Genomic DNA, 253,792 nt, shown 5'->3' with positions numbered 1-253,792 from the left:
TAGCTATAATTGAGCAAAAGGGTTCAAAGAAGAGCCTCTAGCTCTTGAGGGCCCCCTAGCTCCACCTCTCCCTATTTTCTTCATTATCTTCCTCACTCTGAGGGGCTGCCAGAGAGAGGAGTGAACACGGCCCCCTCTCCCTTAGCTACGCCCTTGATATGCAGAATAGCATGTTTAACATCTCATCTAGTTTGATCCTGAAACTGATTGTCTAGATCCATTTCAGTGTGGCCTCAGTTGTGGTTTTGGCAGTGAAACTGCCTTGGTTGCCCTGATGGATTATCTACACTGAGAGAAGAATTGGGAGCCCTGTTAATTATCCTGGATCTCCCATCAGCTTTCAGTTCCATCAGCAATAATATCCTTCTGAATAGGCTGTCTGGGTTGGGATTCAGAAGCACTGTGATTCAGGGATTCCATTTGTACCCAGAGAACCAACTCCAGAAGATGGTGCTGAGACTACTGCTTGGCTCAGTTACAGCAAATGCTGTGGAATCCCACATGTGGTCTTCCATTCTCTTTAACATCTACATTAAACTGCTGAGTGAAATCATCTAGGAATTTGGAGTGAGGTTTCAGTAGTATGCCGTTATAGACTTGTGAAGATACAAAAGAGGATACTGCAGGGTATAATGCAGATATAATTTCACAAAAATGTTAAGTAGATAATCAACATATCTGAGGCAGGCCTCTGGCCCAGGTCTATATCACATCATCAGCTCCATGTGTAGCACCAGACTGGGCACAGCCTAGTGCCTCCTAACCTCCTCCTAGCACTGTAAACTGTATCAACTAACTTAGCAGGCATAGGCCTTGTCTTAAAGCAATTTTAAAATACACAACACGTTTCATCATTATGGTGTGGACACTCAGCTCGTCTTCTCCTTTTCAGGTTACACTGTGCTGACTCAGTGTCTCGGATCAAGTAATGAACTGGATGAGAGCCAATAAACTGAAACTCAGTCCAATAAAACCAAGGGCTCTTTCAGAAGGCAATAAGCAGCACTTTGAAAAAGAGCAAAAATAAGTTGAAGGCGAGCGCCTAATCACACTCCTGCAGATTTCCATTAGCTTTTCCAGCAGTATTGCAGGTGCAGATAACATGGCCAGCAGGGACCTTGCACAATTTCACCACCAATACTACTTTTCTAACAAACAGGGGAAAGTATGGGTTAATCACCAAAAGCAAGAGCTGGCCAGCAGGTGGTGATGTGGAAATTGCTCAGTCAGGGCCCCTGCTAGCCATGTGACCCCGCTTCCGGAAAAGATGATGGAAGTCAGAGTGTGTCGGTGCGAAGTAAGGTCTTACCTTCGGCTTGCTCACAAGCATTTCTCAAAGCTCTGTGTATTACCATCTGGAAGAGTCCTGAGATACTGCTGGAGGCAGTCTGTCTGGGGAAGTAGTATTTTACCTATAATGGGCAGGGTTGCACTCCTAAATAAGATTTGCAATCTGAGGGTGTTGATAGATCATTAGAGGCCAATGTCTCCTGGGCAGAGGTGGTATGGCCACGGTTATGCATGCACTGGTAACTAGTATCCCCTACTAACTGAGCAAAGAGGCACCTTTTAAAAGTAGTGATTCTCTTTATTTAGCAGAGGGAGAGCAACTGGCCCTATCCATCCCCAGCACAGCATCCCTCCAGTGGCTGTTGCTAGTGTCTATCTTATATTTCTGTTTTAGATTGTGAGCCCTTTGGGGACAGGGAACCATTTTTTACATGTATCTATATCTATGTAAACCACTTTGGAAAATTGTGTTGAAAAGCAGTATATAAATATTTGTCGTATTTGTATTCCAAATTTGAGGATGGCAGTGGGTTGTACATGGGGCTACCTTTGAAGATTATTCAGTTACTTCCAAATACAGCTGCTAGGCTGCTAACTGCAATGAGATGATGGAAGCATATCTCACCAGTTTCGATGGTTGCCTATCTGTTTCCAGGCACAATTCACAATGTTCATGCTTAGTTTTAAAGCCCTATAAGACTTGGAACCCAGATATCTGAAAGAGTACCTTTTCCCATCCAAAACTGTCCATATAATAAGATCATCTTGTGCCTCTATTCAGCCAGGTACTGCAGCCATCAAAGGTTAAGTGGGTGGCAACCATAGAGAGGCCATTCTGAGTTGTGGCACCCCACCTTTGTCATGGTGTCCCCAAGGAAACTCTCCTTGTGCTAACTCTTAACTAATTTTTGGCACCAGCAAATACCTGTTTATTTTCCCACCTCCACCCCTTTTAACTATGATTGATCTCCTAGGTTTTATTCTGCTGCTGTGGTGTTATGCTTTTCTCAGCCTTACTGTGTGTGTGTTTTACATTACTCAGTTTTAATGGTGTCTTTTATTGTTTTGTTGTTTAAATGGTTTTACCAACAGTGGGAGTAATATTACTGAAGAGCAACACATTTATCTAATACACCCAATACAATAAATAAATCTGTGTTGTTTATTTGACATTTCACTTCATCCCAGTAAATAATATATCCTTGAAAATAATAACATAACTCAAGTTTGTATTCCTAATAAGAATCAATGTCTAAAAGAGCTGAAGTTGCTAATTCTGGCTGTTCACTTTTTTGCTTCATTGCCTTCAGAAACTTTGAAGATTTGCGTAAATCTAAACAAGCTCTTTTCACATTTGTTTTTTTCTTTGAGTGTGTGTGCGTGTGCATGCATTTTCAAATATGCATCAACTTTTTTCCCTTGATGCAGAAGATGGGGAAGATTGAGATATTGAGTCAGAGTTGTATAAAAGCCTTGGCATCATGCTGCAGAAACATTATGCTTGGCATATTTCCAGGTTGCATTCTTGGATCAACTGCCTGAAGATGTTCTGTATTCTGTAGTGTTCGACATATGAAAGTACTTTTCCAGCATGAAGTCCTATGAGTGTTGCTTGTTTGATAATCCAGTCAAATGCAGTAGCAGAATTTTCATCAGCAATATTATCACTTTTAAATCAAATAACTGTACAATAGCATGAATGAGCCAACAATATTACTTTAAAACAATGCTTTAAAGAGCATTTCACTCATTCTGAAAGGGAAAATATTTCATAAGAGCCCTCATCCTTCACAATGATCCTAACATTTCCATTTTTCCCCATTGGTGAAAAAATCCATTTCAAATTATTATTTTTCTCCTAGGCCTTAACATCTATAGTGTGAACTTGGCTTCTCAAAGGAGAATGGGATGGGAGAAATCAAGGTTGCCTGTATTGCATCCCAATAACTTTGATCCTTTCTTTGCTCTCAAGTACAACTCGCTAGAGATTTAGCCATTTCCAGGGAGCAATAAACTGTGCGATGGGAAGATTGCATGCAAGTTCTAAGCAAGAACTGGCTCACCCTCCACACATTCCTGCAGGCTTCCACCCTCTTCCCCAGCAGGATCTCACACTGTGTTCAAATACTGAGCAAGAACCTTGCATGATTTCCACAGTGCCACTTGCTGGCCAGCTCGTGCTTTCCAAGAATAATCCGACCCTTTTCATTACTACTTTTGGAATGAATGGGGGGAAACGGGAGTTATTCTTAGAAAGCATAAGCTGGCTGACAGGTGGCATTATGAAAATCATGCAAGTTCCCTGCTCAGCATCTGAACACAGTGTGAGATCCTGCTGGGAAAGGAGACAGAATCTTGTAGGAATGTCAAAGTACCAGGCTTACATGGAGAAGTCTACAGTGAGGCTTACGGCATATCTGTGCTACAATGTAAGCAAACTTATAGCAATTGCTAATAATAGAGCAACTGGGACAGCAGCTGCTGTTGCTGCTTCCCAGAGGGTCAAGCCCTTCTTTGTAAATAAGTAAGCTGAAATTTAAAGGTGTGTGGTGGGCTTTGGGTTGCTGACTCCCCCCACCCCACCACAGAGCTCTTGTGCCTTTAATAAATGCATGGCAGGCAGAAATTCAGTGAATGAAGTGTCACTCAGCAGCACAGGGAGCCAGTGAAAGGAAAATATGCATTTACTAAGTGTTTACGTGTCAACCAACTGTTAAAGTCACAGGAATTTGACCAGAAAAGAAAACAATGACAAGAAAGCAGAGTTGGAGACAGGGCGGAGAAGCAAACAGTGAATGCTTGCAGAAACGTAATCTAATCTGCATCAAAAGTAACAGAGAGCCAGGCAGCAGCATTTTTGTGAAGAATAGCTGCCGGGGCCCAACCACAGACCAGAGAAAGAGCAGCTGCAGTGAGCTTGCATTCCACTCCCCACCCTCTGGTCCAAGAACTCTGCTCCAACTGCCAATTGTCCTGTGTCTGCAGAGGCAATGGGAAGGAAACGCTGGCCTCTGCAACTGGCCAGAGGTATCAGTGTGCATGGACCATCTGGCACAGTTCAGTCCAAATCTGGTTAAAATTTGGACCAAACAGTGCCAAGGCGAACCAGTTTGGTTGAACCGATCGGCTGGGCTGGTTGGTTCAATGAACCAGCTCTAACCAGTTCGAAGGAGTTCACAATTGCTCGAACTGCTCGAACCAGCTCAGTTTGCAGCAGTCTGGTTCGCAAGCAAACCGGTTCTGCATATCCCTAGCCAGAGGATCAAGGGCCTCTGGGTTGCTGAAGCATCTCTATCACACTGAAAACATCAGCAAGGGAATATCAGCCTGACCCAGAATGGATAGAACACGCCTGTTCACAATTCACTCTTTTCTCTGGCACTGTTAAATTGATCTCCCTCCTCTACCCATTTCCATCCACACTTTTTAATAAAGAACAGTGGGAGATGCTAGGGATGTGCACGGAACCGCTTCTGTGCACTCTCGGGAGGGTAGCAGGGTCACTTTAAGGGGCAGGGAAGGTGCTGCCTACCTGCCAGCCCCTGTCCTGCTGCTCTTCCCCTGCAGCCACTCTTCCAAAAAGTGCACGCACACGTGCATCTGACATTTGCATGGCGATGCTGAAACCGGCTGCAAGGAGGCATGCTGCAGCCCCACGCACCCATTTTTTGGAAGATCGCCAGCGGGGGAAGAGCAATGGGGCAGGGGCTGGCAGGTAGGCAGCGCCTTCCCTGCCCCTTAAAGCGACCCCCACCCCCTCCAAACTGGTTCAAGTGCCGGTTGCCGGAACCGGTTCAGCACTCTTAGAATTTGTTTTTTTGTTTGTATTTTCCCCCTAAAATTGAAAAAAAGAGAAAAAGAAACCACACTGGATTATGAAATATTTTTGTTTGGAATTTTGAATAAAATATTTAAGAGAAGGTGTTCAGATATATTAATATAAGGAAAGGTGCTCTAGCCTTAACTCTCCCAAGCTTCTTACATACTTCAGATTCCTCCATCTTCTACAGCATATGAAAAAAAAAATTGTCTATGTTTGGAAATAAACCTGATCAAGGAATAAAGGAATATGTGAAAAGGTAGAGCAGCTTATCTCAATACAGGCAATTTAGTTTCATAAGTCATTAAAATGATTACAATGAAGGATCAGAAGAAGCAGAAACTGCTGATAGTAATACAGTGCTTCTAAATGTAATATACCAAACATGATAAATGTAATGAGCAAAATAGGTTATACATAATAAATGCTACTAAAAACAGCAAAAACAATGTGACTTGGTGCTAGGAAAAAAAGTATTGCATAAACTTAAATTTCCCCCCAAATGTTCCCAAATGGTCTTTCCCCACCTCTCTCTCTCAAAAAAGGGGGTTGGTGGGAAACAGGTTTTTTTAATGACTTCAAAATTCCCATAATGTTTATATCTCTAATGTGCACATGTGCGTGCATGTAGATGCATACATATGAATGCTCAGGGCTTTGTTTGGATGGGTGATTTCAGAAGCTAGCTCTTCGAATCCTCTGCTCTACCCTAGATGTCTTTGGAGTTATATAACATGGTGTGTGGATTGCCATTTTTAATGGATTGATACCTGACTTCATCCAAAAGTGAAAACCGCTAGAAACTTGAGTCATTGTGTATATGTGTTCACACTCACACTCACAAATGCTTGACTAACAAGTAGAAGCTTGCCGATTCGAATCCCCGCTGGTATGTTTCCCAGACTGGAAACACCTATGTTGGGCAGCAGCAATATAGAAAGATGCTGAAAGGCATCATCTCATACTGCATGGGAGGAGGCAATGGTAAACCCCTCCTGTATTCTACCAAAGAAAACCACAGGGCTCTGTGGGTGCCAAGAGTTGCAATTGACTTGATGGCACACTTAACCTTATCCCCAGGACACAGCAAAATAGGTGTGTGTGTTTATGCACGCATTCACATGCATAATATTTTAGATCATATTCATACTATAAATATAAAGAAAGAGAATATGCTAGAACTACACAACAAACTTCTTGTATTTTTCAAACTGTATTGTCTAACTACTGCAATGTCTAAGTAAAATTCAAAATGTTCTTTCTTGTGCTCAGGCACAGAGATCTAAAAATAGAACCCCTCCACAGAGCTTCTACTACTCTGTTGCTTCGGTCACATTTATACACTCCTGACAGGAGTTAACCTGATGGAATCTACCTACCTACCTACCTACCTACATTGTTCTAACATTGTTCTAACAATACCTACATTGTTCTAACATGCCAGAGGCTGTTCATCTTGGAGACCTGCTGCGGATATGGGTACGGTACGGTGTGAGATTTACACCCTCTCCCCCGGATTTTCAAGGGCCAGTGAGAGCTCACCGGACGACGCCGGAACCGCAAAGCTTTCCAAGGCTCGGGACCCTCTCTTGGGGCGAACCCATTCCAGGGCGCCCTGCCCTTCACAAAGAAAAGAGAACTCTCCCTGGGGCTCCCGAGAGGAGAGCTGGTCTTGTGGTAGCAAGCATGACTTGCCCCTTAGCTAAGCAGGGTCTGCCCTGGTTGCATATGAATGGGAGACTTGATGTGTGAGCACTGAAAGATGTTCCCCTCAGGGGATGGAGCCGCTCTGGGAAGAGCAGAAGGTTTCAAGTTCCCTCCCTGGCTTCTCCAAGATAGGACAAGATTTTTTGGAGAGGAAAGCTGGTCTTGTGGTAGCAAGCATGACTTGTCCCCATAGCTAAGCAGGGTCTGCCCTGGTTGCATATGAATGGGAGACTTGATGTGTGAGCACTGCAAGATCTTCCCCTCAGGGGATGAAGCCGCTCTGGGAAGAGCAGAAGGTTTCAAGTTCCCTCCCTGGCTTCTCCAAGATAGGGCTGAGAGAGATTCCTGCCTGCAACCTTGGAGAAGCCACTGTCAGTCTGTGAAGACAATACTGAGCTAGATAGACCAGTGGTCTGACTCAGTATATGGCAGTTTCCTATGTTCCTATGAATACCATAGTGTTACAATAACTGTCAGAAAAAAAGTATGTCTTGGTGATGTGAACAGGTTCTGCTGTTCCCTTCTACAATTAGAATATAACTTCTCTCCGGAACACCTACAATCTTATGCACACAACTTGGTAATAAGTGAACACAGTAGCTGACATCCTGAGTACTGCTGAGTGGATGTTTCTAATAACAGTGCACATGTTGCTCTGTAGAGGAGAGCATCCTCTGTAGGATGGATGTTCTGTAGAAGAGAAGTGTTAAGCTGGGAACTCCATCTTTTCCCACTCACTGCTTTTCCAGTGCAGCTCTCTCCCAGTTGCTTTCCCCTCAGCTAGAGTTTCAGATACCTGTTTGCTCTGTCAGTTGAGAAAAGCAGTGAGTGGGAGGTGCAGCCACAAAACAATCCCTGCGCAAAAGAGGAAAAACTGAGCTATGAGGATGTTCAATGGCCAATAGCCATGCTTCTCTCCTTTAGAATCTCAGCTTCCTCTGCCATTTTGCAGCAAAGAAGCATAGCAAATGTTTCCACACACAGATGTTATAAAGATAAATACTTTAAGGCCTAAATTACTCCAGATACTGTATTCAGGGTCATGCATACAAAGCAGATAGAATTGTCTTCTTAGGCTCCAGAATTACTGTATTGCATCTCTCCTCCCATGTTAAAATGAACAGAGCACTTGGAGAGACATGGATCCAGGCTGTCTGCAGACTAAGGCAAGCAGCACTGCATCTGTTTGCATATACCCTGTTTCCCCGAAAGTAAGACCTACCCCGAAAGTAAGACCTAGCAGTAATTTCTGATGTACCGCTAATTGCCCTAGTGCATTTTTTTGGGCTAAAATTAATATAAGACACTGTCTTATTTTTGGGGAAACATGGGTAGTTCACATTTGGAATGTTATCTTTTCAAATCAAAGCAACCAAAGACTCCAGTATACACGAGAGATGGCATTTTGGAGCATGTGGAAAAATTCTAGCTGCAACTAAGAATCACACTACATGCCAAACAGAGTCACCCTCTGATCTATTAGCTAATTTACAAACCTATCCAACAGTTTTTGCGAGGCAAAAAGTAGGTAGGAATATTGTACCAAGGCAGAAAATCAACGCAGTAGCATATCAGCTCACGATACTATGGCCTGCACAAATCAGTTATGGACAGAGATGGGTTTGATGGAGGAATGACAAGACAGAATAAAATCCTATCCACATTAGACAAGTAAAAAAAACCAAAAAACCATAAAACCCCAAACCCCCACCTTGCAACAATGCAATGATTCACTAGTGCCACCACAGAATGTGAAGCTCTTGTGTTTCATTGTGCAAACCTTTTCATGTCCACATATGACTTTCTTTTGTTTTTCTTCTTCTTTAATTGCTTGTAGTTATATCTAGAAGGCTATTCTCATGAGCAGACTATCAGAGGCTAGGGAAGCCCAGCCTGGTTAGGCTGTTCGTGTACAGCACTGGGATCAGGGCCACACACAGACCCATAATTTTTGGGTTAAAGGGCGTGAGTGTACGATACGATAAGTCTTTATTGTTATTGTCCCATACAGAACAACGAGATTGAAAGAATCTACAACAACCTCTACAGGACCTAACAAGAAATAACTAAAATATATCCCAATATACGCCCCCCCCCCCCATATACCCATTGCTCTAACTCTAAAAAACTGAAAACAAAAACCCCATCAGAAACTGTATTTTGCTGCATTCAGAGCTAACACCGCTTTTGGATAGAAGCTATTTCTCAAGCAGCTGGTCCTGGAGTGTGCCCTTTTACCCAGTTCCCTGGTTGTATGAATGCTCAGGCTCATACATAGAGCTGTGTGTCTAGAGGCCCAGCTTGAGAGAAGATTCTTCAATGCACCACACTCATCGCACAGTGCATGGTGGGATATCTGGAGGCTGGAACACATTTTCCCAGCCTCCAGAATGCTGTATGGCTCATGGCAGTGCTCGTTGTGTAGGCGTGTGATCTGTGTGGCTACGAACGTCCATGTATCATCTGGGGGGAAATTAGATGCTCTCCTGCCTTCCCCCCACCATCCCTCCCTGGCCTAGCGGAAGGTCATGTGAATGACCTTACTGTCTTGTGTTTGCTTAATACACTTTTGAATTATTACATATCACATAATTCTCAGTGCATTTTGTCACTCTTCTTTTATTTTTCGACTTGTAAGTCGTGCCTTCCCCTTACAGTTGGAATTCTCTAATTTCTCACCTACAATTTGATAAATTTCTCAAAACATTCCTCCTTTCTTTGATCTACTCCTAACAGCAATCTTTCAACCTAACAATTGACAAAAGTTTCCATTTGCTGTTGTGGCACTTCTAATGCTTATTTTAATCAGTTTTCCCCTTTTCACTCTTCACCCCTTTGATATATGGTTGTATTTGATTGTAAGCCATTGACAGGAATGTGTTTTTAAATTACGACCTACCACAATATTAGGCATTTTTATAAATAAATAATCATCTGAAAACTGTCTTCTTAAGTATAATTATTCTAAATGTCTTTCTTTTTACAATATATTACATCTTTTTCATCACTGTTCTAATAGTAATCCTAGCTCATTTGTTATAGCATGTCTTGTCTTCATTTTACCGTTCCTATTTTTTAAAATCTGAAATGCCTTCTCTTCCTACCTGTATTAATTTTGATTGTTCCATGTTGTCACACTGATCATTGAGCCATCCTTCTTTAATTCCCCCCCTTTCATAAGAAGATTATTTGGTTGTTCATATATTTACTGCTCTCTCTCATCCCATGAATTTTAAAAACTTATTTCTAAAGAAGATTAATTATTTCCTCTGTTGTCCCTGCCATTTAGCAGAGGAGAAACGGGCATTTTTGCAAAAGCCGAAATGCCAAAGTCCAAACCCAGTCACAACAAAGGATGCCAGCAAGGAAGATGGCAAAAGAGGCCTGAGTAATTTGATCAGTGTACCACTGTGGGTTCAGCTGCAACCCTCTACAAATGCCCATGGGATCGGGCTGTGCGTGAGATAAATTCAGTAGTAGCTATACCAGAAGCTCATGCTCAGTCTTTCTGGGAATCCACAGTCCTGTTTTGCCTTTACAGGGATGCTACATCAGAGTTTGTTTCAGAAAGCGTATTGTCTGAACAAATAATGGATTAAGTAAAGATCTTGTGTCTTTAGCTTAAGAGTTCTGATTCCTGACAACTGCTTAGAGTTGCTTTTCCAAAAAATGGCTAATTCCATTTAATCATGCCAGGTCTAGAGAACTGTAGATCATTTCAAGCATTTTGTATCTTCTATAATAAAAGCCTTGGGTGTGCGCCCGTGTCTCTGCGCCCGTGTCTCCCTCGGCCGTTCTGGGCATGTGCGGAGCGCATGCCCAGAACGTCCGAGGGAGATATGGCCGCAGGCACCAGGTGGCCATGTTGGCTCCCGTCCGGGTGGAGGAGAAGCGGGGACCGGGGAGGGCAGAGGCGGCAGCAGCGGGTCCAGCCCGGCCGCAGGGATAGGAGAGGCGGCGGCGGCGAGGGACAGCAGCGGTGCCGCCATTTTCTTCTTGCCGCCGCCAGCCCGGCTGGGTGGCCCGCCCGGCCCAGCTCTACCCTGGGTTGAAGCGGAGCGAGCAGGAGGAGCCGTGCCTCTCGGCTTCCATCGCGGAAAAGGAGTGGGGATCCGAAAGCGGAGGCTCGCAGCACCATGGGAAATGGAGTCTGTGCCGGCAGCAGGAGCCCCGGAATGATGGGTGGGTGATGCACGGCCACTTCTGGTAGAAACGGCTAGCGGCTGGGCTGGGTGAATCTATGGACATGGGGAGGGATGGCGTCGCTCGGCCCCTCTATGGTGAGACTCCCCTTTTCATTTGCATTGGGAGTTAAAGGGGGGAAACGCTTCCGCTATGAGACTGGAAGTGTTGCTCTAGACTTTTTTTTTACTCTATGGGGGGGGGAAACTGATGTCATTCCCTCAGGATGATGAGTCTGGACATCTCCCCCTAGATCCCGATAGATCCTGGGAGATCTATCCCTCCCGATAGATCCTGGGATATGGAGGCGAAAAGGGAGGCTGTTAGCGGGATGCCCATAGAGAAAAAGTCGAGAGTCTCTTTCACTCACCATTGGATCCTTATTAGCATTTCTAAACTGTTTCCCGCCCTAATTCCCAATGTAAAACATAGAGGAGTTTCACCATAGAGAGCGTCACTAACTCTTTAAAACTCTGGGACTAGAGCAACACAGCCTGATTCGGCAACAATTGAAAGCTGACCCAGGCCATGTTTTTTTATGGTCACTGTGTGGGGTTATTGGTATGTCTATATGGTAAAACTATACTTTTGCGCTGATTGAATAGAAAACTAGCAACCCCCCCCCCACTAGAGCCCGTTATTTAAACGGGCTTAAAAATACTAGTTGGAAATAATATCACAGAATGATATTTTATAGACCAGCATACTAAGTGCTGACACATATAAATACATCCTGAGATTTTCATAGCAACAAAATTGAGGTCATCACAAATCACACAAATACACATAAACACACACACACACACACACACACACACACCCCATTGTCTTTATTATTTCCGCAGCCAAGAAAAAACAGGGATGATTCACATTAAGCCATACCTCATTAGGTTAGCATTTGAAGAGCCAGCCCTGTGGAACCCAACACTAGTATAGAGTTTTCTCTTACTGGCTCACGATCATGATTAAGGACTTTCAAACCAGATTAATGGACTACCCTACCACAGTGCAGTGTCAAAACCATGTTGTAATTGTAGAGCTTTCCTGGAATTTTTGCACCATCTGCTTATTTCTACCATTTGCTTATTCATCTATTTATTTGAATGCCATATTCTAAATACATTGAATGCATACGTTCTATCTGTGGCTGACATTCTAATGGTGCACACAAGCTCCCAACAGAAGCATGCATGCAGCGCTAGCCTCTTTACTTCTGAAGTGCAGCTGCTTTTGTGTAAGAGCATAGTGATCTTAACTGTTCTCCCCTTTGGAAGTACTCTTGAAAAAAGATGTTTCTTCAGGGTCATATGTGTCCACTCCCTCTTTTTGTATCTTCGCTATGGATTCACCATGTAAAAATAGCTGTGTGAATCAACCTGCAGTAGAAATGTTTTTGCTTCTTCTTTTATGAGATTGTTCCACTAGAATACACTGGGCATTCCCAATTGATGGAAAATTAATAGTATATCCTTTAATTAACACAGTTCTTAGGTTCGTCAAACAACCCTTCTGTTAAGGACTGTCTCTTCCCCCCTCCAGGTAGAGCATCTCTTCCACATCATCATCATGTCTGCTCCACCCTGTACAGAGCAAAAGCAGATGTCAACGCTGTGTATTGCACCTCACATTTTAAAATCTTGCGTAATCTCCCTGCTTTGCTCACTTGCAGCTGCAATAACTTCACTTTTGAGAGGGCGTGTCAAGAGTAGGCAGCATGGCATAGACAGGAAAGACCAAAAGATCACAAGTAATACTGCATTTTGTAAACAATAACACTATTCGATCATCCTCCTTTAACAAAAATAGGTGCACCTTGTACAAGAAGAGAGCAATCTCAGCATAAAATCAGACTGAATAAGACAGCTTTGCTCAGTGTGAATAGCCATGAGGTCACAAATAATGATCTCTATTTTTAAGCCTATTTAAAGAGTATAAATCCTTCATTTGCAAATTGTTTAGTGCTCTACATAACAAAATTTACATTCTGCTGAGATCATATAATTTATTTGCAAGGATAATTTTCTTTCTTTCCCTTGTACAATTTTTAAAAATACTGAAAAACCATCTGCTGAAAATAATTATCCTTTATGCAGACACTTGATCCATCATTATCTGCAAACACTAGAGAACAGATGTCCCTTATTTGAATTATGTTTTCTTGTTACTCTTTGTTAAGGGTACTTTTGGCAAGGGGTGAAGAATTAATTCTATCCAACTCTACCGTGGGGAACATTGTACCAAGGGTAGCGTATTTAGTTAGATGACACACATTTTAATTTATGGTTGACTCATAAAACAACGAGTATGTCATGTCAGATTAACTATTTCCTTTGTGATGGCAATGACGATATATGGCATGCAGCAAAAGAAGATTACCACCACTCTCACCACACTGAAACAACGAGTATGTCATGTAAAATGAGGAATACGGACATCTGTTTCATTAAAATATATATCTGCTATTGAAACACATGCTATATGAATGTCTCTAAAACTAACTCAAATTTAGCATATTTAAAAGTGGGGGGGGGGATAACAAGTTCAATTTGACTTTTTAATATGGTTAGGAAACTGGCATTTCCCATGAGACTGGCACCATTTCTTCTTAAAAACAAAACCCCAGAATCACAAATTGTTTTCAGGCAAGCTTCCTAATCCCGAACTTCTCATGAATTTTATGAATGATGATAATCAAATCAGAAACTCAGCACCTTTGTTCTGGGCACACATAAAGAAGAGACTCTTGTGCTAGCAACTGCATATTCTGGGCCTAAATCTGGTCCCTGGCTGTATTCCATCTGCCCCTTGCATAGCTCCTGATCTCAAGGCCTGCCCCAACATACACACAAACTAGTATCCATTTCCCCCCAGACTGACACACAGGCAAAAGACTTTTTAACACTGGTCACATTTGCACTTAAAAGCAAACTGTAGGTAGACCAAGGTGAGGTTAATTTCTGTAACCATGAATTGCATCACAGGCTTTCATCCAACTGTAGCCCAGCAACCTCCAGTTTCAGGGCAGGGGAGTCACTCCCTCTTCCTGCTCTGGTGCCAAGGCTGCATCCCAGCAAGCTTCGTAGCACTCATGTCACCATACTGTGGGCAAGACATCAGGACATCAGCAGGGTGGCCGCCACTGGCCACAATCTTCAAGGTGGCATGCCGAGTGCGATCATGCTTTTTTGGAATTGACCACCCGTCAGTTCAGTAGGGAAAGTGCACTTAAATCCCTTTAAATGGCATTTCGAGTCTTCTGACAGCAATTGCACCACCACCTTCTTAAAAGCCCCACAGCAAAACAGTCTAGCACAAGAATAATAACTGGCAACAGGGTGGGGTGGGGTGGGGGGTGGAGAGGGGCACTACTTTTCTGTTACTCCTGGAAAGGATTGTGATGACTTCCTAGGAGGGGATATGTATATGAGGGAGGGCAAAGGATCCTGGGGTCTGGTCCACTGTGACAAAGGATGCTCTTGCAATGGCAGACCCTGGCAAAGCAGTCACCCAAACGCACTCCTGTCTCCGTGTCGGCTTGCTGCCCCAGGATTAGCCTACTCATGAAAGGGCCAATCCACTGGGGAGGACCAGAGTTTCAGTGAGCTTCTGGCCTCCCTTGGACTGTGCTCTCATGAGGTAGGCAATCCAAATCTTGTGTGGGGCCCCCATCCTCTCTGGTAAATAATAGAACTTGTACACTGTGACCCTCTTCGCTCCAGGCAACCCTTGCATACTCCCAAGGAGAAGTGGCTGTTCCATGTGTATGGGCAGTCCCAAGTATGCAGCCTAAGGAAAAACCGGAATCCTTACTCTCATTAAAATTTCCTGGGTTTGGAGTGGGGGAAGTGCTCAATTAGGCAGCCAGAGAGCAGCACAGCAGCCATGGAGTGGGCACATTCCTGAGTGGGTCTTGGATGCCCTCTCTCTATATCAGTTCCAGAAACAACACAAAATCCTGGTTATGGTGGTGTCTGCATTTGCACACAAAAATGCTGCCACCTTCAAACCTCAGGTTGGAGCAGTGAAACACACTATAAACTGAAGGTTCAAACTGGAGTTTGGTGAGGGAAACCACAGGTAGCTTTTACCACGAAACCACTGTTTCACGCATTCAGACATACACAAATTCCAACCTTTGCTGAATTCTACTCTGGTTTGGTGTCATGTGTGAATGCGGCCACTCTTTTGCCCAGTCTGAATAGCAAGAGAGGCCCACCTCATGCATTTTGGCATTTCTATGTGCAAGCCAAGACACAGGAAACTGATAGCACACATCTGAAGTGCATAGAGGAAAGACTCAGTCAAAGGCGCATACTGGCAGAGGTGGGGTCAAAGATTCATTTACATATGGGAGGAACTAGGCACTATCAGCATCAGCATCACTATTACTACTACTAATACTACTAAAACTATTATTATTATTTTATATTATTTATTTATTTCTTGTTTACACAGTCAGACAGGTGTTATTGACTGGTTTGTTTTATCCAGACATCGAGTCCTTCCCAAGGACCTGGGATGGCTGAATTTTATCATCAGTACTGTTGGTTATTATAGATATCGTCGCAAGATATAGGCTGTTCCCAGTAAAGCTGCTTTTTGTAATTGGCTGATGGTGATTTCTGTGGCCCCTATGGTGTTGAGGTGCTCTTCAAGGTCTTTTGGAACTGCACCAATTACCACTGGGATTATTTTGGTCTTTTTCTGCCACAGCCTTTCAATTTCAATTTGTAGATCTTTGTATTTGGTGATTTTTTCTATTTCTTTTTCTTCTATTCTGCTATCCCCTGGTATTGCTATGTTGATTATTTTCACTTGTTTTTCTTTCTTCTTGACTACAGTTATATCTGGTGTATTGTGTGGCAGATGTTTGTCTGTTTGTAGTTGGAAGTCCCATAATATTTTTACATCTTCATTTTCGACCACTTTTTCAATTTGATGGTCCCACCAATTTTTGGCTACAGCTAGCTTGTATTTTTTGCAGATGTTCCAGTGTATCATCCCTGCTACCTTGTCATGCCTTTGTTTGTAGTCAGTCTGTGCGATCTTTTTACAACAGCTGATTAGGTGGTCCATGGTTTCATCTGCTTCTTTACAAAGGCGGTACTTGCTGTTTGTTGTGGATTTTTCAACTTCTGGTCTTATTGCATTTGTTCTTAGTGCCTGTTCTTGCGCAGCCAGTATTAAACCCTCTGTTTCTTTCTTCGAGCAGCCATTCTTAAGCCATTGCCAGGTCTTGGTGATGTCTGATTTTCCACTTATATTGTGCAAATATTGACCATGCATGGGCTTATTTTTCCATTTTTCTGCTCAGTTCTTGACTTGTTCTTTCTTGTAGGCCTGCTTTCTGTCATTGGTGTTGAATAGTTTTGCGTTATTGACCATTTGAAGTGCATCTTCTTCACTGTCCTTGATATATTCTTCAAGGCCTCTTTTCTCCTCCTCTACTGTTTGATGGACTTGCAGCATTCCTCTTCCACCTGAGCTGCGAGGGAGGTATAGCCTATCGACATCACTGCGGGGGTGCAGAGCATGATTGATGGTCATGATTTTCCTGAGACGATCTAGCGTCTCTAGCTCTGCCTGGGTCCAGTCTATTATTCCTGCAGTGTATCTGATAACAGGTATAGCCCAGGTGTTTATGGCTTGTATGGTGTTGGCGCCATTGAGTTGGGACTTGAGGATTATTCTAACTCTCCTGATGTATTCACTTCCAATTTTTCTTTTAACTTCAGTGTGTGCGATGTTATCAGCCTGGAGAATGCCCAAGATTTTGTAATGTTCTTTCTATTCCAGGTTCTTGATGTTGCTTCCACTGGGCAGTTCTGTTCCATCTGTTTTTCTTATTTTTCCGCTGTTCATTATTAATGCAGCATACTTGTCTAGTCCAAACTCCATTGCTATATCGCTACTGAATATAAGGACAATGTTTAGCAGTGATTCGATTTCTGACTGGGACACAACTTCAGATTGTCCATGTACAGCAGGTGGTTGATTTTACTTGATGTTTTAGATGTTTGGTATCCTGTTTTGTTTAGTATTTGTGAAAGTGGGGTCATGGCAATTACAAACAACAGAGGGGATAGTGAGTCCCCTTGGAAAATGCCTCTTCTAATGCTAACCTGTCCAAGTGTCTCACCATTGATTGTTAACTGTGTACTCCACATGCTCATTGCTTTTTTTAAATAAATATCTGAATGTTTTTGCTGACACCAGTTGTTTCTAAACATTTTAGTATCCATGTGTGAGGCAATGAATCAAAGGCTTTCTTGTAGTCAATCCATGCAACACTTAGATTGGTTTTTCTTCTCTTGTAGTTTTCTAAAATCATTTTGTCAATCAGCAGCTGGTCTTTTGTGCCTCTGGTGTTCGGGCAATTTCCTTTCTGTTCAACTAGAAGCTGTTTGTTAGTTAATAAGTGTTGCATCACTTCACCTGCTATTATTCCAGTTAATAATTTGAACATGGTTGACAGGCAGGTGATCGGTCTATAATTACTTGGAACTGCACCTTTTGCTGGGTCTTTCATTATGAGATGAGTTTTCCCAGTTGTTAGCCATTGTTCAACATCACCGCCTTGCAAAATGTGATTGAACTGTTTTGATAGTTGTTTATGAAGGCTTGTTAGGTGTTTAAGCCAAAAGCCATGCAGTTCATCGTCGCCTGGCGCAGTCCAATTTTTAACTTTCTTTGCTCTTTCACTTATTAATTCTGGTGTTATAATTAGATCTTGCATTTGTTGGTTACATTTTTTGACCTCTTTTATCCAGCCTGCTTTTTTATTATAATCTATTGGATTGTCCCATAATTTCCCCCAGAATTGCACTGTTTCTTCTTTATTTGGTGTTTCTAGGTTTCTTGCAGTTTCTCCTTCTATACTTTGGTAGAAACATCTCTGATTCAACTGGAATTGGAGATTCTGCCTGTGTTGTGTAGTTCTGGCTTCATATCTGCTAATCTTCTTTGACACTGCTGTTATTTGCTGCTTTATTATTTCCAGGACTTCTCTAATTCTCCTTGAATCTAGGTGGTATTTTTGGATCAGATACTGTTTGGTGTTTTCATTCGTCAGTTTCTTGTCTTTCATATCTTTCAATTTACTAGCATCTGATCTAAGCCTGGAGATTTTATTTTCTAATCTAATCTTCCATTTAGGTGATGTACTGCTTTCTTTTTTTACAGGTCCACTGATCTTATATCCGAGCTCTTGTGTTGTAATTGTTGCTGCACTGTACATTAGTTGGTTTGTTTCTTGCAAATTATTGGTTGTTATTTCTGCAAGTGCAGCATTGACATCTTGTAATGCCTGAGCAAGTTGTTTTTTGGCAACTGTTTTTAGAGCTGGAAGTCGAACCCTTGTGGTTGTTTGGTTCATGTGCTCAGTTATTTTTTGCTTTAGTTCTTGTTGCTTTTCTGTTAAATGGCATTTGGGTTTTTGAGGTGAAGGCAAAGGGGCGGTTGCCTGGTTTTGATTTTGAAACAGTTCAGCAACAGTGGCATCCTTGATTTCCGACACCTCCTCCACCTGCGCCTGAGCAATATTATTATTATTATTATTATTATTATTATTATTATTATTATTGGTTTTCCACAAAATGTTCACAAAGAATGAGAAAAAGAATGAAAAGATGTTTCTTTGTCCCAAAGGGACCCACAGTGAATTAACACAAAGGAGACACCAACAGCAGTCGCTGGATGGATGATATGCTGGGCTGATAAGGACTGATGCTCTCCCCAACTACTAAATAAAAATGAGCCTCCACTTTAAAAGGTGCTTCATTGCCTAGTTAGCAGGGGCTAGACATGACATACAGTTGTGTGTATATTCTCCCACTAACATTTTTTAAAAACCAAAAATAGCCTCAGGATGGTACAAGTTTAAGCAGATGAATGGTGGGTGGAGGGCAGGGCTGCTTAAGATTTTCTCCTTTGGCTGTTTTTCTAACTCAAAATCACATGCCCCAATTATTTTCTCCCCATGAAGAAAAATATATGGGTGTGTATATATCTATTTCAGATTTAATTATTCACAAACAGTTCAGATTCCTTTGAATGTGGCAGTGGTCCTTTAAGTCAATAATTTCATTTTCTTCCTAGGACAAAATGTCTTTGTCTGTGGGCACTGCACAATTCAAATTCTTGCATAACTAGTAAGGGTTGGGGAAGGGTTGACTTGATGAGAGAGTCAACCCTTCCTGAGCAAAGAGGCACGGTTCTTGGCATATACTAACTTACATGCGGCATGAAACCCAATATCTGTAACTGACATGAGGGACAGACGTCAGGCTCTATGTCACAAGTAGAGTAGGATATGTTGAAATTGGTGAGTATGTACTACGTACATACCAAGTCGGGCTCATGCATGTTTCCAGGACTGCAGCAGCCTGTGGTGACCTCAGGTGCCAAGTTATGTATGAACCGGGCCTCTCTCTCTCAGCAATGATGTATTTTATATGTACATTTCTGTCACAAGTAGCTAGCATTGCTGTTATTAATAAGAGTAAAATAGTGTTAATACTAGAGTATTAACACCCTGCACACCCTGGCTAACTTGACTTGACTTGACTTAACTTGACTTCCTGACCCCTGTAATAGATGGTCTCAAACGTCTTTGACACAGACTGGTTCAGATCCCGTTCTGCAGATGGTGAAGTGTGTGAAGATGTAGATGGTATGTGAAGTACAGATGCTGAAGCGGAGGCTAAGAGATAAGCAGTTTGCTTTCTTGCCTAAAGTCAGCTAATGCGTTTGTGGCTGAGGGTAACATTCACTCACAGCTTTGACATTCTGTGCATATTGAACATTTGTTATGTCATGTCACACAATCATTTCTTCTTATGCCTGTGCGTATAAGGCAGAGAGCTCTGTTCTGCTTTGAAAATATTTCTTTGCTTTCTTCCTTGTTTTTCTGAACACGTTCTGCTTCCCTCACACACAAAGAAATCTTATATAGAATTAACTAAGAGTTTATTCAGAAACAACTCTATTTTCTCCTTCTCCTTTCCCTCCCTTTTTCTTTCTGACTCCACCCCCCACACTCTCTACAGGATCCCCACTGGGACAAACTTCTCAACAACAAAACAGAAAAGAATCTGTATAGAATGCAACAGTTTTGAAGTGGAATTTCCTTACTACTGCCAGGATTTCTTCATCACCATGCTGCACAACTACATTGCCACATTCAACTGCCTCAGTTAACCTAAATAACTCACTAAAGTACAGATGACAACATATCTTCCTGCGATTAAGCTGCTATGTATCTGGAGATAGGATTTTGCCTGGAACCAATGGAAGCTTCCTTCCCAGGGCTTATCCGTGCAAAGGAGGGGATTTCACTTTGGAAAGGGTTTATTTGTTTGTTTTATTGTAAGGTTAAATGTTCCCTTCCTTTGCACTGCAGCCCTAATGCAAATGGCCCTGATACAGGTGCTATTTTACTGCAGACAGTGGCACAGGGAGGACAGAGAGGCCCATGTTTCATAAAGGAGCACAGGCATGCACACACACTCCCACATGCACACCTCTGAACACCCCCTCAGCAGTGCAGGGGCCCCTGCTCGCTCAGTCACCTCCTCCTCCTCCTGCTTACTGTGTGATCCTTCCACTGGCCCGCCTGCTCACTCACCCAGCTTCCAGGCCGGTGGGAAGCAAGAAAGGCCCAAACGGGGCCCTCCCACTTCAGCCCAGGAGCCAGGTGAGTGGGCGGGTGGGCTGGCAAGCACCAGGATGGCATAAGGGAGGGGAGAGGTGAGGGGATGGAGAGCCAGGGGAGTGAGCGAGGGGCCAGCAGGAGGCAAGTGGTGGGATAGCATGGCAAGTGACAGCAGCAGCAGGAGTGGCAGGTGGGCCAGCAGCTGGCTGGGATGGGTGGAGGAGGAGGAGGCAAGCTCGGCAGGTCCTGAACTCTGGATGGCTTGTGTTCTTAGAACACATCCGCCCAATTATAGCTCCGCCCCTGACTGTAAAAGAAAAGGTCATGTGTGTTTTGATTCTGGTGGCGAGTAGTCAATGAATTAACCATGTAAATGAAAATGTTAGAAAGGGCGTAATCTAAGTTAGGGCATATTTTAACTTAGCCAGTAGTGGCCAGTGAGGACAGCACCAGGGTGGTGGGTGGCAGCAAGAGGCACCTTTAAAAATAAATTAACTTTCAGCCCAGAAGGATACTGGCCTGGGTGGGTAGCTGCCGCCCCACATCATTTCCTGGGCGGAGTGCCACTGCTTGAGGCAGCTTGCAGGTGCTTGCAGGTAAGCACCTGTTAATTTATTTTTAATTTTTGTTTTTTAAGGTGCCTCTCACTGTCCGGCGCTGCCCTTACTGGCCGCTACTGAACCTACCCCATCGCCTGTTTGGAGTGTTACCTTAGCTATTGCCTGGGAAGTAGTAATAAATAAAAGAATGGCTTTTCTTCATCACTGCCAAGCATCAGCCAGCCCCTCTAAATTTGGGTGAGGGAGAAGCACTCTGTGCCAGACAGTGAATCTTCCAGGCACTGATACACAGCGCCTCTGGTTTTAAATACCAAGTATTGGTTTTGGTTCACAAAGAAGAGATAAAGGGAGGTATGACAACATGTTCCTAATTATGAAAAACAGGCAATTTGTACACTTCATCTTGGGCAGTGAAATCCTTGTTGTAGTCAGAAGAAGCTATAATCCTCCCTCAAACTGATGTTAGGAGAAAAGAAGATGCTGGAAATCATTTCCACTGCTCATGCAACAACTCTTTCCAGTACAGCAATTGATTCCTTCTGCATTGTAGAAACCTCACACGCTGAATGGATTAGTTTTTATGTTTATTTTTCCAGATCCTTTCATTGCTTGAAACAAAATGGACTCAGGAACTGGGAACCTTTTGCAAAGCTTTTTTGCAACACTTTAATGACTTCCTCACATTTGTTCCCTCCCTTCTTCTTCCATTAACTAGCCACTGCAAGTCTCTATAAATAACTTCAGCCTCTTTACATGCCTCATGCAAAATTTAGGGTCTTCTGATTGGCAATCAGGCTGGTCTGTGATGATGCCAGCAAGAAACCCTGTTGTACAGCAGCATCCTATTAAGCTTCAGGCTTGGAACTGGGACTGTACATGTGCAGGCTGTTTCCAGCGGGTTGCCAGATATTGCGTTCTGAATCTGGCTGATGCAGAATATGGGTGACAGCACTTGTAATAAACTGAGAATCTTGCATTTTAAACACCACCACATTATCTATCCCACACAGTTATGGAAGCATTATGAAAGATATGAAAGCCCTACAGTTAAGATGCCCTGAAGGTGCATAAGTGAAAAGCTAGTTTTTGGAAAATATCCAAATGATCCAATCTATTGGATCATAAAGCAGTCATACAGATGTCAGTAAATCTTCATTACATAGCAGTGGCAGAACCAGCCACATGGCGGCCTGTATCTCAGCCTGCCTGGCGGCCTGCCAGTGACGCCCTGTGTGTGTGACATCATGCACATGTGGGTGTTCCCGGGCTTCAGAAAGCCCCACGAGAAATTTCCTCGTCTCATTTCCAGGCAGTGTTTGCTGCCTGGCTGCATTTATTTCCCTTCCTCTCCCTCACTGGAGGGAACATTGCCTGGAAATGGGATTGGGAGGACTGGGGTGGGCCCTCTGGCAATCGGGCCACACCTCCTTTGTGCATGATGTCAGCAGCCCTTTTCATTGGTGGCCCAGGATCTTTGAACCTGTTTGCTTAATGGTGGCTCCACCCCATTTCATAGTCATCACTACTGAGGAAACTACTTATTTGGAAAGGGTATGTTATAATAGTTTTATATTGTTTTTAAATGTTTTGTAAACTGCCTGAAACTGATTCAGAGAAGATCCAACAGAGATGGAAGGAGTATACTGAAAATCGGTACAGCAGGGATATCAACATCCAAGATACTCTAGAACAGTGTTTCTCAACCACCGGTCCACAGACTAGTGCCAGTTCACAAGGTGTTTGGAACTGGTCTGTGAGGCATCACTAATAAAAATCATCCCGCAAAAAAACAATTTTGGGTCAGTGGGAGCCAGCACGAGCTCTTCAGAGTTCATTTCCAGGCAGCCCTCGCTGCTGGATAACGTTCATTTTGCTTTCTTGAAATGAACATTATCCAACAGTGAGGGCTGCTTGGAAATGAGCTCCGGAGAGCTGCCCAAAATTGTTGGGGGGGGGGTAAACCTAGGGTTGGGGTTGGGGGTGAGGGAAGCAACCCCCTTACTAACTGCTGGTCCAGGAAACTGCACGCGAATAACGTACCGGTCCATGACTCCAAAAATGTTGAGAAACACTGCTCTAGAAGATATTCCTTACTTGCAAGAACCTCTAGTACAGGAAGATGAAGTTAGATCAGCACTCCAGTCCTTATCAAGTCAGAAGGCTACAGGAATTGATGAAATAGCTACAGAAATATGGCAGGCAACAGAAGAAGAATCAGTCAAGGCTCTAACCAAATTATGCCAGCAAATCTGGAGAATGAAACAGTGGCCAACAGATTGGAAGAGGTCAGTCTACATACCCACACCAAAGAAAGGAGACTTAACAGATTGCTCAAACCATCACACAATATCCTTAATTTCACATGCTAGCAAAATAATGCTCAGGATCATCCAATGCAGATTAGAGCCCTATGTGGAAAGGGAAATGCTGGATGTTCAAGCTGGTTTCAGAAAAGGCAGAGGAACAAGAGTCATTATTGCTGATGCACGCTGGATAACTGAGAAAGCCAAAGAATACCAGGAAGAAGTCAATATGTGCTTTATTGACTAAAGAAAAGCCTTCGACTGCATTGACCATATCAAGTTGTGGAATATCCTTAAGAAAATGGGCATCCCAGAACATCTCATTGTTCTCATGAGAAACCTATACACAGGACAGGAAGCCACAGTCCAGACAGAATATGGTTCCAGATTGGCAAAGGAGTAAGACAAGGCTGTATACTTTCTCCTTCTTTATTCAATTTATATGCTGAACATATACTGAGGGAACCTGGACTGGAAGAAGATGAGCATGGTTTTAAAGTTGGAGGAAGAAACATCAATAACCTGCGCTACGCTGATGACACCACTCTCATAGCTGAGAATGCAGATGATCTGCAAGCTCTAGTGAAAGTCAAGGAACACAATGAAAAAATGGGACTACAATTAAATGTAAAGAAGACTCAACTAATGGCAATGGGTACAGCAACCAACCTCAGAATTGACAATGAAGACAATGAAGTGGTGGGTAGCTTCTGCCTTTTCGGATCAACCATCAGCAGTCAAGGATACAGCAGTCAGCAGTAAAGAGATACGCCACAGACTAGCACTTTGTAGGGTTGCAATGAAGGCCTTGAAAAGGATATTTAGATGCCATGACGTGTCTACAGCTACAGTGATTAGAATCATTCAGGTAATGATTTTCCCTGTGACACTCTATGGATGCAAAAGCTGGTCTTTTAAAAAGCAAGATAGAAAAAGCATGGACACTTTTGAACTTTGGTGCTGGAAAAGACTTTTGAGGATACCATGGACAGACAGGAAAACAAACAAATGGATCCTAGAACAAATCAATCCAGAATTTTCACTCGAGGCACAAATGACCAGGCTCCAACTATCATACTTCAGACACATTATGTGAAGATCCCTTGAGAAGTCCATAATGCTGGGGAAAGTTGAAGGAAAAAGAAGAAGAGGACAACCAGCAGCAGGGTGGATGGACTCAATTACGACAGCAATGAATGCACCACTGAGAGACCTTAAAGGTCAAGCTGAAGACAGATCATCCTGGAGAGTATCTATCTATGTGGTCACTAAGAGTCAACACCGACTTGACAGCACTTAATTGATTATTAGCATTGATTAAAAATTATCAATTAATTAATTAAAATTATTCTGTGTTGTTTCCTTTAGTAGGAGGAAGTAGATAATGGATTCCATTTTTTAAAACTAAGCAATAAACTGAATTCATTCAAGAAGGCCATAACAATTATTTCAATTAAAATAATGACAAACACATATGATAGATATAATCCAGAACACATTATATGTCCAAGATGACCTACATCTGTAAATAGTCACCATAACAACTTGTGTATATTTGCTTTTGAAACGTGTTTTACCCTGTAGGTAATCAGTAACAAAACTTTAAACATTACATAACATGATTATATCTTCTTTGGATGGGCATGACATTTTCTCTAGGCTGTTTAGCTGGATATCTAAAATGCCAAAATGCTTTATTCTGTGGTTCAGCATATTTTTCTTTTAGTTATTGTTATGATAGTATTTTTTATTATTTGAAATATGTGTTGTAAGCCACTTCAGATTTTGATACGAAAGGTGGGGATTTTTAAAATCTAAAATTAAAATGTATACAGCAGATAAAGAAGAACCTTGAGTGATCTCTGTTAATTGGAAGACCCATTGGGCACTGATCCCTGGTGTACGAATTCGGGATGATACAAGTACATCATATGTGTGTCTCTATTTTCATTTGTAAAATGCCAGTGACGTTTTGTAGAATCTATGTAATTGTTTTTGTGCACAGCTAAAGCAGAATGCTTGGCAAGAATGTGCAGAGGCATAGTTAATCTGTCCATATATGCTGATGGGAAAGTGTGGAGAAAGAGCACAAGCCCGCAAGTGGCTGAGCTTTGATTGGTTGGTTGTTGCTTTGAATTCCTACCGTTGCGGAAATCTGGATTTAAACAGCAGTGAGCAAGGCTGCTTAAGGTAATATTAAAATATTTTCATCCTCCACTTGTTAACAGAAGAAGCCTGATGGAACTGAAGCCTGTTTGTGTGCACCACTCACACAAATGGCTCATCTGCAAATACTGTACATCTCTTATGAGCAATTAGCACAGACAATAAAACAGATCCCATGACTCACTCTTATTACTTCAGGGAAATATAATTTTGCTGGGAGGAAAGCAGGCCTTGAGTGGAACAGCTGCACAACTCTCCTTTTCACCTTCTTCTTTTGCCATGCAATGAAGTCTCAGCCTCTCTGTGCTTTTGGGAAGAACTCTGTTGCCCTAAGATATGTCTCTATATCTCTCAGAACTGCCTTAATGCAGTGGCAAGGGTTAACCATAGGTTCCTTCTTATCTGGCTCTGTGATTCTATGCATTTGACTCCAAAATAGCTGAATTCCAAGCAATGTATTGATAATAGAGCTGTAAGAGGCAAAGAAAAAAAAGCAGTTACCTTAAGTCCCAAGCATGTCTATAGAATGCAGCCAAGATGCTTTCCACTATTCAGTTAGTCCCCTACAAAGTGAGCAAAGAGGCACCTTTCAAAAGTGGTGATTTACTTTATTTAGCAGGGGGAGAGCAGCTGGCCCTGTTCATCCCCAGTGGCTCCATCCCAATCCTCCAGTGGCTGTTGCTGGTGTCTACCTTATGTTTCTTTTTCAGATTGTGAGCCCTTTGGGAACAGGGAGCTGGTTTATAGCTGCTTCTCTCACAAACACAAAGCAATCTTATACTAGCTGGGCCAGCCACAGAGCATCTGTGCCTCCGGCTGGCCCATCCACAGCTGTTGTCCCGACCCCCCACAACACCAGCATGTCTGCCTTTCTGGCTGGCCAGCCGGCCGACCAGCCACTCCCCTGCCCCGCCTGCCGCTGGCTGCCCGCTTCTCAGCTTTCTAGCGGGCTGGCTGGCCGGTCTGCTTCCCCTCCCCCTATGCTTTCTGGCTTGCAGGTCAGCCAGAAAGCTGGCCCACCACCTCCTCCCACCCCCGCCTCTGGCCAACCAGTGGCCGGACCAGGCTGGCCCACCACTGCCGCCATTGTCTCCCATCCCCGTCTCTATCCCCCAGGCAGCTGCTCTCATGACAGCTTCCACGCATGGGATTAGCGACGGGTACGGTCTAAGAGTTTATTCAGAAACAACTCTATTTTCTCCTTCCCCTCCCTTTTCCTTTTTGACTCCACCCTCCACATTCTCTACAGGATCCTCACTGGGACAAACTTCTAAACAACAAAACATACAAAATATGGGATAGAATACAACAGGAAGAAGTTATTTATTTGTTTGTTTGTTTGTTTGTTTGTTTGTTTATATCTGTGTGAACCGCTTTGGGAACTTTTGTTGAAAAGCAGTATATAAACATTCATTGTATTGATATTGTTATTCATATTCATATTGGTTTTCATATTCGTATTCTTGGAACTCACCCAGCCCAGATCAATAACCATTGTCACCAGAATAAATGTGATAATTTTCTCAGTTCTTTCCTCTATTTATTTTAAGATAAATATTTAACCCTGCCATGAGACAAGCCTATTACATTCCATGATTAACATCAGCATGAAGAGTACTCATGTTCATAGTCACATTTCTCATTTGCGAAAATGAAGAAGACATTACAATTGGACTGATGCCCTAATGCAATTTTGTCTGCAGCAGAAACCCCTGAGTCATTGTGTTCCATTCAAGCTAATGGAAAGATGCAATTTTAAATTCAAACAGGCAAATCTGTACAAACCTTTTAGGTCTCCCACACCCCACACTTTATACTGCATATGGGATCCTTGCAGGCCACCCTTAGGGCTTTTGGCAGCCTAGGCAAAGTATGACTTTGGCACACAAACCCACTTTCAGTTCCAATTATATTTGGTTACGATTATATAGAATATAATTTTAACTGAATGCGGGGGGTGGGGGGGGACCAAAGCCATACTTTGTGGCTGGCACTGGCTGAAAGGGGGGTGCGGGCAGGGATGTAGTTGCAAATTCAGAAGTGCAGGCTCTCTCCATGACATGCCCCCGACCATGCCCACCCTAACAGCCAGAGAAGCCGAGATCCGTCCACTGGAGGGGAGTTTGTGTGTGTAGTGAGGAAGGAAATTATACCTTTTAAAATCTGTTGGACCATCGCTGCCGCCCTGCTGCCCAGCTCCATGTGGAACCTGCACCCATTGCACATCCTGCCCCCGGTACAGCAGCCAGGTGAGTGGTAGGTGCGGACTCCTGCTGGAACTGGGCAACAGCAGCAGCCTTTGGGATTTAAAAAGATATAGAGATTGTGCACAGGACCAAATAAGCCGGAGTGGGGGAGGGCAGGAGGGGGAGGAGTCACTGCTGCTGCTGCCACCACTGTTCTTCCGCTTGTCCCACTCCTCACCTTTTGTAAGGACAGTGGGTGAGGAACAGAGCAGACAAGCAAGATTCAAGAGGTAGAGGAAGGGTGGTGGCAGGGTAGCAAGGGCACAGGCACTGGCACAGGTGGTGGCAAGAAGGGTAGGGATGGCCTGGCAGCCGCTAATGCAGGGGCAGGCAACCCTGGCTCTCTCGCTGTTACTGAACTACAACTCCCAGCATCTCCAGCCAGCTCAGTCAGAGTCAGTTAGACCAAGTTCAGATGACACAGGAAACCTTCACCTCTGGTTCCCGAAGCTGGTCGTCCACATTTGGAAAACCAGAGTTAATGGCAAAAAGGGACCTGCAGTTTCCTTTGTCAAACTCCACTCTGAACCTTTGGTCAGAGAGGAGTTTCGCTGCCCTTAACCCATTCGGTGGTGCCAGCATGACACTGGCATGACACTGGCATCACAGTTGGGGGCCCATGGAGCCAGAGTTGAGGGAGGAAGCTCACTCACTCACTCCAGCCCTATTAGCTGTGCAGGCTGTCCTTCTGCCAGCTCCCCCCACCTCTCTGCAGTCTTGCTGACTGCAGAGAGGCAGCTCTCCCTGTCATCCAAATGCAGACGGGAGAGTCGGTTTCATGCTTCGTCTTATCTGGGCGTTAGAATTGTTCAGTTGTTGAAGGCTAATGCCTATTTGGGTATGTTCTTCTATGTCTCTCTCCATATTTGATGTTTTAATTTCTTAACAAATCTTTATTTATTTATTTTTTTACTCAACCTACTGTCTCCAGATAATCTCTTGGGCTAAACTTATTTTCCACCAGAGCATACTCAGCTGTGTGAGGATTTTAATGTTTCACCTCACACCCCTCAACACAGAGCACCTGAGGGCATGCCCTTCATCCCAGTGCTTTAAGATCTACAGATTAACCCTGCTCCACAGCTCTTTTGTTCAAGAGGTAAACTGTTCCAGCATGGGCACTGGTGGGTTACGCCTTCTCTATTGTAACAGCCATTTTGTAGAACAGCCTTTTCAAAGATGCCCACAAGGCCTAATCATCACTACTTGCCTTATGCTGGATGGTGGCGACTTTTCTATTCAAAAGAAAATTAAAGTGTTTCACTTTGCGGCTAATTCCGTTTCAGCATATTAATTATTTATGCTGCTTCTTAAGCTTTTAAAATGTATTGCTTTTTCTTAATCTTTTGGCCAATTTCTATCTTAAATTGTTAATGTTTTTATGCTTTACATAGCCTTAGGCAGCCTTGGAAAGGTAACTATATTTCTTAAATCAACAGAGATCTTTTGGGAAGGACTTCATTTCTGTATGAGTTTTGTATAACTGTCTATTCTGTGAAGATCTGCCTTCACTAATGATAATGTTCAGTTTTGTTTCTGACATCATTTTCTGATCTTATTTATTTTTATATGTTGCTTATATTTGACACCTGAATTCAGGTGCCAACTAGTAATCCTATGTTCATCTGTGAAATGCTGAAGGGTCTGCAGAAGACTTCAGGATGAAAGGGCTGTGTGAGAAAACTGGAGAAACAGTTTCCATTTCGCAGCAGAAACCTGTGTGAGTCGTTGAGCTTGTATGATCTCTGCAGGGGCCTAGGCCCAGATGAACTAAAAACCAGAGACAGTCCTGAGATAGGTTATGCCCCCCCCCCCCATCCCCATGCATCTAAACTTTATGGACTGGGCTTTTCTAGTGATTTGTAAAAAAACAAATAGTTCTAATAATGCAACTTCTGTATGGTGTGTGCCACTGTTGCTAAATATCTGTCCAGCGGTAGTAGTGTACAAGGTTCGGTTTGGGCACAATTGAAAAGCCCTCCAGACCGGTTCGGCATTCTGGCGGTCCGGAGGTTCGGAAGGGCAGGGGAGTCTCTCTTTAAGGGGGTGGTGGTAGTACTTCCCCCCCCCGCCACTCTTCCCCCTCCGGCGCTGGTGCTTTAAAAAATCTTCTTGGGGCGGCAGAGTTCCTCCCTGCCACCCCTGCCCTGTCATTGTTCCTTAAGCCTGAAACAGAGAAGAGCTAGCGGCGCGCATGCGCCCTTTGAGGCGCACACACTCGTCTCCGCTGTTGGCGCATGCGCGCCGCTATTCTCCGTTTCAGGCTTAAGGAACAATGACGGGGGCAGGGGCGGCAGGGAGGAACTCTGCTGCCCCAAGAAGATTTTTTAAAGCACCAGCACCGGAGGGGAAGAGCGGCGGGGGGGTAAGTACTACCACCCCCCCTTAAAGAGAGACTCCCCCCAGTGCCGGACCACGCTTCTGTGGTTCCGTGCACATCCCTATCCAGCAGGAGTCCCTCCCGGCCTTAAATGCTCCGATGTTCCCGAGGCCAGAGAGGCCCCGGAAGGGGCGGCTGGCTGGGTGGAGCAGCCTGAGGAGCGGCCAGCTGAGACACTGTGGGACCAAGGAACGGGGCTAGAGGGGCCAGGGGAAGGGCGGGGGTGAGGGAGGGAGGAGGCTGCAGCAGACAGAGGCACAGGTGAGAGCAGCCTGATATGGCAGGGTGGAGGTCCAGTTAGCAGTCGTGTGAGATGGATCAGTTGTCAAGAGGGATTTAAGGAAGGCTTCACCAGAGATGAGGGGCAATTGGAGGGCGAGTGGTGGAGGCCTCTTGAGAGGGACTGCCACAGTGACCCCGAGGAGCCTGAAAGAGGAGGACTCGGGTGAACCAAACCCCCTCCCCTCAAAAACTCTGAGGCCCTGCCTGGGGGAGGTGAAAAGGAGAAGTAAACAAGAGAATGGTTGTGGAGAGATCAGTGTTGTGACAATATCCAATGCCAACATCCAAAGCCGTTGTTTAAGAAACAACTATTAAATGGACCTTCAACTATTAAATGGACCTGGTCAAAGAGGTAGTTAATTATTATGTATGTCCAAGAGAAGGAAAGAAAATGCAATTGTGCCATCTAATGGTCATACAAAAAACAAGCAATGCCAACTTATAACCCTCTGCCCTGTGCGGCCGATGGAGGGGGAGAATCTAAGAAAAAGATGCACTTGCAAGATAGATATAGGGAGGGAATTCCTGATGAATAATCAGGAAGATTTATATAGGATATTGTTCTCCTATAGAGGCACAACATCAAAAAAAGCAGAGGACACAGACATGTTAGGAAGCTGGACATCCAGGGAAAAATGGATTTTCCAGAACCTTCATCACTCTATTTATCAGTTGACATAGACAGATCCAGCTGAAGGAGTTGATATTTTTGCTTATAAAATAGTATTTTCATGCAGCAAGAGAAATTGCCCTTTCCCAGCACCACCCTGAAGCATGTACTTCTGTTGATCTGAAAAGCAAGGCCAAGAAGCAGGGGTGTATCAGTAATTGGTGTGCCCCCCCTTCCCTGGGCCCCTGAGAGAGAGGGGGACCAACTGGCTGGGTGACATTCAATCTTCATTCTCCTCTCTCATCTCCCTGATTCATTGGCAAGTTGTTGTCTGCTGATCAGACTACTCATCTCAGTTTCAAATGAGACTTGTCCTCTCCAGGAAAGGAGGTAGAAGAAGCATCAGGCAGTGTCCCTCACTCCCCCTCTCCTCCTGAGTGGCTGGCTAGTGCTCAAATTCAGCCTATCCCTCCCTCAGCCTAAGTGACAGGCTCTACAGCGAGGAAAATGTCACTGAGCATCAGCCAACCAGTCATAAGGAGAGGAGGGGGAAATGCTGCCTGACGCTCCTTCCCCTCTCCTTCCCTGCTGAAGATGAGACAAAGTTGAAAAAACCTTCTTAATTGAAGAAAGGAATGTAAAGGTAAAGTTGTGCTGTCGAGTAGGTGTCCACTCCTGGCGACCACAGAGCCCTGTGGTTTTCTTTATGGGGTTTATCATTGCCATCTCCTGTGCAGTATGAGATGATGCCTTTCAGCATCTTCCTATATTGCTGCTGCCCAATATAGGTGTTTCCCATAGTCTGGGAAACATACCAGCAGGGATTCATACCAGCAACCTCTTGTTCCCTAGGCAAGTTACTTTGCTGCTGCAAATATAGAGATCCCCAAACCCTAATATTCCTTTTCTCTGCCCCTCCCTCCAAAACATTCCTTAGCAACTGGCTTACCAAAATCCCGGAATGAAATCTGGAACTCAGTTTATTTATTTAGCATATTTTTATTTATTTATCCTATGGAAAACTTTGGGGTGTGTGTGTGTGAGTGAGAGAGAGAGAGAGAGCGAGAGAGAGCGCACACACCAGAGAGTGTGTGTGAACAAGCAAATAAGAAAGATAGAAGCATTGTTGATGTTGTATGAATGCTTCTGGTGATAGCTCCTCCTCCTTGCTTTCACCTCTTTCGCTGGCTCTCTGGTTATAGATGAGATGCAGACATTGAACAGGACCCCAGAGACCACCGTCCAGAGTGCCCTGCTTGCTGAGTCTATACATTCAGGGATACTGACACAGCCTGACTGGTCCCAGCTAGCCTCGAGGATGCAGGATTTGGTGCCAGGACTATTGCTACTACAACAAATATTTATCACTATACAACAAAAGTTCCCAAAGCAGTTTAGATAGATAGATAGATAGATAGATAGATAGATAGATAGATAGATAATGGCTTCCTGACCCCAAAGGGCTCACAATCTAAAAAAGAAACTTAAGACAGACACCAGCAACAGCCACTGGAGGGACGCTGTGTTGGGGATGGATAGGGTCAGTTGCCCACCCCCTGCTAAATAAAGTCAATCACCACTTTAAAAAGTTGCTGTTTCAGAAGAGACCCAATGACTAGTCTCACTGGGAAGGGCCAGACTAAGGCTCTAAGACCTATTAGGCTTTTGCAGTGCACTGACTTGCCACAAGGAGCCTTCACCTAGGCAGAACCTGACAAACAGCATGGGGCCTTCTGTCCCTGATTCCTACTTGGAAAGAAGAGGCCGGAACCCACACATGCTCTGTAGAAGCTTGATGACCGTTCAGGAAGGGACAGGGTAGTACCGCTGGCTATATCACTGCTTAGTTGGTGCCCAGCACAACACCTCATGTAGATCAGCAGTTAGTTCCAGGTAACTGCTTCGCTGGACAGCTCTCCTGCCCTTTTGGAACCCTTGCTTCCTGAGCTGCTGGACAGCTCCCTTGCCTCACTGGAAAGGTGGGAAATGGAATCACACCTAACCATGAAGTAGGGAATGGGACTTGGTGCCAGACCAAGAGAGAGATCTTGGGATTGTGGTGAACAGTTCGTTGAAAGTGTAAACTCAGTGCACGGCAGCTGTGAAAAAGGCAAATTCAATGCTAGGGATCTTTAGAAAAGGGATTGAAAATAAAAATGCTAATATAATAATGCCCTTATACAAATTGATGGTGTGGCTACATTCGGAGTACTGCGTGCAGTTCTGGTCATCATATCCTAAGAAGGAAATTGTGGAACTGGAAAAGGTCCAGAAGAGGGCAACCAAGATTATCAGGGGTCTGGAGGAGCACCTTCCTTATGAGGCAAGGCTACAGAATCTGGGGCTTTTTAGTTTGGAAAAGAGGTGACTATGGGGAGACATGATAGAGGTGTATAAAATTATGCATGGAGTAGAGAGAGTGAACAGAGAGAAATTTTTCTCCCTCCCTCACAACACTAGAACCAGAGTCACCCCATGAAACTGAAGGCCCTGAAATTTAGGACTGACAAAAGGAAGTACTTTTTCACACAGCACATAATTAATCTATGAAACTATCTGCCACTGGATATGGGGATGGCTGCTAGCTTGGATGGCTTGAAGAGGGACTTCAATAAAATGCTTGGGTGACAGGTCTATCAATGGCCACTAATTTGGTGGCTATAGGCCACCTCCAACCTCAGAGGCAACGTGCCTCTAAACACCAGTTGCAAACGAGCAAGAGCAAGAGTGAGGGCATGCCCTCACCCCTTGCCTGTGGGCTCCCCAGAGGCATCTGGTGGGTCACTGTGGGAAACAGGATGCTGGACTAGGTAGGCCTTGGGCCTGATCCAGCAGGGCTGTTCTTACATTCTTATGTCTCCTCTCTATTATTCCTGTGATTTGGGAAATGTTAGCAATAAGAAATAAATAATATTCACCAAAATGCTTAATAGTGTTTACTTGATAGCACATTTGACTTCTGTCCCCTTAAGTCCAAGTCCCATGATCTCCCTCAATGAACAACACCACTGACTATGTATGTGAGAGAAGGGAGAGTAGATATTTCCTGAAACAAAAGCCCTTAGGGGAAGTTTAAGTGGAAGCTGATCGATAGGCAAGCTTCCGAGAGCCCTCCAAACACTCCAGATCAGCTATAATGGAGAGATGACCTCATCACTAACAACTCTGAAAGATACCAGACCCAAGGGCACCTACTGGATCAAGCAGGGGAAAGAACATGGGTATCATTTCCATACATCCCTGTTTGTCAGCAACAATGAGGCTCATATCCCTTGGAGACAGACAGTCAAAGCACTGTGCTCAGAGCTCATCTGATACATCTCAAAAGAATGCAAGGACAATGCTCAGAGTCACCTTGTAGCAGCCATTGAGATTGTTGACACCCTAAAGAAGGCATCCCCAAACTGCGGCCCTCCAGATGTTGCTGAACTACTACTTCCAGCATACCCAGCCACAAAAAATTGTGTCTAGGAATGCTGGGAGTTGTAGTTCAGCAACATCTGGAGGGCCGCAGTTTGGGGATGCCTGCCCTAAAGGTTCTGCTTAGTTTAAAAAAACACCATTCCATCTGTGATACCTAAACTGGTATTCAGGAGTGCTAGTTCTTTCCTGCAAATCTTTCCAGAAGAGTAGGCATATTGAATAAAACTCAGTGCAAGAGAAATAATAAACATCTGGGTAGTTCAACTGGGTAGGCAATGAGTCCTACCCAGTTTCAGGAGCTGGACATGCTCCTCTTTTGTGCTTGCGTGCATGTAAAAAGCAAGGTTGGAGGCAGAGAACTTGATCATCTGTCAAGCACCAGCTGGGTAGGATGAGCGTGCCCTACCCAGATTTCATCCCTAGCTTCAGAGTGAGGTAGGCAGAAAAACTGCCCTGCCCAGCTGGCTGGGGCTTGACTGATGATCAAGCATTCTGCTTCTGACCTTGCTTTTTACAAGTATACGAGCAGAAAACGAGAATGTGCCGGGCTCCCAAAACTGGGTAGGACTTATCTCCTTCCCTGTTTATAGTCATGTGAACTACCCTAACACCAGATGAGTATAAATATAATATATTTCCTCTTACTATCCGGGGAGACCCAAGTTCTAATCCCCATTAAGCCATGATACTTGCTGGGCCAGTCACTTCTCTCTCAACCTAACCTACTACACAGGGTTATTGTGAGGAGAAACTGAAGTATGTACACTACTCTGGGCTCCTTGGAGGAAGAGCGGAATATAAATGTAAACAAACAAACAAATCAAATCACATAGACTGTACTCTGATTCATCAGGGAATTATACCTTTTCCTTAAAGTGTCCCATTCATGTCTTATGCCTTTCTACAAGAAGTCTGAATCCCTGGGTGAATTTATTCTGGCACTCGGAACACAGATGATAGGAAAGAAACCCAACTTTTGATTAACTAGATAACTACCTGAATCTCCCAATAAGTTTAGTAGATTGCTACAGACTTATCTGTTAAGCAAGAATACATAAGATATGTCAAGGCCTTTGGCAGAAAATCCAAATTGTGTTGCAAACACACACACACACACACACACACACACACACACACACACACACACATTGGTTTAACCTAGAACACAACCCACTGCTCCTATTCATGTGAGAACTTGGATTTCCTTGAGGATTGTGCCAATGAATCAAAGCTGTCAATCTCCACCAGCTTTACAGGTGCCCATACCTTAGTGCCTGAGGAGGCCACCTCACTTTGTCTCATGGTAGGGCCACACAGAATGTTGTATGTAATTAAAAGTTAATTTTTAAAAAATCTTGCAATGCAAAATGACATTTTAAAAGCCAGACTACTCTGGACTGTAATCAACACTCACAAAACAAAAGCAGTAAATAATGCAACTGTGATTTGGGACATGGATTTGACCTGTGTCAGAACCAAAGATACGACTATGAACAGGTTATGAAATATGTGAGGAGAATTATCTCAAGCAAAAAGATGTTAGTGGGGGTTCTGTGATTAATTACAGAGGCATTCTAAGATGCTGCGCATTCTCTCATCAGGTGGAGGCCACTGCATATGAGTGTTCAGAGATTATGACCAAGGTTATTATGCAATACATGTCATGTATGTACAGGCCTGGAGCAATGCAGGTCTGGGGTCACAGGTGTTCTTCCCAGGGCGGTCCCATCTCCTAAGGGGAATATATTACAGTGCTCACATGTAGTCTCCCATTCAAATTCAACCAGGGTGGGCCCTGCTTAGCAAAAGGGACAATTCATGCTTGCTACCACGAGACCAGTTCTCCTCCCAGTAACTAGGTTGCAGTACAAAGTTGCAATGCTGATTTGAGCACTATCAGCTGACCACTAGTCTGCATGTAATTAGTTGATCCCACAGCTCAACAGAGGCGTAACGGGGGGAAACGGCGCCCAGGGCAAGCTCTCCCCCGCACCCCCACATACCTGCGCCCCCCTGGGCTGGCCGGAGTGAGAGCAGCGGAGGCGGGCGGTGGCAGATCGGGTGGCGGGCGGCGGCGGGAGTGAGCGCGGCGGTGGCGGGCGGCGGTGGATCACCGAGTGCGGCGGTGGCGGGCGGTGGCGGGCGGTGGCAGATCGCTGAGTGCGGTGGCGGATGGCAGCGGATGGCCGAGTCCGGTGGTGGCGGGCGGCGGCGGATCGCCCAGTGCAGCAGAGCGACGCTGTCGCGCTGCTGCACTGGGCGATCCACCGCTGTCCGCCGCCGTCCGCCACCGCCACACTTGGCGATCCGCTGCCGCCCGCCACCGCCGCACTCGGTGATCCGCTACTGCCCGCCACCGACGCGCGATCCGGGGGGGGTCAGGGGGGCATGCCACTTTTTGGCGCCCCCCCACGTGGCCCACCAGAGTGGTGCCCAGGGCACGTGCCCTGCCTGCCCCCCCCCATCGTTACGCCCCTGCAGCTCAATGAAGGTGCATCAGGCTCCATGACAGCCCTTCAGTTTAAGCAACTTCTTGCATTGAGTAGCAACCAGGCCTGATCACCAGCCTGATTTGGACCATGTCTTCTGCCTCTTGCCCTTATCTACTTGATCAGGTAGCTGATCCTGGCTGCAGTGTCAGCACTTGCTCAAGATGTGACACCTGTTCATAGGCCACCAAACATGTGTCAGCATGTTGGACAGGCCGAATATACCCTTTACAAAGATCTCATCCTCACATAAGAGACATCTTCAATTACATAGGGTGTCTTGGCCTAGGATCCTGAAAGATAGAAGAATCAAATGCTCTAATGTTCTGACTATGATCCACTCCTCCCTCATCAGGTACTGAAAGCATGCACACATGAAGCCAGCAATCTGGTTGTTGGCACTGTCCTTGGAATGTAGTCATGTGATCAAAGTTCCACATGACAGTCTGTTTATGTGAAGCAGGTCTGCACTTGTTTTGGATGGGGTTAAGCACTTGACAACAGTGTGGTCAAGATTACATGAAGCACAGGGGCAGCCACTTCACACGAATAGCTGTTTTAATTTAAAAGCAGTCTCCCAGACAGCAGGCTGCATCAGAGGCGCTCTTATCCCTGGACTTTGGGGCTGAAGTCTGTCGTGAGTGGTGTGGTCATGCGGCTGAGCATTATGGTGCTTAATTTGCAGGGGAGGGGGGCCTCGAAAGACCTTTAGGTCCAGGCTCCAAAATTACCTAGGTGCACCTCTGGGCTGCATGTCTTAATCTAGATCAATTTGGATGTATCAGAAACTGATGAAATTCTGGGCTGCAGCAGAGTGAGAGACCCACAGTTGTCCTCACATAAGTGGATTTGTGGGAATGACAACACTCACTTGTAGGCCACATTCGCACGTAACATGAAACAGGAGGTCCCTTCACCTCCAGTTTCGGAAACTGTATATCTGAATGTGGGCAACTGCAGTTTCATTGAGAAATGGACCTGCAGTTTCCCTCCCCAAACTTTGTACCTTAAATTTGTACCTTAATTTGTACCTTAAATTTGAAGTAAGGTGTTGGAAGTAAGGACTTTGTGCTGTCTCATGTCTCAATGACAGAGGGGGGCAGACTAGTGAGTCAGAGGGCTAGAGAGATCAAGACATTGGTCATCCCTTCTCTATTGCTCTGATGCTATCCCTTTGGTATGTAGCTTGCTACTCTTAGGGACTAACTTCCTTCCTTCCTCCTGCCACTTCCTCTTCCTCCTCTCCTTCCCTTTCTTCTCCCTTGCAACATGCAAGCTCCTCTCTCCCCACACCATGTGTTCAGAGATGCCTCCATCTTCATCCAGCTAGCTAGCTAGATTAGAGATCCTATCTCTCCACTTTACTATCTAGAAAAGAGTTCACTAATAAATACTCCTTATATTGATTTGAAACTATGAACTGGCTCCAAGTTATTTTGCTCTCAGCATACACGCATGCCTGGGCAGACTCTGCTGTGTTGTGCCTCTGTGCACTCTGCTATATTAGAAGGGCATCTCTTACCAGAGAGAATTCCCAACATAAGATACAACAACTTCCGCCGCCTGGACCTCCAGTTCTGCAGTGCCAGTGTTATGTTCAAATTCTGGCACTGCAGTTTCCCCCTCCTGAAATTGGAGTCGAGGGAGGAAACTCCTCCCTCGCTCCGGCTGATATTGGCTGCTGGGGCTGTCCTTCAGTAAAGAAGGAAGTCCCGGCAGTCAGTTCCCCCTCCTTTCTGCAGTCAGCTGGATTGGACGGGAGAGTGGGGAGAGGGCTGCAGAACCCATGGCTCTGTGTTTCGTCCGAAGTAGCCATGGCGTCATAGCAAAAGGTTAACCTAGGTCCGGTCATATGGGGTCGTGTGGATGCTACAAGGCACTAAAGAAACAAGCCACTCAATTTTTAAACAACAAAACATGAGAACAAGATTAGGGCTGTAGGAAGTTGGGACAGCCATAATGGATGTTATACCAGCAGCAGCCCACTTATCTATTGATAGGTTCTATAGCAGCAGTTCAGATACCTGTGTAGCTGCTGCTTAATGAATAATGAATGAATGAGAGTACAGCTAGCAGTCAGGCGGGCATTTCACTCCTATCTGGCAGTTTTGCACCAATTCTTTTGATGCTGCCTCATGACAAGGGCTGACAATGTTAGGCTCCTGGGTCAGAGTGCAGAAGTAAATAGATCTTGGGTTCATTTGGGGGAATACTCCATTATGATTGCAGTTGCTTCTGGAGAAGAGCCCTGAACATAATGTCTTTGTGAGCAGAAAACTGAAACTGCTCAGATCCATTTGCAGTGAGTCGAGTCTGATGATGCTTACTTTCTGATGCTGACAGCTTTGCATCCCCTGATCATGGCTGATCTTGTCCTTTGAAAAAGTTCATTGCACTGACATGGAAAATGTGATGAGGGAAATTATGTGTTTGTTGAAGGAAATTAAGGGCATACAATTATGTTGCACTTGCTTTGAATTGTCACTAGGTGCTGCTAACATGCTTCTGTAAGTTCTGCATCGCTCCCGGTGGATCTGGTCATTCTAATTTCCACATATGAATCTTCATGTCAAACAAAAAAACCTCTTTATGGTGTATTTTTAAAAGATGTACAAATTTGGGACTAATGTTCTAAACTAAATATGATGGCAGTTAAAGGAGTAAATATTATCTATCTATCTATCTATCTATCTATCTATCTATCTATCTATCTATCTATCTGATTTCTATACTGCCCTTCCAAAGATGGCTTAGGGCGGTTTACATTAAAACAGAAAAATATAAAAAAAAATTGTTTTTTTTTCCTTTTAAAAATAGAAAAGCTCTGGGAACAAATAGGGATATGAATGTGAACTGCAGAGTAATAAGTGTAAATGAACTTTTCCTCTAGGAGTGGCTGGTGAGGGCAGCCCTGGCCCAGGTCTCTGCGTGTGCATGGAGCCTCCACACCCGAGCAGAGACCAGGGCCACGACATGACCCTGTCAGATGCTGGATGGAGCACAGCTGCTCCATGCAGGATTGCAGGTGGAGCAGTGCAGCTTGCAGGTGCTGCTTACATGATGGAAAGCACCTACTTATTACCTCCTTAAAGTTGCTTCTGCCCACCTCCCCGGTGGTACCCTCATCGGTCGCTCCTGTTTTCCACCAAAGTAAACCTTTGTCTCCATGGTCCAGTTCACACAACGTTGGCCTGTTGATTTGCTAAACTGCATCTTCATTCGTGTGTGTGTATGTATATCTATCTATCTACCTATCTATCTATCTATCTAGAGATTTTATTTATTTATTTATTTATTTTTAAATTTATTTTTAAATTTAAATTTATATATTTCATTAAAACAATCCCAAGGCGGTTTACAGCAAAAATTTAAACACAAGATGGTAAAAAAGACACAATTAAAATATTAAATGAAAAATATTAAACAAATCTGATTAAAAATTTAAAACAAAAGCAGAAAAGCAATACAGAGTATAAAGAGCAGCAGCAGAGAATCAAATAAATGCCTGGGCAAAAAGCCAAGATCTTACACTCTTTCTAAAAGCTGTGATGGAGACCGAGGAGCGAATCGCTACCGGGAGAGCATTCCAGGGGGCAGAAACAGAGGAGATATATATATAAAACATTCAAACAATTTAGAACTAAACTTAAAACAATGTTAAAATCTATGAGTCCAAAATCTTGGGGAAAGAAATGTGTCTTAACTGCCTTTTAAAAAGTTATCAGAGATAAGGAGTAGGGATGTGCACAAAATGGAATTTGTGTTTTGTTTTGAGCTCGAAATGAAATACAAAACAGCTGACACATTTCTGTTTTGACCATAGGGGCTAGGGGAAAAGGTTAAAATTTTGTTTAAAATAACCCGCTTGCCCATTTCTTTTGTGGGTTAGAACATAAGAACATAAGAACAGCCCTGCTGGATCAGGCTCAAGGCCCATCTAGTCCAGCATCCTGTTTCGCACAGTGGCCCACCAGATGCCGCTGGAAGCCACAGGCAGGAGTTGAGGGCGTACCCTCTCTCCTGCCATTGCTCCCCTGCAACTGGTACTCAGAGGCACACCCTTGAGGCTGGAGGTGGCCCACAGCCCTCTGACTAGTAGCCATTGATAGACCTCTCCTCCATGAAGTCATCCAAACCCCTCTTAAAGCCATCCAGGTTGTTGGCCGTCACCACATCCTGTGGCAGAGAGTTCCACAAGTGGATCACGTGTTGTGTGAAAAAGTACTTCCATTTGTTGGTCCTAGACCTCCTGGCAATCCATTTCATGGAGTGACCCCTGGTTCTAGTGTTGTGTGAGAGGGAAAAGAATCTCTCTCTCTCCACTTTCTCCACACCATGCATGATTTTATAGACCTCTATCATGTCTCCCCGCAGTCGTCTTTCTTCTAAACTAAAAAGCCCCAGGTGTTGTAGTCTTGCCTCATAAAAAAGGTGCTGTAGGTCCCTGATCATCTTGGTTGCCCTCTTCTGTACCTTCTCCAGTTCAACAATGTCCTTTTTAAGATGTGGTGACCAGAATTGTACGCAGTACTCCAAGTGTGGTCGCACCATAGTTTTGTATAAGGGCATTATAATGTTAGCCATTTTATTTTCAATCCCCTTCCTAATGATCCCTAGCATGGAATTTGCCTTTTTCACAGCTGCCGCACATTGAATCGACACTTTCAACGAGCTGTCCACCACAACCCCAAGATCCCTTTCCTGGTCCATCACCGACAGCTCAGATCCCATCAGCATATACTTGAAGTTGGGGTTTTTCGTCCCAATGTGCATCACTTTACACTTGCTAACATTGAACCGCATTTGCCATTTTGTTGCCCACTCCCCCAGTTTGGAGAGATCCTTTTGGAGCTGCTCACAATCCATTTTGGATTTCACTACCCGGAAGAGTTTGGTATCATCTGCAAATTTGGCCACCTCACTGCTTACCCCTGCTTCTAGATCATTTATGAATAAATTAAAAAGCACTGGTCCCAGTACAGATCCCTGGGGGACCCCACTTCTTACTTCCCTCCATTGTGAAAACTCTCCATTTATACCTACCCTCTGTTTTCTGTCTTTCAACCAGTTAGCAATCCACACATGTACTTGTCCCTTTATTCCATGACAGCTAAGTTTCCTCAGGAGTCTTTGATGAGGAACTTTGTCAAAAGCTTTTTGGAAGTCCAGGTAGACTATGTCAACTGGATCACCTTTATCCACATACTTGTTGACACTCTCAAAGAAGTCCAAAAGGTTGGTGAGGCAAGATTTACCTTTGCGGAAGCCATGCTGGCTCACTCCCAGCAGGGCCTGTTCTTCTAGGTGCTTTACAATTTTATCCTTGAGGATGCTTTCCATCAATTTACCTTGATCAATTTGCCCTAACCCTAACCGGCCTGTAATTTCCCGGATCGCCCCTGGATCCCTTTTTGAAAATCGGTGTTACATTTGCTACTCTCCAGTCCTCTGGTACAGAGCCCGATTTCAGGGATAAGGGTGGTAGGTAGCACCCATCATGCCCTAGAACACAACCCACTTTGATGTCCCTAGGAGCTACCCATGGGGCACAATGAGGTGTTTCAAGTTCCCCATTGTTCCCTATGGCTAGACCAAGCTGCACTCACAGGGTGTACAGCAAACCCAGGTTTTGCATTGCAAATTGCTTTGTAAATTTTGCAACCCTGCCTTGAAAAACATTGTGGATCACTGGCCCAGGATCCACTGCCAGCCATAGTGCCTGCAGTGCGGCAACATCACTGGCACAAGTTGGTCTCTCACACACAATTGTGACTCCTTACACTCCTAGCATTGCAACAGCTGCCTTTAGGGATGTGCCCAAGCTGTGGTCTGAAGCATGGGAATTTAAGAAAATTGAGAGCAGGTGCTCACCTCCTGCATGGTCAGCATGGTGTTGCTGACCATACACAGGGCACCCATGCATGCACGGACACCACATGCATGCTGATGGCATGTGGGGCTTTTTGGGACACACAGCACCCCAGCAAGAAGCTGGAAGGACCTGTTCTCCATTTTCTTAGTTTCCCATTATACTTCCCCTCAGTGTGCTTGAATCATGCTTCAAACCATGTTTTGGGCACATCCCTAGATGCCATGGCAGCACCCTTAGCAGCAAGCATAACCATAAGCTCATCTAGATCAACTCCAGCCACATTTTGACTGAGTGTTGTACTTTGCAATGCAGATTGCAGAAAAGACCAGAGCACTAAGTGAAGCACACATGTTAGTTTCAAGGCCAGGCATGGAGCTCATCACAGCAATCACCAAGAAATATTACAAAGAGAGACAGCTGCCACTGTCCATTTCTCACCACAGCACAATCTCACAGACAAAACAAACCACAACTCAAGGAAGGCAGGCACCCAAGTTCTGCCTTTGTCAATCTGAGATTCTGCAAAATCAGACAGTTATAGCAGCAATAGCACAGCATATTATACTCAGTGCTGAGAAAAGAAAAGCAAAAAATCAAATGTGACCTTCCTCCTCTCCTGACGTATAAGGCGTAATGGCTCTCTTTGCCTCCCAGTCCCTTTGAATACATATGGAAACTCCCTCCTTTGGTGCTTCCCTCTACCTCCTGCCTCCCCTCAGCCAATGGGGGCACAGTTGCCTATGACAACACTTGATTTGTATGTAAACAAGTCAACTAAGAAGCAGGGAGATTGCAAGCCAATCAGAAGCCAGTGCCAGAAAACCAATCAACAAGGGGGAAAACAGGTCTCCAAAATGGCGCTTGAAATGTCAAAACGTTTCAACCTTTATTTAGAGGGCTTTTTGTTTCAAGCTTGAAATACTCAAAATGGCCCATTTTGAGTCAAAATATTTTGACACTGAAAGGTTGGTTGGTTTTTTGTTTTTGTTTTTTTGTTACATTTATTTCCCACTCTTCTGCTGAGGAGCTCAGAGCAGTATACATGCTTATTTTTAGTTTTGCACATCCATTAATGGGGAGGCATTTGTTTAAACAGGGAGCACATTCCAAAGCCTTAGGGAAACTATGGAAAAGGTCCGCCCCTGAGTAGGATGATGAGCTGATGGCAACTGCAGACAAACCTCTCCAGATAATCTCAATAGGTGGCAGGGCTCATAATGAAGAAGGTATTCCCTTAAATATCCTGGACCTAAGCGCTTAGGGCTTTATAGGTTATAACCAGCACATTGCCCAGAAACATATTGGTAGCCAGTGCAGTTCCTTTAGTATAGGTGTAAAGTGGTCTCTTCAAAATGATCAGCCTGGCTGCTGCATTTTGCACCAACTGCAGTTTCCAGACTACATACAAAGGCAGCCCCACATAGAGTGCATTACAATAATCAAGTCTGGAGATCAGCAGCATATGCACTACTGTTCTGAGGTAGTTTATCTTGTGGATTAGTCAGATGAGCCATTTGTTGTTACAAACAGGAAGCCCTCATGGGGAGAATGAAAGAGGCACCATCACAAACACATTGGTCTTATGAACTGCTCCTCAGACAACTCCTACAACTGAATTAGAAACGTACATTGGTGCTTTGATCATAATTTAGACAATACATCATTTGTATAAGAGATATTCCACTGCTGCCCAAACATTTGGTGCATGGGACACCATGTCCATCCCCAAACCCCGCTGGACTAAAATTGGAAGTACAGTACACTTTCAACTTCCATGAAAGACAATAAAAGAAATTGCAGGAAAATCTCTCTTTCTTAGTTGGCATACAACCTGTATTCGTGCAAGACAGTGATATGTGAGTTAGGAAGGATGAGGGCTCACCGAGTCATATGCGTGTGGTTTGTGTGTATTTTCTTAATGAAGTAATCCTCCAAACTGGAGTGATATGATGAGGTAATGCCAGTCTATTACAGATACTGAGTAATGGATTCCAGTCTGTGCAGATAACTTCTGGTGCCTGGCACAATGTCTCCATTTCAGGCTTCCAGATGTATTGTTCAAGTCATTTTTGTAATGCCTAAAACCTTCTCCTTTTATGTCATATGCTTCTGCTGATGGCTATTGCCTCTTGCTGCTCCTGTTATCAATGTTCTTTGTGACACTTATCTAGTATCCCAAACCTGGAGCAATTTAATGGCACCCACTAAAGACTAAGCTCACTTTTTACATAAGGTGTATCCGTGTGCGTTTGTATAAACATGCCCAGCACATCTCCATCTTCCCTTTATACAGATACTTTCTCCATGCTGGATTAATAAACTTACTGCCTCTCCTGTCCTATCAACAGGCTAATTACTTCATGCATTGGAGATAATGGATCCCACATGCTGTTCTCTCTTCACTCCTTCACAACAACCCTGTGAAGTAGGTTAGGCTAGGAGATAGTGACTGAACCTAGTGAGCTTCATCTTAGCTGACAGGGAATTTCACCCAGGTCTCCCTAGTCCTAGTTTGACACTCTAACCACTACACCACATTGGCTCACAGTGTTATGAGAGGTGACATGTGTCGACACCCCAAGTAAGTTCCATGGAGAAAATAAATTGGAGTTACCAGGAATAGGAGGGAGAGTTCGTCTGAACTTAATGGTGTACCCTGAATATGTGCACAAGTACACATTACTTTCTCACATATAAGTGAGTGGCCACCATTAAGTCATAACAACAATAGTGCGCATGATCTCAATATGCTTTCATGCCAACCAAGACAAACAAATCTCTCTCTGTCCCAAGTGCTCTTTCTGTCAAACATGCTAGACTGTGACCAATGTACTCTTTGATAAAGAGTACATTGGTCACAGTCTAACATGCACAGCTGGCTTTCTAAACCCCTCCCTCGGGTGTCAGCCCTCTTCCTTTCCCTTGCATATGGCTTTTAAATAGGGATGTGGTTGCAAATGGCCATTGCCCATGTGTGGAAGCCATGCATGTGCTGGTGTCACGTGTGAGCAGCTAGGAGATGCCATGACGGTGTGCAAGGACAGCTGGCGGTGGTGGTGGTGGTGCGATTGCGGAAGTGGCAGTCAGTGGAGAAGGAGCAGGTATGGACCTGCTCTCCATGTTAAAGGAGATGTGTAATCCCTTCGTTTTAAAGGGATGTGCTGTGATTTGTTTTCCGAATCGTGTTTCGTGCACACCCCTACTTTTTAAAAGTGGCCTTGTATAGAAGGAGTTTCTGGACTCAGTGCTGAGGATTTCATCTTTATTTATTTATTTATTTATTTATTTTTATTTTAACACTTCTATCCTGCTTTTCCTCTGAGCAGCATGTTTATTTTTATCCTCACAAGAATCCTGTGAGGTAGGTTAGGCTGAGAGATACATGACTGGCCCAGAGTGTTCTTCTTAACCATTTTATTGTGCTGGTTTTGTGTGTAAGATGGCTAAAAGTATGTGTGCTGCCACTTGGAAACATCCAGAAATACTGGACCTTCTGTGGGGTGAACAATGGGGACAAAGCCAATTCAATTAAAAAGCATGGAAATAGGGGCACGTGCTCATAGTTGCTGACCCAGTGTGATCACAGCTGGACAGCTTTACCAAGCCAAGGCCCCCCCCCCAAAGAGATTGCAGATCAGCCGGATGAAAGTTTAGAGCAGATATGAGCATGGCCCTGTGAGAACAATGGAAAAATTGGAAGTGGACCCAGCCATGAAAGATTCATCGGAGTTGTTCATTCTGAGAATATCTGGATGCTGATGATAATTTTCAGTCCTGTTCTGACACTGAGCCTCTGCTAGCCGTAAACCCAATGATGCTTGTGTCAGATACAGAAGAGACGTCGAATTTACTAGGTATGTTGACCATTTTTGTTGCATTAGGAGGAGTCCCATATTAATACTTTTCTCTTTCTATAACTGTCATTTTTTTTTTAATGGGATAGATATTTTCTATACTTAATATTCTTGCTGCATATTTTTAAAAGGCTCGGTGTCTGTCTCCTAATTCCCCACCCCCAAATAATGTATTTACCGGGAGCTTTCAGGAATTGTGTATTACCATGTTTTGTAACATTTGAAGGTGAGCCTCTGATCAGTTTTTTTAAAAATACAGTCAACACAGAGATCATTATGTTTGTTTGCTTGACCTTTCCATCATCACTTTCCAGAACATTATTCCACTTTTAAAACTACTTAGGATGCAGTTAATTTCTCAAAACATAGTTTAACATCAGTTATCAAACAAATAGTGTTTTCCTGGCCAACTTTTTTCCCTTATAGGCAATGGGTAAAGAGTCCCACAAGAGCCATTCATGCACAGCTTTCTGCTGTGGACAACAAATCAAAGGGAAGGAGAAATACTGAGTAAACTGTATGCACACAGCATGGCCAGTTTTTCTCATGGCCAGACTACATTTTAGATTGAGTGTGTCATTAGACTTGAGGTGCTCATTTCCCCCTAAATAGGAACAGTGGCAGTGGTGGGTGGGGCTAACTTGAATCAAGAATGCAGCATGGGAGAAAGAGAGCTTTAACCATTTGCATACCTGCCAACATGTCCCTATTTTACCATTCAGGTGAATGGGAAAATAGAGACATGTTATTATTATTATTTATTTATTATTATTATGTATCAAATTTGTACACCATCCCAAACTTTCATCTCTGAGCAGTTAACAATAGCATAAAACAAGTTAAAAACATATACAAAAACTTAAAACAACTTAACAATTTTAAAATAAACCAAAGATTAAAACGTAAAAAATTTTAAAAGCTGAGAAAGCTTGGGAGAAAAGATGGGTTTTCAGGTGTTTTTTGAAAATTGCCAGAGATGGGGAGGATCATATCTCAGCAGGGAACGCATTCCACAATCTCGGGGCAGCGACCGAGAAGGCCTGTCTCTGTGTAGCCACCAAACAAGTTGGCGGTAACTGGAGACGGACCTCCTCAGATGACCTCAATGGGTGGTGGGGCTCATAGTGAAGAAGACACTCTCTTAATATTTATTTATTTGTTTGTTTCTTTGTTTGTTTATTTAATGGATTTTTATACCGCCTCAAACCAAAGTCTAATACCATCTCTTAAATAGTTAGCAGGTACGCATTTGCTCCTGACACAGCCCCAGTCCAGATAGGATACAGGACTGAGCCCTGGACTGGGCCCTGGATTGAATGGGAGTTTCCTTCCCAGAGCAAAGAGCAGTTGTGGAGGCAGGGAGGGGGATCTGGATGATGGTGGGGCAAACAGCCATGGTGGGGCCCCTAAGCCATGGATCAGTGCCCCTGTGCCTCCTTTTAGGTAGGAAAAACAACATCAGCTGTAATGACCACACTTTATTTTTTATTTTTATTTTTACATTTATATCCCGCTCTTCCTCCAGGGAGCCCAGAGCGGTGTACTACATACTTGAGTTTCTATTTCACAACAACCCTGTGAAGTAGGTTAGGCTGAGAGAGAAGTGACTGGCCCAGAGTCACCCAGCAAGTCTCATGGCTGAATGGGGATTTGAACTCGTGTCTCCCTGGTCCTAGTCCAGCACTCTAACCACTACACCACGCTGGCTCTCACTTAATGTACTCTAGTCCTAATATTTTCCAGTACAAGCATGTGCACCATTTTATATATTATTATGCTAGTAATTAATAGCCATACTGCTGCTAGGTCTGCAGTGCATTATTTAGCACACTACCTCACAGTAGAATCTAAAGCTGAATTATGTTATTTTCTTAAAGAAGAGGATCAAAATCTCATGGACTGGAAATCATCATTTACAATAATAATTTTCATCACAGAAATGGGGGAAAAAATTTCCAGTTGAAAAATGAAAGTTTCATTTTTTAAAAGAGAGATTTTTAATTCAAAGTAAAAATAATGATAATTAAAAAGCCACTCCTGTTATTTAGCAGTTATTTTAGATATGGGTGGTGTACTTGTGGCAGCAATAAGAAGTTGCTTTAGAGAAGATCCCTCAGGAGGTTCTCCTGATATCTAGTTGTTTGGGGCTGAACATCTTCTCACTCAGTCTGTGTAGTCATGCCACAGCAGCAGTCAACACTCTTGACGCTACATCTTGAGATAGTCATTTCTATCTTACCTCTCAGCACAAGTTTCCAAGGCAGCTCTATAGTTTTTAGTGAACACTTGTTTTTGTGGTGAAAAAGAAGAAGAAAGGCACTAAGAGAAAAATCCAGAGTATGTTAATTTCCTGATTGAGAAATCAGTATGGAGAAACTGCAGTTAAATGGGGCAGAGGTTTGAATTTGTGAATGTCTGAATGCATGCAACTGTAGTTTTGCAGCAAAAGAAAAGGTTTAACTGAGGTTTGCCTTGCCAAACTCCAATTTGAACTTTCAGTTTGTAGTGAGTTTCACTGCCACAATCTGAGGCTTTTTGGTAGCAGCATTATGTACAAATGCAGACACCACCAGAACTGTGGTTTCGTGCTGTTTCTGGAACCATAAAAATAGAGAGGGTGGCCCAGACCCACCTGGCATAATGCTCACTCCATGCCTGTGGTACTTCCCAGTGACTGCCTCTCTGAGCCCTTGCCCCACCCCCTATCTCCGATCCAATAAAGCAATTACCCGGCAACAGGGACACGGGCATGTGCCATCCCAAGCTTCAAAGCCTGTCAAATGGGAAAGCCACTTGGGGGCATGCCCTCTTCCCAATTTGTCCCTTGTTCCCTGCTCCTCTCAGTCAGACTAGAAAGGGGATGGGATGGCAAGACAGGCACTATGTGCTTAGCTCTCAGAAAATGAAGCAATCAAGATGTATGTTCCCAAGCACATGTAGTCATGGTGGCAACATAAACAGGGCAACCCCATTAGATCGCTGGGATGGGAACATATGGCAGGGTGATGATACCTGGGGTTGGGTTTAAAGGGCAGCCCCAACCAGGAATTCTTGAATGGCTCTGCTCTATTCTTTGCAGAACAATGTTGGGGAAGGGGGCTCTAGCCACATTTACGCATGAGAATGGCCGGGTGTCAGGATCAGCATTGCCTCCAGTCAAAGAAGAGCTTCCTCATATGTATTAAGGATGGATGCTGCTCCTGAGCAGACCACAGACTCATGAGAGAGTAAGGCCATGAAGATACCCCTCCACAGCTCATTAGAAGACCCATCTGTGGGGACAAGGATGTTGGGCAGAATCACTAATAATGTGTGATGAATGCCCTTCTTCCACGGACTGCTCTCTCATGAGAGTGTAAGGGCATGGAGACACCCATGTGGGCTGGACAGCAGATGCCGCCCAGCCTGGTTGCTCTGTAGAAGCAAACTGCAGGGACGGGTGCCCTCGCAACAGCTCTCCCTGTCTTGGTGACTGCCATGAAGAAGTACTCAAAGCATGCCCTCTGCCAACCTGTCCACCCATTTGAACATGTCCATCTTAATTTTTGCCTAGAACAGTGACCCCACTCTCCTGGAGGCACAACCAACTAGGGCTCCCTTCTCCTGCGATTCCCCACCACAGCAGACCTGCATATGGCGCAATGCCACTCTGAAATGTGAATGACAGTAAAGATCTGTCCCCGGTCTTGGTGTTTCCCAATCTGCCTACCTGGCTATGTCTGGATACACAGAGCATCCAAATCCCCTATGTGTCAAAGGCTTCCCAGGAGAGGAGGGGGTCATTGTGCAAAAGTTGTATCATTAACCAGAGAGAACTGGGGCCCTGTGCAAGTGAGGCCCTCTTGTTTTGGATAGTTCAACTCATGAGCACACAGGCTTACCAGCCTTCAGTCTTCCATTGCACTAAGGTCCTCCCCAGTAGACTGGCCCTCTCATGAGAGGGCTAATCCCCAGGTGGCAAGCTGCCATGGGGGCAGAAGTGTGGTTTGGTCTCCATGCACTGTGTTGCCAGGGTAAGCCATCACAAGAGCATCCTTGGTCATAGCGGTTCAGACCCCAGGATCCTTTGCCCTCCCTCGTATACATAGCCTCTCCTAGGAAGTGATCATGTTCCATTCCCTTTCCTGAGTAATAGAAAAATAGTGCCCCTCAGCATCCTCTCCCCTGCCAGAAATTGTGCTTGTGCAAGACTGTTTTGTTGCGGGGTTCTTACAAGGGTGGTGATACAATCACTGCCAGAAGAAGGGCTTGGATGGCATGGTGTTTAAAGGGATTTAAATGCCCTTTCCCTGCCGAGGGCAGCAGACCATTCCAAAAAGGCATGATTGTGCTTGGCATACCCCCTTGAAGATTATGGCCAATGGCTGCTGCCCTGGATGCATTCTGACACCTTGCCCACAGTCTGGCGATGCGAGCACTACAGAGCTTGCTGGGATGCGGCCTCAGCAGACCAGGAAGAGGGAGGGGCTCCCTTGCCCTGAAGACAGAGGTTGCCACTGGACCATGGTTGGACAAATGTCTGTGATGAGATTCACAGTTAGAAAAATTAACTGTGGGTTTGGCAACCTCCGGTTTCACATTATGTGCAAATGCGGCCATAGAGTGACAAGATAAGCAGTGGGAAATCTCTTCTATCTTTTTGGTTAGACTCCTTCAACAACTCTCTTTAGGGCTTCTAGCGGTATAAGTGCATGGGTGTTTGCAGGGGAAAGCAAGGAAGCAGGAGTTACCCCTTTGGATTCATAGCTGGATTAAGTTTCTATTTACATTATTTTATGTATATATTTGTATGTGTATTTATTTTTCTTCCACCTAGAAACGTTCCTGTGGCCTGGACACCCATGTGATTTGATTTTGGGGGCTGTTTGGGGGCCTTGCCACAAGAAAATGTTTGTTAGAGTTCCTGCATGCATCTCAAGGAAACAAACAGAAACACCTACAGACCAGCATGCTCCAGCTGATTCCAAGAATAAAAACTAGGTTAGCATGGATCTAGCCAAAGGTTTGTTTACCATCCCTAAGGATAGGGTGGTAATGTAATCATACCTCTTGTATGAGGTACTAACTTGAGTAATTTAAAATGAGAACACCCCGGTTTTACTGTCCCTTGGAGGCAGTAAAAATAGGTTTATTGTGCCCCTAGAGGGTTGCCATACATGATTGGTGTGCTACATTCAGTGGGTCACCAAAGGGATGGAACCATAGCATAACACGTACTTTGCCTGAAGGCGATCCCAAGTTCAACCCTGGTGTTTCCTGACAGAGCTGGTAAAGACCCCTGTCGGAAAGCCATCTTCCAGTACTGGGGTCAATGGACCAATGTTCTGCCTTCACGTAAGGCAGCTTCCTTTGTTCACATATTTAGATTTTGAAGGCCTGAGCTATGGAGTGCTGTGCTCCCGAATATGAAACTCTGTGAAGTCTCCTGGAGAGAAGCATTATAAAGGAATCTGGGGTGGCACAATTCAAGCATATGTTAGTTGTTTTAATAATGACATAATTTATCAAGATCAATAATATATTTCGAAGAAAACACCAATAACCTCTGCGATAACTATCTCATTGTACAAGCAAGCCCTGCTCACTGTAGTCAGTGGGGCAAATCTGTATCTATCCATCAAGCTTATTTGCAAAATGTAGACCCTGCAATATAAGTTCTGATTAAGAAGCATGGGTGGCAGAGCTGGAGTGCATGCAATACAAACAGGGGAGATGGATGTGTATGTGCAAGCGAGGCTCCTTCAGCCTCATTTGCATTGGCTGTACAGTTCTGTTTACATGGCACAGACCCACTACACTGATGTCATCGCTCTTTTCTGGAAGGAGGCTGGCAATGACTTCACTGCAGTGAATGCAAGAGCCAAAGCGTTTGCTCCTTATTCAGCCACAAGGCATGGCGGAGCCTATGAAAACAGAGGAGCCTGTCTAGCAGGTCCAGTTGCTTTTGGAAATGCAATAATCATTACAGGCGACAAAACGAAGCAACACAAAAATCACTAGAGCCAGTCCTCCCCCACCCTGTTTATACTTTATAAACGTTGCAGGTTGTATTTATTCATGTATTTATTTCAAAATGCAAGAAATGGCCTTAATCGACTGATAGTTCTGACTTCTGACTGTGGGAACCACATCTGACAGGGATCTAATGTCCAGACCCCATTTATCCACCTGCCTGAGATGTTCTGCCTGGATGCCCATGTGAGCACTACGGGGCTGGTTCTCACAATCCTTATCTGGGAAGGCTGGGAACAGGAGCCCTGCACACTCCTGATTGGCCACTGTGGGAATTCTTCAAGCAAGGTAGGAGGAGGGCAAAAGGGTTTTCTTCGAGCTGGGTATGGAGGTAGGTGGCAGCAGCAAGCTCCGAACTTGTATGAGCTCCAGAGGGAAAGCACTCCTCGCACCTCTCACTAGGACTGCCATATTCAAGGTTCCCAAATCCGGGTGGCCTAAATTATGTGGCAACTAATTTGCATTTTATTCATGTATTTATTTGACAGATTTGTATACTTTCTTCTCCTTCTCTGCCCTCCCATGTGATTGGATCCAGAGTAAAATCCAGGCAATCAGGGCAGCGCATTTGAATTCCGTGTAAATCCAAGTGGAATTTAGCAGCCGGGTGGAGGAGCCAAAATTCAGGGGCTACCCTAAATTCTGGGGGACATGGCAACCCTACCTCTCACCTCTGTACCCAGCTGGCATTCCCCTCCTCCTCCTTTGATTGTAGAATTCTCACAGTTGCAAACCAGGAGAGCTCAGGGCTCCCAAACCCAGCCCGGCTGCTCCTCCTACCCCACAGAGGTCCTAAAGACATATGAAAATGTGGTTCATATGTTAGTGCTTAGATGGACACCAGGACCGTTTTTCTCAATATCAGACCATATTATACTGAAAAGCTATTTGTGGGTGTAATGGCTAAAATAATCTCAAGGCACGCTTTCTGTGATCATTCGGAAAGGCCCTGGATATACTGTACATAGATGATTCAATCTTCCCTCTGCCCTAATGGCAAGACTGAATGTTTATGTGGGTTTCCCCACACAATCAATCAAAGCCTGCTCCAACCACATGTTATCCTTTGCAGAAGGTTTTTATCCTGGCTCAGTAGGGTTGCCAACCCTCCGGGATTAGCCTGGAGCCTCCAGGAGGAATCAGCATCAATCTCCAGGTGACAATCGAAAGCCATCCTGGAGATTTTAATGACTTGATATTATGAAAAATATTCAGAAAAATAGTATCCTGGAAAAGCATCAGTTAGGATTTGCAAGCTTATTGCTCAGAAGTGGACAGGAAGACAGGCTGTGCTGTTCTCTCCAACATCACCCCCATTCCCTGCTAACTGGGCAAAGAGGCACCTTTTACAGTGGTGCTTCTCTTTATTTAGCAGGGGGAGAGTAACTGGCCCTCTCCACCCCAGCACAGTACTTCCAGTGACTGTTGCTGGTGGTGTCTATCTTTTTTGTTTTTTGTTTTTTAGAATGTGAGCCCTTTAGGGACAGGGAGCCATCTTATTTATTTATTTATTATTTTTCTGTGTAAACCACCCTGAGCCATTTTTGGAAGGGCGGTATAGAAATCGAATTAATAATAATAATAATAATAATAATAATAATAATAATAATTCCTTTAAAAAGATGGATAAGTGTGTGCTGGGTGGATGAGATGGGGCGGGGGTGGTGGGAGGGAACTCAACTCAACTACGTAGAATAAAGTAGTAAAAAGTTCCAGTAGGAGCTAAATTGGTCCACATGTGCCCTGCTCAAGATATCAACTGCCAAAATTTATGAGACTCAGGACAGAAGTCCAAATGTTAACTAACTGTGCAGGTGGCAGAGGGGGAAGAGAGAGAGAAAGATTTTTGTGTCAGTTCTGAAAATGGCATGGGTTCCATGTGTATCTGTTGCTCTCCCCCATACCCCAAGCCTTGAATGCCCCACAGTAAGCAAGAGAGGCTGATGTTGAAAGCATCCCACAGGAAAACCATAGCTCCAACCTCTTTTTGCTGATGAGAAGGTCCTCGCGAGACAGCAGTGCTAATGAGAGCCTCCCTCCTGAGGCTAATTGCCATTTTGAGGGAGGACATTTTCATTGAAGGGTGTGATGGTTTTAAGGTTAAATACTCCCTCAATTGCTCCATGGTCTCAATCCTGCTCACCTACACACCCCACAACTGCTATTTTTATTGGGGGGGAAAGAAAGATGACAGCAAAAAGCATCTGATCTTACCCCATTTGAACACACAGAAAGATACCCAGCTAGCTCTAATAGAGCCGCAGATCCTTAAGTATCAGCCATAGATACCCCCCACCCACCCATTTATATAAATTTTCATATGGCTTCAGCAAGAATTGAAGGGAAAAATAGTATTCAGGATGGTTAACCCCTGCTAATTGGGCAAAGAGGTCCCCTTTTAACGTGGTGATTCTCTTGATTTAGTAGGGAGAGAGTAACTGGACCTATCCATCCCCAGCACAGCACCCATCCAGTAACTGTTGCTGGTGTCTATCTTCTGTTTCTTTTTAGATTGTGAGCCCTTTGGGGACAGGGATCTTTCTTTCTTTCTTTCTTTCTTTCTTTCTTTCTTTCTTTCTTTCTTTCTTTCTTTCTTTTCTACGTAAACTGCTTTGGAAACTTTTTTGTTGAAAAGCAGTATCTAAATATTTGTTCTTGTTCTTGGAGTTCATTCCATTCTGGTGTTTGTTGTTGCCAAGTGCCATTGACAGGAGGCGCAGTGCAGCGGCTCTGTAATGCCCTGGGAGTTGGGATGCAGCTCTGATGCCAGAAAGAACAGGCAGACCCACAAGCAGCTCTTCCAAATCCATTCACGTCAATGAAGAAAACAGCAGAAGTACTGCTTCCATGAATGCCCATCCTTAACAGTGCTGGGGCTGCGTCCTGACTCTGCAATAGCCCGAGGGTGCAGTGTTATAGAGCCATAACTGTGCATCATGTGGAGGTAAAATTAAAATGCAAGAAAAAGAAAGGAATACCATGTTTGATTAGAAATGTTGTTTGTGGGTGAGTAAACTTTAATTATATATTTAATTTTCCACGGACCACCTGGGCCAACACCCAGGAGGTCCCTGGATCCCTGGTTAAGAACCCTGTCCTAGCCCATAGCTCCTAGTGGCTGGGCATTCTTACACACAATCAGCCCCACCAAGGACTGGTCAGTCAGTAGCTCTAAGGATAGTGTAAAGAGCCATGGCACTCTCTACATGGTCTGCAGGAACAGAACAGAGCCACTTGAAGGAATGGGAGTTTATTTGCGCAGAAGTGGCTTCCAGAGACTATATTTCCCAACCTGCCATAAAAGGTCCAGGACTGGTCTCACAATGAAGCTCCGCAAGAAGAATGAGTTGTACTTGTCCCATTTGCATACAGGTCTATTTAGCATAAATACAGGTCTATTTAGCATCCAAGCACATTCGGCAATATTGAGTGTGGGTGTTGTGATTTTGTCCCATCATTCTTCATCAGGGTACACTGAAGGTTGATGAGAAGGAGCAAAAGCATTGCACAAGTATGAGAGCTGGAAAAGATGGCACTTCTTGTGTCTCAGATCTGGACTCTCTCCCATATTTGCTGCTGTTTAAGCCTTGGATTGAACAGCTAGCTCACTTAGCAGGAAATGATATGAAAATAAATAAATGAACAGCATGCATCTTGGAAAAGGAGCAGAATGAGAGGCACAGGAGAGGGTGCAGACAGATGAGTAATGGACGCCTTTGAGTAATGGCATGGCCAGCCAGCTCTGAATCACTGAAGAAGCAGAACTATGCTGGAGCCACAACGTGGCTATTCTTATGCACATGTTGTTTCCAGCAGATGCCTCACGGGAAATAAGCAGGTTGAGAGTCCAGAGGTGTGGGAAGCAGGACTCTCACTTTGAAACAGCACCACACTTCCTTTTGTTTTATGGCCTTTCCTGCTTCCCTCCTTTCTTCTACTTTGATCTTCTCGTAGGCTCTCATCTTGCTTGCTTTCCCACTGCTTACTGACACTCTAATTGTCCAGCCTTCTGGAGGATTATTGCTTCCACAGGACTCTTCCTTCAAGAACTGGATGCACTGCCTTTAGTGCATCTAGGCATTGTCCAGATATTCAGGGCCTGGTCACCTGACTTGTGCAAGAGGCTCTCCCTTCAGGTGTGGTGCCGGACAGATTGGAAGCCACAGGGGCTACTGCTTGCGCAAAGCAAAAGGACCCCCTGTTCCTCTCCATCCCAGCCAGGCTCATTACTAGGTCTGGAAAATTTGGTTAAGCAGGGGCATGGCTATAATTGAGCTGATGGGTTCAAAAAACCGAGGCCTGCAAGCTCCAGAGGCCCTCCCCCAGCTCCACCCCTCCCTATTTTCTTCATTATCTGCTTCACTCTGAGGGGCCACCAGGGAGAGGGGTGAACATGGGCCCCCGTTCCCCTAGCTATGCCCCTGCTGTTATGGCTGGCAGTAGGAGCACTGGTGAGGGGGAGAACTGATGGGGGCACAGAAGGGGCAAATTGCATTTTTGGGTGGGTGAGCAGGGTCCCACACATTAGATTTCTGAAACAGAGATGGGGGCAGGTGGGGGGCAAACTATTTGACTAAGTGGGGTCTTTCCCCCCTTGAAACTTCCTTTGCAGTCAAGGCCACCATTTGGTGGGAGCCAAGTCAAAACGACTAGGCTTATATCCAAGCACTTCCAGTTACTGACTTGTGAAACAGAATGAGGATCTTAATGAAGAGATTAGCAGACTGCAGCTATGGCTGAAGTCACAGGAACAGAAGTGAACAGAATGGTGCTCCTCTGTGGGGATGAATCGAAACAGCATGCCTTACTGTACTTCTGTTCAGATGTGTTTTCAGCAAGAACACATAAAGGCTGTTGTCATGAGCAGCCCAATCCAGGCTCGGGCAGCCCCGCCTTGGTTGGGCAGCTGCTCATGTGGAGTGCCAGGATTGAGCCCAGTCTTGACCCTGCCCTTGCAGATAACCCTTGACCTTTTTACTTTTTAAAATGTAAATTCTCCTGAAGACCATCTAGAGACATTCTCAGGATATACAGCAGATAATTAGAAGGCATTGGCATTGATTATGAGAGATTCCAGGATGTGAAGGACAACCTATGTTTGTCCACAAAAAGGGTGGAAGTTTGAAGGACATGTACATACACAGTGACTTACTGAACAGCTCTATCAGAGAAGCCTCATACATAAATGGAAATATACCCAAGAGACAATTTAGATGTGGCCACTGCAATTTGAAGAAGCAAGATAGAAAAAGTATTGACACTTTTGAAGTTTGGTGCTGCAGAAGACTTTTGAGGATACCGTGGACAGCCAGGAAAACAAACAAATGGATCATAGAACAGATCAATCCAGAATTTTCACTGGAGACACAAATGACCAGGCTCAAACTATCATACTTCGGACACATTATGTGAAGACCCTGCTCCATTGAGAAGTCCATAATGCTGGGAAAAGTCGAAGGAAAGAGAAGAAGAGGATGACCAGCAACAAGGTGGATGGACTTGATTACAACAGCAATGACTGCACCACTGAGAGACCTTAAAGGCCAAGTTGAAGACAAATCGTCCTGGAGAGAATCTATCTATGTGGTCGCTAAGAGTCAACACCAACTTGACAGCACTTAATCAATCAATCAGTATAAAGATTGCCACTGAAGAAGACTTAATATAGTCAAAATGTGTCTGGCGACAGCACAAAACTAATCAGATTATGGCAAAATTATTATATGATACTTCATCTTCAAATCTTCGTATGATACTTCATCTTCAAATTAAAACATGATACTAGGAATATTCATCTACACTCCTCTCATTTCATTGGCAATTTTGAATTGAACTAATGGATCTAATCCTTCCAGCTGGACAGAGATGATCTCAATGATAATTTTGTACAGATTTTATTGAGACATACAGATATATTAGTTATTAATTCAGATTTATTATATCTAATGCAGTTGGTCACTTTTTCAACCATACAGATTTATTATTATTTTATTAAAATATTAGTATATAATATTTGGATTCTTTCTTGATGTTTAATGTTTCGGTGTGAAAATGCCCATGTGAACACGCCTGTGTGAACACATACATGCATTTTTCGGTGCAATTTCCTAGACTGTACGAGACCAAAAATTTGTTGTATGCTTCATTTATTTCCCCCCAGCTTCTCTCCACACTCATAAAAACCCAAATCTGTAATGGCAAATGGAAACTCATTACTTAAAAAATACACCCTTGCAATCATTCTAAGAAATCACAAAACTTATGAATTGGCAGCTGTGAGTTGTGTGTAATGTCCAGGCACAGTGGGGTGGTGATGGTGGAGGGAATTCAGTCAGATGTTCTTCCAGAGGACCATGACTTTTGGCATCAAAAATGGAAGAAATCTAATTGTGCAAGTTTTTCTCAAAATGACACCCTAAACATTCTGCGGACACCTCTGAGCGTCAAGTCTGCCTTAAGCTCACATAAGCAGCACGCACTGTAGACATGAAGCTGCTCCATACTGAATTAAACCTTTGGTTCATTGAAGCCCAAATCTTGTCTACTCTTATTGGCAGTCGCTCTCCAGAGTCTTTCTCAGTCCTGTTGCCTGAAATCCTTTTAGCTATCAATGCTGAGGACTAGACCTGGAGTCTTCCAGGTGCAAGGCATGTGTTTGCCTCCTGATCAATGGCCCCTTCTAACCCTGAGGGCCAAACTACATGTGATTGGATCTCCAGATGTCTTTGACTTGTGCTACAACAGCCATGGACAATTTGAAGTGGGCTGTGGTGGTGGTGGTGGTAAGTGTTAGTGGGGTATTGCTTGTGAGAGATGTAGTATGAATGGAGAAATTATTGGAATATAGATGAACAGTGGAACTAGGCTACAGAGTTTTATTGTTCTGTAATACAGTATTACTGTATTTACTGCCAGTGCAGTAAAGAGAGAACAGTCTAACAGAATTTCCCAATTAACTGCACCAGTTCAGTGGGGCTAGCAGCAATTTTTTTATGTCCTACTCTTCCCCAGAAAGCCCTCAGTTCCACCTGAAAATATGCCCCCAAGGGCTGCACAACCCTTGGGGGCATATTTTGGGGCTCTCTTGCTGCACCTGTGCTTCCTTGCTCTGAACATCAGTCACTGTGTTTAGGACAATCACCTGGGATGTGGCCAATTAAGACAGAGAGTTTGCAGATAAACCTGGTTACTGTTACTGCTGCCTATAGGTGCACCATCTTGAATGAAGTTAGAAAAGGTGGAACTTGACTCCTCTGATAATCTAAACCCAAGATGAGTGGTTTGTAATACTTGTTAACCCTCAATGAAATCAGTGTGACTTGCTCCCAAGTAGGTGTGTGTAGGATAGCACTCCAAATGTTACTTCTGTTCTGCTGAATAACCAGTTTTCTTTTGAAAAAGGCTAAATTTTACAAGCAAATGGAGGACATTTGTGTTTAGCATACAGCTGCCACAGATTCAAGATTTGGAAGAAAAACAAGGAGCTCCCTCTTATACATTACATTTCTGCTTTCACAGAATTGAGGAAAAGGTGCAGAACCAAGTATTGCTGGAGCAGCAGAAGCAATAGTGTTTGGGCATGGTAGCCTGCTGTCACATCTCTGCTCAGCATCAAGAAGAAAGACGGGAAGAATGGATGGGAAAGGCCTCGTCCTTGCAGGGCATGAGCAAACAGCCAAGTATCTTTCCACATTGCTGTTTCCTTTGCTCTTGAGGGATGTGCTGGGAACAAAGATAAAGCAGTAGGTGGAATAGGCCCCAGTTAATATACAGGGAGCCAAGATATGATAGCTCTTAACTGAGTTGGGGAAAACTCGATAGCAATTCCTTTTGTCCCATGAAGCTAGCTAAAGGAATGCAGAAAGTCTAGCTCAGTGGTGTAGCTCTGAGGGGTCTGGCAGTCCCTCAGAGTGAAGGAGATAATGAAGAAAATAGGGAGGGGTGGAGCTGGGGGGCCCTCAGGAGCTGGGGGCCCCAGTGTTGTTTGAACCCTTTTGCTCAATTATAGCTACACCCCTGGTTTCGCTAAACATCTGGGTCAGAGGCTCCTTTCTGAGCTGGGCTGCTTGTTACTGGCCTGACAATGGGGAAAGGCCCCATGAAGACCCTACCTGAGAGTGGTTTCTATCCAGGAGCTCAGAAAGGCAAGTTCCTTCCACAGACCTCCTGCTGCAGCCACTCAGCCCACCACCCTTCATGGGTGGTCACAGCATGACTGCGACAGAGCAATGCTAGATTTAATATTGGCAGGCTCTCGCAGAGGCACAAGCTAAATAAGTAGACTGCAGCCTGTTTCAATACCTTCTAAATTTAGCACAAGAACATTTATTTATAGGTTTGGCAGTCGTCATGAGTCAATACAAGCTTGAGTACTGGAAAAAGGATGTTCCAGTCTATCCCATGTAATAGCTGCAGCCGCTTCTACCATTGCTTTCAGAGGGAGTGTTCCCCCATTTATGTATGTGTCTTACTTTGTCCTGTTTGTGCTTCAGGTAGGTTAGCTTTCTATTAAATTGAGAACACTTCTATCTGCCCCAGAGACATTACATAAAAAGAAGCTAATAAAAGTTGTTATTTTTATATTACAACAAGAAAGGCATAATGCTAATTGAGGGTTTCCCTTTCAAGCATCTAGCAGTGTATAAAGCCATAGGCTCCAACTGTCTCTATTTACCAGGGACAACTCCTATTTTCTGCTAAACCATTTTCATTACTGTGCAGTCCCTGGTGAATCACTGTCCCTGTTTTTGCCTTTTGGGGATGCCTTGTACAATTGTGTGTGTGAATTGCTAGAGTTGTCATTCTTCAGGATTTAGCTCCCTCCCCAGAGTCTTCAGAAATTAAATCTCCAAGTGGAGGTGTGGATACATTGTGTCTCTAGCTCACCTGCATTGCCCATTGGGGCACACAACCTTTTGGCACTATGCAGTGCATAGCATATAGTGGGTGGAATACAGCAATGTGTGATAGTTGGTAGGGGACTTGGGTAGTAATCCTTGCTATTTTCATCTTGGAAATGTTGGAGAATATGGTCTTGGCTCATCTGCTTTGGTAATGTGGAATAATGTGCTCTGCTTGCAGTTTATCACCTGCTCTCCATTTGTGGCATGCTTGTAGTCAGAACTGTATACCACACCTCTCAGGTTGCTTGATCATGCCCCCTACACTTTCATAGGCATGTCCCTATTTTCATTGGTGAAATGTTTGGAGGGTGTGTAAAGGTCACATGATTTATATTAGAATTTCAAGAGTAAACATAGTCATTCCTAAGGATGTGCAGAACATTTCTTGCTCGGAATTATCTGACTCGAAATGGGCTGTTGAGTCTTCCGAGCTCAAAACAAAATGCCCTTCACATGAAGGGCTTGTTTCGAGCTTGGAACGGAACAACCCCATTCTGAGTCAGAACATTTTGAGTGTTCCGAGCACCATTTTGGAGGGCTGTTTTTCTGCGGAGAGTTGGTCTACTAATTGGGGTCAGCGGGTAAACTAGGCCTCTGCTCCAGAATTAGCAGGCCGGCCCACCTCGGAGGGCTGGTCTACCTGCCACATGAGTCAGGTAGATGAGATCTCCACCCCAGACTTAGCACATTGGTCCACCTCAGAGGGCTGGTCTACCTGGTAGACCAGCCCTCCAAGGCTGGCCAACACACAAAGTCCAGAGCAGAGGCCTGGTCTACCCGCTGACCCCAGTTGGTACACTAGCTCTCCCCAGAAAAACAGTCCTCCCAAATGGTGCTCAGAGTTTCAAGATTGTTTTGTAGGAACCACTGGCTTGACCTATTGTTCTGATGAAACATTCTGGGGATTTGCATTTTGTTTTGAGCTCGAAATGAAATGCAAAATGCAAATCTGTTTCCTGCATATCCCTAGTAACTTCTTGATCAGGTTAAGAGACTATAACCTGTCTTGTGATTTCAGTGGATTCTGTAGTACAATAGAGAGAACTAAATTTGATACGGTTGGGAAATAATTATGTGGATTGAATCAGGAGTAATGTTGCTGAGTTAGCATAAATAGACCATGATTTAATAACCTTGGGGGTAAGTGGTTCATAAGTATGAAGCTGTTTGGATGAATGGAATAATAATGAAGCCGAGAACTGGTTGGCCTCTGCATGTTTGCTGCTTGGTGATGGCAACATCAGGGGATGAGCTGCATGTCTGAGTGGCCACCACAGACAGAGTTTCCACTATTACCTCACACAACATTCTTGAGGTTGGCTCATGGATGCTGCTTGATATCTCTGCACTTGACTGTACATCTGACATCTAAATTGGCATCATAGGAGAGGCAATGTTCTTTTAACAGCTTGGTCAGCAAATAGTGCTGCTCGTTCATTCATTATATTTGTATACTGCCCCAAACCTCCGTCTCTGGGCAGTGTACATCAACATAAAACAAATTAAAACTGAATTAAAACTTTAAAACCACAAGCCCAGGTAAAAAGCTTGCATGAATAGATGCTTCTTTAGAGACTTTCTACAAGTTTTCAGAGATGGGAAGGCTCTTCTTTCATCAGGGAGAGCATTCCAGAGTCTCGGGGTGGCAACAGATGAGCTGGTGGCAACTGCAAACAAACCTCTCCGGATGATGTCAATGGGTGATGGGGCTCATAGTGGAAATAAAATAATGATGATGATAATAATAATAATAACTTTGTTAGCCGCCCCATAACAAATTGTCCTCTGGGTGGCTCACAACACAACATTAAAACATCCAATAAAGACACATAAAATGCATCAAAACACAACACGCCAAAAAAAGAATACAAAAGACAGTACAAAACAAGTTTAAAACTTGTCTAAGTCAATTTTAAAGCTCAAATTTAAAAAGCCTGAGTGAATAGAAAGACCTGGTGTCTAAAAGAACAAAGTGGTAATGCCAGGCAAACCTCACTGGGGAGGCTGTTCCATAAATGGAGTGCAACCACTAATAAGGCCCTCTTCCTAGCAGCCCTGCACCTCACCTCATTTGGCAGAGGCACTTGGAGTAGAGCCTCTGAAAAGGTCAAATTTGAGACTTACGGGGCAAGGCGCTCCCTCAGGTAACCCAGTCCCAAGTCATTTAGGGCTTTAAAGGTTAAAACCAGTACTTTGAACTGGGCCCAGAGACTGACTAGGAGTCAGTGCAGCTGGTATAATATGATCAAAACATCCAGTCCCAGTTAATAATCTTGCAGCCTTATTTTGTACAAGCTGCAGTTTCCAGACCATTTTCAATGCATTGCAGTAATCTAAGCAAGAGGTTACCAGAGCATGAGTAACTGTGGCAGGTAAGGTCTCAGTTAGTGTATTGGCCAAAGATGATAAAAAGCTAAAACAAATAGTGAAGACGACATTCTCTTAGATATCCTGGGCCTAAACTGTTTAGGACTTCATAGGTTATAACCAGCAACTTGTATTTTGCCTGGAAACCTTATTGGTAGCCAGTGTCATCCTCTTAAGATAGGAGTAATATGGTCTCTTCGAGATGACAAGACACCAACTGCAGTTTCTGGACTATGTACAAAAGCAGCCCCACATAGAGCGCATTGCAGTAGGTTGCCAGCATATGGAGGTTGCCAGCATATGTACTATTGTTCTGAGGTCGTTCATCTCAAGAAACAGATGCAGCTGATGTATCAGCCAAAGCTGATAGAAAGCACCTCTGGCCACTGCCTCAACCTAAGACACCAGGGAGAGGTGTGGATCCAGAGGCACTCCCAGACTGCATACCTGTTCCTTCTGGAGAAGTGTGACCCCATCCAGAACTTTATTTTATACAGAAGGATTATAGGTTTGGAATCCTTGTTTCTGGGGCTCAAATGTCTCAGGTTTTGTGCAGAGCTCTCAGACTGTGTGTTTGTATGTGGGTGGGTGTTCCAATATTTTCCTCCACCTGCACAGCTGATCCTCCTCTCAACAGCAGCAGCATCACAAACCCTTTCAATTCAGGAAAGTGCCTGGGAACAACACAGTTGTCATTGCCTTTCTCACTTCAGGCGGTGGCAGCATCCTCAGGCCTGTCACATCTAACCTAGTTTAAAGGGGTACAGACTTCCTTCATTAAAACACACACACACACACACACACACACACACCACGAAAAACCTTCGGCTCTCTGCCATTAAAAAAAGACCTCTCAGCCTGTTCTAAGTAACATGGAAGACCTGGTAAAATAAGGAAGTCTTCACCGGGCACTGGAAAGACATCACGCCTGGCACTGACTCCTTGGAAGTGCCTCTTACCAAGGGAGAGGGGGAGGAGATGGACAGAACCAGGAGACGCTTTCCCTCTCCTCCTCCTCCTCCTCCTCCTCCTCCTCCTGTGCCTGCACGCCACTTGGAAGTGCAGTTAGTGCTTCCAAACAGTCTGTGGGCAGAGAGAGAAAGGGTGGCAGTGGACAGAGGTGGAAGCAGGCAGTGGAGGCAGCAGCAGCACCCGCCAGCAGGAGCAGCCAGGTGGCTGGAGGTGGGGGCCCCTGGGCAGAGAGCGCCAAGTTCAAGGGGCACCCTTGAACACTGGTAGCTCTGGCCCTCCTTCACTCAAGGCAGAGGGACTTGAGAGGGGGTTCGGGCAGGCTCATTGGGGAGAAAGCTGCCCTTCTCTCCCAGTGGCATTGCCAAAGAGGGAAGTAACCTCCAATTCATCTAGATGAGGGATTCTCAATGTTGGGTCCCCAGATGTTATTGGACTTCAGCTCCCATAATCCCCAACCAAAGGTCACTGGAGCTGGGGATTATGGGAGTTGATGTCCAATAACATCTAGTGACCCAACGTTGAGAATCCCTCATCTAGACAAGCTGAGAGGGGAAAAAGGCCTCTCCACCATGCTATGGGTGCCACTTCTGGAGGTAGGGAGGGGATTTGCTTGAGGTTTGGCTAGAGGGCTAAGAGCTACTGGGAGGTTGCACCCTCTCCCCCAAGAAAGAACATATTCTATTAGTCAAGGAAAGAGCAACTGAAAGGAGCCTGCTTCCCCCTCTCTGCCAGAAAAAGACACTGCCCATAAACTGCAGAAGAAAAAGGAAGTGTTATCTTGAGTCTGTTTGAATTATATGTTATGTTATCTTAACCACCTTGGGGCTATTGTGATAAGTGGGGTATACATTGAATGAATTTGTGAATGGAATCTTCTTTCCACAACAACATCAAAGTGGAGAAAAAACACACACACCCTTTCTCCAGCCACGTGAAGAACTGCTTTCATGCTGCCCACAATAGAGGTCCAGAGCTTTCTCTGGACTACTATTTCTCTGGACCACATAGCAATAGCAATAGCAATAGCAATAGCACTTACATTTATATACCGCTCTATAGCCAAAGCTCTCTAAGCGGTTTACAATGATTTAGCATATTGCCCCCAACATTCTGGGTACTCATTTTACTGACCTCGGAAGGATGGAAGGCTGAGTCAACCTTGAGCCCCTGGTCAGGATCGAACTTGTAACCTTCTGGTTACAGGGCGGCAGTTTTACCACTGCGCCACCAGGGTAAAGTTACAGGGTGGCAGTTTTACCACTGCACCACCTGCTTTCATGCTGCCCTTCACAACAGTGGTGAATGAGCAACTCTGAATTCACAGACTCTGGGCCAAACTGGATGAGATATGGGGGCATGTGTTTGTCAGGCCTCAGTGGGACTTACTTAATAGTAAACATGCTTAGGATTGGGCTGAAGACATTTCAAAAAAACCTGTCATAAACTGAATTCCAAGAGGTGAGTCTGCAAATCTTTTAAAAAGGTGTGATGTGTACCAAAAAAATTTAAGCCGTTTGTAGCTTTGCTACCTCCTGCCATTACATTATGCTGCTGAGCCTTAGGAAGTAGGTGAACACCAGGGGTGGAGCTTTTTCCTTGATAGGGCTGAAAGGGGCATTCAGGCCTTGTTAAATCACAGGATACCACAGTGACTGTTTGACATTGATCTTGTCGTTGTAGAAGCTGACCGCTACGAAGTGAAGAGGAGAAGACTGCAATGTCTGCCCTGCCAAGAACTGGGTGACAGATTAGCAGTACCTGCAATACTTGGAAAGAAACCATCTAAGAGGTTTAGATGGCAGCACTGGCAGCAACCAGTGTCTCTGCCAGAACAAGACTCCCCCCTCAACACTGCACAAGAGCACCAATTCAATTCTCACCAGAGGTGGAGTTGAGGGCAACACATTGGCAAGCGTGCTGCGCATCCCACTCCCCCTAGGCAGCAGGCCATTAATCAAGTTCTCTGACGCATGGCAGCCAGACCTTCCAAGATTACCACCTTTTCGAAGAAAGCTGCAGAGCACATGGGAAGGCCGTCCTTGTCAAAGGTCTGGCAAAATCTGCTTGCAGGGGCACTCTTCAAGCACAGCTCTTTATGGATTTCAGCTGGCAGTAGATACTCATTCCCCATAGGACTAGATTCTTCAAACACCGTAGAAATGTGTGTGCGTGTATATTTGATTCCCTATATATAATTTTTTAAGGGAAATACATGCACAGTGGTTTGTTGGTGTTGATTTGCAAGAAGTTCAGATGGCTTTTCTCACGCTAACACTTTATTTGCAGCTTTATCACATTTACAACATTTTATTACTAGATTTCCCTCTCAGCTAGTGCCATCGATTACAACTGTAGCTGCCGTGTGGGATGTGGTTGTGCCATTTGCCCTGGGAAACACAAATGACAGCTTTCCTCCCACCAAGCCAACTAGCAGGTCTGGTGGTGGGAGCCATTTTCATTGGAGACAGAGGCCTGGATTCTTCCCCCACCCCTGGCTGCTATTTTTAATTTTTTTTAGAACTATACACAGGTAGGGCCAAATGATGTGTTTAATGTAACACATCATTTGGCCCTAATACAACTTCCCCCTCTGCCTGTGACATCCGATGAACAAGTCTGATTGTATTTAGTTCTTTAGAGGTGAAGTGCTCCCTTCCTGTACCATTTCAACAAGTTATGAGGAGCATTTACTGAGCTCTGTAGCCCAACCACCACACAAATAATAGGAAATGCCCAAAATGCGATACCCTCTTTGCCACTCACACACTAATGCCCTGCTGTTTCATGAACTTCCAGATACTATTTTTATCCTTTTTAGTGCCGTGAAGACTGTGCACTCCAACTATCTACTGCTGGAGCACAAATCTCCCCAGCAAAATAAATCATTGGTACAAGACCATTTCCTCCCCTCTCCTGCCTTGCAGCAGGGCTCCTCACAGGGCCTTTCTGTCACACGGGAGTGGGTTATAGTACTACACTGAACTAGGGATGTGCATGAAACGGATTTTGCATTTTGTTTCGAGCTTGGAAAAAAATGCAGATGGCTGAAATGTTTCATTGAAACAGTGTTCAAACAAAAAATTGACAAAAACCTGAAATGTTTCAAGTGTTTCAGCCATAGGTAACAATGGGAAATCTCAAAACACCTAGAAACACCCAAGTGGGTTGGGTGGACCGTGGTGGGGCATGATGAGTGCTACCTACCATCCAACCCACAAAAGAAATGGGCTAGCAGGCAATTTTAAACACATTTTTAACCTTTTCCAACCCCAACCCCCATAGACACCTATGAGGGTTTTGGAGAATAGGAGTGTGCATGAACCAAAAATTGTGGTTTGGTTTGACTCTGATCAAATTCAAACCAAACTGTTGGCTGTTAAACCAGTTCGGTAGAATCAATTGGCCAGGCCAGTCCATTTGAACAAACTGGCTCGGCGATTTGAGCAGCTTGTAAAAGGGGAGTCTGGTGAGGCTGGGAGAATCCTCTAAAGGGCAGCCAGGGGGTGGTGAGATAAGTAGTTTAAAGGTCTTACCTGCCTGTGCAAAGCCTATTTAATAAGCCGTCTATGCGGCAGCGGCACGGTACCAGCCTCCACACATACACAGAGGCTTGAACTGCACAAACGGCTTACTAAAGAAGCATTATGTGGACTTGGTCTGCACTGGAAGGGGGGAGGGGAGCGGTGGGTAAGGCCAGGCAGGTAAGACCTTTAAACTGCTTCTTTCACCACTGTCCCAGCCACCCGCTAGATGCCGAACTGGTCTGCCCGAACTGGACTTAGTTTGGTTTGATTGGGCAGACCGAACCACCCCTTGGCTTGGTTTGGTTAGGCAGACCAAACTGCACTGGTTCAGTTCACAATCACGCCTCCAAACTGGCTCAGTTCGAGGTGAATCGGTTTGGCATCAAATGGTTTGAGCACACCCCTATTGGGGAAAGGTTAAACATCTGTTAAAAATAACCTGCTTGTGCATTTATTTTGTGTGTTGCATGATACCAACACTTGATTTGCATGATAACAAGCCAACCGAGAAGCAAGGAGATCACAAGCAAATTGGAAGCCAGTACTAGAAAACTAATCAGCAAGGGGGAAACAGGTCTCCAAAATGGCACTCAAAAAATTTCAAATTGAAATGGGTTTGTTTTGTTCTGAGCTCAAAACAGACTTTATTGAAAGGGTGGTTTATTTCGAGGTCAAAACACTCAAAACAGCTCATTTCAAAACATCAAGATGCTTTGCACATCCCTACACTGGATCAAAACTAGACAAAGTATCATTTCTATAATGTGCTGCAAAAGCCTGAGCAATGAGATGGAGACTAAGAGGCTCAATGCCTGAGTTTCCTCCTTGACCACACAGTCTGAATCTGGAGAAAGGGTAGTTGCCAATACTTCTGGAGGTGGACTGGGTGCAAGGATTTACCAGAAAGCATGGAGACTGTCAGATGGAAGTGTGGGTATGCATCTTCCATTTTGTGTGTGCACGTCAGAGATAGGTCTTCAAATGTTTTTTAAAAATAGTTAGAGTTGGGGAGGATTGTATCTCAGCAGGGACCACATTCCACAATCTTGGGGCAGCAATCGAGAAGGCTCGTCTCCGTGTGGCCACCAGACAAGCTGGCGGTAACTGAAGATGGACCTCCTCAAGTGACCTCAATGGGCGGTGGGGCACATAACAAAGAAGACATTCTCTTAAATACCCAGGGCCTAAGCCATTTAGGGCTTTATAAGTTATAACTAGCACTTTGTATTTTGCCCGGAAACCTATTGGCAGCCAGTGTAACTCCATCAACAAGGGAGTAATGTGGTCTCTCCGAGATGACCCGGAGACCAACCTGGCTGCCGCATTCTGAACCAACTGAAGTTTCCGGACTACATACAAAGGTAGCCCCACGTAGAGCACATTACAAAAGTCAAGTCTGGAGGTTACCAACAGATGTACCACTATTTTGAGGTCATTGATCTCGAGAAACAGACGCAGCTGACGTATCAGCTGAAGCTGATAGAAAGCACCCCTGGCCACCGCCTCAACCTGAGAAATCAGGGAGAGGTGTGGATCCAGAAGTACTCCCAGACTGCGAACCTGTTCATTTTGGGGAAGCGTGACGCAGTCCAGAACAGGTAGGTCAAAATCGTCTCTGGAGTTCTGACCCCACACAATAAGTACCTCCGTCATCTGGATTCAGCTTCAGTTTATTCTCCCTAATCCAGCCCATTACTGCTTCCAGGTGTGCCTCTCACCCCAACACTCTCAGACGTTCCAGAAGGATACTATGGTTGATAGTATTGAAAGCCGCCGAGAGGTCCAAAAGGACCAACGGAGTCACACTTCCTCTGTCAATTTCCAACTGGAGATCATCCATCAGGCCGACCAAGGCAGTCTCCACCCCATAGCCTGCCCAGAAGCCAGTTTGAAATGGGTCTAGATAATCAGTGTCCTCCAGGAGAGGAGAGCTGGTAGGAGAGAAGAGCTGGTCTTGTGGTAGCAAGCATGACTTGTCCCCTTAGCTAAGCAGGGTCTGCCCTGGTTGCATATGAATGGGAGACTTGATGTGTGAGCACTGCAAGATATTCCCCTCAGGGGATGGAGCCGCTCTGGGAAGAGCAGGTTTCAAGTTCCCTCTCTGGCTTCTCCAAGATAGGGCTGAGAGAGATTCCTGCCTGCAACCTTGGAGAAGCCGCTGCCAGTCTGTGAAGACAATACTGAGCTAGATAGACCAATAGTCTGACTCAGTATATGACAGTTTCCTATGTTCCTAAGACTGCCTGGAGCTGAGAGGCCATCACCCTCTCAGTTACCTTGCCCAACCATGGGAAGGTTGGAGACAGGCCTATAGTTGCTCAACTCTGAGGGATCTAATGTAGGCTTCTTTAAAAGAGGTCTAGTGATTGCCTCCTTGAGACAAGGAGGCATCCTGCCCTCCCTCAGAGAAGCATTTATGATTTCCACCAGGCCTCCTACAACAGCCTCCCTGCTAGATAGAACAAGCCATGTTGGACAAGGGTCAAGAGAGCAAGTGGTAGGCATCGCCGATCCAAGCAGCTTGTCCACATCCTCAGGAGATACAAACTGAAACCGATCCAGTTGAACCACATAAGAGTTGTTGTCCGACACCTCCAATTCAGACATCGAATTAATTGTGAAGTCTCCATCTAAGTCGGCCCGATTCTGAGAGATTTTATCTGCGAAAGATTCTTTAAACACATCGCAGAGGGTAACTGATGACTCCAAATTCTGGTTCGGGGGGGGGGGGGCGCAGATACTAGTCCCCTCACAACCCTGAACAACTCTGCCGGACATGAGTTGTTTAACTAGTTGTCATCTAGTTGATGTGTGCAAATGTTCAGGAGGATCGGATGGATACTTTTGGTTTTATGAGCAATGTAATGTTCTGGATTTAAAATGTCAAAATGTTGAAACAACTCATCTAATAATAATAATAATACTGTCTGTTCTGGCCACCCAGAGACGCAGGTTTGGGCGGGGTATAAATTTGACAAATAAATAAATAATCAATAGTCATATGCATTGCACCCATTGCTTCATTGTGATCTCTAGATACTCTGCCAAGGCTATTATGGCTATCTTCTTCCTCTCAGTCTCCCCTTCAAGGCCTTAGTCAAAGGTGGCTTGGTCCCCTCAGTTATGGTGGCCCCTCCCTGAACATTCAGCTTTTTAAAAAAAATTATTATTATTATTACATTTATATCCCGCTCTTCCTCCAAGGAGCCCAGAGCGGTGTACTACATACTTGAGTTTATCCTCACAACAACCCTGTGAAGTAGGCTAGGCTGAGAGAGAAGTGACTGGCTCAGAGTCACCCAGCTAGTATTATGGCTGAATAGGGATTTGAACTCGGGTCTCCCCGGTCCCAGTCCAGCACTCTAACCACTACACCACACTGGCTCTAATCAGTTTACTTGTGGAACTATGAGAAAAAGTATACAGTCATGTCCAATTGCTAAAGTAAACTTGCCCCAGTGAGTGCAAAGGCTCTGGAATAAAACAACATGCATCAAGGCTATATTTTAAAATTGTATGAAGTTAAATGTTATTCAGATTGAATGAAATAACCTGAAGCATCTCAGACTGCCTGTATTAATATTCCAGCTGTTGTGCATTGATTCTTGGACCCCGCCATCTCACCACCACACTTGTGGTTATTATGGGCTTCTTCTGCTTTCTTATATTCCCTCCCCAAACACCCATAAAGAACAAAACCAACACGGGCTGTTAAAACATCTATTAGGAATTTATTACAACACATTGTTCCCAAATACAAAAGAAAGGAAAAGAAAGAGAGGGTAAAAAAGCACTGCTGTTTACAGCCTCCAGTAATAAATAAATAAAAGTAGAAGCAGGGGCTGAGTGAACCACTCAGTCCTGCCAGGCAACAGCCAACGTCAGCATTCCTTTAGCAGGCAGAAGGAGATGCATTTTGGTTATCATGACCCATGAGAGAGGGAACTCACACTGGATGCAGGAGGTCTTTCCCTCACCCATCCCACCCGACCTGTAGCAAACTCTGGACAGTACTCAGAATTTGTCCCAGGAACACACAAATGTCCATCCTCCATCCCTGTCCCAGGGTACTCCTTGCAAATGAGCTGCCCAGTCTTGGAACACCTCATTCCCCTCTTGTTCACGAGGATTTTCACAGAATAAGACCTTCAGTTCAGTCAGGTGCTCAACAATTCACCCCAAATACATTTTTGTCCATGAACATTTGCAAGGTAGGAGAATTAGAATAAAAATGTGGATCTGCAGACAAGAGACCAAAAGGGATTCTGGGTATGCCTCCTGAGAACAGTGCCTGCGCCAAATTCAAGGTGGCCCTCAGTCAAGTGCCTATGCGGCAGGGCAGGGATACTGGTGGCCATCACACTACTTTTATCTATAATGTAATGTCCTCAAACTTTGTGTCCACTGGACACCACAGCAAGGACAGGACATTGCATTGTAGGTAAAGGAAGATGGCATGAGCCAGCACAGCTGCCAAAGAGCATTCTGAGCCGCTGCCACCAACACCGCTAAAGCAAGCTCCAGAAAGATTTTGGGGAGGTGTACCTTGGCGGTAGCGGCAGTATCTTGGAGCACTTCTTGGTGACTGCATTGGCAGCCACTATCTTTTTCAAACAGGGCCTCAGGGGTTGGCCATTGGCCCTTTGACAGCCAGTGCCCAAGTTGGCTGACCCCTGCTTGGCCCTGCCTAGAAGATGAGTAACTCAGTTTCTCTGTTCCTTCCAAAAGCAACAATAAATAAATGCAACATACTGCAATGGAAAGACCTCATCCTGCACCTCCCCCCCTTACACATATATGTAATATATGCGTTTAGAAAAACTGCAAAACACAGTCTATTTGATGGCTGGTCTTCATGACCTAACCTTAAACTGATTCCTACCCAGGCTGGTCAGGAAAGTACTGTGGCAGGAAAGTGATTTGTGCATATTGACTGAGCACAAGATTGCAGGAGGGACCCAATCAATCAGGCTTTGTTCACTGAAGTTATTCATTAATGCTGACAATTGTTTCTAATGCTGGGAAGAAAAAACACATATGTTGTTGGCAATATTGCAATGTTAGATATAATGGATGAGAACATATATCATATCAAGGATCACATCTGGCACTTTCTACCACCCCAGATTCTATGACAAACCGGGGAGGTGGGCTGGGAATGGGAAGATCCTTCCCATGCAGAAATATGCTTCTATTAAGCAGAGGTGGAACCGGGCAGATTTTTCATTACTTGGAATGGGATAGAAAACATTTTGTAGGGCTGCACTCCAAAGCACATTTATCTAAAAGCAAATTGTACTGAAAGACTTGAGGCTGAGGGCCAAACTATGCATTATGATGGAAGTAAGTGAATGCTTCCTTGTCTCTTCTCAATTTTTGCAAATAGCAGCCATGTGTGAGTGTCATCTAGATTGGGACTGCAAGTCAGAAGGAGTGGGAGGGGGCTTAACTTTTGCCCTTCTGCTGTTTTCCTAACAAAATTCTCTCCCCAGCTGCTGTTTGCTTCATTAGTAAAAACAGACCCTCCCCTCCTGTGACTGCTATTTGCAAAAAATGCATTCATGCACCTTGGCCATAATGTGTAGCTTGGCCCCTAAATCACCTTTGAACATTTCTCACTATTCGTGTGAATTTGTGATCATTATTAATGCTAGAGGGCATTCAGTACAAATACAAAGGAGCAACCACTTTAAGTCTCCTGTGTGAAGATGCCCTTACTGTTTGGCAACCACTGGGCAAGCTCTCACAATCTGTTTGGCATCAAAAGTCAGGAGGAGGGGGCATGTGCACTCCCGTGAATCTCATCTGGAGTGATCATTCATGTGCCATGTGAAAACAGGGTGGATTTGGGCTTGGTGCGGTGCTGAGCTGATATTTTACCATGATCGTGAGTTTTAGATCTGATCTACAGCGGTTAAATGTCAACTAGGCACCATGTCAAGCCAGGATTCTCCCGTTTGTATGCAGCACATAGTCACTCAAGCCAAGATTCACCAGAGCATGCACACCTCCTCCTCCCAACCTTTGGGGCCAAACAGATTGTGAGAACTTGCCCAGTCTCTTATGGCCTGTTTGGACCTTTGTGATCCCACTAGCAAGCAACCTAGTTCCCCAGGTGGCTGAAAACTAAAGCACTGGCTTTTGTGAGCCACAAAAGAGGGCTTTTATGGCAGTGGCAGGATCTGGGGACTAAATATACAGTACTACTTAATTAGACTGCTCTTGGCACAGATGTAGTTCTTGACTTCTATCACTAGGGGGGAATCTGCACAACTGTTGATATATCAGTGTGACTGGAGTGCCTTCCCCAACAGTCTGTTGCTTCTCCATCTCCTAAAACATGATGAATCATGTTGAAACTCTTTTCTTGTTCTCTACAAAGTAAACCTTAATGGGGTTGAGCAACCTTCTTAAGTATGGCAGGACCCACACCTCCCCAACAGTAGGCCTCCTCTTGATCAAGACTTTTAATGACCAGGCATGCCACAGTACTGACCAGCTATGACCTAGGATTGGAGTCAGGGAAGGCAAAGGGGCAGGTGTAGATGAGGAAAAACCGGCATATACTCACGACAGAGAAACAAAGATCAACATACATAGAAGCAAAATTACATAATAATATAATAATAAATACTTAAATCTATAATTCATACATTGCAATTACAACACTGATAGCTTATTATCATTAGCATTAGGAGCAGGAGGAAGGCAGAAGATATCTTCTTTTAAAGGGTTGGTATCCAGTAAAAGAGACAGGACAAGAGCACATGGCTACAGGAAGAAACATCGGGGAACGAAGTAATAAATAAAACCAGAGTGAATATGGGAGAACAGGTGTGGAGGGAGAAAGGAACACAGCACAGGCTAAAGAAAAAACAAACCACAAATAAATAACCCAAACATTTTTTGTCACAAGGAAAAGGTGCTACAAGCCAGAAATTCACCTTCTCAGACCTGAGCAGTGCTAGCCCCCATTTTGCACCTGAAGGAAAAAATGGTATGCCTTCTACCCATTTTTCTAAGATGATATTTAGAAACCTTTCTTTGGAATTTGCCACCCAAAGCAAACTGTTTCATGGTAAGGTTGACCTTTGTCTTTCAAGATCAGTGTTACCAACTCTCTTTTCTTGCACCATCCCACAAAGACTCAGATCTGCCTGGAGCTCATGTTTACCTAGATTTTTGTTTAAGCTATTGGGAACATCATCATTAGCATTCTATTCAAGGCCAGTTTGTAATGTCTTGGGATTTTTTGTTGTTCCTACCTTAAAGAAAGCCCAAATACCTCATTTACATCCCAGGAGACATTGGTTTCATAGCAACACACAAATCAAATCTTTCTCCATTATTTGGATTGTCTATTGACATGACCTATTTGCAATCCCTAGACTCCCACGGCTAAGTTCATACAGGAGACTTTGGTTCCCGCTCATGCCGCTATTAAGCCTGAAGCAATTCACCTGTAGGCAATAGGATAAAGAATTAACAGGAGACCAGAAGCGGATGCGAAGACCTTTTGGAATAAATCTCTTGGTGAACAAGAATTGGGAAGTTAATCAGTTAGTAATTTTAAAAAATCTTCCTAGAGAGTGCCATACTTGGGTCTAATTAAAATCTTGCTGAAGACAGTACAAAAATGTCTATTGTTCAGTATGACAGTCATAGTGGGGATATTTCTGATGCCTAGACATATCCTAGGCATCACGCTAGAAACCAATGGATACTTTCCTCATTGCAAGATGGCCAGATAGGAGTTGCTGTTCAAGCATAGAGAGCAGGTAGAATAAAAGGGAACACACAACTTTGAGCTCCACAAAGAGAGTTCAGACTTCATACACTGGTTTAAATAGCTCTTCTATGCATAGCTCTTGGAAACAGGATAGCAAAGTGAGCTTTAGCCTAGACCGGCCTGCTTTTTGCTATGGAAGCTTTTTGCTCTTGCTGGAAGGACTAGCCGAAAAAGTCCAAAAAATCTACATTTTTTCTTTGAATTCTTCAGGAGCGAGTTCCCCAAAATGGCAGCATGTGGCAGCTCTTCAAGGCAAAACCCATTCATTTTGCTTTTTCACACTGATGCTATTTGTGGTCTGTATTTATAACAATTGAATTTGTAGTGTTGACTCATGTCAATTTTTGCCTTATAGGGTGCCTCATAGCACTTTGCATATCAACACTGAACCATTTTCATGGGCCTGTCCTTGGGACAATAATGTCTGCACCAGATTAACTGCCATCTGTCTATCTCTGCACAAACAAGGCGGAACAGATTTCTGGTACTGTATTTCCAGCCTTTTAAGCAGAGTCCAAAGCCCAATTCAGACATAATGCTGTATGAAAGAACAGATGTCTATACACTTGTACATGTGTTTCTGTGAATTACTTGTGTACATTTTAAAATGAGCCTGGATTCAGCCTCTTCAAATGCATGGGAAAGACAGGAGCTGTACTGCTGTATCTGAGCTCAGCGTAATGTATGAGTGACTGTTAGCTAAAGGTAAAGTTGTGCCGTCGAGTTGGTGTTGACTCTTGCCGACCACAGAGCACTGTGGTTGTCTTTGGTAGAATACAGGAGAGATTTACTATACCTGTGTATAAATCTGTACCTGTGTACACTGTACACTCATATGCATGTTGTATATAACGTATGAATGGGCCACAAGCTGCAAATCTATCTAACACAATGGATGTAATGGTAAAAATTATGTTACTCTGTAAAAGAGATGCAAGCTGAGCACAATGATATGGACTCAGCTTGCATCTCCAAAGCAGAACAGTAGAAATCAGGCAGGTGTTGAAGTTTCATCACAATAGTATCTAAGTAGATGCAAATGCTTAGAATCAAGGTGAACCAGGGCTCAGTATCACAGCCAAGGCAGCAGCTGCCACTGAAATAAGGCAAGATTTTCCCAGGGTATCCCTGTTAAGGTTTCCCAAGGGCATGCCAAATACTACAGCTCCAAGGATCTTTGAGCTCATTTTATAAATTCACAAGGCATGTCAATAACAACTTTTAATCTCATATGAACTTTTAATACTAAGCTTGGGATTGCAACATTTGCTGCTCCTTCACTTCTGAAATCAATAGGTCCTGGTGAGTGACTGCTGAAGGCAGCTTTGCCTAATAACTTTATAGAGGTTGTTCACAGTACAAGAGGTCTCCTTTACCTTTTAGGTATCCATTGCTTAGATCTCCATTGCTTAGATCAGGGATTCTCAACGTTGGGTCTTCAGATGTAATTGGACTCCAACTCCCATAATCCCCAGGCCCAGTGGCCTTTGGCTGGGGATTATGGGTTGAAGTCCAATAACATCTGGAGACCCAACGTTGAGAATCCCTGCCTTAGATCATGAACTGCACTGCCCTATAGAAGCATCTGTTCCCATTCTCTGTAGAGTAGGATGCTCTTGTCTTCTTGGTCACAGAGAAAGAGAGGCACAAAATAGATACCAACATTTAAACCTGTTAAAAGGTTCTCAGAGTTGCTAATGCTCTCCATGGAGTCTGGAATTTAAAGTTTGGGTTGGTGGGCTTTGGATCGGGACAGTGGTGCTGCTGCTTTCTGCTCCATCCAAATCCTAAACAGAGACAAGGGAGAAACCCTTACCTCACAAGGTCAGTGTGAGGACAAAATGGTTTAATTCACACATATGCCACCCTGCGCTCCTTGGAGGAAGAGTAGGATACAAACTTAACAATAATAATAATAATTTGGGTTGTGGAGGGATAGGGTTAGTGATACTATTTGCTGAAAAATTATTAGTTGGCAATACTGAGTCTGGAACAATATTTGCTCAAGGAAATTTGTGCATTGTGCTTCTAAGAAGGGACTAATGTAATATTTCCTCAAAAATATCTGTTGGAGGAATCTAGGGTCACATACCTAACGGAGATTAATTACCGTACTTGAATAATTCTTTCATACAATCAATGTGGCTGAAGTCGGGGAGTCTGCCCATTCTTTTGATACATGCTTATGAATGGAAGGAGGATTCTGAGCAATGTGTGCATGTCACTCCAGATACAGTGGTCCCTCTACTTACAAAATTAATCCATTCCGAATGCACATTTGTAAGTCGAAAAGTTCGTAAGTCGAAAAGCGGTTTCCCATAGGAATGCATTGGGAACGGATTAATGCGTTCCGGAGCCTAGAAAAAAGACCCAGACCCCCCAGTAAGGCTTGCAAACTGCACAGGAACATTTCTTTTCAAAAATAAACAGGCAGTAAACAGGCAGGCAAGTCAAGGAAACCGCATGTAAAATTCTAAGTCGAGGAAACCCCATCTAAAAATTTGTAAGTCGAAAAAACCGCCTCTAAAACCGGATCTAAAACTGCCGTTTGTAACTCGAAAAATACTTATGTCGAGTAGTTCGTAAGTCAAGGGACCACTGTACATTCATTGGTAGATGAAAGGTGTAAGTAAACTTGCATCCTAAGAAGGATCTAAAAGATAGCAACTTTAAAAAACGGGTTAGAGTCCCAATACAGGTGGCCAAATGTGTCCAACTACAGTCTGGTCCTCTGCCCCATCGCTTCCAAATTAGTATACAGGTCCAAGCAGGATCACTTCTGAGCTTGCAGCATCTAATTGGAACATATCCTAATAAAATACGTAGAATGAGATCTCTACCTTGTGTCTTCGTAGAGTACAAACAGCAATTACTATGGTCAGGAAACAGACAATTGGATGCAAAAAAAACCCCATGTTATTGCTGCTCCCTGTGGTTTGTGTGTGTTTGCAAGTTTTGAACCTGAGATATTTGCTTTTTTGTCTTGTGTAGGACTTCTTTTAATTAAAAAAATTACAATTCAACAAAGAAGTAAATGGGGGGGGGGGAATGAACTGAAATAATCTGAAATAATTTTTCTTTTAAAAGCTACACAAACAACCCTGAGGTATTGGCTCAAAAAACCAGCATATGATACAAAGGAGAAAATGCAAAATCAGTTACACAAAGAGAAAAATGTGCTTTCAGCGCTTGAAAGAGAGAGAGAGACAGCTCTGTGTCTGTATCCCAAAAGGAGCAGCAGCATTGCAGTATCTATGAGCAGTGAAGGCTTTTGAGCTTCTCTAATGCTCCCTGTAAGGGAAGAAGTTTAGTGTGGCCAACAGAGAAAAAATAGGTTGCCGCTCCCACTCTGTGTTCTGGATGGGATCTTCCACTGTGTTTACTCATGACCACCACTTCCCTGACCTGCTTGCTTATTTTCCTGCTTTAGAATTCCATTTTGTACCACTGAGGGCCAATTTAAACACAGCTCCCAAGCAGAGGCAACTGCAAAATGCTTTGTGCGGCAGACTCCGGAGGGGGCTGTACACATTTGTCAGCTGCTCACCATGTGGAGCAGCCCAGTTGTGTGGACCGTCTCCACACCAGCATCCACAAAGAATATAAGCAGTTGGTACAGAGGCTCTCCATAGGATTAGGACGATCTGCACAGGTAGCAGCTTACGAATGTTACCACCCCTGTGTAGAGTCACTGTGACACAGCAACTTTTAGATACCTCCACACAAGGGCTATAAGGTTTGAATCAGCCCTTCGGTTCAACTAGTGGAAACTGATCCCATCTTTTCCCTCATCCAGGACCAGCCCAATTAAAAGGTTGAGGGTATGGCGGGGGGGGGGGGAGATTTCTGCCACTGAAGACTGGCAAATTCTAAGTGATGTAATTTGTTGTTATACTGTTTACTATGGAGGGATTTCAATTATCCGCTTCAAGTGCCAGATTATCCTGTCCTCATCTGTCTTTTCATGTTTATCATTAAAAGGTGCCAAGCGAATATCTCCTAAAAAGGAGAATAACTTCCCAGAAAGGTACTCAGGTGGGACTTTTAGAGCTGGATTTACTTTGTGGATAGCATCCCAGCCGATCACCAAGATTTCTCAAAGACAAGACCAGTATATTTATGGTCAAACTAATCATTTTAGGAACACATCAGAGGTTTGAGGGGATGAGTGTTGGAAGTAAGAGTAGGGGATGGATCAGAGAATTGGAGATTCAGCTCCACTACAGCTGGAACACTATCATTTCTAGAACTTTCTTTCTTGAAAAGCTGTTCAGTTTGATCTTTCACTAGCTCAGCTTTGCTTTGGACAACTTTCTCACTAGTTGATTTGCATCCACTGGGAAATCCCTATATGATGGGGACTTCCTGATGGATGGTGACACGTGCACTCAGACTCAGATTCCTGCTGGAGAATTGGAGCTGGGTCACCAATTCATGCTTTACATCCACTCTTGCTGTAGTCAGTGGATACCACTTTGCAATAGAACTGAAACAGTCCTATTCCTAAAGGAATTTTGCTTGGGCATGGTGATAACACAATTCATTCAGCTGGCTAAAGCCATCCTTTCCCACAGGTTTCAAGCCTCAGGTTTCTCCCTGACCTCCATCCACAAAGCCTGCTGGATCCTGGGTTTAACACTGTTTGAATAAAAGCAGCATTTGAACAGCCATTTGCCTCCCCTTATTTGTAAGGGCAGGGAATGACATATTTGTCACCATAATTCAACTGGGAGATATCCTGAGCTACTGGAAAGGGGCCCATCCCCTGGGAATTCAACCCCCAGGTTTAATATACTGCTTTCTCAGGAGCCATTCAGAAAAATTCATTAAACGTAGTTCTATCAATGCAGCCTGCTGCCCCCTCATTACCCAGCCTAGAGTATGAATCCCAACTCCCCTTTCATACAGCAAGGAAACTGCCTGCCTTTGCAACCCCAACCCTATTGTCCCCCACCCAAACCAAGGAAGGGGAAGGTTTTATGGCTTTGATTGCAGATGCAACAGAAGTAGGAAGTAAAGAAGCATTAAGAAGAATTCCTGGCTCAGTTTGTGTTGAAAAACTTCCTCACTTTTCTTTTTAAATAAAAGTACACACGCACGCACACACATACATACACACACAGATTTCTCATCCCACTTTTTGGGGTGTCTGCATCACTGATGTGAGCTACAGGAGGAGCCACAGGCCAAGGATATTGCTTTGAAACTCATGTTTCAGATTCAAATACCATACACAGTAAAAACAGAGCTGAAAGTACCGCCCCTACATTGTCTGAAAATCATTGCCAGAATGAACAGTTTCAAATAAATTAAAAAGAAAAGTTGAAATATTATTTGTCTCAATAAAAACTGTAGTAAAACCATTTAAACTTTTTCTTTGTGTTTTCTCTCTCTCTCTCTCTCTCTCTTATATTATATATAATATATATTTATATATGTATAGGGCTGCTGTAGTGCAGCATTACAGAATACTAGCCAGAGAAACACAGAGGAGCATGCTCAGTATGGTGTGGGGATGAAGGGAAGCCAATGAATATTAGTCCCTTCAGGTTTCAGCATCCCAATCTGGGAAGGAGCCACCAATATACAATGTCCAACCCAGTTGGAATGGAAGGGGAACTCCCTTCCTGTAATGGGAGTGGATGGGCAAAATCTTTAGTCATTTCCTATAGGTAAGATAGGAATGTATTATTAACAATCGGCAATGCACTCTTACAAGAAAAGAACCTGCTTCCCTTTAACTTCCCCCATTGCGAATATGTATATCAAACAACTATAATCCATTTGTGAAAATCTTAAAGAGTTTAATTTCTCCTCAGCTTCTCTTTCATCCCATCTCTGAATTCAAGCCCCAGCCCTCCCCTTTCCCCAGACAGGGGGAGGGTGGAGAGAAAAGCACTATCTGCATGCGAAAGGAAAGAATCTGGGATTCAAAGAGTTTATACACTCCCCACCTGCCAAAAAGGGGATGTGGCCATGGTTCGTTTGGGTGGTGGAGGTAGGAATAAGAGGGGCACTAAGCATGCACCATTATGTTTCTTGACTTTGGATTCATTTAGCTTTGCCTTCGTCTTTGCATGTGCACCCTTTGGAAACACACACAGGTGTATAAATAAGACTCCCACCCCACCCTCCTTCTCCCCAGTTAAATATCTTGCCAGTCTTCCCCTACCCACCCACTGACCGATGCACACACACACACACACACACACACACACTTGCTCTCAGATCCTGGATTGCAGACGTCAGGACACCTCTATGATCTCCATGCTGCCTGAAAAGCTAGACTGTTTGCTGATTTTGCCCAGGTCTTCCCGAGACCTGCTCTCTGACAAGGTCTCCTCAAACTCCATCTGGCAGCTCCTTCTCTTGAACTGCTTCTCCGCCGCGGTGTCCTCGTGCCAGCTGTGCCGCACATCCCGCTGCTCCCCGCGCTGCTTGTCCCTCAGTCTGATCTCGCAGCTGGCCTGGATTGTGCTGCAGCTGAATGAGGAGTAGGTGGTGGTGCTGGCAAACAGAGTCCCACTCCCACCGCCTTTGTTGCTGGACGCCGAGTCTGTGCTGAAGTACCAGGGGCTCTCGGAGGAAGGAGTGCTGGGGGATTCCAAGTGCATCCCCCAAGTGCCAGCAGAGGTTGGGGTTGCGGCTGGCTGTGCCAGTTGCTGCCCCACACTGGGGAGGCTCAACCGAAGTGTCTGCTTGAGACTGTCTTCCATGCTGGCGCTTTTATGCATGGCGCAGACCCCGCTGAAGTTAAGGCTCAGCCCATGGGCAGGGGAGCCTGCTTGGTGCCTGTGCTTCCGCCTCTGTCGTACTTTGGCCTCTAGGAGGAAGTCAGGCCCACTGGGCCAGTCGGGGCTGTCTGGAACTGGAGAGAACTGGCATGTACCATTGGGGCCTGAAGGACTGTCCAGCTTACAAAGCTTGGGAGTTTCTCCTGCCTCTGTAGGACCTGGGACCTCCTGTCTCTGACTAGGGGTGTAGGCTGACTTGATGTCCAGGGAGAAGGAACGCTTCAGCCGGTTGGTGTCTTGGACGCGCTCTGAAGACAAGTGCAGCCCATTGAGTCCTTGCTGTAGTGCTGTAGGTGAGACAACCTTGGGAATTCCTGATGGACTCTCAGAGTCAACTGAGGAGGTTTCCGAGGTTGTGCTTTTTAATACCTCCTCAGCTTTTTCTGAGGTAGACAGTGCCTGGTGCCTGGTGCCTTCAGGGGCTTCAGACTGCTCTTGCTGCGATTCACCCTCACCCTTCTCCCCATGGGCCTTCAAAGCCTTGAGCAGCTTCAAGCTTCTCTCATACTCTAGGAGCTGGCCCAGGAAGTTGAAGTTGGGCGATATGGAGGGGCGCCGGTCTTTGACAAACCTGCCAATGCAAGCAAAACAGCTGCAGTCATTACTTGGCCCAGTCTCACTGCCAATTTAATGGAATTCCCTAGTTCCCTGAAGGATAAATTGGAACTGGGAGCATCTGGTCAGCAGGCCAGGGTGATAAAAGGTGCTGAAGATCTCTCTTTTCTCATGCAGAATTCAATTCAAACCAGGACTGGGCATTTTTTGAATTTGTTCTCTTTACAAAAAGTTTAATTTATTCAAGTTTTACACAATGTAAATATTAAAAGCAATGGTAAAAATTAATTATATGCATACAATGATCAATTAAGGTAAAGCTGAGACAGGTTTATAACAGCAAAGAGATGTATTGATCCTGTCCCACCCTGTGAGATCTTCTCAGGTTGCCCTTCTTTCGATCCCTGGTCTTAGTCCATGGTACTAGGGCCCGTGGAAGGGCTTTTTCTGTTGCTGCCCCTTCACTCTGGAACTCTCTCCCTACCCCCCAGATTTGGTCTGCCTCCTCCCTTTCAACCTTTAAAACCTTATTGAAGACATTTCTTTTCTGTCAGGCGTTTGCCCTTTAAGTTTTTTTGGTTTTTTAAAAAGAAATTCTGATGCTATTCTTGATTTGTACAGCACCCTGAGTCTGTGGATTGGGCGGTATATTAAATCTATTAATAAAATAAATAAATAAATACATAAATAAATATTGACTTCTTCTGTTGGAAATTCTAGAAAGGTAAAGTCAGAGATCCAGATAGCATAAAAGTCAAATGTTTCCCTCTGATTTAAACTCTTATGCATTTGAGAAGTTAATTTTGACATTATAACCTGTTCCTAAACTTTACTGAACTACTCTTTATATATTGGAGGAGCCAAGTGATTCTAGATGCTTGTTCATGCTATTTTAGCTACCCATAATAGATTTAGCAGGATAATTTTGTGAGAGCCTACAATAAGATCATCATCTACTCCTTGCAATAAAATAAGGTTGGAATATTTCCTGACTGCAGAACTCAGTAATTCCCCACATTTTGGATAACCATATCCCAATATTCTTGAATCAGCTAAGTAAAAGTGATATCCCCAAGGTTAACTCATCTGATAGTAGTTTGCTTAAGGCCATTTGGTGGAACCTTCAGACTCATGGCACCAGTTGCTGGAACTGCCTGCATATGTGTGCTCCTTGCCCAAGCCCAGACACTGCCAGATGCAGTACAAAGCCTTTCGCTTGCCACCACTGGCCCACATACACTGCATCATCTCATGGGTGGTTTCTGCACCACACATGTTGCTGTGGGCATTTAAAAAAAAAAATGATCAAGTTGCACTAGAGCACAGTTGTGCAAATGCCAAAATTACACAAACAGTTATGTGAAACTATGGCCATTGAAAAGAATGGTTGTAGTGTTGCACAACTGCGTTGGTGCAATTTTATGCATTTGCACAACAATGATCCACTGCAACTCCATCTGTTTTTTTAAAAAAGCCCACAGCAACATGGGTGGTGTGGAAACTGCCTGTGGGATGCTGCATTGTATGTGGACCATTAACTACTTCAAATGCAGGTTTGCTGGGAATTACAATAATATTAACCCTGCTGATAGATGATACACAGAATCAGCTAGCCAGGGGATGAGGGCTCTTTTGTGCTTATCAGCCATGAAGTGCACTTTCCATATGTCCCACTAAAGACTCTTTTGTGGGACTCATGGAAAGTATACTTAATGGCAACATGTGCTAGCTAAAAATTTCTTCCTGGAGTACTTAAAAACACACAACAAACTACCCACACCAAAAAACTAAGCCTGTTTCCTTTATCTAGGCAAAGGGCACTTTAGTCCAGTTCTTTAGTTCTTAGTTTTTAGCTTTTTATTACTAACTTTTAACTTAACACTTTTAAAATTTGTAATTTTAAATGTGGCTTCAGCCTGGTCTTTTAACTTGTTTAATTTTATCAATCTTTTACTTTACATTGTATCTGTTTTATTAATGTCATGAGTCACACCGAGCATTATTAGTGTACTGGAGGGGAGGGGCATAAACATTTTCAATAATAATAATAATAATAATAATAATAATAATAATAATAATAATAATAATAGTAATAATAATAATAATAATAATAATAATAGCATCCTCCAGAAAGCAACGTACCTGTAGGCATCATCTGAAGACATGCCCATGGTTTTCATGATGTAAGCAATGGCAATGGTGGCCGATCGGGAGATCCCTGCCAAGCAGTGGACTATCACTTGGCAGCTGGATACCTTGGCCTTATCTGCAGCATGAGAAAACAGTTTTCAAGGTGACATTCTGAGACTCTGTAAGCTACATTATTCTAAGCGAAGACCCTTTTTTAAGAACTGGGCAAAGAAATAGCTCAAACAAGCCATAGGTGTGGCAGCCAGGGGTGGCTGCTGGAAGCCAGGACTTGCTGATTTGAATTCTTGGCTTGCCAATAACTCAGGTTGGCCAGGTTATCCACTTTCATTGTCTCAGTCCCACCTCCCATTAGAAGACAAGGGCAAGAATGTTCATTTTCATTGAGGCCTTAAGACAAATGCAAATTCTAGCCGTTAGCATCATTAAGTGGCTGTGCATCTAAACCCCCTTTCAGAAGTAGTTAAGGTTGCCAGGGCTGTTCCCAGAGTGCGATTTTACTTGCCTTCACCATGGGAAGGGCAAGTACGGGTTCACATAGCATCCAAATTTATGTCAAAGCTCCCAAGAGCTACCAGGGAACACTCCATAAACGATTCAGGTTTTTCATTGCATGTTGGAGCTTTGCCTGATTTATGTCCGGGGTAAACAATTCCACTTTTTGAGCTGGTTTTTGGGCCAAATTCAAAATATCTGATATGCCCCTGTAACTCACAGTACTAAACACCTCTTAATCCCGCAGTAAAGCCTGCTGGCTGGGAAAGGCCCAGGTACCATCTCTGTAAGAACAAGTCTTCTGCTTCGTGTGGATCATGTACACCGTGGGCAGCAAGAGAGCACAGTTTCCTTACACATTGCCCTTCACACTGCTGAAGTCTAACTTGATCCAAGGAAATTAATCTCCACATAATTCATGCCCAATGTGGCCTATTCAGTTCCTTGGCTGAGGTTGTCCACTTACTAGTCAGATGCAATCAATTGCTGTTTTGACTGATGAAAAATACTGACTGAACTTCCCAGCCTCAGCAGTTTGCTAATGAAGTATCAGGTTAAATACTGTATTTCTAAAAGATTTTTTAAAAAGGTATTCTTAAAAAACAAATACATTTTTGTTTTCTTGGGTCCCATGCTCTCAAGAACTGTTTACAGAAACTAGCCTGGCATTTTATTCCTCTATTTGTTAAGACAAATTTTTCAACAATCACTTTTGGTACCCCCAGCCTTATTTAAGCAATCATATTTTGAGTCAGAATGAGCATAGTTGTACTTAATAAAATAATACTGCAAAATAATGCTCCAAAAAGGTATTTCTCTGTGGAGACCTATTGCCTCAAATGACACTAGTTGTCTCTCTGGTGACACTGCAAGTTTTCAGCAGTCTGGAGAATTTAACAGTGTGTGAACTTCAGCACCAACACTGAGAGCACTTTTGCACACATCAGAGTTTGAAAAGAAAAAAGTGTTAAAAACAAAGTAGAAAGTGTGTGTGTGTGTGTGTGTAGGGGAGTGAATGGAACAGAACAGAGTCACTGTTATTCAGAAGCCTTCTGCAACAGAACAAAAACTGCAGCTCAGAAGTTGTAATTAAAGAGCCCTAAATGGCTAGAGATCAACCTTACCAATGAACTCAATGGACTTGTCCAGCCAGGGAAGGAGCTTCTCACAGTAATTGTCATTGACAGGAATGCGCATGAAGTGGCTGTCACAGATGAAATCTGGCTTGGGACAAGAGTTGCTGGCATTGAGGACGTAGCTTATCCCATTCTGGGTCATCAGATCCTAAACAAAAGAGAGAGAGAGAAGCCACAGGCATTGGTCAATCCAGAGCAGGATCTTTCATTCACTCCTTGAGGGGCCCTGACTATGTTATTGGCTCCTCCTTTCTCTTCTCCATCTGCTTCTATATCATCCACTCTGTAATGTACAGCTGTGCTTTCACAGAGCCGTCTGTATTAGCTGTCTCCTTGGCACTGTGTCCTGAGACCAGGAAAGAGGCTGTTGCCACAATTAAAAAAGCAGAGCTTTTGTGAAGAAGGAACCTAAGAAGAACTGCAAACGAGTGATCCAAAGATGCTCATTTTATGATAAATACCTTGAAGCAGTCTGGCACAAAGTGGGTACCAGTCCATATTTCACCCCTACCCATTTCAAGCATTGAAATCTAATACTATGGACCCTCCCTTGAGTTTCCATGGTTCCATTTTTCAGAGCAGCCTCTGTGTAATAACCCTAACCTCAGCCCCTAGGAGCCAGCTCAACTCCCAAGCTCACATTCCTGGAATTTTTCTCCCTCATTTCCTTCTACTCCCTGTATAAAATGTTCCCCCTTCCCTTCTGTGTTTCTAGTTTCCACCTATCCATTTCCCCTGAGGCAAGAATGCCCGATTGTGGCTCCCGTCGGCCCAGGATAGGCACCCACTGGTATTTTAACAATTATGGTTTCTTTCTTCTTTAATTCTATTATTTTTTATTTAAACAAATGCTCTTTGCTGATGTGATATCACAGCCTAGGCATTCTGGCACCTTTTGAACATTGGAACAGCCTAGCTTTGCTGTTCCAATGCAAATCTTTGTCCGTTATGGGACCTTCTCAAAGGGTTCTTTGCTTGCAGATGTGGGCTACAGTGCCTACGCTCTCCTTCACCTCACCTCATCGTTAGTCACAGTTGAATGCCATGCTTAATACCTCATCATCTGGCTCTGAGGCTGGACATGGAAGAGCTGAGGTCAGTGTTATTCTTTCGCTGGGCTGGCACCGGACCCTGACAAGAAACAGCTGGCTCCCTTGTCATAAAACCTTTCAGGGTCAACTTTGCCGTCTTGATGCTCCCTCTGCTAACGTCCTTAACACTTCAAAAGGAATTGTCATATTTCACCTCTGCACAAGTCACCCCCTGCCCCCAATGAGACAATGCAATTTCCTTCACAGGTAAAATACCTCCTTTCTCAACTAGGCCCTATAATTCTTAAGTGGGGAGGGGAGGAGGAGAAGATACTTGTGTGCATAGTACAAGCACATTTCCCTTTCTGACAAACTGTACCTTGTTTAAGACATCTTTTTGAGAGCCTAGATAGAGATGAGGCAGGATGCGTGTTGGGCCAACATTGGCCACTGGCAAACATGGCTGAGAGATGCTCATTGGCAGGATGGCAGCGGGTTTCCCTTCACAGAGTCCTGGGAAGCAAGATGAAAAGGTGGCAAAGCCCCCTGGAGAAAGAAGAGGAAATAAACATTGTGAGGAATTACTACTATTTCCCCCCATATGCTGCGGTTTACAGTCATATTTTACAGAGAGTTAGTGACTTGCCCAAAGTTATGGAAGTCTGTGGCAAAGATGGGACTGAAGCCCAACTCTTCCATATGAAAGGAAAACTTTCTACGCTTCCTGGCAAACAACAACAACAACAAAATCCCACCCTAATAACTGCACAATAAGGCCCTACTCTCAAGTTTTAACATTTTTATTCAGGAATTTGTATTCTGCATTTCTCCTTCCAAAAGGAGCTGCCCAAAGCAAGTAACATAAAAGTACAATAGAACTGTGCAATAGCCCCTGCTAACTGGGCAAAGAGGCACCTTTTACCATGGTGATTCTCTTTATTTAGCAGGGAGAGAGTAACTGGCCCTATCCACCCCCAGCACAGTACTTCCAGTGACTGTTGCTGGTGTGTGTCTTATGTTTCTTTTTAGAATGTGAGCCCTTTGGGGACAGGGAGCCATCTTATTTATTTATTATTTCTCTATGTAAACCGCCCTGAGCCATTTTTGGAAGGGTGGTATAGAAATCGAAATAAACAACAACAACAACAACAACAACAACATAACTGTAGTAGAGAAGAAAGAAAAACAAGTTAAAATTATCGACATAGCAATACCAGGGGATAGCAGAATAGAAGAAAAAGAAATAGAAAAAATCACCAAATACAAAGATCTACAAATTGAAATTGAAAGGCTGTGGCAGAAAAAGACCAAAATAATCCCAGTGGTAATTGGCACCCTGGGTGCAGTTCCAAAAGACCTTGAAGAGCACCTCAACACCATAGGGGCCACAGAAATCACCATCAGCCAATTACAAAAAGCAGCTTTACTGGGAACAGCCTATATTCTGCGACGATATCGATAACAATTGACAATAAAATTCAGCCATCCCAGGTCCTTGGGAAGGACTCGATGTCTGGATAAAACAAACCAGTCAACAACACCTGTCTGACTGTGTAAATAAATAATAATAATAAACAAATAGTATAAGACCAATAACAGCAAGAAGAATAAACAGCTTCTAAGCAGCACATAAAAACAAATATTAATCAGAGGAGCAGTAAAACAAAATCCACAAAAACAACAAAGATTTTTAAAAGGCATGGAATACCATAAAAGACAGAGCCAAAAATAAACCACCTGTGGCACAGAGTTCAATATACTGGGAACCAACACACACATAGGTCTTTAGCATTTGTGACACCATCTGTCCTCCTGTCCTCTAGAGCAGGGATTCTCAACGTTGGGTCCCCAGATGTTATTGGACCTCAACTCCCATAATTCCTAGCCCCAGTGGCCTTTGGTTGGAGACTATGGGAGCTGAAGTCCAATAACATCTGAGGACCCAATGTTGAGAATCCCTGCTCTAGAGGGCACATGTACCCTGTGTTTTAATTGTCTTCCACAGAATGGCAGTTGCTCTTGAGAATACTGCTGTGCTGCTCCTGACACTGGGCCTCTGCTGACAGAGTGTGTGCATGTGTGTGCACGTGCATGCAAAATATAGCTATGTGCGAGCACTCTCTAGAACCCATAAGCTCTTCACTTGACTTGCCTATGATGACAACAGGTATCTCACTAGTATCTTATGGAGCAGTCAATGCTGCACTTTTAAACACCCCCCCCCCCCCAATCAGGTGAGCCAACATTCTAGTTCTTTGTTACAGCTTTGCCAACTCCTCTCTCCCTTGGTACATGACACAGTTGGACAGTATGGACAGTCTCTATTGTTGGCCAGTGCGGTCAACCCATTATTCAGTTAATAAACTCATTCAAAGAAATATTAAGGTATTCAGAGAATATTTAAATGAAGGCAAACAACTCTTTTGACTCAGCCTCAGGCACATCATTTGCACTCTGAGAAATAAACATGTTGCTTGAATCAGGAGACATGCAATGCATCTTTCAGCAGTGCTGTCATCAGCGCCAGACACCAGTTCGAGTGAGTATACACCAATATGTATTCACATTTTAAATCAGAGATTAATGAATCTGCTCCTTTATCATAAGCATTATCGTTTCATCCTTTCAGCCCTTACTATTACAACAAGCAGAAGCTGGATTTGCCAATCACCAGTACTCTTCCTGTTACAGAAGGTATCTTTCAGGATTGGCTTTTTGCGACCTGCTGATTCCAATATGTTAAGAGAGCCTGTGCTGCCTGCTGTAAATCCCCACCATCTCTCCAGTGGGATGAACTCTTTTCCGCATTACTCTTTGATATATTAAGAGACTGTCACCTCCCAACTGAATGAGCAAGCAGCGTAAGTCTGTTTTAGCCTGCAGATCTTTAACTGATCGCAAGGCAACCAAGTATCTTAGTGACGGGGAGCAGCAGATAAACACACAATACTAAACAACATAAAATTGAAATGGCAGGAGTGGGTGGGGAAGCAAGAGAGAGTGTGTGTGTGTGTGTGTGTGTGTGTGTGTGTGTGTGTGTGTGCGTGTGTAATTCTAGGAAGGCAGGAAATAAATTACCTGCATTGGAATTTGGCCAGAACTCAGAGGGCTAATTTTATTCCTCTTATAAATAGTGCCCCTGGGATCATTAGCAGCCACATGTGAGCAAGACTTGTCATTTGAGAAATGGCAGTACTAACAGTTGCCAGTATTGTTGTTATGGGCTGGCTAGGAAGGAGCTAAGAGAAGAAAGCTGTCTAGGGGTTTCAAACCGCTACCTTCTAGAAGCCTATCGCAAACCTCCATGGACCTATCTGGAAAGGAACTCCTGCACATCTGCTTGGAAAACCCAGTACTTTGCTGAACATCCTGGGGCTTGTTCTAGGTACATACTCAGTTCATGCAGGGCACAGGTCAGGTCACACTGTTACTCTGTGTGATTTCGAATGCAGCCCACACCTTTTTGCAGCTCTCTTCACAGAGAGGAGACTTGCATTGGTGCCATTCTTAATCTTCTCACTGAGGCTTTGAAAAAAAACATTTTGAAAACCACTGGCCTAGGAAAGCACTCCCAGGATTTTTGACCAACATTGATCTGCTGCTAGCTGATCTCATTCCTCTGTCCATCATCTGTAATCTCTGGCTGAATCACAGCAAACATAGCTGCAGGCCTTTGTACTAGAAACAGATCTGCGTCAGAGTCATGCAGCCTTTCAGTAGCCTCTCTCTCTCCCTCTCTCTCTGGCTCCCACGCATGCACACAGAGCTCTTTTCTATTTCATGCCCGAGTGGCTGGCCGATTAAGCGACCCTGTGTACAGTGCTAATGAGAAAAGTGAGACCATATACAGAGGTGGGTGGGTGGCTGAGATATTTGGACAGAGATGGCAGGACTTCATTTCTGAACAGATACTGGTGCAATTTTTCATGGTCAGATGTTGCAGAACATGATATAGTCTAGCAGCATCTGAATCATGCTGATCCCCGTCTGCTCTGCAGCTTCAGGCTTGGTCTTGTTTTGATCAGTTCACCAAATATAAGAGGAACTGAGTTTAGAAAGGGCAGAACAGAAGTATCTGACATCCTTTGAAATGCTGAAATTTGTAATCTTATACTGGTTTGATATTATTCAAGTAGAAACAGCTTCAAAGTGAAATGGGAAAAGATAGTGGGTTGGGTACACCAGTTTCTAAATGGTAAATACTTTTATTTTAATCTATTTCACTAGTATTTTACTAGCATTTTCAGTGACTCTGTGCTGAGCAGGACCCCATAGAATGCTGATTATCCCCTCTTTTAAATTTGTTCTGATTTTATACTGCTTTTTGACAGAAACAAAGTGTTTGGCTGAGTCCTTTTTAGCTTACATGCATTTTATCTATTCTGTTTGTGTTTTATATCATGTTTTAAAATTTTGTATTTTTAGATTCCCTCCCCCTCAGTCTTAATGCTACATCAATTTTAATCTCCGTAATACTGCAACACTTTCCTTATATTGCATTTACTGTATAGTATTACTGTTTTACAACTTGTGCTGGTCAACGACCGTAATAAAGATTATTATTAAATGGTAAATAATATTCATCGTCGTCGTTGGGCTTTTTAAAAAAATTGCATGAAAGACCTGCATTTCCTCCCCTATGTCAAGTACAATTCAGAGATCACATTTTACATGACACAAATGCTGTTCACATGTGGAGCACCAGGATCGCGCCCAATCTTGATGCTGCCCTGCCGGGTAGCCCGGGATTTCCCTCTAGGCTGTTACCTAAGTAAAAGGGCAGTGTGCCCTTCTCCCTGGGATCCTGGGTGTATGTCTGCTTGGGCTGCTACCTGCAGCCCGAGCAGCCACATAGCCAGGCGCCTAGAGGACCCAGTTTGCAGGGAAATCCTCCAAATGCACTGCACACCTTGTGTGGTGCATTGTGGGATTTCTGGAGGCCTGGGGGGAATTCCCCAGCCTCCACCGCACAACTCGCCACAGCGGTGTTTGTGTCCATGGCTGAGTGGTGCAGCAAGAGGATCACCATGGTCATGTGGGGGAAGGTAGGGATAATACTGCCTTCACCCCAGCCTTCCCTAGCCACAGAGATTTTGGTCGTGTGAATGACCTTGCGCTGTTTTGGGATCCTCTCAGCAGAAAGTAAAGCAGGGCCGATGCAAATACAATCATAAGAAAGCCTTGTATTCAATACAGAAAAAACATAGTTCTATTCTAACCCTTCACAGGGCATTCCCTCTGCCTAAAGAAACTACCAAATGGCAAAACAAACAAACAAACAAACAAACAAACAAACTCCACAAACCTGACCTTATTGGTAAAAATATGAGATCTGCAGTGAGATAACCCATTAGAAACACTGAAAAATGTCACATCGATTTGGGATGCAAAGAGTTAAGTGCCTTGCAACTCTGTGGCTCTTTCTGGCATGACATCACTCTCCTCAACTGGGATATTAAATCAGAATGAATGAAATAAGGTTAGCACAGGTGCACACTGAGCTTTGGTTACTCCCATTTGCCCCTCTCCCACACACTGCATCAATTTCACCAGGAAGCATAAATCACCAGGTTGAATAGAGTGCAAGCAAGCCTGTGCAATCCCCCCCTTTCCCCTGCTTGATCTGAGCGTAAGGGTGGGGAAAAATCTAAGAGCCAAGGCTCAGGCGCCTGGAAGTACCAGAAGAGACTATCCTATACATCTCGAGAAATGAGCTACAAAAGAAATGAGCCACTTGTTATCGTATTGACATATTATACTGATAGTCCATTGGGTCCATCTAGGCCAGTCTTGTCTACGCTAACCAGCAGCACTTCAGGAAGTGGGTCTTTCTTAGCTGTGCTACCTGAGGGCTAAACTAGATCAGATGGTGGCAGGTTCGTGTGCTTGAATATGGGTCTGCCCCAAGGACATAGAAAGAGGAGGTGAGAGGTCAATTTTTAACAGCAAACAAGGTGCATGGACGAGGAGAGCAGAACCATCTTTTTGGCCTCTGCTTACCTCCCCACAGTCAGTCTCTATCCAAGTGCTTTTTTAGCTGTGCACGGGGATCCACAAATGTAGACACAGCTCACTAAGGTAAAGTGTGCCGTCAAGTCGATTTCGACTCTTGGCGCCCACAGAGCCCTGTGGTTTTCTTTGGTAGAATACAGGAGGGGTTTACCATTGCCTCCTCCCACGCAGTATGTGATGATGCCTTTCAGCATCTTCCTATATCGCTGCTGCCCGATATAATACCAGCGGGGATTCAAACCGGCACCTTCTACTTGCTAGGCAAGTCATTTCCCTGCTGTGCCACTTAAGGTGGTACAGCTCACTAGCCAGCCATTATTTGTGGTCTCTACCAATCCCCTCTCTTCCCTCAGATTCCATTTTTGGCACAGAGGCAGAGGTCTTAAGATAGAAGCAGGTCTATAAGAGCCCCTGGTGGCGCAGTGGTAAAACTGCTGCCCTGTAACCAGAAGGTTACAAGTTTGATCCTGACCAGGGGCTCAAGGTTGACTCAGCCTTCCATCCTTCCGAGGTCGGTAAAATGAGTACCCAGAATGTTGGGGGCAATATGCTAAATCATTGTAAACCGCTTAGAGAGCTCCGGCTATAGAGCGGTATATAAATGTAAGTGCTATTGCTATTGCTATTGCTATTCTGTCATTTGCACTGGGATATAGAGATGGTTAAAAAAACAGTGGGAGCTCTCTCCTACTGCTCAGAAAATATCCCTGCTCTGTTTCTTACCTTCTCAAAAATGACAGTGGATCATAGAACAAATCAATCCAGAATTTTCACTAGAGGCACAAATGACCATGCTCAAACTGTCCTATTTCGGACACATTATGCGAAGACCCAGCTCTCTTGAGAAGTCCATAATGCTAGGGAAAGTTGAAGGTAAGAGCAGGTGGATGGACTCAGCAGCTAGGTGGATGGACTCCATTATGGCAGCAATGAATGTACCACTGAGATCCATAAAAGGCCAAGTTCAAGACAGATCATCCTGGAGAGAATCTATCTATGAGGCTGCTAAGAGTCGACCGACATCAGCTTGACAGCACTTAATCAATCAATCAATGTTTAAACACATGCAGGGCCAGGCTAGACATGACTGTCTAGCCGGAGCAGTAGTGTACTGGAGGGGCAGGGTATAAATATTTAAAACAAAACAAAACTGTGAGGGGTGCCAGACACTGAGCCTGGGATCAGGAATTATCGATGCAAAACATGTATACTGCCATTGCGTGATGATCCGTCCCACAGTCTCTCTTACCCTATTGGGTGTATCTGACTCAATTCTCAAAAGAAAAACAATCAGTATTCATCATATCTAACAGGTAGGAAGACAAAGAGATTTTTTATTCTTGCAAAGGATGTTGGAAGACAAGGTGTCCATGAGTTCAAACTGTGTTGCTATTATGTTGGACACAAGCTGAGGCACAATCCATGCACATGAGCGGCACTGGGCTGGAAGCTGACTGCATATGCACCACCGTTCACCCAAGCCAGGTTGTTCTCTGCATTGCAGAGCGGTATGAGCCGGTCACTACTCTGATGTCTGTGTGGTGGCACTGGAGGCTTCTTGGTCCTGGGCTGTTCACTCCTTTCCAATGAAAGTGGCACCCTTTGGCCATTCTTCCTGCCAAGCGGAAGCACTGGCTGCAGGTGGCAAAGACACGTCACAGGGCACAATTAACTGGGAAATTTAGTGTGCTTGCATGGCTCTCATTGATTTCAATAAGAATTTTCACATAGCTCTTATAACCTTGCAGGTTCTCAAATGTTCACAGATGGAGACAGATGCCATCCATTTATGTGATTTTTTTTTTTTAAATTTCCTAGGTCTTGCTTGTTTTTGAATTGCATTACAATGCTTTTTATTTGGTTGTTTTTAGATTAGTTGTTTATTTATTTCATAAACCACCTTGAGCATTCATTTTCTATGGAAATATGGGAATGGGAATTCTCAAAGAAACGCATACATAAATCCAAACAGTATGCCCATCCTCCCAACAGGGAGCACTGAGCAAATGAAGCTTCCTTGTATTGGGTCAGGAAATTAATCTCCTGGCCCCTACTTCAAACCAAGAAACAGGCTGGTGTCATACAAGGTTCTCTACTACAGTTTTGAAAAAGGAGGTCCCCAAGTCCCAAGCTGATCACCTAACTGTTTTCTATTATCCTTGCTCTACAACAGATACTGAGGGAATATATAGCTTACCTTGCCCATCTGTGTCTCTAACCTCTATTAAAAGCTTGCACACAGCTGAGGTGGTTTAAAAAAACCCACAACTACCCAGTGTAGAAGAGATTACATCAGAGCTAAAGCAGGATAGGACCTGCTGCCACTTTCCTAGCAACGCTTTCCTTCCTTCCAGGAGTTGTCTGTCAGTGGCAGCACATCCACTGACAGCTTTGTTGGGGAAAATGCAGGCAAGCCTGCAAGGGATTCACTGATGCAAGCAGGCCCAGCATCTTCCACTACCCTTGGGCCCATGTCCTTCATCCCAACTAGCTATCCTTTACAAGAGACAGATCCCTATTATGGGCAGAGTCTGCAAAGAATGAAGGTGTAAAGTTGGCTTTAGGTATAGAATAATGCATTGGAACTACTTTGAGAACTTCTTTTTTGGTTGAAAAATGACATATAAATATGCTTAATAACAATAAAGCTTATGAATACAAAACAAAGGAAGTTAGGCCCACATAAGTCCCACTGAAATAGATGGGATTTAGGCAAAGAGTTAAACATTATTTTTATTATTGTTGTTATTATCATCATCAATAACAACAACAATTAGATTTCTATACCGCCCTTCCAAAAATGGCTCAGGGCAGTTTACACAGAGAAATAACAAACAAATAAGATGGCCCCCTGTTCCCAAAGGGCTTACAACCTAAAAAGAAACGTAAGATAGACACCAGCAACAGTCACTGGAGGGGTGCTGTGCTGGAGGTGGAGAGGGCCAGTTACTCTCCCCCTGCTAAAGAAAGAGAATCACCATTAAATTAAAAGGTGCCTCTTTGCCAAGCTAGCACTTAATCTAAATGGGCCTTCTTCTTCTCTACATACATCTTCACAGGTTCGGAGGTGAAAACATAAAGAACAAGGCAAGGAAGGGTGAAGCACAATGACCAAGAAAAAAGAACCGGAAGCAGCAAGAGGCCTAGGACAAAAGAGGAGAATGGGAGAGAGGGGGTGGGTGGGCCACCACAACAGGGGAAGAGAAGACGAGGAGGAGGAGGAGGAGGGGTATGAGAGAGAGAGAGAGAGAGAGAGAGAGAGAGGGACCGTATGCACACACACATTCTTGGTGACAATAGTGGTCGTAAGACCTCTAGTTTCTTTTTAATTTTAAGCAGCTGATGTAGCTTAATGCAAAAATCTCCAAGGCAACAAGCAGGGTTCTTGACATGATTGATGACTGGGCTGGCTCTGCTATTAAAATGTGCTGGCTGGCTTTCTAGTTTCAGTTCAAGCTAGAAAACTATAAGAAACTGGGCCTGAGCCTTGAACATTCCTAGCTCTTTTATTTGTCAGGCTATATGCCCTGGGAGTGGTATTCTCTTGGCATGAGTGGAATTAAGAGAGGGAGTGAATCTGTATGTGGGACAGCGTGGGTGGAAAGCGCTCTCAGATTTCTCTCTCTAGCAGAAGATCTGGTTCAAATTTGGGGACAGTTGATTCTTTGCCCTGTTCAGGACCCTGAGGCTAGCCAAAGCAGGCAACATTCCTGGGGGATTTAGACAAGATTCCCAGCCAAGTGCAGACTCTACCTGGACTTGTAGAGTTTCCTGCATCATGCAAAGAAAGAGCTGCAGTGCAGATGCAAAAAGATACAAAAAGTAATGTTGGCACCTACAGCTCTTACTCTGACATATGACAAGAAATCTGATATGCCATATCAGTCAATTACATAGATTAGAAAAAGAGTAAGGCAGCACCTTTTAGACTAATAAATTAATGTACAAGCAGCCTGTAACTGACCATGCAGTCAGCCTTCATCTGAAGAACTGGGTTACAACTTATGAAAGCTTATGCAAAATTTGGACATTGGCACAGGAAAAAATATCATAACCTATGCAAACCTCCACTTTAACAGCCTCCATTTTAACAGCCAAGCAACTCACAGATCAACTTGCTTAGTTAAGCATCGGAGTCATGAAGGAATCCAGCTTCACAACATCCAAGAAAGAGATGGATATGCTTTTCTCTCCTATTTGAGTTGAAATAATGCAAAGCATGTAATAGGTTCTTAATTCCTGGTTTTGCTTTGACCACTGGACTGAGAAACAATTCCCACAACCATACTCTTCGTGCCCATTTGCATTTTCCTTACTCTGGACTACACATGAACATAGGAAGCTGCCATATACCAAGTCAGACCATTGGTCCAACAAGCTCAGTAGTGTCTACACAGACTGGCAGTGGATTCTCCAAGGTTACAGGCAGGAGTCTCTCTCAGCCCTATCTTGGAGATGCTGCCAGGGAGGGAACTTGGTTGGAACCATTCTGCATGCAGATGCTCTTCCCAGAGTGGCTCCATCCCCTAAGGGCAATATCTTACAGTGCTCACACATGTAGTCTACCATTCAAATGCAAACTAGGGCAGACCCTGCTTAGCAAAGTAGAGAATTCATGCTTGCTACACAAGACCAGCTCTCCTCCCAGCTCCATAGCAAATGAACTGTTTGAGTAGATAGCAAGTGCAAATGCTTGCTGTGGTCAGTCCCCTTTGGGAAGGACTACAGTGGTGTGCCCACTTGTAGCATGCATTTGTGACAAATGATTCAGAGGTCCACACCCGCACCATGCAATCTAGCCAGGAAAAAAAATGCAAAAGCACTCAGCTACATGTGTCATGGTTGGGTGAATGAGTCGTTAAATACAGAGTATTGTAAAGTGATTTACACTCTCTGTCATTTTAGAACGGGACTTGGACACACCTATACAAGTGCCCCTTGTTATCTGCTGTCTCAGCACCCGCGGTTTTGCATATCTGTGGTTGGCCAATGGAGATCCAACCCTGTTATACACAGTTTGAAAAATAGTGAGAATTCTCCTATCCACAGTTCCTGGGGGGCTGGACGTGACATCAGAGGTTATTTTCGGCCACCATTTTGCTAAATGGAGCCATTTTGTGGCTCTTTTGTTAAAAAAAACCCCTATGATTCCCCCCCCCAAAAAAAAATAAAAAATGGGGGTTTGGGGAGGCATTGCCAGACAACTGGAGACCTGGAGAGCAGAGTATGACACTTTATTTCATGTTTCTGCCTTTTTTAGCCTCCCTGAATCCCATTGCCTCAAGGTCTCATTATCTGCGGTTGCATCATAGGATGGACCCCCACAGATAAGCGTGGTGTAGTGGTTAGAGTGCTGGAATAGGACCGGGGAGACCCAAGTTCAAATCCCCATTCAGCCATAATACTTGCTGGGTGACTCTGGGCCAGCCACTTCTCTCTCACCCTAACCTACTTCACAGGGTTGTTGTGAGGAGAAACTCAAGTATGTAGTACACCGCTCTGAGACAAAATCTGAACCAGGAACCACCCAATTTGTAACCCAGTCAAGAGATCATAGAAGTAAACAAAATGAGGAAAGAAGATGGCAGTAAGTCTCTCATTATGGTGGACATGTTGCATTTCAGGTGAGTAACTGACAGGTATGAGTAAGAGATCAGACAGGGCAGCTTTAAAAATGGAAGAAGGTAGGATATCAGTCATCATGAGAGATACTTGAGAGGTGAGAAGCGCTTCAACCCCGCCGAACCCAACTTTTGACCCTGGCACTGGAGCTGTGTGCAAGCATACGCAGAGTCGGGATGCCTAGAGTGCCCAATTCCTGAGGGAATCCCCCAATGCACTGTGCTCGTCGCATGGTGTACTGTGGGATTCCTAGAGGCCGGGAAAATGAGTCCCGGCCTCTAGAAATCCATGCTGCATGGAGCAGCATGGATTGTGTGGCCACACAACAGGGTGCCAGAGAGGACATTATCAATCATCCAGTTGGAGGGGGGTGGGAGGGAGAGGTAGGTCCATCCTTGCCTCCCACCCACTGGCAATCCCAGCTGCAATTATAGTCACGTGCACAACCTTATTGTCTATGTCTGCAAGGCGGGATTGCAATTGTTTGCAATATTGTCGAAGACATATTCAGTTTGGCTGAACACAGGAAACTGTGTCACACAAACTGTAAAAATGAAGCTGCCACTTGCACATGAAGGAGGAAGGAACAGGAGGAGATGCTAGAGTATATGAGCTCAAGGCACTTTGTGGCTCATGCATGTCACAACATACCAAGGTTTGTCATTATGTCTGAACTGAACCACTGAGAAAGCATAGAGATCATAGCATTTTAGCTTTCATTTTGCAATTTACCGGACTAGATTAGAGATATGGATTTTCTTTCCTAACTGCAAAGCTATTTAAGATGTTAATATGCCTGCTGAGGGAAGGCCATTGCTAGATCAGTTAAGAAGAGATATTAAGCTCAGTACATAATTGTTTTGTTCTTTGGCACCAATATCAGTTTATACAGGGCCAACATCATGGGTTGGCAGAGTTGGTAACAGCTGAGGGGTCACTGCTGATTCCTGAGATCACCCCTGTGCATAGACTTCATGTAGTTGTAGTGGAGTGATTCTCTCAGGATCCACCCCAGTAGGAGGAAGCCCATGGAGGGCCTCTGAAACCTGAAGCCAGACCCAGGTTTATGGCAGTCATGTGTTTTTATAAAGCCATACATAAATTTTTAAAACTCTGTTCTGATTGACCAAGTATATTGGAATTATTAAGAACACCACACATGTAAACAAAGTCAGAATCCTTTACAAATCAGGGGAAATTGTTCTGTCGGTGCAGGGAAAACCTATGGCTCCTAGCAAATGATGAAACAAGAAAATCCAAACCGTGCACTGAGAGATGTCATGTCAGGGTGCCTCTGAGAAAAAGGAATGGTTCCAGGGAGCCCAAAGTACTTGCCCATGGGGGAGGCTGCCCACTCTATCCCTGCATGAGTATTGCTCTGGCCGTGTCTCCTTCCAATCCTCCACTGCACCTTGTTATCAGGAGCAAGTGAATTATTTTATAACTCCGGATGCAGCACAGCAGACTGCCCATTGCATCTCTGCAATAGGCTTGCCTCATTCCAGTCAGAGGCAAGCTCAGTGATTTCATGCAGAAATGTAACAGGTAAGCTCTTCTGAAGGCAGATCGCTCTAAAATAAAGCCTTTCCAGGATATGCGTCTCCAGTATAATTCCAGGGGGGAAGTGTGCCACCATATAAACATTTTACCCATATATAGCAATCAATCTCTATGGTCTAATTCAGCTCATACTGGCATGCTGCAAATGTGGGCTGAGTGGATATGTATACTTGTGTATATAGTGGCATCGGAAGTCCTCAGTTTCACCACCCACTCAGCTTGCAACTCAGCAATGGTGATGCTATTCTACCCACTTTCAGTAGCTTACAGTGACACAGTCCATGTGGTTTGAGTAGCTGCAAGAGCTAAGCAACCCACATTCTTAACATGTCAATTTGATTGCATGAATGTCTCCTGAGATTCCTTATTAAGCTCTTTTAATAAAATATCAGAACACCTTATACTTGTAAGCATATTTCCATCACCACCACCACTATGAAATGGAGATACATATTTATCCCCTTATGTTACATAGATGTGAAGATAGGCACACAGAGGTCTTAGAGGAAAACTGCATTCTCAAGGAACATCTTTTTTAAAAAGACCTTTAAGTGCACTCTTTTTGCAATTCCTCCAGTAGCAGCTGCCAACAGACTTACTCATGGTTTACCAGTCTTTTGGCAAGCCAGCTAATCAGACAGCCACTCAGTAGCTGCTTCTTGGGGAAATGCTGAAGAAAGTCCTGTGAGCTCATTCAGATGACTTCTGAGACTGAAGCCAACAAAGCAGGACTTGCAGGTCACAGGCTAGCATCTACTCTCTAAGAAATCCTTCTTGGGATTTAGCACAGAAGACAGATCTAGGAAAGAAGGATCACCCAATCCAAGCATTTTTAAAAGTACACCATTTGGATTTGTTTGCACAATAAGATCTGGTTTCTTTTATAGCTTTGGCCCTCCTGCAAATGTAGGACTGTAACTCCCACCATCCCTGACTGTTGGTCACTGTGGCTGTGGGGTTGTAGTCTAAAAACAGCTGGAGGGCCAAAGTTGTGCAGCCCTACTTCTTATCATGGTGGCTGCAACTCAGAGACATAGCAAGCTTGGAGAGGGCTCTGGGACAAAATGTGAAGAGGTGCCCTCCCAGCTTTTTCTGGGAAGAGGCAGGAGGGAGACAACAAAGAGCAAGAAGTTGCCCCACCAGCACGCAAACTCCTTCCTCAGGGGCCCAGGGACATTTGTCCCCTCTGCATTGTTCAATTATAGCTACATCCCTGCTGTGACTACTTGTTGTAAGTTCTTATTACTTTTTTGATCATAAGATAATTCTTCAATCACCCTTCCAGTATTTCACCCTTTTGTAAATAATGACATTTCTCATTAGCTTCCTCGCAGTCCCATGGAAATTCCCTTATTCCCCAAGATTGCTTGGTCGTTATTTCCCAGAACTGTTCTCTGTAATTCCCTTCCCTCTCTCCAATCACAATTTAAGTTGTTTTGCGTTATCTCCTTCTTTTAAACTATGTCCTCCCTCACAATTATCCTTCTATCGATTTGGATTCTTTTTCTTCCTCTTTATTAACGCTTGCGGGTTTGTTTCACTTTCTCTTAATTCTACTGTATGTGCTTTCAGAGGAGTCCCTTCTATTGCTGAAGATTTTGCTCCTGTTTACCAATCTTGTCCTTGTCCCTGGCCCCAAACTTCTCCTTGTTCCCAGTGGCTGTGTTTGAACAGCAGAGGACTTTGGCAAATTCCACTCCCAACACGATGATTTTATGAACTATTATTTCATAGCTACTTCACTTTCTCTAGCTCCTTTGTCTGCGGAACAGGCTTACTTTTGTCTGCATCTTTCACCATTTAATCATCTGTACCCATTTTCTTCTATCATTAATTCCTTTCTTTCATATTCCAGCTTCCCTTCCTTCTTGTTATTTTGCCTTCTATTTTGTCCATAAGGTGGAAACTGTAAAACAATAGCAGCTCCTACTTTCCACAAATATGTCTGTCTTTATTTTCTCCCGTTTCTTCATCATGTCTCAGTCATGCTTCTCTAGTTATTCTTCCTTGGCTCCTGTTTCTCCTTCTGGAATCAGACATCTTCCCTTGTGTTCTAAACCTCCCACTTTCCTACTTGACCCTGCTCCCCTTAAAGTCACCCCCCCCACCTCCCAGAACACTGGACTTCTGAATTGGCTTGGCGCTCCAGAAAAGGAGCCGAACCAGTTCATGCACATCCCTAAGGGTATACTCTTGAGCACCTCTAGCCATTAGTAGATTTAAAAGTTTTTCACTCAGACTAGCCTAGTACACCAGCAGGTAGTTTCAGGCCAGTGTTCCCTCTAAGGTGTGCGCGTGCTCACACATTTTTTGATGTCCACTCAGTTAATTTTAGATCCCGCTCAGGTTGAATCAGAAAGGCCCCACTCTGAACGCACATGTATGCACACTGCCATGATACTGCCGCCCAGAACAAAACTCATTCTGCACAGAGGAGACATTTTTTTCACTCTTTCAGGCGACACTGGATGGAGGATCACAAGCCTTTAAAGCAGATATTCAGAAATGTAGCAGACCGCCTTTTGCAATTCAACAGAAATAAGAGAACCCAATGTTTTCTTTCTAAATAGAGTCAGAAGGGAGGCGAGGCAAGATAGCGACTGGCTAACAACCTAACCATCAAGCTCCTGCCTGTCCTTGGGCATTCCCCCTCCCCAGGCATGCCACTCAAGGGGTTGACCCCATCCAGGGGGAGAAAATAGAGTTAGAAGATGTCCTTTCAGTATCAACTAGCTGTTGCTGTCTAGTGATTTGCAAGCTAGCTAGGCCAAAGTCAAATGGTTGTAGCTCCTAACTACTGAAGAGATGTAGCTCGACATCACTCGGTTTTTATCTGTGATCGGCAGCTTAGTTGGAAATGTAATGGCTACATTCGTCATAAATGTAATGGCTTCCTCACCAAAAGATCAACAGTGTAAAAATTCATGTGCACTGCAAAGAGAATTAAAGGTGCATCTTCTCCCTGTGCTGCCATCGCTCTGATATGGCAAGAGACAGAAAGGATTGCAAGATAAATTGTTGTCTAAAATCGTGGACTGTAAAGTGCAGGATAAACTTGCGCCTCACTCAAAGCTCCATCCAGATGCTGGCTGTATTGACCAATTAACTGGTCAGGTCTGTGGCCCCGAATCAGCTAGTAGTTGTATCAGCTGTATGAGAGTTCATTTTTAGTTGACACAGGGATAGTTGGTTTTTAGTTGATACAGGGCTAATGAACAATCAATCAATGGTACCATATAGATTGCAAGGTTGCATGTCAGCACATAGCTAACCTAAACTAACCCACAACTTTGTGCCTGAGTAAAGACTGTTTGAAGAAATCGGTGAAGTAGCAGACATGCGTGCATGCCATGCGCACGCGCATCAGCCACTTCCAGTACAATACTGACCGGGGCTGGAAAGAGGTACGCTGCAGCCCTGCATCAACACTTTTGGGGACAACGCTGGCAGGCAAAAAGCGGCAGGGCAGGTAAGGGCATGCCCCCCGTCTTCTAGGAGTTCACAAACCAGTTTGTGCACATCCCAATATACCTATAACCCACATCTCCTGTGCACTTGCACAGAAAGTCACAGCAGAGCAGTATTTCTGGGGTGTTGCTATGAGACACTGCTGGCTATTTCCTGGCACAGTTTACCTTCCCTAAAATATGATTGAGGAAGGAGCAAGGGGATGTTTGCAGCTGCATATGCATGTACACTCCACACACCCAAGTGCTACCTAATAACCCCTGCAATCTGATATATATTCATCCCGTGACAGTTGTTTTCCAGTTTGTTAGTGACCCAGTTCTTTCTCCTTTATGAATATGAAAACAATTTACATTACTAGTTTCTCTACAATTGTTCCATTTTACTACTAGTGTCTATTCCTGATTTTCTTGACAGCATCAGCAATGGACCTGCAGTTTGCTCAATGCTCTGATATTCTCATGACAGATCTTCAGTCGTGTGGCAAACACCTGTCTATACACTGAAACAAAACTAATGTTGATGCTTAAGAAAAAAGTCGCTCACAGGCTAGCCAGCATATAAATCTAAAATCCTTTTTTAATCCCAGAACAAAGGGTGCCTACTTAAGATTTCTTAACTCAGATTAGTAACCCTGTTATGATACTCAAAACAAAGCATGAGAAAATGTGTCCCCCGCGCCCTGCCCACCCAGCTTGGCTATGGGCGAGGGGATCCTGACCCAATGTAGTGATTCTGAGTATAAAATCAGAATGGTAGTTCATCAGGATTAAATGATGCAGAGTACAAGAGTATGTATGATGTGTGTACATGGTGTTAGTCAGCCTGTCCCTCCATTGTTCATCTGTAATGAAAAAATACTGCAGTATTGAAAAATGAACCTTATTATTAAGAGGAGTTAAGCTTTTGATTATTATATTGAAAAGTGCTGAAGGCCGCAGTTCAGCCCATCAAACACATGAATAATTCCTTCTTGTGACTGTAATTAAGAGGATTCTTGAATTTCTTGATGATTTACGGCGCAAATCCTGCACATTTAATTGTATATCTCACTAAACAGTTTCCCAAGGTATCTTATATAGGCAAATTCCCCAAAAGATACCATGGGGAAGTATTTAACGAGATATACAACTTTTCCTGATTTTTCAAACTTACCAATCTCACTTTCCCCTCTCCACAAATATAAACATATGAAGCTCTCTTATACTGAGTCAGACCCTTGGTCCATCTAGCTCAGTATTGCCTACACTGACAATCAGCGGCTATCCAGGGTATCAAGTGAGGGTTCTTCCCAGCCCTACCTGGGACTTTTACACACTGTGAGTAAAATGAGTTTACCATGAGTTTACTGGGAGGCTTTACTGCAAACTTGAAGCTGTCCCCCCAAAATAACACAAATAGTGGATTTTTTTTTGCCCCAGATATAAATCGCGCTACACTCTAATGTGCTGTGGAAAATCCGAATTGTGTGTGAGCTGCTCCCTGATACTTGTAGGGACTTCAGTGTAAATTTGGCCGATATGTAAATGCACCCCTTCCATTCCGGAGAAGGTGCGAGTTAAAGGGCTTTAAAAGCCCTGTGTGAAAAACTTCCTGGAGATGCCAGGAATTTAACCTGGGATCTTCTACATTCAAAACAATTTACAAAATTACAGCCCCTCCCCAACATCAAAATAGTGGTATTACCAAAGGTAGAGGAGAGAGGAATCAGTTTATTTTTCCTTCCTTTTATCCAGTATCAGTTAATTCAACAGACTGGGAGAACAAAAGAAAAAAGCTACAGGAATAGATAGACTACACAAGGTGAGGGGGGTGGGGAGTGCTCAAATACCAAAAGACCTTCACTCTGTAGCTCCAGCTGACAACCTCTGGGAAAACCCCAGCCTCTGCCATCATATTCCCTCTATCATCCATCTACTAATTTAATCGCTCTGGTGATCTTTTTGCTTAAGAGAGCCCTGTACATTCCAGTATGAGCTGAGCCAATGATGAAATCACAGTCCCTAAAAACCTTAGTCTAATCACAGATCTCTTGACACTCACAACTGTACTTCTCTCTCTCTCTCTCTCTCTCTCTCTCTCTCTGTCTCGCAGTTGGTCCTGTTGTCCATCACCAAGTCTCTTCAGTGCAAAACGACAGCCCAGATTTGATTCTTTTGTTTCCACACCAAGCAAGAGTTTTTGAGAATGACCTACAATGCTTTGTTCAGCATACTTAGCTTTTATCTATTGTTGTGCTCAGACATAACTGCATAAGTCAGAAGAAAAATAGTGACACCAGTTCCAGGGCTGCTTCACACATGACACTTTCCCCCTGTATATTACATATATTACTTTTGTATAGAAGAAGCATTAGCATGAACACCAAGGCTGAAGACCATGAGAGTATATTATTATGCTATGCATCCTCATATTGGGAATCCTAGTATTTGGAGTAGGATAAATAAGGAGCAACGAAGTCAGAATGGAGAAGCATGCCTGAGGTGCATCAAGTCTGCAATAACAACGAATAATTCTGACGATGAGTAAAGTTCATTTCTGAAGCCCATGAATCAGGGACACTCAGCAACATTTCCCCCTATATAGGATTAGCAAGAGTCAGGTCTGGCTTCCTTCCTCCAGTAACAAAATGGTGCTCTACTCCTCCTATCAGCGCAATTCGCTCACCATTTCTGATGCAGCCTCACTGCCCCCTGTGCAAGGGTAACTCTTGCTGTTTTGCCAGAGCCAAATGCTGAGTTTCTTCTTCTCCTCCTCCTCCTCCTCCTCCTCCAAGGCAGCAAGAGCAGCATTTTGAAAAACTGGCACTTCCCCTTAGTCTCTTCTGAGACTGCCTTTTCAGCTCTCTCGTTTTAAATGACTTTTAAGGATCCTACCTCATCAAGTTCCCATTTGAATTCTATTACTGCAGTGTAAAGGCAGAGTCAGGTCTTTGCAGGTGTTCCCCTCACAACCCCCTGCCATATTGACTCTCACTGTCTTCCTGTGCTGCACCAACTGATCTTCCTCTTCCGGCCCTTACCAGCCTTACCTCCTGCCCACCCACCCCTACCCCTGCTACTGGCATTATCATCAGTGATCATCGTCTTACTTCAGCGCCGAGACAATCATTTTCTATTTTCCCCAGTCCAGGTACTTTGAGAGCAATCCCACCCCCCTCTCATTATCATCATATTTTGTCTCTCTCAATACCCTTCAACATATTTACACAAATAAAAAAGGAAGCTCACTCCCCCACGCCCCGATTTTATAGATCAGGAATAACCACAGCAAACTTTACGCAGAATGTATCCGAAACAACAGTACACCTAGCTTCTCCACAGTCCCAGATCAACAACCAAGCCACTATGCCATCTGAAGGCACTTCTTCCCATTCGACAATTTAAAATAAAAAAAACAAAAAAAAACTTAGACCCATCATATGCTGGATATAGGCAGTGATGGCTATACTGGCTGCAGAGGACAGGATAGGGAAAGCTGAGGAACAATTCATAAAGGAGAATGGGAAAATATCCCACGATCATTTTTCAAATGAAAAATGTGCTTCATTTCTAATCTTGTCCAACCCCGTCATATTCCTTGGAAGTGCAAGAGCTCATCATGTAAGTAGGAAAGTAACCATTCATGTTGTTTTAAAATAAAATATTGGGCAACAACAGTCTTGAACAATCAGTCCTCCTGAGTTGCTGGTCCAGATTTTCCTCTGGTGAATGTGCCTCACTGGGACCAGCTTTACTGGTTCTAAGTAAAGAGAAATGTGTCATTTCCATACATGACTTATTACTAATGACACCATCTCTGGGCTATGCATCTCATGACACAAAAAAGACTTCCAAGCCCTGTAGGAGGATTCTCAATTTGCAAAGAGTGCAGGAGGGATGGGAAAGTTTAATGGTTCCACCATTTGGTAAAGTAGGTCATTCTTCTTTTAAAGCTACTTTTCATTCCTTTTCTCGCCTCTTAGCTAACCCTGCAGCAATAAGCCACTATGGAAGCCTTTTAGAAAAAGAGATAACTCTTGCGAGAGAAATGCCATCAGTTATAGTGGAAAATAAAAAGAAATGCTATGGTTCTGAAGCTGGGGATTGCACAGTACTTCTGTGCAATCTGCAGCTTCAGTGCTTCTTCCTTTACAGATTCTTCCCCCACCTTCCCTTCCCTCCATCTGCACATTCTTTTGATAGAGAGATTGGCCCCTAAAGAAGGCAGCAGTAGATGTAAGATGCTTCCTCATGCATGGAGATGTCCCCAGGAAATTTCCACTGCTCCCAACCCTTTTGCCCTGCAGAAGTGAACATGTGGTGGGTTACATAAGAAAAGAAGAATCAGCCTTTCTCCTCCGAGCTCCCCATTGCACTCCATTTCAGTCTCTTCCAATTTGTTGTGAAATTAAGCAGTTTTTAGTTCTAGCCTCCCTGGATCCAATTATAGAGGTAACACTTCTGGTTTTTAGAGGGGAACTGCAGGACTAGATAGGGACACCTCCTCTACTACTGAATATCCATATTCTTATATATACTCTTCTTGCAGCAGAAGCCAAAGGGGTCCTGAAACAGTAGCATATCTCCTGGTTAACTGGTGGGGGTGGTGGGGAGGCTGGCTGTCACACTGACAGCCCAATCCTAAGCACGTTTACTTAGACAAAAGTCTCACCGATTTCATTGACATTCCATATGCTTGCTTAAGACTGCAACCAATGACCTGAATCCCCAAACCCAGACAAAATGATGGGCATCAAAATTGTAAATTTGTGCTGTCCTTCTCTGTCCCAGTGACTGCAGGATGCCAATCCCGTGCCCCGCTTGGGATGATCTCCAAAATAGAACATGGTTCAGACTAAGGAAGCTATTCTTTGCACTGCTCCCCACCACAAAAGCTATTTCCCCTTCACACCAAATCCATGCTCCATTCATTTCCCATGCACATTCCCATCTAGAAGGGTGGGGAAAAAAGTCAGAGGACCAACCTCGCATGTCCCTGCTCTCCTTCATCCGTCTCACCCTGATTTTCAGCTTCATCTGCCCCTTGTGCATGTTTGGCCAGAGCTGGTCCTCAGAGGGAGCGATCATAACATCCAAAGGCATCCAGGCAGCTGGGCTGTGTCTCTCCAAGAGCTACCTCCTGCCCTCGCAAAACAACAGCTGGCGGAGGTGGGGGGAGCCTCCTCTTTCCCCAAAGGGGGGGGGAGAGGGAGCCTGAAATACCCCAGGTCCAGCTTTTGGGAGAGGGGGAAGGAAGCAGGAGGTAACGGGACAGAAATCTTACTGCTCAGGAGGATTATTTTCCTCCTCTCTTCACTCCTTGTGAATGTGCAGCACCAGCTCCAGTGAGCCTGAATGAGCTCAGCACATGAGCAACAGCCGTGCTGATCCACCAAGGAGCAGTCATAGCTAACGGGTCAGGCATGCAACCGCATTCCTTACTCAGCACACAGACATGCAGTTTAACTGAAGGGCTACGCTACTGGCATATGGTTTGCTCAGCTGCTTAAAGAGACAACATCCCATTTTTATCCCAGGTCCTAGCTGCTGTTCCAAACTGCCGCAGACAGCAGGGACCAGAGAAGCAGTTCCAGTGCATTTTGTTTTGACAAGATAATATATCTGGGTGGTAATATGAAGCTCTAGAATGCTGTGTAGCCCAGCTAATCCATTTTCGATACGCTCTTCGGAGTACAAATCACCAATAGGAAGCAGGGGGAAGTGAGGCACAGCAGCTAGAGCATGGGCCAGTGTAGCTTAAGGTTGCCGTCTCCCCTAGATTTCAGGGTATTTACTGGATTTTAAGCATGCTCCCCAGCGCCCATTTCGCTTGCATGGATTCCCAGCTTTCATGTTTTTAATAAAAGCTAAGCTCTAACCCTTGCAGAAGCCGAGTTAAGGAGCAAAATGTACAGTCACTATTATGTTCCACCGCTGGACTTAGGGAAAGGCAGGTGAAACACAGAAGGCTGGCTGGGAGAGGTTCACACAATAAGTAATCCCCCTGAGGAATGTTGCCTTTGTTTTTTGTCAGCAGGGGATCTCTATAGGGCGGTTGAGAGGACAGCCTCATTTTGGTGTAAATCACTGCCTACCAGTGTATTGTAATAGTTAAGGTTTTGGGCTTTATAGTGCAATCCATTCTATGCCGTGCCTACTTAGATGCAAGTACTACTGGTTTCAATCAGATTTTCTCCCAAGTAAGTGTGTACAGGATTGCAGCCTTAATTGAAAAGCTCAGTGTATTTTTTGTTCTATTGCAGCTATTAATATGTCAAACTTTGTGTAGTCTTCATTTATTTCCTACAGATATATAATTTTGTTTTTGTGTTGCTTAATTTTGATTTAAGCCACCATTAATTTCTCCCTCCCACCCCCACCCCCCGCTCTTTTCCAGCCTATACTAGCGTTCTAAATCAAAATAAGTCATAGAGTTACATTTTATTTATCTCAGGATGTAAATGGTGACCATGACAAGGCTCAAGCATGAAAACCTTAACCCCTAGCACCAGTTTTGTAGAGTCAGTTGTAAGAATTCAGTGGTGATGAAAATGCACTCAGCACTGCTCCTCAGCATGAGCTTTGATTTGGTATCTTCATCAATAATTAACATATTTAAACTAATAAATAGCATATGTATTCATTGATATTAAGGTATTGGGAAATGGAGTGGGCTAGTAGTCTACACTGCAGTTGGTGAGGAATCCATGACAGTACTAAAGGTAAAGTGTGCTGTCGGGTCACTGTTGACTCCTGGTGACCACAGAGCCATGTGGTTGTCTTTGGTAGAATACAGGAGGGGTTTGCCAGTGCCATCTCCCACGCAGTATGAGATGATGCCTTTCAGCATCTCCATATATCACTGCTGCCCGATATAGATGCTTCCCGTGGTCTGGGAAACATACCAGAATGTATTCGAACCGGCAACCTCTGGCTTGCTAATCAAGTCATTTCCCCACTGCGCCATTAGGTGGCTTCATGACAGTACTAAAGGTAAAGTGTGCTGTTGAGTTGATGTCAAGTCCGGGCAACCACAAACAGCTTATTAGACAAGGTTAAAAACTGAACTTGTATATTATAAAGTGTTGGGATATAAAGTCTTGTCTGGGTGTTTAATGCTCAGGTAAATGGTCAGGTAAAGAGATTCCAAAGAGAAGGCCTTGGGAAGGATATTTAGATGCCGTGACATGTCTACACCTACAAAGATTAGAATCGTTAGGACAATGGTTTTCCCTGTGACACTCTATGGATGCGAAAGCTGAACTTTGAAGAAGCAAGATAGAAAAAGCATGGATGCTTTTGAACTTTGGTGATGAAGACGACTTTGGAGGATACCATGGACAGCCAGGAAAACAAACAAATGGATCACAGAACAAATCAATCCAGTATTTTCACTTGAGGCACAAACTATCATACTACGGACACATTATGCAAAAACCCAGCTTCCTTGAGAAGTACATAATGCTGGGGAAAGTTGAAGGAAAGAGAAGAAGAGGACGACCAGGAACAAGGTGGATGTCGATTATGACAACAATGATTGCACCACTGAGAGACCTTAAAGGCCAAGTTCAAAACAGATCATCCTGGCGAGAATCTATCTATGTGGTTGCTAAGAGTTGACACCGACTTGACGGCACTTAATCAATCAATCAAATTTACATAACATGACACTCTATAACATATAAATTAGGGTGCTTAGATTTGGAATGCTTGAATATCTCAAAACAGTAGTACACTTGTTGGTAACCTCCAGACTTGATTACTGCAATGCGCTCTATGTGGGGCTGCCTTTGTACGTAGTCCGGAAACTGCAATTAGTACAAAATGCGGCAGCCAGATTGGTCTCCTGGTCATCTCGAAGAGACCATATTACTCCTATATTACAAGAGTTGCACTGGCTGCCAATAAGTTTCCGGGCAAAATACAAGGTGCTGGTTATAACCTATAAAGCTCTAAACAGCTTAGGCCCATGGTAATTAAGAGAGCGTCTTCTGCATGATCCCCATTGTCCACTGCATACATTGGGGGAGGCTCGTCTGTGGCTAACTCATGTCGTCTGGTGGCCACCCAGGGATAGGCCTTCTCTGTTGTCATCCCATGACTTTGGAATGCACTTCCCGTGGGAATAAGAGTCTCCCCATCTCTAGCGGCTTTAAAATAAATAGATAGATAGATAGATAGCTAAATAGATAGATAGATAGATAGATAGAAGTCCTAGTGGAGCTACATCTCCTAAATGCTGCTTTCTGCACAATTGGCTGTGGATATTTGTGTGAGGAGAGGCTGTTTGAACTTCACTTGTCTTTTTACCATACAAAATCCTGTACTGTCCTCCCTCGCCAACCGCTGGTTTCCCAATTGCGGGTTTGAGTATCCATGAATGGGAAATCGTGACCGGTCTCGCCACCCACGACATGAGTATCTGTGGTTTGGCAAGATTTTTTTTTTCAATTTTGGGTTGTCGTCGTCATGATTTTCAGGGGTCAGGGGGTCATTTTCAGGGGTCCCCTTCACTCCTCTTACTCACTCCTGGTGACGGGGGGGATTTTTTCCTAATTATTACAATATTATGCGGTCCTTTTGCGACCATGATTCCCCTAACCCCCTGTTTGCCATTGATTTCAATGGCTCATCTACTGCAAATTCACCAAACACGAGGTTTTCCTGGAACGGAACCTTCGCAGGTGAGGGAATGACTGTATATCATTAAGCAGGAGGTTCATGCTGTCCCTCCTTCTGGCTAGTCTCACTCGTGCTCTCCTTGTGGAGAGGGGAGCTCATCTTGTGGGAGTAAGCATGACTTCTCCCCTTAGCTAAGCAGGGTCTGTCCTGGTTGCATATGAATGGGAGACTAGAAGTGTGAGCACTGTAAGATATTCCCCTTAGGAGATGGAGCTGCTCTTGGAAAAGGAGAAGGTTTCAAATTCCCCCACTGGCTTCTCCAAGATAAGGGTGAGAGAGATTCCTGCCTGCAACCTTGGTGAAGCCCCTGCAACCTGTGAAAACAATATTGAGCTAGATAGACCAATGGTCTGACTCAGTATATGGCAGCTTCCTATGTTCCATTAATGAAACCATTCTTTTTAAACAGCTAATTTGCACCATTTCATGGGCACTCATTCAGATAGAATCAGCTTGCAATTAGTCTTATAGAACAATCAGGGCCGGACTCGGAGCACTGAGAGGGCGGTGGAATGTATGTGGGGAGGGCGCCGAGCTTTGAGCCGAATAGGTAATTAAGGGTGGGAGTTGGGGTGCAGGGGCGCCACTTGGTTGGGGCGCACTGGGAATATGCCCTGTTGCCCTGTGGGCCAGTCTGAGCCTGAGAACAATCAGTGGTCCTAGACAGATTGTGCAGCTCCATGCGCATCAAAATCCACCATCCAGTCAGTTCAATATGACCATCGTGACATGGATGGGGATACCTTATCCAGAGCTTCATCATCTCTTGTGTACAGAAGGCTACTTCCATGTGCAGCTCTCTTGGGAATTGTTCTTTCAGCCAGTGCTAAGCCTGGCTATTCCATTATCCCAGAGTTCAGCAACTACATGATCTGGTCTCTTCTCCTGCACACTCCATCAAATTTATTGGGGAATGTATGGGTACAATTCTGCAAATTCAGCATCATCTTTTAAAAATTAAACTTGCAATGCACATGCACAGAAATTGTTCTGCAATAGTGAGGGCACTATTTACATTAAATGAAATACAACAATGCCAGTCTAAATGCAGTCTAAGTTGATAAATCCCTTTCTCTATTCCTAAGAACAAAAGAACCCTGTTGAATCAGACCAAGGGCCGGACCTATCGAGATCAGGATCCTTTTACTAGCAGTGGCCAGCCAGATGTATTATTATTTGTCTTCTAGCAACTATGCAAAGACATGCTTGGTTTTTCTGCAGACTTCCTGAGCATCTTTAGCAAGTCGCTTAATTTTTCTGCCCTTTGCTCCTGATTGTAACACAGGAGTAAAGGCAAATTCCCACAATTTTAAAGACTGCAAGACACAAATATTAAAGACTGCAAGATGTTCAGAAACCACTAAGGTAGAAGTGGTGTCCACATACCACACCCAACTTGCATAATCTTCATGTTATAATTTCATATCACAGCAAGCCCTCTTAGAAAGAAATAAACAAGGGATTTTATACATTCTTTGACACTGGAGAGGAAATATTCTTCTAACCACCCCCATTAAAAGACTACAGAAGAAACTGCCTTGCTGGATCAGACCAGGATCCATCTAGTTCCAGCATTCTGGCGGCTGTTGTGGTTGGCCAGATGTCTCTGCAAACCCACAAGTAGGACATGAAGGCAAATTTCCATGCTAGGGATTATTAGGAAACAATAATTTTAATCCTCTGTTGTGAGCCGCCCAGAGGACAATTTGTTATGGGGCGGCTAACAAATAATGTTTATTTATTAATTGATGTAGCTGTTGTTGGAAAGGGACTGAAAATAAAACAGGGAGAGTCATAAAGACCTTAAACAAAATATGAATATGTCCTGTTTATAAATCATGTGTGCACACGTATAAGTATAGAAAAATGACTATTTCTAAAATGCTTTGTTATAAGGGAATAATTCATAAAAAGAAGACTCAATGGAGGCAAGCTTGTGATACAGTAAACAATCAGAGGCATCTGGCTTTCCTGCCATCGCTCTGCTGCTGAGGTGTCAAACTCCCCATGCAGAAGATGCCCAGGAGCTACAACCTCTTCCTTTCCCCCTTATGGAAACATTGCCATTTTTAAAGCTGGGGGTGTGGGGGGGGGGACGGGACCAGTGGCTCATTTTTAAAAATACTCTCTCTATATATCTGTTCCCAGCATATGCTCCCTTTTAACATTTTGCTTCTCAAAATCCCTTTACCAGCAACACCACAGTCCCCACTTACTCACCAGAGATCTGGGTAACCCCTATAGCTCTCAGATCCCCAGTCCCCTCTCATATGCCACTGCTTGTCCTCAGCTCGAGCACCATAAACATCCCTCCCATCCACGTTTCCTACTCCACTAGCTACCACTGCTACCCTTTCTACATCCAACCTCCACAGCAAATCTGCACTCTGCTCCAATGCACTATACCCCATTCTCCTATTATTATTTTTTTAATGCTCCCACACTCCTAATTTGAAGGGATTGGTAGGAAAGGCTGATTCTGAGGCACACAGGATCAGTAACTAATTTTTGCTCTGCTAAGGGCATTGCTTCCAAGTCCTGAAGTCTTGGTTCAGTAACGTGTTGTGGAGTATAGTAGGGATGCTCCAGGCGACTTTGGGGACCCAGAGGGCTCCTGAGCTTTGATGCTTTCCAGGCCTGTTTATGAGTGAATGGTTCCCGATTCTATGGCTAACTGTACAGGATTAGATGAACTAGATAGCATGCTTTGTCTTTTTAAACCCAAAGATTTATGAGGACAAGGAATCCAAGGCTGAGCTGTTTCATGGGAATTAAGGAAAAACACTGAAGAGTGACATCACTCCCGATGAAGTCACCAGCACTAAATTAACCCTCTTGCCATCCCATTCCATGATTGGAACCAGTATTCTAATGTGACTTGTTATTGTAACAAATACGGGCTTGAACTTGATTACTGTCAGATGTGGGTTGGAGTTTAGAGAAGTGCAATGAAACTACATTGGTAAGCAGAGTCACTGTTTAAACAGAGGCCATATATAGAAACCTGAGACACTGTTCCTGTTAGCCCCCAGAGCCAATAGGTCTGCCCCAATTGCTTAATACAGGGGTTTTCAAACTTGGATCCCCAGATGTTGTTGGACTGAAATTTCAATCATCCTCAGCTTGAGAACCCCTGGCATAATATGTCATGCAACTATACTACTATTCAAATGGGATACAAGAACATAGCTTTAGCTGTTACAATCCACCACCACCCTGCCCCCAGTATTCTGAACAATTTTCTGAAATTGGGCAATATTTTCACCGGGTAAAGTAGGTTTCAGAATCTCTCTCTCTCTGTGTATGTGTATGTATGTATGTATGTGTGTGTGTATGTATGTATGTATGTATGTATGTATGTATATGTGTGTGTATATATATAGATATATATATGTGTGTGTGTGTACATATGTGTGTGTGTACGTACACACACACACACACACACACACACACACACACACACACACACACACAGAGTCTGTTCCCTATACATTCCTACACCCTTTGAACTATCGGGACCAAACTTTGCAAAGCAACTTCCTATGACCCTACGAGTAACATAGGGTACCCGGGAACCCCGACAACCATCCCGCACAGACAGACAGACATACAGCAGATTATGGTTATGGCTGAAGAAGAGTTGTCCATTGATATGCTCTAGGTTTCTATACCCGAGCAATGCCGGGTACTTAAAGCTAGTGTGTGCATGTATTCATATATAATCAGCTTCTGAAATTGTATCCTCTTGGTATTATGGTAGGGGTTTACATTAAAAATCTCCCCATGTTCTAAAAACTTTGGATAGTGATGATAACCTAACAGTTACCTGTTTTTTAAAAAAATATGCTGAACTGCTGAAAAAGAAGGGCCAAATAAGACAACAGATACCCTACTGTATGACGAGTACCTGTTTTTGTCTCAAAGGTAAAAAGCAGCTGCTTGGGGCCCCAGTTCAGATGGGTTGCCCTTGGCCACCTAATCCAGACTGGCACCACACAGGTAAAAGGTAAAGTGTGCCATGGAGTTGGTGTCGACTCCTTGCACCCACAGAACCCTGTGGTTATCTTTGGTAGAGTTCAGGAGGGGTTTACCATTGCCATCTCCCGCACAATGTGAGACAATGCCTTTCAGCATCTTCCTATATCACTGCTGCCCCATATAGATGTTTCCCATAGTCTAGGAAACATACCAGCGGGCATTCAAACTGGCAACCTCTGGCTTGCTAGTCAAGTCATTTTCCGCTGTGCCATTAGATGAACAAAGAGCTAAACCTTGCTATAGTATGGATCAGGCTCTTGAACAACCACTATATATATTTAAAGAGACACACACACACACACACACACACACACACACAGAGGCCCCGGTCATCCAAAAAGCATATAATCTATTTCAGTTCTTAAGTAATCAAAAAAGCTTCACAAACATAACCGTCAGGGAAAAGGTTGGTAATATGAGTAGAGCGTGAGGCTGGGACCTGAGTTCTGAGAGCTATCACAAATAAACCATATAACCATGGGGAAGTGACTACAATGAGCTGCATGACCCTCAGTTTTCCATCTGTAAAATGGGAATGTCATTTATGCCACTCCTTGTCTCAGATCATGAAGTTCCTTGGAGTAGAGACTGTCTCCCGCCAGGGCTTCTTCTGCTCCCTCTTGGACAGCTGGGCGCCAGTTTAGAAGCGTACTAAGTGAATTGTTTTCCTTAAAATAAAAAGTATTTTTGGCAGATGCAAGTTTCTCTGCTCTGCCTGCTTTGCAGGCAGCAGAGTCCATGTAGATACTACAGTTGCTGCTGTTGCCTACAACATGCACTGGCAAGCATCAAACAAATTATTGACACAACACAACTTGAGATCATTTTCTCGTAGATTCAGAAGAAAGCAGTCAAGGTGTCATGTCTGCATTATAGTACTGAAAAATTTCATAGGGAAGAGCTGGTTGTCATTCAATAAAAGGAACTTCTATAATGATGCTTTGGGTAGGTCTTCAGGAAAAAGGAGGATAGGTGTCTCAAAAAGAAATAAATGTGAACTGGGAACAGATCCTTATGTTCTCTCCCCGCCACCCCCACCTCTCTGCCTCCTGCTTGCCAGAAATTAAATATGAAGTGACATAGTACTTCTGCAATGTTAATATCTGGAAGTCTGTTCTTCTCAGAGTTCCCCTCCCCTCCCCTCCCCTCCCCCACACCCTTCCCTAGTTTCTTGTTCTTGGTCCAACTGTTACAAAAGCTAGTTTGGCAGAGTGGGGGAAGAAAGTGGGTGGGAGAGCATTCCAAAGAATAATTATAGAATCAGGAAAACAAGTCTTCTGATGATAGCATTACTAAACAGCGAACACACAGACCTGGAATACAATTGACGCAGCCACGTGATCTGGCTCTGGCTCTTTGAATGAAACATACAAGTTTGGGGTAGCAACTATGTTTCCTGGTGGTCAGCCACCTCAAATGGGGATCAGGGGTTGGTCAAACCCGGCCAACATAGCCGCTATTCTCCCCACTCTATTCTTCCCAAATGGACAGCAGAAGAGTGGGTCAGACAGTGCCAGCATTAGGATGCATATCCCTCTTTCTGGTGTGCCCCATCTTAGTCTCTTTTCCCTTTCCTCTCCATGGAAGAAAGGAAGTGACAGATTAGGGTGCATCTTGCCTCTAACCTCTCCTTTCCTTTGAGCTGCTTCAGGAAGCACAGAGGAAAAAGAGAGAGAAAGAGGGGACAGGCAGCTAGGGGGCTGACAACACTTTTCACAGGACCATGCTTGCCAGTGCATGTTGCATTGTTTTAGGGAATCTGATCTTCTCCAAGGCCCTGAGATACATAGATGAGACTGGCAACCAGTATCCTATATTTGAAGTAAATCTACAAAATGTTGAATTATGCAAGGGCAAGTGGCCCTCCCCTTTTTCCCTTCAAAATCTTTTTGAAAGAGTAGCTATCCCTGAACCTGGATTTGCTTCACCTTTACTCTTTTTCAACACTCCAGCTCAATACCTTGTCTTGGTGTGGAAGAATGAAATTAAGGCTGTAGGATGCATGATTAGCCAGACTGCACATGCATGACCAATACAATCAACCAATGCTCACAGTATGTCTTTTAGAACTCAATCCACTCCTGCTGCTTCCTTAACAGCTCTCCCTTCAATTCTCCTCTTTTCTTTCCCTAAGATTACGTAGGTCATAATAATGGAATGGATCTGAAAGACCAGTGTTGAATCCAAATTAGTTAAATTAGGGTCACCCATGTTGTCTTCTACAAGCCACCTAATGGCGCAGTGGGGAAATGACTTGATTATCAAGCTGGAGGTTGCCGGTTCAAATCCCCACTAGTATGTTTCCCAGACTACTGGAAACACCTATACCAGGCAGCAGTGATATAGGAAGATGCTGAAAGGCATCATCTCAGACTGTGTGGGAGATGACACTGGTAAACCCCTCGTGTATTCTACCAAAGACAACCACAGGGCTCTGCGGTCGCCAGGAGTCAAAACCGACTCGATGGCACACTTTACCTTTTATGTTGTCTTCTAGTGACTAGACCTCAGAAAGAAGCAGAGATTGACCTTAAAGTTAGGGTCAAATTCACCATTTTATCAATTACTCTGGATAAAATTGTCCCACAATAACAGATAAGGAACAAGCCCTAAAGGCAGCTCCTTGTCGTATGGGTTCTGTGCAGCTGTTTTCCTCCCTGAAGACTCAGAGGCCATTCTCATGACCAGCCGAAATCAGGCTGAGGGAGCCCATCCCAGTTTTGGCTGGTCGTGTGCTGCAACGGAGCCACATGGCTCCCAGCAGCCTGTCTTAAATGTCCCCAGTTAGTGAAGTTTTTCCTGGTCATGTGTCACCATGGCAACTCATGAGTAGACCCCTGACGGGGAGGCTACACCTTCTGGCGTTGGGGGACTCCCCAGAATGCACTTGCATGGGACATGCTGGTACTTCCAGGGCCCAGGTGGCCCCCGATCCCTGCCACCCCAACTGGCTCCATGAAGGAGCCAGTAATTGTGTGGGTGGCCCATCTGGCCACCCAGGGTGAGATGCCTGCTCATGTGCGGGGAGAGTGGGTCAAGCCCACTCTCCCCACAAACCCCCTTACATTCATGTTCATGTAGAACAGGGCTGCACATCTTCAGCCCTTTAGCTGTTGTTGGACTACAACTCCCATCATCCCTGACTACTGACTACTGTGGCTGGGGAAGATCAGAGCTGGAGGATCAAAGTCGTGCAGCCGTGATGTCTGTACTATGTCCAACCTCAACTACTGGTCTGGCACCCCAAACCTTGCGAGTTGCTCCATTTACCCCTTAGGAAGAAACTAGTTTTCCCTCAGCTGTGGAATTGTTGTTGTTGTTGTTGTTTTAAAGGTATAATATGCAGACTGGAATGGCTTTAGCTGCCACTAATTATGAAAAAACATTTGCAACAACAAAGGTATTTGCAGAAGCTTCAGTGGCTGTAGGAAAGTCTTTGCCTTGCTTCACCAAGCATGCAAGCAGATCCCAGCACAATTAAAAACTTCGAACTCCTACTAGAAGATGGCTGAGACAAAAAATACTGAATGAAAACAAACCTTCATGTAATGAGGCTTCAATAACAGAGTTGGCTGCTCCCAGTGCTGGCCGTGCCTCTTTGTAAGATGACAAATCTGCAGAAAAGCATTCAGTGGAATTACGTATTGGCCCTTTTTCTTCCAGAGCTCAATTCAGTGTGACTTCTGAGAGGACAGGCAGACTAAGGCTGTACTTACATGAATAGGTCTGCATGTGCAGTTTTGCTCTGCATCAGAGCAACCCTTTTGCTGTGAAACCATCAGCTGTTGACCTTTATTTATGTTTCAGCTTTTTGACCATAGTCCTCAACACAGGTAGGACATAAAAAACAATTTCCAGTCCAAATGAATAATGTAATTAATATATAACAAGTTCAAATCAATTTAAGCATAAAAGAGCACTAAAGAAGTCATCATTTAAAATGGCACCTCCCAACCCCCTACAACTAACCGCCCTGAGCCAGCTCGGAAGGACGGTATAAAAATCGAATGAATGAATGAATAAACAAACAAACAGACAAAGCTAACACACACATTTTTTAAAAAGATGTTTTCACAGCTCTCCAAATAGAAGTTGTCAGGCATTCTTCTGACACAATGGAATTCCACAATTGTGGGACCCTTAACAAGAAAGCCCTACTACCAGAAAAGATCAATTTCTCCCCTGAAATTGTTCCACACTGATTGCTTGTCTACATAAACAGTTAACAATAGCAGTAGCTATCCATAAAGTAGCAGTGCCTATTACATGAAGCTTTGCATAGTGTTCCAAATCACATGTTGAGAACCTATGTGATTAAGGTAAGGACAGCCCTGCTGGATCAGACCCGAGGCCTATCTAGTCCAGCATGCTGTTCCACACAGTAGCCCATCAGGTGCCTCTGAGAAGCCCACAGGCAAGAGGTGAGGGCATGCCCTCTCTCCTGCTGTTGCTCTCCTGCAACTGGTATTTAGAGGCATCTGGCAGCCTCTGAGGCTGGAACATAGGAAGCTGCCATATACTGAGTCAGACCATTGGTCCATCTAGCTCAGTATTGTCTACACCAGGCCTGCTCAACTTTGGCCCCCCAGCTGTTTTTGGACAACAACTCCCATAATCCCCAGCCACAGTGGCCAATAGCCAGGGATTATGGGAGTTGTAGGCCAACATCTGCAGGAGGGCCGAAGTTGAGCGGCTCTGGTCTACACAGACTGGCAGCAGCTTCTCCAAGGTTACAGGCAGGAGTCTCTGAGCCCTATTTTGGAGATGCTAGGGAGGGAACTTGGAACCTTCTGCATGCAAGCATGCAGATGCTCTTCCCAGAGTGGCCCCATCCCTTAAGGGGAATAACTTGCAGTGTTCACATTCAAATGCAAATCAGGATAGACCCTTGTAATGACCAGCATCCCCTCCTTCTAAAGAGTTAACAGGAAGTGAACCCTGTCTTGAATGACAGACTGGTGAATTCCAGGGCTCAGCCAATCAGCACACCAGGTTGGTGGGGCCTAGAAAGCTGTTGCCAGGATGAAGGGAAGTATTTGTTCGAATAAGCTAGGCTGGAGGTGCTGAGAAGGACATGTGACTTGGAGGTTGGCTGCAGGAGAATAAGCCTGCAGATCCCTGAAAGGATTGCAGGAAGCTTGATTCTTACCAGGAATTGGGTGGGTTCAAGGAAAAGGGAATTCTGCATAGGGAACAGTTTATTTAGTCAGACTGTGCATTAGGAACGTATTTCTTTGTATGTGTATGTTTTTGCATATTCCTGATAAAGTAAAGGTAAAGTTGTGCCGTCGAGTCAGTGTCGACTCCTGGCAACCACAGAGCCCTGTGGTTGTTTTTGGTAGCATACAGAAGGGGTTTACCATTGCCATCTCCCACACAGTATGAGATGATGCCTTTCAGCATCTTCCTATATCATTGCTGCAGATATAGGCATTTCCCATAGTCTGGTATGGGAAACATACCAGTGGGGGTTGAACCAGCAACCTCTTTCTCCCTAGGCAAGTTACTTCCCCTCTGTGCCATTAGGTGGCTATTCCTGATACTGTTCTATTATTGTTTACATGTAAAGTAATTAAAATAAGAAACACCAGCCTACACCCACCCTACCTAGGGTGTTGCAAAAGATGCTATAAACATTTAAGTGTGCCTAAGAGGAGAAGAAGATGACCAGCAGCAAGGTGGATGGACTCAATTATGACAGCAATGAATGCACCACTCAGAGACCTTAAAGGCCACGTTGAAGACAGATCATCCTGGAGAGAATCTATCTATGTGGTAACTAAGAGTCCACACCAACCTGACAGCACTTAATACACCACCTAGAGATTACTATAATAGGCAGTATATAAATTCAATAAATAAATAAATAATAGCTTGTCTTGATTGATTGATTAAATGCCATTAAGTCGGTGTTGACTCTTAGCAACCACATAGACAGACAGATGCAGTTGGTGGGGCTGCAACATGCCTCCTTGTAGTCAGGATCAGCATCACCACGCAAATGGGGGTGGGTGGGGCTGGCAGGCAGCACCTTTCCTGTCTCTTAAAGTAACCCTGCCCGCTCTCTGGAAGAGCGTCGGTGGGGGGAAAGCCGTGGGGCGGGGGCTAGCAGGTAGGCTGAGCCTTCCCTGTCCCTTGAAGCGACCCCCCTGCTCCCTCCAAACCAGTTTGAACGCCAGTTGCTGGAATGCCAGTTGCCAGAACCGGTTCGGTGCTCCTAGAATGGACTTTCTCGTCCTCTGGAACAGAGCCTGATTGTGGGGACAAGTTACGTATATTTTGCTAGAAGGCCAGCAATTTCACATTTCCTTCAGAACTCTTGGGTGGATGCCATCTGGCCCTGGCGATTTGTTAAAGACAGTTTAGAACATCTTCTCTCATCACCTCAAATTGGCCCAGTTCCTCAGTCTCCAAGCACGAGAAGCTTAGTTCTGGAGCTGGCATCCCCCGGCACGAAGACAGATGCAAAAAAACTCATTCAGCTTCTCTGCAATCTGCTTATCCTCCTGAACAATCTCTTTCATGCCATCTAAGTGTCCAGCCGTTTCCCTGGCAGATTTTCTGCTTGTGATATAATTAAAGAACTTCTTGTTATTGTCCTTGACACTTCTTGCTATATCTTCCTTGAACCCTCTTTCTGCATCCCTTATTGTCTCTTTGCATTATTATTTTTTTGCCAGAGTTTATGTTCCTTTCTGTTCTCTTCTTTGGGGCAGGATTTCCATTTTCTGAAGGAAGTCTTTCCCCCTTTTATAGCTTCCCTGACTCTGCTTGCTAGCCAGTGTGGTGTAGTGGTTAGAATGTTGGACTAGGACCGGGGAAACCTGAGTTCAAATCCCCATTCAGCCATGAAACTCATTGGGTGATTCTGGGCCAGTCACATATCTCAGCCTAACCTACCTCACAGGGTTGTTGTAAGGATAAACATAACCATGTACACACTCTGGGCTGCTTGGAGGAAGAGCAAAATATAAATGTAACACAAAACAAATGCTGATGTCCTCCTGAACTTGGTGGTACCATTCCTCCTTCTTGGTATAAACTTCAACTAAGCTTCTATTATTGTGGTTCCATGCTTTCTGGAGTGATTATAGCTGTAAATGTGTAGAACACATTTTCATCTTCTGCTAAATGCACTGCATATAAGTAAGAGGCAAGGCCAGTAGAAATTAAGCCCTAATAACCCCTTACTGGAGTATATATTGTAAGTTATGTGCCTTATGCAACTTCAGAGACAGCCACTAGATGGAGATAGGTTATCCCTGGAGACAGAAGAGAGAGGGAGAGTTAGTTAGCTAGTTCTAGAAGTCTGAGGCTCTCTGTATTGTGGTGGATGGGGCAAGTTATTATGAGGACAGAGCTTGTGAAAATGTGAAAATTGTGAAAAGAGAGAGTGGCCTTGTATCTTGTCATCCCTGGTTGACAAATTTTTTTGTTTTTACAACTCAGGTCACTGGCATCTCTGAGGAAGAAAAGCAGCCCGGCTGAGCTACTGGAGCAGACTGCAAGGCTGCACAACAAATTTTACATATTCATGAACTGAAAACAAGTTTCCTGGGGCTCACACATATATCCTTATATGAAATTTCTAAGAACATTTCCATTAGTAACGTTCTCTGATAATTACTTGGTTTTTCCATGTTGCTTGTCAGACAGTTCTAAGTTACTAAAAAGCTACCTACAGTATTAGACTTTAATTTTCATATACTTGTCCAATACAAAATATCAGTTATTATTTTAAGACTTTGAATGGGTATGATCTAGAACAGGGGTTCTCAACCTTGAGTCCCCAGATATTGTTGGACTTTAACTCCCATAATCCCCAACCAAAGGCCACTGGGGCTGGGAATTATGGGAGTTGAAGTCCAATAACATCTGGGGGCCCAACATTGAGAATCCTTGATCTAGAAGACTCTCACGCATCAAAGTCTGTGTCTTCACACCACTCTGACTGGGGCTGTTGGGTCCACACATCAGCCTTTATTATGGACATCAGCATTAAAAGGTAAAGTGTACCGTCAAGTTGGTGTTGACTCCTGGTGACCACAGAGCCCTGTAGTTGTCTTTGGTAGAATACAGGAGGGGTTTACCATTGCCTCCTCCCACGCAGTATGAGATGATGCCTTTCAGCACCTTCCTATATCACTGCTGCCCAATATAGGTACCAGCAGGGATTTGAACCAGCAACCTCCTGCTTGCTAGGCAAATCATTTCCCACTGCACCATTAGGTGGCTTGGACATCAGCATTACTGGCATACATCTTTGGCATTAGACCCATCCATGAGTAGACACACACTGGCAACTTGCTGAGATACAGTCCTTGTAAAACATTTCATTAACATGTGTAGCTGCTGCTTGTCTTGCAGCAGGCTCCCCAATGCTTGGTAATAGTGAGTGTTAATGAGGTGCTAACAAAGCACTTCGCCAGGAGCAAACCAAAAGTTCCATTAGCCTCAGTTTGTGGAGCCGTGGTCTTAAAGGAGCTGAATAAGGTCAAGGCTTGTTAACACTTTACAGTACATAATACTGTGAATCTATTCTGTAGCTTTCAATCAATGGCTTAGCTTGTCAGCTGTTACTTAAAAGATCCTGTTGAGAGCAGAGTGTGCGTCATGTGTCTGTACACGTATATGCACATGCGTGAACAGACACAGAATTTATTGTATTCTAGTATGCCTATTCAAAAGAAACCCCTAACAAATTTTAAGGCCCAAGGCAAGGTGTTCACCTCTCCACCCTGGCATCACAGCAGAAACCACATTATGAAGCTGTCCACATGTGCAGCAAAGACTGGGCATAGGCAGCCAAGCCTCGTCTTTGCTGCATGTGTGAGCCGCTCAGCAACTGGCGGCGGTGCAGTGACAAACCTTGTACGGAGCCCTGCCTCTTACCCAGGGTTAAGGGCACAAGCGCATTCTTACCCCTGGCTATCTGATCGTGTGTCGGTGCTGCATGGCACCAGTGGTCCCTCTAATTTTCTTCACCTCTGTGCAGAATGAGTTTTGTTCTGGGCAGCAGTATCGAGGCAGTGTGTGCACACATGCATTCAGAGTGTGGCCTTCCTGATTCAACATAAGCGGGATCTAAAATGAACTGAGCGGACATCCAAAAACCTGTGAGCATGTGCACACCTTAGAGGGAACAGTGCATGGCACCTACACACAAGTAGCCTCCTGGCCTGTGTCAGGATGCTCCCCATAATGCACCGCACACTTGTGTGGTACATTATGGGCGTTCCAGGGGCCTCCTGCCACCTGAACAGCTGGCAGTCATCTGGGTGGACAATCTACTGCCCAGCAACAGCAGGGAGATTGTCTGTGGGGGAGGTAAGCATTACAAGGCTTCCTCACCCCTTTTGAGCCCTCTCTCCTGATCATGAGAAAGGGCTCTGTGACTGCCACTGTTATTATGGGAACCAGTTGACACTGGGCCTGTTCTGGGCACAGAAGTAAAGTACTAGAGTCAGGTTCCACTATTAAACTGAAAGTCAGCATCAAACAGTGATTCTCTATGGAATCTCTATGCTTAAAATTCTATATAATCTAATAAATAAATAAATATATTGAGAACACATCATAGAAAACCAATTTTATACCACAAAGACCAATAAGGCCTGTTTTGGCATTGCACCTAATTGGTTCTGGTGTGCGGAATTTACTATAGTTAGGAACATAGGAAGCTGCCATATCCTGAGTCAGACCATGGGTCCATCTAGCTCAGTATTGTCTACACAGACTGGCAGCAGCTTCTCCAAGGTTGCAGGCAGGAATCTTTCTCAGCCCTATCTTGGAGGTGCCAGGGAGGGAACTTGGAACTCAGATGCTCTTCCCAGAGCAGATCCATCCCCTAAGGGGAATATCTTACAGTGCTCACACATCAAGTCTCCCATTCATATGCAACTAGGGCAGACCCTGCTTAGCTAAGGGGAGAAGTCATGCTTGCTACCACAAGACCAGCTCTCCTCTCCTTTAGTTGCTAAACAGCAACCCATGGCTAACAAATCAGGATTCCATCTTCCTCAATAAACAGGCTGCATGTTATGGATATTTTGGATTTATTTTAGAGGATCATTTATTTAAGTTCCTGTCCACACACAAGACAGGCTCCTGGCAAAACACTTCATTAGCACCTAATTAATACCCATAGTTGCCAAGAAGGTTGTTTTGAAGCAAGCAGTAACTGCAAAAGAGGACTTCTGTCTAAGCCCAAGAACTTATTTCCACTCTCCGCCATATTTGGAATCACATCACTTGCAGCATCTCAACAATGCCCTGCAGCACTGAGCGTCACCTCCTCAATCACAGCCTGCATTTGCCTTGAATGTCTTTTATTCAAGCACCGATCCACTTCTAAGAATGGTTACATATCACAGCCCTAAGAGGCACGGCTGCAGGCAAGCCCAAAAGACGCTTGTACTAGCCAATTAAGCAGAACTCTTGGAACGGAAATCAAAATCTCGAGCCATCACAATAAAAACCCTGCTAGTTGAGGCAACAGTTAATCAAATTTGTGTGGACAGCTTTAATTAAAACACCTCTGCTTTAGTGAGACTTAATTAAAAGTGGAGTTGTTTTTAAGTCAGCTGCCCTCACCTCTTCCATTGCAGTCATGCTGCTTAATGCAGGCCGAAGCCAGGATAAAAGTGGGTCAGATGATCACTTGCAATATATACTTTACAATAACCGGTGCTTTGGGGGGTTTTGCAGCACCAAACGTTGTTCGTATTAGTTTAACTTACAAAATACTAGAAGATCATTCCATATGGCTTTAGATAGTGGTTTTCTGAGAACATTTCAACAGTATAGTTTGGTGCTATGGAAAGAAGTTTTCTCACCTTTATGTACTGCTATATAATCAATAATCAGTACATCTTTTAAAAGTTGTAATTCAAACTGTGGATTTATTCCACTAACAATGTTTTGCAGTGATGAAGTCTGACCCTACTTTACTTTCTGGTGCTTAGCCAATTTCTAATCCATGACATAACTATTATCTCTGAACCCCATGGTTACTTAGTTTCCTTAATAGACTCCAGAGAAGAACATCAATAGGGGCTCATATTGGAAGTCCAAATAAACTGTAAACTCTAATGCTACTGGTTCAACCATTTCCTTTCCACATACTTGTTAAGAATTGGGGCCCAGTTTTGCTCCATTTATCAGGTACCATTAAACAACCCAGCATAAACAAATGGAAAAATGAAATGACCCAACACAAATATTGGCTCCTGACTTGTCAGATGCAAAAGAGAGTATTTCTCCACAGCTGTTAATGTGCCTGTAGCCCTTCCTGAACATTACATATATACTGCTTGCGAGAGACAAAATAAATAAACCATTTTGCCAAGTTTAGAGAAATAGAAGCGGAAGAAAAATGGGCATGTATGATATGCCCATGAAACACATTGGCCCTCTGCAGCACTGCAGGGTTGCAAGTGGTCTGGGAGTATGGCCAGATCTGTCAAAAGCAATGGGTTTGCTGAACAGCTGGGGGTGGGGGAGGGAAGAGGTTTATCATCAATTATTGCTGTGCCACATTCTTTCCAAATCATGAGTGTAAATGGATGCTCCAAATTTAGAAAGAAGAGGGCTGGAAAAATCTGAACATTCTTCACAGATTTGGTACACATTCAAGAGTAAAAGGAGGGGAATGAGCTCAATGTACATCTGAGCCAGATTAAAAGCTCCTGCTTCAGAAAGGAAATGAGAGGCCTTAGCACAGGTTGGTGTTCAAGAGCAAAAAAGGAGCACATGTTCTCATACTTCTCAGAAGTAGCTCCCATGGCATACTTCAGAAGTAACTCAACTTCTAAATACTAGAATACAGTATTTCTAGGCCCCATATCCAACCATGTGTTTGTTTTTAAAGTTGCTGTTTGAATTTCTGCAGTTTAGTCAATGCTCAACACAGGCTGTATTCACTCATGATTCAACTTCCATGCCTTTTTTGAATTAACTGTTTTATACTATACTGCATGTGTATGTATGTACACACACACACACCCCTATGTATTCTCCTGATATGCGTTCAGTGTGTACTTTATACTGGAAAATGTGGCTGTTTCATGCTTCCTTGTAATTTCTATAAAAGCACAGAGGATTTTAAAAAGGTATTCTGGTCAACTATTTCCATTTGGGAAGGCAGAAGTAGTTAAGTGAACATCAGAAGCAGTCATAGTCACTTGATTTGTATACTGCTTTTTTGCATTCCCTGCACTTGAAGAACATCACTTGGAGAACATCACCTAGATACTCCATAAAATTCTCTGTAACAATCAGTGTTCATGATGAAATAAACTGCCATGTGGAAGGCTTGTAATTTCATTTGTAGTAAGGTCAGGTGCTCATATCTGCTGCTGTTAACTGCAACAGATACCGGTTACAGTACAGTGTACTTACTGTGGGCGACTGCTCACATGCAGCAGGAGTAGAAAACTTCCAATGTAAACAAAGGGGGCTTTCAGTTTGCTATTCACCTCATGATCTAGGCTGTTTTTTTCAAGCTAGCATGACATGATAATGCTAAAGGTTCATACAGCATGGGTAAGTAGATGCAATGACCCTAAGCACAGTGCAAAAAACACCCCTCTCATCCATTTCGCTAGTGGGGAAACAAAGAAAAGTATGGCTTGCCAATTGTCTCAAATAAGCTACTTGACTTACATTTTAAACAACTGATTTTATGGATTGTTTCAAACACCACTGATGCGGGGAGTGATTTATGTCACTGCTGCTAAAGCACAATCTTATTCCTAACTGGCTCTGCTCCACTACCCAGGAAATCTGTCTCTTCCATTCCTATTAGAAACAGCCAGTATTTGCTTTATCCTCCCTAGAGTTGAGCAAAAGGTCCTTGCCGATCAGCACAGAAGCCAGTTGCTGTGCCAACCTTTTGGTCTGGCATGTCAACCTTTCGCCACTCCTCTAAACACACACAAAAGGAAAAGAGACTGGCAAGGACTTCCTTGCTGACACCATCATTGCTGACGGCATGATTTCAAGAGGACGTGCTTGATAAACCAATTATAATAAAAGCACGAAGGTGTTGAGGGAGTGGCTGCAGATGTTGCTTTGGAATCAGAGGTTAAAGAACAGTCAGGCTCCTGCAGGAATAGCAGTGCCGTAAGGAAAGGAGGGAGGGAAAAGGGAGAGGGTACGTAATTCAGGAAAAATGTTGGCTCCATTCACTTTTTCAACGCTTCCTTCATGTGACGTCAGGAAATCCACCTAAATCAACAGGCTTTCTCCTCCTGCAAATGGAGGACAGCAAGCAAGGCTGTTTTCACTTATCACACTTGCAAAAAACAAAACCCAACTCCCCCCCGCCCCCACAAAAAAACAATGTGTTCACAACCTCCTCATTCATACCCCCCGCACAAGAAAAAGTAGCTTTCCAAGAGCAGGGCAAATTTCATTTATTTTTCCTTCATTTCCTTATCTCTCCCTGCCCTGCTAAAGGCTGCACTGCCCACTCCCCACACAACACAGGAAAGTAAGCACGCACGCACGCACAGAGACTTTTTTGGGGAATATGGGAGTGTTCCCTTCAGCTCCTTGTCAATCATTTTGTGTCCCTCTGAATTCGCTGCAGGTAATATCAGCCTCATACTGCTACACGAAGAGGTATGTAGCAAGATAAAAAACATTACTAAGGACAGCAAAGCAAACGTGTGTGTGTAAGATTGACAGCTAGTTGGATTCAATTCTATCTACAAGTGGAGAATTTTCACTACAGCAGACTGGCCATGTTTCATAAGCCAAGATATTTTATTAGCTATCAGCTGCAGGGAAATTCCAGCTGGAGTTTTTGAGCCTGGTAGGAACACTTTATAACCTAGCTCCAGTAACCTTTTTGGTAGGTTAGCAGCCGAGGAGGAGTGGTGGAAATCATGAATCCACCTGCAATTTATCCCCTGTTCCAACAATGTATTAACTATAAATCTAACTGCTTGGGTTTTAGTTATACATCCTAGCCTAAGAAAGATAATTACACGGAAGCAGAGTCATCTGTCTACCTACCATTTGCCCTTAAAAATAAAATAAAATTCCAATTTGACTCAGATTTTGTGTTTCATCTTTAGGTCTCTGAACCTATAGAATACTGCCAGGGTGAGATGAAAACGTGATTCAGAGGATCACTTCTCTGGGCTCTTTGAAATCAGGTATAAACGCCCAATCCATGTGCAAAACACAGAAACACCTATGAAGGGTGTATGCATATCCTGCTGTTTTCTGAATAGAAGAAAATGCAGAATGCTCAAGATCTGAATTTTCAGTTAAAACTAAAGGTGGAAGTTTCCAGCTGTCATGGATACTGTTGTGGGGGTGGGGGAACACTCCTTGAACACTAAGTGGGCTATGCTGAAAGCTCTGATGTCAGAAGAGAGTATTGTAGAAATTCCTGTTGAAGAGGAAGATTTAAGTGGCATTCAAGCTCACTTCTCCATGTCCTCGAATTCTTTCCTTCCTAGATACACATTCCACTCTTCCCCATGTCACATGAACCCCTTCATTATTACCTTGCTAAAACTGAAATCTAACATTATTTTATTTTGATTTCATGTTCAGAGTTATTTCCATAAGATAAATAAATGTATGCCTATGTACAAAATTGGAATAAACTTATTCTGACCGTAGAATCCAAGGGCTGGAATAAAAATAAACACACATTTTATGGCAATTTCTGAAATTAAGCATTCTTCCAGAATGTATGAGGAAGAAAGGCACCAAGTAAATAAGTTTGGTGCTTCAAACAATTTATAAGAAGCAAGATTTTCAAGGGTAGTAACTACAATTACATTTGTGGAGTAGGTTCTAGTAGATGGGGGAAGGTTATGAATTTGAGGCCATTGTATAGGCACTGGCTCCCACTTTCCATACACTCAAGGACATGCATTACCTCCACTGAAGTCAATAATGGGTTCTAATATGATGGCAGCTGAGTACCTTGAAATTTCAACCACTATTCAGCTAGGAAGAGAAGCCCAATGCTAGTGTGTTTAAGTAACTTAATTGACTAGGAAATGCTCTTAAATTATAATGGATCCACTTCTTCAGTTTCACCAGTATGAGAGCCCTATGGGGAGAGAACATGAGTATAAATTTCCTCCCTTAGGGCTAGTTTACACATTCTTTTCAGAGGACACATTTCATATGCTTGTGACATAAAATGCTGGAAAACATACTTACTAGGACAACTTGTATAAGACAAATATACAAGAAATTGAAAAGGTATGGAGATTACATGCAGAATTAGAGATTGTATCTTAATGCACAGGTTCTCAAACTTGGGTCCCCAGATGTTGTTGGACTTCAGCTCTCATAATCCTCAGCCACTATGGCCTTGGCCATTGAGGCTGGGGATTATGGAAGTTGAAGTCCAACATCTGGGAACGCAAGTTTGAGAACCCCTGCATTAAGATATAAATATATACATTTATATTTAGAAAGTAACTCAGAAGTGGTCTTCAGACCTACCAGAAACTGAACCTTTTAGTCCAAATTAATAGGTTATAGCCCATGTTAGAGAAAAGAGTGTGAGAGAGGGAGAGAATGCATGTGTTAGAAATCTATTCTGCCTGCCTCTTAAGTTTTCAGCAGCTTCCCCCCCCCGCCCCTCGTTTTGAGTCATGCTTTCCACATAAAACTCAGCAGCCGTGACCCAGTGTTCTACATTTCAGTTCCTTTCCTCCACCCAGCACATTAGTGGTCTGTGTTTGACATTAGTGAATTGGCAGGCTCCAGGGCATGCAGCTCATGACGCCACAGCAAACACACACTTAAAGCATCTTTGCCAAAACCTCAGAAAGGAAATTACCAGCAACTTCTGGGAAGGTCTCATGTGCACGTTTAATTGCAAAACTGAGTTTATGTGAATTCAAACTTTTTATTTTTACACACATACACACTTTTTCTGCTGAAGTTACAAAAGACTGAGATGGTGAAGTTCATTGAGGGCACATTCAGATAGCACTTATAGAGAGGGTTTATTTCTGACAAGGATGTCACTTCCTTCCTCCAAGGAGCTCAGCTCATTTTATCCTTACACTCTCCACATGAGATACATTAGGATCAGGCAAATGGTTAGCAACGGGACCAAGTTTAAGGTTAGCTGTTTTATGGTAGTCACTTTATTGTATGCTGGGGTAAAAATACCAAATGGAGATCACCTAGTGAGCTTCAAGGCTGAGCAATGACTTGAGTCGGGGATTCCACAACTCAATCCACTATGCCAGAATAATGAGCCACCAAGTGGGAGACTGTACTTATGGATGAGATCCCTGTATGTATTTATTTAAAATATATATGCTGCCTTCAGACCCAGGCCCACCCAAAGCTCACACCACCGACAACTAAACTCAATTAAAATACAAGAGTAAAAGAAACAGCAGGAAAGAGAAAAGCAAGACACCTTCATGAACAGTAAAACAATCAAATCAAGGGAGCTTTAACAACCCACAGTTAAAGGCCTGTTGAAACAAGATGGTCTTTACTGCCTTTTAAAGAGTTGGCAGAGATGAGGGTCCATCCAGCTGAATCTCTCAGACAGAGGAGGGAATTCCAAAGACCAAGTGACGCAAATGAGAATGCTCTATCTCAAACACTACCAACCTCACTTCAGATGGCGGTGGGCTACAGAACAGAGTCTGTATCTCAACAGGTGGGCAGAATAGTTTAGGGAAAGCAGAGATGTCAATATCATTTTAAAACGAAACCATTAGAATAATATCCATTAGCCATACAATTTTAACCATTAAGAAGTCCAGTTAGAAAAAAGTTTACAAGTCTAGTTCACTTGAACCAAGTTTTAGAAGTGCTACATTGCACCTCCAAAGCTGTTTTTTTGCTAGGAAAAATAAACATACTCTGGTGCCAGTCTTGTATGCAGACTACTAACAATAAGGCTTGTGCTGAGAAATCACATGTTCTGCAGGCACCAACAATCCTCAAAAGGAATGCTTTACCAGTTTTCCAAGCCTTGGAAAATCCTGTGTGTTGACCTTCCACCACTCCAATGGATTACATTCCAAAGAAGGGCAAGTCTCCCTGAAGTACTTTTCCAATCCATTTCCTATTATATTCTCCTAATTCTTTTTTCTTGTATAACCTTAACCTAAAATAACCACTATAGGACTTTTCTCAGTTTCACTCTTTTTTAGGGGTGTCAAGTCTATCAGCTTGGCCAGCTCAGCCACAGTGCTCTTAGATTCTTGTATTTCTATCAATGCAGTTTGCTAAAGTTCTGGTTTTGAAGCAGTCTGGATGACAGGCAAAAGATCTGCACCATAAACACGTGGTTTCTAACAAGGAGACAATAAGTGAGGTTTGGCAGTTATGGAAGGAGCTCTAGGTTTTGCTGGTCCAAAAATGACCACGTTTCCATTTTTTGACAGCAGTTTTACTTCTGAATTGAATTTTATGCATTGTGAGGCTTGGTGCTCCAGCCTGCTGATCACAGAAGCAGCAGCAGTGACACTTAGGGTGTTTGCCTCTTCAGATGAATTACTTAAACGTGAAGAGTCCAGGCAGGAGGGTGACTGGCACAAGGGGCAGGACTTCTGTCCTGCTTTGCTCACTGTAAGCATGAGCAGCCGGCTGCTTTTAGAACATCCAGTCAGGGCTAGAAAGGGCGGCAAGGAGAAGTAACATGACCAGGAGTTATAGAAATGAGTGAGACTGAAATTCACAAAATTGATGTGAAATAAATATTATTATATTTACATTTGTATGTCTCGCTCTTCCTCCAAGGAACCCAGAGCGGTGTACTACATACTTAAGTTTCTCCTCACAACAACTCTGTGAAGTAGGTTAGGCTGAGAGAGAAGTGACTGGCCCAGAGTCACCCAGCTAGTTTTATGGCTGAATGGGGATTTGAACTTGGGTCTCCCTGGTCCTAGTCCAGCATTTAACCACTACACCACACTGGCTCTCCATATAAGGTCTAGGGGTGTGCAGAACTAGTGTGAATCTAACCAAAAGGGGGCCAGTCTGAGTTCAAACTGAACTGGGCCTGGTTCAGATAGAACCAGTTTGGATCAGAGCCATGGAAGCCATTCGTTAGAACCAGCTGGTGGTTCGGTTTGTGCACTCAAACTGGGTCAAATTGGTTTGGGATACTTGTAAAGGGGAATCCAGTAAGGATGCATGGAGGCCAGAACCAGGCTCCCCCTGGCCCATTATGGGAGCACCAATGGGGCCTAGAGGAGGAGCCACCACTGGCTTGCCAAGGAGCTGCCACTGAGGGTAAGGTGCCCTCTCACCCACCCGCACTTTCAACCCCATTTTCGTTTTTACAGATCTCCCTTTGCTTGTAAAGGGGAATCCTTACCGGATTCCCCTTTACAATCATCCTGAACTGGGCTAAACTGGTTCAACTTGGTTCGACTGTATGAACTGAACTGCCAGCTCGTGGACAGAATGATTCCGTGCACACCCTAATAATGTCCCCACCTATTAAAACAGCCTCATGGTAGACTCTGAGTTGTGCAATGTATAAAGGCCTGCTTGTCCTTTATTTATACACAGTGACCTTGTACTGATGGCACACACTCTGCTGACCACAAGCCCAGCCTACTACAGTTCTCCTTCAGCAGGAGACTGCTGTCATGAGCAAGTTGTTCAGAGAATTACAGTTGGCTGAATCATGCTTCCTTTCCTTCATGGGCAAACCAAAAGTGCAGTGCACAACATGGACAGAAAGCTTTAAAGTTATTACAGATATTGAGGTCATTCCCACAATCAAGAACTGTGTTCTACCCAGGTTTGGGATCTGTGTGCACTTCCAATTTTCAGTTGTGTAGAAGCAAGGTAGGAGGAAAATCTGGGTAGAAGTGACTAAGTGGAAGCAAGGTAGGAGGAAAAGTTACACAGGTTTTCTTCCTACCTTGCTTTCACACAACCGAAAATATGGAAGCGCACACAGCTCCCAAACCTGGGTTGAACACAGTTCTTGATTGTGTGAATGACCTCATTATCTTCCTAGACTAGTGGTTATTTATTTCTTTGTATGGCTGCATCAGTAGGCATCTTTAATTCAATATAACATTATAGTCCTATTGTGTGAAGTGTGGTTGCTAAGCAACAGTCTCCACCCAGAAGGACTTCAGAATACACTGATAAGACAGCGACATTTGCATTCTCCATTTTATATCCAGAGGACAAAAGATTAATCAACTTGTCAAAAGCACACAGAGAGTTCCACACAGAATCTCTCCCCAGAGATCAAGCCCATCCCTCCCAGAGTAAACTAGGATCTTAAAGTAAAGGCATCCTGGATATACGCCCCACCACCACCTGCAATTTTGGTTCACATTTCTTAACAACAGATTTTTCTTGCATGATCTGCTTGTTCTTATGATCACATATCTAATGTAATTCTGTTCTCCACCCTAAATTTGCACTATTATGCACTTGCATGTCCTCCAAAATAAAATATGACAACAGTACAGTTAGAACATGACAGCATCAGTCTGATGCTAAAGTTAGATTTCTAGCTGGACAAGTTTGGCAGAGCTGTAAACAGAGCTATAAAACTGCAACTCTCTTAAAATCAGGATGGCATTATACACAGAAAGGCAGGAGCGAAAGCAGCACCGCACAGCAAGATCTCAGACTATATCTGAGATGCTTGAATTTAATGCATTATACAGCAGGGTTTGACAAATCCCAGGCACCAGGGTGCCATGGAGCCTAGAAACTTAACCATGGAGGTTAGACGAGGATATTCAGAGGTAGAATTACTTAATAAAATCTTTATTTGTCCTAGGCTGCCATGTTTATGTTACTTAAAAAGGGGATAAATAGAAGCCCATTACTGCCACAATGTCCAACAATAACTCTGGTAATTTTGTCAAGGGTGCATTGTTTGGCTCCTAGATCCAAAGAAAAATTAAGGCCCATTACAAAGGTACTTGCATGGAATAAGACTTTAGTCACAAGATCTGGAACTGAGTTTCTCAGGCTTGGAGGCCGAAGAGCTGGGCCAATTTGAGGTGACGAGAGAGGATCTTCTAAACTGTCTTGAACAACTAAACATTAACAAATCACCAGGGCCAGATGGCATCCACCCAAGAGTTCTGAAGGAACTCAGATGTGAAGTTGCTGGTCTCCTAGCAAAAATACGTAATTTGTCCCTACAATCAGACTCTCTACCAAAGGACTGAAGAAAAGCTAATATAGCTCTGATTTTCAAAAAGTGATGGGGCGGGGACGGGGGGGGGGGGCGCTAGGGAATTATCGGCCAGTTAGCCTAACTTCCATGTTAGGTAAATTGACGGAAAGCATATTTAAGGACAAAATTGTTTAAAATATAGAAGAACAGGCCTTGCTGAAGGAAAACCGGCATGGCTTCCACAAGGGCAAGTCTTGCCTCACTAACCTTTTCAAGTTATTTGAGAGTGTCAACAGGCATGTGGATAAAGGTGATCCGGTTGACATAGTATACCTGGACTTCCAGAAAGCTTTAAAACAAAGGTCCTCACCAAAGTCTCTGGAGGAAACTTAGCAGTCATGGGACAATGGAACAGATTCATGTGTGGATCAATAACTGGTTGAAGAACAGGAAACAGAGGGTTGGAATAAATGTGCAGTTTTCACAATGGAGGGAAGAAAGAAGTGGGGTCCCCTGGGTATGCTACATTTCATCTCTGAGGCTGAAGCAATAGGGGCTTCCAGACATATATAATCATAGAAAATACAAACCTGTGCAGTGCTATTTCAGATATTATAAGTTTCCATGTATAACAGGGTATACAATCTCATTGGAGGAAGATATGTGTGAAGCAGCCTTTCAATTCTCACCCAGAGATAAGAGCATTGTATGTGCAAAAGGCGAAGAAGTAAACACCATACCTTAAGAGTCATCCTCCCCAAATATTATTGGCCCTAGATTTTAAACAGATCCTGCCAATAACAAACTGGTTACCAAATGAACTGAGACTTTTTGACTAGATGATGCAATGGACCATCTCATGTCCTTGGAATTAATGTGATGCAAATAGGACTGTACAGGATGCTACAGAATTGGTTGTTGTTCCCTCTAAGGAGTGCGCATGTGCACACACTCACACATTTCTTGATGTCCGCTCAGTTAATTTTAGATCCTGCTCAGTTTAAATCAGGAGGGTCCCACTCTGAATGCATGTGTGAATACACTGCCTTGATACTGCCACACAGAACAAAACTCATTCTGCACACAGATGATAAAAATTAGAGAGAGAGAGAGAGAGAGAGAGAGAGAACGAGAACGAGAACGAGAACGAGAACGAGAACACGAACACATACTGGTTCTTTCTTTTAATACGGACAGTAGAGGACTATTACTCTATTTATTTTTCTTTTTTAAAATACATTTGTATACTGCCGCAAACAGAAGTCTCTGGGTGGTTTATAACAACTATTGCCATTTTACACTTATTTTGTAGTTCTAGTAAATTATAAGTAGAGTAGAGGAACCATTCGTTTGATCTAGTAAAGTGGTTCAAAGTTTGATCTGGTAAAGAGGCCAAGATACAACACAGGGTAGTCACCTAAGAAAGTTCATGAAACCCTTGTTTCATATAATGCCCAGGACTCCTAGTCACTAAGCCCTTTCTCACGATCGCATGAGTGGGCTTGTCGGCGGGCAGCAGAGAAGGCTGCAGAAACTCACTTTCCCCATAGATGATCCTGTTGCTGGGTCTGGGCACATGGATTGTGCGCCCAGACAGGCAGCCCTGGAGGTCAGGATGCGTTGTCCTGGCCCCTGGAAATCCCACAATGCATCACACACGTGCATGGTGCATTGCGGGGATCTCTCCAGCAACAGGCGGGTGCCTGTCAGTATTTCAGTGGCAGCTGAAAGCAGTCGGTGCTGACACATGGTCAGGTAAATGGGGTTAGAGGAGCACTTGCTCCATTAACCACATTTAAAGGGACAGCTTCTTAGCTGGGTTTGCCGTTGAGGTGCTGCTGGGAGCCACTAAGTTCCCGGGGGTTCCCACGGGCAGCCAAGCCCGGGCTTAGCTGCCCTTGCCTGGTCTTGGCTGCTTGCGAGCCTTGCTGTGTTCTAGGAAACAAGAAAGGCTAGGGCTGTCAACATTCCATTGCCCAAATAAGGGACACGAGGCAGAGTAATGTGGGAGTAATCAGGAGCCTGAGTGCTGTATATAAATATTTGTCGTATTCGTATGTGTTCTTACCATTTTCAACTTAAACTACTTATTGTTAATTAAACAATATAAGTAACAACTTAGATTGTTTCTCCTCTGCTTATTGCTATAACCATGGTTAGCCAAACCGGGTGTGATGCGATTTTGTTTTCTAGAAAGAGAGCTAGTAAAAACAGGTTTCATACATGAGCACTACCTAGAAGTCTTTGCTTGAATGATTTTCATGATCCTGACACCTGGATGATGCTAAGTTAGCCAGTCACTGGTGGCTGTTAATGTTTTTTTTGGTTCCCAATATGGGACTGTTGGCAACCCTAAGCATGCAGCCCACCAGAACTGCAGAGTACTCTAGTAAGGAGAGAGAAGGGAAAGGAGTTGGAGCTCATTAATTATTTTGTTATGAGTGAAAATAGCTGGTTTGATCTGAGCCACAGGTTTTTCCCATTAGCTGAAAATAAGGGACAAATGGCATCCCATAAGAGACAGACAGTTTTGGCTGAAATAAGGAATCTCTCTGCTAATAAGCGACTGTTCGTAACCCTAAGATAGATAAAATACCTATCTTCCTAATTTGTGTGATTAATAAGAGCTTTAACATGGCTTTTCCTCAACCTCTTCCCTTCTTGACCACTTGGAGGATTTCATTCATTCAGGCTCTCCCTTGGCATTCACAAGCATTGCAGCCTCACTCTCACCACAGCAAGGCTATAATTAGAATATTATGCTTACTTAGCCACTTTACTGCATGGGCTGTGAATGGGTATAAGACTCCCTCAGGGACCCTGAATCATTGCAATAAAACCCCCACCTTCACCCTCCTTTTCCTCTTTCCAAATGAATCCATTGATTATTTTTTAAGAGCTCTGGAAGGGGCCCTAGTCATTCATTCATCCTGTAAATATTAAGCTGTGGGCTGAACCATTTTGCAGGTGGCAGGGAGGGGAGAAGAATACATTGATCTTTTACAATAGTCCCCCACAGTGTTCCCTCAAACAGGGATTACCAGTTGTTGACTACAACTCCCATAATCCCCAGCTGCAATGGCTTTTGCTTGGGGATTCTGGGAGTTGTAGTCAACAACATCTGGGAATCCCTGTTTGAGGGAACACTGGTCCTCCCCCTCCAAACTTTCCCTCTTCCTTCTCTGAATGCCCCTATTCTAAAGCCATACAGTTATGGCTACCTCTTGCAAGGAACTGGCTCTGAACAAGAACTGTGCTAGAATTTATGGTATAAGTGAGAGGAATAGACAGAGAAAGCAGCAAGTTCACGGTGGTGCAATGAATAACTGATGCTCAGTTCACAAGCATCTTGTGATCACTTGCATAGTGTGGGCTGATTTAATTCTTATGGATGAGCAACACTCCCCTCTATCGGGCAGAACAGATTAGGCTTCGTACTGACAGGCTTGGAGAGCTGTTGCTGTCCCTTTATCTATGTAACAATTCGCTCCTCCATCCACCCATTATCCACAACTCCCCACGAACAACGGTATAGTACAGTTAGGTGACCAAGTGTTTATAGTGACTCCTCGATCCTTTGGAATAATTAAGTCAGCCACTTTCCTACCCAAATCCATGCAGTTGCTCAATATTTTATCTTAAGATGTGACAAAACTGGCCTGAAAAGGCAGTGATATCTGAAGTATATTTGATTTAAAAGGAGACAAAGACGCAAGAATATCTGCTACAATGGAACTGTGTTGCAACATCAGCCAGGAAGTGCATTTCAAACGGCAAAACACAATGCAGATGTACTACAAACATCCTTACAAATTATCAAGTTAAATCTCATCCCACTAGTTGATAAAAATGGTTGAAATTGGCCTGCTGAGACTACTACCTGAAATGCCTCACCATCTGTTGTGCTCCCTTGTCTGTCTACTACAAACTGATTTCAATTTCAGACAAATATTGTTCTTGGGGCATGGTTCTAACTATTTAGTTACGGGCAGTGCTGCCATACGGAGAAGATGACAGGTTTCCTGTACCTTTAAGAGAGAATTCTAGCAGGTGCAGCTTGTCATATAGGGACAAGAAAAGCTGCACCTGCTGGGATTGCCTCTTCTGTTCTTTAAGAGTAAAAATACAGGAGACCTGTCCTGTTCTCTTTTGCATATGGTAGCCCCAGTTATGGGCACATTTGCCTTGGGGACCCTAAGAGCATTACTAAGCATCTATAAATACCCAAGGGACTGCTTTAAGATTCCCGCACCAGCCAACACCCTCTTAGGGATCCTATTCCATTTGAGGGAGGGTTGATCCATGGCAGATCAGAGCAGGACATTTCTATCAGCAGAGACACTGCTGTGGAAGACCCCCTCTAAGAAGCTCCACCAGGCCTCTTCACTTTTGAGGGTTAGGAAATTAGTTTCTTTTTAAAAGGTATTCTGCCGGGCAGTTGAGAGCTGCTGCTATGCTTACATGGTTTTCTAAAACTGTTAATGATGCTTGTGTCCTTTTGATGTTTTGGAACGTTGTCTACCACTTTGAGCGCAGAATGGAAACACAGAGGATGGACACTAAAATATACTAATAAAATAAAATAAAATATGGACACTAACATATACTAGTAGTTAATTCTATACAGTCCTTTCTCAATTGAGCTGTTGTGGGGGGGGTGGAGAGGGGGAGTACAAGAAAAATAATCTAGTTGCCATTTACTAGACTTTGGCATTCCTTCTCTGAGCACCACACTAGACAAGAGATTTTGCTCATTATTCCAGAAATGCACAGAGGTGATACAGTAAAACTCACTACTTTATTTACAAACTACCAGAACATTACTAATGTTCAAATGATTGTAATTGTTTAATTGATTTTGTTTTGATTTTAATTGTTTTGTGTTTATTTTGATGTAAACTGCCCTGAACCATTTTTGGAAGGGTGGTATATAAAAAAAATCAAAAGAAACAAAACACCACAACAAACAATAAATTAAAAGACCTTTGTAGGTAAACACCATTGCAACTAGCATGGCCTGGATCTCACAGTGATAAAGATCTTTGTCTGTGTGCAAAACAGGTATAGTCACATATATGACAAGCTTAAGTGCATATTTCTCAAGTCCAAGAGACACATCCTTGCAGACTATACAAACTTCCCCAGATTAAAACAACCAACACCACCACCATCAACAACAGGAGTTCTACCACACTCAATGGTTTTAAGGAAATCTATTAGCACCCCTGCCCCCTCCAAAGTTCTTATGCAGTGGGATTAGAGATATGAAGGTTGCAGGGAGGAAAGTCTGTTTTTTTCCTTTTTTTCCTGAGAGTTGAAGTAGAAAAATCAGAAATCTGGAGAAACCAACTCTTATTAAATTAAATTAAATTAAAATAATTGTTTAAGAAAAGTGGGATATAAATGTTATTAAAATAAAATGAAATAATGTTACATAGCCAATTCACATTACCACAAATCTGAGATCTAAAAGGTAGTAACCTTAATGACAATAGCCCTGTTTCTGCTTTTGAGTGGATTACTAGACAAGCAACACTTGTAGGACTTAATATTGGAAATATACTTTCAAAGTAGCTTTACCCGTGCAGTGCTGACTTGGACTCCACTATTTCTGCAGTCTAAGAAGGAGGTGTCCAGCAATCCCTCTTGCAGTATTAGGTTGGATCAGTTTGAATCTGCGATTCCGGAGGATGTGGACAAGCTGCCGGGGCGGTGCAGCCTACCCCTTGTTCTCTGGATCACTACCCAACTTGGCTGCTTCTGTCTAGCAGGGAGATTGTTGGAAGTGGCCTAGTTAATATCATAAATGTATCACTGAGGGAAAGTAGGGTGTCTCCTTGTTTGAAGGAGGCAATGGTTAGACCACTTCTTAAGAAGCCTTCCCTGTGTCCCTTAGTTATAGGCCAGTCTCCAATCTCCCATGGTTGGGCAAGCTTTTGAGAGTGTCCTCAAGAGTGAGAGGGTGGTGGCCAACCAGCTCCAGGCTGTTTTGGAGGAAACTGATTATCTAGAAGCATTTAAAACTGGCTTTAAAACTGGCTATGGGGTCGAGACAACCTTGGTTGGCCTGATGGATGACCTTTACCAGATAATCGAAAGAGGGAGTGTAATTCTGCTGGTTCTTTTGTATTTCTTGGTGGCATTCGATACCATTTACCATGGTATCCTTCTGGATCGCCTGGGGGAGCCGGGGATAGGTGGCACTGCTTTGCAGTGGTTCCACTCCTATCTCTCATGTAGATTCCAGATGGTGGAGCATGGTGACAGTTGACCATGACTAAAAACTGGAGGAAGAACATGTCAACGAAGCTTGTCATTTCAGTTAATACCTGACATGACTCAACATTGCTCCCTGTCCTCAAACTTTCATGAAGTCTGAAGGCTCTCTCTCCCTCCGCCCTTATTTCTCTTTCTTTCTTTCCCTCTCCCTCTTGGAGACTCTTCTCCCCTATATCCTCCTGTGCACATTTCTCCTTCTCCCTCACTTGGGATTTCCCCTAGATCCCCAACCGAGGGAACAGGGAGCCAACTCCAGCACCTAGAGCAATACCTCCATCATGTGTAGCTTTCTCCAACCGGGTCCTGGCACTTCTGCACCCTTTGGAGGGGGCTGGAGGGGGGAGTCCTCCACCTCCAGCCCCTGCTGGCCTTCTTCGATGGCACTTTCCCACCAGTGTCAGTCAGTAAGCTACCGCCAAGGCACCCTTTCGTGAGGCCACATCACTTCTGGAGTACAGCAGCAAGAGGTGATTGATTGCTTGGGGCATGCAGGAGGGTTGCTCTAGGAGCCTCTTCAGAACAAAGGAAGCCACAACAGCCGCTGTCTCAAAGAGGGAGTGGAGGGATGAGTTGGGTTTGGATCCCTTTTTGTGGGGCTGCATTTAATGAGGTAGCCACCCTGTTCCACCCTGCTCTGTCACTTGGCCTACCCTTTCCTCAGGCACCTCCAGCATTCCACACATACCCATGCCATGTAGCGCCTAAACATACGTGTGTGTGTGTGTGTGTATGTATGTATGTGTGTGTATATATGTATATACAGAGAGAGAGAGAGAGAGAGAGAGAGAGAGAGAGAGAGAGAGAGAGAGAGAGAGATGCTGCAGAACACAAGACATTTTCAAGCATCTAGTTCAATAATGTAATCTGGGAGTCTGTCAGCACATTGCTTCTGAAATATAACACATCCTCTTGCCTCAGATTCCTCCATATTCTGCATCAAATACACACACTCAAGGAAAAAGGAACACATGGATGACTTGAAAAGGGTGTGTATATGCCGAAAATCTTTTCTCAAGCGTACAAAGCTCAAGCGGGAAGTTCAGAAACAGAAGCTATGGATTTTTCAAAACATTGATTAGAGAAATAAACTTGAGTTATGCTAATGTTTTCAAATGGAGGGGAAATGGGATATAAATGAATATGTGGCTTCATGATATTTAATTCTTTCTACAGTTATTATGATAGCCCAATCCTATGCACATTTACCCAGAAGCAAATGAATTCAACGGAGCTTATTAGGCCAGTGATAAGGATTACCACCTTTTAAGCAGAGATGACAAACTCTGAACTTACCCATTGTATTATAAACTACAATTGACTCCCTAAATTTATTGTTACTCCTTAAGTATATAGGCTCATATGTTCCACAAAGTTAGAAGTGCCAAACAGAAGCTGCATGTGCAGAAAAGACAGCAATGGAGCTCAGCCCAGAGCTCTATCAAGCAGCCAAACATGCATGGGGAGCAGGAAGCTATTTCTGCTGCTCTCTCTTCTATCCAAAAGCACATTTTGGCTTCCAACATATGTCCCTGAGCATCACATGACAATCCAGGCTGCTCCAGTACAGCCTCTTCCACAGATATGGCTCCTGTTCTTCACTTCTAATGCTTCAGAGTAAGTGAGCCGCCGTAGGAATTTTTTTTGTCTGAACTTTCCCCTCTAAATATATGAATTTCTTTTGAAAATGCCGAGGTCTCCGAACTGTCCAGGAGCCAAAGAGTTACTTTACATGTACACAAGAGGATGAGTATGCCCAGTGGAATTAGGTGGCAGGGGCCCCTTTTAAACTTTGAATGCAGGTTCCAGTAAAATAATTCAGTTTATCTTGAAGACTCATTTGCCATGAGACAAGTGGAGGTGGGGGCTGCTATTCAAGAAAAATAAGCCCAAAACAATCTTTGGCATACGGAACTAGCTGAGCTGTTTTTTGCATTCAGGCTATTCTTTCTAAGCTTGTGTTATTCCCACCTCCTCCCCAGAATTTCCTTTTGTTTGTTTACCACACCGGGTCATGATTCTAAATGTAATAATAATAATAATAATAATAATAATAATAATAATAATAATAATAATAATTATTATTATTATTATTATTATTATTATTTCTATTATCCAATAAAAAGCAATATAGGAACATAGGAACATAGGAAACTGCCATATACTGAGTCAGACCATTGGTCTATCTAGCTCAGTGTTGTCTTCACAGACTGGCAGAGGCTTCTCCAAGGTTGCAGGCAGGAATCTCTCTCAGCCCTATCTTGGAGAAGCCAGGGAGGGAACTTGAAACCTTCTGCTCTTCCCAGAGCGGCTCCATCCCCTGAGGGGAATATCTTACAGTGCTCACACATCAAGTCTCCCATTCAGATGCAACCAGGGCAGACCCTGCTTAGCTGTGGGGACAAGTCATGCTTGCTACCACAAGACCAGCTCTCCTCCCCACTCAATATACATTTGAGTACTTTTAAAGTGTAGTAGTGGGTGGCCCCATCTCTAAGTCATGGGTATATCTGTAACTATTATTTGAATACAGTTACACATTTATACTTCTAAATCTCATAATAACTGTACAATTTAATCAGCTTATATATACTGCACATTCTTATAAGTTATATATTCTATATAAGTTAAAGTTCAATAAAATATGACTAAATCAAAGTTTCTTCAAATTTCTGATTCTCCTCAAACACTTTTTTCACCACACTTCAAACTTTCAATAAATCTTACATCTTTAAGTAGGGCAAATACCTTTACAATCCAAGGCAGCCATGATAATCAGAAACTAAGTATAGGTCACATGATAATCTTAATAAATGGAATGAACAGTATTCCCCGAGACCCCACTCATTCCACAACATGTTTAACATCTGTTCCTGTCCAATGTAAGAAGAGAGAGCACAGCAAGAGTCTCCCTCAAAACATACCAGCTTAGTAGAAGCAGGCAAGGCAACTGACATTACCTAGCAAAGCTTCCCCAAAAGGGCTTCTCTGAAACCATACAAGTGTAGGAAAGAACACTGCACATTGTCGCACATACTTTAATTCAGTGGCATCAGCATGCATCCTTTTAATCTCAACTGCCACTTAAAATCCCTTCCATGTTTTTCCCAAGTCAAAAGATTCTGGTTCAAGACAATTTATATAGGACATGACCTCTGCAACTTTCATGGTGGTGAAATCAAGGCCCCCTTGTTTTCAACACAAATTTTTGTTGTTGTTGTTTTAAACGATGAACAGTTGCCTCCTTGCACCTGAAGTGACGTTTCCTTTTTAACATCAGACTGAGGCAGACCTGGAAAGTGAAGTGACTGTGGCAAAGCACCTTAAGACATGCAGCTTGCTATTTAGAACACATGTTGCCAACCAGATGGCACTCAAATTTAAAGACAGATAGGTATTGTGCTAATGGCTCCCTGAAGACTCTTCACTCATTCAGTCTTGGTGATATGCCACATCATCTCATCCTTTAATAACGTTTCCTTTTTAGAAACTATGCAGTTAAATTCAGGAGTGGCACAAACGGAGGGAGAGAGCTTGGCCAACCAACGCAGATCTATCAGAAACAGATTCAGACTAGAGTATGTGCAGCATAAAGCATATGGAGATATTGACTGTTTTTGTTACTGGCCACTTAACTATCCTTGAGCAACCATTAATACATCAGCAAGTTGTTAGCAATAAAGCAGGCATAAGCAGCAACATGCAGCCACAACTGGCACACTGATAGCAAGTAGTTTTCCCATTTACCTTGTTCATTATCACTATCAATATGAGTGCGTGCAATAGCAGCACTAGGTTCAACATTTCTCCCTCCCTCACAAAATTCATCAAGAAACAATAGGAGGAGTCTCAGAAACATGTTCCATTTTATGTCCCCTTTTCCATAAAGAACATAACCAGGGTATATTCTGGCTCTTTGACGAAAACTAGCCAATGGCAGGATAGGCTAGTCAGTGGTTTTTAACCATTATTTTACCACCTACATTTATGTCTACATGGTCAAAGCCCTCAGAAATTATTCCCCATATCCTCAGCAGGCAGAATTTCACCATCCTGCTATCAGTTCCTACCTGTGAGGATGGAAACATTGTGGAAGCAGCTGTCCAATTTTCCTAGAAGAATGGAGAGAAAACTGTCGGCTGCCAGTCCATTTGCATCCCGTGTGCTCTGATCATAAACCACCACATCTTGGTGCTCTTCTGCCTCCACCTGTGAGAGAAGCACCACAACAAAGCCTTAGGGTGGATACAAATGTCTAAGAAGCTCTATTCACACATTATGTTCAACACACATGAATCTATATACTGTATATACATATATAAATCTATATACACACAGTTACTCATACATTGTTCAATGTATGTACAGCAGTGCACTTCCTATTTCTCTCTTGCATTTGAGGGGGTCTGTACCCAAGCTTTTGTATGCACATGCAGTCATCCATACAAAAAAACCCCCACAAACCCTGATACCTGCATGAATGCACAACATAATGTTAGATCTAGGATCTTAAGCAATTGTTCCTCATCTATTTTGGTAAAGGATAGTCTATCCAGGCCAAATATGGCATTTACAAGCAGACCAAGATGAAGATATCTAGCTCTGAAGAGAGACAGAATCTGGGATCACTAAAATATATTCAAGGTTCTAGAGCCATTTAGAGCTCAACATTCATTTATTTGGGTTTGTAGCAGGGAGGTCCTCCAAGCATAATTACCTCACAGTCAGGTGCATATACATCAATTGGTACTGGATGGAATGATGGAAAGGCCAATTCAAATGATTTACCTTCAGCCACCCCTATCTTTGTGCAATCAGCATCTTAGTCATTTAGTGAGGTTTAGGTAGGGCCCATTTTTCCCAACATGGAGGTTTAGAGGGGAAGTGAGAAAGTAGAGCCCTAATATATTTGCACAGATATGTTTGAAATTTATTCGACCACTATTAAATGTATACTGTCAAAAAGCCAAGCGTGTGTGTCCATGTAGCTTAAAAAAAAAAAAAGATTGTATAGCAACAGTGATATATCAGTGATATGCAGATGTAACAAAGACAACAGGTTTTTATCCTTACAATCCAAAACTCAACACAAGAAGAGGCAACACAGAGAGGGAAATAGGAAGAGGAAGAATGTGGTTCCGTTTCATTCCACACACTCATGCTTAGGTTCAAAAGGGAAGAAGGATGAAGGGAATAGGTCAAAGGCTTCACAAGTTAAGTTTAGATGAGGGATTTAAAGGGGAAAGATGGAGGCAGCATCAAATAGGTGTTTTGAGCAGGTGTTGTAGGCTCAAAGGACAGCAAGTAGAAAAGGGTAAAGCTGTATAAAGGAGCAGGAGACCTTCAGTCAGTGAAGAGTGATTGATAGAGCTAGAGCAATGAAAGCCACAGACAAAGTTATATAGAATATGAGGGATACACATGATCACAAACTTGAGAGTAGCTTCAAACATTACAAACAAGCAGTGGAAGATGGAGCACAAGTGAAATTTTATACTTGAAAAATAAGGGACAGTGGGGACTTGTACATTTCCCCAGTGGGGAGATAGACTAGTTGTAGATCCATGTGGAACTCATACATAGTTGTGCAAGTTATACAAGAAGCATAAAGATAATCTTCCTCTATCACTGTTCATTTGTGAAGCCATCCAAATGAAACAATGAAATCCCAAGTTCTTCCCATGAAACTCAACATAAACAGCCAGAGATGAAGGCCGCATTCATACATAACATGAAACTGGAGGTTGCTGAACCCGCGGGTTTTTTTTCTAGCTGTGAATCCAACCGCAGTCCAGCAACCTCCGTTTTCAGGACAAGGGAGCCCCTCCCTCGTCCGCTGAGGCCACATCCCAGCAAGCTCTGTAGAGCTCGTGTTCCCAGACTGTGGGCAAGGTGTCACCATGTCATCAGGGTGGCAGCTATTGGCCACGAGCTTTAAGTGGGCATGCCAAGCACTATCATGCCTTTTCAGAAAGGTCTGCCCACCCTTGGAAGGTAAAGGGCATTTAATTCTCTTTAAATGCCATGCCATGCCATTTAAGGCCTTCTTCTGACACCAGTTGCAATGCCACCCTCTTTAAATTCCTGAAACAAAACTCTCTTGCACAAGCACAATTTCTGACAGGGGGAGGGGTATCGGGGGGAGGGGCACTATTTTCCTGTTACTCAGGAAAGGGAATGGAATATGACTACTTCCTAGGAGGGAATATGTATATGAGGGAGGACAAAGGATCCTGGAGTCTGGCCCACTGTGACCAAGGATGCTCTTGTGACGGCTCCCTGGTAAAGCGGTCCATGGAGACCAAAGCACACTCCTCTCTCAGGAGAGGGCCAGTCTACTCAGGAGAAACTTAGGCTCAACCACCTTCCATCAAACTGAGCGCTCATGAGTTGAGCTAACCCAAAAATGGGGGCACTTGTGGGGGGCCCTGGTCTCTATGGTTAATGAAAGAATTTTTGAGCAATGACCCCCCTCTCGAAGGAAGCCTTTCATGCACCCAAAGGAGATTTTGACACTCCATGAGTCCAAGAGTAGCCGGGTGGGCAGAATGGGAACACACCAGGGATGGATCTTTACATGAGTTCAAATTCCCTTGGTTGAGATCAGTGTTGCACCGTATGCAGGTCTGCTGCTGCAGGCAATCGTGGGAGACGGGAGCCCTGATTTCCAGCGACCCCAAGGGAGTGGGGTCATCGTTCTGGGCAAAAACAAAGATGGGCATGATCAAATGGGCAGATAGGCTGGCAGAGGGCATGCTTTGACCACTTCTTTATGCCAGACAGGGAACTATCTTATTTATGCATTGTTTATTTTTCTGTGTAAATCACTTTGAGAACTTTGGTTAAGAGTGGTATATAAATATTTGTAGCAGTAGTAGTAGCTGCCAAGACAGGGAGAGCTGTTGCCAGGGTACCTGTCCCCATGGCTTGTTTGTGTAGAGCAACCTGGCTGGGTGTCATCTGCCGTCCAGCCCCCATGTGTATTGCCATGGCCTGACACTCTCGTGAGAGAGTGATTCATGGGAGTAGTGGATGCCATTACACATTATTAGCGATTCAGATACATAAGAACATAAGAACAGCCCTGCTGGATCAGGCCCAAGGCCCTTCTAGTCCAGCATCCTGTTTTACACAGTGGCCCACCAGTTGCCACAGGCAGGAGTTGAGGGCATGCCCTCTCTCCTGCTATTACTTCCCTGCAACTGGTACTCACAGGCATCCTGCCTTTGAGACTAGAGGTGGCCTATAGCCCTCAGACAAGTTAGCCACTGATAGACCTCTACTCCATGAAGTTATCCAAACCCTTCTTAAAACCATCCTGGTTGTTGGCTGTCACCACATCTTGTGGCAGATAATTCCACAAGTTGCTTATGTGTTGTGTAAAAAAATACTTCCGTTTGCTGGTCCTAAATTTCCCGGCAATCAATTTCATAGGATGACCCCTGGTTCTAGTATTATGTGTGAGAGAGAAGAATTTCTCTCTATCCACTTTCTCCACACCATGCATGGTTTTATAGACCTCTATCATGTCTCCCCACAGTCATCTTTTCTCTAAACTAAATAGCCCCAGGTGTTGTAGCCTTGCCTCATAAGGAAGGTGCTCTAGGCCCCTGATCATCTTGGTTGCCATCTTCTGCACCGTTTCCAGTTCTACAATGTCCTTTCTTAGATGTGGTGATCAGAATTGTATGCAGTACTCCAGGTGTGGCCACACCATAGTTTTGTATAAGGGCATTATAATATTAGCATTTTTATTTTCAATCCCCTTCCTAATGATCCCTACCATGGAATTGACTTTTTCACACTGCACATTGAGTCAACACTTTCAACAAGCTGTCCACCATGACACCAAGATCCTTCTCTTGGTCAGTCACCAACAGCTCAGATCCCATCAACATATACTTGAAGTTGTGGTTTTTCGTCCCAATGTGCATCATTTTACACTTACCAACACTGAACTGCATTTGCCATTTTGTCACCCACTCCCCCAGTTTGGAGAGATCCTTTTGGAGCTGCTCACAATCCATTTTGGATTTCACTACCCAGAAGAGTTTGGTATCATCTCCAAATTTGGCCACCTCGCTGCATACCCCTACTTCTAAATCATTTATGAATTAATTAAAATGCACCGGTCCCAGTACAGATCCCTGGGGGACCCCACTTCTTACTTACTTCCATTGTGAAAACTCTCCATTTATACCTACGCTCTGTTTCCTGTACTTCAACCAGTTAGCAATGCACATTTGTACTTGTCCCCTTATCCCATGACTGCTAAGTTTCCTCAAGAGTCTTTGATCAGGAACTTTGTCGAAAGCTTTTTGGAAGTCCAAGTATACTATGTCAACTGGATCACCCTAATCCACTCACTTGACGACACTCTCAAATAACTCCAAAAGGTTCATGAGGCAAGATTTCCCTTTGCAGAAGCCATGCTTCTGCAAAGGGCCTGTTCTTCTATGTGATTTACAATTTTATCCTTGAGGATGCTTTCCATCAATTTGCCTGGAATTGATGTTAAGCTAACCGGCCTGTAATTTCCCGGATCGCCCCTGGATCCCTTTTAGAAAATTGGTGTTACATTTGCTACTTTCCATAACTCCGGTAAGTAGCCTGATTGCAGGGATAAGTTACTGTATATATTTTAGCAAGGAGGTTGGCAATTTCACATCTGAGTTATTTGAGGACTCTTGGATGGATGCCATCTGGCCCTGGTGATTTGCTAGTTTTCAGTTTTTCCAGACAGTTTAGAACATCAACTCTTGTCACTGCTATCTGACTCAGTTCTTTAGCCTTCATCCCTGAAAAGCCTGTTTCAGGAACAGGTATTTATCTATATTATTAATTCCTTTAGTCGGACTGGGAGATGCGTGGGGATGCGGCAAGCTCCGCTCCTGCTGCAGCCGCAACCAATGGGGGTGACACGTGCAAGGGCGGGAGGGAGGAGTACGCGCCAGGAGCCGGTTGGGGCTGAGGGAGGTGAACGGTTGACCGGCAGGGAGGAGAGGCTGACAAGCACTGGATGAAAAGGGGAGAGGCCCCAAAATGTATCCCAGTGCCTAATAAATCTAAACCCCTCCTCCTGGCACCAATGTCTCATCCACGCATTGAAACCCCTCAGCTCTGCCTGTCTCACTGTACTTGCACGTGGAACAGGTAGCATTTCTGAGAATGCTACCTTGGGGGTCCTGGACTTCAAAACGCTACCTATCAGCTTAAATTTGGCTTCCAGGACCTCCCAACTACATTTCCCTACATCACTAATGCCAACATGCACCACCACAGCTGTCTCCTCCCAAGCCCTGCCTAACAGCCTATCTAGACACTGTGTGATATCTGCAACCTTCGCACCAGGCAGGTAAGTCACCATGCGGTCAACACACAGATCACAAACTCATCTCTGTATATATCTTTAATGATCAAATCACACACTACAAGGAATAGTATCCCCTGTGCGAGAGGATATGGGCTCATCATCCATGGAAAGTATCCCTTCTAAAGGAGCATTTCCCTCTTCCTCAGACCGATGTCCTCCTTTCCCGAGACCTTCATTCTCCCTGAGAGCAGTGGAGCTATCAGCCCTGGAGTGGGATGCCTCTACCATATCACTGAAGGTCTCGTCCACATGCCTCTCTGTCTCTCTGAGCTTCTCCAGATCCGCCATCTTGGTCTCGAAGGAACAAACTTGTTCCCTGAGAGCCAGGAGCTCCTTGCACCAAGCACACACCTATGACTTTTGCCCATGGAACAAATAGTCATACATGTGACACTCTGTGCAATAGACACCCCTGTGTGCACAGACAGTTCTTCTCATGAGTTGTGAAGGGCTATCCCCATGGCTTTACACTAGTGGCGGCAACACAAGCAGGACAATCCTAGTAGAGCACTGGGAAAGCAACAGACAGCAGGGCGGCCATAACCAGGGTCACGTTTATAAAGGTATCCCCAACCAGGAATTCTCGAATGACTAAGTTCCATTTTTTAACAATGATATTGGGGAAGGGGGCCATCTCTATGATTACTGTTCCAGAAAGTAATCTGAGTAATCACATAAGAACAGTCCTGCTCGATCTGGCCCAAGGCCTATCTAGTCCAGCATCCTGTTTCATACAGAACCCCACCAGATGCCTCTGGGGAGCCCACAGGCAAGAGGTTACGGCATGCCCTCTCTCCTGCTGTTGCTCCTCTGCAGCTGGTATTGAGAGGCATCGTGCCTCTGAGGCTGGAGGTGGCTCACAGCCACCAGACTAGTAGCCATTGATAGACCTGTCCTCCATGAATTTGTCTAAGCCTTTTAAAGCCAGCCAAGCTGGTGGCCCATGGCAAATAATTCTATAGATGAATTCTGTGGAAAGGTACTTCCTCTTGCTGATCCTAAATTTCCTTCATATATAGCTGGAGCAGAGAGGAGACCTCACCACTGATAGTTCATTTATCAGGCACTCAAATTCTTTTTCAAAGAGTGGTGAGGTCTCCTCTCTGCTCCAGCTATATATGAAGGAAAGTTTATTTCCCAGTGAGTGATCTGAAAAGAAGAGGAGGAGAAGGAGCAGTAGAGATGGGTTGGCAGGGTCTAGGCCTGTCTACCCACAGACTGCTGCCCAGCAACAACAAATCCTCAGACTCTGAGGCTGCAACTGCCTGCAAGCTTCATTTATTATTTCCTTACCATTCATCCAAGCAGGGTAAGTTAAAGTCTTCCTTTTTGTTAGGTTAGGATACAGTCCTAGTTGAGAGGAGAGAATGATGTTTACAGAGAGTTTGGAGGAGGACAGGCCGATATGAAAATGTATCACTGACCCCCAAGAAAAGATCAAAGAGGTCCCCCAACTCCAAGAAAGCTCTGGAGCATACTTCGGGAATGGCATGACTACAGACAGTGTGCAAGGCACAGTCAGGGGCTGCCATGCCTAATGAAAGGTTAATGCACTAAAAAGGCTGATAAAATCTTGACAGTGCCATGGCTCAGTGCATCCACTGAATAGGCTGATGGGTGGCATACGCCGGCCTTCCGAGCTGATGGCCTCCCGCCCTCCAGCGCAAAGCATATCTATCATTCTGCTGTCAGGGAAAGGCAGCTGTGGTGAGGGAAAGCCAGAAAGAGCAAGCAGGCAGCCAGCTAGGGACAGAGAAAGGACTAAATGGCTCTTCCTACAACATTCCATATAGCCTCTTCTCGTGAATTTAGGTCAGCTCTGAATGGCATGTAAAATCAAGTCAGTTTTTTTGTATACAGATCATCCACTTTTCAGGGGGTCTAACTGATGTATCAGAGCACTCTTCAGAGATTACATGCACTAACAACAAAACTATGAGCCCTTTCTCACGATCCGATGAGCGGGCTTGAGGGCGGGCAGTGGGGAATGCTGCAGCAATTTATCTTCCCGCAGACAAGCCAGAAGAGTTGCTGGGCACACAGATCACATGCCCAGATAAGCCACTGCTGCCCCAAGCAGCGTGAAGGTTTGGGGGCCAGCCCCTGGAAATCTACAATGCACCACACAAGTGTACTGCTGCTTCCAGGTATAACAGGTTTTCGAATGTCAGTCATGCCAGTGCCCATGAAGACCAGTGCTAGCTTAGAACAACAGGCATCCAGCTGTGTGTCACAGTTCAAAGTGAGCAACGGCTACAGGAATTAGGGCTGTGCGAAAACGCAATTTGGCATCTGAATCATGGGCACATCCCTTTAAAATGAGGGCTTACAGAGCCCCTTTAAAGAAGAGAAGAGCAGAGCAGGTCCAATTGTTGCCATTGCTGTAATCCTAGCGCTCCCCCAGGTATACCTGTGTTGTTGTTGTTTATTAATTAATAATAATAATAATATGATTTCTATACCGCCCTTCCAAAAATGGCTCAGGGCGGTTTACAAAGAGAAATAACAAACAAATAAGATGGCTCCCTGTCCCCAAAGGGCTCACATTCTAAAAAGAAACATAAGACACACACCAGCAGCAGTCACTGGAAGTACTGTGCTGGGGGTGGATAGGGCCAATTACTCTCCCCCTGCTAAATAAAGAGAATCATCACGGTAAAAGGTGCCTCTTTGCCCAGTTAGCAGGGGACCTGGCAGGATATCTCCCAGCTGTCCCCGTGCGATGCCAGCATGCACATGGCCTCTGCACATGTGTCGGCGTCATGCAGGGGCAGCTGGGCAACTCCCCACTGATGCGCGGGCATACCTGGAAAGAGCGCCAGGATTACCGCAATCAGAGGGGAAGCAGGTATGGACCTACTCTTCTCCACTTTAAAAGGGCTGTGTAAGTCTTTGTTTTTAAAGGGATGTGCCCACGATTCGGATGCCAAATTGCATTTCGAGTAGATCCCTAATCGGAATCCCACTACTCACCCTAATCTACTTGGCGCCACTCATGAGATACCTATTACAGTTTTCCAATTCCAGTTTGTGTTACAGCCTTGTCAACAGGTGGCAGAGGGAGCCACCTTCTGGACACAGCAAGGTTAGAACTGAAGGTAATCAGAAAACATGTATACAGATTGCTGAAATCCTACAGCTATAAATACCCAATCTCACTTTATTTTTGGTAATGTCAGTCTCTCTCCCCTCAAAATTATTTACATGAAGGATCAGACTTTTGAGAACTGCTGATGACTTTCTATGAATTCTTGCTATCTTAGAGACATGGAGTTAACCGATTAAGCTTTTCAGTAACTTGACCCTGCCTGTAAATCACATTTCTTGTAAATTAAAAACTGTGTTTGCTTCCCCCTGAAACATTCTATTCTGAATTTGTTCACCTGTTTTGAATAACAACTCTAACAGTAAAATAGATCTAAGCTGTCAAGGAGCTCTTCCCTACCCTGAGAAAGCACAGCTTCCATAAGCTTTTTAATGCTCTTGTTCTAACTTATTTCGTTTTATTGTTTATAGGGTGCATATTTTAGTTGTCGGTTTGAAACGTACTGAGTGCCTACTGGTAGGATGTAAGCAGGACAATTAAGAACCTAGATGCTGGAACAAAACCAGAATCTTCAATCTGGTTAGCAAAGTTCCCCATTATATCAGCATACTATTAAAATGTTTGCTTTAAGAAGGAAGTGAAGGTGCTTACAATTTTCACATGTGCTCTAAAAAGCCTTAAGGCGGTAACCTCAAGTTCTACTTATGCAGCCAGCAGACACTTTGCAGGACCGGCGCAAAACAGTAAGCGAGGACCACATGGTAGAGGGGCACTGATGTTGGGAGGGCAGCACGTGCTGCTGCCATCTGATCGGCAGCTGCCTCAGCTCGTGCGTGTGCACCTGCCCTCCTGCTCGGATTCCTTTTCTTCCTGTGCCATAGCATCGTGCAGGAGCCAGCTGGGCAGGCACCACGGCTGGTCTTGTGGGGTAGCAAGCAGGACTTGTCCCCTTAGCTAAGCAGGGTCTGCCCTGGTTGCATTTGAATGGGAGACTAGAAGTGTGAGCGCTGTGAGATATTCCCCTCAGGGGATGGAGCTGCTCTAGGAAGAGCAAAAGGTTCTAAGTTCCTTCCCTGGCTTTTCTAAGATAGGGCTGAGAGAGATTCCTGCCTACAACCTTGGAGAAGCTGCTGCCAGTCTGTGTGGACAGTACTGAGCTAGATATACCAATGGTTTGACTCAGTATATGGCAGCTTCCTATGTTCCAATGTAAATATGGCAATAAGGAAAAGGGGTTGGCCTTGGCTTGTCATTCCTGGGAGTGCAAAAGGCTCTGCAGCGAAAGTGGCTGGCTCCGTAGCACCTCCCGGGGAGTGGGAGGCAGCTTCCTGAGCAGAGCAAAAGTTTTTATTTGAGCTGTTGGTGGGGTTGGGATCAGGGGCGTAACTACCATTAGGCAGGGGGAGGCAGTCGTCTCGGGGCCCCACTGCCTTGAGGGGCCCCCCAGAGACACCTCACATGATTCCCCATTGCCCCCTGCCCAGCCCCAAGACCCTTCAGCCACTTGCGCTGTTTGCCCCCTCTCCTGCTTGTCATACTGGTCGGAAATCAAAGCAGCAGGCAAGCTGCTTTTCTCCCTGGCGCCTCTCAGCTGATCGGCGGGTGGGCGGGGCTTCCAGGGAGGCCTCCATGTAGGCCTCAGTGAAGCCTGAATTCGAGTAGGCTGGCAAGCCCCAGGAAGAAGGCTGGCATTCAGAGTGGCCACTACAGCTCTCTGCAGCAGACCCTCTTCCCAGGCAAGACAGCTCAGCCTTTGCCAGGTAGAATATGAATTCCTTTTTGTGGTTACACTCCCCCCACCCCCTATATAGGGATCTGCTTGCCATAGGGCTTTGATGGGGGGGGGGGAGACTGAGAAGTCTCTGAATATTTAATTTAAAACTGATTGGAAAATTTGCTGGCTTAAAAAAAACCCCTCTAAAAAGTCCTATAAGTGGCTTGTTTCATGGCAGGAAATTACAAAAACTTCTGGAACAAGTTTATTTATGTATTAATTAATCAATTAATCAATTAATTAATACACTTATGTTCAAGTTGTTTTGCAACCCAGGTCTGAGTAAGAACTGAGACATGAGTGAGAACTGTGATGCATGTGTTGTGCTTTTATATTTTTTCCCCTTAGGGTAAATCTGGCCAACATGTGAATGCAGCACCTCCATTCTAGAGGAGATGTGTGTTAAAGGGCTTTAAAAGCCTCTTGTGAAAAATCTCCTGGAATCAAACTTTACTGAATTGGTTCAGAATTCTGAGAAAACAAACATAGGCTCACCCTGTATGGTTGAAAGTCTCCTTTGCTAATCTGCAGCAAGGGGCCCATTTTAATAATTAGTGTTTCTAGTGTCTTCTCATTTGCTCAGTTTTGTACATCTGTTTTTTGTATGTTTTGAATGAGGACAGAAATGTGAGAATAAAAGTCCCCTGCTAACTGGGCAAAGAGGCACCTTTTTCTCTTTGTAAACCGCCCTGAGCCATTTTTGGAAGGGTGGTATAGAAATCGAATTATTATTATTAAAAAATTTCTCGGCGGGGGGGCCCATTTAAGAATCTTGTCTCAGGGCCCACTCCAACCTAGTTACGCCCCTGGTTGGGATGGGACTTGGGGGCTAGGTGAAGAGAGTGTCTCTGAGCATATGTAGAGCACCAACACAAGCAGCCACATATCTGGAATGAGGTGAGGTGTACTGTGGGTTTTCCTAGGCAGGCATGAGCAGCAGCGTGATTCTCCTTTTAGGAATGAAGATGTGGAGCAGAGGACGGAAACTGCTGCAGCACAGAAATCCAAGTTGTGAGGAGGGTTTGTTCCACCAGAAAACTGCCTGTCTTTAATTGTATTTACCATCTGAGGTGATTCATTTCTAGAAGTAGTGCCGGCAGCCAGGGTTGAATCTTGGCTGAAGTTTGTGTCAGTCTAACCTTCAAGCTTTGAAGCCTCTGCCCTGACTCCAGCTGGTTACATAGGTGGTATGAAACTCTGCACATGCTCAAATATGCTTCTCAAGTTGCAGGGCTGAGCTCTAGCTCAAATCAAGTGCTAAAGCAGGAAGAGGCACCCAGTTCCCTGAGTCCAGGGGTAGTAGTCATGGGAAGGCTTGTTGCTAGCAAAATGCTGAGCTGGAGCTTATGGACTACTCAGTTCCAGTGTCAGAGGGAAGCCGCATGTTTCTTAGTGCTGGATTGCCAAATGCTTGTTAAAAAATAAAATAAAAAAGTCTTGCAGGTCCCATAACCTTATGTTTGCTTTAAATAATGAGATGTTTTAAAAGAACATTGTAGGAACATAGAAGACTTGAACATTATAAAGGGAAAATAGTAGCATTGTGTGAACAAACTGAGAGTTCGTAAAGGAGTTTGGGAAAAGGGGGTGATATAGCCTGCCATTAATACTGATGATGGAGGAGGTGCCAATTTATAGATTGCAGGGGGGCACCAGAACCCCTAGCACCGGCCCTGGCACTTTGTACACTCTAGTATATTATGCTGACTTTACAATAAAATGTAATAAATTAAAAAAAAAGAAGTCTCCACTCATCCATACTTTATCTTGGCCTTTCAGCTTGACATTGAGCTGGGGATGGAATGCATCCAGGGAGAAATTCAACAGGCCAAAAATCTATCCACAATCACTTGCCACAGATGCACTTGATGGATTTTTGACTGGTGCACTGTGACATTATCTACAACATTGTACAAAGTGGGCTGCTAAGAGAATGTGCTATCAATAACATGCAGTTGTGAAGTCTGTAAAGTGTGCCGTTGAGTCGGTGTTGACTCCTGGTGAACACAGAGCCCTGTGGTTGTCTTTGGTAGAATACACAAGGAGTTTACCATTGCCATCTCCCATGCAGTAGGAGATGATGCCTTTCAGCATCCTCCTATATCACTGCTACCCAATATAGGTGTTTCCCATAGTCTGAGAAAACATACCAGCGGGGATTCAAACCGGCAGCCTCTGGCTTGCTAGTCAAGTCATTTCCCCACTACCACATAGTTAGCAGATCTCAAAAGAACTGCACTAGATTCTAGAGGCACTGTCACCCTGGAAACATATTTCCATACCCTCTTTCTTCTGGCAAAACAAACAAGGAACCGTTATTGCTGACACACCATACATCATACAAAGACTCCAGATTTCCTCTTTCTATACTACTGAGAAGCGAGCATTCTCCAAGCACCTGGGTCTAGAGTGAAAATCTATAAAATGCTACAAGAACACAGAGCTAAGCAACAACCAGTACCTGCTGTTCATCACACTAAGGAGCGGGTCTCACGATCAGTGAGACCCAGTTTTTCTGAGTGCACGGTGAGAGTGGGCTAAGCCCGCTCTGCAAGCACACGAGTGGGGAGGGAGCCCTGGGGGGCAGGATCGGCCGCCCACATGATTGCCAGCTCTGTGACAGAGCCGGCGGGGGCTGGGGAGCTCGGGGGCCACGCGGCTCCAGTATGCCCTGCGCAAAAGCTCCAGTAATGAGAGCCAGCGTGGTGTAGTGGTTAGAGTGCTGGACTAGGACCGGGGAGACCTGAGTTCAAATCCCCATTCAGCCATAATACTAGCTGGGTGACTCTGGGCCAGTCACTTGTCTCTCAGCCTAGCCTACTTCACAGGGTTGTTGTGAAAGAGAAACTTAAGTATGTAGTACACCACTCTGGGCTCCTCGGAGGAAGAGCAGGATATAAATGTAATAATAATAATAATAATGCCCTGGAAGCTCCAGTATGCCCTGCACAAGCGTGCAGGGCATACTGGGGAGACCCCTGGAGCCGGCTTTTCGCCTCCCCTCTGGGGGTCTACTTGTGAGTAGCCACAGCATGGCGCCACACCACGGCTACTCACAATCAGATAGCCCGGGTTTGCAGAGCACTCATTTCGCAAACCCGGGCTAAGGGAAGGAGTACTTGAGCAGCTTACCTGCTCTAGAACCACCAGGCTTGCAGCCGAGTCCGGTGGTTCTCATGATCAGCAAAAATTGGGCTAGCAGAGGATAGCCCAATTTTTGCTGATTGTGAGAATAGCCCCTAAGACTGGGAGTAGTGGGGAGAAAGATTGCCCTTCTTAGAAGCTAGGGGAGAAATCAGTGAAATCCTTTGCCTGAAGCAGAATACTCACTGAGATTCCTGATAAAGGAGGCTTGGCTTCTATTCACTCAAAAAATTATGTACCCTCCACTGAATGCAAGGGCAAAGCTATGTATGCTACTTCCTCTGGCTCACAATTGTACAAAAGTGTTAAGACTTGCTACAGTGGAGCAGAGCTCTCCTAGATGATGGGGCTATTTTCCAAACAGTGTCCTCTAAAAGATTGGATGTATTTACAAGTGGTGAGGATAGGAACCTGGGCAGAGGCCATTCTTTACTTCCACAGAAAAGCTCTTGCCCTTCAGGGGAAATTGTGTGTGCACTACAATCTCACTTACCCAAAATGGCCATTGAGTTGCTAGCTTGCATCCAGAAAAATGTGTATTTATCTTTAAAATGCTCCAGTCATGAAGGACTCAGGTTAGCTACAACTGCTCCCACCAATTCCCCTTCCTCGTCCTTTTGTGTGGTCTTTTCCTACACCTGCAGCCACAACACTCAAAAGTATAGACTCATTTGGCAAGACAAGATGCTAGTTATGGAGCTACATGGAAGGCACATTTAACATGGGAAAGATCTGAATAAAGCCAGTAATGAATTGGCTACTATCACAGGCCGAAATAGCTTGCTGACCTTTATTAAGCAGTTTTCTGGGAGAGCTGGTTACATTAATTGTGCAACTGAAGGAGGTGTCAGTGATGCATTCCCTCATAACACACACACTTTCAGTAGCAAGCTTACTCTGTCTGTTCTGGCATCATAATGCTAAGCTAAGAACAAGTTTTGACACTGAATGTAGGTAGGGATGTGCCCAAAGCACAGTTCGAAGCCCAATTTGAGCACTTTTAGGGAAAGGAACATTGGATTTACTGTGAAGGGTTCTTTTTCCCTGTGACTGAGCTCATCAGGCCCATCTCCAGATGTAGATAGTTATTGGGATTGGTTCTTCGTATCTTGGATGGAGCCACATTCCAGAACATAACCACGTTAGTATGTGTCCTCTCTGACTCCTGTGTATTTAAACTGTTGCCTTTCTAGACTGTTTCTCTCTTTCGACATGTGCCGCTCTCTACGCTACAGTCCTGGAACTGGGGATATGGCACCCTCTGGGAACAGGAAACTAGCCTCACATGTTGTGGTCCTGTCTCTCAAGCATGCTCAAAACCCATGCTGATGAGCTCCAGTCATAGGGGAAAAGAACCCTTCATGTTAAGTCCAATGTTCCTTTTCCTCCTGTGCTGGAGCTCATCAGGATGGGACATGCCCAATGCAAAAAAACAAAACAAAACAAAACAAAACTGGGAGGGAAGGATGTATTCAAACTACTTATACGTGGATAGTGCTCCCGAATGTCCCCTGAAGTGTCTACAAGGAGAATATTGGTAGTGATGAATAAGGAGAGAAATGGAGGAGCAGAATGGCTGCTATACCATATCCAAGGAGTGTGTGCTGAGAAGGCTGCTGTGGCCGTGCGCCCTGGGCATAGAGAGATCTGTAATCCTTCTAGAAACAAGTATTGAAGGAGACGAAGGGAGGTCAGATATGTGAAATCCTATAGTGCACCTGATATAGATGCTCAGAGCCCAGCAAATGTGTAAGCCAGGTCTTCCTCTGTAGTGAGGCAGGGAAGGACAAGGTCATAAGACCAGTGGAAGGTGGGGTCAGGTTTAAGTACCATGTAGGCAACTTGGAAATGCAGAGTCCTTATGTATAATAAAGTGTTCAGCCCAGACACTGTGTGTGAAGAAGATAAAATGACAGCCAGGACCTAGTATGACAGAAATTAGAGAGAGGAAGATAAGGGTTTGAATCGCGGCAGGGGAATGGGATTAAAGGCCACATTCAAGTACCCTGATGGTTTAAGAGAACGCCTTCTTTGCTATTTTATTGACTGATTGATTGCTATACTACCCTTCCAAAAATGGCTCAGGGTTGTTTATACAGAGAAATAACAAATAAATAAGATGGATTCCTGTCCCCAAAGGGCTCACAATCTATAAAGAAGCACAAGATAGACACCAGCAACAGTCACTGGAGGTACTGTGCTGGGGGTGGATAGGGCCAGTTACTCTCCCCCTGCTAAATAAAAGAATCACCACATTAAAAGGTGCCTCTTTGCCAAGTTAGCAGGGGCTATGAACCACACCACCCATTGAGATCATCTGGAGAGTTTTGTCTGCAATTGCCACTGGCTCGTCTGGTGGCTACTCAGGTATGGGCTTTCCCCGGTGCAGCCCCGAGGCTTTGGAACACACTTCCTGCTGAAATAGAGCCTCCCATCTCTTACAACATTTAAAAAAGCAATCAAGATGCATTTGTTCACCCAGGCTTTTAATTAGATATTGTTTTAATTGTGTTTTTAACAGTTTTAATGTTTTAAATTTTAAATTGTAATGTTTTAATCTTTTTATCTGTTGCTTTTATTGTTTTGTTGTAAACCACCCAGAGACTTGCATTTTGGGCGGTATACAAATGTGTTAGAGAGATAGATATCCAAGTGCTGGACAATAGGGAGAACCAGTTGGAGGCCCACCAGGAACTGTGGGAATGTTGGACATAACTACTACTGCACTCTGAAACGTTCAGGATCAAGGCCAGAATGAAAAGGTATGGCATTTGAGAGAACTGGAACACAGACCAAAACTCTAGATGGGCGGAGGCAAGGACTTGGGCAACCCCTGTGGCCAGTAGGTTGGTTATTTTCTGTGCATCTAGAGAAGCTGTCCATGTCGTCTGAAGGATCAGATGGTGGATGGATGCTGGGAAGCCAAGATGGAATTTTGTGCAGCTTGCGAGTAGCCCTTGGTGGCGAGGTTCGAGCACTCAACCTCTGGGTGTACAGTTTGAGCCATACTGGGACAGATGGGTGAGCAGCCCCTAAGGGAGAGAATCCCTGTGGAGGGGGAGATGCCAGAGGTGGTGGACTGAGAGGTACACCAGTTGTGAGAACCAGGGCCTCTGGAGCCCATGGACTGCCACTAGGATAAACTCTGCCTGCTATAAGAACACTTCTCCGAGGACCGGGCTCCGCCATTCCGGTTCGTGATCTGGACCTGGTATGTTTGTTCGTGTGTGACTCTGTGGGTATGTTATCTGAACCTATTACCACATGACGGCCCTAGAGGAGAGGCTGGAATTGAATGAGGGCAGGTGGGATGCCCCTAGTTCTAGCCAGTTGGTGTTACTAGGTGGAGACCAAAAACCTCGTGCATACTGGGTTTCATAGTGAGTGCCCCACTCTTTCGCACTGGTGTCCATGGTAACTGCGAGTCTTGGCGGTTCTGTTAGAGGGAAGCCTCTGCTGAGGTTGGGGAGAACCCCCATATTGGGGAGCGGGACACAGTGGGAGGGAACCAAATCTGGTTGTGAGTGGCCACCTAGATGAGAACTTGCAATAGAGCAGGAGTTATTGAAGAGAAGGGAGTGACACCTCAATTAGGGAGTACACTCCATACACAATACTATATCGATGTCCTAGACCTGGGAGAGAAGCCTGAGGTCTGTGGGGCAACAATGTGAAAGAGGCCGGATGAGCACAGAGATGGTGTCCCTTTTTTCTTGGGGGAGCAACATGAAGGACTGAGCAGTATCTAAAGTGCTCCCAGGTGTAGAAGACACAGACTAGCGAAGATGGCCCTTTTCCAGTTGACAATGAATCTGTGAAAGTTCATGCCCACTGGCATTGGACTCACATCTGTCTCTTTCTGGAAGATGGAGGTCTGATCAAGGATTGTGAGGATCAGGATGTGTCTGCTCTACAGGTGGAGGTGTGTTGAGTGTCACACTACCTGCGTGAGTATGTGAGGGACAGATGACAGTCCAAATTGGAGTGCTGTGTACTGGTAATACAGATGTCATACAAGAATCTTAGGAATCTCCTGTGATCCAAACAAATGGAGATATGGGAATAGGCCTCTGAGATGTTCACTGATCCTGTGAATACATTCATGGCGATAGCCACTTATATGGCATGAGGGCCCTTTCTGATGAACTTGTTTATTTTCTCGAGGTCTAGAACCACCTCCAAAGAGTCATCTTCTTTGAGGTGATGAATAAATATGAATAAAATAGAACAAACATCTGTTCACGGCTTTTTAGTGTGAGCTGGAGCTGCCGCTACAACTGTACCTGCTGTAGCGGCAGGAGCAGGGGCTATCTGCATAGATGAGGCCGACCTATCTCATATTGGGAATTGGAGGGCTCTCGCAAGGACAACTGGCTTTACAGCCAGCTGCCGGTCCTCAAAAAAGAAGGGCCCTGCAGGATATTGCTATAATCAGGAGGTGCTCGCTAAGTCACACGGAGTAGGCAGGAATTGTGTTTCTTTTTAGTCAGCTCTGCCTGATCTCTGCAATGTTTTGATTTATTATTATTATTTTAATTTGCAACTATTTTGCAACAGCTGCCTCTACCCCAGCAAGCACCCGATCAGCTGGAGGAATTTCAATTCACATAGGTAAGGCCAAAGTAGGTAGGTAGGACAACTCTTGCAAAGGACTGTTGGAACTGGAAGTTAGCTGCCAGCCCTCTGAAAGGGATCCCTGCAGCAGCTCTTCTGCCTGAGCAGGCTCCATGAGAGTAAAGGAAAACAAAAGCGAAACTAGAAACTGACAGTCGTCTAATTAGGAATGGAAAAATGTTTAGGATTTAGGTTAAAACAAAGTGCTAAGGTAGCTCCCTTCCCACCCTCACATAATCTAAGAAGGGGAGGGGGGAAGGAATAAGAGAAATAAACATTAAAAAATAAAAATAAATAAGAAACTAGACTGTCTTTTTAAAAAAAATTAAATGCTGGAGAGCGTTCACAGCCCTGCTACCTCAAGCAAGACAGGATGGGAACTGGGGCTATGGTGCCCTCTGGCAACAGGAAACTAGCCTCACATGTTTTGGTCCTGTCTCTCGAGCATGCTCAGTGCACAACCCATACTGGTGAGCTCCAGCACATGGGGGGGGGCGGGTTGGAAAGGAACCTTTAAGGCAGAGGAGGTGCTTACTGCTTTCCGCCACCCCTTCCAGCTTCCTGCTGGGGCAGTGCACATCCCCCAAAGCCCCATACACAATCAGCACACAAGGCATCCACACATGCACGTGTGCCATTTGCGTGGTCAGCATGGTGTTGCTGACCACACATATGTGCAGATGCCATGTGCATGCACACGGGGCTTTGGGGGATGTGCACTGCCCAAGCAGGAAGCTGGAAGGGGTGGCGGAAAGCAGGTAAGCACCTGCTCTCCTTTTCCTTAAAAGTTCCCTTCCTAATTTCCCTACAAGTGCTCAAAGCACGCTTCGGGCACATTCCTAAATGTAGGTGAAATGGACAGAGAAGTATAATTAAGCATGAGAAGTACAAAATGGAAGACATCGCCACAATTAAGCAACAGAATAAAAGATTTAGTATACAGCAGACCTGTACAACCTAAGGCCCGAGGGCCAGATCGGGCCTCTGGGTACTTTTTTTTTACCAGCCCCCAGAATGTCCTGTAGCAACATGGCAGCTGGAAACTGCCTTACAATGCCATCCTATGCTTGCTTACTTGGTAATATGTCCCACAGTGTAACCAGTGAAGCTTCATCCCAAGTAAGCATGCCTTGTATTGCAGTCTGAAAGCAAGAGTAATTTAGGGAAAGGAGAGGACTTGGCATTTGTTTGGGGCTGGCATGCACTCCAGTGACCCCTACTGACTGAGCAGGGATAAAGCCTATTTTCTGGCCTTGGTTAAAAATTGTGGGTCCCTTAAACCATGGGCGGGCGGTGGGGGGGGGGGGGAGATCAACAATCAACTAACTGCTCTCTTTGATATTTTAAATAACTGATTTTAATGATTAATGTGCTGAAAATTGACCTTGGCCCCTGCACACCAGGTCATGGTTGGTTGAGGCTCACTGGAGCATTTGAGTCATGCACCCCAGTATACAGTCTACTGCTCAATTTTGGCCATCCTGCATATGTTGGACTACAGCTCCCATAATCCCCAACTATTCACCACTATGGTTGGTGATTATGGGAGTTGTGATCCAGCAGCAGCTCGGGGAGCAAAGTTGTGCAGTTCTGGTCTACTGCATCTGCCACTGTCATTAGAATAAATAGTAGCAAGTTAATTATTATTAATACCTCATTGGACTGGAGTCTTTTTTTAAAAAATAGAGCTTAGGTGTAATAATCCATTCAGAGTAGTTCTCTTCCTTAAAATGTGACATTAGCATGTCCAGAAGACAGTACTTGATTTTCAAGAGTGTCAATTTCAATTTTTATATTCTTTAGGACAGAGAACCCTATAGAACATTCGGGGTTTTTTTGTAAAATTTCCAACTCTAGACATTAAAGAAGCCCACACAAGCCTAAATAAGATGGACAGAAGTCTTCCTGTAGACACAGAGGAGTGTGAAAAACCAACTACAAAAGACACAGAGAAAACAGATTCTATTCCAAGTTATTTTGAGCTCACTGGACCCACTTAAGCATGTGGAGTTGCCTGGCAACTTTCAACATATCCCTTGCTGATTCACTAGTGTCTGGCTGCCAGCATGAAACTTGAGGGATGCTATCGATGTTAATTTAGCCCTCAATTAGAATTGTCAAAACAAACCACTATAAGAGAACAGCAGAAATTAATGCCAGGCATGACACGCCTCACTAAATATTTCCAGTGGAAAGGGAGATTTAGTTTTGTCTGTTGTATTTGAAACTCAAAGGGGCAAGTGTCAAGGAGGAGGATTATGGGACGCTGTGACTTGGGGAGGGGTAGATTGCCTTTCATATGCTCTAAATAGAGAGCACTCTTATAAGCACGGAGTTTGTTCCTTTGGCTGCCCTTTCTTCCATTCCTGACCATGCATGTGCTCACACCGCACACACACTTCCTAAAACCTTCCCAAACATCATGAACCTAAGAGCCAGAAAGCTATTCCCATTTTGATTTTTCCAACCTGGGGATGAACTTTCACTCAGTTTTCAGTATTAAGAACCCTGTTAATAAAAACGAGTACATACAAGATAAGAATTCCCAATTATATTTTTGCACCAGGAGAAACATTGGGAAACAGCTTCTGATCAGCTCACTGTTGCATATATGAAGGAACACACTTCCATGACTGTGCTGACACTGTGTTTTACAATGCTTTTCCTGACGCAAATATCATAACCAGAGTTGGGAAGCGTAATATGAGACATGAATTCAAGCGCTCTCAATTCTTAAGATCGGAGTAGGCATTTACCTTTGCTACATGACTGGATCTAAATATCCCCAAACAGGCAAGCAAAACAGTCCTTCCAGTCAGAGCCCAAAGGACAAAGTTGACAGGACAGTCACCTATGTGTGGTATGTGCTGTTACTACAGGTGGAAGGATTCACTACTAGGCCAGGCCTGTTAACAGGGAAGGAAACAACAGCTTTGGAAACAGAATTATCCCACAGTCGGATTTAGTGTTCCTTCCACATGGGGAGCTTTGTTTTGGGCATTACTGAAGGGTTGCCGAGCAACGGCAGATGGATGCGACACGGTTTATATCTTATTAAAGTTATAAGGTTTCAGGCAATAGACATGCCAGACAAGCACTGGCAGAACACAAGCAGGCTGCACCAAGTAAACACTGCATTGCTTGGGCAGGAGTTCAGAAAGCCGGGTGAAGGGGTAGAGTGAGAGACAGCAGGGAGGGGTGTGGATGTTTTAAACACACACTTCAGCTAAATGGGATTGCTTTCCCTTTAAACTATAAAAGAATGACAAATGATAGCTGCCATGAACCTCCAAATAAAAGCTACTGTAGTTTGTGTCCCCTGGCATAAAATTCTCAAATTGGTCTTTTTGATAGCTCCTAGCAGGCTTTTCCGGTCTCCACCACTCTAGCTGGCCTATTCTCTGCAGTTCCCCATTGTCATCACTAATCTTCCCACCCTGTCTTAGCTCATGCTTGACCTCTCTCCCCCTCTTCTTACAAATAAGGCTTTCCCTGGCTTCTCTCTCTTTAAAAAGGCACCTGTGCCTTTTCCTGACATGGACTGAAAGTATGGAAAAGCTTCGTCTACTTAAATGTTTGTGTATATTAGGCTGCTATTAAAAGGCACAGGAGCAGGACAAATAAAAAATCTGGCTACCTAACGTACCCATAGCCAGCCGAAATGTTTTGGGGGTGCAAAAAAGTGGCAGGCAGCTTATTTGCCCCCTGCCCCATCAGTCTTCAGTACAAGCAACTCAGTGATTTAAAAATTATTTGCTTGCAAACATTCAAGAGAGCAGAGAAAGTTTTAGCGGGGAGGCCAGACCTAGGACGAGCACGCGCACGCGCGCACACACACACACACACACACTCTATGGGTCTGCTACTCACTCACATCCTCCTTATCTGAGAGAAGGGGCCATAACTCAGTGTTTCAGTATATGCTTTGCATGCAAAAAGACCAAGTTTAATAGCTGGCAAGTCAGGTAGCTGGGCTAGGAAAGACCTGTGCCCGAGACTCTGGAAAGTCACTGCCTATACAGATGAAACAATGGCTGCTGATCAGTACAAGGGAGTATAATACTCCTGAAGAGATTGTCACCTGCATTCATTCTTTTCTCTCTCTCATCCTAAAGGGCCTCCTACGTTGCTGAAGTTAGAGCTCAGCAACTGAGCTGTGTGTACTTCGATGGCCCCGGAGTGATTGCCGAGATAACTACATTAGGAATGCCAGCTGTTTGCCAGAGATCTTTACCCCTTACTTACTAAACACTGAGCAGGTTTAACTTTTTTAAAAATCCTTTTGTAATATTCCAACTGAATGTATGTCTGCCAGACAGCGATTAAAAGTCAAAGGTCTTCTCCATCTTTAATTGCTGCATAAGCAGGGATTCTCAGTCCCTGTAGGCGCCCCCCACCCGCCCCGCATTTATTTAAAATATATATAGGCCACCATTCTTTATATGTGGATCATGGCAGCTACAGCATTTTTTTGTGTTAAAACCTACATACAAACTTGCCAAAGTTATCTTTCCCACACAATAGTTTAAGGTTCAGGAGCTCTATCTGCATCTGGTCCTAGTGGGCAAGCTTCCCACCCACTCACTCAGGCAGGGCTGGCCAACATAAAGTTCTCCAGCTCTTGTTGGACTACAGCTCCCATTATGTTGGGAGCTGGAGAGTCTCAGGCTGGCCATTCCAGCACTAAGATACACACACCACCAGATCCTACAGAAGCAGTTTGATCTTGATTATTTCAAAGTGCACACCTAGTGGAGCGCAACAGTACACTTTGTGGGAAGTCAAGTTATACTGCACCCCACACCCAAGCATTTACAAATCCACTTGTTAGCTTACCACTTGTGGCAAGCACCGCAAAGGTCTCCTCCCCAGAGATCTCATTTCCACTGCAATTTTTGAGAAGGTCAGAAACAGCAGGAATCTTTTCTGAGTAGTAGGAGAGAGTTCCCACTGTTTCTTACCATCTCCATATCCAAGTGCAGGTGACAGAAGACCCTCTTCTCTCCTAAGCCCTCTGCTTCTGTGTCACAAAAGGATCCGAGGGAAGGGATGGGATTGACGGGGGCCACAAATAATGGTTGGCTCCTAAATTTGTGGACCCCACCCTGATTACACTGCTTAAGCATCTATTTGTAAGAAAGAAAGTTTTAGACTCACTAAATTGGATACAAAAATAAGTCTGCCCACCTAGAAATAAAGCACTGTCCCATCCAATAGCTGAGCATAATTGCAATGGTGCACAACATATTTATCTCCTTTGGTTCTTCCTCATTCAAAGGCTGGGATCCTAAGCACTCTCACATGAAAGTAAATTTCATTGAAATCAATGGGACTAATGACCACATACATGTGTTCAGGGTTGGAACAAGTCAGTCAGCTCCACATATAAACTGGCTTGCTGTGATAACACAGACCTTTTTTCCCCCCCCCCTCTCCTTTTTTTCCCCCCCCTACCTCTACCCAGGATTGGATCCAAGTAAGAGCATACACAGTTTATAGCAGGGTTAGGCAATCTTGGCTCTCTAACTGTTGTTGAACTACAACTCGTATCAACCCCAGTCAAACTGTCTTGTTGCTAGATAGGATAGGAGTTGTAATTTAACAGCTGGAGCATTCCCAGACAGGGCTTTTAGATTGTTTCTCCACCAGAATGGAGGGTGTGCATTTGTACATCGGCCAGGTTTGCACTCAAGTCCATGTAAGACATTGGGGAGCACTTCACACACAATTCGGGTTTTTCATTGCACTTTAGATCCTATCCCAATTTATATCTGGGGTTTTAAAAAAATCCACCTTTTGTGTCGGTTTTTGGGGGCAAATTCAAATTCACAGTGAAGCCTTACAGTAAACCTGCAGAAAAGCCTGCTGTTTGGGAAAGATCCTGGAGAGCCAAGGCTGACTGTTCTTAGTTTACAGGCTTGGCAGGTCCAGATTGAACAAGGCTCCTGGACCATTACAGGTTGCATGGAAGGGCACATTTCCTCTGATGCAACTTTCCCAGCACAGGGCTAGAGTGACCTGGAAATGTCGTATTTACTGAAGTTCTCCTTTCTATCAGTTTTCTCTTCTTTAGATTCTTGAAAAAGATACAGGAACCCATAAGGTTTGCAGCATGAAAGGTAAAATCCTAAATATACTCACCAAACAATAAGCTCCACTGAACTCCGTGGGACTTGCTCCTGAGTAAGCTTGAATAGGATTGATTTGGGTGTAAAATACAACCTTCCTCTCTCACACACCTACCCCACAGACTTATATAGAGCTTACACAAACTGGACTCTTCCTCTACCTTTTACCTAGGTGTCCATTCTCTCAAGACTACAGTTGTAAAGGCAGGGACTCTGTCTTTATGTTATGTGTGGTACCTATGGACTCTTTAGAATAAAAGCAGTTTGTGATTATTTCTGGCTGCCTTCCCTCACCCCCATCCTCAGCTTCAAAATTCTGTCCGCAGGACACCAGAAAAAGAGGGTAGGATCCTATCAGGAAGAAATATGGGGTAGGACAATTGTGCTTATGATGTCACCCCTCCTGCCATCTGCCTTGGAGCAGCAGCTCAACTCACCCTCTCCACCACCCCAGCCAACTAGAAACAAAAAGACCGACTAGAAACAAAAACATGAGGGCAAGTCAATCCAAGGATGCCCTCCACACATCTGTCCTGTTCCCTAGAGATCTTGAAGCATCTCTGGTGACAAAGGCAGGCATAAACATATATTTAAAATGTTATTCTTACAAAAACTGTTTTTTAAAATAATGGTGGCCCAAGTTTAAGGGTAGGTATTGCAATCATGGCATGGGGCTACTTCATTTCTGAATACCTGTGAATCAATACCTGTCCTAAATGGACCACAGAATACCGATGGGAGGGTTACTGTGTGATTGAAAGCTTAAGAGAGAATATGGATGGAAGTTCACAGAGTGGTAATCCTCCAAGGTAGTTTTCTCCACCCACCCACTCCCAAGTTATCTGGCTACAAAAAGGATAGCAAAAACATTTCTAAAACTTCTTAGAAAGGGTTGTGTATTCCATGTATGTATTACATATGAACAGCAATTAAAACTGGCTATAGCCACCTAATGGTACAGCAGGGGAATGACTTGACTACCAAGCCAAAGGTTGCCAGTTCGAATCCCCGCTGTTGTTTCCCAGTCTATGGGAAACACCTATATCGGGCAGCAGCGATATAGGAAGATGCTGAAAGGCATAGTCTCATACTGCACGGGAGATGGCAGTGGTCAACCCCTCCTGTATTCTACCAAAAACAACCACGGTGCTCTGTGGTCGCCAGGAGTCGACACCGACTTGACGGCACACTTTACTATAGACATTAACATCCTGAAAAACTTATACTTTTTTCAAAAAATTTTTTACTAGTTTAAAAAAAAATGTTTATTGGTTTTCTGAAAACATGGATTACAAACTGAAACGGCATATGAAAACAGAACAAGCTCCCCTCCTGCAGTTCCATGATTCACAAGGCTTACAAATGTAAGCTAGTGGATAGCATTAAGTTATATTTTACCATTACGAATATCTTCATAAGTGAAGCAACAAGAAAACCAGGGGCGTAGCTATAATTGAGCGAAAGGGTTCAAAGAACACGGGCCCCCAGCTCCTGAGGGTCCTCGAGCTCCACCCCTCCCTATTTCATTCAATGTCTCCCTCACTCTGGCGCCAGAGAGAAGGATGAACATGGGCCCTCTCTCCCCTAGCTACACCCCTGCCAGATACATGTTTAGGGCCACTCTGCATACAAGGAGAAGTGAGCAATGCAGAAGATTTCTAGTGGCCAGGAGACAAGGCTTCATGAGCACCCCCAAGATTCGCAGAAGAGGAATAAGTTATGCAAATCTGCACTCTTGCTAGGTTTTTCCAGCTGGAAAATTCAACTTTTCCTGCTACTGAATCTACATTACTTTGGCACAGAACTTTTTTTTTGTTTTGTTTTGTTTTTAGATATAAGCATGATGTTGACATTAGGTTGGCTACTGTTTCAAAAGTATTTTACATGCAGATATGTGGAGTGTTTGTATGTAGGCTATTTAATAACATTTATTAAGAGTATGATTCTATGACCTAGAACACAGAAGAACTTACTTCTGAGTAAACATACACATGGCCATCCTGTACAAGGACTAGTCTACCTTGCCCAGAGGATGTGGTGCCTACACCCTTACATGAACAAAGACAGGATACAGCTGCAGCACCTTCTGCCACAGTCCTTCAATAGGCTGCCAACCCCACCATTGGAACATTTCAAGTACAGGCACTTTTCCTCACTGCAGATTCAGGCTAGCATTATTACTTGGTTAAATTTCCGTTGATCATGCACCTCTTAAATGCACTAGGGATGTGCCAAAACATGATTTGGCATCTGCATCATGGACACATCGCTTTAAAACCCAAGGGCTTACACAGCCCCTTTAAAGCCAAGGAGAGCAGGTCCATATCTGCTCCTCCTCCAACTGCTGCCATTGCCATAATCCCGATGCTCCCCCCAGCTATGCCCACTTTCCGCAGGGGTCTCTCAGCTGCCCCCACGTACCGGCGTAGTACAGGGACAGTTGGGGGATGACACATGGGCATAGCTGGGGGGAGCATCGGGATTACGGCAATGGCGGCATATACTGAGTCAGACCACAGGTCCACCCAGCTCAGTATTGTCCACACAGACTGGCAGTGGCTTCTCCAAGGCTGCAGGCAGGAATCTCTCTCAGCCCTATCCTGGAGCTGCTAGGGAGGGAACTTGGAACCTTCTCCTCTTCTCAGAGCAGCTCAATCCACTGTGGGGAATATCTTACAGTGTTCACACGTGGTCTCCCATTTAAATGCAACCAGGACAGACCCTGCTTAACTAGGGGGACAAGTCATGCTTGCTACCATAAGACCAGCTCTCCTCTCTATCAGTGGATAGGTTGTTGGACATGAACCGAGGAGACCTGGCTTGCAATCCCTATTTGAGCCAGGAAACATACTGGCTGGCATAAGCAAAGCACTCTCCCTCAGCCTAACCTACCTCACAGGTCTGTTGCGAGGATAAGATGTACGGATAGCCCCATGTATGTGGCATTGAGCTCTTTTGTGTGGGGGGGGGGGGGGAGGGTTCATATGAAAAACAAATCTTGCAGCAGTGATCTCCACCTCTGATCTTCCGTAATCATCCTGTTTCCTAAAGGGGCTAATTAACTGAGCACCCAAAATCTCAAAAGGCATTTTGCCTATGCTGAAACTAACCCCAAGACACATGGCTTTCAAGTCCTCTCTTCTGCTCTAAACCTGCAACAAAACTGTCCAATAGGCAATGCAAAATTGCTTTCCTTCCCTGCTCTCCCAACTGCCAAACAAATCTTCAAAGAGCTTGGAACTTCTTGATGTTATATGCTTAAAACTCTGATCCTAAACATTCTCTGCATGTGAATACCTTTCATTGAAGTCAACAGAACTTAAACCCAGGTTTCAGGATTGTAGACTATGGCTAATGTCAACTGAAGGCATGGGCAAATATTCCTTTGAATCTAATGAAACAGGAACAAACCAAGTCTAGTGGGGTTCAGTCAATTTAGTGGGCATATCATGAATAAAGGGTTATCCCTGCTATCTGGGTAAAGAGGTCCTTTTAAAAGTGGTGACTCTTAAATTTAGCAGAGTGTAGCAGCTGTCCCTATTTAGCCCAGCATAAATGCCCTTCCCAGTAGATGTTGCTGATGTCTCCCTTGGTTTCTATTTGGACTGTGAGCCCCTTTGAGACAAGACACCATCTTATTCTTTTTATTACTTTGATAACTTTTTTGTTGAAAAGTAGTATATAAACACACCACAGTGTGTGTAAATTTACAAAATTGACTGGCACAAGATGCGATGGCTAATATTTTAGATGATTTTAAAAAGAATTAGCCAAGTTCATAGATGGCAGACTTCTCAACAACAGCAGAATAAACTATGCAAGAATAAGCAAAACATGCAAGTGTTAGATTTGCATAATGTATTCAGATTAAAGTGTTCACCTGTGAATCTCTTATCATACACATAACTATAAAATATGGCATCAACAGTACTAAGCAACTTACTTGGCATACTATTTTGCTTTATATTATTTATCTGGCATATTTTATTTCTAATTGTGAGATCCTTTGAAAGCCAAGCTCAAAATAAGAGTCTTGAGCAAGTCTTTGAGAGCATCGTGTATATCAAGTATTTTGATCCTAATAAAGCAATCTTGAAAATCTCCCCAAATACAGTAATGGTTGTTGGGCATTTCTGCCTAGATTCTTCCCCCTTTAGATTTTCATCTCTGCCAATTGCCATTAATTGTTATCTAAAGTCAGAAACTTTGTCATGTTTGTAAGCCACAAAGCAAAAAGGAAAGGAATCCATTTCCAAGATTCCCCCCCCCCCATAATTGCATTTTGAATCTTTGATCCAAAAACAAAAAAGACTAACTACCAAAACAAAAAAACAAAATAAAACAAGACATTTCTAGCAAGCTCTAGAGAGATTTTGCTTCTGCATAAGAAACCACCACAGAGTCAATGAAAAGTTTGACCCTTACTAAAAGGTAATAGGAGAAAACAGAGGAGCCATTCACACAACCTACCAGGTGGGCAAAAGGCTTCCCAAGCCTTTCCTTTCCCCTCCAGATGATTGTTTGTTGATTGATGGGAGTGCAAGCATGCTTTCACATGATCAAACCTGCTCTGTGCAGCGCAGGGCAGGGCAGATCACTTTCAGGCTAGAACTCATTGTCCCAGCCTCCAAGAATCCCAGCAGTGCCCAAGGGGTATTCCCCATGGGACAGGAGCTCCAGGCGCCTGTCTGCGTCAGAGTGAGCTGCAAACAGCTCACACCGAAACATGATCCCAGAACCAAGGTGAAGGACGTATCTGTGCCTTTAACCTTGGCTAAGAGGCAGGCTGTGGTGCTGGATTTAGCACTGCAGCACCTCTGGGATCCACATGGATCCCAGGCTTGGCTGCTCGTGAGAACAGCCTGAGAATCGGCAATTAAAATGGTCCATTTCAGACATTACAAACCATTGGATGATGGCTTGATCCTGGTTTTCACAAATGATGGTTTGATGCATTTGGACCCAATAGCAAACTATGGTTTGCTACAAATTACAAGTAGACTAGCTGAACCCACACAGAGCATCTGTGCGGTAGTTTACTGACTTTTAGGGGTTTAGTTGGGAGAATTTGATTGGTTGGTTGTTTCTTCTACACTCCCCCACCTCCTGCCCCAGTCTCTCTTCCTTCCAGTTCAGACTTGCCATGTCTGAACTGGGCCTATATCTCTGACCAGCATTTCCATGTCAGTTGCAGAAACCATTACTACTATGCTGGTCTACTGGCTACTTGAAAACCAAAATACTGTGAACACAATCAGCCACAAAACATATTTGCCCTTGTGCTTTATGAGCACCTGTGTTGCTTCTCAACAGCTTTGTCTAGTGCCATGCTCTATTAGAGGAAAGATTTTAGAATAGAACTCCTGAACACACCATCTTTGTTCATGAAAGAAAGCAGACGCCTTTCTACATCCATTTAGAGATTGAACCTACACACTCATCCTGGGATTGTTGCGGGGCATGGGGAAAGGACATAGGCTAACACGCTGACTCAAGTCTAGTAGTCCTTTAGAGCAACTCTCAAGTAGTAAAGGTAAAGTGTGCCATCAAGTTGATTTCGACTCCTGGTGCCCACAGAACCCTGTGGTTTTCTTTGGTAGAATATAGGAGGGGTTTACCATTGCCTCCTCCCTCACAGTACGAGATGATGCCTTTCAGCATCTTCCTATATCGCTGTTGCCCAATAAAGGTGTTTCCCATAGCTGAGGAAACATACCATTGGAGATTCTAACCAGCAACCTCTGGCTTGCTAGTCAAGCATTTCCCCACTGCACCATGAGTAATTTAGTCAGGTTGCCAGCCATATACTGGAAAACCCAGGTAGGGCTCCTTGTAGCTGTCTCCCTTTCCTTTCTGAATTGCAAGAGGCATTTGACAATCATCAACCAGGGATTAATTCTGCAATGGTCTATCATTCCCCAGCTCTACACATTACTGCTGCCTCATGTAGCATCATATGACTAATGTTATGTTTATTCTCTGGTTAAAAAGCAGTATCAGATTTCTGCACCAAGGCAGTCTAGATTCTTTTTCTAAAAAGAAATTAGCTTTGCAACTTGTACAAAGTATGCAAATGGAGCATATTTGCATACCTTTGCTTATTTGCCTTACTTCTGCCCCTACCAGTCACGGGAAGAAGGGTCAGAAGCCCAACTCTGATCATGGAAACCCTATTCCACACGCCACTTCCTCTTCTAGTTTCTGAGATTTCACTAGTCATTGCCCATGTTTGGAAAATATCTTCACAACCATGAAGAGCTATACACTTTTCCTCTCCATTTGTTAAGAGATTTTCAGGATGTTGAGCTCAGATTCTCTGTGCACTCATATTCCAGGCTTGGTTGTGTAGCAGTTGAGTACATATGATTCTGCAGTTACTCTCAAAGTCCTCAGTTCTTCTGTGTTTGGACCAGACTAACAAGTTTTTCCACACCAAAGGGATCCCTCAGAACTGAACTGTAGCCACTACAGCAATTGCCATCCTCAAAGCAGGGGGCATGTCCCTCTTTGAGCATCTTTATATGGGTTGTGCTGTTCCAGTGTTCTTAACATTCAGGAACTATTCTCTGTAGCTCCTGCCTGAAGCATTAGTAAAGCAGATTGGAAGGAAGGAGTGCCTTTTCTCACACACTCACTCCCCCCCCCCCACATCCAGGCAGGGGTGATGTCACTGTCAGCCAATTGCAAAGGGCCGTGTGCACACATGCAAGGGGAGGGGGAGATGAGGACTCCACAGATGGCTCCAGCTGGGCCTAGCATTTGATTAATCGCCTGAATTACCCTCACTTTGCTACAAAATAAAAAAAGGAGGAGAGGGAAGGCAAGAACAAACAGTAAAAAGCAATCCACAAATAGAGAGCCTGCAGGAGGGCCCATTGTTCAAGGACAGTTGCTGAACCTAATAGACTGTACCTGGTTCTTTGAAAAAGGGGGAAGGCATTTGGCACTTCAAGAAAGAATAGGGCCCGTGTGTCACAGGACTAAAATCCTGGCTTCTTGGTCTTCTGTTGCCTAAGGTGGAAGCTCAGGAGGAGCAAAGCTTTAAATGCTCGTTCGGGGGGGGGGGGGGGGCGTGGTGGAGAGAGAGACACAGACCTAGACCGACCTACAGTTGCCAGTGAATGGACCTTGCTCTTGTGTTCAATATGCAGAAGTTTAGCAGATGAAGCTTTTCCTGTCATGAAGAAAGTGTGATGAGAACAGCTTCAACTGTATAACTTCTGCATAAAAGACTGCTGTTAAAGGCAAAGCAGCATGGCCAACAAGGAAACTGGCCACACTAAGCCCAGTCAATATATACTTGCAAGAAAGTTCTATTGAGTTCAATGGTATTTGCTCCCAGATAAGTATGTGTACAGTGAGTTCCCTTGAGCCTGGCAGAGAGTTCTGTTTAGACCAAAACCTTACATTGTATTTTGTCTCCCTCTTTCCTTTCACCCGTCTTTTTTAGCGAAAGAACCCATTTTCCTTCATGCTAGTCCCATGCCTGCCAGCCAATCTGCCATTGCTTTAGGACATGTCCAGAGAGCATTTCCAATTCCTGGTATTAGAGCTATTCTATCTCTTTCAGCTCTCATAGTCCAGCTGCACAGCCTACTTCAACCACCAATGCTGGTCAGCTTTGTTGCAAGCAGCAACAGATGCCCCTTTTTCTTAGGCATTTTCTTCACTCCCTCTCAACTGTAAAATACAGTACCAAATGGAGAGCACAGAGAGCTGCCATCTGTATCTGCTCTGCTGCATTTAGAAGAAACTTGAACTGTGGGGACATTTCTCCCACTTTGACCTACAGAGTCTCACTGAAATGAAGAAGGGAGAACTGAAGGCAATGCTGAGCTTTGTAATTTTTCCTAGAGGCAAGTATATTATACCACCAGTGTGGTGTAGTGATTAGAGTGCTGGACTAGGACCAGAGAGACCAGAGTTCAAATCCCCATTCAGCCGTGATACTTGCTGGGTGACTCTGGGCCAGTCACTTCTTTCTCAGCCTAACCTACTTCACAGGGTTGTTGTGAGGAGACTTAAGTACGTAGTACACTGTAGTAACGTAGTTGTGAGGAGACTTAAGTACGTAGTACACTGCCCAGGGTTCCTTGGAGGAAGAGCGGGATATAAATGTAAATAATAAATTTTTATGAGTTAGTAGCACCCTAGGGTTCCTTGGGGTGCCCTGTCTTATGCATTCTACACTTGTAATCAAGGAGGGTTATAGGAGAATCCTAGAGAGTATGATCTGAAAGGGTTAGAGAGGCTGTGAGCAGAGAAAGGCAGAGAAACCTCTGCATAGGAGTGTTCACAGAAGAGAGAAATAATTCGGGACTGTACTGGATGGGCTTCAGGTTCCAGAACAAGAAAGGGGAAGATATATGAAAAGTTCTTCTCTCCCCCTTCAAAAAACTGTCAACCAGATTTCCTCAACTGAAAACAGACAAATGGGAGTTATACTACCTTTCTTCCATCCCCCCTTTGTAAGGGGAAAGGATCGAGAAAGGCAGCTCATCAGTAGCACTCTCCTGCTTCTCCCTCACCTCTGCATACAATTATTTTCATTGACATAAATCCTACTTCAAAGGATTATTCCTGTTAACCCGTAGCTTCAGAGAACAGATTATGCATCAGGCAGTGAGTTCAGAGAGACACAGAACGAGGGTGGATGAATGATCAGAGGAAGCACTGCCTGTATACAGACATACGTACAGCAGTTTTGCATAACCCATGAATGAATAGAACAACCAGAACTGCACACGTTATTTAAAATGTGGGCAGGCCATGGGATTTGTATTATAATCATTTTTTTCCAGTAATTCCACAACACAGAACGTGCAGTTTTTATAGCTTCAAATGAACAAAACTGAATCTATCAACACCACTCTTCGGTTTCCACATTTAAGGCAAATTTAGATGTCCCCAAACATGCGTGATGTTAGTGCTTTGGTAGCAGTGGAGAAGGAAACCAGAACACACACTCAGTTTCATCTGCCATTTTTTGATGCAGCACATAGTCTGAACAGCTCTGAAAAGATCTCTTAGTGAGATTCCTCCCCCTTCTGATTAATGATGTCATCTGCAAACCTGATTAATTCAGTATTCATCCCAATTCCAGATAATTTATGAACAAATTAAAACAGCATCAGTTCCACTATAGCTTCTTGAGAGACCCGTTGGTTTCTTCCTTTCACTACCTACATTTTCCTGCTCACCTCAATTTCTTTCCCAATAACCAGTTACAGGTCCACAACAGGGATTTTGTCTGGATCTAAACTGGCTATGGGACAACAATCCATTCCATGACACCTCTGTGGAAAGTAAAGATTCACTATGTTGGAAAAAAACAAAAAGTAGGCTCCACTAGTTTTACGAAGAACTTCTTGTTTATACAATGCAGTAGGTGCAGGGGAGGAAGAGGGGTTCCTTAAGCCTTCCCAACCATGCTCTTATCTCTCCATCCCCCCTAGGAGTGAAGGCAGATGGGGGAAAGGTGCAAATTTTCAGCAGAAAAATGGCTGAAAGGTTAAGCGTTAAGAAGCTCCTCCCTACTTCATACATATATACACAACATCCTTCCGCTTCAGATTTCAGTGGCTGCATTGTGGGTAAAGTCTCTAAAAAGAACCAACAACAAGATGCAGTTCTGTCCTAATCAGGGCCATCCTTAACAAGCCTTGGCAGGGTGTGGGATCCCCTTCTGGCCAATTTTAATCGCAGCAGCTAGTGCACAGGGCCCCTCCAAAGCATGGGACTCTGGGCAGTCACTCTGCTTGCCCTGCCCTAAGGACAGTCCCAATCCCAATAAATGTAGTTCCAATAGCACTGCTTTCATTGCACTGCTTCATATTATACGGGCTGCCCTTTAGGATTACACAGCACACAGTCTGGAAAGTTACCGAAGGGCCAAATTTAAAGTACCTTCATATTGGAGGCTGGCTGGATGAGTTCTGTGATGGATACCTTGTCTTGCTGAAGCCTCCTCTTGACAAGCTTGGAGCAGCAGATATTGACAGAGCTGAGAACATGCCAGGAGTTGTACTCCACAAAGGAGCGGCTGTCAATGACCAACGTGCCTTCAGCCCCACTCCTCAAAAGGTAGGCAAGCTTCTTGGGATCCATTACTTTGCGTGGAAGTTTGTCTCCGGCCATAGTAGACTTGTCCCTTCTGCAGCAAATAAGGGGAAGGAAGGAAGCAGGGGAAGCCAGCTCAGATCTCCCAGAGGTGAAAGGGACTGGGGTGGGGAGGGGGAGGGAGCACGCGAACAGCCAAATTTTGCCACGCTGCTAAGGCCCTGTGTGACCAATCATTGTGCCAAACCTGTTGTGAGGTACAAAGAAAAGAAGAAAGAGGAAAGGGGAGGGGGGAGAGAGAGGGGGAAAGTAGTCAGATGCTGCAAGTACACCAAACTGGCACAGATTTATTCTGCTCTAGCCCAATTCTGGCAAAAGAGAACATCAAGGTGCATTTAATAGATCATCTATCTAGCAAGAGACAGGGGTTCACGTGACTACAGGACTAGAAGTTGGAAGCCACTTCGGAGCTTTAACACCAATTCTGAGATTTTAACCACTGATCAGTTTGTCTTCTGCAGTTCATACAACCCAAGAATACATTACCGGATACCTCACATTTATCCCCACTATATGTAACAGAAGGGTTTTCAGACTATATTCCTCAGAACAGATGATGTGATCAGCAACAGAGAATAAGCTTCCTGAAAGACAGCTTGCTCGCCATTACCGCTCTTCTGTAATGTGCAGTTGTAGGGGACTGTTGGGTATGTTCTAGATCAGGGATTCTCAATGTGTGGGTCCCCAGATGTAACTGGACTTCAGCTCCCATAATCCCCAACCAGAGGCCACTGGGGCTGGGGATTATGGGAGTTAAAGTCCAATAACATCTGGGGACCCAAACACGTTGAGAATCCTGGTTCTAGATCATGCTCCATGTATACATAGGTCAAAGATGAGGCCTAACAAGTCTGGCCAAATTCCTGCATGAATAGAGTGTATACCCTAGAATACTGCCCAGGATCCCCTGACACGTGCTAGGTTTCTTTAGAAGGCAAGACAGTGTGGGAAGGGTTCCCTAAAGTAGAGAGTTTGAAAGCCATTGACATAGCACATTAAGTAGCTGTTCTATGAAGTAAAATTACAGAGGGAAAGAGAAACCCTTTTCTTTTTATTTCAAATTCTCTTTAATACTGTTTAATTCTATAGTGGAAGAAATCATCTTTTGTATCCAGTTTCAGCACATGATTCTTTCTGCAAGAAAAATAAAAAAATATATCTCCCACATGGAGAGATTTCTCTAAAATAGGGCAAGGCAACCTAGGCTCTCCAGTTGCTGCTGAACTACAACTCCCATCATCCCCAGCCACAATTCATTGGAATGATGGGAGTTTTAGTTCAACAACAACTGAAGAGCCAAGGTTGCCTATCCCTGCTCTAAAGTAATGAAAACATTAATTCATCCTCATTATCTAATCCTGACAAGCTACAGCTAACCTCTCAAAAAAGCTTACATGGGACTTTTTTACACATCAGGTTTTACCGAGGGTTTATGGGGAAGCTTAACTGTGAACTCGAAGTTGTCCCAGAAAACTGCTGCAAATAGTGGGGGGGGGGTTTACCCCGGATATAGATCAAGCTACATTCTAACGCGCAGTGAAAAATCCAAATTCTGTGTGAACTGCTCCCCGATAACTCGCAGGGACTTCAGGATAAATCTAGCCAATATGTGGGTGCACCCCCTCCATTCCGGAGGAGATGCGAGTTAAAGAGCTTCAAAAGCCCCGTGTAAAAAGCTTCCTGGTACAGTTCAATTCTCATTATTTAGGAAACAACCATGAAAAGTTAACAATTTTTAGCACTTGTTTTAAAAAGCAAAACAAGGCCACAATGGAGACTTTAACCACCCCGATTCCCAACCAGAAAGGGATCAGAAGATTCCATTATCTACTGTAATTTCATTACACTGATTTTTCTCACATAGCTTTTTGGAATTTTACAGTACCATTTTGACATATATGATATCATCAAACCCTTCCAGTACTCCAGGAACATTGTAACCCAATCAACATGGTTCCAGTTTGAACCTTCCTGTTTCTTTATTTTGAAAACCATTCCTCTTTCCTAGATTAACGGGTCTTTCGTGATGGTGATATATTCCATCTTTTTTGCCAATTCCTATGGGCAATGCTGCTGGGGATTTAGACAGTGTCCAGTCCTCCAGGATTTTTTGTCTAAGACTAAGCTGTCCAATTGGTTAAAAAAAAACCCCAATACACACAAACCAACAGAATTCTCTCAAAACTACTTTTCTCTAATCTGTATGTGTAATGCAAAATTTTGTGTGAACAGGAAAAGGTGTGGATGGTCATAGCACAACCTGTAAATGAGACCCTACCTGTATAGGTGGTGACTTATGGGAGAGCTAGCTCTCCCTCATACACCCCCAAATCTGCACTTGAGAACAGTTTTCTTTTGGTTCTCACCTTGTACAATCCAGTTGATAGATATGATCTTTCATGTCTGTTATTTATTATTATTATTATTAAGGTTATTGCATAACAGCACCCCTATTTAACTCTTTTAGAGAGAGATAAAAGCTTCCTCCCCATCCTGCTACTTGTCTTCTCTCTTCTCCCCCCACCCCCCCCGTAAACCATGAACCCTCCAAATAATGGTTGCTGTTGCTTTTGATACAGTGTTGCAAAGAAGTAGGAGACAGTATTTGCCACTTCAAAGGAGTGCGTATTTGCAACACCGCTTAACCCTGCCTCCTACAAGATTGGAGACTGCAAAGATTAGATGGCCAAATATCAAGCCTCAGAACTTTAAAGTGTACCTGGATCAAAACTTTTTGAGCTATCTGGCCAGAAAATATGATGGTACAAAAGCCTCACAATGCTCTACCATACTTCCAGTTTTCATCATGTTCTGACAGGAAATAAACCACAAGGAACTGAAAGTGCAACAATTAAAAAATAAATAAAAGGGATGAAATTGTGGTTCCAACAGCACAATTGCTGCATGTTTACTCAGAAGTAAGTCCCATTAACTTCAATGGGACTTGCTCCCAGGAAAGTGTGACATCAGCCAAATCATTAGAAGTGGGACAATAAGGCAGGAGACAAGGAAAACAAATGAGCAGAATTTCTAGGTAGTAATGTAAAGGCAGCAGTAATTAACTCCAGAAAATCAGGAGCCACTTGATCTCTTTCAATCCAAGCTCCACAGAAGTTTTGACAAAAGTATGTCTATGCCTGTGTGCATGCACTGCAGAAGGTCAGTAAGCTGGAGGTACATTTTTGTGCAACAATAAAATTTAAATTTTAGAAGTAAAATTTTTTTTCTGCACATGAGTATATTCAGCACCTTAGGGAGTGGTGAAAGTAGGAGGAATCACAATGTCTGCTTTAGTACAGACAGAAAACTGTGGGATCAACTAGCACAAGAACTGTTAGGTGTGGATGCCAAAGAATATTCCCTACAAGCAGCTCTTATCCCCTACAAGCAGCTCTTATTCAAGCCCACTGAACTTCCTGCAATCCTCTGCCTTCCATAATCTGGAAATACCCAACATCATCCTGGGCATATGATGCTATCCACCCTACACACATCTATATAGCTAGCTGCTTGCACAGAAGAGTTCTATGTAACCTGAAAGCTCACTGACAGCATTTGGAACATCAGTTGGTTTAATAAAGACATAGTCCCACATGCTTTGTGGAACTAGCATCACTACTAAAGCTCTGATTTACCTAAAGTCTATTGCCCAAAGATGTCATAGTGAGAAGATCTGTGCACAAACTTTGATTCCCTCTGGAAGAAAAAAAAATCATTAAATAAATAAATCAGAGAGTCCACATTATCATCACTTTTAAGAAAGCAGCAGCCATGAAGACTATATTGGAAGCTAGAATAGTATGAGCAGCTCCGATGAAATCTTTGTCCCTTCCTCAGTGTGCATTTACACTTATTTTCTTTGTACATTTGGATAAAAATGCCAGTTACAGCAGCTCCTTTGGCAGCGGGCTTGCAAAACCCTCTGCACCATTCAGAAGCAGCACAATATGGCCTCTCTCATGTGCTCATGATTAGATTTTATTTGCACTTCAGGCAGGCTTTTAAAACTAAAACAACCCTAATTAAGAGTGTTCTGAGGGGAAAGATGCAGGCTCCTGCTACCATGATGACACACTTCATTATGTGCTTTTCACCTCACTGAGGATCCCCTGCTGTACCTGAGCTACAAAACTAAAGATAATCAGAAAAAATGCAAAGTGTGTGTGTGTGTGTGTTTTAAAAGACACACACTACATTCCTCTCGCTGCAGCCCATTTCCTCCCCACTGGGTGGGGGTGGGTGGGTGGGAACTAGTAGTACATTTCCCTCAATTTTTCCAAATACCAGTCAGGAGATATATTAACTGAAATAGACAAAGAAGCCTCAGAAAGAGAGACTGAAATAAACACAAAGGAACAAGAATGAAATAGCAGAATGAGATGGAGAAGTGACCAAAAAAAGGCCTGCCTGTGTATGATATATTAAAGGAATATCATCCACTCTCAAGATGATAAAGAACAGCTTGTGCCTGAATTATCAAAACACAATTCAGAGTTTGGGGAGATTCAAAATAAAAAATCCAACAACTTGTAATCACTTAATCATTCAAAGAAAAAGTTGTTTTGAGGGAGCTTTTGTTATTAAAAATTGAATTTAGAGGCAAGGCACAGAACACCAAAGGTAGTGAAAGGCCCAGCCAAAGTCCTGACCATGTCTATTAAGTGAAGAAGCTTTCTTTAGCTTTGCTGATGAAAGTGGTGATGTTTGATTTTTAAATGTCAAGTTTAGTGATTCTAAAGGAATAAACTACGAGGAAACACAACAAACTAATGAAGATTCTCAAATAGAGATGTACAAATACTGGAAAGTAAATTGGAAGGGGAAATTGTGAATATGCAAGATACAGGGCAATATCCCCAAAGAAGGAAGAAAACATAGCTTAAGGGACATGGCCCTCCATCCCAAGAGAGTTTTTCATCCCGAGAGCAATTGCCTACAAAACCCACTATAATGAAGAAGAAGCAGGTCAAGAACAGGCCCACACCAGGCACACTAGCCATACCAGGGGGTCAATAAACCTTCTGGGGTTTTTTGCTTTCTGCTGGGGACTACGAAATAAAACAAGACACCTCATGACTGGGGAGTTGTCAAGCACCTTGCAGGTCACTATACATATCTAGTGTGCAGGTGTGGTTGATTAAGGGCAACAATGTTTGTTATTCCCTTTGACACCTCCAGCTAGAAGTACTTCAAACTCTCTTTTTGTATCCTTTATTGTCTCCTTGCATATATTTTTTTTTGGCCAGAATTTATGTTCATTTCTGTTAGGAACATAGGAAGCTGCCATATACTGAGTCAGAGCATAGGTCCATCTAGCTCAGTCTTGTCTATCCAGCCTGGCAGCAGCTTCTCCAAGGTTGCAGGCAGGAATCTCTCTCAGCCTTATCTTGGAGATGCCAGGGAGGGAACTTGGAACCTAGATGCTCTTCCCAGAGCGGCTCCATCTCCTAAGGGGAATATCTTACAGTGCTCATACTTCTAGTCTCCCTTTCATATGCAGCCAGGGCAGACTCTGCTTAGCTAAGGGGACAAGTCATGCTTGCTACCACAAGACCAGCTCTCCTACCCTTTCTCTTCATTTGGGCAGGACTTCTATTTTCTGAAGGAAGTCTTCTTCCCTTTTATAGCTTCCCTGACTCTGCTCGTTAGCCATGCAAGTATCCTCCTGAATTTGGTACTTCCTTTCCTCCTTCTTGGCATATCTTTCAACTGAGCTTCTATTATTGTGGTGTTAAATAAGTTCCATGTTTTCTGGAGTGATCTGACCCTTCTGACATTCCTCTTCAGCTGCCTTTTTACCAGTTCCCTCATTCTTGAGAAGTTTCCTCCTCTGAAGTCCAACACATCTGTGTTGGACTTCCTTGGCAGTGCTCCACTTGCATATAAACTGAATTGGATCACACTATGGTCATTGCTCTCCAATGGTTCTACAACTCTGTCATCTCGCACCAGGTCCTGGGCACCATTCAGGATTAAGTCCAAGGCAGCCATCTCTCTGGTTGGTTACATAACCAACTGTTCTAAGGCACAATCATTTAGAATGTCTAGAAATCTGGGCAGAGTTAAGCAAGGTGATAAGAGCATGTGGTGCCTGTCCAGCTGCAAAGGGTCTTGAATGATATGGATTCTCTAGACCAGGGATTCTCAAACTTGGGTCCTCAGGTGTTATTGGACTTCAACTCCCATAATCCCCAGCCTCAGTGGCCTTTGGTTGGGGATTATGGGAGTTGAAGTCCAATAACACCTGAGGACCCAAGTTTGAGAATCACTGCTCTAGACTCTTCAATTTGGCTTTCACCCTGGATTTGGGATTGAAACTGCCTTGCTCACCTTGGTGGATGATCTAAGCCAGGAACTAGGCAGGGGGAGTGCATCTATGTTGTTTTTGCTAGACCAGGCCTGTTCAACTTTGCCCACCCCCCACCCCAAACTTTTTGGATTACAACTCCCATAATTTATTTTATTTATTTATTTGATTTCTATACCGCCCTTCCAAAAATGGCTCAGGGTCATTTACACAGAGAAATAACAAATAAATAAGATGGATTCCTGTCCCCAAAGGGTTCACAATCTAAAAATAAACATAATATAGACACCAGCAACAGTCACTGGAGGTACTGTGCTGGGGGTGGATAGGGCCAGTTACTCTCCCCCTGCTAAATAAAGAGAATCACCACATTCATCCCAGTGGCCAATAGCCAGGGATTATGGGAGTTGTAGGCCAACATCTGCAGGAGGGCAGAAGCTGAGCAACTCTGTGCTAGACCAACACCTCTCAGCAGCATTCAGTACCATTGACCACGGTATCCTGCGGAACAGCCTCTCAGCTATAGGGATCAGGGTGGTACATTGGAGTGATTCCGGTCCTTTCTTGGGGGAAGGTTCCAGAAGGTGGTTCTGGGGAACTTCAGCTTGACTCCTTGGCCTCTGCAAAGCTCAGTTTTGCCCCCCCCCCATGCTGTTTAATATCTACATGAAACTGCTGGAAGAGGTCATCAGGAGGTTTGGACTGAAGTGTGATCAATATGCTGATGATACTCAGCTGCCCTACCTTTCTCTGAACCTGGGGAAGCAGTGGATGTACTGAATTGGGGGCTGGAGGCCATGATGGGCTGGACATGGGCTAGCAAACTTGGGTTAAATCCAGACAAGATGGAGGTGCTGTTGGTCAGTACGGAAGCCAATCAGGATAGGGTGATTCAACCTGCTCTGGATGGGGTTGTACACCCCTTGAAAAAGCAAGTGCGCAGCTTGGGGAAACTGCTGGACCCGGCTCTGCTTTTGGATGCTCAGGAAGAGGCGTTAGCCAGGGGTGCTTTTGCACAGCATCAGTTAGTGTGCCAGCTGCATCCCTTTCTCCAGAAGGCAGATCTGGCCACAGTTTCCCATGCCTTAGTCACGTCATGACTGGATTACTGCAATACACTCTACATGGGACTGCCCTTGAAGAATATTCAAGAACTTCAGTCAGTGCAGAATGAGCTGCCAGGATTCTCTGTGGAACTGCTTGCTTTGAGCATATTACACCTATTTTGAAAGAGCTGGACTGGATGCCAATTTATTTCTGGATCCAATTCAAGGTGCTTGTTATTACCTTTAAAGCCCTTAATGGTTTGTGTCCCAAATAACTGAAAGAAACACCTGCTCCCAAGGGTTTCTGCCTGTCCAACAAGGTCATCAGAGGGGCCTTTGCTCTATGTGCTGACATTTAGAAAGGATAAATTATCATGCACGTGGAATAGGGCCTTCTCTGTTGTCCCCAGGCTCTGGAATGCACTCCCAGTGAATCGCATTCCCATTGAATGCACTCCTCTTTGACATCTGTGGCTGCTTTTAAAACAACTAGAGGCCTTTTAATTTTTTCAGGCTTTTGCCCCTTAGGGGCTGCTGGGTGTCTGAGCTTTCCTGCTTCTCTTTATTTTTTTTTACGGTTGTTTTTTGGTGTTCTGGTTTTTACTGTTTAACTGAAATTTTAAATGTGATTTTTATGGCGTTTTATTGTTTAACTTTTGTAAACTATCTTGGGATGCCTTATGAAAGGGGGTATAAAACTGAATAATAAGATAAAAATTACATTCTGGATTCCATCTATTCTACTATGTGCAATGCACTGCATAGTGCTTTAGTGTGTGTGTTGGAAGTGAAGGAGTCTGCACTGTCTCATGTCTCAATGACAGAGGGGGACAGATTAGCGAGTCAGAGGGCTACAGGGGTCAAGACATTGGTCATCCCTTCTCTACTGCTCTGACACTATCCCTTTGATATGTAGACTGCTACTCTAAAGGACTTCCTTCCTTCTTGCCACTTCCTCTTCCTTTTCTTCTCCCTTGCAACACCCACGCTCCTCTCTTCCGGCACCACGTGTACAGAGATGCAGAATCCATCCCTCTGCATCCAGCTAGCTAGCTAGATTAGAGATCCCATCTCTTCACTTTACTATCTAGAATGGAGTTCACCAAGACTCCTTATATTGATTTGAAACTATGAACTGGCTCCAAGTTTCTTTTACTCTCAGCATACACGCATGCCTAGACAGACTCCGCTGTGTTGTGCCTCTGTGCACTCTGCTGTAACAGAAGGGTATCTCTTACCACAGAGAATTCCCAACCGTGTGCCCACTGACATACAGGTAGACTACATAGGAAGCTGCCGTATACAGAGCCAGGCCATTGTTCCGTCTAGCTCAGTATTGTCTACACAGACTGGCAACAGCTTCTCCAAGGTTTCAGGCAGACTTCTCTCTCAGTCCTTTCTTGGGGATGCCAAGGAGGGAACTTGGGAACTTCTGCATGTAAGCATGCAGATGCTCTTCTCAGAGCAGTCCCAACCCTTAAGGAGAATATCTTACAGTGCTTACATGTAGTCTCCCATTCAAACAAAAACCATGGTGGACACCAGTGTTCCTCCTAAGGTGTGCGCATGTGCACGTGCTCACTAGTTTTTTGATGTCTGCTCAGTTAATTTTAGATTCCACTCAGGTTGAATCGGGAAGGCCCTACTCTGAATGCACACGTGCACACACTGCCTTGATACTACCACCCAGAACAAAACTCATTCCACACACAAATGAAATAAATTAAGAGAGAAGACTGGTGGAGACTGCTTAGCAAAGGGGACAATTCATGCTTGCTACCACAAGACCAACTATACTCTCTTATAAACTTAGGACGCTGTCTTGTACTGAATCAGATCACTGCTCTACTTTGCTCAGTATTGACTACACTGACTGGCAGCAGGTCTACAAGGTTTCAAGCAATAATCTCCCCCAGCCCTACCTGGAGATGGCAGGGATTGAACCACAGGCCTTCTGCATGCAACGCAGAAGGCCTCTCCTGGGTGAGTGGATAGAGATACTACCCTCTCACACACTTCAAACTTTAGTTTCTAGAGACTCTAGGGAGGGAGCTGAATCTTGAAGAATGACAACTTAGCAATTCACAAGAAAAAAATTAAACAATGGATCCCCAAGAGGCAAAATATAAGGACAAAATAGAGATAGTTTACTAGGGGGGGGAGGGGGGAGGGAGGAATTGAGACTGAAGGAAATAGGGACTGTCTAATAATACCACAGTCTGTAGTAACAGTCTGTAGTACAGGACTGTCTGTAAACAGGGACAGTTGCTGCTTGGAGTGAGGAAGACACCCACTCTATACTTGAATGTGCTGGCCATATGGACAAGACTACAAGGATCCCTCTGTCTTAAGTGCCCTGAGCCCCCAAAGTCCCTGGCCCCATTGGATACAAATGCAATTGGGAACAGGGTGTGTGTGGTGCGAGAGATCAGCTGCAGCTTTTGAAATGTTTCCCTGGAGAGGTTTCTAGACTTCTACTCTTGCTCTTTTTAACCCTACAGTCAACACTTATTCTGTTTCATAAGGCTTTTTAAAGAATTTGGCTGTAATTTTCTTTACTGCTCTGATTTTGTTGTTTTTCTGTGTTAACAAAAATCTATTTTTGTTAGCCACCTTGCAAGCTTTTTATCTTGAAATGCTAGATAGATGTATTTAAAATAACCACCACACACACACACACACACACACACAGAGAGAGAGCACCCGTTAAAATTTCCATCGCAAAATGGAAATATTAATGATCTCTCTCACACACAGTTCTTGTGGTGAATGAGAAGGAAATATCACTTGAAGCAGGATTGCTTGAAGGACAGTTCAAATAGGAAGAGGCCTTCATGCAACTGTCTCAGGAGTGTGTGAAGCAACTAGTAGGCTCAAATGAGGTTTGTGTGTGGGTTGACTTGTGTGGCTGATTCCAAGTCCAGAAATATTGTAAACATGCTCAAAAGTTAAGAGGGCTGAAGTACCTTATTATTTCAGCACAGTGACATCAGGCCCCTAACTCAACATGGGTACCAAAATCAGGGTTTCAAAAACAAAGCTATGTCCCTCTTTTATCAGTTTATCAAAGCCACCTTAATCTTTTTGAGTGCTCCTGAAGAACATTACCATAATCCTTTAATCCCACCTCTCTCTTGAATGACTATAATGAGGAGAAGATGGACACAAGGTTAACCTGAATGAAAATAAAGCAGGAAGTGCCATGGCATTGCTTAAGCACAAGGCAGGCAGCTTAACATTATGGCAACTACAGGCTGTCTGAGGACAACAAGCAATGCTCATAGGGGGTGAGGGAAGAGGAAAAGTAGGAGTAGAGGGAGTTGTGCCAAGAGAGCACTGTGCTCCTTGAATGTAACCACTTAAGGCCGAAATTAGACATTACAGAAGCCACGTGGCTGCCATCAAACACAGTAGCCACAGACCTCCTCTTTTCCTGGCAGGAACACAAAAGAGCATGATGTGCCGATACCTCTGCAAATGGCAGATACTAAAGGAGAGTGGGGGCAGGAAAATTTGGAGCAGAGAGAGACCGCACATTTTATAGCATAGATTTTACAGAGGAAAGAAGCAGATGTCACCGTGTTGCTTTTGACAATCGGTTTAGGCTAAAATATTAAGGCATACTTACTTCAAAGTAAAGCCTCACAGTGAGGTCTGGACTACACATGCAAAGCAAGTAAATGAATGATTAGAATCCTAGCATTTTCTACTGGGAACTAGGCAACTCAGTCTATCTTCTAAAGCCTGCTTTCCCAATATTGTGTGGTCATGGTCACATCATAACTTTTCCTTCACTCATACAGGCTGTTCCAATAACTGTTTCAGAACTCTTTGTTGCCTTTTATTCCTGTCATGTGCACATCCATAGACTCAGACAACAAGTCAGACCACTTGTTGGAGGACAGTGCGACATAATGAAAGGAAGAGACCTTATAGTGTTTAATAAAAGATGTAATAGACAACCAGGTGGCTGCCTTACAGATCTCAAGCAAGGGCCCACTAGCCGCGAAGGCAGAGGAGGTGGCTGCACTTCGGGTCGAGTGCGCAGTAATAAACGAAGGCAGTGGAAGATTAAGGGGCTCAAAAGCTATGGAAATACAAGCCTTTATCCATGATGAGATCATGGCTTTGGAAACTTTAGCTCCCAGGGAAGACTGCTGGAAGGCGACAAAGAGTGAATCTGAGCACCTAAATGGCCTAATTCTTCATAAGTAGATGCAGAGGGCACGCCTCATGTCCAGCGAGTGCCACAATTTTTCTCTGAGATAGATCGGGGAGGGGCAGAAAGAGGGAAGGACAATGTCTTGTGACTGGTGAAAGGTACAATTGATCTTAGGGAGGAAGCTAGGGTCTAGCTTCAGGACGACTGCATCAGATTGGAACACACAGAACTCCTTCCACACAGACAGGGCTTCCAGTTCCAACATTCTGTGAGCAGAAGTTATAACCACCAAGAAGAGGACCTTGAGCAAGAGATGACGGAAATCGACCTCTGACAGAGGCTCGAAGGGGGCTTTCGTAAGGGCATTGAGGACATTGTTAAGATTCCAGGTAGGGAATCTATGGATAGGAGGTGGAGCTAAATTGGACACTCCTTTTAGGAATATCCAAAGATGGGGATGGAGTTGTAAGGAAGAGCCAGAGTGAAGGTGCAAAAATTAAAGAGAGGGCTGAGGTCTGGCGCTTCAGAGTGCTGGGCCAGAGACCAGACTGGAGGAAGGAAAGGACCTCAAGAACGCCCTCTGGGCTAATAATGAGCGCTCAATTTCCAGGCAGCCACACTTGGAGTAATGCGTACAATTCTGTTCACCACATCTAAAAAAGGACATTGTAGAACTGTAAAAGGTGCAGAAGAGGGCAACCAAGATGATTAGGGGCCTAGAGCGCCTTTCTTATGAGGCAAGGCTACAACACCTGGGGCTTATTAGTTTAGAAAAAAGACTGCTGCGGGGAGACATGATAGAGGTCTATAAAATCATGCATGGTATGGAGAAAGTGGATAGAGAGAAATTCTTCTCCCTCTCACATAACACTAGAACCAGGGGTCATCCCATGAAATTGATTGCCGGGAAATCTAGGACCAACTAACAGAAGTACTTTCTCACACAATGTATAATCCACTTGTGGAATTCTCTACCACAAGATGTGGTGACAGCCAATGACCTGGATGGCTTTAAGAAGGGTTTGGGTAACTTCATGGAGGAGAGGTCTATCAACGGCTACCAGTCAGAGTGCTGTGGGCCACGTCCAGCCTCAAAGGCAGGATGCCTCTGAGTACCAGTTGCAGGGGAGTAACAGCAGGAGAGAGGGCATGCCCTCAACTCCTGCCTGTGACTTCCAGTGGCATCTGGTGGGCCACTGTGTGAAACAGGATGCTGGACTGCATGGGCCTTGGGCCTGATCCAGCAGGGCTGTTCTTATGTACTTATGAGCAACTGTGGCTCTGGGTGCAGGAGGGGACCTAGAGCGAGAAGGTCCTGCCGGGAGGGCAGGTGCAATGGCTGGGCAACCGACAGCTGAAGGAGATAGAACCACGGCCTCTGAGGCCAGAATGGTGCTATTAGGATGAGTTCTGCTCTTTTGGTGCATACTTTTCAAATGAGTTGGCTGATCACTGCAGTGGGGGGGTGGGGGGGAAGGCATACAGGAGGCCCAGCGGCCATGGTGAGATCAGGGCATCCGTCGCTTCCACACAAGATGAGAGGAAGTGAGAGAAGAACCTGGGGAGGAGATGATTGAGCAGAGAAGCAAAGAGGTCCACCACTGGCTGACCGAATCGATGCACCAACTGGAGAAAAACTTCCTGATGAAGTGAGCATTCCACCTGGTATATCGTACGGTGGCTGAGCCAATCGGCCTGGGTACTTGCCGTGCCCTGGAGATGTTCTGCCACTATGGATGTGAGATACTGCTCTGCCCATAGGAAGATTTTGTCTGTCTCTGCCAAGAGGGCTCGGGACCATGTGCCCCCCCTAACGGTTGATATGTGACTTGGCGGTCACATTGTCTGTGCAGACTAGGATGTCGGCCTGGCGGATCACTGGGAGAAAATGTAGAAGAGCCAAACAAATGGCCTGGAACTCCAGCCAGTTTATGTTGTTCATTGTTTCCTAAGATGTCCAAATGCCCTATGCATACTGGCCATTGCAGTGAGCCCCCCAGCCCGATAGGCTGGTGTCTGTGGTTATTAGCACCCGATGCAGAGTCATGAGGGGAGACAACCACCATTGGAGGGACTGGCAGACCTTTGATGGCAAGCAGACCTCCCTGTGGATACAGGCCATAATGTCATCCTGAAAGGGGAGGAGGAGCTACTGAAGAGGCCGGAAGTGCCAGCATGCCCATGGAGTGCACTCAAGAAACAAGATCATTGATCCAAGCAATTGGGCAAGTGTCATCAAGTCCGCTGATGTTGCCTGAAGAGGATGGATGAGCGAGTCCAATTTCCGCTGACATCCTGGTGGCAGAGACACAGATGGGTGCCAAGTGTCGCAGTTCGCCCCCATATGCTGGATAGTCTGTGACAGTACCGGGTGACTCTTTTGGCAATCCACAAGAAATCCGTGGGAGGCAACAACTGACAGGGTGTCCTGCACCGATTTCTGGGCTAGAGTGAACAAGGATGCTCAGATAAGCAGAATGTCCAGGTATGGGTATATGTGAATCCCACTCATCTGGAGGTTGGTGACCAGTGCCACCATTATCTTGGTGAATACCCTTGGGGCCAAGGACAGACCAAAGGGGAGGGCCCTCTATTGATAGTGGTGGCCATCGTAGCATGACATGAGGAAATGACAATGAGCAAGAGTGATAAGTACATAGAGGTAGGCCTCGGATAAGTCGATAGAGGCTAGGAAGTCCTGTGGAAGGATTGCCTCTTTGACTGAGTGGAGAGTTTCCATGCGGAACTTCCACTTGCGGATGAATAGATTGCGTGACCGTAGGTTCAGAACCTCTATCCAAGATCCATCCTTTTTTGGAATGAGGAATAAAAGTGAATAGACACCGTGCCATAAACTGGTCGACGGCACAGGTTCGATGGCATTGATCTGAAGGAGATGTTAAATGGCAAGACACATTTGCCGAAGTTTGTCTGGCCGAGTGGATCTGGGAGAGATGGTGACCTGGTCCAGAGGCAGTGCCTGGAAGTCCAAGGCATATCCGTGGGAAACCGTGGAAAGGACCTAACAGTCCTGAGTCATGGCTTCCCACTGTGGGTAGAAGGTGCGGAGCCGTCCACCTACAGGGGGGTAGTCATTGTTTCTAGAGGGGAGGAAAGATGCTGGAGGGAAGGCTCAGGAAGAATGTCCTCCAGCTGATCCACCTTCTCACTGCTGCCACTGGTTGTGCCAGGTAGATCAATATGAGAAGCCTTGGTTGTCCCTGGGCGAGGTGAAGGTAGGTCTTTGGGAACCTCTGAATGGCCGAAAGGACTGAGTTTGAAAAGGCTGGAGAAAATCTCTACGGTTGGAAGGCAAGGCTTTTTTCTTATCCTTGATCTCAATAAAGATCGGTTGGGCACCTGTAAAAGGGATAGCCAAACGGTTAAACCTAGACTGGGAATCTACATTCCAATGCTTTAACCAAAGGGAACAGCAGACTGCAACCCCCAAGGCCATAGCACAAGCGGCCTGCTGGATACAGTCCAGGTTAGAGGCTGCCATCAGGGCTGTGTCTTTGGCCAACTTGTTTAACCCCTGATGCACTCTGGTGAGTTCAGGAAGGACTATAGCAGCAGTTCCTTAACCCAAAGCATGGATGCCCTGGCAAAAATGGAATTAGTCGTGGCTGCTTTGATGACTGTGGCGGAAGCTTCATGGTTCTTACGGAGAAGCATATCAGCTTTGTGATCCTCTGGAGATTTGAGTTGCTCATCCCTTTCCTTAACTACCACCAAGGCAGACACCAATTGCACCACCGGGGGGTCCACGGTGGCTACCACCAAGAGGGAGGCTACCTCAGGAGGTAGGTTGTAGTGCTTCTTAGGAATTTACCCTGACTCCTTGGATGAGGCAGGAGATGCCCATTCTGTTAGCATAACATCCTTGAACAAGGGAGGAAAAGGAACATTAACAACTGGAACAGAGCAGGAGGGGAAAACATTATGATCAAGAGAAGGCATGGTCTGCACCATATCGATAGGAACAACATCATTTATAGCATGCCTAGCCTTAGACAACATAACCTCAAAATCTGAGGAAGAGAAGAGGAGGTAGAAAGACAGCAGTGGGTGAACAGTATTCTCGTCAGAGAGTTCTCCTTCCTCCTTGTCTGAGAGGGAAGCAGCCTCATCATTATTTCCGCTCAATTCTTCTTCACGGTCTGAGATAGAGTGGAGATGCTCCTCTGTTTGCAGGTTTGCATCAGTGGGGACCACCCTTGTAGGAGGGAGGGCCTTGGATGAGATGACAGGCCAGGCCAGGCCAGAGACAGCCTCCTGTGAATTGGGAAGGGGGCAGCCGCTGAGGAGCAGGGCACTTAGGAGAAGGCACTCCTTGGGAAGAGGAGGAAGAAGGGAACCTGGGTCTCTTTCTCTTCCTGGGCATCCTGGGGTGGGGTTAAAATAAGCCCTTTTCATTAACTGGAAGAAGGTGTCTGCTGGGAGAAGAATAGGACTCCTGCTGGGAGTCCGGAGAAGAGGACCAGGAATGATGGCGATTAGCCCTGGGTGCAAGTGGGGCCTGAGTTGGCATACTCGCCTTAAATAAATCAGCAATTTGTCAAGAGAAAAATTCACCCAGACAATTAGCCATGTCAGTTTGGGGGGGGGGAGCACCTGGGTCTGGCGCAGTACTCACGTCCCTTGGGCACACAGAAGGGAAAGAAGGACCTGGTGGTCCTTCTCACACATCACCAGTCTAACTTTAGAAAGCAATGGGATGTGCAAGAGAGCCTCTCCTAAAGAGCTCATAGGATGGACAGATTCCTGTGGGAGAGGTTGACCCTTGAGGTACTTTGGCTCCAAGCTTTAAAAGGCAATAACAACCAGCATTTTGAATCACCTCCAGAAACAAACTAGCAACCAGTGCAGCTGACATAACAGCAACGAAACACATTCTGAGCACTTAGCTCCAGTCAGGGCCCACAAAGCTGTATTTTGTACTAGGTGGAAGTTTCCAGATGGTCTTCAGGGGCAGCCTTGGAGTCCATTGCAACAGCATAATCATGAAGTGACAAGAACATGGATGATTGTAGCCAGTCCACTTGAGCCAGGAATGGACATAGCTGGTACTGGAGCCCTTCTCAGCAAAAGGCCCCCAGACAACACCAACTATCTAGGCATCCAGGGTAGGGATGTGCATGAACTGAGATTCGTGCACGGATTCAAAGCACAGACTGGGCGCCTTCAAAAGTGAAGAGAGTAGGTTCATACCTGCTCCTCTGCCGCTCCACTCAGCTTCCTGCTGCGACGGTGTGCCACCCAGCACTCCTCACGCAGCGGCAGCACGCACATGGCCTCCACGCATGCATGGCAGCCATTTGCGTGGTTAGCATGGTTGCTGACCATGTACATGGCTGCCGCATATGTGTGGAGGCCATATGCGTGCCGCATGAGGGGTGCGGGGGAGGGGGAGGCATCGCAGCAGGAAACTGTGTGGAGCAGCAGAAGAGCAGGTACGGACCTGCTCTCCTCACCTTTTGAAGGTGCCCAATCTGTGCTTTGAATCAATTCATGAATCTCACTTCATACACATCCCTAAACCAGTGGGAAAGCCAATAAGTTGAAGCTGGGGCTGATGGGAGTTGTAGTTCAGCAACATCTGGAGGCCCCCAGGTTGGGAACCACTGGGCTGGACACCTAAACACCCAACCCCATAAAGGAGCCTGGCAACAAGCCACATGTGCCATTTCTTCGCCCTCTTTTTTGCCTAAACCACTCCAAGCACTTAAGGGGCCAGATTTGGTACAGGCGTCTCCAGTTGCTGATCCTCAGGTAGACATTCTTCTCTAGCCACTGCCTCAAGGTAGGCCTGCCATTATCTAGGGAGGTAAATGTAGCAGTTGCTTCCTGGTACAGCAATTAAAGGGTAAAAACACAAGGGTGAGCAAGCCTTCAGAATAAAATATGTGCAGGGCAGGGGTTGACAGAAAGTAATTCTTGGTTCAGCCTTCAGGAATGGCAGTTTATTATCTGCCGGAAGGATTACCAAGGCAAGTAACTGTCAGCTTAGAACCTGAATTGCTGGCAGGATGGCTTAAGCTATGCAGCTATCTACACTCTTATTAAGATGTAAATTCTGGTACTGGAGCTAAAATCCATCCCCCACCCCCAATCCGCTCTTCCTTCAAGTACTTAAGTATTTAGCAAGCTGCACTCTACCGCCCACTCTGTGCCACATGAGGAATCCCTAAATCACAGGGGCTATTACTAAACTATTCGTATTTTTGCAGTAGTGGCAATCAAGGACATGAGTCTTATTAACAAGTTAGCGCCTTGCGTTTCTATGGCAACTGCATAGATGCCAGGCAACAGCTGCACTTCTGATCCCATGCAGACATTAACCAGGTTTCTAGTGCAAGCACAGTCTGGTTCTCCGCTCTCTTTGCTGCGTAGGAGGCATCCCACAGTGGGACCATCTGTTTGGAACGGGGTGGGGTGGGGGCTGTAATCCCAAAACCCAACTAGAGATGGCAGTCCTATTAGGGTGACCCCACTTTAGGGTGGTAAGATAAGTAGAGTGTCAAGCCTGCCCTAGGGTCAAACATTTGTTTGTGTAGGGAGTCTGTTTCTGGTAGTGGCTCTGATCAACTCCCATCTTCCCCTCTGAATCCTTTTGGCTGTTGAAGGGAAAACCAATGTTCAGAACAGGTGCAGTTAGGAACACTACAACATAGGCATAATTAGCTTTTTCATAATGTGGCTTACTACCATACGTTTGGCACTGAATTTGGGTCATCTAATGCAGGATTTTACTTTCTTGCTTGTTGGAACACATGCTACCTGCTCTTGGTGTAACCATTATCCATGATACTACCTTAACGTTTCCAGGCACAACCGTTTTACGTTTACACAGCATAAAGTCTCAGTCATCAGGATTACCTAGTAACTTGCTAGGTAAAGCAGGCCTATAAATGTGTGACCCCTAAATGACCCTACCACATTTTAATCAGTTATGATCAGATGTTGTGTATTGTTTCACTTGCCAACAAAATGCTTGTCATGTTGTAAGCGAGATGCACAATCCACATTTCAGTCTTATATGTCAGGGATTCTCAACTTTGGGACCCCAAATGTTGTTGAACTGCAATTCCCATCAACCCCAGCCACAACGGCCAAAGACGATAATAATAATACTGTGCCTGATACCTGTGCTTTATCACTGTGATGGCCTCCAGCTGCTAGATAATGCCAACTTTATGGTACTGTTTATATTATTCATAATATTTGTGCATTTCCTCACCACTGAACAATTTTTCTATAATAAAAACATATGAACAATTGAGCCTGGCCACTTATGAGGGGGAGGGCTTGTGCACCAGAGTATACTTTCAACCCCCAGACAATTGACTAGAGACTAGCATGGCCACTATAGCAGTTGATCACTCCTCGCCTAGAGAAGCAAACTATCCTTCCTTTCTGAGCTTTCGAGTTGAAGGATTATTTAGGAGAATTCCCTTCCTACGGCCAGAAGACAAAGGAATCACACACACTGAGCCCTTTCTCACGATCAATGAAAAAGGGCTCCAATTTGCAGGGGAGGAAGCCTTAAAATGCTCACCTCCCCAGCAGTTAATGGAGATCACCCGCCCAGACAATTGCGGGCTACTGCCTGCAGAGTTGGGGGCTGGGATGAGTCTTCCCAGCCCCTGGAACTCCGCAAGAGCATGATGCTTGATAAGGATCCTCCTGGCTATGCGCATGTAGGTGCTGCACTGAGCCACGCGGCACCGACACACAAGCACTAAGCCTGGTTTAAGGGCACCCTCATGCCCAACACACGAGCTAAGTGGCAGGCAGGCTCCCCAAGCAAGTTTGCCACCATACTGCCATGCTGAGAGCCTCCCGGTGCTTTACATCATGCACCAGCAAAAGCAGGCTGGGCTTCCTTAGTCCAGTTTTTCCTGCATGTATGGATAGCCCCATTCTCTTGCTTGATACTGTTCCAAATCCCCTTATATTACCTGATCCTAGACAAGTAAGGATCAAAGATAACATGATTTGTGGAATTATTGCTACAGCATGCCATCTGTGCAAACATAGCTCATGATACTTCAGACTCATGAACAAGAAAAGCTCCAATTTGTAGCATAACATGAATACTCGATGGAAACCATAACATCTCGCTGAACACAAATAGATTCAGAACCAGCTCCTTGCCAAAGCTTCTCCCTCATGCAGCATTCTCTTCATATAGCTTGCAGCTGTATAGAAACTACAAATCCTAGGCCTAGAAATCAGGTTGAGGCAGCAAACCTGGTTCTAAGTTACCCATTCAGAACAAAGGTGTGGGAATCTGAATGCTCCTCCAAAGAAATAAGTTCCCTGTATCTAGGGGAAGAAACTCAGTTCAGGAAGAATAATTAAGCAGCTAGGCAATGAGCTGAAAACAGTGATGCCAATAATATAGCCAGGCTAGTGAGAATCACCACCAAATATGCTCAACCACCACAACATTATGTGCCATAAAAATAAATTGGTTGAAGCTCACCAAATTAGGTTCTTCAGCACAAACCATATGGTTACACAGCAGGCAACTTGCTCTCTCACTGAATCTGGAAGCTCATACAGCACAGCTCTCATGAATTTAAATGACTAACTTCCAGTATTTGCAGTATCTTGGTTACTTTACATGCAGAAGACACCAGGTTCAATACGTGATGTATCCAGTTAGGGCTGGGAAAGACTTCTCCCCCAAACCTTGGAGAGCCATTGTCAGCCTCTGTAGACAGACAAAACTGAGCTAGATGAACTAATGTGACTGTTGGTTCAATATAACTGTTTGCTAGATGAACCAATGTGACTCCAGTGACTGTTGCTGGTGTTTCTTTTAGATTGTGAGCCCTTTGGGGACAGGGATCCATCTTATGTATTTATTATTTATCTGTGTAAACCACCCTGAGCCATGTTTGGAAGGGCGGTATAGAAACTGAATGAATGAATGAATGAATGAATGAATACATACATACATAATATTCTAGCAGGCGGATTAGATCAGTTGTACAGGGTCTTTGCAACCCACTCTCAGAGACCCAGTACACCTGATACAACCTAGTATACTTGATCATTTGCTTACATGGTAAGTGAGTTGTGACTGACTTCTTGAATGTTAATGAACTGCTCTGAGAGGTCAGTTGCATAATTAGGTAGTTGTTTACTAATTCTAGAACACAGGATGGAATGCAAGAAGAAAAAATCCATGCCACAGAATAGTAACAAACACATTGCTGCAGATTTCTGAAGAATGAAGCATGTATACAGTGAAATATGACATCATCACTCCTTTCCAATTTAATGTGAGACATCTAAAAAGATATTGTCTGCACATTCAGGGATACCAAAACAGTTTCAAATGCACAGGCTCTGAAACAGACAGTATCACCAAATCCAACCACGTTGAGTTCCTTCATGTAGGTAGAGAACTTTAGAGGTCAATTTTAGCTAAATTTGTTTACTTAAAGTTGCCATATTCTGGCTCTCCAAATCTGGGTGCCTAATTTGTGTATTATGTAAATTGGCCTGCAAATAATTTGCGTATGCAAATTAGCAACGGCACTTTCCAGTTGACGTATTTGCTCTGGTTATCTACCAACAATAGTAGATATTTTCCTTGATATATTAACAGCAGCAGTAGAACAAAAAAGAAAGAAAAAAGAGCAACGCTTTTTAATTAAGGATGCAATTCTGTACACACTTATTTGAGAGAAGATCTGATTGAAACCAACAGTGCTTACTTCTAAGTAGACATGCATGAATATAAAGCCAAGAAGGTCCTGAAGCATTACAATACACAGCATGGTAGACAGGTAGTGATTCACATCAAAAGCAAGCTATCCTCTCAACTGCCCGATAAAAGATCCCCTGCTGATAACCAACAAGGCAACATTCCTCAGGGGACTAATGTACTTGTGAAAGTGAAACCCTCCCAGCTAGCCTCCTTTGCTCTTCCTCTCTTAATCCAAGTCCGGTGATTGAGCAGAATAGTGACTGCATGTTTTGCTCCATAACTCCACTTCTACAAGGGCTAGAGCTTAGATTATTTTTATTATTATTTTAATAATGACAATTGAAATCCGGTCAAATCAGGGTGGGCTAAACAATCTGGGTGAGATGCTTAAAATCCTTGAAATACCTGGAATTCTTGGGGACATAGCTACCCTATGCTTACCCCATCATCTCAGGCCATTCCAGTTTACTACAAATTGCTAACTCCAGCCAACTCAACCTGCCCATGGTGGGCTACAGCATTATCCGTCAATTATCCTGAAGTGAAACAGAGTAATCAAGGACATCTTTCTTTGCATTCAAGATCCTATAATCTCATGTCCCCTTTCACTGTGCAAATAATCTCAAGGTTTAACTAAGATGATTTCAGAAGAAATGATCATGTAACAGAGCGTTTGTACACCATGGCCTTACCTTACTTAGTATTGGAAGAACACCCAGTAAGGTCCAACTTGACATTGAGCACACATTAGCAGGGGCTACCAATTCTTCTGCACTTAAAATAAAAATTGTGGAAACCTTTACTAAGTTGCTTTCTCATAATGCCAAAAATCCTAGAGAGCTTCTTGGGACTGGTATAGTAAAAAGTAACACTAAAAACTGACCTCTCTCAGTCAGGAGTGACTGCTGCTCAGTCCAACTTCCCATCTGTCTAGTAGCAAATGTATGCCAGTAGAGTACTTGTAATCAGTATGGTTTCCTCACAGTACAAGGATGAAGTTATCTGGGACTCCTGAGCATACCGACTTGTGTACCCCACACCTTTATCTAAAACACACATGCCCAGAAGAGGAACATCTGGCATGCAGATCCTGGGCAAACATTGTAGTACAACACACTCTTGGATGTTAAAGTTAGAATTATGATTTACAGCAGAATTGTTCTGCTTGTTCAGTTCGAAGTCATGTGTAGGCACAGGGATCAACCAAGTAACTGTTTTGGATAGCAAGACTGGATGGAAGAACAGCAACCACTTAACTGCCAGACTTAATGGTGTGAGACTGTTTTCCCAAGTTATCTCTCTTCCCCCCACCCCTCCAGTTTAAAGAGTCTGGACAAAACATTCCAGTACATACAGTTTCCAGAGTGGCCATTATCATAACACCTGGCAAAATGGACCAGCTCATTAGGCACCTTGGCTGCAAAAGGCGAGGCAGAAGGTGCCAGTCTCTGTTCTTAAAAAACTGATTCCAAAGCTGGGCAGCTTGGCAATTGTGACAAAGACGTTTCTTGATCTTATTTGATAGATGCCTCTTTCTGACATCTTCATTGTAGGTGTACAACTAAGATGATTTAAGTGTACAGTTACAAGTGGGAATGCAACAAACAAGATGCTTGCAAAACACACACAGGCACATGTAGAGAACAGCACTGGCTGCAATTCCTTGCTAAGTTCACATACTGTGGCAAATCCAGATTTACCACTATGTAAGTGGTGCAGCGGGGAAATGCTTGACTAACAAGCAGAAGGTTGCTGGTTCGAATCCCTGCTGGTATGTTTCCCAGACTATGGGAAACAAATATATCGGGCAGCAGCAATATAGGAAGATGCTGAAAGGCATCATCTCAGACTGCGCGGGAGGAGGCAATGGTAAACCCCTCCTGTATTCTATCAAAAGAAAACAACAGGGCTCTGTGGGTGCCAGGAGTCGAAATCGACTTGATGGCACACTTTACCTTTACCTAATGTGAGATGTGGATCCTAGGTCAGTTTGTCTAGTACCAGCTAGGATTGCCAACCTTTCTACTGGTCTCTGCTCCCCTGTTTTTTATAGCAGCTTAGCCTACAGCATTAGCAGGTAATAATACTTATTGCCATTTCATAAAAAGCCTCCCCTGTCAGTTTCTAAGGCTCATACCTCTAAGCAGGCCTGAGTACAAGAGCAGGCCAGGTCAATTTTTTCCTGGGGAGTTGACACCACCACAAGCTCCAGTAGGTGAGAGGAAAGCCCACTTGTTGGAAAGAATCCAAGTGGATTAATTCTTTATCTGTATTTTAATCCTCTTAGCAGTAGAGCAAGCTAGGAAGAGGTAGAACAGTTAGCTCTAGTAGTTAGCCATAAAGCAAGTTAGGAAGGAGTTATGAGTTGCAGGAGAAAAGTTGCAGCTGACCCCCCAAAATGGAAAGGCCTGTTGAAGAAGACAGGCCAGCATAGAAGTATATGGAGACTTATCTTAGCTCTTGTCTTGCAGTAACCAGTAATTAAGCCTCTTTTCAATTCAATGGTTTGTACTCCAAAAAAGTTAGTCATAACTAAGCACCACTAAATCAATGAGGCGAGTTCTGTTTTCAATTGGATTTAATCATTACTTTCTCTGGATATGACCTAATATATTTCACACAATGGTTTAAACCTGGTTTCTTTGAACTGAGGTGGTCCAGTGATGAACAGCCTTAATCCTTTTCGCTTCCCTGCTTAATCTGCCGACTTCCTCAGTTTTGTTTTAGTGTTTCACAAGAATCAGCATATGATCCAATAAGCAGCAAGAAATGGACAAACACTCGCCTTGCTTAGTTGTCTCTCATTTGTTCTGGAACTGTTATTACATAAGTCAAATTGAACAAGCTAGGTTGAGCAAGGCTACTGAACCTGGACCTATCCCTGGTTTTACTGATGTCAAATAAGGTTTTGACTTAAGCAGTAAAGCAAAGGTTCTTATACTTGCTATTGAATTGCCCTAGGTATCAACCAATGGAGTTTGTGCATTTATTTATTTTAAGAAATCATCTGGGAATCTGAAGAGGTAGTTTACTTACTATGGGTGGGATTATCTCTATTTTTCTGCAGTATGTTGCTGGGAAGAAGTCACCAATATTGGCATATCTATGAACCATACCTACTGAACAGCTTGACATATCAAATTAGTTCAACATTAAGCCAGACAAAGTCAGAGGAAGGCTGACAGCCAAGACAGACAAAGAGCCAAAAATCTCCATAGAAGCCAACAACAAAAAGTTACTGCAACACAAATCAGGACTTTATACCCCATGGCAGAAAACTCTCCCTCTCTCGAACATGCAACAATTGTACTTAAAATTAAAAAAAAACAAAAATTGAAGCAGTGTGACACCTGGATCTATACTAGAGGAACACACGGGGAAAGGTACCTTTGATGGTAAAGTTTACTTTTCGGATGGCATTTTCCTGGTGTTTGTTTTGGAAATTTTGGCAAGTTTTGAAGATTTAAATGGAAGTGCACTCTCTCACCTACAATGTTGATCCAGTAAATAATCTTATTTGCCCTATAGCTTTCACATTATATGGAATGCGTGACAATACAACAACCTGCCACACGGCAATAAAGTGGCTACTTAGATCCCTGATGCTTTAAAAGGAGTACAGAATAAGAGCAGGATCCAAAATGGCATCAAGTCAAGTCATAATTTCTAGTGCGTACTATGTTTCTTGCACATTTTCCAATGCTATTACATTGATCATGCAACAGACATATTGATTCAGACCATATTTCACTTCCATCCCTGCAGGTACCTACATATTTAAATATTTATGATATAACCCACCCAGGGTAAACAGGAGATAAATTAGAGCACATACACAGGACAGCTGCTGGGAGCAGTATTCCTTTTGACTGATGTTCCTAATTGCTGTTGGGATCATCAATAAAGAGGAATACTAGTCTCAGCAGCTGTCCCTGGTTTTGTGTGCCTATTGCATGCTACAGCTGCCTTGACCCTCCCCCTTATTTGAGAAATTAAGTACACATAATCCAAATGTGCTAAGTTGGATCCCACTCAATATAGGGCCCTGGCTTTATTTTCTGGAATAATTTCCAATTCAGGTTCCCTAGAGAATCCACATCACCAATGCCACCTTTCCTCCAAGGAGCTCAAGGTGCCAGACACAGCCACCCACTTTACCCTCAACACTTATGCAGCTTAAGCTGAGGCACAGAGACTGGGGCATGGAAGTTTTATGACAGGGCATGGATTTGAACCAAGCTCTCTCCAGTTCCAGCCTGACACACTATCCACTACACCAACACTCTATGTAGACTTAGCTATTTCACTGAACTGAGGACAGTGAGAAACTCCTCAAACAAGACTAGCATTTTAAAGAACTGTTTTCACGTCAATCTCACAGCACAAACCAAGGAGGAAAGAGGAAGCCTTTGACAACAATAAATGGGGATCACCCAGGTAGAAGTGTCAGAAAGACTCGCATGGCCAAATAACTCAGTCAAAACACATCTTTACAATTATGTTATTTTAAAGACTCCGTAACAAGACTGGAGGTTTAGCTTTGCACAGAGAGTTTAGTGCACAGTTCTCTCACATTTCCACCTGATGGGGAGTGATGTAGCATTCACAGTACAATTCTATGCATGTTTACTCAAAAATAAGCCCCACAGAGTAAGTATGCACAGGACTGCAAAACAAAAGGCTCCGTACTTCATAACTTCTACACTTCCCCAAGGCTGTCATAAGAAACCACAGTGCCAGAAGAGTACAAAAGCACACCTGCATTTGAGAAGCATTTGCCTTTGCTGTGCACTTTCTTCAAAAGCACATGCATTTTCACCAATACAGTATGTTTGAAAATCGACCACCATTAGGCAACATAATCGTGGCATAAAGACTCACTACAAGGTGAATTCTGTTGGTGCAGCATATTTTTCCAGAATGAAGGGGGAAAGCATACCAGTATAATTGCATCTAATTTTTCATAAGTCTGACCAACTCTCTGGACACCACTTCAAAATCAATAAGTTGCAAATGCAAAAAAATTCATATTTGTTAATGGATAAGTATCTGCTGCTTGCCCTGTTAAGTTATACAATGTTAAAATCAGCTCATTTTAAAAGGGTATTTGAAGTAGATGCTACCTTTGCTAAACTCCTGTCATATTCGTAAGGACAGGCCTCAGAGAACCCCAGTAATATGCCAACTTCTTAACCAGTATGTTATCTTGTCCTGTTTACATTATACCAAATGGGTCTTTGAGATCAGGTGTTTCCCTCTACTCTGAATCCAACAAAACAGGGGTGGTGGTGAAGGAATGTATAGTTTGAAGAGCTGGTTTTTAACTTGGTAATCATTAGGATGACTTTTCGGGCAATGGTTCAGGCTTCCATGGCAGACATAAGCATTGCTGCAATACACAAAGATAATGAATCCTCACCCTTTCATAAAATCGAGAAATAAGACAAGACAAGCCAGGGAGGACCACACTTACAAATTCTCAGTGTTAAATCTCTCTTACCAAAAGAACTCACACCTTTTCTGTCCAGTTAAACAGCACTTATGCTGCAAAAAAATTAACTTTTAAGTTGCCAAAGGATTTAGTTGCCACAGAGCTGCAACAGACAAACACAGCTGCTGCTCTTCAGGAATGCACTAAGCCTGTACAGATTTCAGCATGTGGCACTAAAAGCTCAGGATAGAGAGTGCCAGAGGGCAGGCTCAGTTTAGAGCACGTGTTGGCAAGCTTGGGTTCCCAGATGATGTTGTTAACTTCCATCATACCCAGCCACAATGGCCTTTGGCTGGGTATGTGAGCTGTAGTCCCAACATTCATCTGGGCACCCAAGGTTGAGAATCTCTGGTTTAAAGGGCAATATTTCCTTCATTCCACCCTGCTCAGTCATCGCAAGTTCACTACCTATTTAGACTACTCGCTCAGATATTATCTCAGGTGCTCCTATGCAAAAAAAATGGCTCTCAAAAATGTGAGAGACAATCTGCATTCCCCCCCCAAGTTTCAGTGAAGACCATCGTACTTCAGCAGCCTTATACTCAAGAAACAGAGCCAGGAAACAGAGGCTCAAGTTCTCCCCCATCCCCAGTGGCACTAGCAGCGCACGCTACACATGCAGCAGTGACACCCCTTGCGCATGACATCATGCACAAAGGGGGCATGGCCCCCTGTGTGAGCCCTCCAGAGCTGATTCCCAGCTAGTGTTCGCTGGCTGGGTGCATTTCTTTCCCTTTCTCTCCCTCAGTGCAGGGAATGCACTCCAGATGGCTCACACACCAGGAGCTCAGACTGCACCTGTGTGCACATGACATCACACACAAGGGGGCGTGTCTAGATCTCCCAGAAGGGCCCTGCAAGCCCTCCAGAGCTCATTCTCAGCCAGTGATTGCGGGCTGAGTGGACGCTTTGTTTGTTCTCTCCCTCATGGAGAGAATGAACAAAATGCACACCCAGCCAGCAAACGCCAGCCGGGAAAGAGCTCCGGAGGTCTCTAGCCACGGGGGAGGGGCACCGATTAGGTTATTTGAGCCTGTCCACAAAATTATAGCTCCACCCTTGCTTATACTGCTTACATTATTCCTGCATCTGCACGTGCACATATATACCTGTAGCAGAATTTTGCGGCTTATCTTCAATTGAACTGTGTGGCTCTCAAGGAGGTGATGGAACATCTCCTAGAGGTATCTGCAGAGCAATCCAATGATCTCCACACTAGCATATACCCCCTGGTGCCTGTCAACCTTCGAGATCCAGCAGTGCAAGAGACTTAGCTGGGATCCAAAGACAGCCCAGCCAGCATAAATGAACCAGAGGATTGTTCTGTAATGCAGGGATCCTCAACATTGGGCCCCAGATGTCCTTGGACTCCAACTCCCATAATCCCCAGCCAAAGGCCACTGGGCCTGGGTATTATGGGAGTTGAAGTCCAAGAACATCTGGGGGCCCAACGTTGAGGATCCGTGCTGTAATGCGAGTATAACAGAGACAAATTGGTGATACAGTGGTAAGAGTAAACATATAAAACTGCCTTAGGACTATTGGTCTATCCAGTTCAGTACCGTATGGTCTACAGCAGGGCTGCTCAACTTAGGCCCTCCTGGAGATGTTGGCCTACAATTCCCATAATTCCCAGTGGCTATTGGCCACTGTTGCTGGCGATTATGAGAGTGTAGTTGAAAAACAGCCAAGGGACCTAAGTTGAGCTATGGCCTGTTTCAGCAGCAACCAGCCCAGTGCTGTGCTGTGCTGACTGCTGCTTTAAAAAACAAAACAAAACCAAGTTCAAATCCTTGCTCAGCTATGAGCAATAATCTCTCATCCTAACCTACCTCACAGGATTATTGTTAAAATATATATATACTGCTCTGAACTAAGGGAAGAGTTAGAAACAAATGTAATAAGTGAACCCCCATATTTTCATACCAATCAAATATCAAGTATGACCAAACAGAACAGAAGTGCTCCCAAGAGAGAACTTTCCTCTGTCATGGGAGAAGGTTCTTTGCAGCCATCTTCAGAGCAAATGAATCTTCAAAGAAATCCTATGCCACTCACTAATGCCTGGCACTTAAACACACTTCAAATGTCCAAAATGCGCCACATGCATTATTTTACAGCTGTCCTGTAAGTAAGGCTGATACCACAATTTTGTCAAAGATGAGAGTGGCTGAGAATGAGAGGGGGAGTTCATGTCTATGGTGAGATGGGGACTTATGCAACACCAGCCTTTCAGGGAGTATTCCTAGGTTAACACAGTCCAAGAATCGCTAACGGTATAGCTTGATCTTTAGAGTGAGAGTCTTCGCTCTACACAGCCAGTTGTGTGGGCTTAAAAAAATTCTGCTAGCTAAAGACCCACGCTAGCTGGCCTGCAAACAAACGAACAGTGTTTTCTTCAAGACTATTACTACAGAGAAACAGTCCCTCTACATACAACCCTTTTTGCCCAAGATATACAAGTGTACACACATCCCTTTTTCTTCACTTCTGACATCAAGCAAGCTTCCCCACTTTCATCTTTGTCTCCCACCACATCTTACTTGGATGGCAAAGCCTCTGGACAAGGACTATGTCACTACAAGCTCTGCCTTCCCTCACCACATCAGTCATTGCTCACCTGCTGCTAGGCATCTGGACTAGCAGCTCCCAGCCCAGGGATTGCCTCCATCTCCACATGGCTTGCAGGAACTGATTCAAAGCACCCAATACTCACAAAACCCTGTTTGTGAAAGCAGGAGTGTAGCTATAATTGAGCAGACAGGTTCAAGGAACCCAGGCCCCCAGGCTCCTGAAGGCCCCCCAGCGCCACTCTGTCCTATCTTCTTCATTATCTCCTTTACTCCAAGGGGCCACCAGAGAGAGGGGTGAACAAGGGCCCCCTCTCCCCTAGCTACACCCCTGTGTGGAAGCACGTTTCATAGCAGTGTTGATTATGATTGCAACCCTATCTATCTATCTGATCACCATATCTGAAGTTAGGAATGTTATTTCCTTTTACTCACAAGTGGCCATATCAGCTAGTGACCTTTGGCTTTGGGGGTTCCCCCCCTCCTTTGGCTGGTTCATGCTTTGCTTTCTTCATGTGGCACACTACAATCTATTATCTTGACTGGCCTGCAGGTAAGGCTGCTAGCTTGCAACCAGGAGATCATGTTTGCCTTTAACAGTCCATGGCTACAGAGAAAGAAACCATTGTGGTTTTTCCAGATCATTACTATCCCTTACCCACCATTCCCTCCTGCCACTTGAGCAACTGGTTCTCTTTTTTGCCTTCCAGCAGATGGGAAGTGGACAAAGGGATCAGAGGAGGGGAAGGGGGAGTTGGGGCTTGCACCCCTCACTTTAACTGTGGGACTGTTAAAGAGATATAGACCGGATTACACTCTGACAACCTTGTCTGCGAGGAGCTGGAGGTGTCCAACTTTGTTCTGAAGGGTTGGGCTCCCCCCCCCTTTTTTTTTTAAACCTTTCAACTCTATGACAGGGACAACACAGGAGCATAACAGAGTCCTAGGGAAAATCCAGTCTTATGTCTATTGTCACATGCAAGTATTCAAGGCCAACAGAAGCAGCTAGCATCCAGTTAAGCTAATAAGCTCTCACTTTCTCTTAACCCCCCCCCCCCATTTCATTTTAGGTGTGAACCCAGCTATTATTCACATGTAAGACTAATCAGATAGCCAATCAGAATCTGCACTGCGGTCTGCTTGGCACACTTCACTGACTTGTATGCAGTGACCAGTCATGCATACAGGTCTTTTGCTTTGAAACAAGATAACAAATTTTCATCCACACACTAAAAGTCCTTTTACATCTCTGTATGAACTAGAATGCAAAAAACTCTCAAAGATATTCGCTATATTCACACAATTAGCAAGGAAGGCCTGATTGCATGTTTATGACAGGTGTAAGATATCCTTGCTTCCATCAAGACACTAGTCAGAGAATTATTTTGGTGCCGTGGCTAGCATGCTGGGTTTGAATAAGTGAGACACAGGCTCGAATCTCTGCTCAGCTTCATTATTTCTCAGCCTAATCTACCCCAAGGGGCATGGGTGGCCAACCTGAGGCTCTCAAGCTGTTAGACTACAACCCCCATAATTCCCTGTTGCAAACACAGCAGGGGCTGATGGGAGTTATACTCCAACAAGAACTGAAGAGCTTCAGGTTGGCCACTCCTGTCACAGGGCTGTTTTGATGTTCCAAGCAACTAAAAAACTTAGAAAAAGACATACCAAGTCATGCTCTGGATTCTGCTGCATCTAATTTGTTTAGGGGCTTCTCCTCTAACATTTGTACTTCAGCCAGTGTAGTTCAGCTAGGTTACTGCACATTATTAAAAATCAAACTTTTTTCAAAACCTGGGGCCATTTGCCATAGGGCTATGATACTGGTACTACAGGGAGAATTTCAATTAACCAGAAGTAAGAGTTTCTATATAGCTTTCAGCAGCACTACTAAACTGAGGCTCTGAGCTAGGCTGTTAGCATGATGCCTCAGAATTTGCAACCCTTCTAGTAAGAGATACACAAAGAAAAGCCTTTAGACTTTAAACAAGTTGAGAGGAAGGTTTATATTTTGCATTCTTACAGCACCTACAACAATGGGGTCTGGATCAGGACCACTGCCATTAACAGCTCTCTAATTTTTACCACAGAAATCCAGACATCATAACACATCCTCATTTCCTCCTACAAATAAGGCCCTAACCATGATGAATCTTATTCTTGACTGGTCAAAAATATTCATTCCCACCATGACAACCACCCTGAAATAAGAATAATCTCTGCTCTATGCTTTGTTACTAGTTGAATTAAAAGAACTCACTGTGCTAAACCGGGGGTGCAGAATCCTGATCTCTACATGAGAGTTTTGCAATGGATATTAGTAGGAACTTCCGACTATATGGAGGATTCTCCTGCTCTCTCTTTTTAAGCTATCAAGTGCTGAATCATAGCGCAAACATGGTTGCTAGCAGAAGCTCTTGTTTATGGTTAAAATGGTTTTAGCAGGTTTTAATTGAATGGTGACATATCCCCCGGCCCCCACGTTTTCCCCTGAAGGCATCGGCAAAGGCGAAACGCAAGACACTGTTTACTTGGGCTCTTCCCAAACGCCAAGACATCGGGCGGCAAACCAAACTCTTTCATCGTTTGGAAACCGCAGGGCTGGTTTCCACCAACCTCACAATTGAAAATGGGGAAGCTTTACACGGGCGGAACTGGAACGCTCAGCATCCCCATCCAAAAGGAGCCCTGGTGGACATCCTCCTCTCTTGATCTTCTCTAAAAAAAAAACAAAACCCGGCCGGCATAACGGCGATCCCTTAATAACTGAAAATATACATCAGTTACGCTACCACTAAGACACACTCCCACTCAAGTGCGCACGTATATCACACACACACCTGCCCTTCATTTTGCATAGCCCTGTTATTTTACTGACCCTCGGGATAATCAGAAATGCTCGTTTTAATCCTCCCGTTACTTAAATACACGTCATAAACATGCGATTCGCAGACTGCAGCTCTCTCTTCACTGCACCACAGCTGTGTGCTGCGGCTCTGTGTATGCAAGAATTATTTCCACGCTGTTTTGCAATATGTGTGTTTGTGTGCATAAAAAAATAAATAAGATATTGTACCTACCCCCTTTAAAAATATTCCGCGCCTCACCAAGCTACCCGTTTCACATAAGTTATGATGCACCAAATGTACGCACGGACACCGTTCAGGAAGCTGCAATTATAACTCATATGATTCCATACGCACGCAGTCCATTGCATGCGACATTTGTGTCCTGATGTGGAAGGTCCAGTAAGTATGTTAAAACCCTTTGCACATCGCAATTTGCCCACCAGGTTTCAGACCCATTATAATACCTACCGTATTGCAGTATTCTGCAGGGTCATTAAACGTGATTAGGAAGCCCAGTTCCCACCCACTAGAGTCACCCCCTTGTAAAAATTTTGCACACTTACCCTCCGGGCACTTCCTCTGAGGCTCAGGTTTAAAGCCCCTGAAATGCTCCAGCTGATTGCAGATTTCTGCACATTCGCCAGGATGATTAACCACAATTACGAGAGGATCAGATGGGAAACGCTCTGAAAATGCTGGGGCAAGTGCTGATGATGCAAGTTCTAGCCCTCTGCAAACACACATATGCAGCCACACCGAAATGTACTCATAACGCCAGCCCAGTAACTAAAAAGCAGGCATGTCCCTGCACAAGGGGAAGGGGGGGGGTGTCGAGTTAGTACAGATAAGCATTAACAGGGTTGAAGGGATCCAGGAAGACAGAAGGTTGCACTTTAGAACTAAAAATGAACTGAGGATGAGGTCATGCCTTGAAAAAAAGCACCTGACGTCATCCCTAGCCAATCAGAAAGGGAGGCTCAGGGGCAGGATGACGTCAGCCTCTGATCCTGGGGCTTTGGGTGCAGATTAAAGGGAGACAGGCAGGCAGAATTGCAGCTTAAAAGGGGCAATGGCCTAGATTTTCCTTCCCTGCTTCATTCCCTTCCAATTTTGCAGGCTCTTAAAAGGGAAATGTCCCTGCCCCGATGGAGAAGGCTGGTGCAGAGATGCAGCAAAGTGAAACAAGCTGCTCATTCTAAATCAGTGTGGCATTTATTGTTGCGGGAGGGGAAGGGAGGGCAGGCTGGTATCTGCTCAGCACAGAGATAAACCCTGCTGTTCAGAAAGAGGAGGAACTAGGAAACACCCCCCCCCACCTCGTTCCAAAGGCAAGGGAAAGCTTTATAAGCTGACAGCTACATGGAGTAGGTTTAAGATTTTCAAATCAGATCAGGGTTAGAATGATGTACTGAGTGACCTCCAATACGAATATTAAAATCTTAGGCGTGCTTTCCATGTAGAAAAGAAGCTCAAACACTGAGCTACAGACCATGAATGTTCTTAATAAAACAGGTGGGGGGGGATGCTATCACTATTAACAATATTGGAACATTCTCACAAAGTGCTGCTGTATGTGCTGCTCTCTAATCCAGTTCCAGGTGTGGACAAATCATATCTGGGGCTGAGTTGCCCTAGATTTTAATGCATTTTTAAATCCATTATCCCCTCAATTTTAACCAATATACCTTTGACACAATTTTTCTATTCCCTCCTTCCATTTATGTGTGACACTTTTGTGGATATTCCCTTCTGTCACAGATACTGCAGTCAGTCATTTTTTTACCTGAGATCTCCACACATAATCCTCTAATTCTATTAATCCAAAAAGCATAAGGAATGTGAGATAAGGAAAAGAGGCAGGAGCACTGTCCCAAATCCCTGCCTAGTGCAAACTGCAATTTACTATATGCCTCTTTATTCCCCCTCATACATGTCTAGGCTTTTGAAGTTTTCCTCTGAGCAGAAAACTTTATTTATTTAGCCTGATATCTTCCTTAATTCTCTTATAGCTATTCCAAAGAGGGACAGCAACATTACCCTTTCAGTTCCCTCCCTCCCTCCCTCTGCTAATGCATTTAGGTTTACTTACCCACTGAATGGATTGGACAGCCTTAGTAGCCCAGGCAGGATGCATTTGACAGTACAATGCTATGCATGTTTACTCAGAAGTAAGTCTCTCTGATATGAGTTCAATTGGTCTTCCAAGTAAATGTACCTCGAAATGCAGCTTTTGTCTGCATTGGCACGATTGCTGGACTTCTCGCACTAAGAATAGGGAGTCTCTTTTAATGTTCTTTCATACTCCAAACTACTTTCTTTCTAAAAATCCTAGCAGGAAATTTTAAAAAAGCAATAGTGCATTTGGTATGTGTGTGTGTGGTTCTTTTGTTTTTGTTTTTGTTTTGTTTTGTTTTTAAAAGATCATGCTTGGGTGCTTTACCTGGTGGTGGCAATTAAGCCTTTTACCTGGTGACATTAAGCCTTTGTTAAATCAAGGGCTTGGCCATGTAATGGAAAATTATAGATTTTCCCCTCTCTTAATGTTTAAAAATGGCTCCCCCATTTTATCTCAGCCTGGTTGTTTTATGGTTAGGAAGAAAACGATGAAAATTATTGACAATGGCTGAGGATTTTTACTGTAGTCCCTTTGCTACCCAGCTGCTTGCTTGGTTCTTTCCCTTCACATTTCCTCTTGAATGCAGCTGGGTCCTGCTGAAATTGAGGCTCAAGACACTGGTTAATTTTTTCATAACAAACAGCCTTTCTAGTCCTCAGGCCTAAGGTGCCCTTTCTGCTCTTAAATATTCCCTTAGGATTACCCCTTTAACAAAAAAAAGAGCCCCCCACCCCCCATCCTGGTGCAGCATCAACAACCTCTGTCCATCTGGACAAAGACAAAAGTCCATTCTGAGCTCACCAGTTTTGCTGCATAATCAGCTTTTCAGTGATGTAAGACGTGTTCTCCTCTTGAAGGCTGTTGGCGTCTGGCTGTGCTCTCAGAGGCTACTCTATCAGGAAAGAAGAGTCCAAAGCTGGAAGTGGACATTGAAGTTTCAGAGACCTCGTGCAGGAGTAGACATGCTGACATCAAATTTGTGTTGAACTCCATTTTCCTCAGTCTCAGAGCACACGGAGGGGCTGACCTACAGTATTCCTTCTGAGGCGTGCACACGTGTGTGCGCTTGCAAGTTTTTTGATGTCCGCTCAGTAAATTTTAGATCCTGCTCAGGTTGAATCCGGAAGGCCCAACTCTGAATGCATGTGCACACACACCGCCTTGATACTGCTGCCCAGGACAAAACTCATTCTGCACACAGATGAAAAAAATTAGAATACTGCATCAGTGTAATGCAGAATGACTTTCTAAGAAGAAGAAAAACCCTTAACCTTATTCACCAGTCACAGGAAGTGTGAAATGCACTTAGAGTAATCTCACCAAAAAAGCATTATAATTTAATTTGCATTACTGAAGACTTTAGCTTTAGCCCGCAGCACCACAATTATATTAAAATGCTACAGGATAACACTGAGGATTCTGGCAGAAAATAAGAGGATGTTGTTCTTTTACATGGCAGTCAACTATTTAATCATAGCCCATATTGAGCAAACATCACACCCCAAATGTGAGGCCTAATATTATCCTTGCTAAGGACAGGGATGACTTTAAATTGACATGATCTGAATTGACATGAGCTGAATTTGTTGTTTGCATCTGTCTTCATGACAGAGGATACTGACCCACTGCAGACATGAGCTTCTCAGCCTTGGAAGCTGAAGAACTGGGCCAATCTGACGTGACGAGAGAGGATGTTCTAAACTATCTCAAAAATCTAAAAATTAACAAATCGCCATGGCAAGATGGTTAGGGATGTGCATGAAACACGATTTGGATGCCGAATCGCAGCACATCCCTCTAACACAGAGGGATTACACATCCCCTTAAACATGGAGGAGAGCAGGTCCATACCTGCTCCTCTGCTGCTTGCCGCCACTTCCTTAATCGCGACGCCCCTCCAGCTATCATCACATGCCAGTGGTGCTCTCCTCTAGCTGTCTCTGTGTGATGTTGGCATGCACATGGCCTCCGTGCATGTGCAGCAGCCATGTGCATGCCAGCGTCATGCAGGGACAGCTGGGGGAGAAAGCCACTGGTGTACGATGATAACGGGGGGGGTGCATGATTAAGGAGTGGCAGCTAGCGGAGGAGGAGCAGGTATGGACCTGCTCTCCTCCATGTTAAAGGGGATGTGTAATCCCTCTGTGTTAAAGGGATGTGCTGTGATTCGCCATCCGAATCACATTTCGTGCACATCTCTACAGTCGGCATCCACCCAAGAGTTCTGAAGGAACTCAAATGTGAAATTGCTGATCTCCTAGCAAAAATAGGTAACTTGTCCCTACAATCATGCTCTGTAACAAAAGACTGGAAAGTAACTAATGTAACTCTGATTTTCAAAAAGGGATCTGGTGTGTGTGGTGGGGGTGGGTGGGGGTGAATCTGGGAAACTACAGGCCGGTTAGCTTAACTTCTGTTCCTGGTAAACTGATGGAAAGCATAAGGACAACATTGTTAAACATATAAAAGAACAGGTCTTGCTGAAGAAGAACCAGCAGGGCTTCTGCAAGGGCAAGTCTTGCCTCACTAACCCTTTGGAGTTCTTTGAGAGTATCAACAGGCGTGTGGATAAAGGTGTTCCGGTTGACATGGTATACTTGGACTTCCAAAAAGCTTTTGACAAAGTTCTTCACCAAAGGCTCTTGAGTAAACTTAGCAGTCCTAGGATAAAGGGACAGGTTCATATGTGGATTGCTAACTGGTTGAAGGACAGGAAACAGAGGGTGGGAATAAATGTGCAGTTTTCACAATGGAGGGAAGTAAGAAGTGGGGTCCCTCAGGGATCTATACTGGGACCAGTATAATTCATTAACTATGAATTAATGATGAATTCATTCATTCATAAATAATCTAGAAGTTGGGGTACGGGTTAGGGTTTGCAGATGATGCTAAATTATTAGCATAGTGAAATTAAAAACAGATTGTGAGGAGCTCCAAAAGGATCCCTCCAAACTGGGGGAGTGGTTGACAAAATGGCAAGTGTGGTTCAGTGTAAGCAAGTGTAAAGTGATGCATATTGAGGCCAATAAAATAAAATAAAATAAATCCCAACACCATATATACACTGATGGGGTCTGAGCTGTCAGTGACTGACCAGGAGAAAGATCTTGGGGTCATGGTGGACAGTTTGTTAAAAGTGTCAACTCAGTGCATGGCACCTGTGAAAAATGCCAATTCCATGCTATGGATCGGTAGGAAGGGGATTGAAAATTATGCTGGTATTATAATGCCAATATTATAAATGTTAATATAATAGATCTGTATTATAATATTATACAAATCTATGATGCAGCCCCATTTGGAGTACTGCATGCAGTTCTGGTCACTGTATCTCAAGAAGGACATTGTAGAACTGGAAAAGGCAGAAGAGAGCAACCAAGATGATAAGGGACCTGGAGCACCTTCCTTCTGAGGCAAGGCTACAATACCTGGGGCTTTTTAGTTTGGAAAAGAGGCAACTACAGAGAGTCATGATAGAAGTGTATAAATTTATGCATGGAGCAGGAAGAGTGTACAGAGAGAATTTTTTCTCCCTCTCTCACAACACTAGAACCAGGGGTCATCCAGGGGTCAACTGAAGCCAGGAAATGTAGGACTAATAAAAAGGAAGCACTTTTTAACACAGTGCATAATTACTCCTGTTACGGTGGTTCCAATTGCCACCAGCTTGTTTATTGGCACCTTCTCTGTGGCTGCCCCAGGGATTTGGAATGTGCTCCCTGTCAACATAAGAGCATCTCCATCTCTGATGGCTTTTAGGAAGGTCCTCAAGACAGACCTGTTTTCTCAGGCTTTTAACTGGATTTAATTTTAAACTGTTTAATTGTTTTCCCCCTTTAAATTGTTTTAACCTTTTATTCAGTGAAATTGTTTCAATTGTTTTTACTCTTTTATATTTGTTGTTTTAAATTGTGTACACTGCCTAGAGAAATGCACATCAAGTGCTATATACATATGATAGATAAACAAACAAACAAACAAACTGATGGAATTCTCTGCCATGGGATGTGGTGAGGGCAACTAGCTTCCCTGGCATGTCCTGGGATCTTCCCTGGAGAGCTGCTGCTAGTCAGTGTAGACAATACTGAGCTAGATGGATAAATGGCCTGACTCAGTATAGGGCAGCTTCCTCTATTCCTCATGCTATTACTGATCACTGCATTTGAGCCAGAAAGGAGTTTCCACACCTTCTGTTTTACTCTGTAGGCACCTTACTGCAGCATTCCTGTATTCTACTAATGAGATGATGTAGTCCAGAATGCGGATGTATCTGTAGGGGGCAGGATTGCAGATAAGGTGCCAGTTGGGGATGGCTGGGGATGTTGCCCACCCACCTGTATTTCAAAATAAGACCACATATAATTGTTTCTTAATGACACCTATCATTTTAGATAGTTCACTGATTTTACACAATTATTGACCATTATAAACAACAATTAAAGGGTCTTCTGTACAAGGCATGCATGTACGGGCACAAATAGGGGTGACCTTGAAATGTTGTTAACATTGCTCTAGTTATTATGAGATATGAAAAAGTAGCACAGTATACAGGATGCGCTTAAATAATACTTATTTGTTATATATATATATATATATATATATATATATATATATATATATATATATATATATTAAACGATAAAAAATATGTTAAAAATATTTCAAATTTTCAGATAGTCTTGACCTGCCTTCCCTTCAATTGAAATCTTTTTGCCTTTATCCCTATTGAAATCTGAAATCATGAGCCTGAGAATAAAGTGTTTTTGCAGAGTGGAGGCCATTTCAGTCAGTGTTATGATTCCCTCAGTGTTATGATTGGAGCAGTATGGCTCATTTCTGTGAAATACAAATTGGGCACATTCTATACCTAATATAGCATACTTCTCTTTCTATGCCACAGTATGAAAATCTCTACTTTCATGTGTAATGAAATTATTGTTCTTATTTGTGTGAGAAGACCACCATGCAGGATCATACCAAAGGCCTGTGTAACCCAGTATTCTTTTTCTGGCAATAGCCAGAAAGATGACACAGGAAAGTCGATGATGGTGGAGAAGGTGGATCCAGGCAGGGGCCACAAGTTCAGAAAAACAGGCTCTGGAAGTAGTGCAACTCCACAGCTTATTTTATTTGGAAAAAATATAGAGTGACAACATGTAGTTGGACTGGGTGTAGTTGGACTGGGTGGTATAGACAAAAAGCCTTTGATCTGTGCCACCTACTTCTCTTTAATCTGGTGTTTGAAAAAACCCAAAAAACCTAGTTGGGAGTGCTGCCTGAGAAAACAATGATTCACTTGTGTTTAGCAAATCTAGGGTTTTAAGAGATAAGAGATGGAGGTAGATAAATCAGTTTTCCACAACATCATCAGTCAACTGTAGTTTTTGAAAGTCAAATAGGATTCATTATTTGTCCTACGTGGATATCATTGGGATTGAAGAATGCAGTTAAATCCCACCGATCATTCCACTGATTTCGATGGAAGTTAGGTACACCTAACATGGTATGGACTATTCCTATTTTCTTGAGAATAAGAACCTGTTCACAAAAATCACTGCCTTTCTTCCCCACTTTATTTACACCTGAAGAACAATGACTATAGCAAATAGGAAATCTGAAGTATTTGCCACAACCTACCATTTTAGACTATTGCAAACTACTGAAATATGGCTGAAAGGTGGCATGCAAAATTTCCTGGCAAACAATATGGGTCCCACTTTGGCACAAGTATTTTTCACCATGAGCAAGAGGAAACAAAGAGGCTGGCAGTGGGGACATGAGTTAAACTGAGTTAAATACTGATCAAGCATTTTGATGGGTTAGCAGAAAGATCATGGAGGCTCTGAGGGCTTCTGAAGCACACTGACTAAGTATTTCAACTCTGAGCGATGCAATCCATTTCAATGCTCACATCACCATGACGTGCGCTCTTTAAGTGGCCTTAGGTAAACCACTATTTTCTCAGCCTCAGACTCCTATCTAGAATATGTGGTTAATAATACTGATTTCTCTGAGAGAGTTGTAAATATTACTGTGATCATGGCCGGTTCACACATTCATCTGGTTCATTGAGGCATCATGTGCTGGAAGAGTGCCCATGGTGCCTTGACACTCCACCACATGCCTAAAGTAAAATGTGATATAGATACCTATGCACACATGGCCACCCTACTTATGTGATCTTTCCTCTTTCCCTTTTTTGAAGGGGAAGATACTTCCATACAAAGCCTGTGGTCACTGAGTGAACATTTGAACCAGATACTGTACATGAAGAGATCACTGCATAAAGGCTATTCATCAACTCCACCAACTGTTAAGACCATCTGGGGAGTTCCGAGTGCGGTTGCCAGTGCCACCGGCTCAGTTGGTGGCGACTCGAAACCCTTTTCTAGAGTTGCCCCAGGACTCTGGAACACTCTTCCTAACGAAATTACAGTTTCCCCTTCTCTGGATGTTCTTAAGAAGGACCTAAAAACATATCTGTTTACAGAGGCGTATCTAGGGAAAATAGCGCCTAGGGCAAGCACTGAAACTGCACCCCCTGTCCAAGCATCTGACACCCAGCTTTCAGATAACTACCATCATATGCTGGGGCTCATGAAATATTCAAATACTATGTGGAAGTGTACTTGGAAAACTAATGTCTAATTCTCTACTATGCATTGTAGCATCACTATTGCTTAAGTTTTAAAAATAAATGGAGAATTTGACTTTTCCCAGATACTCTGTAAATAATTAAAGGATATACAGAGTAAACTGTGTCACTGCTTGGAATATATTCTAGTATTTCAGAAAGACAGCTAAAATGAGAGCAAGAGAGCAAGAAACTCCCAGTGGGCCTTAATATTAAGGATTTCACACTGATTCAAAGACAAATTCACCATTAATAGCCATATTAGCAAGACATCACATTTAACTCACTTATCACAAGAAGCAAAGTAAGAGCAAATGAATACAATCCTAGCTCATAAGCTTCAGCTCATTATTCACAAGCCCTGATTCTCTGTACATAGTGCCAATCTGAATATGTGTACAGTGACATATTAATTTTTTAAAATTTTTTAACCTGTAGCCCCTTCAGGGGGCTTCCTAAAGGCCGTGTGGGGTCTTCAAAGGTTCCCCCTCCCCTTGCTGGCCTCTAGGGCCTCACAGGGACCATTTGAGCATGTGTGGGGGCCACAAAATGGCCACCATGCATGCTCAAATGGCCCCTGTGAGGCCTGGCATGGCATTTCAGTGGCCATTTTAAAAAAATTTAATTTTTAAAAATGGCGCCCCCCTTCACGTGGCGCCCGGAGCACGTGCCCTGCCTGCCCTACCCTAGATACACCCCTGTCTGTTTAGCCAGGCTTTGGGTTTCTAGTTTTAAAGCTTTGGTTTTAGAGTTTTATTACACTTTAAATTGTTTTAATTGGGTTGATGTTTTAATTGGTTTTATATTGTGAACTGCCCAGGGACCTTTTTGTATGGGGCGGTATATAAATGTACCAAATAAATAAATAATAATTAAATATTGCCTTGTTATTGTTAAAATCAGGTTCACAAAAACATTCAATTGGCTTCTTTTTCTGTAACACTGAAATTTAAAAAATCTAAAAAATTCTGTGTGTGTTATATTATATCTTGTAATATCCCTTCCAGATGCAGTAGATGGCTCAGAAGATATTAAGAGCCTTGCTGTGGAGAAAAAAAAAAATCTTGCTGTGAAGAAGGGGGCATATTTTAATTCTATCTATCTATCTATCTATCTATCTATCTATCTATCTATCTATCTATCTAATCTATCTAATCTATCATATTTATATACTGCCCAAAACATATGTCTCTGGATGGTTAAAACATTCCACTTCTTAAAACTTATTATTAGTTATTTACTATTTTATTTAACACTTTTATATATCACCTGTTACAGAAGTCTCAAAGTGGTTCACAAACAAAACTGCCAACTATTTAAAGACAAACATTAAAACATATACAAAATTTAGTTTAAAACAATGTCAATAAGTTCTAGTAAGAACTAATCAGCCTACTTTCCTTTCACTGTCTCTGCAACTGGACTAAATTTCGTTCAAATTGAGGTCCACAAGTTAGCTCTCTTGCACTTCAAATGTTAATGTGCCCACTATCTTGGATCGAGGTGGATGACATAACCACAGACTACACCAGTGAGGTGTCCCTGTGTGTTACTCACTATAACTGTACCAAATTTGGTTCAAATCGATTAGACAGTCCACAAGTTAGTGCACTTGTGCCTCAAAAGTTCACATGTCCGCCATCTTGGATCGTGGTAATAATGACAAACCACCATTGGGGCATCCCTTTGCTACCGCTGTAGCAAATTTGGTTCAAGTCAATTAAGTGGTTCACAGATTAGCCTACTTGTGCCTCAAAAGTTTATGCATCTGCCATCTTGGAGTGGGGTGGATGACATAATCACAAACTATGCCGTTGAGGCGTACCTATGTGTCCCTACAACTGTACCCGATTCGGTTTATATTGGTCAAGGCATTGCGAAGTTGATGGGTGGGGGGACACACGGACGGACACACACACACACACACACACAATGCCATGTGAATGCCTGGAAAGTAGGCTAACAATAGATGTGCAAGTCATTTTCAGTATTTGTTGTCACATCTGAAGCCACACTCTTAGATCCCAAGGATTCACTGCAGAGTTGAAACTGACAAGTTCTCTCCAAAGGGTTATTCTATCCCACAAGAGGCCACAAGAGACATGAGAGGTTAATGTCCCCATGCTACCACAATATAGAAGCATCTTGGGGGAGGGAAGTGCAAATGGTGCACAACAAATGAGAACAGGTAAGATTTTTGCACAACAGACTGTCTGTAAAGAACCTCAGAGTAAGAAAGTTCTGCAAATAAGGTGGGGGAGAATATGTACATGTCCTACAAATCTTCCATGCAAGTCTATTATTATTATTTCTTGTTTACACAGTCAGACAGGTGTTATTGACTGGTTTGTTTTATCCAGACATCGAGTCCTTCCCAAGGACCTGGGATGGCTGAATTTTATTGTCAATTGTTATAGATATCGTTGCAGAATATAGGCTGTTTCCAGTAAAGCTGCTTTTTGTAATTGGCTGATGGTGATTTCTGTGGCCCCTATGGTGTTGAGGTGCTCTTCAAGGTCTTTTGGAACTGCACCCACGGCGCCAATTACTACTGGGATTATTTGGGTCTTTTTCTGCCACAGCCTTTCAATTTCAATTTGTAGATCTTTGTATTTGGTGATTTTTTCTATTTCTTTTTTTTCTATTCTGCTATCCCCTGGTATTGCTATGTTGATTATTTTCACTTGTTTTTCTTTCTTCTCGACTACAGTTATATCTGGTGTATTGTGTGGCAGATGTTTGTCTGTTTGTAGTCGGAAGTCCCATAATATTTTTACATCTTCATTTTCGACCACTTTTTCAATTTTATGGTCCCACCAATGTTTGGCTACAGGTAGCTTGTATTTTTTGCAGATGTTCCAGTGTATCATCCCTGCTACCTTGTCATGCCTTTGTTTGTAGTCAGTCTGTGCGATCTTTTTACAACAGCTGATTAGGTGGTCCACTGTTTCATCTGCTTCTTTACAAAGGCGGCACTTGCTGTTTGTTGTGGATTTTTCGACTTTTGCTCTTATTGCATTTGTTCTTAGTGCCTGTTCTTGTGCAGCCAGTATTAAACCCTCTGTTTCTTTCTTCAAGTAACCATTCTTAAGCATAGGCGTAACTATGGGGGGGCAGGGGGCACGTGCCCCGGGCGCCACTTGGCAGGGGGCGCCAAAAAGTGCCCCCGCCGATTTGCCGGGAAAAAATTTTTTTTTTTAAATTTATTTTTTTGCAGAGCAGTCCCCCTCCCCTGGTCCCGGCGCCCCCTCATTGGCATTGATCATCCAGCACTGGGCGCCGCGGCTTCTTCGTAGTCCAAGTCTCTGACTCTCACTCCTCGGCGCGCCCCGCCACCCCGCCACCAGTCGCGCATGCGTCGAGAGGAGGACACGCACCAGAGAAAACTTCCTGAACAACTCCCTCTTCTGAACAACTTCCTGAACGCCCAAACCAGTTCCCCTTTTTGTTCATTCAAGTCCTTCCTCCCCTATAATCTAACCACGTTTTAACTGAAAAAGTTCAGGGAGGGGGAGATGGGGGGATGGGGAACCTTGGGTTCCACATCCCCCCATCTCTCCCTTCCTGGACTTTTTCACTATGTAATGCAAGCTAATTTAATTATATGTCATCATCAAAATGGATTAGCTGTTTCAGCCCACCAGGAAAGTCTAAACCTCCACTGATTTGATTAACCAGACTGAAAATCAGATGAACAGAGAATGTTTTAATGAAAGGTGGTATATAAATTTAACAATAAGTAAAACTATCATTAGGAGCAATTAGCGATTACTTAAACATTGGTGCTGCCAAGCAATTTGTAAATAAAACTAGAAGCCCTTTGAAAATAAGCTGGAATTAATTGTAGGTTGGGCAGGGGGTGAAAGTATATGCTTCTAAATATTTATTGTTAAATTTATATACCACCTTTCATTAAAAACAACCCCAAAGTGGTTTGGTTTTAGTCATGGATTTTAATTTTAATTGCTCTTTTTGTCAATGTGATGAAGATTAGTTAAATCTGAGTGGTCTTAGGCAACCAATGTTGCATCTGAAATGCCATTTCATTTTTTATTGTCATAAATACTCTCCAACCAATTTAAATAGCAAAAGTGTATATTATCGCTTTATTCAATTGCAGGGAATCTCAAAAAAGCAGGATTTGCAACTAAGGCAGTGCATATCTTCTCTAAAATGGCCCTTTTATAGTTTTTCTAACTTAAAGCATAAATGCATAAATGCTTCCCCCTCCATTTGAAACATTTTCTGGTGTAAATAGCATGCGGTTTTGGAAAAGGGGAGTCTTTCTTTAACAGCGGGAGAATAAGGAGTCTTTAGCACTATCACCCTAGTCCCTCGAATTACTTTGGAGTCCTTGGTTTTCGTTTTGTTAAAATACAGTCACTCACAAGGGAAAGTCAGGAACAGAACCAGGGCGTGAGGGAGGGGCATCATAATCATAATAATCATCATTGCATCATAATTCTGATGTTTGAGATACAAGCCAACTTCACAGGGTTGTTGTGAGGAAAAACCTAAGTATAATGTAGTATGTATCATCATTGCATCATAATTCTGATGTTTGAGATACAAGCCAACTTCACAGGGTTGTTGTGAGGAAAAAACGAAGTATGTAGTGCATTTTGAAATTTTCGGTAATTTTTAAAATAAAAGTTTTCTGAAACATGTGTGTCAGTCAGATGTATGTTGTGGGGGGCGGTGGGGGGGACGCGGTGGGGGGGGCGCAATTTCAGTGCTTGCCCCGGGCGCCATTTTCCTTAGTTACGCCTCTGTTCTTAAGCCATTGCCAGGTCTTGGTGATGTCTGATTTTCCACTTATATTGTGCAAATATTGACCATGCAGGGGCTTATTTCTCCATTTTTCTGCTCGGTTCTTGACTTGTTCTTTCTTATAGGCCTGCTTTGTTTCATTGGTGTTGAAAAGTTTTGCATTATTGACCATTTGAAGTACCTATTCTTCACTGTCCTTGATATATTCTTCAAGGCCTCTTTTCTCCTCCTCTACTGTTTGATGGACTTGCAGCATTCCTCTTCCACCTGAGCTGCAAGGGAGGTATAGCCTATCTACATCACTGCGGGGGTGCAGAGCATGATTGATGGTCATGGATTTCCTGGTCTTACGATCTAGCGTCTCTAGCTCTGCCTGGGTCCAGTCTATTATTCCTGCAGTGTATCTGATAATAGGTATAGCCCAGGTGTTTATGGCTTGTATGGTGTTCCCGCCATTGAGTTTGGACTTGAGGATTTTTCTGACTCTCCTGATGTATTCACTTCCATTTTTTCTTTTAATTTCAGTGCATGCGATGTTATCAGCCTGGAGAATCCCCAAGTATTTGTAAGGTTCTTTCTCTTCCAGGTTCTTGATGTAGCTTCCATTGGGCAGTTCTATTCCTTCTGTTTTTGTTATTTTCCCTCTTTTTATTATTATTGCAGCACACTTGTCTAGTCCAAACTCCATTGCTATATCGCTACTGAATATACAGACAGTGTTTAGCAGTGATTCGATTTCTGACTGGGACTTCCATACAACTTCAGATTGTCCATGTACAGCAGATGGTTGATTTTACTGGATGTTTTAGATGTTTTGTATCCGAGGCCTGTTTTGTTTAGTATTTGTGAAAGTGGGGTCAAGGCCATTACAAACAACAGAGGGGTAGTGAGTCCCCTTGGAAAATGCCTCTTCTAATGCTAACTGTTAGGGAAGATCATGGGACAAAACAGAGCTGCTGCAACTGGATACGGCTCGGAAAATTCGTCTTGACCAGACTTGCCTGCACACTGTTGACACGGAGGTTGACAAATGTTGCTTTTCAGCAGTGAGTAGAAAGCTGGTGATGTAATTTATAGTGCAAGCCAGAGCTCCCAGCTGGCAGGAATTCAAGGCTTATCAGCCCTCTGAAAGAGGCGTTTGCTCCTCCTAATCGTCTCTAATTGAGTCCTGCATCTTGTGACACGCCGCTGTTGTGGAGTCAGTGGAGGTTGATCGCATAGCTCCTCTTCGGATTGGTCCTTCACGATTTCTGCTGTCTCATGTTGTTGTGCCTGCTCTGAATCATTAGCTGGATCTAGCACAGCCATTTTGTGAACACTGACAGCCGGGCTCTGCCCCTCAGACACTCCTGCATCGGCTGGAAAGTTGACAGCTTCCCCTTCCTCCTCGCTGTCTGAGATCGAGGGCGTGACACTAACCTGTCCAAGTGTCTCGCCATTGATTGTTAACTGTACTCCACATGCTCATGGCTTTTTAAATAAATATATGAATGTTTTTGCTGACACCAGTTGTTTCTAAACATTTTAGTATCCATGTGTGAGGCAATGAATTGAAGGCTTTCTTATAGTCAATCCATGCAACACTTAGATTTGCTTTTCTTCTCTTGCAATTTTCTAAAATCATTTTGTCAATCAGCAGCTGGTTTTTTGTGCCTCTGGTGTTCGGACAATTTCCTTTCTGCTCAACTGGAAGCTGTTTGTTAGTTAATAAGTGTTGCATCACTTCATCTGCTGTTATTCCAGTTAATAATTTGAACATGGTTGGCAGGCAGGTTATCTGTCTATAATTACTTGGAACTGCACCTTTTGCTGGGTCTTTCATGATGAGATGAGTTTTCCCAGTTGTTAGCCATTGTTCAATATCACCTCCTTGCAAAATGTGATTGAACTGTTTTGATAGTTGCTTATGAAGGCTTGTTAGGTGTTTAAGCCAAAAGCCATGCAGTTCATCGTCACCTGGAGCAGTCCAATTTCCAATTTTCTTTGCTCTTTCACTTATTAATTCTGGTGTTATTATTAGATCTTGCATTTGTTGGTTACATTTTTCGACCTCTTTCATCCAGCCTGCTTTTTTATTATAATCTATTGGATTGTCCCATAATTTCCCCCAGAATTGCACTGTTCCTTCTTTATTTGGTGTTTCTATGTTTCTTGCAGTTTCTCCTTCTATGCTTTGGTAGAAACGTCTCTGATTCGACTGGAATTGGAGATTCTGCCTGTGTTGTGTGATTCTGGCTTCGTATCTGCTAATCTTCTTTGACACTGCTGTTATTTGCTGCTTTATTATCTCCAGGACTTCTCTAATTTTCCTTGAAACTAGGTGATATTTTTGGATCAGATACTGTTTGGTGTTTTCATTCGTCAGCTTCTTGTCTTTCATATCTTTCAATTTACTAGCATCTGATCTGAGCCTGGAGACTTTATTTTCTAATCTAATCTTCCATTTAGGTGATGTACTGCTTTCTTTTTTTACAGGTCCACTGATCTTATATCTGAGCTCTTGTGTTGTTATTGTTGCTGCACTGTACATTAGTTGGTTTGTTTCTTGCAAATTCTTGGTTGTTATTTCTGCAAGTGCAGCACTGACATATTTTAATGCCTGAGTAAGTTGTTTTTTGGCAACTGTTTTTAGAGCTGGAAGTTGAACCCTGGTGGTTGTTTGGTTCATGTGCTCAGTTATTTTTTGCTTTAGTTCTTGTTGCTTTTCTGTTAAACGGTATTTGGGTTTTTGAGGTGAAGGCAAAGGGGAGGTTGCCTGGTTTTGATTTTGAAACAGTTCAGCAACAGTGGCATCCTCGATTTCCAACACCTCCTCGACCTGTGCCTGAGCAACTTCTTCAGTTGGTGGTAATTCTTTTTCCATATCTTGAGCCTGTGTTGCTCTTTGCAGTTCTTCCAGCTCAACTCCTGTGAATATTTTGTTTCTTATTATGAATCTTCTCTGGTCTGCTAGCCTTTGCTCTGTTATTTCTGTATCTGGATGCTTCTATTTCCAAATCTGGTACATTCTTTTTAAATAACCTCTTCTAGTTGGACTAGACTTGTAATAGCAGATCATTATTTCCTTGTTGGCATTTTTCGTATATATTTTTCGGTTAAGCGACATTTCTTCCAGTAACCTTGAAATCTCCAGCCCTGGTTGCTCAACTGAAGATCCTGAGTCCTGTTGCCCACTTGCCACCAGATGTCCAGGGACTCCAGCACCTGGCGCGTTCCTTGTTGACCCGGGCGACGACCGATCCGGTATAGATTTATTAAAGTTACATCTCACCATATTGTTGATGGGAGAGGCACTGTTTGTCTGGCTCCTCTGGTGAGACCTGTCCAGTATGTTTGGACCTCTGGCATAGCTCTCACCTTCCTCAGAGCACGCAAGCCCCACAAACACACCAAGGTTGTGGCACTGGGGGCAATAATAATAATAATAATAATAATTATTATTATTATTATTATTATTATTATTATTACATTTATATCCCACTCTTCCTCCAAGGAGCCCAGAGCGGTATACTACATACTTGATTTTGTCTTTCACAACAACCCTGTGAAGTAGGTTAGGCTGAGAGAGAAGTGACTGGCCCAGAGTCACCCAGCTAGTGTCATGACTGAATGGGGATTTGAACTCGGGTCTCCCCGGTCCTATTCCAGCACCAAACATATAAATTGGTCCCAGGATCTGGTGGCCTGAAGGCACATAGGCAGCAACCTTGCTGAAACTAAGCAGGTTTGAATTTAGTGCCGTAAGTTCCATACAAGAAACCCATCCATAAATAATTTCTCTTGGGAATTACTTATATGGATCACCTACTCTGTGTGATTAGAGTGAATGGACTGTAGAATTTGACTCCATTTTCTGGATAGAGCGACAGTAGGTTCAAGTTCTAGGCTGTCCATGTGCTTGTCTGCAGCATACCTTATATGCCAGGATTCTGCTGGCTGCTCATTTCTGTCTTCCCCAAAAGTGCAGTTCAATTGATTCATTCAGATTTTCTTGCCTGCTTTGCAATATGGGACTATGGGTTCAAATCCCATGCTCTCCTAGCCCAAAGAAGAGTTGGGGCCTGTAGTGTAGAACATTGTCATGGCACTGAGGTATCCTTAGGAGATGGCCATTCTATTTGCAACCTGCTTCTGAGCATCCAAAGAACATTAAAAAAGCCCTGATGGATCAGACCAAGAGTTGGGTCTTCACATAATGTGTCCAAAGTATGATAGTTTGAGCCTGGTCATTTGTGCCTCAAGTGAAAATTCTGGATTGATTTGTTCTATGATCCATTTGTTTGTTTTCCTGAATGTCCATGGTATCCTCAAAAGTCTTCTCCAGTGCCAAAGTTCAAAAGTGTCAATATTTTTTCTATCTTGCTTTTTCAAAGTCCAGCTTTTGCATCCATAGAGTGTCACGGGGAAAACCATGATCCAAACGATCCTAATCTTTGTAGGTGTAGACATGTCATGGCATCTAAATATCCTTTCCAAGGCCTTCATTGCAACTCTGCTAAGTGCTAGTCTGTGGCATGTTTCTTGACTGCTGGAGCCTTTACTGTTGATGGTCGATCCTAAAAGGCAGAAGCTGTACACCAATGTCTTCATTAACAATTGTAAGGCTGGTTGCTGTACCTATTCACTTCAGGGTCTTCATTATTTTGCCGCTCCTCTCTGGGCGGTAGCAGTTGCAGCAAGAGGGGAGGGCGAGGATAAAGTCCCCCTTTTACCTTTTAAAAAAAATTAAATGCTGCTGTGCGGCTGCAGTGGCTGCACGGGGTGACGAAGGAAGATTTCTCCCTTTTGCCCTCTAAAGAACGCTGCTGCTGGCAGAGGAATGCCAAAAACAGGCTGCACAGCAAAGAGGCCCATGCAATCAATTGGGAGGAGGGGAGCTGGAAGGAGCTCACCGCCCCACATCCTGCTGCACAGCAGTGTTTCAAAGGTTAAAAGGGGTACTCTTCCCTTGCCACCCCTCCCCACAGCCACTGGCCACACAGTAGCTTTTTACTTTTTTGTGTGGGGACTCTCCCCTCCTTCCCATTCCCACCCTCCCTGCAGCCACCACCGGCTGGTGTGTGAATGCACGCACTCTCTCCTGAAGGAGATTCAGGGTCGAAGCCCTGTCTGTAAAGCTCTGTCTATCAGTGGGATTTTGGATTCTTTCACATGAAGCCATAGCAGTGTGGGAGCCACTTTCACATGGTTTGACTACATGCAGCTGCAGGCTAGGGGTGAGTGGTGCAAGTATATGGGCAGAGTCTATTGTGTGTGTCTTTCCCATGAGACCAGCACACTGTGGGTGCATTATTCTCATGCAGTCATGTGCTGCTTGCACTACTCAGCTGCAGCCCAGAGCTGTGTGAGACTGCACCGTTCAGAAGCAATACCACAGTGGCAGTACATGAAAGATGGTATAACAGCTCAGGGTGGAGTGCCACCACAGATGCTTTAGTGGTAAAGATGGTGAGCCTGGAAAAGTGTTAAGATTAACAAAGCTGCATGAATCATTGCACATACACTTCCTTGTCTGTTCATGCACACTTTAGAGCATCAGTAGCAAGAGCACTTGCCTGCTCCTGAAGCTAAGTTCTAAGCTGAGTGTAGGCAAGAGAGGTGGAGTCCCAGCTGGGGAGAGAGGATGAGGAAGGGCTGTCTCTAGCCTCTGCTGGAAAAGCAATGCTGAGTTAAGCCTCTGGAGCTTTGCCAACAGCAGGCTTTACCATGGGTTGTTTGCGAGGCTTTACTGTGAGTTCAAAGTTGCCCCCAAAAATTGATGCAAGAAGATATACAGATATACCCAGATATACCCAGATATACATTGGGCTACTGTCTAACACACGATGAAAAACCCGCATTGTGTGTGAAGGCTCCCCAATAGCTCACAGGGATTTTGGGGTAAAATGGCCAATATGTGAATGCACACCTGCATTCCAGAAGAGATTACAAACTAAAAGCTGCGTATGAAAAATGTACTGGGAAGAAAATCAAGGGTGAGTCCAGTACAGGAGAAGCCCCTAGAACGGTCTCCACAGAAAGGCTCAGCCTGAAGCCAGTAGAAACAAAAAGATTTGCTTGATTCTGTTGGAGATAGAGTTCCAGTGCATCAGATCTTTTGCACCAACTATCCTAATGACCACTAGGGGAATTGGGAGTAGATGTAGCTAGTGAGGGTCTCCTTACCTTTTCCTGCGCTACCTCTACTCTATAACCCCTGCCTTGACTCCTCATGCATTTCCTATGAGAATCCCTTCCTCTCCTCTTGGAGAGCAGATGGAAACATCTGTCTCTCCCCCTACCTATTCATTATGTAGCCTATAGATAGGATTATGTCCCAAGGTGTAAAGTTGTGCCATCGAGTCGGTGTCGACTCCTGGTGACCTCAGAGCCATGTAGAATAGTAGAATACAGTAGAATACAGGAGGGGTTTACTGTTGCCATCTCCTGTGCAGTCTGAGGTGATGCCTTTCAGCATCTTCCTATATCGCTGCTGCCAGGGGCATAGCCAGGGGAGAGGGAGCCCATGTTCACCCATCTCCCTGGCGACTCCTGCAAGTAAGAGAGATAATGAAGAAAATAGGGTGGGGGGAGCTGGGGGCCCTCAGGAGCTTGGGGGCCCAGGTTCTTCAAACCCTTTCACTCAATTATAGCTACACCCCTGACTGCTGCCCAATATAGGTGTTTCCCATAGTCTGGGAAACATACCAACCGGGATTCGAACCGGCAATCTCATGCTCCCTAAGCAAGTCGCTTCCCCACTGTGCCATTCGGTTCCTCCCAGGGGTGTAGCTATAATTGAGATAAAGGGTTCAAAGAACCCTGGCCCCCAGCTCCTGAGGGGCCCCCAGCCCCACCACTCCCTATTTTCTTCATTATCTCCCTCACTCTGAGGGGTTGCTAGAGAGAGGCGTGAACACAGGCCTCCTCTCCCCTAGCTACACCCCTGGTTGCTCCATACTGTACTTCACCAATACATCTACAAGAATCTCCATGTGTCTTCTATAAATAGCTGCAGCCACTAAACTGCATTCTACTCTGTGGCTAGCTTCTTTTGTGCTCTGCTAATTAAACACAAAACCCATCATGGATAAATTTCACCCTCCAACAACCTCCATTCTGGAGGAGATACAAACTAAAAGCTGCGTGTGAAAAACTTATTGGGAAGAAAATCAAGGGTGAACCCAGTACAGGAGGGCTGAGAGAATCCCCTAGAAAGGTCTCCTTTCTGAGAGGCTCAGCTTGAAGCCAGTAGAAATAAAAAGATTTGCTTGATTCAGTATTTAATATTTCCGCAGAAATGGCCAATCTGAAGAAGACTGCAGACTCACGGTGCATCTGAGGGATGTGTGAACTGGTCTGGGGGTTCAGGGGTTCAGTTTGATGGTTCGGGGGGTTGGGGTTGAACTGGAAACACTCCCCCCAGGTTCCATCCAGATCGGGACCAACCCCCCCCCTGCCAGTTCGCAACTTTAAAAAATAATTAAAAATAATAATTTTGTACCTCTAGCCCCTTTGGGGGGCTTCCTAAAGGCTGTGTGGGGTATCCGTGAAGGTTCCCCCTCCCCCCCCAACCTCAGTAATCACCACCATGGTCCGATCTAGTCGGGCCTCCATAAGTCGGTGTCGTGGCAAATAAAATGGCTGCCACGCATGTGCATGCCCTGGACCATGCCAGGTCTCGCAGAGGACATTTGCACATGCGCGGCAGCAGGCAAAATAGCCACCGCACTGGCTTACAGAGGCCCAAATGGGCCGGAAATGGCACGAGATCAGTCTGCGGCTGTGATTACCAAGGTTGGCCGGGGGGAGGGGGAACCTTTGCGGATGCCCCTGCAGCCTTTAGGAAGCCCCCAAAGGGGCTAGAAGTACATTTTTTAAAAAAATTAAAAAAAATCGCGAACCTCCCCAGACTGGACCAAATCAGGGGGGAGTTCGAAGGGGGGATGGACCGAACTGGTCCGTTCAGATTCGAGTGCAGTTCTCACTGGAACCAAACTGGGCTCGCCGGTTCCGTGCATATCCCTGGTGCATCCACCACTAAGGATGTGCACGGAACAAGGCAGGGTGGCTCGATGGCGGGGCATGCTGCTTTAAGAGTGGGGGAGGGTGCACTTACCCCTCCCTCCGCTATTCTCCTGCCAGTGCTCCTTTTTTCTGAAGTCCATTGGGGCAGCAGCATATTTCCCTGCCACCCTGTTGCCTCCATTTACCAGATTCAACTGGAAGTATCTGACACGCCTGCACATGCCAGGCATGGGCGTGAGCACATCAGATACTTCTGGTTGTATCCATTAAACGGGGGCAACAGGGCGGAAGGGAAGTATGCTGCCCCCCCGATGAACTTTAGAAAAAAGGAGCGCCAGCAGGGGAAGAGTGGAGGGAAGGGTAAGTGCACCCTCCCCCACTCTTAAACAGCACCCACCCCTACCCCCAATTGAACCAGCAGAACTGGTTCCATGCACATCCCTATCCACCCCCCCCCCAATCTTCAGCCTTATCTTGAAGAGGACCCTTTCTTGCTTGCTACCTTTTAACCCTCCCTTTATCTGATCCCTTGTGCTCCCAGTTTATGTCTGAATTTTCTAGATCTGTAACAGAAGAACATAAGATTGCTACCTAGTCTTATCTCCTTTATACTTCCTACCTCCCTAGGACAGAATCAAATTCCACAGAACAGACACCCTAGTTCCATCATTCAGGCAAAGTCTGGCAACAACCTCCTTTATTTTAGACCTTGCTGGCCTTGGGTCACTGAAGACCTGGTCTGTTTTAGTTCTGGACTAGGACTGGGAAGATCCGAGTTCAAATCCCCATTCAGCCATGATACTAGCTGGGCGACCTACTTCACAGGGTTGTTGTGAGAAGAAACCTAAGTATGTAGTACACCGCTCTGGGCTCCTTGGAGGAAAAGCGGGATATAAAATGTAAAAAAAATAAATTAAAAACAATATCAGATATAGTCAAACGACAACATAGTGTTGGGAGTTCTCTGGTCATGCCCTTCCTTTTCTTTAACTGAAAGAAGTAAAAACTCAGTATAGAAAAAAAAGCTCATGTTCCTTCTGCATTAAATTAGAAGTAATTAAATTAGGGCTGCTGCTTTGTAGAGGAACCACCTTTCCCCCTAAACTGGTGACTTCAGTTCTTTGACCTTTATGGAGCTACGGTCAGTGTGAAGAGCTAGGCAGTCATGTCTGATCTGGAAGCAGCAGACCTCTATTAGTGATAAAATGTATATTCCTGTAAGGAATGGTTGAATCAGACTCCATTGGGTTCATCTCTCAACCCCCCACCAAACTTGCACACCAGTCGTTGCAGATTTATTCACTATTTTGATTGATTGATTAAGTGCCATCAGGTCGGTGTCAACTCTTAGCGACCATATAGGTAGTTTCTCTCCAGGATGATCTGTCTTCAACTTGGCCTTTAAGGCCAAGTAATTCACCAATTACTACTATTACTATCATCATCATCATCATTATCATCATCACCACAAATCCCAGCCTTTGAATTGAAAGTGGAACTTACTCTTGTTGTAAGTTGTTTATTACAATGCCAGCTACTAGGTAGACTCCCATGAGCAAACATTACCTTGGAAGCTACCTTAAGGCTGCAAACCTATACACATTTTCCTGGGAGTAAATAAGAAATTGCATAAATAAACATGCATTGAGTAAACATGCATAGGATTCGTAAGAATTCAAAACTGGTAAGATTTTTTTTTTTAATTGGACCAATTTCAGTGGGTGAAAGTGCATGCATTCCTGGGGTAGCACAGTAGTCTTCATCACCTGGGACTTTTACACACAGCAGGCTTTATCACAAGTTTACTGGGAGGCTTTACTGTGAACTCAAAGCTGTCCCAAAAAAACAATGCAAATAGTGGATTTTTTTTATCCCAGGTATTTGTTTGTTTGTTTGTTAAATTTATACACCATCTTTCATTAAAACAATCACAAGGTGATTCTCATAGAAAAAGTTAAAACAAGACTATAAAACTTACACAATTAAAATATTATGCTAAAATATAAAAATAGATCTAATTTAAAAAAAATTAAAATACATACATAAAAATAACCATACAATATACAAAGAAGCAGCAATGGAGACAATCACATAAAAGCCTGAGTAAAAAGCCAAGTCTTCACATGTTTTCTAAAAGCCATGATGGAGACCGAGGAGCTAATAGCCACCGGGAGAGCATTTCTGGGGGCAGCAACAGAGGGGGGCAGCAACAGAGAAGGCCCTGTCCCACGTGCACGGCAACCGAGCCTCCTTCATTGACAGCACCTGGAGCAGAGCCGCCTCAGATGACCTTGTCAAGCGGGCAGCAACCCTTGGGAGCAGGCGGTCCCTCAGGTATCCCGGGCCCCAAACCGTTAAGGGCTTTAAAGGTCAAAACCAGCACCTTGAATTGGAAACAAACTCGTAGCCAGTGCAGCTCTTGGGAGTGATATGCTCCCACTGGGCAGCTCCAGACAAAACCCTGGCAGGATACAAATCAGGCTACACTCTGATGTGCATTGAAAAACCCAAATTGAGTGTGAACTGCTCCCCGATAAGTCGCAGGTACTTTGGGGCACCTGCCCAATATGTGAATGCACTCCCTCCATTCCGGAGGAGATGTGAGTTAAAGGGCTTTAAAAGCCCCATGTGAAAAACTTCTCCAGGCAGAATAGAAGGATATCTGCATTTTCACCAATCCATAGATTAAGCTTTTTTACTAACACAAATACTTTGACTCTTTGGGGACAGACAATGCTGGTTCCTTCTTGCTTATTATTAATGAACTGATAATCACAAACCATGTTAGATAGTGCTGGTATCTTTTTAAGAATGCATGGAGCTGCCTTACACTGAATGAGACCATGGAGCTTTCTAGATCAGTATTGTCTAGGGGTGTGCACAAAACTGGCTGGCCTGGTTCGAGTCCAAACCGGACCTGAACTGGACCGGGCCAGTTTGATTCTGCACCTCCTCGAACAGGGCAAATTGCCACATAATGGAGGCCGGGGGGGGGGGGGAGAACCTCTGGAGACACCCCCTGTGGCCTCAGAGAAGCCACCCAGAGGTGGTGAGTACAATTTCTCTAGCATGTCCAGCTAAACAGATCAGGCAGAGGTCTTTTCCATAACCCACTTCTACCAGACCCTTTTATCTCTAAAACATGCTAGAGATCCCTCCTGGGATCTTCTGTTGTTGCTTAATACTAATGAATATATACCATATTTACTAATGAATACAAAACCAGTTAGCACACCCTAGTGGCTTATGACTTGTCAAATTTCCCTGTCACTCTTGTCAAACACCTGCCTCTCACATGCCCTAGTGATTCTTTTCAGCTTATGGATTGTTCTGTATAACAGCAGTTCTGTGATTCTGCTACTGTGCTGAGATCCACCTGAGATCCTGTTCCATCTTTAGAGGGTGGGTGGAATTCCCAAATTGTAGAATGCTCTTCCCAGATAAGTTCACATGATGCCTAGTCCCACCCCACTTTTCGTTGCCATGAAGATTTTTTAAAAATAATCTTCAGAGATATTTATTTGTGAATTTCTTTCCCTCTTTTTAAGATACAACGTTTGCAGTCCAGACTAAGTTACTCAATAGCACTACTCAGAAGTAATTCCAATAAGGCTCCTCAGGAGTAATTTAGCCTGGATGTCAGCCAATATTTTCAAGGTAGCTACCAAGACCTAAAACCCACAAAGTCAATGATGACAATATAATAATTCAGTCACACTAAAAAGAGCAGAGCACAGTATTACCATAAAACATTGAGTGTGCAAACATTAATAATCCTTCATCAAAGACCCTGCAAAACATCAGAGTCTTCAATCATCATTTGAAGGATGATATAGAAGGAGCTTGATGAATATCCTCTGGGAAAGACTTTGTGGTGCTGCCACTGAGAAGGCCCTGTCACTGGTACCTGCCAAAAGCATCTGAGCTAATGGCAGGCCATTGGCCTGTGAGGCCAATCTCAGGGCTCTGGCAGGTACAGATGAGCAAATGTGGTCTTCAGGGCTCTAGTGCTAGGCAGTTTAGAACTTTAAAATTAGTAACATAGGAACACATGCTTCTGAAGCTACCTTATTCCAAGTCAGCCCATTGTTCCATCTAGTTTAGTATTGTCTACACTGACTGGCAAAGCTCTCCAATATTTCAGGCAGAAGTATTTCCCAGCGCTACCTGGAGATGCCAGGGATTGAACCTGGAGCCTTCTGCATGCCAGCAGATGCTTTACCACTGAGCTGCAGCCCCTATTCCCTATGGGGAATATCTTCAGAGAGCACTCACATGGAGTCACCCTCAAGACTTTCCTGTTCTCACAAGCTTTTAATTAGAATTGTAATAATTTTAATAATTTGTTTTATATTGTTTTTATCGTGTTTTATGTATTTTAACCTGTGATTTTAATGTTGGGATTTGTACACTGCCTAGAGATGTACATATCAGGCAGTATAAAAATAATAAACAAATAAACAATTGGGAAAGAAAAGGTCTGATGGAAATTAAGGTGCATTATCAGAAATGACCTTTGCAGGTATTTCAAAGTGAAGTGGGGGGATGGGTTTCATTTTACTGACCACCACTTGAGGGTAGTACTGAGTAGCTGAGCAACTTCAATAAATTTAGAAAAGTAGTCTATCAGTACAAGATAAGAGTTATTATCAAGGTAAAAAGGTCAGTTCCAACTTTTTGCCAAGGTCGACTTGGGAGGACAGAAGGCTTAAGTGGTAGATTGTTTTGCATGCTGGCACAGACATGATAGCATCCAACCCACTTTTGGAGCTGCGTACTCAACCCTGGCCACCACACAAACAATTTGGCTCGTGCTCTACATTTTGTGATTCCTTGATGTCCCTCAGTCACCTTAAGTGGCACAGCGGGGAAATGCTTGACTAACAAGCAGAAGGTTGCTGGTTCGAATCCCTGCTGGTATGTTTCCCAGACTATGAGAAAACCTATATCGGGCACCAGTGATACAGGAAGAAGCTGAAAGGCATAATCTCATACTGTGGGGGAGGAGGCAATGATAAACCCCTCCTGTGTTCTACCAAAAGAAAACCATTGGCCTGGGTGGGTGGCAGGAGTTGAAATCGACTTGACAGCACACTTTACCTTTTTATCTTGATGTCCCTCATGAAGTTTGTGCAGGATGTCTTGCTGTAAGGAGGCAGGAATTACCAGTCTGGAGTCTTTCAATAACATGCCCTGGTTTACTGTGAGGTCTCCAGAGACTGCCCGATATGGATGTAAGGAGGCATCTGACAGCTTTTTCTGGCCAGACTACTTGGCAGTGGATGATGACACAGCGTAAAGTCTCATCTGCCTCCTGAGTTTCATGATTTTCATGCAGTTGTCTATCTGTTATAGGCAGAGATTTTAGAACAGAGGCAACAAACTCATCTATTAAAATTTGCTCTTGGGTGTGGTTCTCTGGTAGCATCTCAAGAATTGGAGCCCTGGAGAGGGTATCAGCAACAGTGAGGTTCTTTCCAGGTGTATGGGCGATTGTAAAATGAAATATCATTAGTCACATGTGGAAGCGCTGGATCCTCATTGGTAGCTCATCTGGGATTTTGCAACTCCAAAAATGTAAGAAGGGGTTTGTGGTCAGTTTCTATGTGAAACATTAGACCTAACAGGTAATCATTAAATTGCCCACAAGTCCACGTAATGGCCTCTTTTTCTATCTGAGCATATCACTGTTCGGTGGGTGGGAGTGATCTTGATGCATAAGCTATAGGTTACCAGCAAGCTGGAGACTGTTACTGGAGGAAGACTTCCCCTAAGTCATAAGAGGAGGCATCAGCTGAGACCTTGATGGCTTTATTTGGATTGCAGAGGACCAAATATGGGGGCATGCTGAGGACATTTTTAATCTCTTCAAAAGCTGTTCTTTGTCCTTGCCCAATACCATGATTGTTGCGGGCTGAAGAGGTTTCACAGTGGTTTTGATGTGAAGGAGAAATTTCCCCAGGTGAGTGACCATGCCCAAAAACCTGCAGATGTCACTGATATTTTGAGGTTCTAACATCTGGGCAATTGCACAGACTTTTCTGGGATCTGACCGGACACCTGTACTATAATCTGACCTAGGAACTTGGTTTTTGTTTTTGAAAACTCACATTTATCATTAAAAGTTACGCCAGAGGTCTCCAACCATTTCAGGATATCATGGAGCCATTGATCATGTTGTGTTTGTTTGGATAAAAAAAAATGAGGATATCATTCCTTTGGCACAAAACCTTTTCAAGGCCTTCCATTTCTGGAAGTGTTGAGGTGTTGAAGAAATGCCAAATGGCAATAGGATTAAAGCAAAAGCGTCCAAATGTGATAAATGTAGTTAATAAAGCAAATTTGGGAGCCAATGGGATTTGCTAAAATCCTGACTGGGCATCCAGTTTGGAGGAAAAAACTGCACCACCAAGTTGTCCTAAAGTGTGTTTGTTCCACAAAAGGGAGGACATGCTGTTCATGGCGGATGCTTTAACTGAGTCTAGTAAGATCAATACAGCTCCATACTTTCCCATTTGGTTTTGGTACCACCACGTCTGCACACCAGTTGTTTGGGAGATCCACTCTCAGAATGACACCCATCTCTAGCATGCATTCCAGTTCGTCCTTTACTCTGGGCAATAGGGCAGAGAAATTTTGTGTGGTGTTGCTAGGGCAAAGGGCTTTGCATTGTCTTTAAGTCGCCCTCCAGATTGCCTAGGCCCTGGAACAGTTTGGGGAAACTTCTCTTGATGTCTGCAGCTGGATCAGTAATACTGCAGCTAGATCAGTAATACTCTCTATCCTCTTCAGCAGGCCTAAGGCCTTGATTGCTGGGCGGCCCAGGCAAGGCACGTGGAGGCCATCTACTACATATATCTCTTGGGATATAGTGTCTCGACCATGTTTGAGGGTAGTGTGAAATTTTCCCTTCACGTTTAGCCAAGACTGTCCTGGCCCTTTCAATATCTTGTGGTGTTCTTGAAATGTCAGTGTTTGTAAATTCCTATATATTGAGAGGGGGATCACTGTTACATCTGCCCCTGAATCAATTTTAAATTCTACTTGGAGGCCTCCTATAGCAACTATGGTGGTTCGGTTGCAGTGTCTGTCAATAGAGCCCAGGAAAGCTATTTCCATGTCACTCAAGTGATACTGTTCTCTTCACATGATACTGTTGCAAGCATAGTTTTGGAGCGGCATACTGCAGCTTAATGTCCTATTTTTCAGAAGTTCCTGCATATTGTATCATGAGCAGGACACTCTCTCCTCCTGTGGGGTGACTTGTCACACCATAGGCAGTCTTTTGTATCCCTGGCTTGCAGTTATCCTTTGATCCCCATCCCTGCTGGCATCTGGGAATTGGTTTTTTTGTTGGAATCTGGTTTTATTATTTATATGTGGCATCTGGGATTATTGTCGGCTACCCTCTATGGCTTCAACTGTGGTCCCCTGTTTAAAACCATTATGGAAGTGAGTCTTTTATGGAGGTCTTTTATGTAGGAAGCCTGGAGGGCCTTAGCTTTGGATGTCTCTAGGGTGAGATTTGGGTCATTCTGTAGTGTCTCTGACAGGTGGCTGTCTCGAAACCCTACAACCAACCTGTCTCTGATGAGTTCTTCACTCATTGCTCCATATCCTCAATGTTGGATCAGGGCATACAGAGCTGTGATAAAATCAGATACAGATCCCCCAGGATCTTGCTTGCATGAATAAAAGTGGGCCTGTTCAAAAATAATATTACACCAGGCTAAGAAGTGTTTGTCCAGTGCCCCTTTTACCTCCTTAAATTGTTTCAACTGGACATCTATGAGTCCCCTAGAAATGATTGTGTTCTCTGCAGATGGGCCCATAGTATACAGGATATTCACTTTTTGCTCTTTAGGCTGTTTGTTTGTTTGTTTAATACATTTCTATACTGCCCAAAACACAAGTTCTCTGGGCGGTTTACAAAACAATAAAAACAGCCAATAAAAGATTAAAACATTTCAACACTTAAAATTAAAAAGTTAAAACTATTAAAACACTATTAAAACACTATTAAAACAGTGAGGCTTTCCTCATGATTAGTGAGAAGAGCCTGGGGAGGGTTTGTGAGGAGAGTGGGCTTAGCCCGCGCTTCCCGCACACGAGCAGGCAGACTGCTCTGGGCAGACGAAGCGGCTGCCCACATGACTGCCGGCTCCATCACGGAGCTGGTGGGGCTGGGGAGTTTGGGGGCCACACAGCCTCTGGTAGTTCCAGCATGCCCTGCACAAGCGCGCAGGGCATGCTGGAGACACCCCGGAGCCTGCTTTTCAGCCTCCCGGTTGGGGGGTCTCCTTGTGAGTTGCTGCAGCACAGAGCTGTGCCATGGCAACTCACAATCCGTTAACCCCAGTTAGCAGAGCGCTCGCTCCACTAACCTGGGCGAAGGGGCGGGCTACTCAAGCAGGCTAGCCATTTGTAAGCCACCGGGCTTGCCTGCTTGTCAACTTAGTTGCTGTTCTTCCATGGTCTTCCCAAGTCTGCTGCATGACTCAAGAGATTTGTTCAGCCCTTTTAATTAGTGCAGTTTCTGAGGGTAGAGGGATGCTGCTGTCAAAATCTTCTCTCACCTTCTATTGCCACATGTCCATGGCTGTTGATTTCTGGTTATGCCAATGTGGAACCCAAAATGTCCTGGTCCTGCCAGAGAAACCCATAAGTGTATCATTCTGGGCTGAAAAGGGGGTTACTCCTAACACTACATAATAGCCAGGCGCACATGCCCTCCTGCTTCTGTCCAGGCATGCTGCAAACTCCTGCTGTGTGTGCTGCTTGATGCACCCAAACCACAGATTGGCCACTAATGACCTAGAACATCGATGGCGCTATCCATACTGGCCTCTATTGCATATCCAGCATGGAAGAAGTTGGTGTGTTCACATTACCACACAAGAGGATGCTTATAGCTGTGCTCAGGGCAAACCCAACAGTCTTAGAAACAGTTAGAGAAAGAGGTGTTGCTTCTTTTGGAAAGTGACAACCCTTCTGATTGTTAGCAAAGCACAAAACTGCTGCTGCTAATGCTACCATGAATATTTATATACTGCTTTTCAACAAAGGTTTTCAAAGCGGTTTACATAGAACAATAAATAAAGATGCTTCCCTCCCTGTCCTCCAAATGGCTCACAGGCTTCCAATAACTGCTAATTATACACACATTTAACTCAGCTAACAGGTTTTCCCTGTTCTCCCTTTCGCCCTGCTCAGCTGCATCCCCCACCCCCATATCTATAGATGTCAGGGAAGAAGAAAAACACCTATAAATGTCACATGGTTATTTGGCCTATCACAAGACAGTAAACAATGATGCATGAGGTGTAACATATTAGAGGCTTCAACTTTATTCCAAGGGCATGCATAGGAGTGGAGAAAGAAGAAGAAAATTCCATATCAGGTTCTTCTTCCTTGACTTGTGCAAGGAAGGCTGGAAATTATTGGAGGCAGACACACAAATCTGGAGCTGGCTGTGCTGCTCTTTATACAAAGATTGCACAGTCTGAGGGGGCCCTCTATCTGCTACAGCCATAATGCTGCCTAATAGCTTCATTATTGGATATAGGTCCTGTGGAAATCCCAGGCTGTGCAAGGCATTGCTTATGTAGACTAGCAGCATTTGCAGAAATGTAGACACAATTCTGAAGGAAATGGCTGGCCATGTGGTAAGATCCCTGGCAAATGAGAGGCTAGTTTTGTCCAGGAAGAAAAAGGCTGCTGCTAATATGTGTATGCTCATCAGTTTTGATGCTGACCACTACTGTGCCCTGCTGGAGTTCCCATGTGTCTCAAGGTAGATTATGGCTTATGCTAATTTGCACGAGGGGATACCATTGGGATTGTCTGCCATAGGCAGCCCTGGCCACACAGAGCAGTAGCTGGTTGTCTTCCCATTTTCTACTCTGAAGATACAGGAATTTTGAAGATGGAATGACTCCCGCTGCCACCGCCGCCAATGTTCTTCATGCCATCTTCTAGCCAAGAGATTGGCTCTTGCTTCAAGAGGCAGCAAGTACAACCACAATGTCACTTAAGAATGACTAGAAAGTGGTGTGGGATTAAAACTGAGCAGGCAGTTCTGGTGCTCAGGGTCCAGAAGGAGCTAGACTCCAACTGGCACGAGGGAGTAAAGTGTCACTATAATCTGCTACTAAGACCTATATGATGGGTCCTATGAGCAGTGTTCCCTCTCATTTTTTTAATCATTGAGCAGAATCAGTTTTGTTCTGGGCAGCAGTATCAAGGCTGTGTGCGGACATGTGCATTATTATGTACCACAATAGATACAACACACATGTCTGCATGCACACACACACACAAACATGGGAGGAAAGAAGTGTAATTTTACAATTATATTCTGTTTTTAAAATTGGATTTTTACTTTCTTATACTTCATATTTAAGTATAATAAAAACAAAACAAGACAGAAGCAAAGCTGAAAAAAAGAACATATAAATTCCAAAGAATGGTTTCTTTTTGGAAAGGGGTTTGATTCACTTGGAGTTTATTCAGTGAAACACATTACAGCCCTGTTTCCTCTAAAAACAACACCTTCCCATGTGGGGTTCACCACCACCAGCACTAACACCTCCTCCTCTTCTTCCTCCAATGTGGTCATTAGGCTATCCCACTATGAGATGTGAGAAAAGAGGGGCTTTGCAAGCAGGTAATGCTAGGAAAGGCATTTTGTTGGCGACTGCTTATTATAATGTTTTCCACACCAGTTAACAACTCTAGATGCATTGCAGGCTGCTTCCTAATCTTTTTGCAAACTTCACCCCAACAGCTCCCTCGGACCCATTAGCACTGCAAGTTTGCAACATACTAATGTACAAAGAAAATGGATAAGAGCTTGGTTCTTCTCAACTCTATGAAAGCCTACTTGATTTTGTTAAAAGAGACACCCCACCAGACCCTCCCCCAGTCTCCATCCTCAGGTACAGTCATGGGGGAGAACACTGTCAAATAACAGACTACACAAAATGCTGAGATTGTTGCATGTGGGGAGTCTTCAGGGTCTTCAAGCACAGAAGTAACAGCAGGGATAAGGACTGGAATGGGAGGGAGAATGGGGGAAAGGAGTGAGGGGGAATGTCAGGGATGTGAACAATAATAGTGGAAAGAGAGGGGGGACAATGTTGGGGGGGATAGGAATGTAGTTTGACAGGAGGGAGGAAAAGCAGACAAGAGAAGGCAAGAAGGTCAGAAAACATAGCAGAGAAGGGTGAAGAAGGGGGAAAGGACTGGTGGAAAGAGGGATCAAAGAGAGATTCCGAACTAGGAAGGGAAGACGGAATGAGAGAATGGAGGAAGAGAAATGGGGAGCTAAGTGATCACCTATATAAAGGAACTAGTAGGAAGGACTACTACTTGCACAGTTATGCCCAACTAGGCCTTGCATAACTCTTTGCACAGTTATGCCCAAACTACTAGACTACAGCAGGAGAGAGGGCAATGTAGCAATGGGACGTGCAGGAGAAGAGCAAGGGGTGGTTAAGGTCCAAAGAGGCAAAATAGCAGCCCAAAATCACCGATTCCAGCCACTGTGCCCCTAACTCTGACTCCAGGGGAGTCCCAAAAGGGACAAGGGGTGGAGAAAGTCAAAGAAGGAAAAACAGAGCTAACAGTAGCACCAGAAATAGTAGCAGTAGCAGCAGCAACTACCAAAAATAAAACAGAACAAGAACAAAGCCAAGGAAATAGAGAAATGAGCAGGGAGGAGGACGGGGACAAGGAGAAAGAGAAAGCAAGGGTGGGGGGAGAACGAGGGAGGTGAGAGCAGATCGGTTCAGGGGCGTAGCAAACTTGGATTGGGCCCAGAGACAAGATTTTAAAATGCCCCCCCCCCTCAAAGTCCAGGGCCTCTTCACACCCCAGGCCCCCAAGGATTTAAGTCTGATATTTTAAAGTAAGTATGCTGCCTGGAAATACATTTCACTGAATACACACATGCACACTTCACAATATATAGTGATATACATTGAATACTATATATCTGTGCTACTTTTAATGCCTAGAACACACTATAAACACTAATTATTAAAATTGGCCCCTCGCTGCAGATTAACAAAGGAGACTGTCAACCATGCAGTGTGAGCCTATGTATGTTTTCTCAGAATTCTGAACAAATTCAGTAAAGTTTGATTCCAGGAGGTTTTCCACACGGAGCCCTTTAACACACATCTCCTCTGGAATGGAGGTGCTGCATTCACATGTTGGCCAGATTTACCCTGAAGTCCCTGCGAGTTATTGGGGAGCAGCTCACACGTAACTCAGGTTTTCCACTGCTCATTACAGAGTAGCCTGATTTATATCCGGTGTTAAAAAAAAAAAAATCCACTATTTTGCGTTAGTTCTTTGGGACAGCTTCAATTTTGCAGTAAAGCCTTCCAGTAAACTTGCAGTAAAGCCCGCTATGTTTAAAAGTCCCAGGTAAGTGTGTGGAGAATTGCAGCCTCAGGCAGCAAATCCAGCCACATTTAGCTGGAAGTACATTTCATTGAAACTTAAAGGACTTACTAGCAAGGAAAACATGTCTACTTAAAAATAAACTCCATTGCATACAACTGTCTGAGATCCTTCCCTGGTAAGTGCATATAGGATTGCACATGCTCAGGGATGTAAAGCAAACCAAACTAATTTCTGCTTCCAGCATTTTTTGCTCCCTATAGGATGTTGGGAATTCTCTCTGGTAAGAGATACCCTTCTATTACAGCAGAGTGCACAGAGGCAAAATACAGCAGAGCCTGCCCAGGCATGCATGGGCAGAGCCAAAAGAAGAGCCAAAAGAAGCCAGTTCATAGTTTCAAATCAATATGAGGAGTCTTTATTGGAGAACTCCATTCTAGATATGAAAGTGGAGAGATAGAATCTCTAATCTATCTATCTAGCTCAGGGATTCTCAAACTTGGGTCCTCAGGTGTTATTGGACTTCAACTCCCATAATCCCCAGCCTCAGTGGCCTTTGCTTGAGGATTATGGGAGTTGAAGTCCAATAACACCTGAGGACCCAAGTTTGAGAATCACTGATCTAGCTGGATGCAGAGAGATGCTGTCTGCATCTCTGCTCACATGGTGCAGAGAGAGAGGCGAGAGTGTGATAGGGAGAAGAGAGAAAGGGAGAAAGGAAGGAAGGCAGTCCCTGAGAGTAGCAATCTACAGACCAAAGGGATAGTGTCAGAGCAGTAGAGAGGAGGAATGACCAATGTCTTGACCCCTCTAGCCCTCTGACTCACTAGTCTGTCCCCCTCTGTCATTGAGACACGAGACAGCGCCAAGTCCTTTGCTTCCAACACCCCCTCTTGATGTCTCGTGGCTCAGTTCACAAGATTCATTTTCTCTCTCAGTTTTTCAAAGCAGGGTTCTTGGTAGTGGCTTAATGAGTAGATCTGCAAGCATTTCATTTGTTGGGCTGTAGATAAGCTTGATTAGTCCATCCTTTTGCAGATTTCTCACTACATGGCACTTCACATTGATATGCTTGGTACGCCTTTTTACATCTACTTGTTTGGAGAGTTGAATGCAGATTTGGTTGTCTTCACACACTGGTATGGGCTCTGGTGCATCTATACCCAGATATTTCAGTAGTTGACACAGCCACTGTATCTCGTGACAGCCCTGTGCATCTGATATATATTCTGCTTCAGTGGTAGATGACACTGTTATGTCTTGCTTGGTGCTTGACCGCTTATGGCTCCATCTCCATAGAAAATTATGTGACCGCTGGTGGATTTCCTTTCTGTTAGGTCTCCACTCCAGTCTGCATCTACGTACGCTTCTAGTTTTGGTTCATGCTAGCTGGTAGGTTGAGCTTAATGTGTGCAGTACCCTTTAGGTACTTAACAAGTCTCTTAATCTCATTTCAATCCTTGACTGTTGGTGATGCAATCTTTCTGCAAAGTAAGCTAACTGCTGTACTGATATCTGGCCTAGTGAGTGTACTAATGTACAGAAGCTTACCCAATGCTTCATGTTACTTATGGTTGTCAGATAGAGGCTCAGTTTGATCTTCTTTCTTTATGTAGTTCACTTCCATTGGAGTTGGTGTGGGATTCGTGTCTTCCAGTCTCAGCAGGTTTATCAGTTCTTTAATTTTCTGTTCTTGATTGATGAGGAAACTTCTGTCTCTTTCTCTCTTTGTACTTGAATGCCCAACTTTCCTTCTAAATAAGTAGCCATCCTCACTGTGCTCCGTAAAGGGCAGCTGTAGAGCAGCAATTCAAAGTGCCAACAGCTGATCTCACTGGATCTCCGGGAACAAACTTAACTCTTTAGTTGCAGTGCACACAGCTCAAGGCTCTGGGTCCCATGACCTGTTGGGAATTCTCTCTGGTAAGAGATACCCTTCTATTACAGCAGAGTGCACAGAGGCAAAACACAGCTCAGTCTGCCCAGGCATTCGTGTCTGGTAAGAGCCAAAAGAAACTTGGAGCCAGTTCATAGTTTCAAATCAATATGAGTAGTATTTATTGGAGAACTCCATTCTAGATAGGAAAGTGGAGAGATAGAATCTCTAATCTAGCTAGCTAGCTGGAGGCAGAGAGATACTGTTTGCCTCTCTGCACACATGGTGCAGAGAGAGGTGAGCAGGTGTGATATGGAGAAGAGAGCAAGAGAGATATGGAGAATTTATTATTTCTTGTTTACACAGTCAGATAGGTGTTATTGACTGGTTTGTTTTATCCAGACATCGAGTCCTTCCCAAGGACCTGGGATGCCAGAATTTTATTGTCAATTGTTATAGATATCGTCACAGAATATAGGCTGTTCCCAGTAAAGCTACTTTTTGTAATTGGCTGATGGTGATTTCTGTGACCCCTATGGTGTTGAGGTGCTCTTCAAGGTCTTTTGGAACTGCACCCAGGGCGCCAATTACTACTGGGATTATTTGGGTCTTTTTCTGCCACAGCCTTTCAATTTCAATTTGTAGATCTTTGTATTTGGTGATTTTTTCTATTTCTTTTTCTTCTATTCTGCTATCCCCTGGTATTGCTATGTTGATTATTTTCACTTGTTTTTCTTTCTTCTCGACTACAGTTATATCTGGTGTATTGTGTGGCAGATGTTTGTCTGTTTGTAGTCGGAAGTCCCATAATATTTTTACATCTTCATTTTCGACCACTTTTTCAATTTTATGGTCCCACCAATGTTTGGCTACAGCTAGCTTGTATTTTTTGCAGATGTTCCAGTGTATCAGCCCTGCTACCTTGTCATGCCTTTGTTTGTAGTCAGTCTGTGCGATCTTTTTACAACAGCTGATTAGGTGGTCCACTGTTTCATCTGCTTCTTTACAAAGGCGGCACTTGCTGTTTGTTGTGGATTTTTCGACTTTAGCTCTTATTGCATTTGTTCTTAGTGCCTGTTCTTGTGCAGCCAGTATTAAACCCTCTGTTTCTTTCTTCAAGTAACCATTCTTAAGCCATTGCCAGGTCTTGGTGATGTCTGATTTTCCACTTATATTGTGCAAATATTGACCATGCAGGGGCTTATTTCTCCATTTTTCTGCTCAGTTCTTGACTTGTTCTTTCTTGTAGGCCTGCTTTGTTTCATTGGTGTTGAATAGTTTTGCGTTCTTGACCATTTTAAGCGCATCTTCTTCACTGTCCTTGAGATATTCTTCAAGGCCTCTTTTCTCCTCCTCTACTGTTTGATGGACTTGCAGCATTCCTCTTCCACCTGAGCTGTGAGGGAGGTATAGCCTATCTACATCACTGCGGGGGTGCAGAGCATGATTTATGGTCATTATTTTTGTGGTCTTACGATCCAGCGTCTCTAGCTCTGCCTGGGTCCAGTCTGTTATTCCTGCAGTGTATCTGATAACAGGTATAGCCCAGGTGTTTATGGCTTGTATGGTGTTCCTGCCATTGAGTTTGGACTTGAGGATTTTTCTAACTCTCCTGATGTATTCACTTCCAATTTTTTCTTTTAACTTCAGTGTGTGCGATGTTATCAGCCTGGAGAATGCCCAAGTATTTGTAATGTTCTTTCTCTTCCAGGTTCTTGATCTTGCTTCCATTGGGCAGTTCTATTCCTTCTGTTTTTCTTATTTCCCCTCTGTTCATTATTAATGCAGCACACTTGTCTAGTCCAAACTCCATTGCTATATCGCTACTGAATATACGGACAGTGTTTAGCAGTGATTCGATTTCTGACTGGGACTTTCCATACAACTTCAGATCGTCCATGTACAGCAGATTTTTTATTTTACTATACCGCCCTTCCAAAAATGGCTCAGGGTGGTTTACACAGAGAATAAATAAATAAGATGGCTCCCTGTCCCCAAAGGGCTCACATTCTAAAACAAAACATAAGATAGACACCAGCAAGAGTCACTGGAAGTACTGTGCTGGGGGTGGACAGGGCCAGTTACTCTCCCCCTGCTAAATAAAGAGAATCACGGCAAATGGTGCCTCTTTGCCCAGTTAGCAGGGGTTATGAGATATGATACACAGCGCAGTCTGCCCAGGCATTCGTGTCTGCTAAGAGCCAAAAGAAACTTGGAGCCAGTTCATAGTTTCAAATCAAAATGAGGAGTCTTTATTGGAGAACTCCATTCTAGATAGGAAAGTGGAGAGATAGAATCTCTAATCTAGCTAGCTAGCTGGAAGGAGAGAGATGCTGTTTGCCTCTCTGCACACATGGTGCAGAGAGAGAGGTGAGCATGTGTGATATGGAAGAGAGAGCAAGAGAGAAAGGGAGGCAGAGGGAAGGAAGGAAGTCCCTGAGAATAGCAATCTACATACCAAAGGGATAGTGTCAGAGCAGTAGAGAAGAGGAATGACCAATGTCAACACCTCTAGCCCTCTGACTCACTAGTCTGTCCCCCTCTGTCACTGAGACATGAGACAGCGCAGAGTCCTTCACTTCCAACATAGGAGACCAGTAAGTCCCACTGAAGCAAGTAAGAGAGGCAGAGGTGTAACTATAGGGGGGGCAGGGGGGGCACATGCCCCGGGCGCCATCTTTTCTGGTCACGTGGGGGGCGCCGCCATGACAAAATTTTTTTTTTAAATTTTTTGTTAATACAAATGTTTCCTGCTCAGTGCAGCAGCACTGCAGCAGTCAAGGGAGCGTGTCGGCGCCCCCTCCCCCACGAGTGGTCCCTTCTGCGCCCCCCGCCCCCCCATTGCTTTGCTGGCGCCTGGTGGCCAGTCAGTGGCCTGGCTTGGCGGCGGCGGCGGGCACTTGTGAGGAAAAACCTAAGTATAATGTAGTATGTTGGGGGCGCGGGGGGGCATGGGGGGCGCCATTTCAGTGCTTGCCCCGGGCGCCGTTTTCCCTAGTTACGCCTCTGAAGAGAGGTGGGGAGAAATAGAGAAAAGAGCAAGAATTAGCACCATTCCCCAGGATAAAAATAGGTGGTGGTGGTGGTGGTGAGAATGAGGAATCTGCCTCTTCTTGGTAAAATTTTAAGATAGATGAGACATGCCAGGGCTCAAGGACCTCCTGAAGTTACACCCTCTGTCCTAAAAGTCATTATCCCTGCTCCCCGGTGTGGAAGTAGGGCTGGTTGTGGTCTCTCACTCTACTGAGATAAAAATCACTCTCTGCAGGTGCTCAGAAGCAGGGTTATCTCTAGTGGGGCGTGGGGCTGGGCAGCAAATCAGC

At 44.1% G+C, this 253,792-nt stretch overlaps 1 protein-coding gene across 9 annotated transcripts; it reads right to left on the bottom strand.

The window, feature by feature from the left end:
* Positions 1-72,325: 72,325 nt before the first annotated feature.
* On the bottom strand, positions 72,326-215,501 carry DUSP8 (dual specificity phosphatase 8). Of its 9 annotated transcripts, none has more exons than XM_053272503.1 (9): positions 215,222-215,501; positions 186,145-186,205; positions 182,297-182,696; positions 148,382-148,520; positions 121,465-121,539; positions 88,942-89,108; positions 87,520-87,679; positions 85,895-86,018; positions 72,326-83,768 (listed from the first exon to the last, which is right to left on the bottom strand). In XM_053272503.1, the coding sequence occupies exons 3-9, from the start codon at positions 182,525-182,527 to the stop codon at positions 82,649-82,651; spliced, it is 2,016 nt and encodes a 671-aa protein (XP_053128478.1). In that variant the 5' UTR covers positions 182,528-182,696; positions 186,145-186,205; positions 215,222-215,501; the 3' UTR covers positions 72,326-82,648. The 9 variants fall into 9 exon arrangements, with proteins under 9 accessions (XP_053128478.1, XP_053128470.1, XP_053128451.1 ...); XM_053272495.1 differs by lacking the exon at positions 215,222-215,501 and adding an exon at positions 215,127-215,164; XM_053272476.1 differs by lacking the exon at positions 186,145-186,205.
* Positions 215,502-253,792: the final 38,291 nt, after the last annotated feature.

This window comes from Hemicordylus capensis, chromosome 1 (genome assembly GCF_027244095.1).
Source record: "Hemicordylus capensis ecotype Gifberg chromosome 1, rHemCap1.1.pri, whole genome shotgun sequence".
NCBI classification, from domain to species: Eukaryota; Metazoa; Chordata; class Lepidosauria; order Squamata; family Cordylidae; genus Hemicordylus; species Hemicordylus capensis.
Note: the sequence above shows the minus strand (reverse complement) of the source record. Positions and strands in the feature narration are given on the sequence as shown.

Bases quoted from the DNA above. Each gene is read 5' to 3' on its own strand.
- DUSP8 (XM_053272503.1), bottom strand. From the start codon at position 182,527: ATGGCCGGAGACAAACTTCCACGCAAAGTAATGGATCCCAAGAAGCTT. The intron at 148,521-182,296 runs GTACTTTAAATT...CTTCTCTCACAG, and splicing joins AGCCAGCCTCCAATATGAAG to GTGGAGGCAGAAGAGCACCA. The intron at 87,680-88,941 runs GTACAGTTTGTC...TCTTTTGTTTAG, and splicing joins AAAAAGATGTCTTAAACAAG to GATCTGATGACCCAGAATGG.